Here is a 288358-nt window from a genome sequence, read left to right on the forward strand (position 1 = left end):
ACTGCACTGTATATATTTTATATATATATATATATATACATACATACATACACACAGGATGTGGCCTCCTCTATTGTATATATAGAGGAGGCCACATCCTGTGGTGTATGTGTGTGTATATATATATATACAGTGGGTACGGAAAGTATTCAGACCCCCTTAAATTTTTCACTCTTTGTTATATTGCAGCCATTTGCTAAAATCATTTAAGTTCATTCTTCTTCCTCATGAATGTACACATAGCACCCCATACTGACAGAAAAACACAGAATTGTTGACATTGTTGCAGATTTATTAAAAAAGAAAAACTGAAATATCACATGGTCCTAAGTATTCAGACCCTTTGCTCAGTATTTAGTAGAAGCCCCCTTTTGATCTAATACAGCCAGGAGTCTTTTTGGGAAAGATGCAACAAGTCTTTCACACCTGGATTTGGGGATCCTCTGCCATTCCTCCTTGCAGATCCTCTCCAGTTCTGTCAGGTTGGATGGTAAACGTTGGTGGACAGCCATTTTTAGGTCTCTCCAGAGATGCTCAATTGGGTTTAAGTCAGGGCTCTGGCTGGGCCATTCAAAAACAGTCACGGAGTTGTTGTGAAGCCACTCCTTCGTTATTTTAGCTGTGTGCTTAGGGTCATTGTCTTGTTGGAAGGTAAACCTTCGGCCCAGTCTGAGGTCCAGAGCACTCTGGAGAAGGTTTTTGTCCAGGATATCCCTGTACTTGGCCGCATTCATCTTTCCCTCGATTGCAACCAGTGGTCCTGTCCCTGCAGCTGAAAAACACCCCCACAGCATGATGCTGCCACCACCATGCTTCACTGTTGGGACTGTATTGGACAGGTGATGAGCAGTGCCTGGTTTTCTCCACACATACCGCTTAGAATTAAGGCCAAAAAGTTCTATTTTGGTCTCATCAGACCAGAGAATCTTATTTCTCACCATCTTGGAGTCCTTCAGGTGTTTTTTAGCAAACTCCATGCGGGCTTTCATGTGTCTTACACTGAGGAGAGGCTTCCGTTGGGCCACTCTGCCATAAAGCCCAGACTGGTGGAGGGCTGCAGTGATGGTTGACTTTCTACAACTTTCTCCCATCTCCTGACTGCATCTCTGGAGCTCAGCCACAGTGATCTTTGGGTTCTTCTTTACCTCTCTCACCAAGGCTCTTCTCCCCCGATAGCTCAGTTTGGCCGGACGGCCAGCTCTAGGAAGGGTTCTGGTCGTCCCAAACGTCTTCCATTTGAGGATTATGGAGGCCACTGTGCTCTTAGGAACCTTAAGTGCAGCAGAAATATTTTTGTAACCTTGGCCAGATCTGTGCCCTGCCACAATTCTGTCTCTGAGCTCTTCAGGCAGTTCCTTTGACCTCATGATTCTCATTTGCTCTGACATGCATTGTGATCTGGAAGGTCTTATATAGACAGGTGTGTGGCTTTCCTAATCAAGTCCAATCAGTATAATCAAACACAGCTGGACTCAAATGAAGGTGTAGAACCATCTCAAGGATGATCAGAAGAAATGGAAAGCACCTGAGTTAAATATATGAGTGTCACAGCAAAGGGTCTGAATACTTAGGACCATGTGATATTTCAGTTTTTCTTTTTTAATAAATCTGCAACAATGTCAACAATTCTGTGTTTTTCTGTCAGTATGGGGTGCTATGTGTACATTCATGAGGAAGAAGAATGAACTTAAATGATTTTAGCAAATGGCTGCAATATAACAAAGAGTGAAAAATTTAAGGGGGTCTGAATACTTTCCGTACCCACTGTATATATATAAAATATATACAGTGCAGTATAATAATATATGATGCCATATCCTGTGCGTATATTATATATATATATATATATATATATATATATAGATAGTGCAATATAGAGGTCGCCATGTTTGTATATATACAGTATACATTTAATTTTATTATCTCTTCTTTTCTAAGTTCTCCTATTAGTATTAGTACCTGGGGAGCTGGGACTGGGAGCCTAAGCTTGCTTTCCACGGTCCACCTCACTCACGGGGTCACACTGACACTGCTGAGAGAGAGTGCAGTGAAGTCCAGATTAGAATTATTCGTTCAGTTACACCCGCTGAGCCTTAGCCTGCTGCTTGCCTGGACTCTGGAGCTGCCTTGCCGCCTAGGAGCCTGCTGATGACGCAAGATCGGTCGGATCATCATGTGGGCGGAGCCCTGTGACGAGGGGTGCCGCCGGCCCGCCCATCGCACGTCCGAGTCCGACGCTGACTGTGGCACACACACAGCGAGCGGGCGACTTCCGGGAATCGGCGGGGGGGTGCCGAACGCGGGGCCCGGGGGGCGCAGGCAGAATGGAGGACTGAAGAGCCGTTAGTCACTGCCTTTGCTGCACTACACTGACAGTGTTTTTCCGCCCCCCCTCGGCCTGCGCCCCTGGCGGGCGCCGTTCTGGCCAACCCCACGGTACGCCCCTGCTTCCCCCCACAGATGGGAGAAGAGAGAGAACTCAATCTGTTTCTCCTTCTCCTGCTTCTACCCCTCTGTGTCTGCCCGCCCTCCAATCCCCGGTGTGCTGTGCCTCAATAAAAGAATGTGTGAGCAGGAAGTTTGAAGCCCAGCAGCCGGAAGGTAAATTGTGGTGCCTGAGCCTCCATCCTCGGAGGGAGTGATCTCACCTTCCACTGTCTGTGACTGCAGTATTCCCCCTCCCTTCTCTCCCCTGCCTCTGAAGGAGTGCGTTGCTATGGACTAGAAATAAAATAACTTAGAAAAGCATTATTTCTTATTTCCTCTTCTTACCCTTGATGTTGTTCTCCAACCTGTGTGAAGTTCATGTCTCTGTCCAATAGATGTCACTTGTAGCAGGATTCCCAGCCGTTTTGCTGGATATGGGTCCGCCAGGGTTACCGCTAGCAACAGCAGCACAGTTAGGCATATTCTCCAAGTGTGAGCACTGAGACAAGAATCAGTCCAGTATCTTTGGGTTTTTTGGTTAATTGAGAACTTGGATGGGAGAAGGGATGAGTGGGATACTCTTCTGGCTCAACTATGCACAATTCTAGGGGGACAACTGAAAAAAAGGGAGGCCCGGAGCAGGAGCGGAGAGATAGCATAGGGCCAGCATGACTAAGTGGACAGGGGAGTGTAGGGGTTAAGTCAGGAACAAAGTTAGCAGTGGTCATGGGGGGAGCCTAGGCTGTTTAGCTAGCTCAGGGGGAGGTGGGGCTGGCAGGCAGGAAGAGGTGGGATCTGCTGGGGGGCGCCAAAATCCCCTCACTCGGCAGTAGAAGCGTCCAGGGTGAGGTTGTGTCCCCCTTGCCTTCCTCCCTCCGTGCCTGGGGCCCTCCGGCTGTCTGCCTCTGCAGTGCCTGGCTGTCCGTCCCTTCCACTGGGCTGCTCTCGGGCTGTCTCTCCCCCCCCCCCCCTTCCTATCCCCTCCGGTGTCGGCGGCTCTGTGCTGCGCTGCCAGTCTCCCCTCTCCTCTCACTCCTTCCTCCCCCTCCCCCCCCCCGAGGGCGGTGAGGGTGCCCCGCTCTTCCTCCAGGTGGAAGCTACGGTCAGTGCTTGGGCTGCGGTGGACTCGGTCTCCCGCTCCCCCCCCCCGCCCCCCCCCCCCGCAGGCTATACCCGCGCCCGCTCTTTAGCCACGTGGACAGCTCCTTCCTGTATAGGAGCAGTGGTGACCGCTGACTCCTGCCCCCCCCTCCCCCGCTGGCTACACCCACGCCAGCACTCCCTCCACGTGTGGGGCTCCCGGGCTCACTAGCGTGCGGCGGTGCACTCGCTGGGGCGTGCTGCCGGAACGTCGGCTGGGGGCGGGACCGGTGTGCGTGGAGCCGAAGGACGACCACACGGTTCGCGGGCATCCGGGGGCAGTCCCCCCGCACGGCCCTCCGATGAGGCTTCCCCACCTGCGATGGATCGGTCAGAAGGCGAGCTGTCGGTTTCGGACGAGGAGGCGACTTTGAGCGGCCCAGCTGAGAGGGCTTCCGGAGCAGCGGCTGGCGGGACCACCCCTGGGCAGCCCGGTGAGTGTGAGAATTCTGTGTCTGTCTGTGATTCTTTACGCGAACTGTTGGGTTTAGGTGGGGGCGGCGCGTTGGGGTCGTGGTTGCCTGCTAGGGGGGGGGGGGTTAGCTGCCCAGTTGGTGGGTGGTACGCCTGCCGATGTGGGGCCGGATGGGGCGTTGGTTTCCTTGCTGTCGGGTCTGCGGGAGCTGGTCGGGCGATTTGAAACGCAGGGGGGTGCTAGCCCCTCGCCTGCGGCGGCGTGGGTCCTGCCCGCTTCTGGGGGGGTGACGGCGGGGCTTGCGCCAGCGCCTGGGGCTCAGGGGGCGGTTGGTGTGCAGGCCGCGGCAGTTGAGCCGTCGCCTGCGGCGGCTTCCTCATCGGTGGGGGACGCTGCTGGGGGGTCGGAAAAGGGGGCTGTAGTTGGGGACAGTGCTAAGAAGGGGGACACGGTCCGGTTGGACGACTCGGCGAGGTGCGAAGTCTACGTTTGCTTCGAGGGACCGTTGGGTGCGCATCTGAAGGCGGAGGTCAGGGAGAAGATTGTCAAGGGTGAGTACGTGGAAATCTTTACTCTTTTGCCGCTGGAGAAATTTAACTTGGATAGGCTCAAGCCGGAGGAGAACAAGAAGGAGGATGAGGAGAAGCGGCGGTATAGGTTAATCCCCCGCACTTTCGCTAACTGGTTGCAGGCGTTCGCGATTCTGGCTAGTGTGATTGGGGAAAAGAACCCCGAACATTGTTCGGCTCTCTTCTGTTACTTGGATGCTATTGGTGAGGCTTACAGGGTGTATGGGGATACGGCGTGGCTGCGGTATGATGAACAGTTCCGTCAGCGGAAGGCCATTCGGCAGTCGCTGCGTTGGGACCACAAAGACATTAGCCTCTGGATGCGGCTTATGTCGTCGGCACGGGCCCCCCAGCAGTTTTTTCCAGGAGGGGCCGGCGGTTCTTCTTCCCCTGGGCAGTCGGTCACAAAGCGGCGGGGTTGCTGTTGGCAATTCAACGAGGGTTCCTGTAAGTTCGGGGGGTCCTGTCGCTACAAGCACGAATGCTCGGGTTGCGGGGGTGCCCATCGGTTGTCCCGCTGTTTCAAACGGGGTAAGGGACGCTCCGGGGAGCCTGGTCAAAAAAGGGAAGACGCCGGTGATATTGGAAAAGATGCTGCCTTTTCTAAGTAGATACCCTGATAGGGCAGCGGCTCAACTTCTAGAGGCCGGGTTTTCGGAGGGTTTTCGTATTCCCTGCTCCATGACTACCATTCCCCCTCATGCGCGGAATTTGCGGTCCGCACTGCAGCATACTGCGGTGGTGTCCGACAAGCTGGCGAAGGAGGTGGCGTTGGGTCGGATGGGTGGCCCCTTTCCCGATCCTCCGTTGCCAGTTTTGGTGGTTTCTCCGCTGGGGTGGTGCCCAAAAAGGAGGTCAATAAGTTTCGTCTCATTCACCATCTCTCTTTCCCGAAGGGGGGGTCGGTGAATGATGCGATTGATTCGGCAGCCTGCGCAGTGGCTTATACGCCTTTCGATGCGGCAGTGTTTTGGGTTTGGCGCTATGGGCGGGGGGCGCTCATGGCAAAGGCGGATATTGAAGCCGCCTTTAGGCTGCTTCCGGTTCACCCGGATAGTTTTCATCTTTTGGGTTGCCGGTGGCAGGGGGCTTATTATGTAGACCGTTGCCTCCCTATGGGTTGTTCCATTTCTTGCGCGTTGTTTGAGAAGTTCAGCTCTTTTGTGGAGTGGGTGGTACGGGATGTGTCCGGGACGAATTCCCTCATTCATTATTTGGATGATTTCCTTTGCGTGGGTCCGCCTTCCTCCAACGTGTGTGCCGTGCTTCTTGCTACGTTGCAGCACATTGCGGTGCAGTTTGGGATCCCGCTGGCGCCGGAAAAAACGGAGGGCCCTACCACGATGCTGAGCTTCTTGGGCATTGTGGTAGATTCCGACGCTATGGAATGTCGCTTGCCGGAGGACAAGCTTTCGGCTCTCAAGTCGGAGATTCGGGCTGTCTTGGGCCTTCACAAGATCCAACTTCGCTGCTTGCAGTCGTTGCTGGGCAAGCTGAACTTTGCGTGCCGGATTTTGCCGATGGGTCGGGTTTTTTGTAGGAGGCTGTCGGCGGCCACGGCGGGAGTAACATCGCCCGCGCACTTTATCCGCCTCAACAGGGACCATAGGGAGGACCTGCGACTGTGGCATAGTTTCTTGGTCGACTACAATGGGAGGGCTTTGTGGATGGCTGGGCCGGTCAGCAATTTTGACCTGGAGCTGTACACGGACGCGGCGGGTTCCACTGGGTATGGGGCTTTCTATCGGGGGCGGTGGAGCGCGGCGCCTTGGCCTGCATCATGGTCGGAGGCAGGTCTCCTTCGGAACATGGTACTTTTGGAACTGTTTCCAGTGGTGCTCGCCATGGAGATTTGGGGGGACGCATTCCGGGATTTGAGGATTCGTCTGCACTGCGATAACATGGCAGTGGTACAGGTGATTAACCGCTCCTCGGCTTCCTCGCAGCCGGTGGTTCGGCTGCTGCGGCAATTGGTGTTGCGTTGCCTTAAATTGAACATTTTTCTTTATGCTGTGCACATTCCGGGGTGGTCAACACGGTGGCTGACGCCTTGTCTCGCTTTCAGTGGGAACGGTTTCGAGAGCTGGCGCCGGAGGCGGAGCAACAAGGGGTCCTGTGTCCCGATTGGCTGTGGAAGATTGCCTTGGGGTCCTCACAGGCTGGATTCAACGGTCTGTGAGTGAGGCTACGTGGTCAGCATATTCCAAAGTATGGCTCGAGTGGTGTGAGGTGCTGCGTTTGGCGGAGCTGGACAGCGGGGATCCGGCGGTTCGGTGGGTGGTTCTTTACTTTCTGGCGCGACAGATTGAGAAGGGTGGGTCGGCGTCTGCCGTGGCTCGCAAGTTGGCCGGCCTGGCCTTCTTGTTTAAGTTGCAGGGTAGTCACGATTTTACAAAGGACTTCGTTGTTCGGCAAGCTCTGAAGGGGTATGGGCGGGCCCATCGCCGTAAGGACGGTAGGCGCCCTGTATCCTTTCCCCTCCTGCTGGATATTTCCGCCACATTGGGTGCGCTGTGTTTTTCTGATTATGAAGTCCTCCTTTTTCGGGCAGCGTTCTGCCTGGCGTTTTTTGGGGCCTTTCGGATTGGGGAATTGGTGAGCCCCTCTAAGGGAGTGTCGGGGGGCCTGTTGGCGCAGGATGTATCCTGCCGGGGGGAGGAAGTTCACATTTTGCTCCGTCGGTCAAAAACGGATCAGTTGGGTAGAGGCGTGCGGGTCCGTTTGTTTGCAATGCCGGCATCGCCTTTGTGCCCTGTTAGCGCTGCGCGTGCTTTTTTGGCCATACGGACGCAGGTGGGTGCCTCGTTGTTGGTGCATGCTGATGGGGCTTCCTTGTCCCGATATCAGTTCATCGGGGTGTTCCGTAAGTGCTTGAGTGTCCTGGGTTTGGATGCGAAATGCTATGCCTCACACTCCTTCCGCATTGGGGCGGCCACGGAGGCCGCCCGATGGGGGTTGGATGAGGATGCAGTAAAGCGCATTGGTAGGTGGGATTCGAAGAGGTTTTCGTTGTATGTTCGTCCTCATCTGTTGTGATTGTCGTTGGGAATTTGTTATGTGCGTCTGTGTTTGTACAAGGAACCTGCAAGGGGTTTGCTGTTATTTTGCCTTTTGTTTTGTTTCTTTCAGGTGAACCGTGCCTCGTCTGGATATTGGGACACTCCTATGTGTTTTGGGGTGCCAGGCGAGCAGATGTCCGTCCCGGTGGTAGACAGCTAGGTTTTACCAGACGGGAAGCCTGCGTCCGCTGGCTGGGGGTGCCGGGTATGATATGGAGCAGAGTGGTGCCGGAGGTTTATAAATTTGCTCGGTGGGACAGGCATCCGGATGTGCTGGTGCTTCATGTGGGGGGTAATGATCTGGCGGTTAGGTCCATGCGGGAACTTATACGGGACATAAAAGTGGATTTCCTGCGTCTCCGTGTGTCCTTCCCGGACCTGATCATCGTCTGGTCTGACATAGTCGCCCGTACTTCCTGGCGTTTGGCCAGGTCGGTGGAGCGTGTCAACAGGGCCCGCATTAAGGTTAACAAGGCGATGGGGAAATTTGTCTGTCGCAATGGGGGCGTGGTCGTTAGGCACCTGGAGTTGGAGGTTGAGACCTGGAGGTACTTGCGGGGCGATGGGGTGCACCTAAATGCTGTGGGGACTGACTTGTGGGCTCTGGGGTTGCAGGACGGTATTCAGAGGGCGTTGGGGGTGTGGAGGGGCACTCAAGGGTAAGGCTTCACCCTTGGCGTGCGGTGGCGTCTTTTTGTTGGTCTTTGCTGGCAGGTGCAAGAACCTTTAAGGCAAGATAATGGTTCGGGACCCACTGGTGGTAGGTTCCCTCTGGTGCGTTCCAGTTGAGGTCAGTTGACTGGAAGGAAACATGGGTACACTGCGGGTAGAGTGTTGTCTCAGAGCTGGAGTTTTGCGGCTGGAGGCCTATTATGTTTAAGTGGGCCCGCAGTGTAGTATTTATCTGAACATTAAAATGGGGGGGGCTCAAAGACCAACAAAAGCTTTAACTGTTTTTGACGTTTCTGTTTTAAGGAATGTTTTTTTCCTTTATGTTAATTTATGTTAATTTAATTTGAAATTGGTTAATAAAAGGGCTGCTATGGCCAATTTTATTCCACTTACGGTGTCGTCTCGATTATTGGGATAAGGTAAAGGGAAAAGGGTGCAAGTGGGTGGTGGGTTGGCCGTTCAGCCAGGTTTTATAATGACATCTGTTCTACGCTAGTCATGCCTGCTGACGCTGACATGATGCTGGCTGAATGCCGGTCAACACCGGTTGGCGCTAATGAACGCTGACTTGCGGTCTGTTAGCACTGAAGTGACTTCTGTCTCTTTCTTATGGCACAAAGTCCTTGTAGAAGCTCCCTTAACACTTTGAGGGAGCTACTTGTACATCTGCTGCAACGCTTAACACTTCAGGGCCCACACCGGCACCCTCTTTACACATACACTTCTTTTCTCTTCACCCCCTTTCTAAGCTTCCTCCTGGTTAGCTGGCTCCTGGATCTCTCTTACCTTCTGGAGTGGTCCCCCATCCTAGGCATACCCCTGGGCAGTTTACAGTACTCACTACACTGCTTTCCTGGAAACTTCTGTCCCAGCAGCTCCACTCCGTCCACAGCACACTGGATCCCTCTCTGCAGCTCAGCTCAACCTTCGTCCTCTAGGCCGACCGCCAAGGACACCTTTCCTGACACAGACAGGAAGAGAGACAGCCATCACCCTCCTCCTGGGACTCTGCTCTCTGGGATAGATACAAGCGCTGGTGTGCTATTGGTCAGGTTTCCTCCACTGTCCAATGGGAGCCCTCATTGGACACAGTGGGGAGACTTCCCAAGCTCAACAGGCACACCTGAGAACACATAACAGCCTAGCTGAACAATCAGCCCCCCTGATAAGCAGACAGGGCCTCCCTTATGGTTTCCCTAGCACATACCTAGGAGGGTGCTACACACTATTTAAAGCTGTTACATGAATAACAGGTTCTATCTATACTCTCTGCAAGTTCGTTTTGGTTCCAGTTCCTGTTCCCAGATGCTCAGAAGGTTGCACGTGTACTGTAGTATGGATGTATGAACCTATTAATAAAGCACTTTACAATGGCTCCCAGACTAAAGGACACAATAGTGTGAATTCACTGAAGACATATGGACTGTGCACTTTGCAAGTGCAGCTGCTCCTGAGATTAGTAAATAAAATGGAGCTGCACTTTACAAAGAATACCTAATGTACATGTGCAGAACGATAAAATTTGTTTAGTTTTGACTCGTTATTTACAGAAATTAGTTTAGTTAAGTTAGTTGAATTTGTTTAATTCGGTTAGTTTATTCAAATAAGAATTGATGCAAATTTTTTGAATTCCGTTGAATTGAACTGAATTCGGCCGATTCGGAAAATTCAAATCCATTCTTTTCTATTCTTTTCAAATATATTCTATTCGAATTTTGGTATCCATCCGAATTTCCAAATAACGAAAAATGTGTCTGAATTTCGATTCGGAACAAAATGAACTGCACATGTCTAATACTTGATAAAGGCAAGAAAAATTTAAAAAAAGCATTTTTACTTGCACATGACTGGATGATGAAAGTCAGGGTGGCTTCATCTCATTTACAAGGCTCCGGAGCAACTGCACTTGCAAAGTGCTCAGTCTATTTGCTTTTAGTAAATCCACTCCTTTAGCTTTACTATCTTCCGTTTTTTTTTCCGGTGCTGATAATACTTTCACTTAGATGGGACAGCAGCCAAGTCATGTGTCTGGTTAAAGACTGCTTATACATACATGTATATACTGCATACAAATGTGGCAATAAGAGTGGATAGATAAACCAAAGCAAGGGGCTATCCCTTCTCATAGAGTTTTCACAGAAACATGACACATGACATCACCAACACCAATAGCAAGATTAACTCTCCAAAGAGTGACCACGGAGAGTTTTGCTTTTACACCGATCCTTGTTCATCCTGTAAACAATTATCCTGGTTACTCTGCCATTTTGAGTCCTTCAAACTACATATACACTATATTACCAAATGTATTGGGAAAAAAGTATCAGAGGTTAGGCTTGGCCCCTTAGTTCCAGTGAAGGGAACTCTTCAGGCATCAGCATACCAAGACATTTAGGACAATTTCATGCTCCCAACTATGCGGGAACAGTTTGAGGATGGCTCCTTTCTGTTCCAACATGACTGTGCACCAGTGCACCAAGCAAGGTCCCTAAAGACATGGATGAGCGAGTTTGGGGTGGAGAAACTTGACTGGCCTACACAGAGTCCTGACCTCAACCTGATATTACACCTTTGGGATGAGTTAGAGCAGAGACAGCGAGCCAGGCCTTCTTGTCCAACATCATTGCCTGACCTCACAAATGTGCTTCTGGAAGAATGGTCAAACATTCCTATAGACACACTCCTAAACCTTGTGGACAGCCTTCCTAGAAGAGTTGAAGCTGTTATAGCTGAAAAGGGTGGACCAACTCAATATTGAACCCTACGGACTAAGACTGGGATACCATTAAAGTTCATGTGCGTGTAAAGGCAGGTGTCCCAATACTTTTGGTAAGATAGTGCATTATCTGAGCTCTGAAGAAGGGGGGCTTTTTTGAACCTCCAAAATGCATTTGCTATATCGTGTTTTCTTATTATGGACTAACACCAATATTAAAAAAATATTTTGGACTCTGATGCTCTAATTTGACTTTTTAAACACACATCATAAAACACAGTGTCCCCTAGATAAGGGGTACCCCATATTTTGCTGAGAGCCACTGCACCACATAGGGATCTTAATGAGTTACTTCAACCATGATAACTCAAATCCAGTGCCTTATTCAGCTCTTAATGGGGCCAGTCTCTTCATTTTATTGAGATATGTTTTTAAGGAATATTCAATAAATTTAATTTTATGCAAATACATATAGTAGATATATGTCTCATGTTGTGCCCTAAAATCCACATAAATGACAGTGGTTTCGTGTGAACACCAGTTTTCTCAGATTTTTTGCAAAAATATTATGTTTATATAGATATATTTTTTAGTGCTGATTTTTCCTCATTTACTTTTGGGTTTAACCTTTGTCACTGAAACAGCAAGTGAAAGAAAAATTTGACGAGGGGACAAAACACATTAGAATCTGATTGCACAATCCCTGTAAAATCTCTTTTAAGTTGGCAAAACTGTGAAATACGAAAAAAAAAAAACCTAAACAATTTGTTTCCCATTTGTTGCAAATTTGTTGGTAGATCTAAAGAAAATTGTTCAATTACATTTTATAGTATACAGTGAGGGAAAAAAATTATTTGATCCACGGCAGAGTTTGTAAATGTGCGCACTTATGAAGAAATGATGGGTCTATAATTTTTATCATAGGTGTATTTTTTAAGAATATCAAACAAAAATCCAGAAAAAAAAACATATATGATACAAATGATATAAATTGAGTGGCAGTTCAGTGAGTTAAATAAGTATTTGATCCCCTACCAACCAACAATAGTTTTCTGGCTCCCACAGACTGGTAGTATGTGCTCATGTTGTACACAAATTAGTCCTGTCATAAGAAGGTGCTCCTAGCGACAACTCGTTATGTGTATAGAAGACACCTGTCCACAGATTCTTTCTTCCATTCAAACCTCACCATAATGGGAGAGATCAAAGAGCTGTCAAAGTACGTTAGGGACAAGATTGTAGACCTGCACAAGGCTGGAATGGGCTTCAGGACCATCAGCAAGAAGGTTGGATGAGAAGGAGACAACTGTTGGAGCGATTATTCACAAATGGAAGAAATACAAAATAACCATCAATCACCCTCTGTCTGCAGCTCCGTGCAAGATTGTGCCTCATGGGGTAAGGATAATCATGAGAAAAGTGAGGGATCAGCCCAGAACTAGACAGGAGGAGCTTGTGAATGATCTTAAGGCAGTTGGGACCACAGTCACCAAACAAACCATTGGTAACACAATACGCCGCTATGGATTGAAATCCTTGAAGTCGGGGCAACTTTGCAGTGGACGCGAAGCGACGCGTGACATGAAAAAACCCTTAGCTAATTGCAGTTTAAAGCGGTTGTAAACCTGAAAAAAAAACAAAACTGCAAGACAAAGGCATAATGAGCTAGTATGCATTGCATACTAGCTCATTATGTATTACTTATCTTAGAACGAAGCCCCGACACGGACCCCCGGACACCGCTATGGGAGCTGACATGATCCCTCGGCGTCTCTTCCGGGTTTGGCGGCTCCGGCGCTGTGATTGGCCGGAGCTGCGATGACGTCACTCCCGTGCATGCGCGCGGGAGTAATTTTCCGGCAAGCTCCCGACATGGAAAGCTGAAGGCCTGCTCGCGTGAGTGGCTGCATGCTGTGCAGATATCTCTTAAACCGTGCCGGTTTAGGAGATATTAATTATACCTACAGGTAAGCCTTATTATAGGCTTACCTGTAGTTAAAAGTGTCAAAAAGTGGTATACTGCCACTTTAAGGGGGGACAGATGGCACGCAAAAAAAGCCAGCTCAACCATAAAAATAAGGTTTTGCATGAATAAATAAAAGATGATCATTTTAATTACCCCTGCTAGTGTTAAGTGGTTTGTCTAATTCATGTAAACTGATACATGCTGCTGGAGAGCTTGAGAAAAACAACAGACTTGCTGTCTGGATCACCAGATGAAACGAAGAAAGAAAGTCTACAAAAGGAAACGAATGCAGCCATCACATATAAGAATTGATAAGCTGCAAATATACAGTAATAAATGTTGTTTTTGTTTTTGGGTTTAATAGTGTTTTAACAGAACAACCTGAAAGTAGAAGCTGACAGGTTTCCATGCACAATTGCTCCAATTTAGATCAATTCCCCCCAACTAATTGTATCCCTTTTGCACTTAAAACACCACTGCAATCTGCCTGCAATGGGTTAAAGCAACTCATTACCCTATGACAGTCATTATTGGGCTGTTAAACCTATAAAATAGTTTATTCACACATTAATCACAGTTCACACGGCCGTTATAATACGGTAGCTTAAAAAACAAGTGATGAAGTCACCGGTTATTTTTAGCAAGAGACTAAATTTAGAACAGCAAAGGTGACCAGCGCTTCCGCCACCGGCCGCTAGATGTCAGTGTGGCACACGCAGAGGGCAGACGGGGATTCTTGTGCCAGCGCTGGATTAGCCCCGCCCCGTCACTGCAGTGCTCGGGATTTGACAGCGCCGCACCCACCAACGTAGCCCCGCCCTCTTCGGCTTCACCCCATGCTCACGGCTTGGGGGCGGCTTGCCAGGAGATGGGAACTTCCGGTGTACATCAGTTTCCTGGGTTGCTGGCATTTAAATCCAGCTGGAAAAGGCTGATGTGCATCTTTGGATCCTCTGCCCTGACCTCCCATCATCAGCAGCAGCAGCAGCAGCAGCAGCACACAGCTGAAGGAACATCATTCTTCCCTTGTACATGATTCTCCTACCTAGTCATTGTCATTGCCTTGATCAACATCTGCGATAGGAAGAATAAAGAGAGCGTTATAAATCTTCACACCATCAGGTTGCAGCATTGGTCCTGGACAGCTCCTACAGCATTTCTGCAAATCTCTGATTTTTAATTATTTTTTGCTGCTGAATTTGCAATTAGTTTTATTTAATTGTGCCCCTTTGCCTGTATCTGCACCATGTTCAGCTGGCTGGGGACCGATGATCGGAGGAAGAAGGACCCTGAGGTCTTCCAGACGGTCAGCGATGGGCTGAAGAAGCTCTACAAGACCAAGCTTCTCCCCCTGGAGGAGTACTACAAGTTCCATGAGTTCCATTCGCCGGCACTAGAGGACGCTGACTTCGATAACAAGCCCATGTTGCTGCTGGTGGGACAGTACTCCACCGGGAAGACCACCTTCATCAGGTAATTCTAGATTCCGAATAAAGGGCGCTCATTTGCTGGGTGATAATGTGATGGGCGTTGTTGCCAGGGGCAATGGTGATACTAAGTGTGTGCCGTTACCCGTAGCAACCAGACAATTCAGTTTCTTCCAGTTCAGCCAGATTTCTGATTGCTTCTGATGGGTAACAACCCTTGGGGGGGGGGGGCCTTCGCAGGTCACTGCACTGCAGGAGCATATAAGATGATGGAGAGTGGAAGGATAGTCTATAGAGATGCTCCAGAACCTGGTGGTGTGCAGTAGTATTGAACCACTCTGGATGTGCAGTAGTTAGTAGCATTGAGCAGTTAAGGATAGAGATGTGCAGTTGGGTGGTGCAGTAATAGCACTGAACAGCTGGGGATGCATGGGAATGCAGTAGTTTGCAGTAGTATTGAACAGTTAGGGATGCACAGCAGTTAGCAGTAGTTTCAAACAGCTGGAGGTGTGCAATAGGTAGTCATAGTATTAAACCGCTAAGGATATGCAGTAGTTAGTTGTAGTATTAAACAGCTGGGGGTGTGCAGTAATTAGCCTTAGTATTAAACATCTGGGATGTGCAATAGTGAGCAGTAGTAATGAACAGTTGGGTATGGGCGTGTGTAGTATTTAGCAGTAGTACTGAACAGCTGAGGATGGGAATGTCCAGTAGTATATTGAACATCTGGGGCTGGGTGTGTGCAGTAGCATTATTCAACTTATGGGGATGTGCAGAAGTTGGCAGTATTACTGGACAGTTGATGTTGGGCATGTGCAGTAGTTATTATATTGAGTAGTTGGGGATGTGTAGTACTTAGTATATTGAACAGTTGGGGTTGGGGATGTGTAGTAGTTAGTATATTGAACAGTTGGGGTTGGGGATGTGTAATACTTAGTATATTGAACAGTTGGGGTTGGGGATGTGTAGTAGTTAGTATATTGAACAGTTGGGGATGTGTAGTAGTTAGTATATTGAACAGTTGGGGATGTGTAGTAGTTAGTATATTGAACAGTTGGGGATGTGTAGTAGTTAGTATACTGAACAGTCGGGGATGTGTAGTAGTTAGTATATTGAACAGTTGGGGATGTGTAGTAGTTAGTATATTGAACAGTTGGGGATGTTTAGTAGTTAGTATATTGAACAGTCGGGGATGTGTAGTAGTTAGTATATTGAACAGTCGGGGATGTGTAGTAGTTATATTTAACAGTCGGAGATGTGTAGTAGTTAGTATATTGAACAGTTGGGGATGTGTAGTAGTTAGTATATTGAACAGTTGGGGTTGGGGATGTGTAGTAGTTAGTATATTGAAAAGTTGGGGTTGAGGATGTGTAGTAGTTAGTATGTTGAACAGTTGGGGTTGGGGACAGGGGGTGGTATAGTAGTTAGCAGTAGTATTGAACAGTTGTGGCTGGGTCGATGGATAGCTCTCTGGTGCTGAAGGACTACAAGACCCACCATGGCTCTGGCTGGCCGGGTATGCTGAGGCTTGTGGTTCCCTAGCCTCTGGAAGTCTCTCTTTTTATTATTGGGTGTATTCATTAAATCAGGGCAAAGACCATCTATGATTACCAATGTGCTGATTCCTGATAGCAACTAAATCCAGGTTCTGAAGTCCTCTGAAGAGAACCCGTCACATTCATCTGTAGTGTTAGAGATGTCAGTGCCCACATTGGGTAGTTCATGCTCTGGGTGGGGCATTCATTTACTGTAAGATGTAATGGGGATCATTGCCAAAGCACACAGGGATATAAAGTGTCATCCATAGCAGTGTTTTGATTTCATGCAGTCATGCCAGTTAACAGATTGATTTTCTATTGGCTGCTGTGTACTATAAAGCCTTTGGTATGTCTTTGTTGGTCACTGCATTGCCTTGGAAATTAGGATGATGAATTGGAAAATTGGAAGGGGTAGGAGTGGGACAACTCATCTACAACCTGGGCAGTGCCATAGTTAGTAGTAATATGTGCAGTAGTTAGCAGTATTGATGAGTAGTTTGGTATGGAGTGTACAGTAGTTTGCAGTAGTGATGCGTAGTTTGGTATGGGGTGTGCAGTAGTGATGAGTAGTTTGGTATGGGGTGTGCAGTAGTTAGCAGTAGTGATGGGTAGTTTGGCATGGGGTGTACAGTAGTTAGCAGTAGTGATGGGTAGTTTGGTATGGGGTGTGCAGTAGTGATGGGTGGTTTGGTATGGGGTGTACAGTAGTGATGAGTAGTTTGGTATGGGGTGTGCCGTAGTTAGCAGTAGTGATGGGTAGTTTGGCATGGGGTGTACAGTAGTTAGCAGTAGTGATGGGTAGTTTGGTATGGGGTGTACAGTTGGGATGGGTAGTTTGGTATGGGGTGTGCAGTAGTGATGGGTAGTTTGGCACGGGGTGTGCAGTAGTTAGCAGTAGTGATGGGCAGTTTGGTATGCGGTGTGCAGTAGTTAGCAGTAGCGATGGGTAGTTTGGTATGAGGTGTGCAGTAGTTAGCAGTAGTGATGAGTAGTTTGGTATGGGGTGTACAGTTGGGATGGGTAGTTTGGTATGGGGTGTACAGTAGTTAGCAGTAGTGATGAGTAGTTTGGTATGGGGTGTGCAGTTGGGATGGGTAGTTTGGTATGGGGTGTGCAGTAGGGATGGGTAGTTTGGTATGGGGTGTGCAGTAGTGATGGGTAGTTTTGTATGGGGTGTGCAGTAGTGATGGGTAGTTTGGTATGGGGTGTGCAGTAGTGATGGGTAGTTTGGTATGGGGTGTACAGTTGGGATGGGTAGTTTGGTATGGGGTGTGCAGTAGTGATGGGTAGTTTGGTATGGGGTGTGCAGTAGTGATGGGTAGATTGGTATGGGGTGTACAGTTGGGATGGGTAGTTTGGTATGGGGTGTACAGTAGTTAGCAGTAGTGATGGGTAGTTTGGTATGAGGTGTGCAGTAGTTAGCAGTAGTGATGAGTAGTTTGGTATGGGGTGTACAGTTGGGATGGGTAGTTTGGTATGGGGTGTACAGTAGTTAGCAGTAGTGATGAGTAGTTTGGTATGGGGTGTGCAGTTGGGATGGGTAGTTTGGTATGGGGTGTGCAGTAGTGATGAGTAGTTTGGTATGGGGTGTGCAGTAGTGATGGGTAGTTTGGTATGGGGTGTGCAGTAGTGATGAGTAGTTTGGTATGGGGTGTGCAGTAGTGATGGGTAGTTTGGTATGGGGTGTGCAGTAATGATGGGTAGTTTGGTATGGGGTGTGCAGTAGTGATGAGTAGTTTGGAATGGGGTGTGCAGTAGTTAGCAGTAATGATGGGTAGTTTGGTATGGGGTGTGCAGTAGTGATGGGTAGTTTGGAATGGGGTGTGCAGTAGTGATGAGTAGTTTGGAATGGGGTGTGCAGTAGTTAGCAGTAATGATGGGTAGTTTGGTATGGGGTGTGCAGTAGTGATGGGTAGTTTGGAATGGGGTGTGCAGTAGTTAGCAGTAATGATGGGTAGTTTGGTATGGAGTGTGCAGTTGGGATGGGTAGTTTGGAATGGGGTGTGCAGTAGTTAGCAGTAATGATGGGTAGTTTGGTATGGGGTGTGCAGTAGTGATGAGTAGTTTGGAATGGGGTGTGCAGTAGTTAGCAGTAATGATGGGTAGTTTGGTATGGGGTGTGCAGTAGTGATGGGTAGTTTGGTATGGGGTGTGCAGTAGTTAGCAGTAGTGATGAGTAGTTTGGTATGGGGTGTGCAGTTGGGATGGGTAGTTTGGTATGGGGTGTGCAGTAGTTAGCAGTAGTGATGGGTAGTTTGGTATGGGGTGTGCAGTAGTGATGGGTAGTTTGGAATGGGGTGTGCAGTAGTTAGCAGTAGTGATGAGTAGTTTGGAATGGGGTGAGCAGTAGTGATGAGTAGTTTGGAATGGGGTGTGCAGTAGTGATGAGTGGTTTGGTATGGGGTGTGCAGTAGTGAGCAGTAGTATTAAACAGTTGAGACTGAGGTGAGGACAGCTCTCTGCTGCTGAAGAACTACAAGTCTCAGCCTGGCTGTTGCTGATAGGGAGTGCTGAGGTTTGTGATCTTGGTATCTGGAATTTGGGGTATTCGATGTAGAACAATAATGATCAGTGCAGTGCCCTAAAAACATTGAGTTTCCTGGATTCATATCACTTGAAATGACCCTTTCACGATCTTCACTTCACAATCAATGTTGGATATCTGTGACTTTATAAAGCAGTCAGATCCTTTAGGGTTGATTTACTAAAGGCAAATAGACTGTGCACTTTGCACTCTTTAAGTGCCGGGTCACACTTGTGCGATGCGAGAAAAGGGTGCGAATTCGCAGCCTGTTCCTGTATCGCAAACACACATCTGGCAGTTCTTACTGCCATATGCGATACGCTGGGGGTGTCAATGAAATGTTAACGACACCCCCAGTTTGATCGCATATCGCAGTGCGATCTGACAGTTCGCACAGGATCGGATCGCACAAGTGTGAACCACTGTGCGATCCGATCCTGATGCGGCTGAAAAAATGCCTCATGTGCGACTTTTGTGCGGGTGCAGTGCGAATTAACCATACAAAGTGTATGGCTGAATTCGCACTGCACATCCGATCGCATGTAATGAAGAAGCAGTGCGCTCCGATATTACATCGCGGAAGTGTGAACCGGCCCTAAGAGCAGTTCTTTCAGAGCTTAGTAAATTAAGTAAAAAAAACTTTGCAAAGAATATCCAATCACATGCAATTAAAAAAAAAAAAACTGCACTTGCAAGGTGCACAGTCTATTAGCCTTTAGTAAATAAACCCCTTTGTATTGATTCTGACATGAAGACCCAACGTGAGCTCTAAGCTGTATCCCTGCTGTGTCCTCCAGCCAATGGATGCGCCATTGTTAAAGTAAATCTGCACCCAGTCGCTAAGGCCCTGTTCACACGTGAGCATTTTTCAGCTCATCTCTGAAGTTGTGAAATCCCATTAATTTCAATGGACCCTGTTCACATCTGAGCGTTTTGTCACCTCAAGCAAAAAGTACATGAGCTTCTTTTTTGGCAGATTACAAGCATTTTTGTTAGAGGTCAATGCCTGCCTCCAAACACCTGCAAAAAACGCCTGAAAACGATACCATCAGGTGTGAAGGGAGCCTAAAATCCTTTACAGGTTCAACCTGTTATTGTAATTCCAAAATATGTCGTTTTCTGAATCTGCAGCTTTCCTGACCCAGAATCCCGGGTGATCCGGCCATGACGGTCATTATTTTGGCACTTCCTGGCATGGGGTACCAGCTGTCTCCCAGTTGTGCTCTGGCATTGTCACCATGTCACATGCATCCTTGGTGGAGACAACAAGAGGCTGTGACAATACACATTGTACCTCTGTGCTCTATCATTGTCACTGTTTGGTAAGAGTCTGATGTTCAGCTAACATTAGAACAAGTGTATGGAGAGAAGAAGTGGCTGAAAGAGGATGAAGGAGATCTGCATCGCTGAAATGGAGGGAAAAAAGAATGTAAAAAAGTAAAAACAGTATTTTTTAGAACATAATGCATTGTAACAATGTATGATACACATTCATTTAGCAAAATGTCATCCAGTTAGGGTTTACATCTAACTTAAAGCTAAACTCTAGGGAAAACAAATATTGTCTAAATAGAAGAGGCATGTGTTTTCTTAGTTGTACCTCGGTGTGCTTTGTGTATTTCTTCCAGATCTGTGCAGTAATTCAGTGACACTTTGCCTCTGTGCAGGAGCTTCCTGTAATAAAGACCGGTCACTGCTGATCTCTCTCCTTGTGCAGGGTGACTGGTCTTGTCTCCGCCCCTTCCTGTAGTTGCTGGGCCCCTCCTACAGCTCTGCTCTCTGCACAGACTATGTACAGCACAGTGATGGTGTCACTTCTAATTTTACAAGGTTTTATCTGGGTTTGTGAAGACATTTAGGGCTGACAAAGGGAATTTTTATCCTGTGAGGAATAAAATCATCTGAAGGTTTTTGTGCCTAGAGTCCATCTTTAAAGCGGTAGTAAACCACATCCTAAAAAAAAAAAAAAAAAACACCTGCAAGACAATAGAATAATAAACTGATATGCATTGCATACTCGCATATTATAAAATGCTTTCCTTAAAACAAAGCCCTCCAGCGGTGCTGTCACCACTGACTGGGTTTCCATCTTCACCTGGTCTTCCTTCTGGGTTCAAATGCTCCGGTCGTCTGATTGGCTGAGCCGTGATGATGTCATGGCTGTGGGACGGAGCTCTAAAGGGACGACACAGGTATGTCACCCCTTCAGAACACATGCATAGGGAACGTCACTGGCTGCATGCAGTGTATCTCCTAAACAGTGCACATTTAGGAGATATTCACTATACCTTACAGGTGAGAACTTATTATAGGCATATCTTTAGGTACAGGTAAAAAAAAAAAAGACTTTACTTCCACTTTAAGCACTTGTAAGACGGGAATGGTAAATCTCAGAGTGGATCTGATGTCAGGACAGGTCAGTGCACTCATGGAATTGGGTTGGGTAATAGTTTGCTTAATCTGAACTGTTATACTTTAACTGCATTTTATAGCTAACTAAAGGCAAAACTTTTTACTTTATTTTGGATAGAGGGGAGAGGGATCAGAACCCCTGTCAGGTTTTATTGCTGTCTGTGTCCCCGTTCGTGAGATTCACCCTCTCTATTTGTCCTGTTTACCATTATCCTTAAAAATGAAAGTAAAAGAAAATCCCAAATTTTGGGTTGTCCCCAGAAAAGTAATAAAGGGGACATTTTCCAATAGGGACACTAATTTTGGTGACCTGGGGGCCCCAAGAGATTCCCTTAAAGCAGAGTTCCATCCAAAAGTGGAACTTCCGCTCATTTGCTCCCCCCCCCCCCCCTTCAAGGGTGCCACATATGGCACCTTTGAGGGGGGAACGGGTACCTGTTTTTGACAGGTACCCTTCCCCACTTCCGAGAGGCGGCACCACAGCGCCGTCCCTCGGAAGTTTCGCCCCCCTCTTCCTTCCCCTGCCGCTGAGCCAATCCGAATGCGCAGTGTGCTTCGTGCATGCACAGTAGGGACCCGCCCGTAAAGCCGCAAGGCTTCACTGCCGGTTTCCCTTACCAGCAATGGCGGCAGAAGCACCCGACAGCCCTGCGGTGCCGACATCGCTGGACTCCAGGACAGGTAAGTGTCCTAAGATTAAAAGTCAGCAGCTACAGTATGTGTACAGTATGTGTAGCTGCTGACTTTTAATTTTTGGAGGAGGAGGCGGAACTCTGCTTTAATGTGCAGGGATTTCCTCTCACTTCCTGTTTGGCTATGCGACAGGAAGTGAAGGGAAATCTCCAAAAATAAGAAAACAGATGGCAAAAAAACCTGACAGGGGTTATAACCCTCCTTTACTCTATCCAAATTAAAATAAAAAAAAAAAGAAAGAGTTTTGAGTATAAATCTACTTTAAATGTGGCTGTGATGAATTATGTGTGAGTTTCTGTGGGTTCCTGCACTTGTACAGCATCAGTACATTGCTTTGATGAATAGCTCAGTGGATTGTCAAATTGGATTATGTGGCTGCATGAGGATGAAGTTTGCCCACAAGTGTGCCAATCTAATTGTACAATCTCCCTTAGATTTACCAATAGTATGCAGTACAGGAGTCTCCTTTTATTGGATAATAATTGAATGGATTGTGTGAGATGAAGCGCCCCACACTCCATCTTTTCAGTGTACAGCTGAAATCCCTTTTCTCTGGACCGCAGTAATTGAGAAGAAGCAGATCCTCCAATAAAACTTTATTTATGACACATCTTGCACTCCAAGTAACAACCGCTAATGTGTTTCAGTTCTGTAGGGTAAAACATATTAGAGGTTGTTAATGTCCACAAAGTATGTGTCAGTAATAAAGTTTTATTGGAGGAGATGCTGTTCCGGGATCTGTGCTCAGTATATATGCGGACCTTTGGAAAGTGACTACTCCTCCTATGTTGGGTGGGTGTCACTGGGAACTTGGCTTTATTACCACCAAAACTTTTCTCTTTTTTTTAATTTTAAATACAGCAAGAAAGGGTTAATACCTCTGCTGGTTTACTGTTCTGTCTGTGTCTGGCTGGGGGGGATTTTCCTTCACTTCCTGTCCAGGAAATATGACAGTAAGTCCCCTTTCACACAGGCAGACCGTTCAGATCTGCCTGTCTGTTTTTTTTGGCGGATCTGAACGGTCCCCCCATGCATCTCTATGGGGCATCGGATGTCAGCGGAGACATGTCCGCTGACACCCGCTGCCATCCGCATCTGAACCGATCCGTCAAATCTGGACGGATGGAAACCCTATTTTCCATCCGTCCAGCGGATCGGATGAGAACGGACCGACGGTCTGTTCCCATCCGATTCCCCCCATAGAGATGCATGGGGACCTGACAGCTGTGTCTCCGCACACAGCACGGAGACACAGCTGTCATCCTCCTGCTCAGCGGGGGATCAGCGGATCGATCAACCACTGAGAAAAACTGAGTCCGTCCAACGGACTCAGTGTGTGAAAGAGCCCTTGGAGGAAATCTCTCCAAAGTGAGGGGAAGGCCAGTTTTACACTGCTGGCCACAGGCCGGGTGTACCCGTGGTTAAGCCACAATTTCCTCATTGACTTTCTATTAGAAAGTCTATTGGCGTTTCTTGAAAGTGCACCAAAGATGCAGTACACAGGACTTTTGGTGCGTTTTCAGAAACCCTAGTACAGATTTTTTCCACCAGAGTGCCCAGGCACCCAGGGTGCCCTGAGGTTTCTTCAGGGGTGCCTTGGCAAAATGCCTACAAATTGATCAAAAATTGCATACAAACCAGCAGGTGAATGAAAGCCTTTTAGATACACAAAGCCACAGATTTTCATTATGCACCATTATGACTTTCTAGACACCGGCATCCTAACAACCAATGATGTCATCAGTTAAGTAGGATGTCTGTTGCCTCCACAGCATCCTTGTTTGACCCTCCCTTGCTCTCTCCCTCAGCACTGGGGTCACATTAGCTGACTGATGGAGAGACATTGAGGGAGAAGGGAAACATAGGAATACTAGTCAGTACAAGTGTGCATAGGTATATTTGCTTTGGAAGAATAAATCACCTGTTACGTTGGGTGTCCTACATGTGGATGTTGCTACATTATATAAAATGATTAGAACTGTTTTTTACATTTTAGAATAGGGTGCCTCAGGATTCTCCAAAATTTTAAAGGGTCCCTTCAGATTTGTGCATCATTTTAAAGGGTCCCTTCAGATTTGTCCATCATTTTAAAGGGTCCCTTCAGATTTGTGCATCATTTTAAAGGGTGCCTTCAGATTTGTCCATCATTTTAAAGGGTGCCTTAACTGAAAAAAGGTTGAAAAACACTGCCCTAGTAGAAAGTCTATGGGAAACTGCGGGTTATCTACACAGAAAAATGGCAGGTACACCCGCACAGCGGACAGACGGCGGCACAGCAGTGTGAAACCACAGCTTACTTTAAGACAGTTCATCACAGGAACATGTCACTCATTAGAAGATTTCCCTTCACCTCCTGTTCTGGTAATATCTGCCAAGTTTTGGGTTTCCTATCACTTTCTGTCTTAGTGTTACTAAACCCAGGAGCCTCCATTCACTATATCTGGTCTCCCACAGTACACAGAACATGGAAATGCAATTAATTATATACTGCTAAATACCTTTTCTCATCAGCAGTATATAGCAGTCTTGTGATTTCTATCAGTGCCTGGTTAAAGCTTGTAGGAGGAGTTTTCTTTCTCCTCGGACTGTCCCATGAGGCTGCATGACCCCTGACACCCTCTGTCTGGACAGTGTTGTTTGGTCCTGTGCTGACCGCATGCACCCTCCCAGGAAAAAAAAAAACTCTCCCTCTAGCAATACACACCAAACTAAGCATGTGCAGAGTGCCCCAAAGGCTCTGTACTATCAGCAGATGGATTGGGGACAGTGGAAGAAGGGGAGGACCAGAGAAGACAGAATCAAACAGCCCTTTTTACATAATGCAGAGGATTAACCCCACAGTGAGTATAACAAACATGATTTACTGCATATACATGCTGATTTTACCATTGTGGGTTTAGTAACACTTTAAGCTCGTCATACATTCTATAGGGAGCCCATTAAACAGCTGGTCCTGGTTTCCACCATCTGTTATGTACCAGATACAACAATGACACCTCTATAAAGATATATATTACTACAGTATATAGTATACAGATGTTTCCTAGTAATGTACAGATTTATGGATAACATTCATTCCACAAATTCCAAGCATGGGAAAATCTCCTCCACTGTAATACTAAACCAACCCAAAACATTTGGCTAGATGAGAATATCTATCTTTCTACACCATATCTATCTAAACTATATTACCAAAAGTATTGGGACGCTTGCCTTCACACGCACATGAACTTTAATGGCATCCCAGTCATAGTCTGTAGGGTTCAATATTGAGTTGGTCCACCCTTTGCAGCTATAACAGCTTCAACTCTTCTAGGAAGGCCGTCCACAAGGTTTAGGAGTGTGTCTATCGGAATGTTTGACCATTCTTCCAGAAGTGCATTTGTGAGGTCAGGCGCTTACGTTGGACGAGATGGCCTGGCTCGCAGTCTGCGCTCTAATTCATCTCAAAGGTGTTCTGTTGGGTTGAGGTCAGGACTCTGTGCAGGCCAGCTAAGTTCCTCCACCCCAAACTCCCTCACCCATGTCTTTATGGACCTTGCTTGGTGCACTGGAGCGCAGTCATGTTGAAACAGGAAGGGGCCATCCCCAAACTGCTCCCACAAAGTTTGGAGCATGAAATTGTCCAAAATGTCTTGGTATGCTGATGCCTTAAGAGTTCCATCAACTGGAACTAAGGTGCCAAGCCCAACCCCTGAAAAACAACCCCACACCATAATCCCCCTCCACCAAATGATTTGGACCAGTGCACAAAGCAAGGTCCATAAAGACATGGATGAGCAGGTTTATGGTTGAGGAACTTGACTGGCCTGCACAGAGTCCTGACCTCAACCCGATAGAACACCTTTGGGATGAATTAAGCCCCGTACACACATACCGATTGTCGGCCGTAAATATTCGGCCGGCGACCGATCGGCCGATTGTAGGCTTGTTAGTATGATGCTTCCGACAGCCCACAGCGCATTTTCGGCCGAACAGAATCTGTCGTGCAGGCATTAAAATTTTTGTTGGCCAACACCAGAACGGCCGATTGTTCCTCAGTCAGTACAGATTTCGGCCGACAGACAGCAGATTAGCAAGACTGGGCATGCTCAGAAAAGAAAAAAGACAAGGAAAGTTAACCATCACATGACATCACTTCTGCAGTCGGCTGTAGTCGGCAGACAAAATTCGTGTGCAGTCTTTTACAGTTTTCAACACACGACAGCCCTGGACAAAAGACGGCCGATCGTTTGGCCGACGATCAGTACGTGTGTACGGACGGGGCTTTAGAGCAGAGACTGCAAGCCAGGCCTTCTCATTCAACATCAGTACTTGACCTGTGGAAGAATGGTCAAACATTCCCATAGACCTAAACCTTGTGGACAGCCTTCCCAGAAGAGTTGAAGCTGTTATAGCTGCAAAGGGTGGGCCAACTCATTATTGAACACTACTGACTAAGACTGGGATGCCATTAAAGTTCATGTGCGTGTAAAGACAGGCGTCCCAATACTTTTGACAATATAGTGTAGCTATCTATCCTATCTGCATCAAACAAACATTGTGGACATAACATAACCCAGTTAAACTATTTGTGTGACTGTGACTCTAATGGCTAATTACACCTTAATAGGTTGGAAGTTTTGCTTCTGTGCGTGGTCATCTAAGCCATGAGCCTTTAATGCAGTTTTAGGCTGAGTTTACACATGTGGTTGGAAAAAAAGGGGAATGAATGAACTGAATTTTTACTGCCCTCTTTATCTGCAAAGGTAGCCAGGTAGGAGTGTACACATGCCACGGTGCTTTGCTATGCAGCACTGCAAAAATGATCCCTTTGTCACATTCAGCAGGCGGTACCAATGCCAAACATATTCAGGTAAATGGGGCTGCGCTGCAACCACAAGCCAAATGCTAGGCTCACAGTTGTGCCATGGTATTCCTATGGTATTCCTATTCAGCTGCTAAAAAAAAAGGCATTGCACCCTCACTGTTCTGTGAAAAGAGATCCACCACAGATTTCACTTCAGAGTGATGCAGATATAAACAAGGCCTTAGGCATCAGGAAGCTGTAGTCATCCAACACCCGGGGGGGGGGGGGGGGGTATTTACTAAAACCGGAGAGTGCAAAATCTGGTGTAGCTCTGCAGAGAAACCAATCAGCTTCCAGGTTTTTTTGTGAATGTTTACTTGAACACGCTGAAGTTAGAAGCTGATTGGTTTATATGCACAGCTGCACCAGGTTTTGCACTCTCCACTTTTAGTAAATCGACCCCTAATCTGCATGTGCAGCGGTTAGAGGATTCTGTCCTGAATGTAGTCCTGCGGTTGGTGTGCTGTATGTCCTTTCCCTTGTAGCAGATCCATAGATATACCCCAGGGGGTTTGCATTAGTGTTCTCTGATTGCATCTACAATACTCAGGAAATCGATTTGCTTGAATCAGAAGAGAGGAAGCGTGGAGCTGCCGGGGGCTCAACCATTGTTTTATTAAAGCGGAACTCCAGCCCTACCTTCAGTCTTGCACAGTTGTACAGGATCCTCTCCTGTACTGAAAGTGCTTACTCTGATTTCACTGCACACTGTGAGCTTCCTATAGTATGCATTAGAAGCTGCAGCAAGTCAGAGCTCACCTCCTTTCCTGGCGTCATTTAGGCCCCTTTCACACAGGCGGACCGTTCAGATCTGCCTGTCCATTTTTTTGGCGGATCTGAACGGTCCCCCCATGCATTCCTATGGGGCATCGGATGTCAGCGGAGACATGTCCGCTGACATCCGACCCGATCCGATCCGTCAAATCTGGACGGATGGAAACCCTATTTTCCATCCGTCCAGCGGATGGGATCGGGTAAGAACGGTCTGACGGTCCGTTGACATCCGATTTCCCCCATAGAGATGCATGGGGAACTGTCAGCTGTGTCTCCGCACACAGCGCGGAGACACAGCTGTCCTCAGCGGACGGAGTGTGTGAAAGAGCCCTTAGTCCTTTCTTCTCTACCTGACTGTCCCTGACCTGCCCTTCTCATTCATTGGATTTCAGCTCCTTTAACCACTTCAAGACCAGGCTTTTTCTGGCACTTTTTGTATACATGTTTACAGTTTTTTTTATTTTGCTAGAAAATTAATAAAGAGTTAATTGATGGGTTTTTATCTTTTTTTTTTTTTTTTTTCTTTTTTTTGTATATCACCCGATATTTGCACAGCGTTTTTTTTAAAAACGCAATTTTTAGGGGAAAAATACTTTTTTTTATTTTAATGCAAAAAACACAATACATAACCCAATTTGTTTGGTAAAATATAAAAGACGATGTCATGCAGAGTAAACGTATACCAAACATTACAAATTCTGGATGGACCCTCTCTGCACACTGCTATACACCCTTTCCAGGAAACTGGGATTCATCTTTTCTCTAGATACCAAACATGTCATACTTTAAAAATGTGCACGCCCGCGCAGCGGTGACAAACGGCGTCAATTTTACTATCCATAGGCAATGCTTTAAAAGCCTTTTAAGGTTACCACTTTATGTCTACAGAGAAGGTCTAGCACTAAAATTGCTGCCCATGAGCCGATGTTCGCGGCGCCATACCTCATGTGTGGGACGATCGCTGTTTGTATTAGTGCGGGACCGATACGCGGTTTCCGCTTTTGCGCACTAGCACGGGCACTTTATTTATTTTTATTTTTTAAATGATTTATTAATTTATTTATATATTTGATTCCAGCTTTGTCAGCTGGCAGACGTGTAGGCTGGTAGCTCGGCTCTCCCAGTGGCACAGAAGAGCCGCGGGGGGGGGGGGGGGGGGGGGGGGGGGGAGAGTTAGTTAGCCACTCCGATTACTATTAGGCCCCTTTCACATGAATGGACCGATCAGGTCCGTCTGAACATTTTTCAGGCGGACCTGATCAGGCCACCCATTGTCCTCTATGGAGAGGCGAATTTCAGCGGACATGTGGCATCCGTTCCGTCAAGATCCGCTGAAAACAGACGGATGGCAATACATTCGTCATCTGACCAGCGGGTCGGATCAAATGGCATCAGAAGAAAATGGACAGGCTCTCCGTTTTCATCCAGTCTCCCATAGAGCAGAGCGGGACTCTTGACAGGTCCATCTCTGCACAGTGAGCAGAGACGGTTCCGTTATCCACCTGCTCAGCAGGGATCAATGGAGCATCCGGGCTGAGCTAGCGGAGTCCACCGAATGGATCTGCCCTGTGGGAAGGGGCTTTACAAGTGAGCCAACCATCGGCTCTAAAAAATGGTGAGGCGGTGATGTCTACAGCCAGGGCCGGATTAAGAGCATCATGGGCTTGGTGCTGAGGATTTTGAAGGGCCTTAAGGGCCGTGCCTTGGCATGCACCCAGAGGAGGAAGGGTGCAGCCATGCATGCCTAATTCCACATGGGATGCTGTCTCTGAAGCCCATAAACACATCCATGCATCGGCAACTGTCCCTCCTTGTCCGGCCTTCGCGCTGTGTGGGAAGGTTCTGAGGGAGCTGCCTGGGGAAGCGAGCATAGAAGCCAGACTTCTGTGTTTACAAGTGACAGAAGAGCGGTAACAGTGAATATGGCCAACCCGGGGCCTATATAAAGGTAGGGGCCTGGAGCTGCAGCTCCAATAGCCCCTATGTTAATCTGGCCCTGTCTACAGCTGCAGGCATCACCCCGGTACAACCACTAAAAGTCACATGACGTACCAGGGATGTAATTTGGTGGCAAGTGGTTAATCATGGAGAGTCGGCATCACATGCGAGCCTTACCTATGGTGGACTGCATGCAAATACTGTATAGCCTGCATAGGAATGCCCATTTCCAGGCTGATGTCCGCCCAAACGCATTTTGATATTTGCATAACTCCTTCCAGGAGCCAGCCCACTGTAGCATCAGAACTGAGGGCTCTTGAGAGGAGTACTGAGGCAGGGGGCTGTGATGTTTTCTGGAAGCCATGTACAGCACCCTACTGGCCCCTCCCACCAGCCATAAACTGCCTGCATTGCATAGAGACACACCTAGACCCAGTGATGACATCTCTGGATCTAAAATAAGGTATGTAATGAAAACAGAGATTCTATTCTAACCACACCCCGCAAAATCCTGTACCTGTACATCATTTTGAGGAAGTGGTTGTACCGAGGTGATGCCTGCAGCTAAAGGCAACACCCCGGTACCATTTTTTTAGAGCGGACAATCGGCCTTTATGTCATGAAAACCGATGTGGCTAAGTAGCCGCTCAGCCATTATCACAAGCAGCGGGAGGGGACGTCCTCTCCCGCCTTCCACTGCTCCACCTGGGTCTGCCATCCCACCCGGAGACCCGAGTGACCAGCCGGCACGTCCACCCGCTGGCCACAGCCCCGAACCAAGCCGGAATCGGCTTTGATTGGGTCTCCAATGTAGTAACCTGGAAGTGATGTCATTTTACTCGGCAGCCTGCAACATCAATTAAAAAAAATCCACAAAATTAAAAAATGCCAATCTTGTCGTTTTAAATATTTTGAAGTGCAGAGGAGGGGTTTGGGGTCCCTCCATAAAGAGTACCCGTCACTGCCTATTACTGTCACAAGGGACGTTTACATTCCTTGTGACTACAATAAAAGTGATCAGATTTTTTTTTTTTTTGGGAGAGTGTTAAAAAAAAAAAAATATATATATATATATATATATATATATATATATATATATATATATATATATATATATATATATATATATAATATATTCAACACCTCACTTATCAAAGCAAATTATAAAGTATTTTAAGATGGTACATGGTGCCAGTGAGAGTTGCATCTTGTGTCCCTGGGGTGTGGAATGGAGGGCACGATGTTTCACACTTGGGGGAAATGCCCAAAAGTAAGGAGATTTTGTATCCATACCTATAACTTTATTTAATCGCTTACCCAGGTGAACCTTGTCAAGTCACTGATACAGGCACTTCGGGGGCGCCTGGGGGAGGGGACTCCAGGATACAATGGCTAGAATATTTGATTCTATTTGAATAGACAGCTTGTAACATTCATCTTTTTGGTGGCTAGAATTGCCATCACCAGATCATGGACGTCTCCTACGATCCAGTTCAGTCTAGTTAAGTCTAAACTGTCCTGGTTAATGGTAAATGAACTCCTTTCAGCGGTCTTAAATGATCACATTGCCTTTTTTGATAAAATCTGGGACCTATGGATTAGAGCTGCGCGATTAATCGTTAAAAAATCGCGATCTCGATTCACCCCCCCCCCCCTCACGATCTTAACCACTTGCCTACTGGGCACCTAAACCCCCCTCCTGCCCAGGCCAATTTTCAGCTTTCAGCGCTGTCGCACTTTGAATGACAATTGCATGGTCATACAACACTGTACCCAAATTAAATTTTTATCATTTTTTTTTTTCAAACAAATTGAGCTTTCTTTTGGTGGTATTTAATCACTACTGGGATTTATTTTTTGGCTGAACAAACAAAAAAGACCGAAAATTTTGAAAGAACAAAAAACTGTTTTTATAGTTTGTTATACATTTTTGCTATCAGGCAATTTTTCTTCTTCATTGATGTGTGCTGATCAGGCAGCACTGATCGGCCCTGATAGGCACTGGTAAGCTGTACTCATGGGCACTGATAGGCTGCACTGATGGGCACTGATAAGGCAGCACTGATAGGTTGCACTGATAGGTTGCAATGATGTGCGGCACTGAAGGGCACTGGTAGGTGGCGCTGAAGGGCACTAATAGGCGGCACTCAATAGCACTGATGGGCACTAATAGGTCGCACTGATGGGTGGCACTGATGCGCAATGATAGGCACTGGTAGGGGACTCTTATGATGGGGCACTGATGGATGGCACTGGTGAGCACTGATAGGTGACACTGGTAAGTGGCGCTGGTGGGCACTGGTGGGTGGCACTGGTGGGTGGCACTGGTGGGTGGCACTGGGGACACAAATTATACCTCTCCTCTTTGGGACCGATTTCCCTCTGACAGCAGCTGGCGATTGTTTTTTTTTTCTCCTCAAACTGACAGTGTGAGGAGAAGAAAACAGCTGATCGCCGGCTGCTGTTTACTTTACATGATCACCTGTCATTAGCTGACAGCTGATCACGTGGTAAGGGGGTGGGATCGCCTCCGATCTGTGATCAGGTGAGTCTCATGGACTCGCTGATCACAGAGCGAGGCGGGCACGCTCCGCAGGGAGCACGCAGGCCGCTTGTTGCCGAGAGGATGTCATTGTACGCCCTCCTGGCAATTCAGGTCCACGCTGTAGCTGTCATTCGGCTATAGCGCGGACGCCAAGTAGGTAAAACGACATTTCCTCCATTCTTACAGAGCTGTTTATTCTCTGCTCTCTTACAGCTGTCAAAAGAAAAAAAAAAGAGCCTCCATCAAATGTTTATCAACATCGTTAAGGTTGTGAGATAACTATAAACACAATGTTTTACAATGTATCATTTTCTTCTTTTAGATCAAAGGAATGAACTTCTGTCTGTAAATGAGGGCAATTTAACCTCTTAAAGACTAAACCTTTTTCTGACATTTGGTGCTTTCAAGTTAAAATCAGTATATTTTGCTAGAAAATTACTTGGAACCCCCAAATATTATATTTATATTTTTTACCAGATACCCTAGAGAATAAAATGGCGATCGTTGCAATCTTTTATGTAACACTGTATTTGCGCAGAAGTATTTCAAATGCATTCTTTTTGGGAAAAAATACACTTTAATGAATTTAAAAAAAACTAAACTGTAAAGTTATCCCAATTTTTTTATATAATGTAAAAGATGATGTTATGCCGAGAATCGTGATCTTTATTCTAAGCAAAAAAAATAGTGATTCTCATTTTATCCAGAAGCGTGCAGCTTTACTGTGGTTTAAATATCTCTCGGATGCCGCATAGGATGTTTTCATTACTGATGTCTTAGTAGGCCAGAGTGCACACCTGTCTTTGTTTTTGCTCACCTACTTCCTCCTCCCCTCTCTCCTTCCTTCTTTCCTTCTCTCTAAGGCCACTTGGCCATGTGGAGTATTATATGGTACACTATGTGCCCATTTCTGTACACTGGAGATATACTGCAGGCTTAGACCCTTTTCACACGGGGCGGATCTGCCCGGCGGACTCCACTAGCTCAGCGGGGATCGCTCCGTTTTTTTTTTTTCTTATTTTAATTTTTTGGGTTTCCAATGGTTTTTATTGATAATTTTAGGTAGAAAAAGTAAAACTCAACTGGTACATAGACTACAAATAAGGTACATTAGTTGTGCATCAGGCTACAAAAACCATATTTAAAAAGAACATTATATGGTCAATATGAATTATGCTATGCACAGAACCTGGTACACAATGAAAATATGCCCAATCATATTTAATCTCTCCCCCCAACATCGTATCGCAGGGGGGGAGATGGGGATGATGCTGTAGTGTACTGACAAATAATCAGCCCCTCTACTAGGGCCCTATGAATGGGGGACCAGTGGGGACGAACAGCATCCCTGTCATCCCTTAGGCGTCCCTTAGAACAGCATCCCTGTCATCACTTAGGTCCATTTTTCAGGCGGACCTGATCGGGCCCCTCATTCTCCTCTATGGAAATGTGTCCGCTGACACCCGTCTGTCATCCGATCCGACAAGATTCGCTTAATGTGTCCGCTGACACCCGTCTGTCATCCGATCCAACAAGATTCGCTTAAAACAGACGGATGGCGATACGTTCGCCATCTGCCCATCAGGTTGGATCAGATGAAAACGGACATGCTGTCTCCTCATAGAGGAGAGCGGGACTCTGACAGGTCCTTCTCTGCACAGTGAGCAGGGACAGACCTGTCATCCGCCTGCTCAGCGGTGATCAACGGAGCGATCCCCGCTGAGCTAGCGGAGTCCGCCGGGCAGATCCGCCCCGTGTGAAAAGGGTCTTAGCCCGCAGTATATCTATATCTATACACTATATCTATAGTGTACAGAAATGGGCACATAGTGTACCGTATAATACTTAACACTGCCAAGTGGCCTTAGAGAGAAGGAAAGAAGGGAAGAAAGGAAGGAGAGAGGGGAGGAGGAAGTAGGTGAGCAAAACAAAGACAGGTGTGCACTCTGGCCTATTAGGTCCGGTTCACACTTATGCGAGTGCGGGAAGGCTGCGAATCCACAGCCTGTTCCCGCATCGCACACGCACCCCCGGCAGTTCACACTGCCATATGCGATACGCTGGGGGTGTCAATGTAATCTTAACGACACCCCCAGTTTGATCGCATATCGCAGTGCGATCGTGCAGTTCGCACAAGATCGGATCGCACAAGTGTGAACCGCTGTGCGATCCGATCCTGATACGGCTGCCAAAAAGGCTCCCTGTGCAAGTTTGGTGTGGCTGCGGTGCAAATTTAGCCATACAAACTGTATGGCTAAACTCGCACCGCACAGCCGATCGCATGTAATGTCGGAGCAGTGCGCTCCGACATTACATGCGAACCCTGCACACGCACAAGTGTGAACCGGGGCTTAAGACATCAGTAATGAAAACATCCTATGCGGCATCCGAGAGATATTTAAACCACAGTAGAGCTGCACGATTCTGGATAAAATGAGAATCACTATTTTTTTTTGCTTAGAATAAAGATCACGATTCTCAGCATAATATCATCTTTTACATTATACAAAAAAATTAGGCTAACTTTACGGTTTAGTTTTTTTTTTTTTTTTAATTTAGTGAGGTGTTTTTTTTTTCCCTAAAAATTGCATTTGAAAGGTCACGGCACAAATACCGTGTGACATAAAATATTGCAACAATCTCTGCTAAAAAAAAAAAAAAAAATTATATATAATATACCTGTGTGTGATAGATTATGGTTAGGGGTTCTAAGTAATTTTCTAGCAAAAAAATACTGGTCTTTAAGTGGTTAAAATTTCATTAGATTGTTGATGGGGGGGAGGGGAGGAGAACCAAGAAAGACAAAATTATTTTCTTCAGCTTTTAAGGCAACCTGTGGCAGGTCACACACAGTCTGTAATTATTGTATCTGTCACTGAGCTGGAATTTGTCCCTGGCGTGTTATGTAAAAGTCAGAGTCCACAGAACTGAATGTATTACTGGTTACATCTACTGCTTCATTAACCCCTGCAGCCCTGGAGAAGTCCCAGCATCCTCCTCCTCTATAACACCAGTGACACCTGCAAGCTGCCAGTGCAGGAATGTCCAGGGTCTTTATAGAGCCTCTGCCAGCTACCAAGATATGCTGACAGTTAAAATGTCACACTGCCTGTGTCTTTTATGGTAATTTTATGCGCGGTAAAGCAGGAGAATTAAAGTGCATCTAAACCCAAAACCAAAAATGTAATATATTGCAGCCTTCCAGCCCTTGGGCTCCGTTCACATATTGGCGTCTCAGATCGCGGGCAGAATCGCCACGATCCCCAGTCATTGCAAATCGCGGGACGTCCATGTAATTCCCGTGACTTTCAATGGCACCCCAAATGCGGCGTGATTTTGCCTTGATTGTGGCCCGACGAACAGAATCAGGGGACACCTGTTGCCCAAAAAAAGAACTTCTTTTGGGCGACAGGTGTCCCGCGGTTCTTTTTGCGTGATTTTTCTGTGATTCATCGGGTGAGAAATGCGGCAAAATCGTGCTCTGTTTGGGGTGCCATTGCAAGTCACGGGAATCGAAACAGAACAGAACTGAAAGGACACAAATCGGATGTCAGAGGATGGTCATCCGCTGACTTCCGCAATCCCATTGACAACCATTATGTCCATATATATCCCGCAAACAGATGGGGTGATATATGGACATACGGAGCGGCTGTGTGAAAGAGCCGTGAAAGTGAAAGTGTATCTCTGGCTGCTGCTGTCCCCCAGGTGAGTATAGCTGGTGGCTGCTGCTGGCTGTTCTCCAGGGCTGGTACTGCTGGTTGGTCTTGCTGGTGGGTGCTGCTGGCGGGTGCAGCTGGCGGGTACTTACACTCTGCTGGTGTCTCAGAGGAGCTGGGACAGCGGCGGCGCTGGAGGAAGCATGTGGCTGCAGTAGAGAGCAGAGCTGATGCTTCCTCTATCCCTCAGTCTGCCTGTGACAGGAGCCAGAACTGTACAGGAAGCATCGGCTCCATAATTCACAGTAATGCTTGGATATAAGGCTGCGGCTGACAGCTGACAGGCAGGATATCGCACGGCAATTGCGGCGGTCAGGGAGCCGCAGCCCAAATTCGGGAGATTCCCGTACCTCGTGGGAGACTTGGGATGTCTAACACACTGCGGCAGGTCGACTCTATTGCACAAAATGACATACCTGTCGTATCCTGCAAAAGCCAGTGAAAGCGCATGCGCCGATTGGCCAGAGGGGGAGCCAATAAGCAGGTCGGCAGATGTGCTGTGTGCCGGCCACCCACGATCGCTCCCCAGAGAGACAAAACAGCAGACCGCCATTCTGTCACAGATGAACACAGGGATCCTGTGTTCCTGCTATTCAGGAACAGAGATCACTATGTTCATCTAGTGAGTCCATCCCTCACACAGTTGGAAAGCCCCCCCCTGGGGACACACTTAACCCTTTGATCGCCCCTGGTGTTAACCCCTTTCCTGCCAGTGTCAGTAACAGTGCATATTTTAAGCACTGATTACTGTAATAATGTCACTGGTCCCCTCAAAAGTGTAAAAAATGTCAGTTAGGGGTCCGATCTGTCCGCGGCAATGTCGCAGTCCTGCTAAAAATTGCTGATTGCTGCAATTACTGGTAAAAAAAAAAAAAAAAACTACCAAATAAAAATGCCATAAATCTATCCCCTAGTTTGTAGACGCGATAACAAAGACCCTGCATGATCAGAAACACGAAAATAGCCTGGAAAAAGCCTGGCTGCCATTGTTTTTGTTTTGCACTATTCGATATGTAGCTACGCAAACAGGAATCTTTCCCAGAATTGTACGGAAAAAAAAAAAATCATACGTTTAGTACGCATTGTTGAATTTGATATTAGTATCATGCAACAAAATGCAAACGATAAGTCATTTGATTATCTGATCGTGTGTACGAGGCATTAGATTGTAAGCTCTAAGGAGCAGGGCCCTCTGATTCCTATTGTATTAAAGTGTATTTTATTTGTACTGTCTACTCTCAAGTTGTAAAGCGCTGCGTAAACTGTTGGCGCTATGTAAATCCTATATAATAATAATAATGATTGTTTAACACGACCCCGTGCTTTACCAATGCAGAACCAGGCCCCAGGTTCACCTAAGGCATAAAATGCAAATTATATTTAAAAATATATTTTGCCCATATTGTTTAAAAACAAACAAAAAAAAAAATGAACAAGGGAGATAAGGATTGCTCTTGCTGCGTTGCTCACCAACCAACTCCCCTGCAGAAAGTCCTCTCCAATGTCTAGCTCTATTCCTCTTTTGGGGTGATTTCAGCCATTCACCCACTTCCTTTGAGCCCAGACATGTCCTGAAATGTCATGGAGTCATGTAAATCCTGGTGCCTGTGCAGTGTTTAGCTGTTTACAAGTGTCTGACCCAAATCAGCCCACTGCTGCAGCCTCCCACCTTATGACATACTACAATGTTGCAATCTGATCATGGAGGAAGAGGAGACTGAGGAAAGGCTTCATCCTGCCTGCAGCAGACTGATGACATTGTCTTAGTTTAGGCAAAATTACTGGATGGAAGCTTTTTGATGATAAAAGGTGGAGCTTTTCTGAAGAATGATGCTGTATCTGTACAGCAGTGGCCAAAAGTTTTGAGAATGACACAAATATTAATTTTCACAATGTCTGCTTCTTCAGTGTTTTTTAGATCTTTTTGTCAGATGTTACTATGGTATACTGAAGTAGAATTACAAGCATTTCATAAGTGTCAAAGGCTTTTATTGACAATTACATTAAGTGTATGCAAAGAATCCATATTTGCAGTGTTGACCCTTCTTTTTGAAGACCTCTGAAATTCGCTCTGGCATGCTGTCAATCAACTTCTGGGCCCCATCCTGACTGATGGCAAATCATTCTTGCATAATCAATGCTTGGAGTTTGTCAGAATTTGAGTTTTTTTTTTGTTTGTTCACCCACCTTTTGAGGATTGACCACAAGTTCTCAATGAGATTAAAGCGGAGTTCCGGCCACAAAATCAACATACAGTAAACCCCCCTCTATTGCGGGGGTTACGTTCCAGACCCAGCCGCGAAAAGTGAAAATCCGCAAAATAGAAAAACCCTATTAAATGCATTGTAGGCATGTTTTTTTACTGTCACTGTACGTGTAAAAGCATTTTACGGTCTTTAAACAGACTTTTAAAACAATAGAAACTCATTTAAACGCATAAAAGATACTGAGAGACATAGCAAGAGCTATGGAAAACACAAAAATATTTCATTTTTAATGATTTATATAGTAAAATAACATTACAAAAAAAAACGCAATATACATGGGACCGCAAAAACTGAACCGCGATGGAGCGGGGGTTTACTGTAATCGATTTTGGGACATCCGCTTGCTTTTGGTCACCTGAAAAAGAAATGGATAGTCACGATTTTTTATTTTTTTTGTTTACTTACCTTGTTATTGAAGAAAAATATACTCACCTTCCTTCCACTTCCTCCCTCTGCGGCCCTGACCCGGACCATCACTTCCGGTTTGCAATGATTCCTGGGAGCTGAACATCATCGCTCCCAGGAATCAATGCGCCTGCTCCAGCCCCGCCCGTCACTTTCGGTACGGCGCCTCATTCCCTGCTAAATAGCTTCTGGGCATGCCCAGAAGCTGTGGAGGGATGACGCGCCCGCACCGGAAGTGACGAGCGGGGCCGGAGCAGGCGCATTCTGGGAGAAGAGGACATGGAAGAGGACGCTTCAGCTGCCCACATCCGAGATGGCAGCGCTGGAGAAGAAATTTTCAAGGTATGTATTTCTTCTAAAAGGTAAGTGCGACCCAGGACAGTACAGAGGCTATCCATTGTGGAATGCACTAGCCCTGACTGTCCCAGGGGTATTTTTATTGAAAAAAAAATGTTGTGGACGGAACTCCGCTTTAAGGTCTGGGGCATTTCCTTGCCAAGAACCTAAAATGTCCATGTTTTGTTCCCCAAGCCACTCAGTTATCACTTTTGCCTTATGGTAAGGTGCTCCATCATGCTGGAAAATACATTGTTCATCACCAAACTGTTTTTGGGTGGTTGGGAGAAGTTGCTCTCGGAGGATTTTTTTGGACCTTTCTTTATTCATTGATGTGTTCTTAGGCAAAATTATGAGTGAGCCCACTCCCTTGGCTGAGAAGCAACCCCACACATGAATGGTCTCAGGATGTCTTACTGTTGGCATGACACAGGACTGATGGTAGCACTCACCTCTTCTTCCCTGGACAAGGTTTTTTCCGGATCCCCAAACAATCGGAAAGGGGATTCATCAGAGAAAAATTACTTTACCCCAGTCCTCAGCAGTCCCTGTATCTTTTGCAGAATATCAGTCTGTTCCTGATGTTTTTCCTGGAGAGAAGTGGCTTCTTTGTTGCCTTTCTTGACACCAGGCCATCCTCAAAGTCTTCGCCTCACTGTGCGTCCAAATGCACTCACACCTGCCTGCTGCCATTCCTGAGCAAGCTCCGTACTGGTGGTGCCCCGATCCCGCAGCTGAATCAACTGTTTGCAAGTAATTGCAATCCATCTGATCACTCTTTATAGCTTTCTGGAGTATATGCAAATTTTGGCCACGGCTGTATATTGTGATGTGTTTATTCTGACTTGTTTATATTCAGGTCCCCTTTTAAGAGTCGGTTCACACTGAGGCGATCCGACTTCGGAGGGCGACCTGTGAAGTCGCGTGCACCGCGACTTCGGCGCTACTTGCAGGGACTTCACATAATGGAAGTCTATGCAAGTCGCTCCCAGGTCGCCCCAAAGTAGTACAGGACACTTTTTCTAAGTCGGAGCGACTTGTGTCGCTCCTATTAGAACGGGTCCTGTACTACTCAATGGACCGCAACCGACCGCGACTTGTCAGGCTGACAACTCGCCTGACAGGTCGCGCTAGTCTGAATGGGGTCTAAGTGTTCAGCCTGTCACAGGTCCCTTTGTTCACCTCCAAGTAATAAGTACATACAATGATGACTGTTGGGAATTTTTCATTCATTGACCTTGTTCTTGTTTTCCCAGGAGAATAAACGGAGGAGGAGTCTTGTAGTTGCTTTCTGAATACACAGAACAATCTTTTTTGCCAAATGAATTACTCCTCAGGGTATGGCTGTCCGGAACAGTGTAATCATTAACTCTTGCCTGCCTGGGTCATTTACTCATTCTTGTTTTCTCTTTTCCTGCTGGGCTGTTTGCCTGCCTTGCAGTGTGTCGCTATGCTGGCTTAGAGCGAACGCACGGGGCGGTGGGGGGCATCCAGCCCTTTCCCATAATGTGCATGTATGTAGAATAGAGCTGCTAAAACTCCCTTCCCTTCACTGTCCTGCAGCTCTTTTCACCCTGACGAGAGTCACATTTTAAAAACCTCATCATACTGGTTCTCCCTGTGTACTTCTCTTTTTAGGGATGCCTCCTCTTCCTTACAGCCCCCAGTGACTGAACCATGTTAGATTGATAGCATTTTACAGTACAACAGATCCTGATTAGTTTACAGTGTTGGGCTGCTGAACAGGGAATTGTGGGAAGATCGTGATAGATTTCAGGAAGAATAAAGTTGAACTCTGGGAAACCTTGAAGAAGAATTCCAGATATGGCATTTTTTTTACATAGTTAGGCCGGCCATACACGGTTCAAATCTCAGCTGGTTCAGTAGAAACTGGCTGAGATTCTAACATTAACCACTTCAGCCCCGGAAGGTTTACCTCCTTTCATGACCAGGCCATTTTTTCCGATACGGCACTGCGCTACTTTAACTGACAATTGGTTGTGCAACGCTGTACCCAAATAAAATGAATGTCTTTTTTTTTTTTTTTTTTTTTTTGCTCAAATTCAGCTTTCATTTGGTGGTTTTTGATCACCTCTGCCGTTTTCTTTTATTTTTTGCGCCATAAACAAAAAAATAATGACAATTTTGAAAAACAACAATATTTTTTTTATTTGCTCTAAAACACATCCAATAAAAGAAAAAAAGTTTATTCTTCAGTTTAGGCCAATATTTATTCTGCTACACGTTTTTGGTAAATAAAATGCCAATAAGCGTATATTGATTGGTTTACACAAAAGTTATAGCGTCTACAAACTACTGTATAGGATATTTTTATGGAATTTTTATTTTTTACTAGTAATGGCGGCGATCAGCGATTTTTAGTGGGACTGCGACATTGCGGCGGACAAATTGGCCACCTAACTGACACTTTTTTGGGGACCAGTGACACCAATACAGTAATCAGTGCTAAAAAAAAAAAAATGCACACTGTACTAATAAACAAGCAAAAAATTGGGGGAGCAAGCCCTGAACATGTATATCTAAAGCCGGTGCAGCTATGAACCAAGCGACATGTATATTAAAAAAGAATAGCGCACACATGCAAAAGAGAAGGCTATCAAATATGGAGACAATCCATAAATAAAAATGGGGATTTGGTCCCACCATATGGCCATATCGTGCTCAAGCCCACCACTACGTCAAAGTACCCCATTGTCAGTGGGTCCTACACTATCCATAAAAAAGGATGAATCCAGCCTCTCTAACCCTTGGAGACAACACTCCTTGCTGGGAGAGATGTGCGACTGCACTACAATCGACTCCTCCTATATCTACTTGATAGTGGACACTGATAGAGTACAGGTGTGTGTGGGGGGTGGGGTGCTCAACCGCAGAAGTCTGGTCAGACCGAATACATAATAAACAAGAAAAAAATTGGGGGAGCAAACCCTGAACATGTATATCTAAAGCCGGTGCAGCTATGAACCAAGCGACATGTATATTAAAAAAGAATAGCGCACACATGCAAAAGAAAAGGCTATCAAATATGGAGACAATGACACTGGCTGAGAAAGGAGTTAACATCAGGGCTGATCAAAGGGTTAAGTGTGCTCCTAGGGAGTGCTTTCTAACTGTGTAGGGGATGGCTTAACCGTGGGAAGACAGAGATCTCTGTTTATGCTTAGCAGAAACACAAGATCTCCATCTTCCTCTCTGACAGAACAGCGGTCTGCCTTGTTTACATAAGCGGACCACCATTCTGTCTGTCTTGTGAACGATCGGCGGGTCACGGTTGACATCATGTCTGTCGGACCCACTGTATGCATCCCTCCTGAGTGAAATCACGTACCTGTACTTGATTTTGTGCACAGGGTCTGCGCCACATGTGTGCGCTGCCGGTGACCTGCTCCCATTGTGATTGGATACAGTGGGAGCAGGTCACCGGCAGCGCGCACACGCGGCGCAGACCCTGTGCCCGAAATCACGTACAGGTACGTGATTTCGCTCAGGAGGGATGCCCTGCCGCATTATAACTGCGTGGGGCAGTTCATAAGTGGTTAATGGGCAAGCTGAATGTACCAAATTGGTCAATCGATCAACTTTGGTACAACTAGCCTGCAGGATTCGCTTGCGATTATCGCAGGTGGCTGCTGTAGCCGCTAGCGATAATCACTGTCTTCTCCCAGCAGGGACGGTAGATGACAATTACACGGCAGGAGGGATTACCCTGTCAGCACTGTCTGTGCTAATGGAGGATTAATGTGAATTTTCCTGGTTACAGGAAAGAAGTTTGCACCGTCCATGGCCGGCCTTACATTGGTTAAGTTTAGACCAATGTAACTTTTTATATATCATATCTGTGGGATCCCTCTAGAGCAGTGGTTGTCATTTTATGAGCCATAGGAGGTCTCAACTGCAGGCCTTGACATCATCAAAGGGCCGCACACAATGTTTAAAATATGTAATGCTTGAGAGGACTGAAGAAACATTCCTAATATAGGAAATGAGGGTCAGAGAGAGTGGACATACTTCATATTTGGCTGGGGATTGTAACGCTCCTGCGTTTTTAGTATAGGCTGGATTTGCAGCTGCAAAATCTCCACTCAGTAGTCATGTAGAGATGTGTTGAATACCAGATCCAACTCTCCAGGACTCATCACCGTGGGCCTGTCAGCTTCAACATACAGATATATACACACTCAATGAGATGTTCCTGGAGTGATAGGATGTATATGATAGTATGAAGGTGATGTGCTGAAGGGACAGGTGTGAACAGTGACAAAAATGGTAATCACTTGATAGGTTTGTATAGGAGAGTTCAAGATGGTATTTAGGAATGCAGATAGGTTAGTATCGAGTATGCTAACAGGTGGTGAGGACAGCAGATGACAAATACAGGATAGACTAACCCAGTGCAAGGATAGATAGTAGTAGACAGGAGAGCTAGCAATCTATGTAACAGTGCAGATGATAGGATAGTATGGATAGGTAGTAACAGTCCTTAATGTGCATAGATAGTGCAATAAGGTTATGGAGGGTTCCCCTGCGGGGTACTTATCACTTGTAATGTTAGTAGTTTAGAGAGGTCCAGTAGATAAGGAATGATCCGGTAGCGAGATACAGGGATCAGTAGCGAGGTTCCGGTCTGCTCCAGGTAAAGGGAATAGCTGGAGGTTCCGATCGAGAGACAGGCTTGAAAGCATGTGGATAACAAGGCAGGAAAGCAGGGTGAGATAGCCATAAGTAGAAGCAGTATTCCAAGAGTGATCGGGTAGCGAGATACAAGATCAGTGAGTGAAACAAGTCCAGGTAGCGAGACACATGAGCGAGTAACATCAGGTATGGCTGCTTCAGGCATGGCTTGATCGAACCAACCATGCGGTTGAACGAACAATGTGAGTGAGACCGCCGGCGGTTGAAATAGCCGCTCTGCGGCGCTCAGCAGTGACATCATCGTTCTTAAAGGTATATGCGTACCACCTGAAGAGAAAGGTGGGACGCATTACAGATAAAGTGGTGATTAAGGGTACCGGAGGTACCAGAATCTTACAGTACCCTCCCCTTAAGGCCGGCTCCGGAAGGCCTATAGGACAGGTTTCTCTGGGTGTTTCGAGTGAAAGTTCCGTATAAGTCTAGGCGCATGAATATCAGAGGTATCTAGCCAGGTGTCGTCTTGGGGTCCATAGTTCTTCCATCTTATGAGATACTGGAGTCTTCCTCTATGGATGCGAGAATCCAAAATTTCCTTGATCTCATACTCTTCTCCGCCTTCAACTTGTATTGGAGGTGGAGGCAAGATGGTAGGCCTTATTCCTTGGTTAGGAACATGGGGCTTCAGTAGCGACACATGGAAGATGGGATGGATCTTAAGATCTGCTGGTAGGGTGAGCTGTACTGCAGCTTTTCCGATAAGTTTTTTTAATTGGGAAGGGTCCCAAAAATAAAGGTCCAAGCTTCTTGCTAGGGATTTTTAATCTTAAGTTCTTTGTCGATAGCCAAACAAGGTCCCCAATAGCATACTGAGGAGAAGGTCTTCTACGAAGGTCGTAGTACTTTTTTTGTTGACTGTGAGCGTGTGATGTAGTGGTATTGAGTAAGCCCAAAGAGTCTTTTATTTGGGTAAGGTAATCCGAGGCTACTGGGTTACTCGATGGCAGGATGCGTGGTGGAAGAAGAGTGGGATGAAACCCATAGTTCAAGTAGAACGGACTTTGCTTCATAGTACTGTGGGTTGCGTTGTTGTAAGCAAATTCTGCTAGAGGAAGGAGATCCACCCAATCATCCTGCAAGTATGATGTGTAGCAACGTAGATATTGCTCAATGCACTGGTTGACTCTTTCAGTCTGTCCGTTGGTCTGAGGATTGTAGGGAGAAGTGAGCTTTCGCTCAATGCGTAAAATTTGACAAAGTGCTTGCCAAAATTTAGAGATGAATTGTGAACCACGGTCGGACAAAAGAGTTTTTTGAATTCCATGCAACTTAAACACATGTTTCATCAGTAGTTCCGCTGTTTGTTTAGATGAAGGTAGTCTACGGATAGCAATGAAATGTGCCATCTTTGTCAAGTGGTCCACTGACACTAGGATGGTATTAAATCCTTTAGAGGGTGGTAGTTCTACTATGAAATCTAAGGACACAACTTCCCATGGAACCTGGGGTATTGGTAGACTACAAAGTAGTCCAGATGGTTTTGTAGTGTCAATTTTTGGACCTTGCACAGATGTCACATGAAGAAACAAATTTTTGTACAGACGTCTTCATATCAGGCCACCAAAACTGCCTGGTGAGCAAATTAAAGGTTTTCGTTATACCCATATGTCCTGCCATGGGCACATCATGCGATAACTCCAAGATCTTGGTGCGCATAGTAGGGGGTATGTAGAGTTTGTCATTGTAATAGAGGAAGCCTTCTGCATCAGTACTTAGTTGTGGTGGAGGTGAATCCATTCTTATACTGTGCAAAATCTCTGTCTTCAAGGAACGGACAACACCAATAATGCGTTCATAGGGTATTATGGGAATGGAAGGGATTTCGGCGCAGTTATCTTCGGTTAATCGTGATAGCGCATCCGCTTTTTTATTTTTGTCTGCAGGCGTGTAGGTCACTAGGAAATTAAATCTTAAAAAGAATAATGACGCTCTGCTGGGGGCGTGTCCGACTTCCGGGATGTGAGGAGCGTTTCTAGAGAGCTCCGCTGCCACTGATTGATCCTTTCAGCAATCCTGCTCCATCCGCCGATATACTTACCTGGATCGGCCTCTCTTCTACTCCTGGAACCACCCGGACCTGTGCAGAGATGGTAAAATACGGCAGGGATGTGCCCCCGTCCCCGGCAGGCTGCAGCTCGGACCGTCCGGAGCAGGCCCAAGATGGCGGCCACCCGCGGTCGCCAGGCCCGGAGGCCTCTAATAGCCCACTCCTGCCGTGGTCGGATGAGGGGGGTGATTGGCCGGCACTGCCGCCTTCCCCTGGCCTTCCGGGGGGGGGGGGGGCGAGTGGCAAGTCATCTGGACGGTCGGAAGAGCCCACGTTGCGCCAGATCATGGACGCTATTAAGGGGTGCCAGGCCTCCCTGACATCTCAGATAGACACCCTCCGTGTGGACTTTTCGCTCCTTAAAGAAGACGTGAGTAAAATCAGGCAGAGGGTGACGACTGCGGAGCAGAGGATTAGCGCTGTGGAGGATGATGTCTTCCCCCTCCCCGCTGCCATCCGGGATCTACAGCACAAGCAGAGGGCGCAGGCCGCAAAGCTGGGCGATATGGAGGACCGCCTGCGCCGTAACAACCTCCGCTTTTTGGGCTTTCCTGAGGGGGCTGAGGGGGGACAGGCAGTGGATTTCCTGATGGACTGGCTGCGTAGGTCCCTGGGTCCTGACACTTTCTCCCCGCTTTTTGCAATCGAAAGGGCACACCGGGTCCCCTCCAGGGCCCCTGTCCCCGGGGCTAGGCCCAGACCGTTGCTGGCACGTATCCTGCACTTCAGGGATAGAGACGCGGCCCTGCGCAGAGCCAGGGACCTTCCTGATCTGAGATTCAACAACAATATTATAACCATATTCCCTGACTTCTCTGCTTCTACGCAAAAACAGCGTGCGGCCTTTATGGGGGTGAAGAAAAGGCTCCGGGACCGTCATCTCCCCTATAGTATGCTTTATCCTGCGAAACTAAGAGTGGTGCACGGAGGCAAAGTGCATTTTTTCCTGGATCCTGCTGATGCTGACCAATGGATGGATTCGCTGGGTAGAGCCTGATCCCTTGCTGATTGTCATGCGATACCTACTGCGCTGTGTTTCCTCCCTTGATGGGAGGCTTTGCTGCTTCGGGAGATTCGTTGCCCAGGTTCCTTTTCCACAGTCCTGTTGTTTTTTGGACGTTAATGAGCACTGAATTTTGTATTATTATTCTTTTTCGGCTGCTGGAACCAGTAAACTCCTGTGTTTGAGGCTTCTATACTCCTGCAAGCTGGATGCTACATATCCGTGGACTTCGCTGTGGCCCTGGAGGTCCACTTGATCTATGAGTATTCGTGTACTTTCCCTACGGTTCTACCTTTGGTTTGGTTTGGGGTGTAGGTTTGTGACAGTTGGGGTCATGAACAGGGCGGGGGGAGGGAGGGGTTTGTTCTTTTTTTGGGACTGTTATCCGACCTATGTACTTTTGTGCTTTACCAGTATGCTTTTTTTTTTTCTCTATCTTGCTGACTTCCCGGAGGCCTTTATGGAGAGCTCCTACTATGGTCCCCGTGGGGGTGCTGCCTTCCCTGGCGGGGGTTGTTGTTGTCTCATCTGCTCGGATGGCTGAGGAGACGCTGACACTCCTGTCCTGGAACGTCAGGGGACTGAATGACCGTGTTAAGAGGGCTTTGGTATTCAATTATATTCAGAAATACAAACCGCATATAATTTTTTTGCAAGAGACTCATTTGACTGGCTCCAAGACTATGGCTCTTAAACGGGCCTTTGTGGCGTATACCTTTCATGCCACATTTTCTACTCATGCTAGGGGAGTGTCTATCTTGGTTGCTCGCTCCTTGGGTTGCTCGGTTAAACATGTGGTCACTGATGTTTATGGTCGATATGTAATTTTGCTGTTACTCATTAATGGGGTGGTGTATACCTTTGTATCTGTCTATGTCCCCCCTCCGTTTACCATGGGTTTCTGGGACGCCTTGATGTCCCAGCTCCTCCAGGTGGCGGAGGGGCCAGTGATAGTGGCTGGGGACCTCAACTCTGTATTGTCTTCTGGGTTAGACAGGTGTCCTGGAGAGGATGGTCCTCCTTCATCGTTAGCAGCTTCTCTAGCCAGGTATAACCTGGTGGACTGCTGGCGTTGGAAGAATCCACTTGGGAAAGAATATTCCTGTTACTCTGCCACCCATAAAACTCTGTCTAGGATTGATTTGTGTTTGCTGTCTCCGGATTTGCTCCCCAGACTCGTGGCTGTCTCATATCTGCCTAGGGCCATTTCGGACCATTCTCCTGTGTTGCTACGATTTGGTCTTTCTGTGACACGTGGCCTCCAAACATGGCGGCTCAGCCCCTTGTGGCTAACGGAGGAGGTCTTTTTTAATGCTACGGCTAAGGAGATTGCCCACTTCTGGCGGGTTAATCCGGAGACGGCTGCTGGGGACATTGTCTGGGATGCCGTCAAGGCTTCTATGAGGGGTACGGTTGCAGGGATTGTCCATCAGTTGAGAGAGGATAGGGCCTGGCGGGTGGAGTCTCTGCAGGCGGAAGTGACGGCTGCGGAACTAGAGTATGTTCGGAACTCTTCCTCCTCTAACTACTCCCTCTGGCGAGACAGTGCGAGACAACTAGACCTGGTACTCCTTGAAAAAACTCAGAAAAAACTTCTCTATCAAAAACAACGTGTATTTGAATATGGGGATAAAAATAGTAAAATTTTGGCTTATCTTTCCCGCTCTGAACACTCTGTTACGGCCATATCTGCTGTGTATGATGCGGAGTCTCACTTGTGCACATCTAGGGAGGATATCAAGACGGCTTTTGTGGCCTTCTTCGAGTCCTTGTATACCTCTCAGGTTTCCTATACCACGGCGGAGCTGGACGAATACTTGCTGCAGGTACAACTGCCTGAATTGGAAGCGGAGGACAGGTTGGCACTGGATGCTCCGATTTTCTGCTGAAGAGATTGGGGCCGCGGTTGCCTCTTTTGCTGCCAATAAAACTCCGGGCCTTGATGGATTTCCGGTTGAGTGGTACCGCGCTTATTCGGAACTCCTCACTCCGCGCCTGTTGAACATGTATAGGGAGGCTTTCGAGGCGGGTGAGCTCCCTCCCTCTCTCCGGGAGGCCCTTATTGTCTTGATTCCAAAGCCGGGCAGGGATCCCACACACTGTGAGTCATATCGTCCTATTTCCTTGATTAATGTGGATGTTAAAATCCTAGCCAAGGTGCTGTCCCGTAGAGTGAACTCGGTTATTTCTAAACTTATCCACCCGGATCAAACCGGCTTCATTCCCGGGCGCTCTACGGCGATAAATTTGCGCAGACTCTTCACGAATCTCCAGATGCCTTCGGAGGCCGTGGACACTAGGGTGGTGGTGTCCTTGGATACTCATAAGGCGTTTGATTCAGTGGAATGGCCTTACCTTTTTGCGGTCCTTGCTCGGATGGGCTTTGGCCCTACATTTATAGGATGGGTTAGGATATTATATAACTCACCAGTGGCGCGGATTCGGGTTAATAATATTGTTTCTGACTCGTTTTCCGTGAGCCGTGGCACTAGGCAGGGGTGCTCTTTGTCTCCCCTGCCCTGGCCATCGAACCTTTTGGCGGCCCTACTGAGGGGGGATGGGAGGATTAAAGGTTGTAGGATAGGGGATCTAGTTGAAAAAACTTCCCTTTATGCTGATGATATGCTGCTCTATCTGGCAGATTGTAATGACTCACTGACAGCTGCGTTACAGGTGATAAACGATTTTGGCCGATACTCCGGGTTCAGGGTCAACTGGACCAAATCGGTGATTTTTCCATTTGATCCTACCATAGTCCCTACGATCCACACTCCGCATCCGCTTACGGTGGTCTCCTCATTTAAATATCTGGGGGTGACGGTTCAACAGCCGGTCAGCTCCTACGTGGACCATAATATTACTCCGCTGATTCAAAGACTTAAGTTGACGCTGTCCACCTGGATCAAGTTGCCCCTGAATTTGATGGGGAGGGTCAATATTTTTAAAATGGTATACTTACCCCGCTTTCTGTATCTATTCTGGCAGGCTCCGGTGTACCTACCCAAGTCTCTTTTTAGGGTTATAGAGTCTCTCTTACTAACGTTTATTTGGGGGGGGAAGCCGGCGAGGATATCACTCCGGACTCTGCAGCTCCCTGCTACTGCTGGTGGGCTGGCGGTCCCTGACCTTCAGGCGTACTATCTGGCGGCCCAACTGACCCATGTACATGCTTGGTTCTTCCCGGACCTCCCCAATGCTGCGATTACGACCGCGGCAGCGGTGATGGGTTCCTATGAGGCCCTTCTCAACTCGTTATACCGGAGGGGTCCCTATCCTTCGGTGGGTGCGGAGATTCTGAAGCTTTCATATAAAATTACACTGATCTGCAACAAACGTATTGGGGGTTCCTCCTTTAATAATTTGCCTAATGCTCCGCTGTGGTATAACCCTGGTCTCCCTGAATTGTACAAGCTATCTGATCCCCGCAGGTGGGCGTCCTTTGATCTGAAGTATGCTCATCAACTGTTCGAAGGCCATGAGTTCAAGTCGTTCCCGATCCTGAGGCTGGAGCTGGGGGTTCCCTCTTCTTGCTGGTTCCTGTACCAGCAACTTAGGCATGCAGTGGCGGCACAATTTGGTCTTAGAGGGGTGCACCTGGCCGTGGCCCGCCTGGAGAAGGAGCTCTTGGCTGACGATCACTGTAAGCTTATTTCCAGATATTATGCTCTGATCAGTCTGGATAGAGACGGTAGGATGGCCAAAATTAGGGAAAGGTGGGGCGGGGACCTGCCACAGTTGGAGGTGGAGGCGTGGGATGAACTACTGGAATCCCAGTTTGAAGGGATTATTGCGGCAGGTGATAGGGTGATTCAGCTTAATTATTTGCACAGGATTTATTACACTCCGCATAGACTACACTGTATGGGTAGGCTCCCTTCTGCTGCATGTTCCCGATGTCAGGCCCCTAAGGGGGACTTCTTTCATATGGTGTGGACATGCCCTATGATTCAGGTCTTTTGGAAAGGGATCTGTCGTCTAATGGAGGAGAAATTGGCTCTTCCGAATATTTGTTCTCCGGATAGGTGCCTCCTTGGCAACTTGTCAGAGGAGAGCCTTGGCCAGTCTCAGAGGGTACTGACTAGAATTTTGTTCTTTTATGCCAAAAAATTGATTGCGCTACGGTGGAAGAGTCCTGACCCTCCCTCTGTGGAGGCTTGGGTCTCTATTGTCAATGGCGCTCTACCTCTTTATAAACTTACCTATCTAGCTAGGGGTTGGCCCAAAAAATTTAACAAACTTTGGTTAGTATGGGTGAACTCGGTCTCAGGCTCCTTGGAGGTGTAGTTGGGCGGTCCGCCATGGAGAGCCTGTGTTACGGGGGTTGGCCAGGCATTGGCCTAGTCCTGTGCGATGTGCTATTATGCTGGTACTACTGTTAGATTCTGGTTCCATATGGTCGGATGGTTGGGTAGGGAGGGAGGGGGTGGGGCGGGTTTGAGTTGGTTATTTTTCTGTTGATTCCATTCCTTGCTGTTTTATTGTGCTGGATGTTTGGATGGTATGTACTCCTGTTTTTTTTTACCTGCTATCGTTTATTATTTGATGTACCTGTTATTCGTTGTCATTGGTTTGGAATTACTGTTTGTGTTTTTTTTTTTTTTTTTTTTTTTTGCAAATACCAATAAAATACCTTTTTAAAAAAAAAAAAAAAAAAGAATGACCATCGTACCTGCCGGTGGGAGAGAGTCTTGTTAGTCTGAAGGTATTAAAGGTTTTTATGATCTGTATATATGAGTATTGGTAACTGGGTACCTTCGAGCAGATGTCGCCACTTCTCCAGTACCAGTTTTATGGCAAGCAACTCCTTTTCACCCACTGGGTAATTCACCTCTGGGCTGCTTAGTGATTTTGAAAAGAAAGCAACTGGGTGGAGTGATGAAGTATTTGTTGGTCGTTGGGAGAGAACTGCTCCTACTGCCATATTTGACGCATCTACCTCTAGAATATATTGGAGGGATGGGTCTGGATGGCGTAGTATGGGAGCAGAAGTAAAGCTTGATTTTTAACAAGCAGAAAGCTTGATTTGCTTCTTCTGACCATTTGAATGGTTTTTTTATACTTGTCAGTTGTGTGAGAGGTCTCACAATAGCGGAAAAGTTCTTGATGAACTTCCTATAGAAGTTCGAGAATCCAAGGAATCGCTGTAGGGCCTTACGAGTTGTTGGTATAGGCCAGTCTAGAATAAAGGATATCTTACTCATATCCATCTTAATTCCAGTTTTGGATATGAAGTATCCTAGAAATAATATTTCTTCTTTATGAAATAGACATTTTTTTAATTTCACATATAGTCTGTGTGAGAGCAGTCTGGACAACACAAGTCTTACATGTTTTATGTGTTCAGGCAAAGATCGAGAATAAATAAGTATATCTTCTAGGTATACTACAACACAGACATCAAGTAAGTCTCTAAAGATGTCATTTATGAATCTTTGGAAAGCTGCGGGAGCATTACATAGCCCGAATGGCATCACAAGGTATTCGAATAGTCCGTATCTGGTTCTGAATGCTGTTTTCCACTCATCCCCGTCACGGATTCGGATTAGGTTGTATGCCCCTTTCAGGTCTAATTTGGTGAAATAAGTAGCCCCACGCACCTGTTCAATAAGTTCAGGGATGAGCGGCAAAGGATAGCGATCCTTTATCGTAATCGTGTTTAATCGCCTATAATCGATAATAGGCCTGAGACTGGAATCCTTATTGCGGACAAAGAAAAGTCCTGCAGCAGTGGAAGAAGTAGAGGGTCTAATGAACCCTTTTGTCAAATTCTCATCCAAGTATTCCTTGAGATGAGAAAGTTCATCCTGTGAAAGGGGATAAACATGACCGAAAGGCAATTTGCTGTTAGGGAGTAGATCGATAGTGCAATCGTAATCCCTATGGGGAGGCAACACTTGAGCATTTTTCTCAAGGAACACTTCGGACAGATCCTGATAGCATAGTGGTGCAATTTCATCTGACACCACAGACAGAATCTTCCCATAAGATGGGAGGTTACACGTATTCTCACAATAGTGAGAAGGGAAAACCAAAGTCCGTTTTTTCCAATCTATGATTGGTTGGTGTGTGTGTAACCAGGGAAGTCCCAAAATAATAGGAAAATGGGGTGAGGATAGTATGTCAAAGGTGATGGTCTCCACATGTGATTCGTTGGTAGTGGCAAGGAGTGCCTGTGTCTGGTTGGTGATTGGACCAGAAGACAGTGGAATACCATTAATGAAACTAACAGAAACAGGCTTAGATTTTGAAATAATAGGTATTTTATTTAAGGTAACAAAGCGTGTATCAATATAGTTCCCACAAGATCCAGTGTCGACCATAGCCTTGGTGGTGATCCTAGTTTGGTCCCACTGTAATATTAAATGAACAAAAAGATAGTGGTTAGAAAAGGAAGTCGTTAATCCTCCCAGCAAGACATGTGAACACTCACCCTCTTTTTTGCGGACAAGGGGACAGGTGCTTATCAAATGATCCGAGGATGCGCAGTACATGCAGAGATTTCTGGATGTTCTTCTAGCTCGTTCAGTAGTCGTTAAAGGTGGGAGCGTATGGTTCCTACATCCATGGGAGTAGGGTCAACGGCCGAAATCTGAGAAGGACTAGACAATGGCATTCCCATCTTTTCAGCCCTTCTTTCTCGCAGTCGTCTGTCGATGTTGATACTAAGTTGTATCAAGGCCTCCAAGGTGCTAGGTAAATCCGCTCGGGCGAGCTCGTCTTTAACAGCTTCTGATAACCCGAGTCTGAATTGAGTTCGCAAAGATGTGTCATTCCACCCTGAATCAAGGGTCCATCTTTTGAACTCAGATACAAAGTCTTCTACAGGTCTCCTTCCTTGTTTTAAGGCCCTCAACTGAATATCAGCAGTACTCTGCCTATTGGGGTCATCGTATAAACTAGCGAGTTCCGCTAGGAATAAGGAATAGGTGTTGAGAATCTGATCATTATTCTCAAAGAGAGAGTCTGCCCAGGCCCGTGGATCACCCGTCAAGTATGAAATAACGGTACAGACTTTTATTTGATCAGTGGGGTATGTACGAGGTTTTAACAAAAAAAGCAATTGACATGCGTTTTTGAATTCACAAAATTTTTTCCGATCACCTGTAAACACTAGAGGAGGGTTTATTTTAGGTTCAGGAGGCTGAACAGCAGTAAGCCGTGAGAGCTGGGTTACCTGCTGTGTCAGAGTCTGATTCTTTTCTTGTACGTCAGTCAGAGCAAGTATTAACGCTTTTACTTGTTGTGTTAATTGTGTCACTTGAGTGGGTAATTCTGCTGAATCCATTTTTAAGGTTCGTTCAATCTGTAACGCTCCTGCGTTTTTAGTATAGGCTGGATTTGCAGCTGCAAAATCTCCACTCAGTAGTCATGTAGAGATGTGTTGAATACCAGATCCAACTCTCTAGGACTCATCACCGTGGGCCTGTCAGCTTCAACATACAGATATATACACACTCAATGAGATGTTCCTGGAGTGATAGGATGTATATGATAGTATGAAGGTGATGTGCTGAAGGGACAGGTGTGAACAGTGACAAGGATGGTAATCACTTGATAGGTTTGTATAGGAGAGTTCAAGATGGTATTTAGGAATGCAGATAGGTTAGTATCGAGTATGCTAACAGGTGGTGAGGACAGCAGATGACAAATACAGGATAGACTAACCCAGTGCAAGGATAGATAGTAGTAGACAGGAGAGCTAGCAATCTATGCAGCAGTGCAGATGATAGATGGTAGTAGGCTCAAGAGCTAGCAATCTATGTAACAGTGCAGATGATAGGATAGTGTGGATAGGTAGTAACAGTCCTTAATGTGCATAGGTAGATAGTGCAATAAGGTTATGGAGGGTTCCCCTGCGGGGTACTTATCACTTGTAATGTTAGTAGTTTAGAGAGGTCCAGTAGATAAGGAATGATCCGGTAGCGAGATACAGGGATCAGTAGCGAGGTTCCGGTCTGCTCCAGGTAAAGGGAATAGCTGGAGGTTCCGATCGAGAGACAGGCTTGAAAGCATGTGGATAACAAGGCAGGAAAGCAGGGTGAGATAGCCATAAGTAGAAGCAGTATTCCAAGAGTGATCGGGTAGCGAGATAAAAGATCAGTGAGTGAAACAAGTCCAGGTAGCGAGATACATGAGCGAGTAACATCAGGTATGGCTGCTTCAGGCATGGCTTGATCGAACCAACCATGCGGTTGAACGAACAATGTAAGTGAGACCGCCGGCGGTTGAAATAGCCGCTCTGCGGCGCTCAGCAGTGACATCATCGTTCTTAAAGGTATATGCGTACCACCTGAAGAGAAAGGTGGGACGCATTACAGAGAAAGTGGTGATTAAGGGTACCGGAGGTACCAGAATCTTACAGGGATATGATGCAGAAGACAATGCAAACTTGGGAACATGTTACATGAGTATAATAGAGATCAATGCTGTTACCCTAAAATAAATCCATCACAAATGAAATGTTTCCTATTAATAGTATGTTAAATATCTTTAACTTTGAAATTATTCATTTTCTGGATAGCTGTTTGTGTACCTTAGAAAGTCTTATACGGACAACGCTATCTCCCTTTATTTGAATTTGATAAGCTGTATTTCACTTCCTGAAAAGGTTGTTGGTCTTTCTTAGACAGGCAAGCCTAGAACTGCCCAGCCCCATCCCCATCCCTCCTATCCTTCACAGAACATGATCTCCTTCTGTCTTCAAAGCCTCCTTTTAGGCTAGCAGCTTCTAGTGAGTGAGGGTCATGTGACCGGCACAATGTATGAAAGAAATAAGGTACAAAAGAACATTTTTGAAAGTTTAGAAGGATACAGACCGATCCCTATTGCTCATTCCATGTGAGTAAGGAGTTTTAGGCTCCGTTTCCACTACCGTGACTTGTCATGCGACTTTGGACACAAAGTCACATGACAAGTCACAGCTAATTGATTTCAATGGCACCCGTTCCCACCTATGTGACCTTGAAAAGGTACCTGCACTACTTTCGATGCGACTTTGATCCGGAGAGTCTAAAGGGTTTTTTTTTTTTTTTTTTTTTTTTTTTTTTTAGGAGCCCCTTTGGAGAGCTTTGGTGAAATGTCAAGGGTCTAAACAAACCCCTGATGTCTCACTTTTGAGACAGAGAAAGGGACTAATGACAGATTCCCCAGTCACTTTCTCTGCAGCCTCAGCTGCCCTGGAGAGTGAATGAATGGGAAGTGCTCTATGCTGAGCGTCTTTTTGTTCATTCCCAAACTGAAGCATAGTTTACTATGCTTCAGTTAGGAATGAACACAGCAGCAATTTGTACAGATAACACACTGTGTTCATTCAGAAAAGAAAGGGGCCAGTAAATGAAATAATTACTGGCCCCTTCCCCTGCTCTCCATCCTAAAACATCCCCCGCAGCAGGGGGTGGGAGGAGAGTAGGGATGCTGGCAGCACTGCAGGGGGGAGACAGGGGGCCACAGAAAGCAGGGGAAATGGGCACCGCACTGGGTAATTAGGGTGTGCCCAGGCACACCCTGTGCACATGTTTATGTGGAGATCACTATAGTAGACATTGCAACTCTAAAGATCTCCACTGGCTTCTGGGTCCCACACCGCCCGGCTGCATTCTGAACACAGGAGGTTGGCACAGGGGCCACTCAGAGAATGCTTTGCATTTTCTCAATAAAATCAAAGTATTTTCTGATTGTGTGAGGTGGAGAAATGGGGCTGTGACATCACTCTTCACCTTGTCTAACCATAGAATGTTTTGCATTCTCTGAATGACGCTCATGCTGAGCAGCTAACCTCCTGTGTTCCTAATAAATCAGGAAATGAGACCCAGAATTTTGTGGAGATCACTGGAGTAGTGGTGTCTGCACCAATTATTTCCAGCTTCTAGAGCAGGGGTCGGGAACCATTTTGGCTGAGAGAGCCATGAACACCACATATTTTCAAATGTAATTCCGTGAGAGCCATACATTATATCAGGGGTCGGGAACCTTTATTTAATATTCATATTCATAGGTAAAACAGTTAACACAATATGTTTGAAACTAAATACGAGTAAATGTGTGCATTTTATGTAAGACCAACACTTTTAAAGTACAATAAGGCTCTGAATTCTTTTTAATAACGCTGTCAGTCCACATTGTCATTTTCATGGGTGTGAGGGTGGTACGAGAATGCAAATGTGCAGTGGACTCACTGCTCCACTCACCTGGCACCTCTAAAACCGATGTCCCCGGGCCTGCTCCTTGTGTGCTGGCTATGTCTGGCTCCTCTGCTGCGTGCTGCTGACTCGCCTTACCGGTCACTCCACTGATGCTGTCCACACACTCTGGGCCTTCAAATGCATAAACATGAAACATTTGTGACAAATTGGCCAAATAAGCACATGAACATGAAATATTCCTGAGAATGGGCATCAGTCACAAATATTTAATGTTTATGCATCTGAAGGCTAGAGTGTGTGCAGACAGCATCAGTGGAGTCACCGGTAAGGCGAGGCAGCAGCACGCAGTAAAGGAACCAGACACAGCCAGCACACAAGGAGCAGGCCCGGGGACCTCAATTTTAGAGATGGCAGGTAAGTGGAGCAGTTCAGCTCTAAAATTCTGTTAAAATGTCAGCCACATTGTCATTTTCAGGGGTGTGAGGGTGGTATGAGATGCAAATGTGCTTCAGTGACTCACCTCCCAGGCAGGCTGCCACTTCTAAAACCGATGCCCCCCCCCGCGCCTGCTCCTCGTGTCCTGGTAATGGCTCCTCTGACTGCTGCTTGCTGGGCTGGCATATGCTGGCTTGCCTCGCCGCCTCACTGACCGACACTCTCACTGACTCTATCCAGTCAGTCCACGCCATGCCCACGCCTGTCCCGTCCGCGCGCGCTCTAGGCCTGGGCTGGGCCTTGGACAGGCTGGAGGTGCTGGGTGCGCAGATGTGCACACTCTCCCTCTGCTGGCATGACGTCATGCCGCTGTGCACGCCCCCCTCTCTGCCGGCCTGTTTTTAGAGGTGCCGTGAGGCAGCGTCTCCCGGCGCCTGCACTGTTCTATGTCTGTTTTCTGCCTGTGAGCCAGATGCAGCCATTAAAAGAGCCACATCTGGCTCTCAAGCCATAGGTTCCCGACCCCTGTTCTAGAGGGATCCCACAGGTATGGTATATGTATAATGCCTTTTGGCTAAGATCAAGTGTAGTATCTGTTCTTATCAGTTGGTATGGGCCTTAGCTAGTACCAGTATGACCGAAACCCGGAGCGCTCGAAGTATTGAGGTATGGGGAGTAGGTCATCTGGGAAAGCATGTGGGGCCCGCCGCCTTCTGATTCGAATGGTTTGAACTGTCCTAACCAGTTTGAAGGGGGCAGGAAAGACGGTTCTGGGGGCCGGTGGAACTGTTCCTGGATGTAATGGGCTGAGGAACAGGATGGCGAGGGGAGGGCTTTCTCTCCTGGGTTTTGATCTGGCCTTGCAAAAGGCCTGTCCCCAGTGGTAGGCAAGCTCTCTCTAAGCTGTCCAGGTTCTGATGCCTGCTGGTGGGGATAGGCTACACTCGGTCTGGCCGGGGGCTGAGATAGAAAAAGCCCGTAGTGTATGTGCCCCTGGGGTGGCAGCCCAGGGGTGCCTTAATTTCTCACTGGTGAGGGGCAGCTCGCTGTGAGTTTTTTCGGCACCTTGGTCACTGCACTATGCACACCTTTTTCACACCTGCCTCTTGGGACAGGCCTTTTGGCTTGCACCAGAGGAATTTTTTATTCCGGCTGGAAGGCCTGCCTTGGTTCCTCACATGGCACCATGGCACTTTCCCCACTCCCCTTTCCCCCACTTTTTGTTTGTTTGTCCTTTTCTTTGGAGTTTGTCACTGCACTTTCACCTTTTTTTTTTCTTTATTTGCACGACTTGGAGGGTGTGGGTCCTCGGGCCCAGCCTTGAGTCTTGGGAGGGGGTGGATATAGCCTTTTGGCTTAGTTCGCCCTCTCTCATGGGGTCTCCCTTCGGCGGAGCTCCACTTAGTACTTGGGGTGGGCTGTTTCGGCAGTCCCCCTGAAGAACGGGGTCAGTTTGGTTTCGGCCGACTGACCACAAGTACCTTAAATCCCTGTCAGGAGTCTTGTGCCCCGGGGGATCGAGGTTTCGGGTCCTACCTCTTCGGAGGGAAGACCATACGTTTTCGCACACCCTGTGCACTTTTTGTGTTCTCACTTTGTGTGTGTGCACTTTTTTTTGCACCGGGTGGAGTCTTTTGAGTGTGTTTCACACGCTACGGGCTAAAAAAAAAATATGTATAATGTTTTACAACACAGGTGCACATGTCCCTTTAAAACCGAGTGCAACAAAAATACCCAAAATATAAATAAATGTAAAAAAAGTCCACAGTTTGTGTGTATAGAAAGTCCCAATTCAGCGGAAAATTGTGCCTCCTGACATTAGGTGCTCGCAGTGCCAGGATAATAAAAAGCGCTCCAGTGCTCAGGTGCTGTCCCTCATGCAGGACCTCAACTAAAGGAGATCAACTGCGCAATTAAATTATGACCAATAAGAAACTTCACTGGTTGGCTCCAAATGTTATCACCAAAAAGATGTCCAAACAGGGCACTCCGTATTAGATCTCACCCACAGCCACACACAACATACCCATCAGGGGGTAAAACACAGAAGAAGCCTCATGATGTAGTACATTTTAAAACAAATTTAATAAAAGGATATTACACTTACATAGCAAGCAGTATAACATGGAATGAATAATCCAAAAGCGCTGACGCAGGACCCGCCTCTGTGCGTGATGACATCACAAAAACATGTTTCCCCAAACAGGAATCATCAAGGAAGAAGGCATAGGTACATTGGTGCAAGCTAAACCTAATAACTGTAAAAATGCCATACCTGGAATTCTTTTTTAAAAACTACCCTTGCAGGAAGGCTCCCCCATTCACTCAGTGCCGGGACAAGGCCATCTACAGCCCAGGGCGAACATGCGAAGTGCCCCCCCAAGATGTATGAGCATTATTTCCCTAAGCATAAACCAGTACAAATCCACCCCCCTTCTGAAATCCCCCTCCCAGCACAAGTCTTTGCCCCTCCACCTTGTAAAAATCACTTCTCCTAGCACAAATCCTCTACCCCTAAGATTTCCCCTCCCTTCACAAATTTTCGCCAAATCCCCCCTCCTAGCATGAATCTTCTCCCCCCCCCCCCATCCCCCTAAATCACCACTTGGCATCCCCCCCAGATCTTCTAACACAAATTGCCGTCCCCTCTATTCTCCTTGTGATGCCCCTCCACTTCACATGATACCACAGCGCCCAGGGCAGCCTTTTCTCCTGCCCACCCCTTGTCCCGGCCCTGCATTTACTACACGGGTAAACTGCTTGTTTTTGGCTTGAGGATCTTTAAAAAGCACTTTTAGTTACCTTATTCCTTTCTCCCCCCAACACCTGGCATTCTCCTCTTCCCCTCCAGCTTGTGAGCGGACCCTTGGCATCAATACTTACTTCCTCACCCTATTCTCTTCAATGATCTGCCAGCAGTTATGACATACAATGTAGGACCAGCACCCCTGTATTGTATGTAATAACTGCTGGCAGATCATTGAAGAGAAAAGGGTTGGCCTGAGTGGTCACACGGAGAGGAAGAGTTTGCCTTTGGTTCTATTTTAATTAATATGTATGTAACAAGACTGAAATGTTTAAGTGTGTGTGTGTTTTTTTTTTTCCCCGGAGATCCCCTCTAAGTATGTTCATTTTTCCATGCACTCACATTCCTCGATTTTAGGTGCGTCATAAAAAATCGCATAACCTATACATCCGAAATGCTTTACATAATTGACACCTTCCTGGTATTTCAGAGCGCCCCGTGATGGAATTTTATCTTCTGAATTTTCCACATGTAGATAGATGAATTTTCTTTGTTTACTGTCAGTCGCTTTGTTGCTGCAAGCCCTCTAACCTGGCAACTGAGATAAGCAAAACAGGTATACCCCACTCATATGAACACTTTACAATATAAATAATATTATTATTATGGATTTTTATAGCGCCAACAGTTTGTGCAGAGCCTTACAAAATACTGTAAATGTAGACAGTACAGTTACAATACAATTCAATACAAGAGGGTTTGGAGGGCCCCGCTCATAGGAGCTTACATTCTAAAAGGGAAGAGCAAGTAATACAAAAGTTATTACCTTGCCTTATACACCTCCATACCTCTTTTATTTGAATATTCTCTTCACACACCCCCCCCCTTTTTTTTTTCTCCTGGGATCACACAATCCTCTGTCTTCCTCTTTTCCTTGCGGCTGCAGTGGGCAATCTTCAATGCCGCAGACAGGTCTGACATCATGAAAGTGTTGTATTGTGAGCACAGCCTAAATTGGAGATATATATACTGTATGTGTATATATATATATATATATATAGTCAATAGGGTTTAATATTAAGTTGCTCCACCCTTTGCAGCTATAACAGCTGTGTCTATGGGAATGTTTGACCATTTTTCCAGAAGCACATTTGTGAGGTCAGGCACTGATGTTGGAGAGAAGGCCTGGCTCGCAGTCTGCACTCTAATTCATCCCAAAGGTGTTCTATCGGGTTGAGTTTAGGACTCTGTGCAGGACAGTCAAGTTCCTCCACCCCAAACTCGCTCATCCATGTCTTTATGGACCTTGATTTGTGCATTGGTCCAAATAATTTGGTGTAGGAGGGATTATAGTGAGGGGCTCTTTACCAGGGGTTGGGCTTGGCCCCTTAGTTTCAATCAAGGTAATTCTTAAGGCGTCAGAATACCAAGACATTTTGGACAATTTCATGCTCCCAACTTTGTGGGAACAGTTTGGGAATGTCACCTTCCTGTTCCAACATGACTGCACACCAGTGCATAAAGCAACGTCCATAAAGACATGGATGAGTGAGTTTTGGGTAGAGGAACTTGACTGGCCTGCACGGAGTCCTGACCTCAACCCGATAGAACACAAATACACAAACACTCAGAAATATCCTCCGCAAATTATCGTCTTTGGGTTACTATTCTTTATCCCTAAACACAACAGGTTAATGAATAGTTTGGGTCTATAGGTGATCCGGAATTGACGTTTGTACGTGTCCTTTGTCTTCACAGGTATCTTCTAGAACAAGACTTTCCGGGGATGAGGATAGGACCGGAACCCACCACCGACTCTTTCATAGCGGTAATGCAGGGCGATGTTGAGGGGGTCATTCCAGGCAATGCGCTAGTGGTGGACCCCAAGAAACCATTCAGAAAACTGAATGCTTTTGGAAACGCCTTCCTGAACAGGTGAGTGTCTTTAGAGGTGCCTTACTTCCACCAGAGAAGAACTTGTTGGAAAACGAAGAATATGTTACAACCTTACTGTACAATCTCTTTTAAGCTCACCGCCTGTTACAACCTTGGGCCAATCTCCTTTTAGTTTTACCAAAAGTATGTAATATGCATTCTAGCAATGAGTCAAGAAGATGGACTGATGATGTCACAACCTCTGATAACCAATCAGCTTTGTATTTATTGCTAGAATACATTGCTTTCTATTACTGATCGACCAATATCGTTTTTTTAACGCCGATACCGATATTTTGGTCATGGGATATCGGTATCGGCCGATATTTTTGGACATTTTTTTTTTTAATGTCTACAGGTACTGTGGTGGAGGGATCTGGGGGCCTAAAAGACCCCAAACCCCTCCTCTGCACTTAAAAGCATTCAAAGCGCCAAGTTTGGCTATTTTGAATGCTGTAAGTTTTTTTTAATTAAAAAAAATGGAGACCCGGTCAGAGCCGAATGCGGCTTTGATCGTGTCTTCTCTTCGGCGGCCCTGCAGGTAGGATGCCCGGGTCTCCCGGCGGGACGTGAGACCCGGGCAAGCCGCGGAAGGCGGCGGGAGGGGGGAACGTTCCCTCCTGCTCCTTGGAATGACAGCCGAGCGGCTTCTCTGCTGCATCGGTTGTCATTACAAGACAGCCGACCGTCGGCTATGGACGCCGTTACCCGGGTGATGCCTCTAGCTGCAGGAATCACTCCGGTACATGCACTTTCCTGAAATATCGGCAATATCGGTAAATCCAAAGACCGATTCCGATATATCGGGGAAAGTGCATAACGGCCACCGATATATCGGTGTTGCCGATAATCGGTCGATCACTACTTTCTATGAATGGGTGAGCGCCACTCAGGTAGACTGTTCTGTGTTCCAGTTATGAGACCAGAAGGTCTCGGCTTGCACTCGGAACACAGTGCTGTATGTAGCCTCAGCTACATACAGTTTATACTGCACATCCAGTGACTCACATGTTAGTGAGGGACATCATTTGTTTGGGCCAGCTTGACCCAAATTACCTATGTAAAGTGTAACAAAAGCTGGAATTCTGCTTTCAGTACAATCAGCGTGCCCATAGATGGCTCGAATCCCCGCTGAACTAGTTTGAATTGAACCATCTATGGCCAGCCTAAAGAGAACCAGTACAGTAAAAGCTGTGCTCAATAAAGACAAAGAGTCCAACACTCTAGTCACCAGATTTGCCTGTGCTCTCCCGGCAGCTGACCGTTTCCCCATTTTTCACTTACCATACCTTGTTCTTTGATTCAGCAATGAGAAGGGGAAAGCCGCTGAGGTGTGTATTCCAAACCTGATGCAGGTCAGATCCGTCATCCGAGAACTAAAGAAATCCAAATTTTGAGACCGCACTCAAGGTATATGATGAAATCAAAAAGGTTTCTTTATTCCTCATGTATAAAGTAGACAGACAGTGTACAAACAGACGTGCCTGGTTGACGCGTTTCACGACACTATAGGTCGCTTACTCATAACCACTTATGAGTAAGTGACGTACAGTGTCGTGAAACGCGTCAACTAGGCACGTCTGTTTGTACACTGTCTGTCTACTTTATACATGAGGAATAAAGAAACCTTTTTGACTTCATCATATACCTTGTTCTTTGATTCGTTATGCCAGAGCTGCCCCTTGTTGACTAGTGATCTGATGGGGTAATAGTTAAAGCTGGCCAAACACCAAAAATTCTGAAAAAAATGTTCATCAGGGTATTGTTTGTTGCTATCGTTGAAGCACCCCTGGAACAAGAAGTGAAAGGAAATTTCCCCTTAGTGGCATACAGACAATAAAAAGTCAGCGCTTAATGGACATGTGCTGGTGTGCGATGTGAGCGTATGCTGCAGTGCATTGTTCATTTTCTTCTTTTTTTTATATTTGTTATTTTTATGCAGTGCAGCATGTTGCGTTGTGTTGGAGCATGTTGCACTATGAAAAAAATAGCACATTAATTTATTTTCAGTACACACCAACACAGTGCATTGGTGTGAAATGAAGCCATGGCACGAAAGGCAAATTGCCTAGCTCTTGTGTTGGGACTGCATTGGGCAACACTTTTCAACTCAGCCCAACAGGGCTGGTGTGAATGAGCTTTAACACTGTGTTTGATTCCTGAAACCTATTTATTATTGTATTATATATGATATTTATTATTATTGTATTATTGTGGCTCAGCATTAATTATGTATGTGGTCTAACAGGCTGGGTGAGGATAGCACTAAAGATACAGAAAAGAACCTCTGATCTGCATGTGTGGATCCTGGTGTGGGCTGCGTTTAACCAAACATTAGGAATTTGCTTTGTACTGAGTGTTGTCTACACGCCCTTCTCTAATGTGCTGCCAAAGTCTGGACAATACAGAGCGAGGCACTGAAAGCTTGAGAGTAATATCTGCGTTCCCTTGAGGGCTGTTTGTACTGAGCACTCCGCACATGGACTAACACTGAGATACCCAACCCAAGATTAGAGGAGAGAGGAGGAAAGCTCTAGAGACTGGAAGCCATTCGATATTGGCCATCTGGTTTAAAGGGAAAGTGTTTTCAGATAGGGCTTCCTTTGAGTTGTTATTGGAGCGTTCGCCTTAAAGCCCAACACTATTATCAAAGAAATTAAATATTCTACAGTTATTACCAAGGGATCCCGAATATCATAGGAAGAGGCTCCAGAACTGTGCAAGGATTTAGGATTTAAAACCATTGACTTTCCCAGGGTTCTGGGAGAAGGTGCAGTGACGTCACCTCGCCTAGAAGAACGCACCAGAATGCGGGGGTGTAACAGTAGTATTTTGTTACATTTTTCTACCCAAGGTTTTCTTTTAATTTCTTTCACTTAAAATAAAGTGTCCTCTACTCTGACCTACCCGCTGGCCCTCAATGCAGTGAGAGTACCTTGCTGGCCAATTTGGGTATTTCCATTGGAAAATGTGCTAATGGTGGGTGGTGGGGTTTCGTTTTTTGGGAGAGTGGGGTTGGTGCTCTAAGTGGAGGCCTCCGATAGCATGAATAAAATAGTCTAAAATAGGACACAATTGAGACTTTACTGTACAAAAGCAGCCCTCTTGTGACTGTTCCAGTGGAGCACCACCTAAAAGGGGAAGTCCTGTTTTTTTTGTTGTTGTTTTTCGTGTAATCTTTATCAAAGTTCTAAGAAAAACATGCCATAACAAACACTTCCATAGTTGTGAATGTGATCATGAGGACAAGGGCAAATGTACAAGCATACAAAATAAAAAATAAAATAAAAAGGGGGGGGTAAACAACATAACTGGAGGGCGGACCCTTCAATGAGCCTTCGGTGACCCATAAGGTGAACACACTGACCTAACCACATAGGAGTCTTGATAGGTGAGTCCGAGGGCCAACCTAATTTATTGAGGGACTATATATATATATATATATATATATATGTGTGTATGTTGCAAGTTCCGTTTTAAGACATCCCCCCTCCCCTGCCTAACTTGGCGTGTAATTGTGGAGGGGGGAGTCAAAACTAGGTACCCGCTCCCACTTCTGAGCAGAAGTTCTCCTCCCTCCCACTCCAACCGAAAGCCAGCTGCCCACAGTTAGGATTCCGGTGTCGGGAACCCAGAGGCCAGTGAAGAACTATCCTGGGGGCTGGATTGTTTAAGTCAGCAGCTACCGGATTTGTAGCTGCTGACTATGGAATTGTAGGCCACACTCCCGCTTAACCATACTTAATTTAATAAATAATAACACTGACTTCAAGTTTTTGGCAAAGAAAAAGGCCGTGGCACTCTTTATTGGTTTAAATGAAATAAATTGATTCATAACAATTACTTGCTTGTAAAAAACACTCAAACTGAATAACTTATAATTGCTCCGTTTTAGAACAACTCGAGCATCAATCAAATCAAATACCATACGAAATACAATGTCCCCCCTAGTATACTAGGGTGACCCAACCACACAAAGGTGTTCGCGACAAGGGGAGGGGGGGGGCAGGGAAAATTCTTCCTTGCTGCTCTTCACTGCAAAAGGAAGCACTCTAGCCCAAACCAGGTTTATATAGCCTCTGCTTAGCCTGCCAGAAACTCTCCCTGCACACTGATTGGCTAATATTTGCTGCAATGCTCAGGTAAATTTAACCTTTCACTAACCTACCTGTACCCTATAACCCTATGCTTTTAACTAACCAAACTTCTACCAGGTGGCCACAATCCCACACAAGTGGCCACATAATGTGCCCCCTTTTATATTACCCGTATTTTCCGGTGTATAAGACGACTGGGCGTATAAGACGACCCCCCTATTACATGATCTACCGGTAATACTTATACTTAGGTTACCTTGGAGATATTATAATCGGCGTATAAGACGACCCCCCATTTTTGGGGGATTTTTTTGAGGTTCAAAAGTAGTTTTATACGCCAGAAAATACAGTATTTATTTATTTTTTCTTACTTTTTTCCACCGACTGGACAACTGCTTTTTTTCCAAGCAACTTATAGATCTAAACAATGCACATCATAGGTTCAAGCAAGTCCTTAGATGTGGTGGCTGTGTTACTTATTTTCCTTTATTTTCATCTGGTGAGCCTGCCAGTAACACACTTTCTATCCTAGGGTGACAACGCTCACTCACTGCACTGTATCATTGTAGGAGCAGCATTGTCACCCTAGGACAGGATTACAGAACACCTTTTTCTCACCCCATCTCTGTAGCCTTCTGGAGATAGCTGGAGAGCAATGTAATCGTCAGCAGTCAGCACAGGCAGGAAGCACAGGACGTCATCAGCTCATGGGATTTCTGACAGGATCAATGGATATTTTTTACATTCTTTAAACAGATCTAACCAAATACTTCTAGTTGTATATTTAATATACCAGCAATAAGAGGATTTTATTTTTTAAGGTTTACATACACTACAAGTTGCACTTGAACTTATAATTAAAGCTGGCCATAGCTGGACAATTTTATTTTTTCAATCAGCCAGCAGGTTATAAAAAAGAAAAGAAAACCAGAACGGATTTTTCCATTCACATAAGCGAGATGGGTGTAGGAATCCTCCGATGGCAGAATAAACGGATCAGTGCTGAAGCTGCTGATAGAAGGAAAAGTTGAATTTTGATCCATCTATGGCCAGCTTTAGGTCACCAGAGCTGTATGGACTGTAGAGAAGACTCTGGGTTGGGTCTCCCTTGGTGGGTATTGTGTGAATTTTCACAGCTATGTTCTAATTATTGGACAGGAAAGTGTGAGGTCAGGTTCAGAGATGGCTAATGCTCAGTTAATTTCCATCTTGCATAGCAGGAATATTTGTGCTGTAAGTTCTAATTAAATGTGTGATGTACTCACAGGGGCAGAGCGGGCAGGATGAGTGCAGGTATTTTCAGAATTGTATGCTTCCTTTAGGGCACATTTAGATGCATGTGTGTGCATTGAGGTGCGCTTTTTGAAGTGTTAGGCAGGTGTTGTATTTTTTCATTGTGCATTGACACAGTTGAGGCCCCTTTCACACTTGTGTGACTTGTCTTGGGACTGCAAAGTTGCATTGCAGGTCGTATCCCATGATTCATATCTGTGCGACTTTAAATTGCAGCAACTTCAAACTAGTCCCTGTACTACTTTGGTCCAACTTTGATTCGACTTGAGGTTCATAGACCTCAAGACTACACAGGCATTGCTTCAAGTCAAAGTCGTGTGATTTTCAGGTCACACAAGTGTGAAAGGGCCTTAAGCAGATCTTAGGCGCCCTTAACACTTGTGCGACTTTTCCTGCGACTTGGGACTGCAAAGTCGCATGACAAGTTGTACCCCATGAATTCCAATGAGTATCATTTATATCTGTGCGCCTTCAGAGTAGTCCCTGCACTACTTTGGTATGACTTTGATGCGACTTGAGGTCCATAGACCTCAAGATTACACAGGCATTGCTTCAAGTTGCATCAAAGTCGCGTGACTTTCAGGTCTTACAAGTGTAAAAGAGGCCTAAAGTTCCGCTATCACAGTGTGCTGGCACGCTCTTCATTGCAGACATGCAAAGTCTCTCCTGCAATAAGATACACCTAACTGGCTGCTCGCAGTCTTCTCCAGCATGTAAACTGAATTGCACATACATGTACAACGTGACCTCACTCCACGCTAGCCAATAAATATGGGCAAAGACCGCCATACAGCACAGGATGCTGGTAGCAACGAAGGATCAGACAGTTGGAGCGAAGGTACGTTTATTCCACTTTAATATCTGTTGCCAGCACAACAAAATGCATCAAAGTGCATGTAACCGGTGAACGGGCCCTTAGGGTGACCATCACCCCTTAACCATCTCGCTGCCACCAACATATGCCATAGAGGGGTTACACATTCTGTAGCATCTGGGATTGTGTAAATCTGACAAGCAGACTGTCTGCTGTCAGATGAAAATGATGGAGCAGAGCCACTTGCATCCGAGCAGAAGGTAAACAACAAGCACCTCCAATAAAAAGTTACCCCACAATTTAAGTGAAGGGGATGCTGCTTGAGTGTAGGTGGGTAGTGTATGTGACTATGGTTTGACCCTAAAAAATGTGTTGTAGAATGAAATGTGGACTATGCCTTTAAATCAGTAGTAAACCCGCAGCTGCTGGGGGAAAAAAAAATAAAATAATTCCCTGCAAGGCAATGTCATAATGTGCTAGTATGCAACACATACTAGCACATTATGAAAACTTACCTTAGAACAAAGCCCTCCAGTGGCACGATGTCACCGCTGTGAAGAGAAAGTGGCCGCACACCAAACGATGACTTGATAGTAGACAAGGGTTTATTGTACAAAAATGGATACAAGGTAAAACAGAATGGAAGTGGTAGACACGTTTCACATGACCAACACCGTGCTTCTTCACTTGGTAGCGAACAAGCACGCTGTTGGTCGTGTGAAACGCATCTACCACTTCCATTCTGTTGTACCTTGTATCCATTTTTGTACAATAAACCCTTTTCTACTATCAAGTCATCATTTGGTGTGCGCCCACTTTCTCTGCATGTTACTGTTTGCGGTGGCGATCCGAGGTCCAGCACCCACGACTGATTGTGAATATAGATCAGTGTACATCTTTCTTCCACAATGTTACCACTGAAAGGGCTGACATCTTCCCCCAGTCTTCCTTCCGGGTTCGCGGTCTCTGGGTTTGCGGCCTCCGGCTACATGAGTGGCCGGGGGCGTGATGACGTCACTCCCACGTATGCATGCCAAAGTCACCGACACAGGCTCTGAAGGTCAGGCACTGTTAGCCGGACCTTCAGCGGGCATTCTCCAGTGATGTCACCGGCTGCATGCACTCTGAAAATCTACTAAACTTGCACAGTTTAGGCTGCGGTAAATCTTGTATTATTGTGAAGCCAAAGCCTCGTCTTACAGAGGGTTGCAGGCCAAGCTTGATCTGGTTCCAGATCTGTCAGTTTATAATTTCACACTTGGAACAAACACTGCATGGCGAATATGTTCCACAAACACAGCAGCTCTATGAAAACAAAGCCGTGTTTGCAGAGAATGTTTATTCCGACACGTTTCTCCGAGCTAAAACTCGCCCTTGTATGTCTAACTTACAGTATGTGAAACAAAACTCAATTCGATAAGATCAGCAATCAGCTAGTGTGATACCAGGACATAGGAGCGCCATAGAGGCTCTATATTCAAACTAGTCTCCAAATTATTGGTGACCAGTAATTGTTCAAGAGTCCTCTAGCAGTGCAGAGTATTTCAGGAGAGGAGCGTTAGATAGAGGAGGGAGCAGAGTATTCCACCAACACTGAGTATTTCAGGAAAGGAGAGTTAAGCTGGCCAGGGACCAACCAAACTTTGACCCATGTGCGGACACCTACCAATTGACTTCTGTTCATTTGCCCTGATGGAAAATGTCTGCTCAATCAGCACTGCAGGCTATAGACTGCAGCTTTGGTCTGTATATTGTGACGGTGGAGGGAGTCTCCCCACTATCAAAATACAATGACACAGCATGGAGGATTCCCCTATTCACATTGAGTGGGTGGATAGGGTATTGGGTCAGTTTATTTAGTTGAACTCGCTGGCCAGCTTTAGATAGGGAAAGGAGTATCCAAGCAGTACAGAGAAGGTTAGGTAGAGGAAGGAGCAGAATCCCCCAGCAGTGCAGAGTTTTTCAGGAGAAGAGAGTTCTATAGAAGAAGGAACAAAGTCCCCCAGCAGTGCAGAGTAGTGGGCTAATACTGGGTAATCAGGAGAGGGTTGGGCTGTTTTCACACTGATCAGTTTTTTCGTTCAGTTGTTCAGTTAAAAAAGTGGAAGAAAAAAATGCATAAAAAATGCATCCCTTTAAATCCTATGGAACTCTTCACACTGATCAGTTGCGTTTTTAAAAACTCCTGCTTGCTGAATTTTTGGTGAATGTTTGTTAAGTTAAAAGAAAACTGCACCAAAAATGCACCTCCCCATTAAAATGCATGGAAACTGCTGCAGAACTGCATAAAAACTCAGCAAAAATGCATCAACAATGCAACACACCTGTACAACTTTTGAATTTTTAAAGATACCAGTCCTAATCAATGCAACTGGTCACAGTGCGAATTTGGTGCATTTTCAGCCTCAGATAGAGGAAAGAGTACAGTTCCCCAGCAGTGCAGAGTATTTCAGGAGATGAGGGTTATAATCGAGGAAGGGACAGAGTCTTCCAGCAGTGCAGAGTATTTCAGGAGAGGAGAGTTAGATAGAGGAAGGAGTACAGTCCCCCAGAAGTGCAGAGTCTTTCAGGAGAGGAGAGTTAAAAGAAGGGACAGAGTATTCCGGCGGTGGAGAGTATTTTAGGAGAGGAGAGTTAGATAGAGGAAGGAACAGAGTCCTCCAGCAGAGCAGAGAATTTCAGGAGCAGAGAGCTTGCTCTTCTGGAGGACTCTGTCCCTTCCTCTATTCAACTCTCCTCACCTGAAATACTCTGTACTGCTGGAATACTCTGTCCCTTCCTCTATCTGAGAATTTTAGGAGAGGAGAGTTGGAGGAAGGGACAGATTATTCTAGCAGAGTAGAGTATTTCAGGAGAGGAGAGTTAGAGGAAGGGACAGAATCCTTATGTTGGAAAAGGAGAGCTGAAGGAAGGATCAGGGTCCCCCCAGGATCTCAGATTAGTGGTTGGAGGCTCCTTTCACACTGCTTCTATTGTAGTGTTTATAAATCCATCTGTATATTAGAAATGTTCATGGGTTATATCCTTTTTCTATTGTGCAGGTTTGTCTGTGCGCAGTTGCCGAATCCGGTTCTGGAGAGTATTAGTGTGATTGACACTCCGGGGATCCTGTCTGGGGAGAAGCAGAGGATCAGTCGAGGTGAGACTCTTTGCTGTCACTGCACTTTTCAGATTTCCACTTTCTTATAGCCAACAAAACAAAGTTTACCTTAAAATTTTGTCCAGATTCATTGTCATTATTTATTGATATTCTGTAGGGATTTTGTTGTTTACTAATTAAAAAGGACTTTACCAATAAAGAGGAAAACTCAGATCTGTATTGCATGTATCACCTTACTATACATAATTGTGGAAAATGTTCTTTCCCCCTCTGCTCAGTAAAGGGGACTCCATAATCTGTATTCAGAGAACATAGCAGAATATAAAACTAGCTATAGATGGCTGGTCACAGATTCCTCCATCCACACATAGGAGGTGTATGGAGGAATCCCCTCCGCTGCCATGACATTGTATTTTGACAGTGGGACTCAGATCAGCAGCTGATCAACAAATGTTTTCCAGCGTGTCCCTTTGACAGATGTCACTCAAACGATAAACTTTTGTCAAGCAGAGACGGTCACGCAGGGATCAAAATTCAGCCAGTCCCTGCTGAACCGCCCAATTTTAATCTGGCTATGGGCAGCATGAGCAAACTGTGCTGTACATAATGAAAGAATACATTATAACAGTAAACAGGCAGGAGTATGGTGTCAGCAGTTCTAGATCACGTATCCCATCATGATGCTCAGCAGCCTTTTCTGCTGCAAACAATAATTCCTAATCTTAACCTGTTACTGCCCACGTTACCCATATACATAGCATCAAAGAGTCTGGTCTCTAAACGTCAGAGGTTTCTGTTCTAAGAGTGCGCTCATTGCACCCTCCCAGTACATTGAGCAAGCTGTCATAGACAGCCCCAGTCTGTAATAAGGATTGTTATACAGCCAATTACAGTGGTCACGTCATCGGGCAGTCCTTCCCACCCCCCAAGTGTAAAGACCTTGATAAAGGGATGTTGGGGATCAGCAGGAAGGGGTAAAGTTATGTTGAGGAATAATTTATGTTACTAATAAAATCAAAAGTGTTGTGCTAGCCCTTTAAATCTTGCAAAACATGTAAGCAGGTCAAAGAGGTGACAAATGCAAATCTCCCACACTTCAGCTCTGCTGTACAGAGACCGCAAGACGAGGATACCTATTCAGATTCAGAGTTTTACATTGTCTGCCAGTGCAATACTCCAACTCGTTACAATTATTACCAGAACAGAAGGGGATCAGAGGTGGGGCTTCTCTCTTTGGGAAGGTTTACACTCCCTGCCTCCCATGTCACAGAAATCTACTCCATGGGGACACAGACAGCAATACAAACCTGATTTTTTTTTTTTTTTAATCCTAATTTATAAGCATATCCGTAGAAGACACCTTAATAAATCCGAAAGAGCAACAGGAGCCCTACAAAATGACCTCCAGCAGGTCACTGGTGTGAATGTCTGACCAAACAATCAGAAACAGACTTCATGAGGGTGGCCTGAGGGCCTGATGTCCTCTAGTGGGCCCTGTGCTCACTGCCTGGCACTGTGTAGCTCTATTGGCACTTGCCATTGAACACCAAAATTGTCAGGTCCTCCACTGGTGCCCTGTGCTTTTCACAGATGAGAGCAGGTTCACCCTGAGCACATGTGACAGACGGGAAAGGGTCTGGGGAAGCCATGGAGAATGTTATGCTGCCTGTAACATCGTTCAGCATGACCGGTTTGTTGGTGGGTCAGTGATTGTTTGGGTAGGCATATCCATGGAGGGAAGCACAGACCTCTACAGGCCCGACAATGACACCCTGACAGCCAATAGGTATTGTGATGAAATCTTTGCACCCATTGTCAGACTCTATGGTGGTGCAGTGGGTCCTGTGTTCCTCTTGGTGCACGACAATGCCCGGCCCCATGTGGCGAGAGTATGCAGCCAGTTCCAGAAGGATGAAGGAATTGATACCATTGAATGGCCCCCACGCTCGCCTGACCTAAATCCAATAGAACACCTCTGGGACATTATGTTTCAATCCATCTGACGCCGCCAGGTTGCACCTCTCTGTTCAGGAGCTCAGTGATGCCCTGGTTCAGATCTGGGAGAAAAACACCCGGGACACCATACTTCTTCTCATGCCCCGACATTGTCAGGCATGTATACAAGCACGTGGGGCCATACAAATTACTGAGTAACATTTTGAGTTGCTGCAATGAAATTTCAGCAAAATGGATCAACCTGCTGCATCATTTTTCCCCTCTGATTTTCGGGGTGTCTTTGAGTTCAGCCCTCTGTAGGTTGATCATTTTAATTTCCATCAAACGATGTGGCATCCTTTCCTTCCTAACACATTACCCAGTCCATATCAGTATAGATATCCATCATGATATCTTTTTCCATTGAGATCTGATGTGTTTTCAAAGTGTTTCTTTAATTTTTTTAAGCAGTATGTGTGTGTGTGTGTGTGTGTGTGTGATATATATATATATATATATATATATATATATAATATATATATATATATATATATATATAATGTGTGTGTGTGTGTGTTAAAGGATAATCGTATGTCCTTTTTTGGATCTTAATTACACAAACTGTTCCATTGTGACGATGTGCTGTATCCTCATTGTTATATACCCAAGTGCCTACATTTTTCTTGCATTCCCCGAGAAGGGGAGTTTCATTATCACTTACATAGTTACATGGTTGGTAAGGTTGAAAAAAGACACTAGTCCATCCAGTTTAACCTATGATGTGTGTCTGTATGTGTTTAGAGTACTTTGTATATCCCTGTATGTTATGTCATTAAGGTGCCCATCTAATAGTTTTTATAAACTATAGACCAGGGGTTTTCAAACTATGGCCCTCCAGGTGTTCAGGAACTACAATTCCCATCATGCCTGGTCATGTCTGTGAATGTCAGAGTTTTACAATGCCTCAAGTGTAGTTCTGCAACAGCTGGAGGGCTACAGTTTGAGGGTCCCTGCTATAGACGTTCCCTGCTGATACCACTGCTTGTGGAAGAGAATTCCACATCCTTACCGCTCTGACAGTAAAGAACCCTTTACGCAGTTTAAGGTTAAACTGCTTCTCTTCCAATTTCAGTGAATGGCCGCATGTCTTTTTAAATTCCCTTTCACAGAAGTTTTTACTCTATGCTAGGGTCGCCAGTTCGGTATTTGTACATTGATATCGTATCCCCTCTCAAACATCTCCTTACCAGAGAGAATAAGTTCAATGCTTGCAGTCTTTCCTCATAGCTGAGATCCTCCATTCCCTTTATTAGCTTTGTTGCCCTTCTCTGGACTCTCTCCAGTTCCAGCACATCCTTCCTGAGGACCGGTGCCCAGAACTGGATGTCATACTCCAGATACAGCCAGACCAGAGTCTTGTAGAGTGGGAGAATTATCGTTTTATCTCTGGAGTGAATCCCCTTTTGTAATGCATGCCATTAAAAAAAAGAGCTTGAAATCAAATGTGGAGAGGGGAAGACAATTTTTCCATTACATTTCCTGGCTAGGCTTCCTGCGGAGTGCTGGATGGTGGTTGTGCACTAATCTGGCCATAGAGAGATTGAAATTTGGCCAAATTTGGAACCATCTATGGGCTGGTGGCTGGTTGTACTGAAGTCAATCTATTGATTGACTTTAGTACAGCCAGCCTGTCGGGTTTCTTTTGTTGGATCACTGCTGGCGGCTATAGCCAGCAACAGTGATCATTTTATTCTGACAGCTGGGAAACCTCCTGCTGTCAGAATACCACAGCTCAGTGGGAGAGATTTTTATTGAACAAATGCACAGAATTCTCTGAATGGGGCCCATGCTGAACACCTCCTGTGTTCAAAATGCAGAAGGGCAGCAGCTTGACACATGGCCCGTTCAATTCAGCCTACCCCAGCACCCCCCTATATCTGGCCATGCAGCATTTACTTACCTGCCAGCCCTGTATTCCCTGCTGCTAGGCCTGCATTTGCCAGGCTTGTCAATGTAGGGTGCTGCAGCTTCTATGTTTGCACAGCATCCCTGCAGACGTGCATGGGCCAGGCTTGTTAATGTAGGGTGCTGCAGCTTCTATGTTTGCACAGCATCCCTACAGATGTGCATGAGCCAGGCTTGTTAATGTAGTGTGCTGCAGCTTTTATGTTTGCACGGCATCCCTGCAGACGTGCATGGGCCAGGCTTGTTAATGTAGGGTGCTGCAGCTTCTATGTTTGCACAGCATCCCTACAGACGTGCATGGGCCAGGCTTGTTAATGTAAGGTGCTGCAGCTTCTATGTTTGCACAGCATCCCTGCAGACGTGCATGGGCCAGGCTTGTTAATGTAGGGTGCTGCAGCTTCTATGTTTGCACAGCATCCCTACAGACGTGCATGGGCCAGGCTTGTTAATGTAAGGTGCTGCAGCTTCTATGTTTGCACAACATCCCTGCAGACGTGCATGGGCCAGGCTTGTTAATGTAGGCAGCTCCACTTCTATGTTTTGCACAGCATCCCTACAGACATGCATGAGCCAGGCTTGTTAATGTAGGGTGCTGCAGCTTCTATGTTTGCACAGCATCCCTACAGACATGCATGGGCCAGGCTTGTTAATGTAGGCAGCTCCAGCTTCTATGTTTGCACTTCATCCCTACAGACGTGCATGGGCCATGCTTGTTAATGTAAGCAGCTCCAGCTTCTATGTTTGTGCGGCATCCCTACAGACGTGCATGGGCCAGGCTTGTCAAAGTAGGGTGCTGCAGCGTCTATGTTTGCACGGCATCCCTACAGAAGTGCATGGGCCAGGCTTGACAATGTAGGGTGCTGCAGCTTCTATGTTTGCACAGCATCCCTACAGACGTGCATGGGCCATGCTTGTTAATGTAGGGTGCTGCAGCTTCTATGTTTGGACAGCATCCCTACAGACGTGCATGGGCCATGCTTGTTAATGTAGGGTGCTGCAGCTTCTATGTTTGGACAGCATCCCTACAGACGTGCATGGGCCATGCTTGCTAATGTGTGAAAAAGAAAAAATACTGCGCTACCCTATTTAATCTGATTAAACAGCTCAATAAATGTGTTGATCAACGGTAAAATATTATATAAATATTAAATATTATTACATATTGTTGACGTTGTTAAATTATATATAGTGAATACTTATATATATATATATATATATATATATATATATAGTGAGTGGAAAAAGGATGAGTATGGATCACTCCAATAAACTCAAATACATAAAGTGCAATGTGAACCCATACAAAATATGTGCAAACAACAATGATATACAAATATAGCAATAATATCAGACGCAATTTATAATAAATAGTGACAGTCCATAAAAAACGTGACTATAGTGCAAAAGTGCTTTGTAAAAGTCTCTTTCGTGCAATATGCAATCGGTGGTGACTCCTGTGACCCTCTGTTTCACCCTTCAGTGCTCAAAGGTAAGGTAGCCCACTTACCAGATGTAGTGGATTCTTATGGCATACGCCAAAAAGAATCTATATTCGCTTGTGTGTTTCTCCTTATATCAGATGATCCGGTTCCGTGTTGAGCCCATATACACTCGGGATAGACAAAAAAAAAAGGAAGAAAAAGCTCCTCATAGTGTAAAAAGGTAACGACCTTTATTTTCACTCGAACACATTATAAAACACACTCTTCATATTAAAACATCCAGTAAAGGTCCATAAAAAACACTCTGGTAAAACTCCAAATACTGTATAAACACTGTGCAAACTCGCAAGAAAAAAACGGTGAAGGGTCACAGCAAAAAGAGGTACCCGTTTAGGGGTCAGCTAGTAAGGTAGTATACCGCTACTGAGCTCCTGTATTGCTTCGCGGCACGGTGTGACAGGACGCTGGTGGTTCTCCGCTGTTTGCGCTGTACCCGGAAGTGGTGAAACCGGCGTGCGGTCCAGCTATGGCTCGGAATCCACTTCCGAAGACGTCACATCTCTGACGAAACGCGTCAAGTTGGTACGCACGCTGCCTCGCTCTGAGCCATAGCTGGACCGCACGCCGGTTTCACCACTTCCGGGTACGGCGCAAACAGCGGAGAACCACCAGCGTCCTGTCACACCGTGCCGCGAGGCAATACAGGAGCTCAGTAGCGGTATACTACCTTACTAGCTGACCCCTAAACGGGTACCTCTTTTTGCTGTGACCCTTCACCGTTTTTTTCTTGCGAGTTTGCACAGTGTTTATACAGTATTTGGAGTTTTACCAGAGTGTTTTTTATGGACCTTTACTGGATGTTTTAATATGAAGAGTGTGTTTTATAATGTGTTCGAGTGAAAATAAAGGTCGTTACCTTTTTACACTATGAGGAGCTTTTTCTTCCTTTTTTTTTTGTCTATCCCGAGTGTATATGGGCTCAACACGGAACCGGATCATCTGATATAAGGAGAAACACACAAGCGAATATAGATTCTTTTTGGCGTATGCCATAAGAATCCACTACATCTGGTAAGTGGGCTACCTTTGAGCACTGAAGGGTGAAACAGAGGGTCACAGGAGTCACCACCGATTGCATATTGCACGAAAGAGACTTTTACAAAGCACTTTTGCACTATAGTCACGTTTTTTATGGACTGTCACTATTTATTATAAATTGCGTCTGATATTATTGCTATATTTGTATATCATTGTTGTTTGCACATATTTTGTATGGGTTCACATTGCACTTTATGTATTTGAGTTTAATGGAGTGATCCATACTCATCCTTTTTCCACTCACTATATATATATATATATATATATATATATATATATATATATATATATAAGTATTCACTATATATAATTTAACAACGTCAACAATATGTAATAATATTTAATATTTATATAATATTTTACCGTTGATCAACACATTTATTGAGCTGTTTAATCAGATTAAATAGGGTTGGGCAGTATTTTTTCTTTTTCACACATTCTTAGATCACTATCACATAGTGCACCTGATTACTTTGCAGCTTCCCACAGATATTCATTTTATTTGCACCTAGGCGCGAGTAATACAAACCCTTCTTCACATGCTTGCTAATGTAGGGTACTGCAGCTGCTATGTTTGCACAGCATCCCTACAGATGTGCATGGGCCAGGCTTGTCTATGTCGGCCGCCATGGCTGCTGTGCTTGCATTGCATTCCCGGGGTCCCTCCAGATCGGCCTGGGTTAGATGATGCTGGACGTCCTCCAGCTAGGAAGTGAGGCAGGCTTCATCTGACTTGCTGTAGCTTCGAATGCACACAGTGAGAATCTCTCAGTGTGCACAGAAATCGGAATAAGAGATTTTTAGTACAGGAGAGGAGCCTGTACATCTGTGCAAGGCAAGGCTGGAGTTCAGCTTTAATCATAAAAAATAATAAAATAAAAAAAAAAAAGGTTAAATTCAGACAAATAACTTTTAGGTACACAATAATGGCAATAACATGCACTGTGTGATTTAAAAATACATTGTAGTTTCCCTTTTTTAAAGCCTGTGGGATCACTTCCTATAAAAGTGTTTTTTATTCAGAGAAATCCCCTCCTGTACATTGCAGTTGGAAAGTTTGGTGCAGACCCCGATGAGTTGTTCTATAAGGTAGGAATTTCCACCCATTCATTTATCATCATCTGGAATTCCATCTCTCCCTCCCTTCCTCTGAGCTGACCTTGCCATTGGCTGGGGATGATAGGGGGAAGCTGCATGCTGCCCTCTAGGGGTCATCACCATTGTCACAGTTAATTTCCTCGACATGAGATATTAGAAACTTGTGTGTTAGAATAGGTCAGGTCACATGGAAATACATTTATCTAAGGGAAATGTGATAGGATGACCGACTATTAGAATACAGCAAAGTTCGCAATCCAAAATATTATCAAGTATTACATTCCATTGAATTTCCTTTAGTACATGTAGTACAGAGGCTGGGTGTCATTTCATTGTCTTGTGTGCGCCATGTAAGACAGAAAACAACGTTTAAAAAAAGCTGCATAGAGAATTTTTTTTTGCGTTCAACCCAAACTGAGAGATTCCAGCATTAACACAATTATGTGTTATTTTATTCTGATGGGGGACTTTCCTACCCCCCCTCCCCCCCCCATCAGAATACGCAGATCATTGGTTGAAAGCACTGATCAAATTCTGTTTTTTCCACATGACTGTTTTTGCAGAAACCCGTTATTAGACTGGGCTGCTGAAACATTCATTTTCTGTCTGTATATACCCTGCTTAACATCGAGGAAGAAGCAGAGTCCTCCCGCAGTACAGAGTATTTCAGGAGAGGAGAGTTAGATAGAGGGAGGAGCAGAGTCATCCCGCAGTACAGAGTATTTCAGGAGAGGAGAGTTATATAGAGGGAGGAGCAGAGTCTTCCAGCAGTGCAGAGTATTTCAGGAGAGGAGAGTTATATAGAGGGAGGAGCAGAGTCTTCCAGCAGTGCAGAGTATTTCAGAAGAAGAGGAGAGTTTTTTTTATAGAGGAAGGAGCAGAGTCCTCCAGCAGTGCAGAGCATTTCAGGAGAGGAGGGTTATATAGAGGAAGGAGCAGAGTCCCCCCGCAGTACAGAGTATTTCAGGAGAGGAGAGTTATAAAGAGTAAGGAGCAGAGTCTTCCAGCAGTGCAGAGTATTTCAGGAGAGGAGAGTTATAAAGAGGAAGGAGCAGAGTCCTCCAGCAATGCAGAGTATTTCAGGAGAGGAGGGTTATATAGAGGAAGGAGCAGAGTCTTCCAGCAGTGCACAGTATTTCAGAAGTGGAGAGTTATATATAGGGAGGAGCAGAGTCTTCCAGCAATGCAGAGTATTTCAGGAGAGGAGAGTTATATAGAGGGAGGAACCAAGTCCTCCAGCAGTGCAGAGTATTTCAGGAGAGGAGGGTTATATAGAGGAAGGAGCAGAGTCCTCCAGCAGTGCAGAGTATCTCAGGAGAGGAGAGTTATATAGAGGAAGGAGCAGAGTCCTCCAGCAGTGCAGAGTATTTCAGGAGAGGAGAGTTATATAGAGGGAGGAGCAGAGTCCTCCAGCAGTGCAGAGTATTTCAGGAGAGGAGGGTTATATAGAGGGAGGAGCAGAGTCCTCCAGCAGTGCAGAGTATTTCAGGAGAGGAGAGTTATATAGAGGAAGGAGCAGAGTCCTCCAGCAGTGCAGAGTATCTCAGGAGAGGAGAGTTATATAGAGGGAGGAGCAGAGTCCTCCAGCAGTGCAGAGTATTTCAGGAGAGGAGAGTTATATAGAGGAAGGAGCAGAGTCCTCCAGCAGTGCAGAGTATTTCAGGAGAGGAGAGTTTTATATAGAGGAAGGAGCAGAGTCCCCCCGCAGTACAGAGTATTTCAGGAGACGAGAGTTATAAAGAGTAAGGAGCAGAGTCTTCCAGCAGTGCAGAGTATTTCAGGAGTTATATAGAGGAAGGAGCAGAGTCCTCCAGCAGTGCAGAGTATCTCAGGAGAGGAGAGTTATAAAGAGGAAGGAGCAGAGTCCTCCAGCAGTGCAGAGTATTTCAGGAGAGGAGGGTTATATAGAGGAAGGAGCAGAGTCTTCCAGCAGTGCAGAGTATTTCAGAAGTGGAGAGTTATATATAGGGAGGAGCAGAGTCTTCCAGCAATGCAGAGTATTTCAGGAGAGGAGAGTTATATAGAGGGAGGAACCGAGTCCTCCAGCAGTGCAGAGTATTTCAGGAGAGGAGGGTTATATAGAGGGAGGAACAGAGTCCTCCAGCAGTGCAGAGTATTTCAGGAGAGGAGGGTTATATAGAGGAAGGAGCAGAGTCCCCCCGCAGTACAGAGTATTTCAGGAGAGGAGAGTTATAAAGAGTAAGGAGCAGAGTCTTCCAGCAGTGCAGAGTATTTCAGGAGTTATATAGAGGAAGGAGCAGAGTCCTCCAGCAGTGCAGAGTATCTCAGGAGAGGAGAGTTATATAGAGGAAGGAGCAGAGTCCTCCAGCAGTGCAGAGTATTTCAGGAGAGGAGGGTTATATAGAGGGAGGAGCAGAGTCCTCCAGCAGTGCAGAGTATCTCAGGAGAGGAGAGTTATATAGAGGAAGGAGCAGAGTCCTCCAGCAGTGCAGAGTATCTCAGGAGAGGAGAGTTATATAGAGGGAGGAGCAGAGTCCTCCAGCAGTGCAGAGTATCTCAGGAGAGGAGAGTTATATAGAGGAAGGAGCAGAGTCCTCCAGCAGTGCAGAGTATTTCAGGAGAGGAGAGTTATATAGAGGGAGGAGCAGAGTCCTCCAGCAGTGCAGAGTATCTCAGGAGAGGAGAGTTATATAGAGGAAGGAGCAGAGTCCTCCAGCAGTGCAGAGTATTTCAGGAGAGGAGAGTTATATAGAGGGAGGAGCAGAGTCCTCCAGCAGTGCAGAGTATTTCAGGAGAGGAGGGTTATATAGAGGGAGGAGCAGAGTCCTCCAGCAGTGCAGAGTATTTCAGGAGAGGAGAGTTATATAGAGGAAGGAGCAGAGTCCTCCAGCAGTGCAGAGTATCTCAGGAGAGGAGGGTTATATAGAGGAAGGAGCAGAGTCCTCCAGCAGTGCAGAGTATTTCAGGAGAGGAGAGTTATATAGAGGAAGGAGCAGAGTCCTCCAGCAGTGCAGAGTATTTCAGGAGAGGAGAGTTATATAGAGGAAGGAGCAGAGTCCTCCAGCAGTGCAGAGTATCTCAGGAGAGGAGAGTTATAAAGAGGAAGGAGCAGAGTCTTCCAGCAGTGCAGAGTATTTCAGGAGAGGAGGGTTATATAGAGGGAGGAGCAGAGTCCTCCAGCAGTGCAGAGTATTTCAGGAGAGGAGGGTTATATAGAGGGAGGAGCAGAGTCCTCCAGCAGTGCAGAGTATTTCAGGAGAGGATTGTTATATAGAGGAAGGAGCAGAGTCTTCTAGCAGTGCAGAGTATTTCAGGAGAGGAGGGTTATATAGAGGGAGGAGCAGAGTCCGTCACATTGGTATTGCCTATATTGTACTTTTTGGCTCTTTCAAGGGTCTTCTATCTCAGCTGAACCTTCTAGGAAAGTTTTTTTTTTTCCTCCTTCTGCCTCAGATTCAGTGATGTTCTTATTTTGTTCCTTTATTTTTTTTTATTTTGACTTCATGATTTTGGTGCAGTGATTCATCTGTCAGACTGTCATCTCGCAATCTCAATTTTGCTTTGTTGCTTAGTCTTGTTTTCTTTTTGCATATTTTTTTTCTTTGAGCCAGAGTATAATGATCTAGTTTAAAATAGCAACAAAAATGTACGTATGGAAGTTTTTTTCCCGATTTAAAAGAATGACAGAAAAACTGTTTAGTATGCTTGTCTCGGTTAGATTGGGATATGATTTCATTATGGGTTTGGCCAATTCCGGTCTTCCTCTCCATTCCCCTTCTACTCTTTAGAAAGGCTTGTCACTTATCCACAGGGGAGGGCAACTTGCGGCCCTCTGGCTGTTGCAGAACTACAAGTCCCATCATGCCTCTGCCTCTGGGAATCATGCTTGCAACTGTCAGTTTTGCAATGTCTCATGGGTCATATAGTTCCACAACAGCTGGAGTGCCGCAGTTGTCCACTTCTGCTTTACTACAATACATCTGATGATAAACCTGCCATGCAGATGAGTTATCAGCGAGGGAAACAGCGATATATGTGTAGCATCTGCTTTGCTAAAGCTACAGGGCCTTGTCTTTCTTGAAGCAACTATCTACTGGATTGCAACTGTTTGGTTTCATACCTGTTCTATCCTTTGTAGTCCTCCACTGCTACCCAACCCTGGTCCTCCATCGCAGGGGCTGCAGGATAGATGAGGGCTTGCTTAGACCTTTCCAAGTTTGCATTCTCAGAAACTTTTAAGGCTGAGCTTTGTACCCAATCAAATTTAATATTTGCCTGTAATTCTCCTATAAACTGTATATTTAGAATAAAATGCTAGTTTATTGTAGGGAACATCTAATGGAGGGGAATGCTTTCCTTATAGTCCTGTAGCAGCCAATGCTCCAATCTTCTTTTCTCCCACCCAGAATGCGTGCGTCCCTTCACTGGTTTTAGAAATATATGTCTCCTTTTTGTCCAACCCTAATTCCTCTCCCTTCTGTCCACCAGCTTACATAGCAAGCACCCTCATTGGGAGCCTGATTTCAACTTTCAGCATATGTTAATATATATAAATATATATTTATATAGATAATCATCACTGGCTAAATTACATTGTGACTTCTGATAGAGTACCCAATGCCTGGAGATTAAAATTGAACTCCCATGACTTTTATAGTTTTTAATGGAGTGAGGAAACTGAATTCTCGCTTCCTGTCCTGGGAACAGTTATCACTGCAACTGGGTCACAGGGGTCTCGGGAGGCGCTGGAGTCACAGGGGTCTCGGGAGGTGCTGGAGTCACAGGGGTCTCGGGAGGCGCTGGCATCACAGGGGTCTCGGGAGTCACAGGGGTCTCGGGAGTCACTGGAGTCACAGGGGTCTCGGGAGTCACTGGAGTCACAGGGGTCTCGGGAGTCACTCGAGTCACAGGGGTCTCGGGAGTCACTGGAGTGTCAGGGGTCTCGGGAGGGGCTGGAGTCACAGGGATTTAAGGAGGTGCTGGAGTGTCAGGGGTCTTAAGATGCACTGCAGTCACAGGGGTCTCAGGAGGTACTGGGATCACAGGGGCCTCGGGAGTCACTGGAGTGTCAGGGGTCTCGGGAGTCACTGGAGTGTCAGGGGTCTCGGGAGTCACTGGAGTGTCAGGGGTCTCGGGAGTCACTGGAGTGTCAGGGGTCTCGGGAGTCACTGGAGTGTCAGGGGTCTCGTGAGTCACTGAACTGTCAGGGGTCTTAAGATGCACTGCAGTCACAGGGGTCTCAGGAGGTGCTGGGGTCACACGGGCCTCGGGAGGCGCTGGGATCACAGGAGTGACAGGGTGCACACAGGATGCTAGGTACACTACAGTCTCAGAGGTCAGGCTTCACTTTGCAAAGAATGACCAATCACGTGCAAGGAAAATAAAAAATAAAAAAAACAGCATTACACATGATTAGATGATAAAAGCCAACAGAGCTTCCGCTCATTTACTAAGCTCTGGAGCAACTGCAGAGTGCACAATTTATTTGCCTTTAGAAAATTAACCCCAATATGTGTCCCGAAACTTCACTGGTTGCATGCTTTTTCTGGTTCACTTTAGCAAAGAAAGCTTACATATTTTTTATTTCTGACAAATTCACACACCCTATAAGTGACATGCCTGCGTTACATGCTTGTGTGCATTTGGCGGCACTACGTTATCTCATTTTCCCATTCTTGTGGATTACCTATAAATATTTACAGGGGTGAAACATTCTTCAGTGTCCTAGAAGCCTAGTAAAATTTCTAGAAGAGCCGCAAGCCTCATACAGTGCCTGGTGTCCACATTCCAGGGATCGGTCACCTGAAACTGGAAACTGAGATCGGAAGGCTGATTAGCCACAGATTCATTTCACCCTCTAAATGGAGAACTTTCACTACCCTGCTATAGGATACACTGCTGAAGAGGGAATTTTAACTTGTTCAGACCTTATATCTGCTCACCTCCTATGGATCAGAGCCGTTTTTACATCCCTGCTATGCGCCTATGGTAAGCTTTGTGGTTAAAAAATTGAAAAAATCCGTGCACAGTTATATAATCTCTTTAGGACCCTTGCACATGATACTCCTGTTTGAGCATCTACTTTTTCAGACTTTTTTTTGTATGTATTTGTGCGTATGTGCGAAAATTTAGGCCTTTTGCACACGGTACTGATGTTTGAGCTTCTGTTTTTTTGGCCTTAATTTTAGGTGTTTGTTTTGCACGAATTCACGCATATTTATGCCCGTATTTGCATGCATATGCAAATTCCTGCATTTGTGCGCACAATACCTTCTTAGGGAAAATCTATTTATATTTATGCACATATGTGCGTATTTTTGCAGATTTGCGCAGATTTTTTTTCTTTTCTGAGGAATACTCAGTGCGTGTTTACACACCTGTGTGCACAGGCACATTGTAAATAATGGGCTACATTTTAGCTCAGTTAAAAAAAAACCCTGTACTGAGCTTTTTTAAGCTGCAGTGTACAAGAGGCCTTAGAAACCATATCAAACATATAATCAGTATAAATAGGGTGCAAACATACAAATGATCAGCATGTATACATTTTTAACAAAGCAAACTGTGAAAGTCCATTATTGGTGAGCAATCCAAAGGTGAAATAAATCAGTCCATCCAAAAAAGTGCAAGGTAAACCAGCAAAGGGGATCCTCCACCAGAAACTCCATCTTGACATATGCCTCTTACCAGATAAACAGGACAATAGATTATAATTAGGGATCGAACGATTATAGGCAAAGCCGATATATCGAGGGCCGATATGCACTTTCCCCGATATATCGGAATCAGCCACCAAGGTTACCGATATTGCCGATATTTCAGGAAAGTGCTGTACCGGATTGATGCCTGCAGCTAGAGGCATCACCCCCGAGACCCGGGCATCCTACCTGCACGGCCGCCGAAGACCCAATCAAAGCCGCATTGGTCGGGTCTCCATGTAAAAACCCGGAAGTGATATTATGACATCACTTCCGGGTACTCGGTGCCAAAGACAGCCAAACTTGGCGTTTTTTAAATGTCCAAAAATATCGGCCGATACCGATATGGGATGACCAAAATATTGGTATCGGCAATAAAAAAAACGATATCGGTCGATCACTAATTATAATGGGCAAAAACACCCAGGACAAATTACCAACAGTTGATCATTCAGTGGAGAGCGGCAGTCAATCAGCAATGGGTCCCAATGGGTGACTAAATAAAAGTTTAAAACATCTGATGGGCTTCACTATGGGAGTATTTCTTTTTAACATTTTTTGAAAGCAGTAGCAACAATTACCGTAACATGGCTTGTGATCAGCATGTATAAAAACCAGTATGTTCCAGCAAGCTGTCAGCTCATAGTCATTGAAAGCACTGTGCTGGACCGAGAGTTCCCGCACGCATGCGTGGGAGTGACGTCATTGCGGCTCCCGCCACTCACACAGCTCAGAGGCAGTATCCGCTGATCAGCAAAGCTCTGCAGTAATCGACAGAACACCGGCTCTTCCTAGGGAAGATCGGGGTAGAGTGTGCTGATCACCCGCACACCAGCGTGAGCAGCATTTAGAGCCCCGGTGAACTCCCCATAGTTCTTGGTGGCCTCTGTGATCAGGTAAGGGGGGCGCACTCTCCAGCAGGCAGCTGCCCACCCCCCCCCCCCCCCAACATGGTAGTCCCCGAAGACGAAGAAGGACAGGTTTCACGGTGGTTGTACATGGCACACAGTGCCCGAACAATGGGATGACATGACAAGGAAGAGCTGGGTGTTCTGTTGTATACATGTACAGTGTATATGGGGGGTGTGATCTGTAGATATACACCTCCCCAATACATCTCAGCTTGACATGACAAGGAAAAGCCCGTGTTCTGTCGATTACTGCAGAGCTTTGCTGATCTTCAGATAATGACGCTGATGATCTGCACATGCACAGACCAGCTGGAGTGACGTCAATACTCCGCAGATCATCGGAGACATTATCTGATAATCTGCACTATTTGAAAGAACACGGTATTTTATCTATGCAAACATAGAGTATGAGAGTGGGAGGGTGGACACCACCTTAAGGCCCCTTTCAGATGGGCGGACTCTGCCAGCTGACCCTCCTGCTCAGCGCTGAAATCTGTCCGCTGATCCCCGCTGTGCAGGCAGATGAAAGGCCCGTGTCCGCTCCGCTTATACAGAGCAGACACAGATACATGTTCTCTATAGGGTGGTAAGATAGAAACGGACCGCTCGTCCATTTCCCTCCATCTGTCATCCGATCCGTCAGACAGATGGGAAACCGATTGGTCTGCTCGTGTGAAAGGGCCCTTATTAACAGAAAAAAAAATTGCATTCTTTGTGAATGTTTCCATGTGATATATGTGCTTTGCCATTCATCCTGAATGTGAAAATATACAGAATAAAACAAAACGCACATACATTCCCTTCAGTGCACTCCAATATTCAGATGTGATTACACATGCACTGCTTTGCCCAGAAGAAGTGATGGATGCATTTATTTTGTGAGTGAGGCTCGTAAAGCACCATTAATACAAAGTGTATATAATTAATCTGCTGCTGAGGTACTGTAGATCGGTGATCCCCAACCCCCGGGCCGCGGACCGGTACCGGTCAGTGGCTCAAATGGTACCGGTCTTCCCAAAGAACATTACATTATTTCCATTTTAGAAAAAAAATTTTCAGAAAAGGGTGGACCCGGGGCGCAGAGCAGTGCGCCCTGAGCCCACCCATTTGTGTGACAATAGCGAATGAGTATTCATGATTGGCCGAAAAGGCGAACCCATGCCATTGGCCGAGGAGGAGGAGGGAGGACTCGATGAGACGCGGGGAGACTGAGGAGAAGCCGCCGCTGCAAATCAGGTAAGTGTACTGGTCACTGCATTGATTGGGGGCACGCTGGTCACTGTGCATTGATTGGGGGCACGCTGGTCACTGTGCGTTGATTGGGGGAACACTGGTCACTGTGCAGTGATTGGGGGCACACTGGTCACTGTGCATTGATTGGGGGCACGCTGTGGCACTCTGCATTGATTGGGGACACGCTGTGGCACTCTGCATTGATTGGGGGCACGCTGTGGCACTCTGCATTGACGTTCTCCCCCCCCCCCCCCCCCCCTCAGCAGGCCACGTTAAAATGATCAAACGTTGACCGGTCCGCAGCGATAAAAAGGTTGGGGAGCACTGCTGTAGATGATGAGACGGCTTTCTCGGGCCCGCTCAGTAGAATATCATACTAGCACCAATTTTGGATATTGCATATTTCTGGAGTGTGGGAGAAAATCTACATAAGCACAGGGAGAACATGCAAACTCCATGCAGGTAGTATCCTGACCCAAGACCCCAGTGCTGCAAGGCAGAAGTGTTGACTACTAAGCCACTGAATAAAGCATCCATTTTTGCTGCAAGCAATATTTCTTCCGAAAAGTGTTTCCAAAAATGATCCCAAAAAAAAAATCACAGACAAAAAATATTTTTTAGTGCGATTTTATTTCTTCTTCCTGCTACCGAATAGTGTCTGTTCACAAGAACTTCCCTAAAAGGCATCTTATTTAATCCACCTTTTTATTTTTTAGGAACCTCCGTGTTGAATAAACCCGTTTGTAGTCATCTTTTTTCCCATAATGGGAATGTACTTTCCCTTTTTATATCCCTCACTTTGACTTCCTTCTTGTAGTCAGGATGTTGGTCTTCACAGTTCATATTTCAGCCAGGATGGAAATCGTGGAAACGTGAAATAAATATTGATGTCTTTGTGGGAAGTAGAATCCTTCTCTCCGAGGTGCACAAGCTGCAAATAATCTAAAAGTTATGAATCATTTATAGGATACCCCCCGCTTTGCTGTGTAGTTGTACTTCTTATTCTATGATCCCGCTGCTGTAGACAGCACACATGCTGGCAGTGGTGAAGTGGAAGCATGTGCCGGTCTGGAAGGAATAAAAGTGTATGCAAAGTCTCCACTATTTTTTTATTTTTATACAAGATGGACTTTTTTGTTTTATTGTCTGTGTCTTAGTGGAGAAACTTGGCCTTCAGAGAAGTAGCAAGATGTAAGCAGAGATCTCTACAAAGGGAAGGGAGATTGCCTCTCAGACAGTTGTCACCAGATTTCCCCACTGTTTCTGTACCAGAGATGATATTTACCATCACCCCAGCATGGACACCAACAACCACAAAAAAAAAAAAAAAAAACACTGTCTCTTTGACTGCAAATAGTACTATTGTATTGTACTATTTTTTTTTTTACTATTTATTAATAAAGTCTTTGTAAAAGGAAAACAAAAATTGTCACAGAGGCTCTGTCACATTCTTATCCCCCAATACCTGGCCTCCTTCCTGGGGCTCTGCCCCCGACACTTCCAGTAGTTAGTGCCAGTCAGTAGAGCAGTGTCAGTAGGGCAGTAGGCAGTGTCAGTCAGTAGGGCAGTAGGCAGTGTCAGTCAGTAGGGCAGTAGACAGTGTCAGTCAGTAGGGCAGTGGATGATGTCAGTAGGGCAGTGGACATCTTAGTAGAGCAGTGGATGCTGTCAGTAGGGCAGTAGACTGTTTCCGTCAGTAGGGCAGTGGACATGTCAGTAGAGCAGTGTACAGTGTCAGTAGGGCAGTGGATGATGTCAGTAGGGCAGTGGACATCTTAGTAGAGCAGTGTCAGTAGGGCAGTAGACAGTGTCAGTCAGTAGGGCAGTGGATGGTGTCAATAGGGCAGTGGACATCTTAGTAGAGCAGTGGAAGGTGTCAGTAGGGCAGTAGACAGTTTCCATCAGTAGGGCAGTGGACATGTCAGTAGAGCAGTGTGCAGTGTCAGTAAGGCAGTGAATGATGTCAGTAGGGCAGTGGGCATCTTAGTGGAGCAGTGGATGGTGTCAGTAGGGCAGTGGACAGTGTCAGTCAGTAGGGCAGTGGATGATGTCAGTAGGGCAGTGGATGATGTCAGTAGGGCAGTGGATGATGTCAGTAGGGCAGTTTATGATGTCAGTAGGGCAGTTTATGATGTCAGTAGGGCAGTTTATGATGTCAGAAGGCCAGTGGATGGTGTCAGTAGAGCAGTGGACAGTGTCAGTAGTTCTTTTATTTTTTTTTATTATTTTATTTTTTTATTAATTTTTACTATTTTATTTTTTATCATTTTTTACATTTTTTAGCAGCTCTGTTGGAGGGCTTTGGTGAAATATCAGGTATCCAAAGGGACCCCTGATGTCTCACTTTTGAGACAGAAAAAAGAGGATCGAGGACACCGTCCTCAATCTTTTATCTTTGCAGCCTCAGCTACACTGAATGAGTAAACAGGAAGAGCTCTGCACAGTCTCCATTTTCATTCACAAACTGGAGCAACTCTTTACTATGCTTCAGTTATGAATGAACAAAGTTAGTAATCGTTACCAATAACTCACTGTTTCCTTTCAGAAAAGGAAGAGCCTGGTAAATGTGCCCCTTCCCCCGCTCGCCATTCTGAAATGATCCCCCCACAGCAGCCGGCAGGGGAGAGGAGAAAAGCAGCTCTGCGGCAGTGCTCTGAGGTGGGGGATGGGGGGGTCAGGCAGCAGAAGTTAGGGGTACCTGGCTGGGGGGGGGGGGGGCAGAGGGTGGCATTTACTGGAACCAATTGCCTCTATTTCCCTCCTGCAGCAGCTGAATTCCGTCTGGAAGGAGAGTAGGGAAAGCTGACTTTCAGCTGCTGCAGGGGAAAAATACAGGGAATCAATTCCAGTAAATGCCGCCCATGCTGTGTATCTACAAAAACTCTGTTTAGTTTTGAATAGAAGAGAGAATGGATAAAATCAATGGTCAGGTTATTCTTCTTTGTGTGTGCCCCTTGGAGGAGATGTTTACATACTTCCTGTCTTAGAGACACAACAGAAAGTGAGAGTAAATCTCTCCATAGTGGAGAGAAATATTTTCTAATAGAATTGTCACAAGAGCAGATGTCTCTCTTAGAAGATCCCCCTCAGCTACTGTTTGTAGACCTCTGTAAAAGCTTTATATTTCCCATCAGAAAATGGAAAAAAGGTATTCCTGTCCCAATGACACAACCAAGGTGACTTATGCCTCGTACACACGATGATATTATCGGACATGCTAGTCTCCTATCAAAAACCAGTAGAATACTAAATAATAATAAATTATTATAAATAAGAATAAATAGTCCACTTCAAAGTGAAAAAAGTGCATCAAAGCAAATCCTCCGTGGTGAGTCGCACCTTCACCTCAAGCACCCTATGTGAATGGCTCCTCACCTTCACTCCAGTGACCCAGCAATCAAGCACGGTCTAATGCGCATTATACCCTTTCCGTATGTCTTCTTTCATATCCGAGCATGCATGGTCTTGGTCACACGATTTTTTTTCCCCTACAAATACCATACTAATTACACGAAAGTCGTTCAACCTGTTATTGTACGAGAAAAATGTTCGTGTTTTGTCTCTTCAAATATTGCATGAACTGTTGTGATTGGCTCTAGAAACCTAATACTAATAATCCTTATGTATTAATGATCAGAATATCAGACGATCGCTTAGAAAGCGGTATTTTTAGCTTGATTTTTTTTTTCGTGTGTTCTAGGCATTAGAGAGGGTGAATCTCACCAGCTAGGACACAAACCGTAAAAAAAGAACAAGACCGAGCTTCCAAAACTCTCATATTGTATCCCAAAAAAATAAAAATGTTTTGGCCGTGGATACGTTTTAATGGTAGAAACCATTACATGCCTTTATGTACACATTGGCAGCATATTGACTGCCTATTGCGAAGGTGCTTTTAAAGCTATCCTTTAAAGGTTACATAATTGGATGGATATGATGAAACCTCAATTCGTTAATTATGGGTTATTATAAAAATGTATTTTAGAAATATACAGTGTATATATATTAATTATATTATAGTAGGCAGATAACAAACGTGTCTGAATCTGCATGTATATTAGCAGTTAGAAAAAATCTGTTCCAGAAGACATACTGACAGGAGCAGAGGAATTAGTTTATCAGTGTGCCGCTGCTCTTTCTCTGTCCAGTGACAGCCTGGGGGCGTGTTCTAGACTAGGCTGCATTGGTCAACTCCAGTCTAGTCTGAAGAGAGGTCTCAGGAGAGTCACAACCCAGCTGTGCAGTCTGGCAGAGGTGCTTGGATTACATAGCAGGGATCTTACCAACACAGTCCCCAAATGATATAACAAAGGGGTATAACTCTCCAGCATTTAACAAAACTGAGCTGCCAGCTTTTAGCGAACTGATCCTTTAAGTCACAGGTGTCAAACACAAGGCTGGCAGGCCGGCCCGCCAGGCCATTTTATGTGGCCCTTAAAGCTCTCCTGCAACTGCAGCATCCCCATTCAACTACGCCCCCCCCCCCCCCTTTGTCTCAGCAGTCAGCAGAAAAGAGGAGGCAAGAACTTCTCCACCAGATTATGCACTTTCCTGTGCAGCCGCAGAGAGGCTTGTCTCTACCCCCACCAATCTCAGCAGTCAGCAACAGAGAGGAGAACAGAACTTCCCCTACAGATCCTTCACTTCTCTGTGCAGCCACAGCACCCCTTTGTCTCCAACTCCCATTGTCTCAGCATTCAGCTGACCCCATCCCTCCTCTGGTCCTCCTCCAGACCCTGCACTTTCTGCTTTTATGCTTCCAAGCAAATCACCCCACCCACCCCTGTGCAACTGTGCAGGGTAAAGATGATGTACAGTGATGTAAGGAGGATGTGGGGTGCAACCGGCCCTTTGAGGGCAACCATAATGCTGATGCGGCCCAAAATGAAATTGACTTTGACACCCCTGCTTTAAGTGTTCTAAAGAAAATGACATTTTGATTCTAGTCTTGACTGCATCCCTGAAAAGGAAGCTGAATTTGTGCTCTAAATTTGCTGGACTAGCTGCCTGGGGCTGTACTAGGATGGTGATCTTGGCACAGATCTAAAAGTCTGTAATTTTCCACTTGTGCCCAACATTCACAAGTTACGTCAGGCCCTTTGCTGTTAAGTGTCCTGAATAGAATGTAATGAATTATGGATAAGTGTCCCTCTATGCTCAGCTGTGTTTACCCTCTCCAGCTGCACAGCACAGTGACCGCACCGCTCCTTTCTCTGCCTCTGCTCCACGCTGGCTCTTCCTGCCGCGTATAAAGGACAGCGCTTTAAGGTCAATCACCCTTTTCTTTATTCTTTAACCTTCTTTGTCTGCTAAATATATTTGTAAAGCTAATAAAACATTCTCCATGTACTTCATTCCTCTTGTTTTAGTCCAGGGCATAGTCCTGATGTAAGCCAGGTAACTCCAGATTCACATATGTGCGTGTGTTTGTGCACGCATGTCGTGGGTAGAGAATCCCTTTCATTTGATTGGGCTGCTGTACCCGCATGAAAAGGGGGGTAAAGAAGTCCCCGGACAGTTTTTTTAAAAAACGCACTGCACAGAACCGCGCACAAAAATGTGGAGTGCCATTAAGAACTAAGGTCTATGGACCGCACGTCGCATCAAAGTCGGACCAAAGTAGTGCAGGGACTACTTTGAAGTCGCACAGATATGAATGGTAAATCATAGGCTATGACTTCTCATGCGACTTTGCAGTCTCAAGACGCAGAACAAGTCACACAAGTGTGAAAAGGGCCTAAAATAATGACATAGTTACATAGTAGTTGAGGTTGAATAAAGACAATAGTCCATCCAGTTTAACCTGTGTAGGTGTGTGTGACCCTAATCATCTCTCATACCCCTGAATGTTCTGATCCTTGAGATGTACGTCTAAGAGTCTTTTGAAAGTAGCCATACTTCCCGCAGAAACCACCTCTTGTGGTAGAGAATTCCACAATCTTGTAGCCCTAACAGTAAAGAAACCCCTGTGTTGCCTGAGGTTAAAACGCTTCTCTAATCGCATTGTATGCCCTCGCGTCCTCATGCAATCCTTGCGACTGAATAGCTTTTTTTTCTATGCCGAGATCACCATTGAGGTATTTGTAAATTGCTATCATGTCCCCTCTTAGGCGTCTTTTCTCCAGGGAGAATAAATTAAGCGATCGCAGACGCTCTTCATAATTGTATCTCAGATTGCTACCTGCTGTTGTCCTGCAGATACTGAGGCTACGCCAGTGCTCCTGTGGGTAGCCTGTTGTAATCAGGTCAGAAGATCTGGGGGTTTGTTCATAATTGTTTTTACACAGAATAAAGCAGAACTTTGTTGCATCTGAGGACCATAAACCAAAAACGCTTTTTAATCGTTTGCCGACCACCCACCGCATATATACTGTGGCAGGCTGGCCTGGCTGCGCAAATCGCTGTACCTGTACAGCGATCCGCGGGAGCGATCCTGGGGGCGCAAACCCCCATTAGCCAGTGGAGAAGCTGATTCATGGGGCCGGCAGCCGTGATTGCCGCTGGGCACCCACGATCGCTTCCCGTGGAGAGAGAACAGCGGTCTGCTGTTGTAAACACAGCAGACCGTTATTCTCTCAGGAATCAATACAGAGCGCCTGTGTTCCTCCTATTTAGGATCACAGGTCTTTGTGTTGATTCCACAAGCCCATCCCCCTCACAGTTAGAAAACACCCCCCACTTAACACTTTAATCATCCCTGGGTTAAATCCTTCCCTGCCAGTGTCATTATTATGGTAACAGTGCATATTTTTAGCACTGATTACTGTAGTAATGTCACTGATCCCCCCAAAAATGTCTGTTAGGGGTCCGATCTGTTCGCCGCAGTCCCGCTAAAAATCGATGATCACCGCCATTACTAGTAAAAATAAATAAATAAATAAAAATTACCTAAGACCCCGTTCACACTGGGGCGATCCGACTTGCCGGGGCGACCTCACAAGTCGCGGCGCGCAGCTCGCACCTCGACCTCGGAGCGGCCGGCACGGACTTCATAACATTGAAGTCAATGCAGGTCGCTCCAGGTCGCCCCAAAGAAGCTCCGGACCCTTTTTCTAAGTCGGAGCGACTTGTGTTGCTCCTATTAGAATGGGTCCACAGCTTCTCTATGACAGGTCGCCCCAGTGTGAACGGGGTCTAAATCTTTCCCCTGCTTTGTAGACGCGGTAACCTTTACGCAAACCAATCAAAAAATGCCTATTGGGATTTTTTTTACCAAAAAACTTGGCCTAAAATGATGAAAAAATTTGATTTTTACATTTTTTTTTTTTTTTTTTTTATTGGGAATGTTGTATAGCAGAATGCGAAACAATGTTTTTGTTTTTTTTTTGTTTTTTGTTTTTTTGGGCGGGAGCTGCGCTTTTAACATGCAGGCAGGAGGGTGTGCTAAGCTAAGAAAACCCTTCCCCCCTCCTAAAGACTCCTGGGATGTATGACATATTTTGCCTAGGCCTGGAAACCAGGAAGTAAGTGAAGAAATGTTCAAATAAGTTAGTAAATATAATATTTCTTTCTATCCATTTACCAATGCTAGCAGCATAAGGATTAAAAATAGTCATTGTTAATACATTTTTCTCTCTGGATTTGATGAAATAAATGTGTACTCCTGGTTGAGAGTTTTATGTATCCTTTATGAACAGAAATATTCCCTCAAGCAGCCTTTAGCTCTGGTTCACACTGAACGCGGGTTTGAAATTGCGCGAGTTCAGCTGAACACGCACGATTTCAAACCCGCATTTCAGTGCGACTTCGGGGGCTTTGAAAGGCATGTGCGGGTTCATGCACAGATGTCTATGGAAATCGCCGCCGAAGTCGCCAAAAGTAGTGCAGGAACTACTTTTGCAAATCGGTGCAAAGTTGGTGTCACACTTAGTGGGACAGCGCCGTTGCCCACAATAGGCTGCGATTTGCTATATCAAATCGCACCGATGTGAACAGGGGCTTAGACGTGCAACAAGTTTGCAGATATTTAAAGCTGAACCCCAGCATAAGCAATTATTCTCTAAACACAAGAGGCATGTGTATTCTTATATAAATCTGTGTGTGCTTTGTGTATTTCTTCCAGATCTGTGCAGTAATCCAGTGTGAAACTTTCCCTCTGTGCAGGAGCTTCCTGTAATCCAATAATTCTAGCCCTAGACCTTCTCTGTAACTCTAAACTGGTAACCTGTAGAAATTTTTATACCATCGCCTATGGAGATTTTTAAGTACCAAAGTCTGTCGCCATTCCACGAGTGTGCGCAGTTTTGAAGCATAACATGTTGGGTATCTATTTACTTGGCATTACATTATCTTTCACATTTTAGAAGAAAATTGGGCTAAGTTTACTGTTTTCTTATTTTTTATTCAAAAAAGTATATTTTTTTCCCAAATAATTGCGTTTGTAAGACCGCTGTGCAAATACAGTGTGACAAAAAGTATTGCAACATTCTCCATTTTATTCTCTAGGGTCTCTGCTAAAAAAAAAAAAATATATATATATATATATATATATATATATATATATATATATATATATATATATATAGTTGGGAAATAAGCCCGGTCCTTAAGTGGATAACAGACTTACGATTCAACACTGCCACAAATTTGTGGCAAGTTATCCTTGCTACCTGGGTAACACTTTAAAAACAATGTAAAAGGTATTCAGGTGGACAAATTAGTTATAGAGTTTTTAATAAAGCCCCACTACAGGATACTTTTCAGCTGAAAAAACACAGAGGTGGGGGGAACACCTAACACAGTTGTAAAGGCTTTTTTTTTTTCTCAAATAACCAACATGTTGTACTTACCTGCTGTATTGCACAGAGTGGTTCTGAACCTCCTCTTTTGGGTCCCCTGCTGGTGCTCTTGGCTTTTCCTCTTCTGTGTGTGCCACCATAGAAGGTCACTTGCTATTGTGGCACACCTGCAGATTAGCTGCTGAGTCAGGCTGTGTGCGTCCATAGACACACACAGTGCAGATCGGCCACACCCCCTGCTTCCTCCTCACAAGATTTGATTGACAGCAGTGGGAGCCAATGGTTCCCATCGCTGCCTCTGTGTCCTGTGAGGAGAGGAAGGGCACAGCGCTGGATCAAAATAGGACTCAGGTAAGTCTATAGGGGGGTAAGGTGATGACAAAACCACTGGGACATTTTTTACCTTATTGCAGGGAATGCATTTAGGTAAAATATGTTCTGCCCTTAGAACCTCTTTAAAAGTCCCAGATGGACAGGATAGCTTTATGGTGAAGAAATTTTAACTTGGCACTAAAGGTTTGTAAAGTGGTATCTTTTGCCAAACTCACGCAATGCAGTCAATGACACCGCGACAAAGCCACATTCTAAGTGTTTGGCATGTGGTTATGAAACAGGGTTGCAAAAAAAAAAAATACAGGCACTCAAAAGGTGGCCATAATGCTTTCTGAAAAACCTGTAAACCATTTCCAAACTGCCTCAGAAAAAGCAGTCCACAGTGGATCAGTTTTCAGATGGGTGGTAGAGCCTGGAGCCACCCATATGAAAGAGGCCTACAAAAAAGCCTTACAAACCAGGGATGACCCAGTCTAGTAAACTGCACATTTGACCAAAATATCATTTTTGGGTGAACTGACCCTTAAAGAAGGGGCAATAAAGATGCTTCTTCAAGGTGCCCCCCTCCCCCTCTCTAAACCAAGAAGCTTGTTGAATATGTTAACCTTGTATCCTATAAACCTTAGATCATTTTTGGCAAAAAATGTATTTTATCTTCACAATTTGACAGTCACTCTGTCCTTGAATTTTGGAATTTAACATTGAAGTATGTAACCGATTTCCTCCTCAGTATCTTCTGTACAGCTGCGGAGAGGCGATCTAACACTGCCCAGGAAACGGGGAACCGTATAACAATTTTACTTATCTCTTTAGCAGCCTTATTAGGGAACAGAACACGTGTTTGTGGCTGACATTTATCCGCATGCTTGATGTCTTTCTCTGTTGTTGTTTTTTTTTTATTTTCCTGTTCAGCACGAGAGGAGAATGGATATAGTGGTCTACGCCGATGCGTTTACGGAGGTATTGGAAACAAAAGCGCAAGAGCTTTTTGCAACTTTGTATACGGCTTTGACTTGCATGATCTTCTGTTTTTTTAACAGCTCTGACAATGTAACCGCAACACAGTAACCGCTAACGAGCACCCGCTGCAATGCAAAACCCCCATTTTGCATTGATTCAGTTACTTACAAGTTTATTTTTATTTGACTAGTATTATTATAACTGCTATCATATATTTAATGATATTGGCAAATCATTTTGTGTTTACGGTGTAAAATTCTCCAGGTGTAATAGCAAAGGAAATAATAAACTACAAACTGCCTGCTGCTAGGGCGCAAGAGAAAAAATTAATTAATCATACATTAAGCTTGTCCAGGCCAAATCCTCAGATTGTGGATAGATTGGTTTTACCTAGGCTGAGTAGACTACTATCATAGTTTTAGGGTTTGTGCAAGCCCAGTTTTTCTTTTACTTTATGTTTATTGGGGAAAAAAATGAAGGCAGTACTTGTACATAGTATATGTATGACAGTATGACACAAAACCTAAATCGCCTGTTTTGTCCAGTTTTCCGGAGAACTAGATTAAGAAACATCATGCAATACAAAGCTCTGCTCGTAAAACCAAAAGCTGTGAAAGACAAACTTATTGGTCATTTTAAGGAAAGTGGAACAAGACAAGCCAAGGGGTATGCAAAAAATGAGGAGGAAGGGGTAAAACATTGTAAATTATAACAAAGGTTACATGACTGATAGATGATAGTGGTGTCATGGAAAGACAGAAAGCTTAGCAGGCCCAGTTATTTGCGAGACCATATACAGTAGGCCTTGGTGATCTGCTTTAAGATGCTTGGGTTTGCTTTAGGGATGCACCGATCCGATATTTGGATCGGATATCGGCCCCGATACAGGCAAAATAGCTGGATCGGGGGATCGGTAAAATTAACAGATCCACGGGCCGATCCGGTTTTGCTCTTTATAGCTTGTGAGGGAGCAGAGAACAGCTGTCAAAGAAAAAAAAAAGAGCCTCCTGCAAATGCCTTTCAACTCTCCCAGTTAAGTAAACACAATGATTACAATATATCTTTTCGTTCTGTCTGCCAGAGGAGGGAAGTTTAACCTCTTAAAGACTAAACTCATGACATTTTAGATTTTGAATGCACAATGTTATAAGGTATCTGCCGATACCGATCCCGATCCGGAAGTATTATTTAGTTATAAGCTCACAAAACAGTACTTCCAGGTCGGACTCGGGATCAGCGATTTCACAAAGCAAAGGATCGGGACCAAAAAAGTCAGATCGGTGCATCCCTAGTTTGTTTAGGCCCAAGTTATAGTGAGGCCCTAGGCTTGAAAACCGTGAGAGTTTGAGACTGCCCAGTTTTAGGTTTTGGACAGGCCATAAAGACCTTGGCTTGAGACCCGTAGGATAGATCTTCAGCTTGTTTAGGTCCAGATTTTGGAAAGGGAACATAAATATCGAAGGATGATCAATGGGATTGCTAGCCATGGTACCTTCATTTTTCATGGTGGTAGATCAGTGCAATTGATATGGCTTTTTTTTGTTGTTTTTGTAGATTCCAACTCTCAGTAGGCTACAGTTATTGCCTCTCACCACTGGCTACTAGCATAATACTGGATAGGACTTGTGTCCTACTGTTGAAGATCTGGGTTGCCAAGATCTTCATACAAAACTGAAAGCCTGTGGAGCAATAAACTTAAAGTCAACGTGTGCTCTACCCATGAATGGCAAAGCGTTGTGCTCACTTTAACAATGGCCCTACCAGCAGCTTATACTTGTCTTCTCTTTGCTACCCTGTTACTCTGTTTGGCTTTTGGTAGCAAAGAGAAGAAGCCCTGCTCAAACTCATTACTTTGAGTTTACCCAGCCCTGGATTCTCTTTTCAACCCTATGTGACAGTGCTAGATGCCTGGGAATCCTATCGGCAAGCACCAGTTCTGTGGCATAGGACAGGAATGAGTCACATGCTCACTCCCATGCAGATGTCCAAGTTATTTCTCCTCTCTTCCTCTTCCTAAAATTAACCTTTGACTTTGACCTGCATGGGCCTTAACCTCCCTGGCGGTATGATTGTTTCCGATTTTAGATGCTGAAAGCGTACCATTATTTTGCTAGTAATTCTTAAGGACGAGCAGCCCAAACCAACTATTTACATATGATTTTTTTTTACTGTGCTTTCTTCTTTATAACATCTCGGGTATGATAAAGTTTGAAACACAAAATCATAAATTATAATATAATAAATAAGTTAAAGTATATATATATATATATATATATATATATATATATATATATACACACACATAAGTACAGTAAAACTGCAGGAAAGGGCACTGGGGGGCAAACTAATGTCAATTTATTTTATTTTGTAATGTAATCCAATAGGATTACAATATATCAGTGTGTTTTGCCGCCGGTTCCACCCCCCTGCGAGCGTCACACCGCAGGAGACGGAAGTCAGGGCTCACAGCATCGGGCGGAAGATCCGGCCGCCGTATGCTGCAGTGACACATCGCTGGATCCTGGGGACAAGGTAAATAACCTCTACCAGGATCCAGCGATGCTCCCTGGCGGTACCCCAAGTGTGGCTTGGGGTTACCGCTAATTGCACTAAAATTCCACCCCGAGCCACACTCGGGAATACCGCTAAGGAGGTTAAGGTTGTTTTTATTCACCTTTTCTTAGATCAGTGGTCGTCAACCTTTCAAACCTTTCGGACCACTAAACGCACAATTTTGAATATTGCAGACCACTTACACAAATTACATGCCTTATACACACAGTGCTCTCTGCGCCAGTATTGATTGTCAGCACGTATTGGGAATAACACTCAAAACCACATTGGACGGTATACATCGGCCACAACGTTGATGTGCTGCAAATCCCTTGGGGACCAGCAACATTTTTCTCATGGACCACAGGTTGGCAACCGCTGTGTTAGATGACCAAGCAGACTTCTGGATTGTCAGATAGTCATAACAAGGTGAACAGAGAAACACATTTATGTGGTGATCAGCCCTATCAGATTCCACACAATTACTAATGCTTGGCAATGCCACTCGACTTTCTCAGAGCCCACCTTTAAAAACCAATTAGTGTTTAAATGAGGGTTAGTCTCTGTGGCCCTCTCTGTGGCCTTATCTAGTCTCGAAAATCTCTTAAAACATAAATTGTCAAGGAAAGCTAGAACTATTAAGAGCAGCATGGCCAAGGGGTAAGAGTGGGCCATACTGCAAGTCAGCTGTGGAATCTAAAATATGAATCTACTCCATATTTGTTCTCCAGATCCAATCTCCTAAACCTTTAGTCCCCAGAGGATGCTGTCTCAACAGCCAGACACTTTCCCTGCTGAAAAAGTTAGTCATTCCAGTTTCAAAGTTTTTCTTCATAAGTAATAATCCCCATGACACCACTGTGCTAAAGATGAAAGGACGCAGCTCCCCCATTGCAGAGGAAATCACCGTCACTTGGTAGAGACTTGCAGGAAGGGGATGCCAATTCATCCGAATTAGTCAATTGTTTTGTGAAAAATAAGTGCCCCTTTTGTTTTTGTTGTCCTCTCTATATAATTTGACCCTTCGGTGTCCTTGTGTGCCCTTTAGAACAGAACCATGACTAAGATATCAAGACTCATAACAATCCAATAAGAAGTGTATATCATGGAGAAAGAAAGAGGATACATCTGTAATGTGCAGGATAAATATAGACCTCCGTTCATGGGCTTTGGAGGAAAGACTTCTACGGGATTCAAATGAAAATGTCCTGGTTGTTTTTTACAATTGTTCTAAATTGTGCACATATGAATAAAAATATTCAGCTGCAGTCGTAAATTCCTCTAATAGACCGCAGTTGGTAAATGAACAGCATTGTGCAAGAATTTTAGAAAAGTCCAATTACTTTTTATACAGAGATCTTGGTTCTAAGTGTGTCATTGTGCATGAATCCCAAGTGTTCTGGGCCTTGGAGTGTCAGTGTGTCTTCAGTTATGGAATCCCTAAGTGTCAGCATGTTTTTGTTATGGAATAGTGCTGGAGTGTCATTATTTCAGGACCCCCCAAGTGTCAGTATATCATTGTTTTGCCCCCCCCCCCCCCCCCCCACAGTGTCAACGTGTTATTGCTCTGGGACAACAAAGTGATACTGTCTTTGTGCTGTGATTCCAAACATGGGGGCATCACTGTTTTGCAGCCGCCAAGTGTCGGTGTGTCATTATTTCGCCCATTTCAAGTGTGGGTGTGTCGTTACGGGGGCCACCAGGTTTTAGTGTGTAAATGTTTGGGGATCTAAGTGCCCCCCACAGTGCTAGAGTGGCATTGTTCTGAGACCTCAAGTGTTAATGTATAGGGGGATATAGTTACAATCTTCTAACTCTCTTGAAGTGGTTGTAAACCTCAGACGTAATATATAAACAAAGCACATCCCTCTATAGTTTGTACTTGTCTCAATCCAGAGTACTAAGTGTCATTTCTGTTTGCTGCCTTGCTCCTCTGCTATCTGCATGTGTCACTTCTGACAGATTTTCTTGACACCAATAGGTGAAAAGGTGACAGGGGAGGGAGCTCCAACACACAGCCTGTGAGTGACTGCCTCAGCTCTGTTCCCCATGTGCTGTGTGAAGAGAAGGGGGTTGTGTCCTTTCCCTTCAGACATCTTTCAGGGCTCGTCTCACTGAGCTCTGCGGAGTGTAACTCCAGCTCCCCGCCCGCTGCTTTTTGAAAGCTCAGACAAACGGTATAAATTCTGTACTTTGAAAGGTTGTAGACAAAAGAGGACTGTAAATAAACAGGTACAACTTGTCTAGGTGTATCACTTGAGGATAGACCCTTCACTGGGTATATGTAATGGTTTACAACCACTTTAAGGGCCTTTGTATTATTGCGTTCGTACTATGAACTGAAGTATTTTACCCACAGCCACCAATACGATTTACACCTTTTAGAGAATGCTTATTGTTAACTTGTAGTGGAGGAGAAGTATCTTAAGTTTTTAATAAGGACACATGCATCCAAAAGGCCTTTTAATGTTCTGAATTGTTTAAAGTGGTAGTAAACCGCAGTTTGTTTGTTTGTTTGTTTTTTTTTGTTTTTTTAAATCCTGGAAAGTAGTGCCATATTGTGCTAGTATAAATCGCATACTAGCACATTATGTGAAACTTCCCTTAAAAATGAAGCCCTCCAGTCACATGCTGGCACTGCTGAAGGCGTTTCGATTATCACCCGGTCTTCCTTCTGGGTTTGCGGTCTCTGGCTGTGTGAGTGGCCGGAGCCGCGATGACGTCATTGCCAGGCATACACGAGGGGCCGTCGCTCATGCCACAGGACTCTGAAGAAGCAGCACTGTATGCCGTTCCTTCAGAGCGCATGCTCCGGTGATGTCACTGGCTACTTCAAAAGTAAATAATAATAACTTTAAAGTGATCGAGATTTATGAGATATTGCATTTGATCACTTTAAAGTTATTATTATATCTACTAATTGAATTGATTATCACCAACGGATATATTGAATCCACTTTAAACATTTAGGAAATGTTTAGAGTACCTATAGGTAAGCCTTAATATAAGCTTACCAATAGGTAAAAGTCATGCATGGGAGTTTACTCCCACTTTAAAGCGGTAGTAAAGTTTATATAAAAAAAAACAACTTCCCCCCTGCAAGGTAATGGCACAGTGTTCTGATAAGCATTGCATACTAGCACATTATGAGAGACTTACCTTAAAATAAAGCCCTCCAGCAGTGCACTGCCCCAGCTACAGGGCTTCCATCTTCACACAGTTTGCCTTCCAGGTTCGCGGGCTCGGGCCATTTAAATGGCATGCAGTCCCTTCAGAGCACAGTGCGCATGCACCAATCACATCACCGGCTGCAGAAGTAGTGAATATCTCCTAAACGTATACCTCGTACCTACAGGTAAGCTCTAATATAAGCTTACCTGGAGGTTCTAGTGAGCAAGAAGTATTTACTACCACTTTATAAGAAGGGACAATGTTTTCAGTTTGTAAAAAACGAAAAAAATCTGCGCTCGGACTACAAAATAACAGTACAATACAATAAAGATCAATAAAACAAGTGCATAGAGGCAGCCAACTAAATGGTAGATTACAAACCAAGTGAGCATGTGAAAAAGGTGTAGTAGCGCCAAGCACAAATAATATAATCAATGTGAAGTGTCCACAAAGAAGTCCCAACAGTCCAAAAGGATGGAGAAATAGTAGAGACCAGTTTCCAGCTTCCAATCGTGTGGATGAAAAAGGAGCCAACACCCAAAAGTGTGATAATACCAAACGCTTACCAGATGTTATATGGTTATGAGCGATGAAATAGACTCAGGTCGGGCCATCAATGGACAGTAACAACAGTGTGGTCTCATCAATACTCATCAATTCCAAGATGTCAGAAACATCAGCAGATCATGGATAAGTGCGATATATAGGCTCAAAATAAATATCACCAGAACAAGCATGGGGTCTCATCAACTCCAGTTCACCTCAATGAAAGAAGGCAGGACATAGTGTAGACTGTACAAACATTGATTTATTAGGATACAAGATTATACTCACACAGTGGTGGATATAAATAGGCATATCAAATATAAAAACCGCGGTAGGATGGCGTGCTGCTCGTACTCCAGGTCGCCTGACGCGTGTCGTCAAAATAATGACATCATCAGAGGCGGACCGGACTTGTACGGCAGCACGCATAAGAAGTACTAAAAACGGAAGTGACATATGCGGAAGTCAACCGCCAGTGCGTTCCACCTGATCAACAACCGGAACCGGAAGTGACGCACGCGGAACAATCCGTCAGTGCGTTCCATCGGGTCCTGTACCAAAACCGGATATACTATAGAGGGGCGGTGATTAATCTTAAAAGCCAAAAAATGATAATGCTTAACCGCTCGTAGACCGACAAAACAAATGTGGTAAGCCAGTACTCCAGAAGTCCGATATTGACAGAAAAAAGAAATGAGAAAAGAAAAACTGTCACTACAAAAAGCGGAGATCAGGTGGAAAACACATAATAAACATAACATCAGTACAGCATTACTGGGCATAAGAATAACCGTCTTAGGGTCACATCAATAGCCCATATATAAATAAAAATAGAGGTGCTAAATAAGCAATAGATAAATATACTAATATAGTATAAAATTAACCCTCACAGAGTCAAATAAATGACACATATAAATTACAAAGGATCTCAAGTAAAAAGGGTATAGATGCAACCATAGACGGACATACGGTATATACATCATCCACCCATGTCCTACAAATATTGAAAATGTCATTTGCATATAAAAAAAGTGTGACACATGAATTGTAAAATACGAACATATAAGAAAAATAAAAAGTACAGCACTATAACATCCTCAAAGGTGGTGTTCAGGTATTTAGCTATTATTAATGTAGCAATTCACATCCCACTCAACGTTCAACCCCCATGGAGTGTAAGTCCTCATGTTAAAAATCCACCGAGTCTCCAGTCGGGAAATTTCTCGGTGAACATGGCTCCCTCTCCAATGGGGGGTGAACCTGTCAATCCCCCAAATCTTAGTACCCACAGGATTTTTGTCATGGCAGTTGGCATAATGCCTCGAAACGCTGTGGTTGGGGAAACCTTTTCTAATATTTTTTATGTGCTCCCTCACCCTCACCGTCAATGTCCTCTTGGTGCGGCCAATGTACTGTAGGCCACAGGGACATTGTAGGAGATAAACCACATTGGTGGAGGAACAGCCAATGAAGGGTCTAATGGGGTGAATCTTAGAAGTAGCCGTAGATATGACCTCCCCAAATTTTCTACCAATAAGGGAATTTATCTTACAAACTGAACACCTTCTACAAGGATAATAGCCGGTTAGAGCGTGAAAAAAGGGTAGATGCTCCGGTTTATCCAGAACGTTTGGAGCAATCTGGAGACGTAAAGGTTCAACACCCCTAAACACTACTGGTGGAACTTCAGGTAGTGAAGGACCCAACACTTTGTCATTTTGGAGAATATTCCAATGTTTTCTGAATATACGTTTAACGTCTCCAAATTGTTTCGAATAGGTGGTGATAAAAGAAAAACCAAAACGACTGGAATCAGCTTGTTGTCTGGGCTGCTTGTGTAGTAAGGTGGACCTATCAATGTTCTCAACCTCATGCAGCACAACATCCAAATTCCTCTCGTCGTATCCCTTATCCAGGAACTTATCCCTTAACATCAACGCCTGACTATGGTAATTCTCTTTGTTGGTACAATTACGACGAAGTCGCAAAAATTGACTTCGGGGTACTGATCGCAGCCAGGAAGGGTGGTGGCAGCTTCCCTGTTCAATATACCCATTACGATCAGTCGGCTTAAAGAAGGTGCTAGTCACAACCGCACCATCCCTAATTTCAATCGTTAGGTCGAGGAAATTGATCTTACTGTCACTGACCTCATGTTGAAGTACAATCCCAAGTTCATTAGAATTGAGGTCACTGATAAAACAATCCAAAGATGCCCTGTCGCCATCCCATAGGAGGAGGACGTCATCTATGTAACGCCTCCAGAGAACCAGTTCAGGTCTTGGCCGGCCATAGACGACGTCCTCCTCCCACTTGGCCATAAATAAATTAGCCATGCTCGGTGCATACTTGGCACCCATGGCGACTCCCCTCTTTTGCAAGAAAAAGGAGCCGCCAAACCAGAAGTAATTATGCTGCATGGCAAACGTGAGTAAGGACAAAATAAACTCTCTTTGTAACGAAACCAGAGAGCTGTCCCTCTCTAAGAAGCTCCGAACAGCCTGGTGCCCATGCTCATGGGAAATGATAGTATAGAGGGAGGTGACATCCGCTGTAGCTGTAGATGTTTTCAGTTTGTTAAACTGAATGATTACATCCCTGAATTTTGATGGAATTGTTCAGTTCCTTCTTCAGCTTGTTACAAGTCTTTGTTGTACTTGGCTTCCGAGTTGCGACTTGCGGTGTCACTTTTCTTGCTATGAATTGATGCATTCAAGAATTGCCTGCCTTGTGTGTGCTTGACAGGTACCCTTTACAGAACATTGTGGTACATACCTCTGGTGTATATATTTATGTCCTTTATTTCTATATGCAAAAAAAATGTCTGTGTCTTTGTATTAGTTTTGTGCACTTTAAGAGCCCATTCAGACTAGCGCGACTTGTCAGCCTGACAAGTCGCGCTCGGTCGCGGTCCATTGAGTAGTACAGGACCCGTTCTAATAGGAGCGACACAAGTCGCTCCGACTTAGAAAAAGGGTCCTGTACTACTTTGGGGCGACCTGGGAGCTACTTGCATAGACTTCCATTATGTGAAGTCCCTGCAAGTTGCCCGGAAGTCGCGGTGCACGCGACTTCACAGGTCGCTCCCCAAAGTCGTGTCGCGCTTGTCTGAATGGGCTCTTAGTGTAATATTTGCATGTCAGTTGAAAGTTAAAGCTGAAGTTTAGGCTGCTTATATTTTGTCTTCCCAAGTTCCTCCTTTTCCCCTCATCAACATGCTAATAACATTTGAAATAAACAGTAAGACAGGGGAGGAAAGAGCAAGATGATGCTAGACATCCTCCAGCCAGGAAATGAGGTGGGTTTTGTCTCATTTGCCACAGATTCTAATGCACACATTGAGAAGCTCACAGTGTGCATGGAAATAAGAGGAAGCAATTTCAGTACAGGAGAGAAGCCCATTCAACTGTGCAGGGCTTAATGTTGAACTTTATTCAGAAAATGAAGTCCTGCTAGATCACTCCAGGCTGGCCCCTTTTGTAGTGATGTAAACCAATAAAAATAAATTCCTAAACTGTTTAAACCCAGTAATACACGGTCTCACCCTGCTCTGTACACGCTCAGTTGCTCTTCATTTTTAGGCATTGACGAATTTGTATGGATTGGGAATTCCACGCTTATGGAAATAATTTATGGCTGCAGCCTACCTCAAAATATAGTCTGTAAAGCCTATATTCAGAAAAAATGTAGGGATGGTGAGGTGGATGGTGCTGCCTAAAAATGTTGGGGTATTCTTATATGGGAGTGGTACTATTGGAATATCTAACTCCACAATAGATGTATTGCAGTTATAATAATTGCATACCAGAAACAATCAAGAGTATAAAAAATTGCATATAGTGCAATAACGTGATAGTGATGGCGAATATTTAAAACACAATCAAAAAATAAAAATAAAAATACTGATATAAATATAAAGTGCTTAGTGACCAAGAAGTGACCAAATTAGGTCCAATAATATCCAAAGGGTATCATCTACTGTAAGTGAATCAGTAAATGAATAAAACTATAAAATAAATAGACGATAATAACTTTAAAGTGATCGAGATTTATGAGATATTGCACTCGATCACTTTAAAGTTATTATTATATCTACTAATTTAATTGATTATCACCAACGGATATATTGGATCCACTTTTCACTGAGTCACTTTATTTTATTGTACCCATTATCGTCTATTTTATCATTTTATTCATTTACTGATTCATTTACAGTAGATGATACCTTTTGGATATTATTGTACCTAATTTGGTCACTTTTTGGTCACTAAGCACTTTATATTTATACCAGTATTTTTTATTTTTATTTTTTGATAGTGATGGTGAATATTTAAAACACAATCACTTTATTGCACTATATGCTATTTTTTTATACTGTTGATTGTTTCTGGTATGCAATTATTATAACTGCAATACATCTATTGTGGTGTTAGATATTCCATTAATACCACTCTCATATAAGAATACGCCAACATTTTTAGGCAGCGCCATCCACCTCACCATCCCTACATTGACGAATTTTTAGTGGCCAATCTGCTGACAGCCTTAAAGTGGAATTAAAGTGGAGTTCCACCCTGGAATACTTTTTTTTAATAAAAATACCCCTGGGACAGTCAGGGCTAGTACATTCCACAATGGCTAGCCTCTGATCTGTCCCGGGTTGCGCTTACCTTTTAGGACAAATATTTACCTTGAAAAAGTATTGTCCAGCGCTGCCATCTCAAGTGTGGGCAGCTTGAAGCCAGCATGATCCTCTTCTGCGTCCTCTTCCATCTTCTTCGGTCCCACGATGCACTGCACCGGCCCCGCCGTCACTTCCGGTGCGCACGCGTCATCCCTCCACAGCTTCTGGGCATGCCCAGAAGCTGTTTAGAAGGGAATGACGCGCGCCCCCCGGAACTGACGTCGGGGCCGGTGCAGGCGCAATGATTCCTGGGAGCGATGACGTTCAGCTCCCAGGAATCATTGCAAAGCCAGGAAGTGACGACGGGCCGTGGCCGCCGAGGGGAGGAAGAACGAAGTAAGGTAAGTATATTTTCTTCTCTACGAATTAAGTAAAAAAAAAAAAAAAAATGCGATTATCCATTTGTTTTTCAGGTGACCCTGAGCGAAAAGATGGAGGTAAGTATCATTTTAGGGTGGAACTCCACTTTAAACTCTCCAATCTTTTACAGCCAGTGAAGCTGCTTCTGTTTGATCTGCAACTGCCATGTTGCTGCACATGTGGTCATTTATGACACTAGCCATTTGATGGTTTGAGAGTTTGGTTGAGGACACAAGAAAATGTGACAGCAATCCCGGCTTTCCAAAAATGTAACTGTTTTTTGAAACCGGTAAATCAATGGGATTAGTTCTGCTTTATGATTTACTGCTGTTCAGGGGCTTTGGGCTTCAGGTAAATGGCAGCCTTCTGCAAAAAGAAACAGGAGCAATGCTGGAGGCAATTTACAGCACACACATTGGGTAGCATAATTATTAGTAATTATTAGTATGGAATGTACGGTAGGTTCCTTGCTAAAGAACATTATTTTTTTATCAAGTTGTTATGGGTAAAGTTATGCTTTAAGGTGAGGCTGGAGTTTAACTTTAATGGCCCATCGGGTTTTTATTGCAGTGTCCCTACTGAGGAGATTCGTTCTCTCTCTTGCCACGGCGACCATTGACCAGAAATAGAGGGGCAATTACCCAGTGGGGCGCCAAATCTGGTGACAGCTGTCTCACGTTCTGTGTTCCTCCTGGGGGAATTCAGCCTCACTCATGGTTTAAGTCACCATTGTTACCGGGATAGAAAATGATGGGAAATCCAAAATGTTACAGTTGTCACCAGAACAGGAGGAGAGAGGCAGTAATCCAACGAGGACACTTATTCTGGTGACAGCTGTCTGAGGAAATGTCCTCTTCATTGTGTGTCAAGGACAGAAAAGTAGAGAGAAATACCCCCAAAAGGACACAAATAGCAGAAAAAAATGGATAGGGGTTGCAACCTTTCCTAGCACTATCCAAAACTAAGCATGTTTTGACTATAGATATATTCTGTTAATAAATCTATTAACCCTGGAAACGTTCTATTTCCATCAGGCCCTGATACTATTGGCACCAAAAGCACACTCTCCTGCAATAATAGCTAAAAACTCCTCTTCTCTGCTCCTGGCCCCTCCCTCCTTTCGAATGCCCCCACAGCAAGAAGCTTGCTATGGGGGCACCTGAGCCAAGATGCAGCTTTGTGTGTCCATTCAGACATGGAGTTTGCCCCACCCCTCTCTCTCCAGATTGGCTAACTGACTTTGATTGACAGCAGCGGGAGCCAATGGCGCTGCTGCTGTGTCTCAGCTAATCAGAAGGGAGAGTCCTGGACGGCCGAGGGACTCGTGGACATCGCTGGATAGAGAGGGGGCTCAGGTAAGTGTTAGGGGGTGTCGGGGTGGCTGCTAAACACAGAAGGCTTTTTATCATAGAATGCATTAAGGTAAAAAAACTTCTGCCTTTCAATCCTTCAAATAAGCAAAGTTCCAGTTGGGAGAGATTTGTTTTGTAGCACTTGTAGGAGCCTTCTTGCAAACCTTAGATATGCCCCTTAGATCACGTCTGATGCATGACTTTAAAGCTGAACCCAGTGCAACAAAAAAATAATTAAGTACGCTCACCCCATCTGTTAAAGGTTCTAGTTAGGGCTACACGATTAATCGTTAAAAGATCTCGATTCACCCCTCCTCACGATCCTAAAATGGCATCTCCTTAATCTTATAAAGAAAGCTGTTCTCTGCTGACTGACAGCTGTAAAAAGAAAAAGCCTCTGGCAAATGTATAGCAACATTGTTAATGCTGCTAGATAACTATAAACTATGTATCATTTCGTTCATTGCTTTGATCTAAAAAGAACTTCTGTCTGTAAATGAGGGCAGTTTAACTTCTTAAAGACTAAACCTTTTTCTGACACTTGTTGCTTACAAGTTAAATCAGTATTTTTTGCTAGAAAATTACTTAGAACCCCCAAACATTTTATTTATATATATCTATAATATACAGTGGGTACGGAAAGTATTCAGACCCCCTTAAATTTTTCACTCTTTGTTATATTGCAGCCATTTGCTAAAATCTTTTAAGTTCATTCTTCTTCCTCATGAATGTACACATAGCACCCCATACTGACAGAAAAACACAGAATTGTTGACATTGTTGCAGATTTATTAAAAAAGAAAAACTGAAATATCACATGGTCCTAAGTATTCAGACCCTTTGCTGTGACACTCATATATTTAACTCAGGTGCTTTCCATTTCTTCTGATCATCCTTGAGATGGTTCTACACCTTCATTTGAGTCCAGCTGTGTTTGATTATACTGATTGGACTTGATTAGGAAAGCCACACACCTGTCTATATAAGACCTTCCAGATCACAATGCATGTCAGAGCAAATGAGAATCATGAGGTCAAAGGAACTGCCTGAAGAGCTCAGAGACAGAATTGTGGCAAGGCACAGATCTGGCCAAGGTTACAAAAAGATTTCTGCTGCACTTAAGGTTCCTAAGAGCACAGTGGCCTCCATAATCCTCAAATGTAAGACGTTTGGGACGACAAGAACCCTTCCTAGAGCTGGCCATCCGGCCAAACTAAGCTATCGGGGGAGAAGAGCCTTGGTGAGAGAGGTAAAGAAGAACCCAAAGATCACTGTGGCTGAGCTCCAGAGATGCAGTCAGGAGATGGGAGAAAGTTGTAGAAAGTCAACCATCACTGCAGCCCTCCACCAGTTGGGGCTTTATGGCAGAGTGGCCCGACGGAAGCCTCTCCTCAGTGTAAGACACATGAAAGCCCGCATGGAGTTTGCTAAAAAACACCTGAAGGACTCCAAGATGGTGAGAAATAAGATTCTCTCGTCTGATGAGACCAAAATAGAACTTTTTGGCCTTAATTCTAAGCGGTATGTGTGGAGAAAACCAGGCACTGCTCATCACCTGTCCAATACAGTCCCAACAGTGAAGCATGGTGGTGGCCGCATCATGCTGTGGGGGTGTTTTTCAGCTGCAGGGACAGGATGACTGGTTGCAATCGAGGTAAAGATGAATGCGGCCAAGTACAGGGATATCCTGGACAAAAACCTTCTCCAGAGTGCTCTGGACCTCAGACTGGGCCGAAGGTTTACCTTCCAACAAGACAATGACCCTAAGCACACAGCTAAAATAACGAAGGAGTGGCTTCACAACAACTCCGTGACTGTTCTTGAATGGCCCAACCAGAGCCCTGACTTAAACCCAATTGAGCATCTCTGGAGAGACCTAAAAATGGCTGTCCACCAACGTTTACCATCCAACCTGACAGAACTGGAGAGGATCTGCAAGGAGGAATGGCAGAGGATCCCCAAATCCAGGTGTGAAAGACTTGTTGCATCTTTCCCAAAAAGACTCCTGGCTGTATTAGATCAAAAGGGGGCTTCTACTAAATACTGAGCAAAGGGTCTGAATACTTAGGACCATGTGATATTTCAGTTTTTCTTTTTTAATAAATCTGCTACAATGTCAACAATTCTGTGTTTTTCTGTCAGTATGGGGTGCTATGTGTACATTCATGAGGAAGAAGAATGAACTTAAATGATTTTAGCAAATGGCTGCAATATAACAAAGAGTGAAAAATTTAAGGGGGTCTGAATACTTTCCGTACCCACTGTATATATATATATATATATATATATATATATATATAATATTTTTTTTTTTTTTTACACAAAGACCATAGAGAATAAAATGGCGATCGTTGCAATCTTTTACATCACACTGTATTTGCGCAGAAGTCTTTCAGTTTTTTTGGGAAAAAACACTTTAATGAATTAAAAAAAAAATGAAACCGTAAAGTTAGCCAATGTATAATGTAAAAGATGTTACGCCAAGAATCGTGATCTTTATTCTAAGCAAACAAATTGTGATTCTCATTTTATCCAGAATTGTTCAGTTCTAGTTCTAGTGCTTCTGTTTTTTTTTTTTTTGTAAGGGATTAGAAAAGACAAACTATTGAACACAACCAATGGCTCTGCAACAGCTGGTGATCAAATGCTCTTTGTCACAGCAATGGCATATCCACCTGCTCTTCCAACATATTTCACTCCTTGTCCTGTACTGGATAACATCAAAAAAGGTTTATTTCAGGCTTTCCTGGTTTCCTGGAGGAGAGTGGCTTCTTTTTGATTTTTTTTGAGGTGTGCTGTGTAGATCACAGATCTCCTGGAGCCAGCTCCTAATGGCCGGTGGGACATGTGTCCACTGACACCTGTCTGCGATCCAATCTGACAAGATGCGCTGAAAACAGAAGGATGACGATACGTTCGCCATCTGTCCAGTGGGTCGGATTGTATGGGATCGGATGAAAACGGACATGCTGTCTGTTTTCATCCAATCTTCCCATAGAGGAGAGTGGGACTCTGACCGGTCCGTCTCTGCACAGTGAGCAGAGACAGGCCTGTCATCCACCTGCTCAGCGGGGATCAATGGAGTGATCCCTGCTGAGCTAGTGGAGTCCACCGAGCAGATCCACCCCATGTGAAAAGGGCCTTGGATCCTTTGTCTTCTGGGGTTGGGAGAACTGTGTTTTTGTTTTTTAATTCTTCTTATTGAATTTTTTAAAATGATAGTAGATACAAAACAGAGCCTTTTGGTATTTCCTGGCTTGAAGAGAATAGACAGTAACACAGGTGTCACACTTACCCTTAACGCAGGTGGTCAGACACTATAGCTGGCTTCTGTGTTCTTCACCTATAGCAGCCCCCTTTCCCATAAGGCAAGCAGGCCCCCCTTTCCCATAAGGCAAGCAGCCCTACCGGTACTCGGTTGCCCCCCAGACTTATACACAATGCTATAGTGCCTGGCTACCATGCTGAGGCAGGGGCGAACTGAACACAGCAAATAGGTACTTGCATTTTGCAGATAGGCAGAGTGGTTAAATGACATTCCAGTTACAAGGCAGACAAGGTTTAGCAGGCGCAAATCCAAAGTCAAAAGGCAGGCAGGTTCAGAGTGTAGTCGATATCCAATCCAAGGTCATCAACGAGGGAATCCAATCTAGCAGAGCAGGGCAGACAAACAGTGAGTTTGGAATACGTGTAACAAAAGTAATATCACAAGCATGAGACTGCAGGCTTGGCTGGCTTAAATCAGGTTTGGTCTCCACCCAAGGACTGGTCACATCAATCAACTTGCAGGAGGACAGACAGACAGGGATGCATCTTGCCAAAACCAGAATGCTGGAATGGACCAGCAGCTGTCAAAGAACAGAAGTGTTTACACGCTCCTGACAATAGGTTGCACTTCCAGGCTAAACATGAATACAGAAAGCAACCAAACAATTGCTCAGGTCCACAAAATAAGAAGTGTCAAAGGGGGACAGAACCCCATTTAGAACTCCTCTTATGACTTAGAGAGTATAAGTGTCTGATAAAATATTCCCAATCAAGAAAGATGGATACTACCCCCCTGTCAAACAATGCACGAGGCAGGTATAACATACTGTGCAGGGCACTATCCCCTAGAAAGTTTCAGGCAACCAATATGCGGCACCTAGAGGGAGACCAAAATTGCCTATATCCCAGCTGTAGAGGCCGAGCTATCCCATAGATCCCACACCTTATTGAATTTTTTCGGGCAGCCCCGTGAGATGTACGTTTTGGGAGGACCTGTTTAATGATTTTATTGCTGCCCAGACTTAGGCTTAAACTATGATAAACTGAATATCATTTATCAAAATGGCAGATTTTTCCACTATAGAAATAAAGATTAGGTTCAGTGTGTATGAGTGGATAAAGAACCGTTTGTGCTTCTTTTTTTAGCCAATTAAATTTCCCCTTCCGTTCTCCTAATTTAGTATACACAATTTAGGCAACAAGGGTTTTTCCTCATTCGGAAACATGTATACATGTCCCAGTTTATTGGCTGATATGGACAACACAAACAAGTCCTTCTTTGATACATAAGGCACAGCATCAACCTATTTAGCAGGATTGTGTTCTCTGGCATTCAGGGCATGCATGCTTGGACTTGTAGTCCTTGTCAAAGATTTCTCCAGCCTAGCCTAAGCTGTTTTTGTACAGATATTTTTTAGATATTTTTTAGTCTTTCACAGGAGTCAGAGCTGTGAGCCATTCTCTGTCATGGTGTTTGTAATTCCTGTAGGATAATGACACTTCATATTTGACATCGGTGGATCTAGACACTTTCTTCTGTGATCACTGTCGCATTAGATTTGATTTTTTATATCCCTCCTTGTCATGAGGTTAATTGGAATGGACATCGGCCCGCTAAGCCCTGCGTTCGCCGTTCTCAGGGCAATGAGGGAGGAAGCGCTGTTCAGTGACACCGCACAATGTATGTAAGCAGCTGGTTAGTGCTGCGTAAACATTTTAAGCTCAGGATGTGTAAAGGGTGATAATCCCGCTGTGTAAGTCCGGTAAATCCAGGGACCGCGCTTGGCTCTTTGTTTTACTAACAGTGGGATTCCATTACCTCTGACCTGGTTTAAAAAAGATCAAGAATTGTTGGTTTATGTAGCTGTTTTCTTGGCAGTGCTGATGAAATTCTGTTATGATAGGGGCCCTAAGCCTACTGTCTCCTCGAATAATGGCACTTCCCCTACAAGGAAACTGTATTTCAGTGAGCACACACTTAGACACACTGATTTTATACCTGATCATCAGACACTGGGAGAGAGGAACTGCATGGCATCACTATTGTGCTGCATTGTAAAGGAGGAAGCAGAGCCTGCCTACGTAATGAACCATTCTACACAGAAACCAGGTTTATTATTATTAAAGTGTAAGTCCACCCTAAAACTAAAATCCCTGCATCTACGGACCTCCACGATCTATCACTAACCTATCTAGCCCTGTAAACAAGAAATTTGTATACATACCTTTTTTTAAAGCCCATCCGATCTGGCCTCCAGCGGCGGAAGCTCTGCAGAGGACAACGGCTATGAAATGAATGGGGAGTGACGTCACCCATAGACTTACTATGGGGCTTTCGTTGTTGGATGTGTCCTCTGCACCCGCCTCCACAGCGAAGCCGCGGCTGACGGCTCAGCGTGAGATTGGGTCGAATCGCTTTCAAAAAAGGTATGTATAGTGATTTCTTCTTTTCAGGGCTAGATACAGTATCTAACAAAAGTGAGCACACCCCTCATATTTTTGTAAATATTTTATTATATCTTTTCATGTGACAAAACTGAAGAAATTAGACTTTGCTACAATGTAAAGTAGTGAGTGTACAGCTTGTATAACAGTGTAAATTTGTTGTCCCCTCAAAATAATTCAACACACAGCCATTAATGTCTAAACCGCTGGCAACAAAAGTGAGTACACCCCTGAGTGAAAATGTCTAAATTGGGCCCAGTTAGCCATTTTCCCTCCCGGTGTCATGTGACTCATTAGTGTTACAAGGTCTCAGGTGTAAATGGGGAACAGGTGTGTTTAAATTTGATGTTATCGGTCTCACTCTCTCATACTGGTCATTAGAAGTTCAACATGACACCTCATGGCAAAGAACTCTCTGAGGATCTGAAAAAAAAAGAATTGTTGCGCTACATAAAGATGGCTTAGGTTTAAAGAAGTTTGCCAAGACCCTGAAACTGAGCTGCAGCACGGTGGCCAAGATCATACAGTGGTTTAACAGGACAGGCCTCGCCATGGTCGACCAAAGAAGTTGAGTGCACGTGCTCAGCGTCAAATCCAGAGGTTGTCTGGTAAATAGACATATGAGTGCTGCCAGCATTGCTGCAAAGGTTGAAGGGGTGGGGGGGGGTGGTCAGCCTTCAGTGCTCAGACTATACGCCGCACACTGCATCAAATTGGTCTGCATGGCTGTCATCCCAGAAGGAAGCTTCCTCTAAAGATGATGCACAAGAAAACCCGCAAACAGTTTGCTTAAGACAAGCCGACTAATGACATTGATTACTGGAACCATGTCCTGTGGTCTGATGAGACCAAGATAAACTTATTTGGTTCAGATGGTGTCAATAACCAATATTCTCTAAACACCTGGAGATTTTCATTTTTCACTTACAGCTTTCAGAGTTTGTAAAAGACCCCCCCCCCCCCCAAAACTATACATTTTCTGAAATTATAGAACCAGTAAAATTAAAAGAAGGTGCTACTGATTTGTAAGGCCCCGCAATATTTGCAAAAATGTTTACCAAAATAATATTTTCTCTAAAAATGCACTAAATTTTTTATTAGCCGATACAATTTTTATTAGCAGATACAAACACAGATCATTTTACAAAATTCCTGCTAAATTCCTTCTAAATATAAAAGCTAAACCTGTATTGAGTTAATAAATAACAAATATTTGTACATTTTAAATTGCGCCTTTTTGAGAAATGGAAATTGGACATAAGCCAAAAATTCTCTAAAAGCTTTTGTAGTTTGCATGGCAGGCAGTCCTTTTTATGTCAATTTGGATGCAATGACTGCACAGGCATAGCTGCTGCTCCTCCTAATCGGACATCCATGTGGGTGTGGGTGCATGACCCCAAACGCAGACAGTGCGAGCTCAGGGACCTTACCCAGACCAACATAGATGTGAGATTGGGAGCAACGGCTCTGTTCGCGCAGTTGATTCATCACAAATGACAACAATGGGACTGCCTGCACAGGAAGCATGGAAAACCTTTGCATCCCTGTACATGTAAACATGGCCTTGCAGGGGTGTATGCCCTGTGTGAACAAGGCCTTAGGCCCCTTTCAAACGAGCAGACCAATTGGGTCCGCCTGTCCGTTTTTCAGGCAAATTTGATCGGACCACCTATTGTTCTCTATTGAGAGGCTGATGTAAATGGACATGTGTTTACACCTGCCTGCATCTGATCTGATCCGGTCTGCCAAAAACAGAAGAAAGTCACTTTCTCTGCAGCCTAAGCTGCACATTACCTTAATGAATAAGGAGTCACTCCTCATTCATTCATAAACTGACACATAGTAACACTCGGTCACATTTGAGCTGAATAACTCTGATCAGGGTTATAGGATTGTTCAGCAGAGTTTGCTAAACAATTCTGCTATAAGTTTATAGCTGAATTAACCATGAGCTTACAGCAGAATGAGGTCCGTACGGCATACGGACCTGGCCAGCTGGAAGCAGTGCTGTATGTCCATACGCCTTACAGACCTGGCAGTGAAAAGGTTAAAACCAAAATTATCTATATACAAGAGTAATGTGTATTCTTCCTCTCTTTTGCTGTTCTGGTGGAAATACAAAATTTGGGATTTTTCCTCATTTTTAGTGAAAATCGTAAGCAGGGCAAATAGAATGGATGAACCTCCCTACATAGACACTGACAGCTGTTCAAATTCTTCTGCACTCTTTCTAAAATTGAAAATTAAAGTTGTACTTTAGGTATTACGAAGCAGGAAGCAGAACCTGCATATGCTATGAGCAAATTCATCTGCTCTTATGTTCACTTATATAGTTAGTGAGGTTGAAAAAAGACATCAGTCCATCCAGTTCAACCTATGATGTGTGTGTGTGTGTGTTTGCTTTTAACCGTACATTGTATACCCCTGTATGTTGTGGTCTCTAAGGTGCCCATCTAATAGTTTTTTGAAACTATCAATGCTCCCTGCTGATACGACTGCTTGTGGAAGAGAATTCCACATCCTTACTGCTCTTACAGTGAAGAACCCCTTACGCATTTTAAGGTTAAACCGCCTTTCCTCTAGTTTTAGTGAGTGGCCACGTGTCTTATTGTATCTCCTTTCTCTGAATAGTTTGTTCCTTATGCTAGGGTCGCCAGTACAGTATTTGTACATTGATATCATATCCCCTCACTTATAATTGTACACTATATGGCCAAAGGTTGCAGCCTCTTGATCATCACATCTTTAACACACCTGTATGTGGCTGTTGGACATCCCATTTCAAAACTAGGTATATTAAATCAAGCAAGAAAGGTCCGTTGCTGTTCCAGCATGATTGTTTGGTGGAGGAGTTTGGTGAGAGGAAATTCAAGTGGCCTTCACACAGCCCTGACCTCATCCCTACTGGACACCCATGGAAATGAATTAGAATTCCGATTTAAAGTCAGGTCTTCTCATTCAACATAACTTCACAAATGCTCTTTTGACTGAATGGATACAAATTTCCCACAGGCACACTTCAAAATCTTATAAAATGCCTTCCCAAAATAGTGGAGGCTGTTAAGGCCACAAAGAGGGGGACAACTTCATATTAATGCCCATCATTTTAGAATGGGATTTTCAGATGTCCGCAAATGCTTTGCCATAAATTGTGTTTAAAACATTCAAACCTTACTCAAAAGTCTTCAGTGAACTTTAACAAAAAGCATAAAATCAAAGTGAACTATAAGTAAACATAATATTTTAACGATTCTTTCGTTATTCCTGAAATAGTTTTCAGACTGGGAATTACCTGACTCATGTCACTAATATGCACAACAGAACCTAATTTAGCCAATTGGAGAGCTGGATTGGGCAAGGAGAGGGGAGAAGGATCAATGTGTTGACTGGATGTGCTAACATACTGTGATCGTATCTTGCTCTGGAACCCCCTAGCCAGTAATTACACACACCAAGGCGGTAATAACAGACACAAATAAACCTTGCGAGAACAATACAGTTTCCTGTATCGGCAGCAAGTGACCAACCTTCCTTGGAAAATATGAAAGCCTAAAAGTGACATTTATTGCAGATAAACGTGAACATTATTACCCGGCACTGCTAAAGAGATCATCATTGACCAGAAAGTCATCATATTTCTGTAGACTATGACTCGTATACCTTGGGAATAAGCATATCAGTTCCAGCCTGGCCTAGATCCAGCACTTTTACATTTACAAGGAAAAATATTTAAAGGGAAACCTTTAATGCATTTTAAGTATGGCCATATTCTGAAATGAAAGTTACATTTTTGATGTTACATTTTGCATGGTTTTTCTAATGGTCAAATGTAGTATGTCAGGAATTGTCCCTGCTCAGGACTGTTAGGATCTCATATCTCCAGTGACAGGTACTGTTAAACTCATAAACTTAAGGTGTTTCTAAACCCATGAACAAAAATATAAAATATTGCCGCTGAGCCGGTTCATATTAGCGCGACTTGTCAGGCGACTTGTCAGCCTGACAAGTCGCGCTCCCTCGCGGTCCATTGACCTCTACAGGACCCGTTCTAATAGGAGCGACACAAGTCGCTCCGACTTAGAAAAAGGGTCCTGTACTACTTCGGGGCGACCTCGGAGCAACTTGTATAGACTTCCATTATGTGAAGTCGCTCCGAAGTCGTGGTGCAATGTAATGCACAAGTCACCCCCGAAGTAGTAAGGAGTCGTGTCGTGCTAATGTGAACCGGCTCTACCTGCCCTTAGTTGTGGTGGCTGCATTCTTTTTCTTTTTTTTTTCAGGCTATTTTTTTCCTTTATTTTCATCCAGTGATCTTGCCTGTAACCCATTTCCTATCCTCAGGTGACAGTGCTGACTGACTACTATGGAGAAGCCACATTTTCACCCCACACTTTAACCTGATTTTGACATAAAAACACCTCTTTCTCTCCTCTCTTCCATAACCTGGGGGAAGCCATTCTGTAGTCAAGCTGAGAAGAACTTAGCCAGGGCTGACAACACTTCTTGGCATTTCAGTGCAGTAGAAGCAGTGTTATCATCTCACTACAGGAAGTTAGGAGCCTAATAGATTTCTGGCAGGATAAACAGATAGCTTTCTGTACTTGAAGCATTTTTGAAAGGACAAAATATGGGAAAATGTGCATGTATAGCAGAGATGTACTGAATCTTTTTTGTTTTCTTTATTTATTATGGTATAGCTTAAAAAATATTTTACAATGTTTGTTTTTTTACATTTTGTTTTACTTGAATAAATTGGAATGTTGCACTTGAATAGTTAAAAACATAAAAGACCAAGTGGTTCATTGAGTTTGCCTTTTTTTGGTAACATTTTTATCTGAAAATAGACCGGTGTTTATTCCACATATGTATACATTTACTTCTTTTGTTATCTTCTCAAGCCAATAGGTTGAGCTGTAACTTTCACATGTTTACCTGTCCATTCTGAGCTGCCTTATCAAAATAAATATTACATTGCTTACAGAGTTCAGTAGCTAAAGCTCAGATTTACATGAACAACAAATTGAGTTTTAGGTGTATTTGTTCCACCACTATCAACTAGGGATGCACCGATCCGGCTTTTTTGGAGCCGATACCGATATCTGGCGAGGTGAAATCGCCGATACCGATCCGGAGCTACACACAAAGCATGCGGCTGCAAAGCCGCTGCTTCATGTGTGTGGCTCCTCCATTCACAGGCGGAGTGCATCTGATATCACTCCGCCTGTGAGCCGGACCTATACAGGAATTGGCGGCTCCCATCCCATACTACTGCACCCATTAAGGGATGGCTGAGCCGTTACTCAGCAAAAACCGGATCGGCCCGTGGGACGGCTGAACTTTACCGATCTCCGATCCAGCTATTTTGTCTGGATCGGGGCCGATTTACGATCCGAATATCGGATCGGTGCATCCCTACTATCAACTGTCAATAGATGTTAAATGGAGAGGTTTACTTCTACTTTAATATACCGGTTGACCCAAAACACTGTGTTTTGGTTGCTTAGGGAGGCTTTTTCAAGATAAGGGACACTGTTTTTATGTAATGAAGACTGTAAAGAAACAGAGAATGGGACATACCCTGTCTGACTATAGATTTCTAATAGCATACAAATACTTCAGTCCTCTTAATATCACAAGATTAACTTCACCTGTATTTCCGCTACTTGGTTTATTTTTTTTTCTAATACAGTAACATGCAGGATTTTCGTCCCAACAGACCTTATATTTGCAGTTCCATGTTTCTTTATACTAATGGCCTGTAATATCTGTACTGTGTCATTGCAGGATATGACTTTGCAGCCGTGTTGGAGTGGTTCGCGGAGAGGGTGGACCGCATCATTCTGCTGTTTGATGCTCACAAGCTGGACATTTCCGATGAGTTCTCAGAAGTCATCAAAGCTCTGAAGAACCATGAAGACAAAATGCGTGTAGTCCTCAACAAGGCGGACCAGATAGAGACCCAGCAGCTGATGAGGGTCTATGGTGCCCTCATGTGGTCCCTAGGGAAAATTGTCAACACCCCAGAGGTGATCAGAGTCTACATTGGTTCTTTCTGGTCCCACCCACTTCTCATCCCTGATAACCGAAAACTGTTCGAAGCCGAGGAGCAAGACCTCTTTAGAGATATTCAGAGCCTTCCACGAAATGCAGCCCTGAGAAAACTCAACGACTTGATCAAAAGGGCACGGCTGGCAAAAGTGAGTCACATTGCTGATGCTCTTAACATCTGGTGATGATAAAATATTATTCTATGTTATGTTATATTAGGTAAATATAAAACTATGTTCTATTTTAGAACTAAAAGAACATAGCTGTGAACACTGCTATTTCTAAATCTGGGTTATCAGTGACAGCCAGTGGTCAACGCTCTTTATCATGGAGATCACATGATGTTTGTTTACAAATAAACGTATTGGCTTCAGCTGTCCCTGACACAGAGAGAGACACATTGACAGCTCATGCTGACAGGCTGCAACTGTCAAATGACAAAATGTTGAAAAAATATTTTGTGAATCTTAAGTAAAAAACAATTAATATTGCACGTTTTTAATTTTTGCCCATTTGTCGGCTCATGAACAAACAAAACACATGTATAAAATAGTGTACCAAGTAATAGCTTTATATGTTCCCTTATCTCCTATGTATGTATGTGTGTATGTGTGTGTGTGTGTATGTATATGTATATGTATATATATATATATATATATATATATATATATATATATATATATATATATATATATATATATATATATATATATATATATATATATATATATATATATAATTTTGTAAGGGATTAGCTCGGTGGTAGGCGTGGATGACCCCTTGGGGGGTGCGTTTTCACAAGAAGATAGCCGAGAAGTGCTTGCAAAGAACAGTTTGGTTTATAAAAGCATTTTTCTTCACCAGACTGCAAGCGTCAAAACCAGCAAAATAAAATAAAAGACAAAATAAATCCTTGCCTCTGTGGGCGGCTACCTTCTCACACTGGAACCTACCTAAGAGTCTGTCCCCAACCTACTGTTGGGCAGACTTTCTTATCTTACAGCGGATACTCAACAGTCCATGTTTTATCTCTTCACACAGCACATGTTCATTTAACAGGTCCCTTTACTCTTCACAATGAGAATGTCCCCATTGCTTGTCTCTTCACATGGCAAACATTCCTTTATTTCTTCCACATAGAAATAGTTTATTTTCTCACCTTTGAGAAGTCTTCACAACTGGTTAATTTCCCCTTCACACAGGAAATGTCCATTGGTTTCTTTTCACCTAGAAACGATCGAAGAGCTCACTTCAAGTAGTCTTCACACTTGTTACCCTCCTCAGCTTCACATCGCTTTAGGTGGTCTTCCCCATGCTCACACAGCTTTCAGGGGGCACACGTCTGTCTGTCCTCCTCTCCCAGCCCACACGGCGACAGGAGGCAGCAGTCCCTCTCCCATGCCCACACGGTGTCGGGAGGCACACGTCTGTCTGTCCTCCTCTCCCAGCCCACACGGCGACAGGAGGCAGCAATCCTTCTCCCAGGCTTCCTCAGCGTCGGGAGGCACACATCTGTCTGTCCTACTCTCCCAGCCCACACGGCGACAGGAGGCAGCAATCCATAGACTTCCTCTGGACAAATTATAGAGGCCTTCATTTCCTCATTCCGAACAGCTGAAGGCCTTTCAACTTCTTTACACCTTCCTGCTGCCTTTGGCAGCCGACACCCTATAGTAATTGGTGAACTTTCAAAACCAGGTGGGAATGTGTCTCCTCTCTGTGACCCCAGATTTACCTGACTTCCTGTCACAATATATATATATATATATATATATATATATATATATATATATGCAATGGACCTTAAAGTGGTAGTAAACTAATGTGTGCCATTTTTACCTACAAGTAAGCCTCCTTATAATAAAGCTTACCTGTAGGTTAAATGAATATTTCCCAAACGTTAACCGGAGGAGGTTATTAAACATTATGAGGTGGTGACGTCACCAGCGCATGCGCTCTGAAAGAAGGACGTACTGTGCCATTCCTTCTGAGGTCTGTGCCCTAAACTGTGACTCCCTTGTGCATGCGCCAGAGTGATGTCATCGCAGCTCAGTCAGACAGACAGCTGCAGTCAGCGAACCCAGAAGCAAAACCGGGTAAAGACGGAGGTCTCTGCAGTGGTGACAGTGCACTGTTGAAGGGCTTCATTTTAAGGTAGATCTCTCATACTAGCACATTATGATATTGCCTTTCTGGGTGAATTTTACATTTTTTTTTACAAGGTTTACAACCGCACTAACAGCCAGCTGCCTTACATATGCATCCACGTGGCTCCAAGATTCTATACTGAAAGCGTGCCCACTGCCTGCTTCCAGCAAACTGAACAAATTGTTTTCGACTGCTCCCAGTCATTATTTGCATTCGGGAGCCAGTGGAATGGTCTCCCAATCATGTGATCCCCAATAAACATAACTGTATTATTGAACCAGGAGACATTAATTGCTTCGTTAATAACAGTTATGTTTATTGGAATAGGCCAGTGGAGGACTTGGTGGGCATGGAGGATGTTACCATACCCTGGTGTGATTCACATTTGGTGTATCCTGCGTTAGTGATCTCTTATAATCTGGAGATCCTGGTTCTCCAGGTAAGGAAATTCATATATTTATGTCTAAGATGGTATGGGACAAAAGCATTTCATTTTTACACAAGATTTTACACCGGCGCCCTAATGGAGCCCGGAAAAATACTTTTTAGACTGGACTTTCATTTTCACACAAGATTGTTTACATTGGACTTAGTGGAACCCTGAATATTCATTTGGCAGTGGACTTTTATTTCTATTGTATCATTGTTTGATTTATACTGTACGTATATGGTTTTAATTTTCCACTATATTGGGGGTTTTATTTATTGATGTTGATATTATTTGCATGACTTTACTGCTTGTTTTCATGGTGATTTTTATGGTTAGAGGTTTGCGCACTCTTTTTTTTTTGTTATTTTGTTTTTCCTGTATCCGGAACATAGTGTGCAGTATTACCCTGCTGTAACATCGAAATCATAATTATTTGGTGGTTTAAAGCAAAGTTCGGCTTATCTGCCTCCCCCCCATTCCTGGGCCATTCAGAAGGCACAGTGCGCTTCACGTATGCGCATTAGGGAACCAGCGGTAAAGCCCCAAGGCTTCACCACCGGTTTTCCTTACAGGCAATGGAGGCGGCAGCACCCAAGAGCTGATGGAAACATTGGCTGGGGTGCTGATTCCAGGACAGGTAAGTGTCCTAATACTGAAAGTCAGCAGCTACAGTATGTGTAGCTGATGACTTTTAATTTTTTTCATGGGGGGGGGGCAGGATCCCCTCTTTATTTGCTTAGTTAATATTTGCATTACTTAATGTTTAAATGGTTACATTTTAAATATTTGGAAGTTGGTGACACAAGAATGTTTTGAATGAGCTTTTTTAAAGGAAACAATTTTGATTAATTTTTACAATATTTACCATTAAGAATAATTGCACTTTTAAAATGTATTTGCTTTTTTAATATATCCAGCACCAAGCAGCTTTACAAATATAAACTCTGCTATTTTTTCCCCAGTGCTTTTGAAAGCTGTCATCACAGATCCAGCCCAGTATAATCTTTACTTTGTTTACTTCGCCTGTCTACAGCCTGCACTGTTTAAATTGGGAGTAAACTCCCATGCATGTATTTTACCTATAGGTTAGCTTATAATAAGGCTTTCCTATAGGTACAGTAAATATCTTCTAAACCTGCACTGTTTAGGAGATATTTACTGTAGATGCAGCCGGTGACGTCACTGGCGCATGCACTCTGAAAGAACAGCATACCCATGCCGTTCTTTCAGAGTCCTGTGAGTCATGTGCCGTAAACAGTGGCTCCCGTGTTCATGGGCAGGAGTGACATAATCGTGGCTCCAGCCACTCACACAGCAAGAGATCGCAAATCCGGAAGGAAGACTGAGTGAAGATTCAATGCATACTAGCACATCATGACATTGTATGCAGGTTTAAAAAAATAAAAAAGCAGTTTACTGCTGCTTTAACTATATACAGTAGTGGGCAACTCCCTGCTTGATTCAGTATGGTCAGTATGAGCCACAGATGATGCTTTATGTGCTGCATTGCACTCATGTAATCACAGGTAGAACAGGTCACAATCTGCTTCAGGTTATTCAAGTACCGCCACCCCCTCATTACATGTGATTCCAACTCTGGAAGCAGCATTCACATCCAGAGGGACACCTGATTTGTTCTGAATCCTAGCCTGTGGGCTGTTACTTTATACAGTTCAAGACTGCATATTATTGTTCATTGCAGATTTCCTGAAAGTAAATAAAGCAGGCTTTACTCGATAGGAATAAAATTACACAATGACTAAAGGAATAGAATTACACAAGGACTTAACATTAAAGGCCTTTTAAGTGCCAGTATATGCCTATACCTGTATATTTAAAGTAGTATTGCATGTACCCATTTTGTTTAAGTAATGCATTCTAAGAAAATTAGTAAAAAACGATCTTTACATTTTTAAGTATATGTGAGCACAAACACATTATGTAGTATTCACCACCACTGGCTTCAGGTCCTTCATTGCAGAAATTCCTTAACCTCCTGTTGGGGAGCGCACATTGAGTATCAGGTTGCAAGGGACAGTGCTGGTGTCCATCTACTAGCTGGGTGGATAGAGGAGCAGGGAAGTGGCTTGCCATCCTGGGCTCCAGCATTCACATCACAGCATCATAGCACAGAGCTGAGATTCGATTGTGTATAAGCCCTTAGGGCCCTTTCACTCTGGGTGGATCCGTTTGACGGAATCTGCTTGCTCGTGGGTATCGATTCGCTGATCTCCGCTGAGCAGGCGGATAACAGGTCCATCTCCGCTCACTGTGCAGAGACGGACCTGTCAGAGTCTTGCTCTCCTCTATGGGGAGATCGGATGAAAACGGATCTGATCCTCCAGACGGATGGAAAATAGGGTCACCATTCGTCTGGATTTGGCAGTCAGAATCGAATCGGATAGCAGCGGGTGTCAGTGGACATGTCATTGCTGACACCCGCTGCTCCATAGAGGTGAATCGAGGGGTCGATCAGGTCCCCCTGAAAAACTGACAGGCTGACCTGATCGGAAAAAAAAGTGTGAGAGGGCCCCAAGTCCTTTTTTTTCTTTTTTGGATAGACGTGAGAAGATAAAATATATTTTGCTATGCTCGACATTGTTAGGGGCGATTTAACCTTACTTCCTATCCTTGTGACAGCAGAACAGAAAATGAGGGAGGTTACTAGGACAGGGAAACATAGTAATGATAACCCATCCCCATTTTACTGAAAAAGAAGTGTTTGTTCAAGTCTGTATCCCCACTGGAGAGATTTTCCAAAACTTCCAATTCGAAAATGAAATAGGAGAACATCTATCCAATGGGGGCATAGACCCCCCTCTGTCCATTCTCTTGCACACATTAACAAAAAAGGTTTGGCTGAAGTTGAGTTTCAAAAATAATCTTCTAACTGCTGTGTTGTCATAGGTTCACGCGTATATTATCAGCTCCCTGAAGAAGGAGATGCCAACGGTGTTTGGCAAGGATAACAAAAAGAAAGAGCTGGTTGCCAGTCTGGGTGATATCTACGCTCGAATTGAAAAGGAACATCAGATCTCCCCGGGAGACTTTCCCAACCTGAAGAAGATGCAGGTACCGTAGTTTTATGAATATAATGCTGCACCTGTGTGTGCCCTACTCAGTCCAGTTTGATGCAGATTTCGGGAGAGGTTTTTTCGGCTGCCGTGATACAGCACCTTGTAAATAGGCTCCAAATCTTCATCAGAATATAAAGTGCTGCTCTAAACAAAAGAAAAAAAACATGAATAAAAAAATAATGATTGCAAAGGGATGATTATATGCAAAAAAAAACAATAAAGCCCCGTACACACGTACCGATTGTCGGCCGCAAATATTCGGCCGCCGACCGATCGGCCGATTGTAGGCTTGTTAGTATGATTCTTCCGACAGCGCATTTTCGGCCGAACAGAATCTGTCGTGCAGGCATTAAAATTTTTGTAGGCCGACAACAGAACGGCCGATTGTGCGTCAGTCAGTACAGATTTCGGCCGACAATCAGCAGATTTGCAAGACTGGGCATGCTCAGAGAAGAAAAAAGACACGGAAAGTTAACCATCACATGACATCACTTCTGCAGTCGGCTGTTGTTGGCCGACAAAATTCGTGTGCAGTCTTTTGCACTTTTCAGCGGACAGGACAGCCCTGGACAAAAGACGGCCGATCGTTCGGCCGACAATCGGTACGTGTGTACGGGGCTTAAGCAAAAATGGTGATAAGTAATTAGTGAGTCTTGGGATTAGGCTCCTATATATGTTGAACAAAACTTCTAACCTTGAAAGTGATAAGTCCACAACTATAAAAACAATGAAAAGACGTGACACCCACAGCACTTTATATTCTTAAATTGTAACTATACACACTTGTTGTGCTAGCAGCTCTTTTTTTTGTCTGTTGCGCAAATTGCTTACACAGTCATAGGCTCCAAACATTTCAGCGCATTATATCTTTGTTGCAATAGCATTTTCATGGCTTGATAGTATCTCTTGTAGCATTATTGCTGAGATAGCATCCATTTCACCTGAGGTTTTAGGTTAATGTTAGGGGCTCAGTTTAGTTTAAAGAAAACTGAAGCCATGAACTGAAACCTGAAGCCATGCAGAACTTCTACTGGTATCACATAACTGCCCCCCCTAGGTGCCTGCTTATTAACTCCCTCATCCTGCTCAGTACCCTGGATCCCAGGCACTTAAAGAAGATCTAAACCAGGGATCCTCAAACTACGGCCCTCCACCTGTTGCGGAACTACACATCCCATGAGGCATTGTAAAACTCTGACATTCACAGTCATGACTAGGCATGATGGGAATTGTAGTTCCTGAACAACTGGAGGGCCATAGTTCGAAGACCCCCGATCTAAACTCCGTAACTAAAATATCATATAACATTTACCATTTTACAGCTGAAATCCAGGCTGGAGAAGAAATTAACAAAAGAAACAGCAGAACCCCATGGTGTAGATTTAAAAAATACAATATGTGACAATTTATTGAAAAATAGAAATGCACTCACAAAAATACGCATGTTTAGGGCATGACATAAAGGTGATTTGAAGCCAGAAATGTCTGAGCGGGATGGGGCATGCTGATGATGGAGGAAGCTGCCGTCACTGCAACTGCAGTCAGCATGGACTCATGGATTGTAGACAAGGGGAGTGTTTTAAAGGAGGTTGGCTTATTCATCAGCCTGAGGCATGTCTACAACGCATGTGTCTACAATTCCAGTCCTGGGTTGAATGTTGATTGCAGTTGCAGTGGCTTCCTGCAACTTCAGCATGCCTCATCCCAAGCCAGTGGCAAAGGCTGGTGGTTCTTCTGGCTCCCAAGTCACCCTTGTGTCATGCCCTAAGCATGCCTACTTATGTGAGTGCATTTCTATTTTCCATTAAATTGTCATTTGTTTTATTTTTTTTAATGCTAAACTATGTGGTTGTGCTGTTTCTTTTGTTTTCTTTCAGTGGTTGGAAAGTGAGCACCCTCTGGTTTTCTAGCTGCAGCTCTTAGTTTTAGCTATGTTTAGCACCCTGGGCATTCCTACGCAAACCTTTTGATACTGTTAGTACATGTCATTAGTATTGTCATTTACCAATAATTTTCCACAATTTTCATCCCTTATTTATTATTTGGTACTTTTAGTTTTTTTGCCCATTTTGAATGATACATCCATTTGGTGGATTCATTGCAATTACCTTCCATGTTATGACTGATTTTTCAGACCACTCCTAAGCACTGTAGTTTGTCTGGGCTTACCAAGCTCATTTATTCACATTTTTATTCGTGGAAGTTACCCTTGCAATGGGCTCCTGTCTCCACTGCAAGAGTTGCCTGCTCATTTTGTCTAGGGGAACTGGAATAGGAATAGGGTGAAATACAAACCTTACTCCCTTAGGATTTGCCCACGCTATATGACTGGTCCCCCGAAGCTGCCTGTCTTCACTGCCCAACTGGTTGCAGCTCCCTGACAGCATCATCTTCAATGCAGGACTAGTGGTCCTGCTTTGTACATGAGGGCTTTAAGGGTCTGCCCAAATCATGGGAGTGCCAGAGAAAAGAGAACAGCACCAGCTGCCGGAGGGGTGAGTAATAAAGTCTAAAAAATATATTTTTGTTATCGTCTAGACCAGCTTTTCTCAACCTGGGTTCCATAAAACCTTAGGGTTCCTCCAGAAGTTGCCAGGGTTCCTTGAGCTGCGGCAGATTGACCTCACATATAAATTTGCCTGCATACTTCCAGGGTTAATGCAGCCCCACATCCAATCACTGTCCAAATCTTGCCGCCTCAACCACTGCAACATCTCCAAAATACGCCCCTTTCTAACCAAAGACACAACAAAGCTCCTAGTTCACTCCCTGGTCATCTCGCGCCTCGACTACTGCAATTCCATTTTCATTGGCTTACCTCTACACAGGCTATCCCCCCTTCAATCCATCATGAACGCTGCTGCCAGACTCATCCACCTTACCAATCGCTCAGTGTCCGCTGCTCCTCTCTGTGTAGCCCTTCACTGGCTTCCGCTCACCCAACGAATTGAATTCAAAATAAAGTGGTTTTAGCAGGGGTTCCTTGAGACCTGAAAATTAGGTCAAGGGTTCCTCTGGAGTAAAACAGTTGAGAAATGGTGCCAGTTTAGAGGTGGGGCACACGAGGTAACTTTGTCTCCAGCCGTGAGTTCAGCTCTAATTTTAAAAGTTGTTTGTAATCTTTTTAAATTTGCAGATTTACCTAAAACAATAGCTAGTGGTCCAGCTATTAAAGAGGTTGTAAACTCTATGTAAGAAAAAAAAATTTCCCCCCCCTGCAAAGTAAATACATAATGTGCTAGTATGCAACGCATACTAGCACATTATGTGACACTTATCTGCCATGAAGCTCACTTTGTCCCCGCTGCCGGGTGCATCCATGTTCACCCATCTTCTTCCGGGTCTGCGGACTCGGCTGTATTACTGGCCGGAGCCGCGTGACGTCACTCACAGCATAGGGCTCTGAAGAAATGGCACAGGCGGCCATTTCTTCAGAGCGCATACACTGTATTTATCTCCTAAACGGTGCATGTTTTGGAGATATTTACAGCACCTATCGGTAAGCCTTAATATAGGCTTACCGATAGGTAAAAGTAATAAAGTGGGTTTACAACCACTTTAGGGCTTATTGCTTACAGTACATGTCAGTAGTTCCACAATTGGAATTGGATGCTGTCAGCATCCAAGAGAGCCTGGAGGTGCTGGAACAAATAAATATTTTTTAAAGGGCGGAATCTGTGTTCCTGTACCTAATTGTTTGCTCTAACTTCACCTCTGGACTCCCGAGAGATATAAGAAAAAGGTTAGGTTGCTTAACTTATCAGCATGTATCAAAAACTGAAATATATGAAGCCATTATGAAATATCAATTTTAAGTGGAGTGATCTTTTAATATGTATTATTCAGATATTGAATGGTTTTAGAAAAAATCTATAGCAGTTCTTCTAAAGATAAAAAAAGGCTAAATATAAGTGAACTTTCTTGTTTAGGAAAATGTCAAACTTTTCCAAGGCAACACTGTCATTTACTAGATTAATAAAAGCCATGGCAAGGAGTAGTGATAAGTTCCAGATCCCGCTGGTGTAAACTTGGCTCCGTGCCGAGGGAAGAAGATCCAAGCAGAAAACATTTTTCTTTTTTCAGAAGAGGGCTCTGGCACAAGTAACGGGATATCTGTGATTGATTCCTCTCTGTATTATATTTGTACGGACCTCATTTATAATATATTAGTAATGTGGATCCTTCTGGGTTTGCATGCTCAGATGCATGAAAGCTTGATGCTGTAATATTATGTATATACAATATGGTAATGGAAATGGTACTATTTGTACCAAAATTAAAAACATGCAAAATAAGTGTGCAAAATGGGACAATGATTTAAAGTGTTTGTTTACCAATGCCAGAAGTCTGCCAAGCAAAATAGGTGAGTTGGAAGCTCTGGTGCACAAGGAGAACTATGACTTAATTGGTATTGCTGAATCTTGGCTTCATTCTTCACATGACTGGGCTATTAATATTCCTGGCTATGCTCTCTTTCGGAAAGACAGGGTAAAATGGAGGGGTGGTGGTGTTTGTCTCTATGTGAGAAGTGATCTCAAAGTGAGTGTGAAAGATGACCTAGTTGATGGAGAGTGTGATGAATCTGAAGCAGTATGGGTTGAAATGTACATGGGTGTGCGTAAAACAAAAATTATCATTGGAGTTTGTTATAGACCTCCCAGTATTAATGAGGAGGTGGAGACTCAGCTCCTGGCACAGATAGGAAGGGTTGCAAGGGCTGGGACAGTGTTAATAATGGGGGATTTTAACTACCCAGACATTGACTGGAGTAATGGCACTGCTGGAACAGTTAAAGGGTAAAAATTTATAAACCTATTACAAGACAATTTTATGGTGCAGTTTGAGGCCCCCACTAGAAATGATGCTCTGTTGGACCTAGTAATCTAAAACCATGCAGAGCTTATTAACGATGTTCATATAAAAGAACATCTGGGTAGCAGTGACCATAACATGATTTCATTTAATGTTAGCTGTAAGCAAAAAACGCATACAGGAAATACAAAAACACTTAACTTTAACCACTTTACCGCTGAGTACCGTAGTACTACTGCGGCAAAGTGGCTCTTGTAGGTCTGACGACATAGACCTACGTCGCCAGACTCCTCCCCCTGTAGGCAGCGCTCGCGCGCCGCCGGAGGCACGCTCCCACTGATTTCATTCACAACGGGAGTCGGGCCAGGGGAGGAGCGGCGGCGATCGCCGCTGCTCTGCCCCGATCGTCGGAAATCCAGTTTGGAGATCCGCCCGCCTGTGTAAACAGAGCGGGCGGATCTCCTAAGTGACAGGGAGTGACCGATCGGAGTGTTCAGCATAGCTGAACATCCGATCTGTCCCTGGCTCACTCAGTCCCCTCCCCCCCCCCACACGTTAGTAAGCACAAGGCATACATTAACCCCTCCCTCTCCAATAAAATTAACCCCTTCCCTGCCAGTGTCATTTTTACAGTAACAGTGCATATATTTAGCACTGATTACTGCAGTAACGTCACTGGTACCCCCAAAAGTGTCAAAAATGTCAGTCAAGGGTCCGATCTGTCCGCGGCAATGTCGCAGTCCTGCAAAAAAAATCGCAGATCGCCGCCATTACTCGTTAAAAAAAAAACACCAAAAATGACATAAATCTTTCCCTTAGTTAGTAAACACAATAACTTTTGCGCAAACCAATCAAAAAACGCTTATTGCGATTTTTTTTTTTACCAAACATGGGTAGCAGAAAACAAATTGGCCAAAAATTTAAAAAAAAAAATGATTTTTACATCTTTTTTGGGGGGAATTTCATAAAAAAAAATGTTAAAAATATTGTTGTTTTTTCAAAATAAACGCTCTTTTTTTGTTTATAGCGCAAAAAGTAAAAATCGCACAGGTGATCAAATACCACCAAAAGAAAGCTCTGTTTGTGGGAAAAAAAGGACGTAAATTTTGTTTGGGTACGGCATCGCATGACCGCACAATTGTCAGTTAAAGTCGCACAGCGCCGAATTGCAAAAAGTGGCCCAGACGTAAGACAGCAAAATGCTCTAGTAGTAAAGTGGTTAAGAGAGCAAATTTTCCAAGGATGAGGGCTGCTCTACAGAATTTAGACTGGGAGGGAATATTGGCATCGATGAGCACAGAACAGAAATGGGAAGTTTTCAAAAAGACTTTATGCAAACTCACTGCAAAGTATATTCCCATGGGTAATACGTTTTAAAAGGCTAAAAATAAAACCTATGTGGCTCACGGCAAAAGTTAAAAAAGCTATAGATAAAAAGAAAAGAGCTTTTAAAAAATATAAAACTGAGGGAACACTATCATTGTTTAATTGTTACAAAGAATATAACAGAATATGTAAAAAGGAAATCAGGGACGCAAAAATTCAAAATGAACGACAGATTGCAAAAGATAGTAGGACAAACCCCAAAAAATTCTTCAAATATATTAACAGTAAAAAGGTTAGGTCTGAGCATGTAGGCCCTTTACAAAATAATCAGGAGTGGTAACTGGGGACAAAGAGTAGGCAAAAATATATTAAATACTTTCTTCAGCTCTGTATATACAAAAGAGCATGGGGGAGCTCATGACCATAATGAGGACGGTATTGACACAGCCCCAAATGATCCACAATGGCTCAAAAGTGATATGGTCCAGAAATATTTAGACAGAATAAGGGTGGATATAAGCGCCTGGACCAGATGGCATCCACCCACGTATCCTAAAAGAATTGAGCACTGTAATTCCTAAGCCTTTGTTTCTAATTTTTAGGGACTCGTTAAGGACTGGAATAGTACCACTGGATTGGCGTAGGGCCAATGTGGTGCCTAGATTTAAAAAGGGATCAAAGTCTTTGCCAAGTAACTATTGACCTGTTAGTTTAACTTCTATATTTTTTTTGGTTGAACTGGATGGACTTGTGTCTTTTTTCAACCTGACTAACTATGTAACTATGTATATGCAAATAATAATCAGTACATCTCTGCAATGCATGCATGCATATTTCTTTCTGTTTTGTCTATTTAAACCCAATCAAATAGTTTCTAAGTGGCATGTGTATTCTCTTTTGAATCTTAGTGTATTTTTTCTGTGCAGGAGCTTCCTGTAATGAAGACCAGTCACTGCTGATCCCTCTCTTTGTGCAGGGTGACTGGTCTTGTATCTGCCCCCTACTGTAGTTCTCTACAGAAAGCCTGTAGTTGGTGGGGTCTGTTGGTTCCCTCCCACAGCTCTGCTCTCTACACGAGCTAATTGCAGCACAGCGATAATACCACTGATATAGTAAAATCTGGGTTTGCAAGATATTTGGTGCAAACAAAGTGGATTTAGTTCCTCTGTGGCTATTGACGAACATATTTAAAGGATAAGTTCACCTTTGGTAACAAGTTATATTTTACACCCATATTTGGGGTGTAACATGTTATCAAAGAGCACCTGCCCAGGCCCCCTGATCCCTCGCTTTGACAGCGGACCCAGGATCTTCTCTCCGCTCCTGCTGTCACAATTTAAAGAGTGTGACCATGCGGGCTCCTCCCACAGGGCCATGTCGTTCATTCACAGAGTTCTGTGACTGAATAAATTATAACTATTGTGTGCCATTGCGGCAGATGGCTTGTATTTCTCAGCGAACTGCAAGGGCGCTGATGAGCGCTCTTGTAGTTAATTGATCTTCCTTATGGAAGGTATGGGCATACAGCTATACAGAGAGTCTGTCGGAAGCCAGGCATTGCAGCTGCAACCTACTGATCATGGGAGCAATTCTTGGTAGGCTACAGTGGAAAAAAAATAATGTACATTTTTTTTTTACCTGAAAAAATATATGCACTTTAAGGAGAAATTAGCCTTTAATTAAGATTTTTATGTGCCTGAAGTTCTTCTTTAAAAACGTTACAAGTAAAGATTAAATACTTGTTAAGTGAGCTTCTAAATTTCTTTTTTTTTTTACTTAGGACCTTTTACAATCCCAAGACTTCACAAAATTCCAACCCTTGAAGAACAAGCTTCTGGAAACCGTGGACGAGATGCTAGCACATGACATCGCCCACTTGATGGTCCTAGTTAGACAGGAGGAAACTCAGAAACCAGTTCAGATAGTCAAGGGAGGTGCATTTGAGGGCACCCAGAATGGCCCATTTGGGCACGGTTACGGTGAGGGGGCAGGAGAAGGCATTGATGATGCAGACTGGGTGGTATCCAGAGACAAGCCCATGTACGATGAAATCTTCTATACTCTGTCTCCTGTGAATGGCAAAGTCACTGGGGCCAATGCCAAGAAGGAAATGGTGAAGTCCAAACTGCCTAACACAGTGCTGGGCAAGATCTGGAAACTGGCCGACATAGACAAGGACGGTTTGCTGGACGACGAAGAGTTTGCCTTAGCCAATCACCTCATTAAGGTTAAACTAGAAGGCCACGAGCTTCCCAATGATCTCCCCTGCCATCTCATCCCACCATCCAAAAGAAAAATGATCGAGTAATTTTGACCAGATAAAGACGGAGGAGACACAAGAAGTTCAAATGTGTAATGTGAAGTGGACCTACTGTGAGCATTTTGGTTGATAATTCTCTATCTATATCAGGATGCTAAAGAAAAAAAAAAGGACGCTGAGCTTTTATTAACAGAATAACCTAAAGCTAATGGAGTTTTTTTGTTTTGTTTGTTTTCGGGCTGACAACTACTAAAACAAACATTTCTGAAGAAGGGAAAAAAAAGAGACCTCGAAAAGACGCGCCGTACTTCCCAGTCTGTGTTGCGCTGTATTGTGCTTACAGTTCCTTTTCTTTGCTATCTAAATACCTCATTGGTGTCCTATCCATTTGTTGTTTAATGTTGTTCTGTGTATGTAGCCGTCTTGTCATGATAGCGACATTTCTGTAATCCATCCTTGTAGCTAGATCTTAATGATGACATTTTAGCACATTTGATGTTTTATCTTTCACAGGACAGTGTTAATGTATGAGGAATGTCAAGTGATATTGAGGTTGGGTGAGAATGGTTGATGGATGCAGTTCTCAGAAGGTCCAATCCAGCCAAAAGTGATTAGAATGGGGAAGGGTTACAACGTTTGTTGGGTTTATATTTCGTCCAGCAGAGAGAATTCCTTTCACTTCCGGTCTTGGAGATGTAAATCTTCTAGGGGAAGCTTTACCTCTGATCTCCCCCTTTTCTTCTGCTCTGGTAATAACCTCCAGGCCTAAACCTAAACACATAGATGAAAAACTGTACATTTATGGGACCCGCCTAAAGCCTCGTACACACGCGTCAATAGTTGGCCGTGAATTTTCGGCCAACGTCCGATCAGCCGTTCTTCGGCTTGTTAGTATGATGCTTCCGACAACCGACTCCGACTTTTCGCCGAAAAAAATCTGGTGTGCATGCTATAAAATTTTTGTTGGCCGTCACCACAACGGCCGATTTTCCGTCAGTCAGTACAGATTTTGGCAGACAAAAATCTGATGAGCAAGACTGGGCATGCTCAGAGAAGAAAAAACACATGGAAAGTAAACCAGCACATGACATCACTTCTGAAGTAGATTTTTGTTGGCCGAGAAAATTTGTGTGTAGTCTAGAGCACATTTCAACCAACACAACAACACTGGACAAAAGTCGGCCGATAATCGTTGCGTGTGTACGGGGCATTAGGATTTGTATTTATGTCACTTAAAGCCTGTGACAGGACAGTGAAAGAAGAAGCAGTAAACTAATAAGCTCATCTCTCTGTCGCTCTGCTCTCTCCCACTATCAGCTTGCTCCTTGCTCCTAACTGGTTCTTTGTGCTGCTTCTCCCTCCCCCAACCTGAGCTCTGCTGTAGAAGAGACTGATACCAGGTCAAATTCAGGTACTTACACCGCATGTACTTCAAAAATACATTCAATTATGTATTGATGAATTCAGAGCTGCATTATTTTTTGCCTTTCTTATATCTGAAGTTGAGCTTTCTGAACCAGTGACAATGGTCACCAGGACAAATTTCCCCTTACAGTGACACAATGAGTCACAGTGAGGGGAAATCTCTCCAATGGGGACACAGACATCAAAAACATGATAGAGGTTTTTACTAAGAAAACTGTTGGTTTGTTGAACTTCCATCAGGGGACAGGTAGTGACACAATGGGGTTGATTTGCTGAAAATGGAGAGTGCAATATCTGGTGCAGCTCTGCATGGTAGCCAATCAGCTTCTAACTTCAGCTTTTTCAATTAAGCTTTGACTAAGTAACTTGGAAGCTGATTGGTTTCTATGAAGCGCTGCACCAGAGTTTGCACTCTCCAGTTTTAGCAAATTAACCCCAAAGTCTCCCTAGTGGGGACAAAGCCAAGAAATCTGGCAGACGTTGTAGCTTTTCCCACTCTTTGCAAAACTGAGGGCTGGTTCACACCACAAATGCACTCCAGTTCCTTTCCAGATGCATTTCTGCACAGGAATTTTTGACGAGTTCCAGTGCGTTCTTTGATGGGTTTATGGATGCATTCCAGATGCTTTTTTCTTATTTTTTCCTGTTTTTTTCCACTGTACTGGGGTCTGGTGCATTTTTTAATGCATTTTAGTGCATATTTTAAGCGTTTTAAGGAGTTCCAGTACAGTCCAGTGCAGGAAAAATGCAGCATGTTCTACTTTTATTTTTCTGGAACTGGAACGCCCTGTAACTGACTGCACTGGTGTGAACTATGCTATTGGAAACCATATAACTAACTTTCCCTATGTTTTTGGTGCAGAAAAAAACGCACTGGACTGCATGTGGTGTGAACTGACCCTTAAGTTGTGTTTAAAAAAGTTCAGTGAAAGCAGTATTTATATCTCTTTGTGCCACATAACATCAACTTCAATGCAGTATTAAAAGAAAAAACTATTTCTATGAAAGAAACCATTTTTATGGGGGTCCAGGTCTGTCAGGTACATGTGAAAGAATAAAAAAATAAAGGTCCACTGTATGGCCGCTTCTTATATCCGAGTCTGCAGCACAAAGCTCAGCTACCTGGAGCTTCATATTATGCTGTATGGTAACTAGGCTACCAGTCAGCACAAGGTGGGCATAGAACATCCAATGAAAGTACCAGATTAGAACTGAGAGTCCTAAATCTTTTAATGGTGATTCATTCACAGCAAGTCAATATAAACAGCCAACACATTTCGGGGGTTCAAAGATCCCCCGCTTCTTCAGGGCTCTAAAACAAATAGATGGTTGTGGAGACCCAAAATCTAATTGCATAACATTTTAAGATTCTTGACTACACCTGCAGGAAACAATAATAAATAAATCTAATAAAAGTATATGTAAATCCTATTCTAGTATGGCTAAAATGCAAAAAAGGAAATAGATCTGATAAAAAAATAATAAGCATGATGTTAAAGTGGAATCCCAGGCTATGCCTAACTGATCTTACAAATGCTCCATCCCTCCCTCCTTACCCCTATGTTGAGTAACCTATTGAGGTAACCTGGTCATGTGATCCGGCTCCCCTGTGTCAGCCAGTGCTGGCTGCAGGAGAAAGGAGGGAGCACCTAAACGACTGGCAATGCCTGGGTGTGGTGACATAGGCTGCTATTGTCAGCATTCACTTCTCTCCCCAGCAAGCGGTGCTGCTGACTGACACAGAAGAGCCGGATCATGTGACCGAACCAGAGTGGCCTGAGCATAGGTAAGTATATACATCTTTCTTACGCAGGTTACATTAGGTGTTAGGAGGGGTAGGGCGCATTTTTAGGACTAGTTATGCCTAGAATTCCACTTTAAATCAGAGACATAACCAAGGAAAATCTATCCATGTTTAGACCAATTGAACAAAGATTGGAATACATAAACTGTGAACAACAAATCTTTTTTTTTTTTTTTTTTAACTATGAGCTCGTGAATAATACATTAATATATATTAATTGCAGAAAGAAAATATATTTAAAACGAATCATACAAGGAAACCATGAATATTGGAATTGTTATAACAAAAAACAATTGTTTGGGGCGTGTCATGCTTGGTCCTTTAGCCCTCGTTCACATTCAATGTGGTTTTGAAATTGTGCAAATTCATCTGAAATTGCACAATTTCAAAACCGCATGTCAGTGCACCTTCAGGGGCAACTTTGAAGACATCTGTGCGGCTTCATGCAAAGATGTCTATTTAAGTCGCACTGAAATCGGCAAAAGTAGTACAGGAACTACTTTTTCAAATTGATGCAGCTCGCGTATTCGTCGTCGCATGGATTTGAATATGGCCATTGTCAACAGTAGGGTGTGACTTGTCATGTGATTTGACCTGTCAAATCGCATGACAAGTCGCTCCAATGTGAACAAGAGCTTGGACTTTTTTTTAAACTAAGAGCTGTAAGAGCGATTTGGCCAGAGGTTGACGAGATGGCAATGTAAGTGTGATGAGGGATGAATATGAACGTTAACAAAGTATTACAGAGCGAATATTCCATAACAGCTAAAAAGCTAAAGTTATCATTTAAATTACTTGGCATAGACTTTATACAAGTTCAGATAAGACAGCACAAAGAAAAGTAACATTGCGCAGCTTTTGTCAGTTAAAGGGTAACTCCACTTTTGTGGGGAAAGACATAGCATATGCAATTGCGACACAAATCATATTGTAATTGAATGTTATTAAAAATGACCTTTCCTTTTAAATCTGCAGCTGTTTTAATTTTCTGAAAATGCAATGCAATATGGCTACCTGTAGCTGTCCTGTACACAGAATGTGAACTGACCACACCCCAGAAACATAATTTCCTGCTTATGTGATTGGCTCACCAATTTTTCCAGAAGTCTGCCTAAGATACCAATCAGATTTCTGGCATCCCCTGCAACAAAAATGACATTTTTGGTGAGATACTCCCAATAGGAACACGTCTAAAGGGATGCAGGCCCAGCTGCTTTCCTCATTAGAGCCCTGCAGCTGCCACAGCTGATAGATAATTATGAAACCACTCCCATTAGACCCACTCAGCACAGAGGAACAAACAATAATTTCTTCAGAATAACAAAAGGTAGGAATCTGCAACAAAGGTTGTTACAATCCTTGCAATGTACAGAGATCACCCAGAAGGGAATGTTTTTTTTTTTTCTTTCTCAACAAAGGTGGAGTTACGCTTTAAGTGTAGTTAGAATAATAAAATTCTCATTTTTGATTGGTTGCCCAGAGCAGGTGTTCTTATGCATTTCCCCGTCAGCCACTTTTAGGTTCTTTAGTAGCCCAATCACACTTCCCCTTCCAAAAAGCACCACACTTCTGCCATTATACTGACAATCATTGTTATGAAAAAATTGCAATTAGCACTGAACTCCTACCTTACATTCAGTCTTGCATAGTTGTGAAGACTCCTCTTCTGGACTGTTTTTACTGCACACTGTGAGCTTTTTACAATGTGCATTAGAAGCTACAGTAAGTCAGATGTAGCCTGACTGTCCCGAGCCTCCCCACTTTTATTCTGTGGATTTCAGTACTTCCAATCATCAGCCTCACATGTGGGTATTACCCGGGGTGGTCTGTATGTAAATACAGTCTGCCTAGGAACACCCACTCCTTCAGACTGACATCCACCCATCGAGACATTGTGATAGTTACATAACTCCTCCCAGAAGGCAGCCCACCACTCTTTAATGGAATACTGAGACAGGGTCCTGGGATGTGTTTTATAACCTTTGTACAGCACCCTGATGGCCCCTCCCACCAGACCTAATCTGCTTTCAGTGCATGCAAAAGCACAGAGACCCAGTGATGACATAGTAAGGTAAAGACCCCTTTTAAAGGAATCCATCTTTTGTTTCTTGCTTGGAGGGAAATTAGTTGAAAAAAAAAAAATAAAAGCCACAATCATATCCCATGTTCACTGTTACCAGCCTCTTGGTTGCTGGGAATTGCATAATTGTAAATGCTACCCAATCAAATAAGCCCCTCTTACCATTACAGACAGTAGAGTCAGCTGCCATTAGGATGGAATCAGTCTTTGTGAGACTCCAATTTCATGACTTTTAGTTGACTCCTTGGAAAGGCCACCATAGTTCTGTGTATATAACAGTATACCTAAAAACAAATGTGCTTTTAGGTCCGGTTCACACTTATGCGATGCGGGAAGGTTGCGAATCCGCAGCCTGTTCCCACATTCGCACACGCACCCCCGGCAGTTCACACTGCCATATGCGGTACGCTGGGGGTGTCAATGTAATCTTAACGACACCCCCAGTTTGATCGCATATCGCAGTGCGATCTTGCAGTTCGCACAGAATCGGATCGCACAAGTGTGAACCGCTGTGCGATCCGATCCTGATGCGGCTGCCAAAAAAGGTCCCTGTGCGTGTTTGCTGTGGGTGCGGTGCGAATTTAGCCATACAAAGTGTATGGCTAAACTCGCACCGCACAGCCGATCGCATGTAATGAAGGAGCAGTGCGCTCCGACATTACATGCGAACCCCGCACTCGCATAAGTGTGAACCAGGGCTTAAGAATATTTTCAGCTAGATGTAATAGAAAATCATGTTATAGCCCTTGAAGATCTATTTCCAAGAAGAGATCTTTCCCTGCACATAGTTGACTTCCTATTAGTAATCCTAATAACCTGTATTTAGCCCTTTCTCAGCCTAAAATGTCCAAATACATGGGATGATAAAGGATGTGATCAGTTGCCTGTTGAATTCAAGGTCATTTATCTCCCATTCTGTGTTCATAAAGGAACTTTTTGCATACAAATTTTTGAGTGTTTCATGAATTGGATGGTGGAGTCAGCAATCCTCGGTCTACTGGCCCTTTTAATCCAGGCAAATTTCTAAACACCAACTTGAAATATATACACTGTATGGTGAAAAGTTTATGGACATCTGACCATCATACCTAAATGGACTTCAATTCCACAACCACGGGCAATAATATGGACTTGGCCCTCCTTTGCAGCTGTTCTAGCCACCACTCTTCAGGAAGGCTTTCCACAAGATTTTCAAAAAAGTCTGTGGAAATATCTGCCCATTCAGCCAAAAGAGTGTTACTGGAGTCAGTTACTGATGTTGGATGAGAAAACCTGGGTCACAGGTGATGTTCAAATTCATCCAAAAGGTGTTCAGTAGGGTTGAGGACGGGGCCCTGTGCAGGCTGCAAAAGTTACTCCATAAAACTAATGAAACCAAGTCTTTATAGATCTGGCTTTGTGCACCTGAACTCGATCATTTTAGATGGGTGTCTGTAAATGTTTATCCATATAGTGTATATGTGAGCTGTTACTTGTCAAAATATTTTAATTCTGCTCAACCAGACTTTTGATTTACACAAATCTGCCACCTTCACACATTGGGGGGCACCATCATCTGTCTGCTCACTGGAATCAAAGCTTGATGATGCCTATTGATTATACAGAGTGCATATAGATGACACAGAAATCTGCAATGCTTATTCAGGTAAAATTGTTGTCACCATCATGGCCGTGCAGTGCAGCAGACTTGTGTGAATCGCAAGACAGGCTGAAAAGAATCAAAAATCCCTAGGCGGGGAAAACATTAGATCTAAATGTATTCCATCTGTGTATTTAGTGGGAGTTCCAACTGTAAGGCCCATGTTGCATTAGTGATTCTGGTGCTGGCTAGAACTCACAAGTGTCTGAATCTTTTAAAGCCCAGCAGGGCAGTGAAACACTCATCTGCTGGATAAGGAAGGCATTGCTTGCTCTCTCTCTGGCTGCTTATGCCTCGTACACACGCATCGATTATTGGCCGCGAATTTTCGGCCAACGTCCGATCGGCCGATTTTCGGCTTGTTAGTATGATGCTTTCGACAACCGACTCCGACTTTTCGGCCGAAAAAAATCTGGTGTGCAGGCTATAAAATTTTTGTCCGCCGTCAACACAACGGCCGATTTTCCGTCAGTCAGTACAGATTTTGGCAGACAAAAATCTGATGACCAAGACTGGGCATGCTCAGAGAAGAAAAAACACACGGAAAGTAAACAAGCACATGACATCACTTCTGAAGTAGATTTTGGTTGGCCGAGAAAATTTGTGTGCAGTCTAGGCACATTCCAACCAACAAGCACAACTTGGACAAAAGTCGGAAGATCGGTCGGCCGATAATCATTGCGTGTGTACGAGGCTTAAGATTCTATATTGTTTTTGTTAGCGAGTGAGTGACGTCTTACTCATCCAGCCAATGATGGAGCCACACATAGGGGATGATTTACTAAAACAGAAGAGTGCAAAATCTCACGCACCTGTGCATGGTAGCCAATCAGCTTCTAACTTCAGCTTGTTCAATTAGGCTTTTTGTTATGTAATCTTTATTTTCATGTTATCAAAGACAAAGTAAGACAGAATGCCTTAGTGCCCATTCACACTACCGCGACTTGTCAGGCGACTGATCAGCCTGACAAGTTGCGGTCCATTCTGTGCTACGAGAACCGTTCTAATAGGAGCGACTCAAGACGCTCCAATTTAGAAAATAGTTCCTGTACTACTTCGGTGCGACATCGGAGCGACTTGCATTGACATTCATTATATGAAGTCCGTGCAAATCGTGCGGAAGTCGCGGTGCACGCGACTTCACAGGTCGCCCCCGAAGTCATGCCGCGGTAGTGTGAACCGGCACTTAGTGCAATAAAAATTAACGCACATGCTAGATTATTCTGTTCTACACATGTAAGACATCATACAGTTAGCTAGAACAGTTCCCTGGGTGGCAATCACTACGCCCATCTGGTGGAGGGTGGTAATGTAAGGCGTTAAATGTGCGAATGGGGCACAGTAAGGCAGGGAAAGAGGGAAGGGAAATGGAGGGTGTAAGACAATACTCAAAAGTAACAGGGGAAAAGAAAGATCTGAGGGAGGCATTGTCTCCTCAGAAAGCAATTTCCAAATGGAATAACATGTGCTACTTAGGAAAGGCGAGTGGGTCGACTGAAGCCAAGTACTAGCATTAAACCTATGGTTACATTACTGACTCAAAGCCTGTCAGTTAAGGCCATTGGCAGTAGACTAGTATCTTCAAGTACAGTGTGATTTCACACTTCGGCATCTCATATTGTTTCTAGCAAGTGGCAGATCTGGTGTCACCATGAAGCAAGAAGGTGGCAGCTAAAAAGCGACCACCAATTAGGCTTTTGACCCAAAAACCTCAACACTGATTGGTTTCTTTGCACAGTTGCGCCAGATTTTGCACTCTCCAGTTTTAGTTAATCAGCCTTATAGACAGGTGATCGCACATTTTCGTAAATATGTCGCTGGTAAGTTCTCAGATTGCTAGTTTGCCATTGGCCTAAGAATACTGTGGGGTTGATTTAGCTAACTGGAGAGTGCAAAACCTGGTGCAGCTGTGCATTGTAGCCAGTCAGATTCAAAGCTTGTTCAATTAAAGCGGAGTTCCACCCAGTGAACGTTTTTTTTTAATAAAAATACCCCCGGGACAGTCAGGGCTAGTGCATTTCATAATGGCTAGCCTCTGATCTGTCCCGGGTTGCACTTACCTTTTAGAAGAAATACTTACCTTGAAAATGTATTCTCCAGCGCTGCCATCTCAGGTGTGGGCAGCTTGAAGCCAGCGCGATCCTCTTCTGTGTCCTCTTCCGTCTTCTTTGGTCCCACGATGCACTGCACCGGCCCCGCCATCACTTCCGATGTCGCAGCGTCATCCCTGCACAGCTTCTGGGCATGCCCAGAAGCTGTTTTGCAAGGTATGACGGCGCCTGCACCGGAACTGACGTCGGGGCCGGTGCAGGCGCATTGATTCCTGGGAGCGATGACGTTCAGCTCCCAGGAATCATTGCAAGCCAGGAAGTGACGAATCGCCGTGGCCGCCGAGGGGAGGAAGAGGAAGTAAGGTAAGTATATTTTCTTCTTAACGAGGTAAGTAAAAAAAAAAAAATTAAAATTGCGATTATCCATTTGTTTTTCAGTTCACCCGGAGCGAGAAGATAGAGGTAAGTATAATTTTAGGGTAGAACTCCACTTTAAGCTTTGACAAAAAAAAAAAACCTGGAAGCTGATTGGTTTCTATGCAGAGCTGCACCAGATTTTGTACTCCTCCAGTTTTAGTAAAGCAACCTCATAGTCATTTTCAGTAATCATTACAATTGCTGAAGAACTTTTACTGTAAATTTCCATCCAGGATAAGAAATCACTGCAAAACAGTGTGAAAAAAAAAATAGTATTTTTATCTTTTGTCTATAATATGTAACTTATTTTATAAATATATACTTCAAAGTCTTGCTTGGTGTGTTTTACTGTAATTCTTTATTTTACTATATTTCTATATTTTACAAAGCTCTTCCACTCCCAGCTCTTGCTAATTTCCTTGCTTTGTCTGGATGTGATGTTGGATCTGATAGTGTTGTGATGTGTCAGTATGATTCATCGTCCTGATTTACACACTGTACACTGAAGATCGGGAAGTAATAGTAATAGGAAGTACACAGGTATACACACAAATAGGATTATTTAATTGGGCACTGCATATAGCAGTGGTAATGTGTGAAGGGCAATAACAATATCATTATACGTATAAAAGCAAGTACTGTATAGGCATCAAATCTGGTGTTGTCCCTTTAGCAGAAGTGACGGCTCACCAGTCTCTGAAATGTTTGACGACTTCTGCATGCAAAATCCCTTCAGTTGCAAGAAGTTTGTAGCTTTCCTTTAGAGAGTTATAGGCTATGGTAGTCCATAACCCTCTAATTCTTCTCCTTGGTGCATTTCCTAGTGTGCTATAATGATTGTATTAAAAGACTCATTTCCAGACCTACTTTAACTTTTGGAATGATTGCCTCACATTCTTTTCAAGCATGGTTTGATATGATTATGAATGTATAGCTGACTCAATGACTGCTTAGGCCGTGAAGCAGCAAATCAACCTCAAACCATAACATTTCCACCACCATGGTTCACAGTTGCTATGAGATTCTTCTGATAAACCGTCAAGCATGTCTACTGTTACTGTGACCAAACAACTATCTTTTATTGCTCAGTCTTCAGAGATTCTGGTATTTGCCTGTATGTTCAATGGCAAACTATAATCTTGGTAAAATATTATTTTAAGAGCCCATTCACACTGCCGTGACTTGTCAGGGGACTTGTCAGCCTGACAAGTCGCGGTCGGTCGCGGTCCATTGAGTAGTACAGGACCCGTCCTAATACGAGCAACACAAGTCGCTCCGACTTAGAAAAAGGGTCCTGTACTACTTTGGGGCGACCTTGGAGCGACTTGCATAGACTTCCATTATGTGAAGTCCCTGCAAGTCGCGCCGAAGTCGCGGTGCACAGCGGTGCACACGACTTCACAGGTCACCCCCCAAAGTGGTGTCGCCTCAGTGTGAACCGGCTCTTTGACTGCAAATGTTTTTTTAAATAAACCATCACATCTCTGAATTGGTGCAATCTCTGTTAGGTTGTATAAAGTTGGGTTGAATTTGCTGGGCCAGCCAGTCCAGGACAAATCCACAGTTCTTTGAGATCTATGCAACTTGTAGAATATTTTCCTTACAGTGGAATGACTGATTTAAAATAATTTTGTAATCTTTTTAAATCCATTATATACTTATAGGAATCCACAATCTTCTTTCTGAGGGCCACAGGGAGCTCTATTGATCTTGGCATGATGGCATCACGCATGACAATAGCAAAGGGAACACTGGACCCAAGATATCTAAGAGTTAAATAAAACAGGTTCCACCTACATACTTCCAAAGGAAGTTCTGATTATTGGCACCTAATCTATAACACTGAATTCTCATTTCAAAAATTTGAAGTCATAGTAGATGTAGAATTGTACTTACTTTTTCAATATGACAGATCTGAATTTTTGTTTCTTAGATTATGAAAATGACTACATCATGTCAATTTTATGTTTAATTTGTTCAAGTATATCATATTTATCTGTAGACGCCATTTGAATCTGTCTGTTCAATTTATGTTAAACATCAACATCAAACATCATTTCTATGAGGTGTGCTTATTTCCATGACTATATGCAATGCACTAGAACACCCGGCAATAAAGCACACCATAACACCCAGATGCAAATGCTTTGTGCCTGGTGGTAGGATTCATTTTGAAAGAAATGTGCAGAACTTTTTTTTATTTTTCCATGCTGCCCAACACAAATGTGCCTCAATGCAGTGTACTGTATTGTGGTATGAATGGGCTTGTCATGTAAATCTGTCTTGAACCTGTACAACATACATGGAGCAGGGATTAATTCTAGGTACCAAGTCACAGATTGGTGGACATTTTATGCCTGAATTTCTCTTCATCCTTTAAAAAAAAAAAATTACCTGGGGGTTCATATTTTCATCTTACAAGAGACGCTTAGAGGACAGTAACAAGGCCTTTTTAAGGATGATATTTCTATTGATCGTGGTCTCTTTCCTCCTCTCTCTGACTTATTGCTGTTTTGCTGTGGTACCATACTCTATATCAAAGTTCCTCAATCACGGTTCCTCCAGAGGTTGCTTAGGGGTTCCTTGAGCAATAAGCAATTTGTGCCTCTGAGATAGGTTCCCAATGACGTTATTGATCTTTTTAGCTATCTGTAATGGGATATTTCTTCGATTGGACCACAAGTGTAAGGAGCAATCTTCCTACCGACCATCACACTAATGTATCATGAGTTGTAGATATAGTGATTTCTGAGGCCAGAAAGTTATTTTTAAGGGTTTCTCTGTGTTGAAAAGGTTGAGAAAGGCTGCTCTATGTACTTGTTCTGTACAGCTTCCCACCTGTACATTACTCCTCTTTTTTATATATTTCTTTCTATGGTTCTAATCACTTTGCTACAACACACACTAGTCAAAACTCTTTCCTTACTGTTCAGAATATCTCCACTCTTTCCATTGGTACCTACAGTACGTGCTGGGCTTCACCCTAGTGTTAGCCAGAGATTTTACTCCTGGCTGGATTGGAGCCAAAGCAGTTTTTGCTGACTCCAGTAGCTAATGATGTCATAAAGTTGGGTCAGGTAGAAGCTGACCACCTGCCACCAGTGACACCACATCCAACAGCAGAATGTGGGAAGATAGGGAATTTCCAGTGCATAGTGGTCTGCAGATTACAGTCTGGAAAATTTTAGGTTGGAGCACTGAAAATAAATAAATTAATTAATATGGTTTGGTAATTGCTAAAGGTTTCTGCACATTGCACTTTCTTCTTTGTAGCTGGGAATCGGGGCAAGTGTCCTTCATGTTCTTCAAGAATATTGTGGTTTCTGGGTGGGGAGACATGAGAATTTACATGGATTAGGATGAGGAGTATAGAGGGTCCAGCAAGTGATCTAAAGAAGTTTTGATAGCGTCAAATGAATGCTGCAGGATTGACAGAGGAAGAATTAGAATTCATTGTCAAGGAAAGTTAATATAGGATACAGTGTTTTCGTTGGATTCAGATGCGTTTTAGGCTTGACGTTTGATTTTTCAGGATATAACCAGGCTGGCCCTGATTTCAACCTGTATCATTTGAACTTGCAGTTAGCGGTGGGAACATTGATGTGGTAGGGGCTGTATTGGCAGTGATTTCTAGCAATTTTCTTGTGACTGTTGGAGTTCCCAGTCTCCAACCACACACCTACCATGTCCACAGCCTTTGTCTTCTGTATCATATCCACAGACTTTTACCATCTGTTGTACTATGTCTGTAGTATCTTATAATTTTTTTGTCATATGAGAGAGGAGAGGTCCCACTATTCTACTACAAACAACTGAAATCTAAAGTTGGCCATAGACAGCTTGAACTTCAGCTGATGCCTGCTGAATTGGCCTTAGTTCCAGCCATGGGTGTCCCTACAAGTACCATCTGGTATAACAAAGGTAGATTTAAAAATCAGCTGAGCCAGGTGGAAAATTATCAGCCGAACAATAACTGCATCCTATAAAATGCAGTCAGTGCCACTGTATTTCTCAATCCACCCTGGCTGAACAAAAGAAAGAGAGTTGTATATGGTCTGGTTAACATATAATGCAGCTACTTCCCCAAGTCTGCATTAAAGTAATTACATTTTTATTTTTTTTTAAATAACAAACATTGTTATACAGTACTTATCTGCTCTGGGCAATTGTGTTGCACTGAGCAGCCCCAATTCTCTTCTGGGGTCTCCTCCCCGACGTTCATGGCTCCTGCCGAGTGCCCCCTGGGCAAGCTGCATGCTAGTGGTGCACTCATGCAGGTTCGATCCTGAGCCACACTGCCCCCCACTCGCCCATCACTGGATTTTATTGACAGCAGCAGGAGCCAGTGAGGAGGGAGCGAGAAAGCAGCACCACTGCTCTCATGCACAGTTCTGGATCGGGATCTAGCTCCGGTAAGTATTGAGGAGGGGCAGAGGGAGAGCTGCACCTAAAAAAAAAAATTTTAACCTTAAAGTGATTGTAAAGTCTCGTTTAAAAAAAAAATCACAAACATGTCATACCTGCTCTGTGCAGTTAGTTTTTGCAAAGAGTGGCCCGGGTCCTCCTTTTCTTGGGTCCCTCTTTGGTGTTCCTGGCCCCTCCCTCCTGATGAATGCCCCACAGCACCATTCAGACATTTTGCTGCGGCCCCACCCCCATCTCTCTCCTGATTGGCTGACTGACTTTGATTGACAGCAGCGGGAGCCGATCGTTCCACGCTGCTGTTTTAGCCAATGAGAAGGAGAGTTCCAGACAGCTGAGACACTCCTGCAACATGGCTGGATGGAGATGGGCTCAGGCAAGTATTAGGGTGGCTGAGGGGGGCTGCTGCACACAGAAGGTTTTTTTTTTTATCTTAATGCATACAATGCATTAGGATAAAAAAAAACCTGCCTTTACAACCGCTTTAATGCAGAGAATGCATTAGGGTAAGAAACCTTTAGCCTTTACAACCACTGTAAGTATCCAGCATCCCATTAGATGTCTCCATGAAATAAGTGTTTTTTGCCATGGTTGCCCAGAAGAGATATCTGATTTTTTTTTTTATCAGTGTTAGAAAATTGGATTTGGCTGCTGAATGAAATGGAATACACTTCTTTCTTTCTTTTTTTTTTTTTTTTTTTTTTTTAAACAATCAAATTGCAGTATGGCTGACATAATATTTTTTATGCTTCAATATTTTCGGACGCTCTAACTTGGAATTAATATACATAAAAGTTTGACTTTGATCTGCATTCTTGTTTGGGTCAGCTAAGCAGTGGCAGCCCCTATGTTTTGGTCATATGCATATATGAACCAATTGTTAAGTTTGACTGCATCTAGAAAAATGCTGAATATGTTTGAATTGCTACTTACATCCTCTAAGACCTATTTCTCAACATCCCAGTGAAGCCGGAAATTATTGGATGGGTTGCAAATGTGATTGTTTAGTCAAATGATTGCTGACAAGTGGTTTATCCCATTGTCATTTTTTTCCTTTTTAAAAAATGAAAATTTGCCTTGATTGTGTTATTTTCTATGTAAGCACGAAATCATGTCATCAGGGTGACATTTAACAATGTTATTGACTTTTGTCATTGCAAGTTATGAGATTGACTTATCAAATTTACAGTTGGTGCTATATAAAACAATTGTTTCCTAAATGATTTTATAGTTTGAAGCAGATGGTCGATCAGATAAAAATGAGCAAAGTGTGTATGCCCTGCATAAATCCTTGTGCTCTTGAGATCATTTTTTACAAGGCCAAAGATATCCTCTGCACAAAAAGATCAGTTCAGCGTGTATTTTAAAAAAGTTTATCAAAAAGCAAAACTTTCTTTTTTTTAGTTTTGGATGGAGTAGGGGGAGGTTGGGCCACTAACATGTTTATATTGTTGGAATACATACTTTGTACATAGGAGGTGCAAAATCTTCTCTTTTTGATATCCAGTGATATAATTTACCATTTTTATTAATTAGAACTTTAGGCAAAAATGTTTTTTTTTTTTTTTTTCATTTTGGATAGAGAAAGGGAGGATTATAATCCCTGTCAGTTGATTTTTTGCCCTCTGTGTGCCATTGTGTAGATTTACCTTCACCTCCTGTCCCATAGCCAAACTGGAAGTGAGAGGAAATCCCTGCAACTCCCAGGTCACCAGAATTAGTGTCCCCATTGCAAGGTTTCCCTCTATTTCTTTTCCAGGGACAATCCAAAATTTGAGATTGTCTTTTACTTTCACATTCAATGATAACGGTAAACAGGATAAATAGAGAGTGTGAATCTCCCTAAAGGGGACACAGACAGCTTTGTAATTCCTCTTTATCCAAAACTAAAAAAATATATATATTTTTAAACTGACTTGATTCAGCGATGCACACCAGAGTATCCCAATGAGAGAAGGGTCCTGAGGAAAATCTAAATTTATTGAAAGCAGTAATGGCCCCAAATCAATGTTCATAGAGTCCAGAAAAGTGTAGTGAAACACACGTGAAAACTTAACACCCGAAGCAAAAAGTGAGAACACAAAAAAGTGCACAGGGTGTACACATGGTCCTCCGAAGAGAAAGGACCCTTGCCTGGATCCCCCCTGGGGCGCAAGGCTCCTGATAGGGGCTGGGGTACTCACTGGCCCACCTGGCCGCAACCAGGCAGACCCCTTTCTTTGGGAAGCCTGCCAAAACAGACCAACCCCAAGTACTAGGAGGGGCTTCCCTGAAGTGAGACCCCATGGGAGGGAGAGAACCTGACGAGAAGACCACGTGCCCTCCCCGTAAGACTTTCAGGGCAGGCCTGAGGACCTACACCCTACTAATCGGGGGGTGGGAAAAGTGCATACGTGCTGTTCAAAAGTGCAGTGACAAACACATTTAAAAAAAAGAGAAAGGGGAAGTGGATAAGTGCATGTGCTACAGTGAAATATCATGGCTGGCCCTTGAGCCAGAAATAAAAAAATTCCTCTGGTCTCAGCCAAAAGGCCCAGGCCCAAGAGGCAGGTATCAAAGAAAGCGTGTACATGGTGCAGTGACCTTGGTGCCAAAACTCAAGATGAATGTCCCCACTATAAGAATTACGGCACCACTGGACTGCCACCCCAGGGGCACATACACTGCCATCAGGCTTTTCCTAGTATGTGACTGGGTGGGGTCTGAACCCCTAAAGTGCTTTGTTTTTTCTTTTCCTACCAATTATTTATTAGAAGACTTTACTGGAATTTATGAACATTGGTGTTACACCCTTACTGCTTTCTATAAATTTGGTTTGTTTTTATTGCTGTGAAGGTTCGTTCACCCTCTCTTAGGCTCCATTCACATCTGGGCGTTTTTGAGTGTTTTTCAGCTCCAAAAACGCTCAAAAAAACCATTCCAAATCGCCCAACAAGTAAAACCCCATTCATTTAAATGGCCCCTGTTCACATCTGAGCGTTTTGCAAAACACCTGTGGCTGAAAAAAGTACATGAGCTTCTTTTTGGGCTGATTACCAGCGTTTTTGATAGATGTCAATGCCTGCCTCCAAAAATGCCTGAAAATCGCGGTAAAAATCACGGTAAAAAGCTACGCTCAAGTGTGAATGCAGCCTTAAGGTCTTGCATTTTTTGGAAGGGCACCAGAAACTTAGTCAATGTATAACTAATTGTTTTTCTTTTGGCTGGAACTTTTATTTTGGAGGTTTCTCCTCTCTATTAGTCCTGGTGATCATTGTCACCGAGACAGAAAGTAATGGGAAATCCAAAACTTTACATCTGTCACAAGAACAAGAGGTGAAGGGAAAATATTTCAACACGTGCTTTGGTGACAACTATGCAAGAAGGGAATTCCCTCATTTTGAAAAGATGTTCCCATTTCAGGGCAGGAAGTAAGGGAAAATCTCCACACACACAGAATAAAAAAGAACTGAAGGGTTTAACCCCTCCCTACTCTATTCAAAACAAAAAGATTTGGCCATACATACACTTTAATGGTCAAATCACAGTAACGTTTGCAGCCGGGTTGCTTCTATACTTACATTTTATGTAAGAACTCCACTGCTAAATGCTAAATAACTGTAATCGCCCTACACCCAGATAACAATTGTCTAACCCTTGTGCACCCAGAAATATATTTTGTATGAAATGCATCCCCTTGCCACATCTTCAGTTGGTTGGGCCACTCAATGAAGTATCGGTTTCTACAAGTAGATAGTGACTGTATTCATAGTGTAGCTATGTATACACTGTATAATACAGATATAACCAAGGTTGATTGAAGCAGGGAATGAGGTGGCTGTGGTCACCATGGCTATTGATGACTTAACCTGCACACCCTGATGGGGCGAACTTCTGACTAATGGTTTTATGAATAAAATGTAACATATGATTAATAAAAATAAAATTATATACATTCCAATCCTTTTGTATTTTTTTTTACTTTAACTGAGCTCTGCTGTCTTAAGATTGCAAAGGGCTGATACCAGATCAAATTGAGGTACACACTGCTTGCATTTAAAAATAAATAAATTTAATGTATTAAAGTGGAACTAAACACTCTAAATCAACTTTAGTTGCTTCCTGGTTTACTGCTCATACAACCAAGGAGTCTTCATGGACATTTTTTTTTTCTTTCATCTGGAGGAGGGGTTTTCTCAGCCAAGCATATCCTCCTGCCTACATGCCTGAACTAAGGGCAGACAGATTCCAGGAAGCAAATGCTAAATTAATCATCTGCCCTTACTCAAGATGGCCATGGCTCAAGATGCTAGGGGGGTTGTTTTTTAAATGGATTGCTCAAAAATGAGTGAGTTTGCTTTGAATATTAAAAATGAATCAATGAGTGTTTGCAGTTTGTGGTGCTTGGATACAGTTTAGTTCCAATTTAATGACAGAGCAGCATTATTTTGTGCCTTCTATATCTGCCTGGGGTTTAGCTTTAAAGCCTTCAGGTTAGTCAACTGTGACAAAGAAAAGGCAGATATTTCACCACCCATCAATCTCAGGGATATATCTGCTCATATATGGCCAACTTAAAGCTGAACAACGCAAACAGCTAAGCACACAGATGAAATAAATATAAAGGAGATATTTTGCATGCCAAAGCATTTGTATGTTTGATCATCCATTGGTCAAACAGCCAATGACAGCACAGTATCAGTGGACTCGATATTTTTCTGCTGTGTTTAAGTTATACTTACAGGTCTTGCCCCTCCCCCAGCCTGTGACTGGACATAAGCAGTAGACCAGGGATAGGCAAGCTTAAAGATGCGGAGATCTACTTGAACAGCATAGGAGAAATCAAAGATCACCAGGCACAGTGTCGCCTCCGCACACCCGATTTAAACCTCAATTTTCGTACTACAACCACATGCATTACATGGCAATCATGGGTTTAAACCACAGCACGTCAGTGAGAAAGCAGCCCTATACTATTATGCCCTGTGTATTGCATCACACTCACCGGAAGATCTCTTCTTTCCTGCTGCTGGCACCACTCTGGAGACTGGCATAGGTGGAGTGCAGTTGGTATCACTCCACATGGGACAGGAGCCAGCACTACAGAGGAGGGATCGGAGTATGCTACTCTTGCTCCCTACTACAGCTCCAACTTTACAAGTAGTCCCTCTGCATTGCACTCTAATGCTCTGGAACGATGGACCACCTGTCCGCGATCTACTGGTTGCTGACCCCCGGCAGTAGACTAATAAGCTCATTTCTTTGTCACTTTGCTCTCTCCTTTTATTGGCATGCAGCACAACTGTCTGCCTAGAGTTCAGCTCTGAGGGTGTTTTCACACTAGCACTTTTGGTGCGAACCCGTGTTCGATTGACGTCAGAATTCGGTTCTTTTTGATGATGTGAACACTGCCTTTGAACTCGGGTGTGCACCTGCGAACCGTACCCGAGTCCACTTAAAAAGGGTCGTCTGGGGTACGGTTCATGTGAACTCCAGTACGGTTTGCTTCTGATGAGAACGGAATCGTACCAAAGCAAGCAATTCTATCCATTTTGGCACCTTCTCGTTTACAGCGGTTGCCAAGCAACATGAGTATGCGCCGGCTGCAGCTTGATGACACAAGTGTACCGCGGTTCGGATACAAAAATCAAATGTGAACACAGTCCATCGGGGGCAGGGGGATTGGGGAGCAATCGAACTCCGGTTCGGATCAGGCAATCACACCAAGTGTGAAAAAACCCTGAGAGACTGGCAACCCAAAATTGGCTCAGTCCATAGAGTGGCAGCAATAGTTATTCATAAATACAGTTTCAATCATATTCTCAGCTGGTTTACTATCCCATTTCCATCCTTTTATGAGTCAATAAGCACAGAGTAAAACAATTATTCCAGATCTCAGAGAATGAATGCATGAGAGTTGGATATTATCTTCCAGCCCCCAAGGGATACTGGATAATGCAGTGTGTGCTGAGTCAGGTTTAAAAGAAATATAAAGAGCTTTTAGCATCCTACTCGAGGTGGATGATAATAAGAGGGATACTGTGCTTTTGCTTTTTTGTTAAAATGTCATAAAAAAAACTTCAAGAAGAAATTAGCTCAAAAAGTGAAGATTTGTTATAATATTCAGAAATTGTAGAAATGTTAATTGTGTCTACGCAGTACCCTAAAAAATCTACTTTTGGTCTTAAATTACCCCTGGAAAAAAGCAAAGCAACTTCTGTTATTAGAGTGTGCCTGGGCACTTCTGTCCTAAAGCCTCATAGCTATACATCTACAGTGTGAGTAAGGTTACCACCTCATCCCTTTAAACCAGGACACATATTAATTACACAGGTTCTGTGGCTGATTAAGGTGGTAATTAAACTGACTTAGTGCCTGATGTGCATTATATCAGCCTCAGAACCTGTGTAATTAACATGTCCTGGATTAAAGGGATGAGGTGGCAACCCTAATGCTGGCCATACACTACCCGAAAAACCATTTGAAAATCTGTCATTTGGTCCGATCGTTCATTTTTCGTCCAGTTAATGGGCACAAATAGAAAATCGGTTTTAACTTTTCAGAGCCGAAAAATCGAAGGAACAGTTTGGAAAATTCTGCTGAACTAACGTTAAATTGAAAGGTTATTGTGTTTCTCGGCCGAACTGTTTGCACTAGGCATATGTGACAAAATAAACAATAAACGTCCATTGAACGATTTATTGTTTGAAATTCGGTCATTACATGATGGCACCATCGCCTGCTCTCACGGCCAATTTTTTTGTTTTTCAAAAATGTGTTCTAATTATTTTTCGGCTATTGTATGGCCAGCTTTAGTGTAAGACCTAAATAACTGCTGTCTCTTACTGTTAGTCTCTCCAGATTTGGAGGGAGATTTGGTTATGGCACTTTACTATATCCTTAATGGTGGTTCTAACACCCCAGTGCCCAACACGCGGCCTACAGGGTGCATGCAGCCCTCCAGCCCTTTTCTGTGGGCTTCAGGCTATTGGAGCAATCTCTGCCCACAGTACAAGTAAAGTCCCAGCCTGGCGCTAGAGAGAGCCGTGCACGAACATATAATCAGGTAAGGGGGAAGTAGGGTAAAGTTCACTGACATGGCCACCACTCTGGGGGTCAACTTTGACTGACACAATCTGTAAGGGAGGGGTGACACTTTTCACTGTCCTGACCACCAATGAGTGGGGGGGGGGGAGGGTTAACTTTCATTACCACCAGTGTTGGGGTAGTTACTCAAAAAATGTAACTAGTTACTAGTTACTTCTGTAAATTTTAATGAGATTACTTTACTAGTTACTGCATTTGAAAAGTAACTTCACTACTTATTACTTTACTTTCCTCTTTCTTAATTGACCGTGTAGAAGAAGATACACGACACTCTTTCTGCATAGAGTTTATTGTATAAACACAGGCTTTGGGAAACATGAGAACAAAACCTGAAAAAACAGAATAAAACATAAAGTGCAACAAAAAGTCATAAACTTCATCCCTCTCTATTCTTCGAAATAACGATTGTATCGCATGGCTTGGGTAACGCAGGAAAGCGCGTTCCTATAGCCTAGTAAAGTAGTGTAGTTACCAATATTAGTATTGTAACTAGTTACTTTACTTAGTTACCAAAAAAAGTAATGTAGTTACTGTAATCAGTTACTTTGTAACTAGTTACCCCCAACACTGATTACCACTGACCAAAAATGCAGGGGGATTGGAGGATTAACTTTCACTTCCAGACACCACCAACATGGAGTGGATTTATAGTACTAAGGCTGTTTTTTTTTTATTTTTTATTGCGTTTACTGACACCAGTGTTTGTGGGCTATTATTGCATCCACTGACACCAATGCTGCGGATTATTATTGCGTCCACTGACATCAATGTTAGGTGCTATTACTGCATCTGCTGACACCAATGTCAGGGACTATTATTGAATCTACTGACATGGTTAGGGACTATCATTGCATCCACTGTCACCAATGTTGGAGGTAATTATGGCATCCACTGACACCAATGTTGTGGGTTATTATTGCACTGACATGAATGCTGGGTTTATTATTATTGTCACTAACACCAATGTTGGGGGTTATTATTACATCTACCAACACCAATGCTGGCAGTTATTATTGCTTCAACTGACACCAATGCTGGGGGTTATTATTGCACTCACCGACATCAAGGCTGTGGTTTATTTTTACTGTGTATTGCAATTTGCTTCAAATAATGCAGCAGGACTGACATTTCTGGGCATTGAGATACATTTTAGCCCAATTATTTTGAATGAGCTGCCTAACTTGAGACAATGCCCCTCAAAGCATGAAAATGCACAGATACAGTATTGTGCAGCTCTCTGGAAGTATTGGAGTTCCACTTTAGGCTCTCTATCATTTTCAAGTTGACCACCACTGCTGTAACATAAAGAAGCAAAGGCCTGCCTCTACACAGAGACACGGTGAAGAACATGGCATAATATGTCAGTCATGGGGGGAAAAAATTCAGCTGCAGGGAGACCACAGGCAATACTGGTGACCAGTCCTTTATTCTCGGCCTTTTTGGGCACGGCTTCCAAATTTCAGCTCTGTTTTAAAGCACACCTATCATGCGAAATGTAAAGGAAAATTCAGTTTGCATTGCAATGTCTGGCTTTAGTCCTTTTGAGTCAATGACCTGGAACAAGTATGTTGAATTGTCCCTACACTTGATCCAGGTCAATGACAAAAAACATTTTTGAAAATTGAGAGCACCATACTGACAGCCAGGCAAATAAAGGAGAGCTTAACCATGGCAGCCTACATCATTCTCTTAGGACAGGCTTTCTTTAACCACTTCCCTCCAGCAATTGGACATAAACGACTGGATTGCTTACTCCTGAGGGCAGTGCAGCAAGTAACAGTGTTCCTGAATCCTGATCACCACCACACCAGTGCAGTGTTGCCTCCTAGCCATGAAACCTAATTTTGCTGCCCATTTGGCTCTGCCCCTGACTCCACCCTCTTTGCCCTGCCCATTTATACCCCACCTTTTTAATGACTGCTACCATTTTGGGGGGTGGAGTCAGTCACAAGCCAGGCGCATGATATGTATGCAGCGTATGTAGGAACCTGGACGTGGAGATTTTTGCTCTCCACTCGTTTCTTCACCCCCAAAATACCCCTCCATCCTGATCACACCCCCCCCCCCAGATACCCCTCCACCCTGATTACATACCCAGATACCCCCCACTCTGATCACACCCCAAAATACCCCTCCATCCTGATCTCACATCCCCCACCCTGATCACATGCCCAGATACCCCCCACTCTAAACACACCCCCAAAATACCCCTCTATCCTAATTACACCCCCCAGATACCCCCCACCCCAATCACACACCTAGATACCCCCCACTCTGATCACACACCCCCAAAATACCCCTCTATCCTGATCAAACCCCCCAGATACCCCCTTACCCTGATCACACACCAAGATACCCCCACTTTTATCACACCCCCCAAACTACCCCTCCATCCTGATCACACCCCCCAGATACCCCCCACCTCAATCACACACGCAGATACCCCCCAACTCTGATCACACCCCAAAAACACCCTTCTATTCTGATCAAACCCCCCAGATACCCCCTGACCCTGATCACACACCAAAATAACCCCCCACTCTGCTCACACACCTCAGATAACCCCCACTCTGATCACACCCCAAAAATACCCCTCCAACCTCATCACAACCCCCCAGATACCCCCCACTCTGATCACATCTCACAAATACCCCCCCCCCCACCCTGATCACACACCCAGATACCCCCCCACCCTGATCACACCCCCAAAATACCCCTCCATCCTGATCACACCCCCCAGATACCCCCACCCTGATTACACACCCAAATACCCCTCCCCACTCTGATCAAACCCCGAAAATACCCCTCTAGCCTGATCACACCCCCCAGGTACCCCCCTGACACTGATCACACACCAAGATACCACCCCCCTCTGATCACACACCCCAAAATACCCCTCTAGCCTGATCAAACCCCCCAGATACCACCTTACCCTGATCGCACACCAAGATACCCCCACTCTTATCACACCCCCAAACTACCCCTCCATCCTTATCACACCCCCCAGATACCCCCACCTCGATCACACACCCAGATACCCCCCAACTCTGATCACACCCCTGAAACACCCCTCTATCCTGATCAAACCCCCCAGATCCTGATCACACACCAAGATAACCCCCCACTCTGCTCACACACCTCAGATAACCCCCCACTCTGATCACACCACCAAAATACCCCTCCAACCTGATCACAACCCCCCAGATACCCCCACTCTGATCACATCTCACAGATACCCCCCCCCCCCACCCTGAGATCACACACCCAGATACCACCTCACTCTGATCACACACCTTAGATACCCCCCACTCTGATCACACCCCCAAAATACCCCTCCATCCTGATCACACCCCCAAAATACCCCTCCATCCTGATCACACCCCCCCCAGATATTCCCACCCTGATTACACACCCAGATACCCCCCCCCCCACTCTGATCAAACCCCCAAAATACCCTTCTAGCCTGATCACACCCCCCCACCCTGATCACATGCCCAGATACCCCCCACTCTGATCACACCCCAAAATACCCCTCCATCCTGATCACACACCCCCACCCTGATCACATGCCCAGATACCCCCACTCTAAACACACTCCCAAAATACCCCTCTATCCTGATTACACCCCCCAGATACCCCCAATCCCAGTCACACACCTAGATACCTCCCACTCTGATTACACCCCCCCAAAATACCCCTCTATCCTGATCAAACCCCCCAGATACCCCCTTACCCTGATCACACACCAAGATACCCCCACTTTTACCACACCCCCAAACTACCCCTCCATCCTGATCAAACCCCCCAGATACCCCCCACTCTGATCACATCTCACAGATACCCCCCCCACCCTGATCACACACCCAGATACCACCTCACTCTGATCACACACCTTAGATACCCCCCACCCTGATCACACACCCAAAATACCCCTCCATCCTGATCACACCCCCCAGATACCCCCACCCTGATTACATGCCCAGATACCCCTCCCCCCCACTCTGATCAAACCCCAAAAATACCCCTCCAGCCTGATAAAACCCCCCAGATACCCCCTGACACTGATCACACACCAAGATACCACCCCCCCTCTGATCACACACCCCAAAATACCCCTCTAGCCTGATCAAACCCCCCAGATACCCCCTTACCCTGATCGCACACCAAGATACCCCCACTCTTATCACACCCCCAAACTACCCCTCCATCCTGATCACACCCCCCAGATACCCCCACCTCGATCACACACCCAGATACCCCCCAACTCTGATCACACCCCTTAAACACCCCTCTATCCTGATCAAACCCCCCAGATACCTCCCGATCCTGATCACACACCAAGATAAGGCCCCCACTCTGCTCACACACCTCAAATAACCCCCCACTCTGATCACACCACCAAAATACCCCTCCAACCTGATCACAACCCCCCAGATACCCCCACTCTGATCACATCTCACAGATACCCCCCCACCCTGAGATCACACACCCAGATACCACCTAACTCTGATCACACACTTTAGATACCCTCCACTCTGATCACACCTCCAAAATACCCCTCCATCCTGATCACACCCCCAAAATACCTCTCCATCCTGATCACACCCCCCAGATACCCCCACCCTGATTACACACCCAGATACCCCCCCACTCTGATCAAACCCCAAAATACCCTTTTTAGCCTGATCACACCCCCCAGATACCCCCTGACCCTGATAACACACCAAGATACCCCCCCACTCTGATCACACACCACAAATACCTTCCCCACTCTGATCACACCCCCAGATACCCCCCATCACGATCACATCCCACAGTAACCCCCTGACCCTGATCACATGCCCAGATACCACCCCACTCTGATCACACACCTTAGATAACCCCCCGCTCTGATCACACACCCAAAATACTCCTCTATCCAGATCACACACCCCAGAGCCCCCCCCCCCCACCACTCTGATCACCACCCCCCGAGATACCCCCCACTCTGATCACACCCCACAGATACACCCCACCCTGATCACACTCCCAGATACCCCCCCCACACACACTCTGATCATACTCCCCAGATACCCCCCACTCTGATCACACCACAAAAATACCCCTCTATCCTGATCACACCTCCCAGATATCCCCATCACCCTGATCACACACCCAGATACCCCCCCCACTCTGATCACACCCCCAAAATACCCATCTATCCAGATCACACACCCCAGATCCTCCAACCCTTATCACACCCCCCAGATACCCCACTTTGATCACACCCCACAGATACCCCCCACTCTGATCACACCCCTCAGATACCCCCTCCCCACTCTGATCACACCCCTCCGATAACCCCCCCCACTCTTATCACACACCCCAGATACCCCCTACTCTAAACACACACTTCCAGATACCCCCACTCTGATCACACCCCCCAGATATCCCCCACTCTGATTACACATCCCAGATACCCCTCCATCCTGATCACATCCTTCCAGATACCCCCCACCTTGATCACATGCCCAGATACCCCCCACTCGGATCACACCCCCCAGATACCCTCCAACTCTGATAACAACCCCCAGATACCCCCCATCCTGATTACACCCCCCAGATACCCCCCATCACACGCCTGGATACCTCCCCTGTCCAGGGACACTAACTTGTGATGAGTTCCAGAGAGGGGACACGGCAGGGGACAGCTCCAGACATTAGGCACACTACAGGCTTGCTGGGGAGGAGCCCAGTGCAGAGGGGTGGAACCCTGTGCATAGTACCACATGTGGCTCCTCTATTCTCTTCTGATTGGCCCTCCACTGTGGCCAATGGGGAGGGAAAATTAGTTGGCAGAAAGCTGGTGTGAGCCGCTCTCTCTTATCCCACACTGCTGACAGCAAAAAGGAGGGGGCGAGTGGGGGAAACACTGACAACCCGCAGCTCACCTCTCCCCTGTGTCACAGCGCCCCTGCCTGATATCTCTGGTGGACCGAGCAGGGGATAAGACCCCGCCCTCCTGTCTGGTGCCTACCTTCCTGTTAGGTAGCGCCGGCCCAGGGTATGGGGACTACTTTAGGTGATGCTACACTAAGCTATGTTCGCTGACCACTGGTACAGTAAATATCTTATTAAATGGACCACTTTGTGAAATAACAAAAAAAAAAAAAAATTTCTCTATCGCTCATTGACAGACGTAGTCCTCGGTGATACAGCACCTTTGGGTTATGTTGCCTCCACAGGAGTAGGACTAGACAGGAAATGAAAAATGCTCTGGCCACACCCCAGGGGCAGTCCCCGAGGGTATATCCTCTCTCTCTCCGCCACAGCAAATCAGTTTTTTTCTGTCTAGTCAGGAGTAGTGTTGAGCGAACACGGACTGTATTATTCGTGTTCGTACCGAATAATTGGATTTTTTGTACCCGAACACGGACACGGACACTTTACTGTATGTTCGGGTAAAAATCCGTGTTCGGTCGTTTTATTTCCGGGTTTTGCATGCTTTGGCGCTCTTTTCATGGCGGGCTTTCAACAGCCAATCAACAATCGTTTAACTGGTGTGCCTTAAGCCATCCCAGCCATGCCTGCAAATGTCTCAGTAGCTGTGATTGGCCGTCTGAAGCATGTGACCAAGTCTTTATAAGTTCGAGGCAGCCGCAGCGGCGTCATTATGCTGCTTAGATTCAGGGACAGAGCACACATCAACGTGCTGGCTGCTGATTAGGGAAAGATAGGCAGGAAAAAACCATTTGTGTCCGGATAGAATTGAGGGACAGGTCGGAGTGTTTAGGCAGGGCGAGTTGTAGGCATTTTAGGGATAGAGTCTGCTGAATTATATAGGGTCAGTGTCTTCTACAAACTACAATCGATATTGCTGTGTGGGGGGTGGGGTGAATCTGCACTCAATCCTGATCTACGATCTCTTCTCAATCCTGTTAGGGACAGAGTCTGCTGAATTTTAGGGAAACTGTGTTCTACAAACTACAATCGATATTGCTGTGTGGGGGGTGGGGTGAATCTGCACTCAATCCTGATCTACGATCTCTTCTCAATCCTGTTAGGGACAGAGTCTGCTGAATTTTAGGGAAACTGTGTTCTACAAACTACAATCGATATTGCTGTGTGGGGGGTGGGGTGAATCTGCACTCAATCCTGATCTACGATCTCTTCTCAATCCTGTTAGGGACAGAGTCTGCTGAATTTTAGGGAAACTGTGTTCTACAAACTACAATCGATATTGCTGTGTGGTGTGGGATTGGAGATAGGCAGGTGTCAGTGATCCACATCCATTTTTCTGTGTGTGAGCTGCAGTGAACACAATCTTTTTGGGCTGCAGTGAACACAATCTTTTTGGGCTGCAGTGAACACAATCTTTTTGGGCTGCAGTGAACACAATCTTTTTGGGCTGCAGTGAACACAATCTTTTTGGGGTGCAGTGAACAAAATCTTTTTGGGGTGCAGTGAACACAATCCTTTTTGGTGTGCAGTGAACACAATCTTTGTGGGGTGCAGTGAACAAAATCCTTTGTGGGGTGCAGTGAACACAATCTTTTTGGGGTGCAGTGAACAAAATCCTTTTTGGGGTGCAGTGAACAACATCCTTTTTGGGGTGCAGTGAACACAATCTTTTTGGGGTGCAGTGAACAAAATCCTTTGTGGGGTGCAGTGAACACAATCTTTTTGGGGTGCAGTGAACACAATCTTTTTGGGGTGGAGTGAACAACATCCTTTTTGGGGTGCAGTGAACAAAATCCTTTTTGGGGTGCAGTGAACAAAATCATTTTTGGGGTGCAGTGAACACAATCTTTTTGGGGTGCAGTGAACAAAATCTTTGTGGGGTGCAGTGAACACAATCTTTTTGGGGTGGAGTGAACAACATCCTTTTTGGGGTGCAGTGAACAAAATCCTTTTTGGGGTGCAGTGAACAACATCCTTTTTGGGGTGCAGTGAACACAATCTTTTTGGGGTGCAGTGAACACAATCTTTGTGGGGTACAGTGAACAGAATCTTTGTGGGGTGCAGTGAACACAATCTTTGGGGGGTACAGTGAACACAATCTTTGTGAGGTGCAGTGAACACAATCTTTGTGGGGTGCAGTGAACACAATCATTGTGGGGTGCAGTGAACTCAATCTTTGTGGGGTACAGTGAACACAATCTCATACTGAAGGTTTGAGGGTGCTGCCTGTTCCATACTCCCCCTACTCCTCATCTAGCCTTTTAGGGGTACAAACAATAGTAATTGGGGCCTAGTGTGGTTGTGTACGTGTGATATACATACACTTTTTTGGGATCATATTTTCTATTCCGCTATTTAATCAAAAACCTTTGGGGATCAGTTAAATTGGGGGATAGTCTGTGTTGGTACGTGTGAGAGAGATCCACCTTTCCAAGTTGTTGGGGTTCATCTCATACTTCTGAAGGTTTGAGGGTGCTGCCTGTTCCATACTCCCCCCTACTCCTAGCCTTTTAGGGGTACAAACAATAGTAATTGGGGCCTAGTGTGGTTGTGTACGTGTGATATACATACACTTTTTTGGGATCATATTTTCTATTCCGCTATTTAATCAAAAACCTCTGGGGATCAGTTAAATTGGGGGATAGTCTGTGTTGGTACGTGTGAGAGAGATCCACCTTTCCAAGTTGTTGGGGTTCATCTCATACTTCTGAAGGTTTGAGGGTGCTGCCTGTTCCATACTCCCCCTACTCCTAGCCTTTTAGGGGTACAAACAATAGTAATTGGGGCCTAGTGTGGTTGTGTACGTGTGATATACATACACTTTTTTGGGATCATATTTTCTATTCCGCTATTTAATCAAAAACCTCTGGGGATCAGTTAAATTGGGGGATAGTCTGTGTTGGTACGTGTGAGAGAGATCCACCTTTCCAAGTTGTTGGGGTTCATCTCATACTTCTGAAGGTTTGAGGGTGCTGCCTGTTCCATACTCCCCCCTACTCCTAGCCTTTTAGGGGTACAAACAATAGTAATTGGGGCCTAGTGTGGTTGTGTACGTGTGATATACATACACTTTTTTGGGATCATATTTTCTATTCCGCTATTTAATCAAAAACCTCTGGGGATCAGTTAAATTGGGGGATAGTCTGTGTTGGTACGTGTGAGAGAGATCCACCTTTCCAAGTTGTTGGGGTTCATCTCATACTTCTGAAGGTTTGAGGGTGCTGCCTGTTCCATACTCCCCCCTACTCCTAGCCTTTTAGGGGTACAAACAATAGTAATTGGGGCCTAGTGTGGTTGTGTACGTGTGATATACATACACTTTTTTGGGATCATATTTTCTATTCCGCTATTTAATCAAAAACCTCTGGGGATCAGTTAAATTGGGGGATAGTCTGTGTTGGTACGTGTGAGAGAGATCCACCTTTCCAAGTTGTTGGGGTTCATCTCATACTTCTGAAGGTTTGAGGGTGCTGCCTGTTCCATACTCCCCCTACTCCTAGCCTTTTAGGGGTACAAACAATAGTAATTGGGGCCTAGTGTGGTTGTGTACGTGTGATATACATACACTTTTTTGGGATCATATTTTCTATTCCGCTATTTAATCAAAAACCTCTGGGGATCAGTTAAATTGGGGGATAGTCTGTGTTGGTACGTGTGAGAGAGATCCACCTTTCCAAGTTGTTGGGGTTCATCTCATACTTCTGAAGGTTTGAGGGTGCTGCCTGTTCCATACTCCCCCCTACTCCTAGCCTTTTAGGGGTACAAACAATAGTAATTGGGGCCTAGTGTGGTTGTGTACGTGTGATATACATACACTTTTTTGGGATCATATTTTCTATTCCGCTATTTAATCAAAAACCTCTGGGGATCAGTTAAATTGGGGGATAGTCTGTGTTGGTACGTGTGAGAGAGATCCACCTTTCCAAGTTGTTGGGGTTCATCTCATACTTCTGAAGGTTTGAGGGTGCTGCCTGTTCCATACTCCCCCCTACTCCTAGCCTTTTAGGGGTACAAACAATAGTAATTGGGGCCTAGTGTGGTTGTGTACGTGTGATATACATACACTTTTTTGGGATCATATTTTCTATTCCGCTATTTAATCAAAAACCTCTGGGGATCAGTTAAATTGGGGGATAGTCTGTGTTGGTACGTGTGAGAGAGATCCACCTTTCCAAGTTGTTGGGGTTCATCTCATACTTCTGAAGGTTTGAGGGTGCTGCCTGTTCCATACTCCCCCTACTCCTAGCCTTTTAGGGGTACAAACAATAGTAATTGGGGCCTAGTGTGGTTGTGTACGTGTGATATACATACACTTTTTTGGGATCATATTTTCTATTCCGCTATTTAATCAAAAACCTCTGGGGATCAGTTAAATTGGGGGATAGTCTGTGTTGGTACGTGTGAGAGAGATCCACCTTTCCAAGTTGTTGGGGTTCATCTCATACTTCTGAAGGTTTGAGGGTGCTGCCTGTTCCATACTCCCCCTACTCCTAGCCTTTTAGGGGTACAAACAATAGTAATTGGGGCCTAGTGTGGTTGTGTACGTGTGATATACATACACTTTTTTGGGATCATATTTTCTATTCCGCTATTTAATCAAAAACCTCTGGGGATCAGTTAAATTGGGGGATAGTCTGTGTTGGTACGTGTGAGAGAGATCCACCTTTCCAAGTTGTTGGGGTTCATCTCATACTTCTGAAGGTTTGAGGGTGCTGCCTGTTCCATACTCCCCCTACTCCTAGCCTTTTAGGGGTACAAACAATAGTAATTGGGGCCTAGTGTGGTTGTGTACGTGTGATATACATACACTTTTTTGGGATCATATTTTCTATTCCGCTATTTAATCAAAAACCTTTGGGGATCAGTTAAATTGGGGGATAGTCTGTGTTGGTACGTGTGAGAGAGATCCACCTTTCCAAGTTGTTGGGGTTCATCTCATACTTCTGAAGGTTTGAGGGTGCTGCCTGTTCCATACTCCCCCTACTCCTAGCCTTTTAGGGGTACAAACAATAGTAATTGGGGCCTAGTGTGGTTGTGTACGTGTGATATACATACACTTTTTTGGGATCATATTTTCTATTCCGCTATTTAATCAAAAACCTCTGGGGATCAGTTAAATTGGGGGATAGTCTGTGTTGGTACGTGTGAGAGAGATCCACCTTTCCAAGTTGTTGGGGTTCATCTCATACTTCTGAAGGTTTGAGGGTGCTGCCTGTTCCATACTCCCCCCTACTCCTAGCCTTTTAGGGGTACAAACAATAGTAATTGGGGCCTAGTGTGGTTGTGTACGTGTGATATACATACACTTTTTTGGGATCATATTTTCTATTCCGCTATTTAATCAAAAATCTCTGGGGATCAGTTAAATTGGGGGATAGTCTGTGTTGGTACGTGTGAGAGAGATCCACCTTTCCAAGTTGTTGGGGTTCATCTCATACTTCTGAAGGTTTGAGGGTGCTGCCTGTTCCATACTCCCCCCTACTCCTAGCCTTTTAGGGGTACAAACAATAGTAATTGGGGCCTAGTGTGGTTGTGTACGTGTGATATACATACACTTTTTTGGGATCATATTTTCTATTCCGCTATTTAATCAAAAACCTCTGGGGATCAGTTAAATTGGGGGATAGTCTGTGTTGGTACGTGTGAGAGAGATCCACCTTTCCAAGTTGTTGGGGTTCATCTCATACTTCTGAAGGTTTGAGGGTGCTGCCTGTTCCATACTCCCCCTACTCCTAGCCTTTTAGGGGTACAAACAATAGTAATTGGGGCCTAGTGTGGTTGTGTACGTGTGATATACATACACTTTTTTGGGATCATATTTTCTATTCCGCTATTTAATCAAAAACCTCTGGGGATCAGTTAAATTGGGGGATAGTCTGTGTTGGTACGTGTGAGAGAGATCCACCTTTCCAAGTTGTTGGGGTTCATCTCATACTTCTGAAGGTTTGAGGGTGCTGCCTGTTCCATACTCCCCCTACTCCTAGCCTTTTAGGGGTACAAACAATAGTAATTGGGGCCTAGTGTGGTTGTGTACGTGTGATATACATACACTTTTTTGGGATCATATTTTCTATTCCGCTATTTAATCAAAAACCTCTGGGGATCAGTTAAATTGGGGGATAGTCTGTGTTGGTACGTGTGAGAGAGATCCACCTTTCCAAGTTGTTGGGGTTCATCTCATACTTCTGAAGGTTTGAGGGTGCTGCCTGTTCCATACTCCCCCTACTCCTAGCCTTTTAGGGGTACAAACAATAGTAATTGGGGCCTAGTGTGGTTGTGTACGTGTGATATACATACACTTTTTTGGGATCATATTTTCTATTCCGCTATTTAATCAAAAACCTTTGGGGATCAGTTAAATTGGGGGATAGTCTGTGTTGGTACGTGTGAGAGAGATCCACCTTTCCAAGTTGTTGGGGTTCATCTCATACTTCTGAAGGTTTGAGGGTGCTGCCTGTTCCATACTCCCCCTACTCCTAGCCTTTTAGGGGTACAAACAATAGTAATTGGGGCCTAGTGTGGTTGTGTACGTGTGATATACATACACTTTTTTGGGATCATATTTTCTATTCCGCTATTTAATCAAAAACCTTTGGGGATCAGTTAAATTGGGGGATAGTCTGTGTTGGTACGTGTGAGAGAGATCCACCTTTCCAAGTTGTTGGGGTTCATCTCATACTTCTGAAGGTTTGAGGGTGCTGCCTGTTCCATACTCCCCCTACTCCTAGCCTTTTAGGGGTACAAACAATAGTAATTGGGGCCTAGTGTGGTTGTGTACGTGTGATATACATACACTTTTTTGGGATCATATTTTCTATTCCGCTATTTAATCAAAAACCTCTGGGGATCAGTTAAATTGGGGGATAGTCTGTGTTGGTACGTGTGAGAGAGATCCACCTTTCCAAGTTGTTGGGGTTCATCTCATACTTCTGAAGGTTTGAGGGTGCTGCCTGTTCCATACTCCCCCTACTCCTAGCCTTTTAGGGGTACAAACAATAGTAATTGGGGCCTAGTGTGGTTGTGTACGTGTGATATACATACACTTTTTTGGGATCATATTTTCTATTCCGCTATTTAATCAAAAACCTCTGGGGATCAGTTAAATTGGGGGATAGTCTGTGTTGGTACGTGTGAGAGAGATCCACCTTTCCAAGTTGTTGGGGTTCATCTCATACTTCTGAAGGTTTGAGGGTGCTGCCTGTTCCATACTCCCCCCTACTCCTAGCCTTTTAGGGGTACAAACAATAGTAATTGGGGCCTAGTGTGGTTGTGTACGTGTGATATACATACACTTTTTTGGGATCATATTTTCTATTCCGCTATTTAATCAAAAACCTCTGGGGATCAGTTAAATTGGGGGATAGTCTGTGTTGGTACGTGTGAGAGAGATCCACCTTTCCAAGTTGTTGGGGTTCATCTCATACTTCTGAAGGTTTGAGGGTGCTGCCTGTTCCATACTCCCCCCTACTCCTAGCCTTTTAGGGGTACAAACAATAGTAATTGGGGCCTAGTGTGGTTGTGTACGTGTGATATACATACACTTTTTTGGGATCATATTTTCTATTCCGCTATTTAATCAAAAACCTCTGGGGATCAGTTAAATTGGGGGATAGTCTGTGTTGGTACGTGTGAGAGAGATCCACCTTTCCAAGTTGTTGGGGTTCATCTCATACTTCTGAAGGTTTGAGGGTGCTGCCTGTTCCATACTCCCCCTACTCCTAGCCTTTTAGGGGTACAAACAATAGTAATTGGGGCCTAGTGTGGTTGTGTACGTGTGATATACATACACTTTTTTGGGATCATATTTTCTATTCCGCTATTTAATCAAAAACCTCTGGGGATCAGTTAAATTGGGGGATAGTCTGTGTTGGTACGTGTGAGAGAGATCCACCTTTCCAAGTTGTTGGGGTTCATCTCATACTTCTGAAGGTTTGAGGGTGCTGCCTGTTCCATACCCCCCCTACTCCTCATCTAGCCTTTTAGGGGTACAAACAATAGTAATTGGGGCCTAGTGTGGTTGTGTACGTGCGAGATACATACACTTTTTTTGATCATATTTCCTATTCCGCTATTCAATAAAAACCTTTGAGGATCAATTGAATTGCGGGATAGTCTGTGTCGGTACGTGTGAGAGAGATCCACCTTTCCAAGTTGTTGGGGTTCATCTCATACTTCTGAAGGTTTGAGGGTGCTGCCTGTTCCATACCCCCCCTACTCCTCATCTAGCCTTTTAGGGGTACAAACAATAGTAATTGGGGCCTAGTGTGGTTGTGTACGTGCGAGATACATACACTTTTTTTGATCATATTTCCTATTCCGCTATTCAATAAAAACCTTTGGGGATCAATTAAATTGCGGGATAGTCTGTGTCGGTACGTGTGAGATCCACCTTTCCAAGTTTTTGGGGTTCATCTCATACTTCTGAAGCTTTGAGGGTGCTGCCTGTTCCATACTCCTCCTCCTCCTCATCCATCCTTTTAGGTGTACAAACAATAGTAATTGGGGCCTAGTGTGCTTCTGTACGTGTGAGATACATACACATTTTTTGATCATATTTCCTATTCCGCTATTCAATAAAAACCTTTGGGGATCAATTAAATTGCGGAATAGTCTGTGTCGGTACGTGTGAGATCCACCTTTCCAAGTTTTTGGGGTTCATCTCATACTTCTGAAGCTTTGAGGGTGCTGCCTGTTCCATACTCCTCCTCCTCCTCATCCATCCTTTTAGGTGTACAAACAATAGTAATTGGGGCCTAGTGTGTTTCTGTACGTGCGAGATACATACACTTTTTTTGATCATATTTCCTATTCCGCTATTCAATAAAAACCTTTGGGGATCAATTAAATTGCGGGATAGTCTGTGTCGGTACGTGTGAGATCCACCTTTCCAAGTTTTTGGGGTTCATCTCATACTTCTGAAGCTTTGAGGGTGCTGCCTGTTCCATACTCCTCCTCCTCCTCATCCATCCTTTTAGGTGTACAAACAATAGTAATTGGGGCCTAGTGTGCTTCTGTACGTGTGAGATACATACACATTTTTTGATCATATTTCCTATTCCGCTATTCAATAAAAACCTTTGGGGATCAATTAAATTGCGGGATAGTCTGTGTCGGTACGTGTGAGATCCACCTTTCCAAGTTTTTGGGGTTCATCTCATACTTCTGAAGCTTTGAGGGTGCTGCCTGTTCCATACTCCTCCTCCTCCTCATCCATCCTTTTAGGTGTACAAACAATAGTAATTGGGGCCTAGTGTGCTTCTGTACGTGTGAGATACATACACATTTTTTGATCATATTTCCTATTCCGCTATTCAATAAAAACCTTTGGGGATCAATTAAATTGCGGGATAGTCTGTGTCGGTACGTGTGAGATCCACCTTTCCAAGTTTTTGGGGTTCATCTCATACTTCTGAAGCTTTGAGGGTGCTGCCTGTTCCATACTCCTCCTCCTCCTCATCCATCCTTTTAGGTGTACAAACAATAGTAATTGGGGCCTAGTGTGGTTGTGTACGTGCGAGATACATACACTTTTTTTGATCATATTTCCTATTCCGCTATTCAATAAAAACCTTTGAGGATCAATTGAATTGCGGGATAGTCTGTGTCGGTACGTGTGAGAGAGATCCACCTTTCCAAGTTGTTGGGGTTCATCTCATACTTCTGAAGGTTTGAGGGTGCTGCCTGTTCCATACTCCCCCTACTCCTCATCTAGCCTTTTAGGGGTACAAACAATAGTAATTGGGGCCTAGTGTGGTTGTGTACGTGTGATATACATACACTTTTTTTGGATCATATTTTCTATTCCGCTATTTAATCAAAAACCTTTGGGGATCAGTTAAATTGGGGGATAGTCTGTGTTGGTACGTGTGAGAGAGATCCACCTTTCCAAGTTGTTGGGGTTCATCTCATACTTCTGAAGGTTTGAGGGTGCTGCCTGTTCCATACTCCCCCTACTCCTCATCTAGCCTTTTAGGGGTACAAACAATAGTAATTGGGGCCCAGTGTGGTTGTGTACGTGTGATATACATACACTTTTTTTGGATCATATTTTCTATTCCGCTATTTAATTTAACTGGGCCTCCATGCGAGACCTGTGTGCCTTGTTGCGCTGTTTTGAGTACTCCACCAACATGGCCAGTGGCAATGACGCCGTTCTCAGCTTAACTATCCCACTTCTATGCCTCCTTGAAAAAACAATTCGGGCGATGATGGAAGAGGATGTGGCACAGGATGAGGAGGAGGAGGAGGATGAAGAGGTAACATTTCCAAGGCTTTCAGGGCAGTCATTCGCAAGGGGCTCCGAGGGTGGGTTCCTGCACACGCAAACGCCAGGGACGCAATTGTCCAGCAGGGGCACAGTTCTGGAGGATGAGGAGGATGAGGAGGAGGAGGAGCTGGAGGAGGAGATGGAACCATGTTCACAGCAGGGTGGCACCCAGGCCAGCTCATGGCCATCACTGGTGCGTGGCTGGGGGGATACAGAGGACACGGACCATACACCTCCCACAGAGGACAGCCTTTCGTCGCCTCTGGGCAGCCTGGCACACATGAGCGATTACATGCTGCAGTGTCTCCACAACGACCGCCGAGTTGCCCACATTCTAACTTGTGCTGATTACTGGGTGGCCACGCTGCTGGATCCCCGTTACAAGGACAACGTACCGTCCTTAATTCACTCACTGGAGCGCGATCGCAAGATGCGCGAGTACAAGCGCACGCTGGTAGACGCCATGCTGCTGGCATTCCCATCTGACAGCGGGGCCACAGTGGAAGCACAAGGCAGAGGAGGAGGAGGAGGAGGTCGCCAACGCAACCAGGGCACCGCCAGCACCTCAGAAGGCAGGGTTAGCATGGCCGAAATGTGGAAAAGCTTTGTCAGCACGCCACAACAAACAGCAGCACCAGCAGCTCAGATGGAACGTCTTAGCAGGAGGCAGCATTTTACCAACATGGTGGAGCAGTATGTGTGCACACGCCTACATGTAGTGAATGACGGGTCTGCCCCCTTCAACTTCTGGGTCTCCAAATTGGGCACATGGCCTGAGCTTGCCCTTTACGCCTTGGAGGTGCTGGCGTGCCCTGCAGCCAGTGTATTATCTGAACGGGTATTTAGCACGGCTGGGGGCGTTATAACAGACAAGCGCAGCCGCCTGTCCAGAGACAATGTGGACAAGCTCACGTTCATTAAAATGAACCAGGCATGGATCCCACGGGACTTTTCCGTACCTTATGCAGAATAGCAATGGATACCGACCTTACCCACCCATTGTTCCATTTTTGCTCTTTCTCACTCTTTTGGGGTGTACCCTCATTTAAAATTTGTGAAAAGAAGCAGTGTTGGCTACCTCGTCCTCCTCCTCAGGGCCAGATTAATGTAGGGTCTATTGGAGCTGCAGCTCCAGGCCCCTACCTTTTATATAGGCCCCGGGTTGGCCATATTCACTGTTACCGCTCTTCTGTCACTTGTAAACACAGAAGTCTGGCTTCTATGCTCGCTTCCCCAGGCAGCACCCTCAGAACCTCCCCACACAGCGTGAAGGCCGGACAAGGAGGGACAGTTGGCGATGCATGGATGTGTTTATGGGCTTCAGAGACAGCATCCCATGTTGAATTAGGCATGCATGGCTGCACCCTTCCTCCTCTGGGTGCATGGCAAGGCACGGCCCTAAGGCCCTTCAAAATCCTCAGCACCAAGCCCATGATGCTGTTAATCCGGCCCTGGTCCTCCTCCACCGCCGCTTCCACCTACACCGCCCATAGGTGTGCGCAGCCTATTGCATTAAGGTGTGCACCCCAAAGTTGAAATACACATGCATGTGTTTGCCAGCAGGGAGAGTAATGTATCGGGGCCATGTACCTGTAGGCAAGGAGAAATAGAGCAGAGCAGGTCCCAGGGAGATCTTTCCCATCTCCTCACTGGCAATGCTATGTGCCCTAGGTGATTAGGGTGTGCCCAGGCACACCCAGCACACCCTGTGCGCACGCCTATGTCACCGCCACATCCACCACCACCTCAACCTCCCTCCTACTCCATATGGGCCTCGTCCTTCAGAGATGAAGAAGAACATTGTTTTATTTTTCTGTTTTTTTTTGTTGTTTTAAGTTATTTCCCTATCCACATTTGTTTGCAGAGCACTTGCCATGCTCTTAATTACGTTTTGCTGCCATTTGCAGCACTCTAGCCCTTTCCTTTGGTGTTTTAGAGCCATTTTAGTGCCTTAAAGTTCGGGTCCCCATTGACTTCAATGGGGTTCGGTGTCCGGGAAAAGTTCGGTAAAAGTCCGGGACACGGACCCGGACTTTTTTTTAAAGTTCGGCCGAACCCGTCGAACACGGACATCTAGGTGTCCGCTCAACCCTAGTCAGGAGTAAGGACCTAGATACCTTGCTGGGATCTTCGGTCCTGGCAGGATTTTTTTCTTAGAAAAGAATTTTTTAAGACAGCTTTTTTTCTCCAGTGTTCCTGTGAGATCTTCAAGCAAGAAAGCTGAACTGGGCGACGGGTGGGATGTTGAGATCCAGTGGTCACCCCAGTTCAGCCTACGAGCGCGTGCAGGCCATAGCTCCGCGCTGGGTCGGCCGCGACATAGTCCCACTGGACGGGGACTGACCCTGCGAGTTAAACGTCTCGCTGAAACGCCAAAGACCATGAGTCACGGCGCCCGTATTGGTCGACAGCCCTCCTACCTCGGTGGAGAGGGGTACTGTCAGGAGTTGGCGCCCGCCTGGTTCCGGTATGGTGAGTAGTATGTTCCCCCTTTCCCCCTGACGGGTCTTGTGGTGAACGCGGGCCCCTCTCTGTAATGGTAAGGATGGGTTCCCCTCTATCCTACAACATGTCACAGATCCCCCTAATTGAGTGTGATTTTTGTGTACAAGAAGCCAGGAGGCTTGGTTTGGGAGCTGACAATCTAATTGTAAAAATGTGTAAATGATTGTAGTCAGTGGCAGTACTAGAACTTTACTGTGATAGTATAAGGTATCCTACCTGTCAGTAGCCACAGGGCGATGTCTATACATGTATACTGCATTCCAGATCATTCCTCCAGCTAAGCAGATGCCTCCCGACGGCCACGGACCGCATACGGCCCGCTAGGGTCCGGTACCTCCGACCACGCTGACCACCATGAGGGTGAAGGGTTGTGAGGCCGAGATCCTTCTGCAGACATGCCGCTATTCTGTGCAGGCCGCCGCCATTGTCTGGTAGATCGCACGAGGCCGCCATTTTGGTGTAGCCTCGTGTCTCCAGCATGGGGGCGGCCATGTTTGGGGTGACTCAAACACCTCATGGAGCCAGGGGGAGGAGCCAGCAGGCGTGTTAAGGGGCGGAGCCGCCTCTTTTACCCAGGAAATAGGGCCAAAGACTTCCTGTCTATAACAAGACAAGCACTGAGCAAGCTGATGAAAACTTCTGTGCATCAGGGATGAGCCTTGGGGTCTGTCTCTCTCTCTGTGGGGTCCAAAAAGGCAGGTAACACTGAGGGGCGCTGTTGCGACTGGGGGACACAAAAAAAAAAAAAAAGTTTTTTTTTTACTTTGTCATTTTTTGTCGCTGGCAAGTGTCTTGTATAATCATTGACCCTGCCGCATAGGTATCCCCACCTGATCCCCTCAAGGTGGCCGCAGGACCTTCCAGTACCCCACTTGTTTTTAATGCATTATCGGCAATTTTGGAGTCTTTGGTATCCCGGGTGGAGGTGGCCTGTCAGGGACGGGGATCAAGAAGCGACCCCCGCCTACCCCTATTGTTTATCAGATACTTCAGATACGGATTCGGAACTGGTCAATGCAGTTGCAGGTCCCTCTTAGGGGGCTGTTGTCTCAGGTAATATCTCCTCAGCAGTGAGGAGCACGTTTCTGCCTCCGCCATAGCACAAGAGTGGTGGATGCACTAGTTGTGTCCGTCCGGGAAACCTTTAGTCTTGAGGTTACACCGGCAGAGGTAGCTGAAACTGAGATTCCTTTTTTTGGTACTTGTTAGCCTACCAAAAGGGCGAAGGATTTTCCTTTACCCAAATGGGGTCGTTTTGAAACGAACCCCTGTTATTTCCAAACGCATGGCTAGGTGCTATCTGTTTGAGGAATTCCTCTTTATAGGATAGACGGTACCACCTGCTGTCTTGCCACAGACTGTTAGGATAAAAAGACCTCGTAACTAACGAGGACCTTCCTTTTCTGCTCATATAGAGTTGTTCGTTCCGCGAGGGCGGGCGATAAGGCGAAACCCTCCAAAGCCCCTTTAGAGGGGTTTCAAAGGGCGCTGGTCGGGTAAACAAAGAGTCCGGCTCAGCCAAGCCTGAAGAATATAGCCTGATGCGCCCCTACCCATCTCTGGGGTGGGGGGGGATGTCTTCACCGGTTTCTGGAGGACACAGGATCGAGTTTCGATCACTTCCACCGGTGCGATTCTTCCCTTCTAACATTGAACGGTTTCAGGGGTTCTATTCGAACCTATTCACAATGCCCAGGAAAGAGGGCAAGGTGCGTCCAAATCTGGACTTGGGAAGAAATAGAGTCCATCCGTACAGTGGTGGCCTCCCTGCATCAAAGAGATTTCCTGGCGTCCATAGACATATAGGATGCCTATCTTTATATCCCCATCATCGCAGGACATCAGCGTTTTTTCGCTTTCCCAAAGATCATCCCTGGTTCCCACCAGGAGACTGAACTATCTGGGCCTAAGGTTGGATACATCCTGGGCAAGAGAGTTTCTCCTTGCTGGGAAACTCCAGAAGGTTCAGTCAACGATTCGGATGTTGCTGTCCGTCAATTGGCTGGGACTGATGGTGGCCTTCTTAGAGGCAGTACCGTATACCCAGTCTCATACTCGAATTCTCCTGAAGGAGATTCTTTTTTAATGGAATCAGAATTCCGATTCCCTGGACAATCGGATCCGGTTGAGCGAGCGGACCAGGAAGTCTCCGATGCTCAACCAGGGGAAGTCATTTCTTCCGATAGTATCCAGATTACCAATAAGGGTATCGGAACTGAGAGCGATCAGATTTTGTCTGATTTACTGGATCGAGCAGCCCGATTCGGATCCAATCGCATATGGCCTCTTCATCCAGAGGTTTTTCCCTAGCTGTCCCTTCATTGGGACATCCCGGATGTGGATCTGTTGGCACCTTGGCCTAACAGGAAGGTGCGGAGGTTTGTAGCTCGCGCCACAATCCTCTAGCGGACGCAGCAGAAACGCTGATCGCCCCGTGGGGGCAGTATCAGCTACGGCATGCCTTCCATCCTCTCAAGTTGCTGCGGGAACTTCTTCGCAGGATAGAGGTGGAGGGAATTCCAGTTATTCTGGAAATTCCGGATTGACCTCGTCGAGCCTGGTACGCCGACTTGGCGAGGCTAGTCGCGGACGCTCCTTGGAGACTTCCTCTCAGGGAGGATTTGCGGTCTCAGGGACCGATCTTCCATCTTGCTTTACAGTCGCTGGCTTAATGGCCTGGCCATTGAGACCCAGGTACTGAAGGACAAGGGAGTGTCAGCTTCAGTTATTCCTACCTCCAGTTAAAGCAAGGAAAGCGACTTCCAGCACATGGAAGTCTTATATTGCATGGTGTGAATCTATTGGATTTCCCCCACAGACCTATTCGGTGACCCGAATTTTGGTCTGTCTGCAACAAGGGGTTGAGCAGAAACTATCCTTGAGCACGATCAAGGGTCAGGTTTTCGGCGTTAGCAATCTTCTTTCAAGAAACCTTTGGCTAATCATTCCTTGGTGCGGTATTTCATCCAGGGGGTGCGACATCTGGCTCCGCCAGTGTGCGCACCCTTACCGCCTGGTATCTTAATTTAGTGTGGTCGGTTCTTCAGAAACTTCTCTTTGAAGATATTAGGGAGATTCCCTTGCTTACATTCCCAGAAGGTGGCCTTCTTGGTGGCCATTACTTCTGTACGCAGGGTGTAAGAACTGGCCGCATTATCCTGTCGTTCCCCAGATCTGGTGGTTCATAGGGATAAGGTGGTTCTTCTTCCGAATCCATCCTTCCTTCCTAAAGTGGTTTTCGTAAGACGGACTCACTTTTTGTGATCACGGATAGCCCTTGAAGGGGGTTGCCTGTGTCTGCCGCGACCATATCTACATGGATCAGTCAGACGGTGGTACAGGCTTATTCTATTAAGGGTCGGAATCCTCCGTTCCCTGTTAGGGCGCACTTCACTCGAGCGCTCAGTACTTCCTGGGCCTTTCGCCATCAGGCGTCAGTGGTCCAGGTATGTAAAGCGGCCACCTGGTCGTCGGTACATACCTTTACAAAATTTTATAAAATTGATGTGATGGCATCGGCGGATGCCTCATTTGGCCGCAAGGTTTTGCAGGCCGCAATTTGAGGAGACCGGTGGTCTACCTCGAGGGTTTTTTTCTGTTTGAAAATTTTTTTGTTGAGTCTCACCATTAAGGATGAGCATTGTAAACTTCTAGTTGGCACCGGTTGGCCCTTCTAGATTTGGATTTGATTTCCATTTTCCCACCCCTCATTTGTGATACTGCTCTGGGACTTCCCGAAGGTGCTGTATCACCGAGGACTACGTCTGTCAATGAGCGATAGAGAAAAATGGATTTTTGTAAAATCTTACCGTAAAATCCTTTTCTCTTAGCTCATTGACAGGCGTAGTACCCGCCCCTCTGTTTTCGAGTTGGGTTGGGTTAAATTCTCTAAGCACTGCTTTTGTGACATAACTGATTTGCTGTGGCAGAGAGAGAGAGAGGATATACCCTCGGGGACTGCCCCTGGGGTGTGGCCAGAGCATTTTTCATTTCCTGTCTAGTCCTACTCCTGTGGAGGCAACATAACCCGAAGGTGCTGTATCACCGAGGACTACGTCTGTCAATGAGCTAAGAGATAAGGATTTTACGGTAAGATTTTACAAAAATCCATTTTTCTCTCTTCATTTTCCAAAAACGTGTGGCAAGATAAAAAATATTCAAAAGATCCACTTTCTTTTGCTTTTCAAATATGGTAATTTTGTGGCTGGTTCTATTGTCTTATCGCTCCAGGGCCTATAAAATGTGATAAGTAGTCTGAAAATTAGATGCCTAATTTATAACCCTTGCAATCCTGAAGGTGCTACTTTTTTTGGCCCCTCCACGCAGCTAGGCTCCACAAAAATTCTCACAAATATGGTATCTACATACTTAGGAATCAAAACATTTTTATTTTTTTCCCTCATTTTCCATGAATGTGTGGCAAAAATGTGATCTTAAAAAGACTCACGATGCCTCTAATGACATAAGTTGAAGGGTCTACTTTGAAAAATGTGGTCATTTTGTGGAACGTTTGCAAGTCCTGGTACTTCAAGACCTCAAAGTGTGATAGGTAATCAGGAAGTCAGAAGCTTTCTTTATTTTTCCCCCTTAAATATCCAAAAGGTACTCCTTGGATTTTGGGTCCCTCTATGCATCCAGGTAGCAAAAAAGTCTCACACATTAGGTATCCCCGTAGTCATTTTTTTTTGCATGTTATGTCCCCTCAAAATCCATACCAGACCTAAAGGGTTGGGCATGCATTTTGGGGAGATTCTTCACAATATTTTATTGTCATTCTTGCTGTAGCATATGCCACTGCCAGACTGATATTTATAAAAATAAAAAAAAGTTTAAATTACCAACAAATTACATTTCTTTACTGGCTTCCTTTGTTGCCAGTATCCCTATTAGCCCAGAAAATGGACATTTTTGATTTGACAAATGCAGCTTGCATTGACTTCAAAGGGATTGGGTTCAGCATGTGAACTTTCTTGAAGTTGGCCAAACCCAATGGGAATCGACCCCAAGGAAGTTAACTGGAGATGGGTATAGCCATTCCTAAGACACATTATACTGATTGACTCATTCTTAGTTTAAAATGTGGTGCTCACTTCAGATAACATAAATACAAGACTAAACTATGCTAATGACTGCTGGAGACAAACCTGTATTTCACGGAAGGCCAAAGCAGACCTAAAAAGTGTTATTTTAAAGCCTCTTCTCATTCTAAAATATTGCATTGAAGTTATAGTGTTAAAGGATAACTTCCCCCTGAGTAACATGTTACATGTTGCATTTGTATTCAGGGTGTAACATGTAACATGTTCCTAATGCAGCAGCCCCCACACCCCCTGATCCCCCACCCTTTCACAATTTAAAAACAGTGTGGCTGTGCAGGGCTCCGCCCAATCAACCACATCATTAATTTACAAAGATATGTGAATAAATTAACTAGAAGTTCAGTCTTCCACTGCGGCAGATGGCTTGAAGGTCTCAAAGAACTACAAGGGCACTAATCAGTGCCCTAATAGTTCACTGGCTCTTCCTGCAGTTGAGTACCTGTCTGCCCGTATGGAGGTACAGGCAGACAGCTGTCAGGAGTGTCAGCAGAAACCTGACATTGCGCCCACAAACTACTGTTCACAGGCACAATGCTTTGCAGGCTCCAAGGTAAAAAAAAAAGAAATAAATGCAATTTTTTTTACTAGAAAAGTAATTTGCATTTATGATTATTATATTGTTTTTACAAAAGGTGAACTTAGCTCTTATAGTACTTTTCAGTCAAAATTAAAAATTAAAGGGGAGCTCCAGTCTCCCCCTTAAAAACTCAGCAGTCACAAATACTGTAGCTGCTGACTGTATAGTAATCCAGGGATGTCCAGAGATCCACTGATGGCCCTCACCTGAGCCGGTTCTTCAATTGTCTTCAGGTGCAGGCACCGGCATCTCAGGTAAGGGAAACTGGTAGTGAAGCCTTCAGATTTCCTATTACGCATGTGTGAGCCGTCCTGCGCTTTGGAAAGTGTCCTGTAGTCCTCCGGGACCTGTGATGTGTCTCAGAAGGTTGCAGAAGGCTGTGGGTGGAGCCTTCAGTCATTTTGATTGGCGCTGATTCTTTTATTATCCTTATTGCATTAAGTACTTAGTGACCCTACACAAATGGCTGCTCTTTCTGCAGATCATCTATTTGTTCACACATTTCGATTTATTTATATTTGACATATCCACTCCACCCCTATACGTCTCATACCCCATTGGAAGCATATTGGCTTTCCTTTTATCTTTATACCCCATGCATGGGAGTGACAGTATCATGGCACACTGGCTGTGTGCTGTAATGTAAGCAGATCTGTGCAGCTCAGTGTACATTCTGCAAGGGATTGCGAGCAAGCAGGTAAGTGTATTTAACTATGAAAGAGGCATTGCATGTCTCTTCTCCAAAAAGTAGCCTACCTGTTCACAATTTTACAATTTTTGCCTTTAGTTCCACTTTAAAGTGGTTGTCAAGGTCGATTTTTTTTTTACCTTAATGCATTCTCTGCAATAATACTTTTTTTTTAATACTTACCTGAGCCAGATCTCAATCCAGTGTTGTGCCCATGAGCAGCAGCTCTCTCCGCTCTCTCTCTCTCATCACTGGCCATCTTGGTAGCAGCAGGAGTCATTGCCTCCTGCTGCTGTCAATCACATTCTGTAAGGAAAGAGCGGGCTGCGAGGCTGAACTGCACTGTGAGCATCTATGGAAACACATAGCCCACATGAGTGCCCCCATAGCAAGCGGCATTCTGCAGCAGGGAGGAGTCAGGAGCGCCAGCAGGGACTGCAGAAGGGAAGGATTGGGCCTGCTCTGTGAAAAACCATTGCAAAGAGCAGGTAAGTATGACATGTTTATTTATTTTTAAAGAGACTTTATAATCACTAAGTTCTTATATCAGGGCAGACATGGCAGCCCAATGTGAGGCTGTAAAGCCTCCTAGGAAGGCTGACCTGCCTCCTGCCTGAGTTTGGGACTGATAACTGTCCAGGCTGTTCAAAAGAGGGTAAAGCAAATAATGTTATTGTTAGGGGGAGTACTGTGTTCTCTGTGACAGGTAATAAATACCTGGAAGTGTTACCATGACACATAAAATGTATAGTAAAATATATCTGATGTTGGCTACACTTAAAAAAAAAAAAAAAGCCAATGGTTCTTTTAGGTAAAAATTGGTATAGACAAAGTTAATTCTCATATCGGCATTTTTCCTCTGCATGGCATGATACAGCATGTAGGATTGCCCATTTTGCACAACTTTTTACTACTATGGTTCAAAGAATAATCCTGGTAAATATTTTTTTAATTTATATGGGATCTCATCCAAACATTCTTTTAGTTCCGAGAAATGTCTTTCTTGAAGAGACACATCCAGAAACATTTATACAATATTATTCAAGCAGGATCTTGCTCATGCACGGGATACATAAAATAAATCATAACTTAAGATGGGGGTAGGAGGAGGGTCCAATTTCCTTTTACAATGAGAACATTCAGTACTCCATGTTCTGAAGATGAATAAAAAAAGATCTTTCATAATCGGTGTTCTCAAAACCTGCTCACTTTGAACATAACATATGTTTAGGAAAATGGAGGGATGTCACACCCAGACGTTAAACTATACCAGATTGCTGTGCACTTGATGGGAGGTTTGGACTGACACAGACCCTACAACACAAAACAGCGGGTTGGTATGGAAAAATTGGTCTCCCCTACATCCTTAAACACCTTACATTCCAACAACGGAACTCAGTAAACATCCCACCATTTCACCAGCCTAGCATATATGCAATTAGGCATTTACAGCATACTTCACCATCTCCCTTACCCTTATGGGAAACCCACAGTTTGAATCTGGCCTACAAGATATTGCCTTTAACCAGTTCTGGACCGGAAGGATTCACCCACTTAATGACCAGGCCTTTTTTTGCGATTCGGCCCTGTTGCAGAGTGCAATCACTGGGTGCAGCGGAGTCCATTCAGATCAGACATTGTGGAGTAAACAGGAACTGGCTTCTTTATTGGAACATAACCACAGATTGCCTTCTCATGTTGAGGAAAACACAGACAGGAAAAGATAACCAACAAGTACAGTGCAGTGTACAGGAGATGACAACACATCATAGAGAATGCATAGCATATCACTTAGCATTAGCGACATCTACTGTCCTATTTATGAACTGCAATAGACTAAGCTTAAAGTTGTTATATCTCCAACACCCCTTCTCAACAGCTAAGGCTTAGTCTATTAAACCCATCTTCTTCGTAAGCCTTGAGTGTCTTTCAGCGGTCAGAGGCTTTGTAAGGATATCTGCTGTCATATCCTCGGTTGGGCAATAAAGTAACTCAAGAAGACCTTGCTCTTGAAGATCCCTAAGAAAGTGGAACTTCACATCAATGTGCTTGGTTCTTGAATTAACTCCTTCCATGCGCGCAAGTGCAAGGCATCCTTGATTGTGCTCATAGATTTCTGTTGGTCCCAACTGTGGTTGACCTAAATCTGTTAATAGCTGTCTCAGCCATGTGACTTCTTGACTTGCCTGCGCTGCAGCAACGTATTCTGCTTCAGTAGACGACAGTGAAACAGAGAGTTGCTTTTTACTAGTCCAACTGATGGCACCTCCTGACAGAAAAAATAAGTATCCACTGGTAGATTTCCTGTCGCTGGTGTCTCCTGCCCAGTCAGCATCCACATATCCTGTTAAGGTGCTTTCATCACTCGCTGGTAACTTTAACTTCTAGTGCAAAGTCCCTTTAAGATAGCGAATGATTCGCTTTACAGAATTCCAGTCCTTTTGACTTGGCATCGAAACCTTTCTGCATAGGATTCCAACAGTTGCTGCAATGTCCGGCCTTGTAGCAGTGGTAAGATATAGCAATTTTCCTATTGCCTTCCTGTATTGAGTATTAGTAGGTAATGGGTTATCTTGACAATTCATCTCCTTTAGGTAGTTGGTTTCCATAGGAGACTTTACTGGTTTGGCGTCTTCTATTCCAAATGTTTCAATTATTTCTTGTATTTTGTGTCTTTGGTTCAGAAGAAAGCTGCCATCTTCCTCTCTCTCGATCTGGATGCCGAGGTAATTCTTTATGTTGCCAAGATCTTTGGTGTTGAAGTTCTGATTTAATTTTTCTAGAATTTCTGCTTCATCCCCTTCTTGCTCAAAGCAAATCAGGATATCATCCACATAAATAAGCATATAGACCCATCTGTCTGCCAATTTCTTTCTGTATAAGCAGGGGTCTGCTTTACTCCTCAGAAAGTTTTGATGTGTAAGCACTTCATTTATTTTTATATTCCACGCTCTGGCTGCTTGCTTTAGTCCATATATACTCCTGCGAAGATTGCAAGCTAGGTCTGGCCTTTGTTCATCTTTGAACCCTGGCGGCTGTTCCATATAAATTTCTTCTGTTAGCTCGCCATGTAGAAATGCGTTTTTCACATCAAAATGTTTCACTTGCATTTTCCTTGTAACGGCTACTGTCAGTAAAGTGTAGTGTGCTTGACTACTGGTGCGAATGTCTCGTCATAGTCCTCTCCATATTTTTGAGAATAGCCCTTGGCTACTAGTCTTGCTTTGTATCGCTCAATTGTACCATCTGCATTGTATTTCACTTTAAAAGTCCATTTACAGCCTATGGCTTTCCTTCCGGGTGGTAGTTCTGTAAGTGTCCATGTTTTAGTGTCATGCATGGATTTTATCTCTTCATCAGCAGCCTTTATCCATTTACTTGCTTCTTGTTCTGAAAGCTGAGATATTTCTTCCCAGTTTGCAGGTTCGTTGATACTGGCAGTACTTGCTTTGTCTGAGAGATGTACAGGTGGTTTACCTTTGTTTTCTCTTGTTGAACGTCTCAGTTTTGTGTCTGAGCCTTCTTGTGTCTGCTCTTCAGTACTGGTAGAGTCTGCACTCACTTCAACTGTTTGTTCAGAAGTTACAGAGATGGGCTGGTCAATGTCAGTTTTCTCTTCTATTCTTGCTTCTACTGTAGTCATTACATTGTCTCTGAAATCTTCAACAAAAGTTATGCTGTTGCTAATGGTAACCTTGTCTGTTTTGGGATTAAGGATTCTGTAACCTTTGACATTGTCACTGTATCCAACGAAGATACCTTCAAATGCTCTGTTTTGGAGTTTGGTGCGTTTTTCTTCAGGTATGTAGATGAATGCTTTGCATCCAAAAACTCTTAGGTGTTTTACATTTGGCTTCTCATTGTGCCAAAGTTCATATGGAGTTTTCTCTACTGTTCTGGAAAGAAGTCTATTCTGCAAATATGTAGCTGTCATAGCTGCTTCACCCCAGTATTTTTGTGGTAGTCCAGAGTCTGTCAGCATACATCTGATCATTTCAGTCAGAGTTCTGTTCTTTCTTTCAGCTACTCCATTTTGTTCTGGTGTATATGGGACTGTCTTTTGATGTTCTATTCCATTCTGTTTTAAGTACTCTTGTATCTTATATCCCGCGAATTCACCTCCATTGTCACTCCGAAGTATGAGAGGCTTCCTCTGAAACTTGTTACTGGTCTTTATTATATAGTCTTGTACTTTGTCAAAAACGTCACTCTTGTGTTGCATTAGGTAGGTGACTGTGTATCTTGAATAGTCGTCTATGAAAGTCACTATGTACCTTTTGCCTCCAGGTGTAGGTGGGTTTAGGGGAACCACACACATCACTGTGAACTAAGTCAAGTGGTCTTAAAGCTCTCTTCTGACTGACTTTGGGAAGTGTTGCTCTTGTAGCTTTGGATTTAATGCAACATTCACACTTAGCAGTAACTGCACAAGGGGATATTGTTAGATCCCTTGTCAGATTCCTCCTCTGTAGTTCCTGTATGCATTCTGGGTGTCTGTGACCTAGACGTCTGTGCCATATATGTATACAGTCATTGTGCTTGTGTGTACATAGTCTCACCTTTTCCTTCACTGTGTCGAGGTGATGTAGATGATCATCCAGCTTGGCACTTGCTACTGTCTGGTTGCTGTTTAGGATTGAACACTTGTCACCTTGGAATGTTACAATGAGTCCTCTGGCTGTTAGACGCTTCACAGATAAGAGTCCTCCTTCTAGATTAGGAACATAAAGCACATCTTTCACTGGTATGGCTAGATTGTGTCCCGCATCATCAGGGCATACAAGGGTTCCATGCCCATATCCTTCTGCATGGATTTTGCTTCCATCTGCAAGATAAATAGTTTCTTTGTTGTTCAGATCAAGTTCTGTGAAAAAAACTTCTATCACTTGTCATGTGACTGGTTGCCCCCGAATCGATGCACCAGTCTTGACATTTATTGTTGCCTGTCACTTTAAATGTGGCATTCCAGTTTCCTTCCCATGGATCATTGATTATGGCTTTGACCTTTTGTTTAGCATAAGATGGATGCTCTCTTCTTTGCTCTGCTTTCCATATAGTACAGTCTTTCTTTATGTGTCCCTGTTTGTGACATCTGAAACACACTCTGGTCTCTTTCCTGTGTAACCTTGTGTCTGTAGCTTTAAGAGCGGTTCTGGTGTCGGTTTCTGTGGAGTCATGCACTAATTCCTTTCTTCTCTGATACTCATCTATGAGCCTGGTTTTCACAAATGCTAGTGTCAGATCTGTCTCAGGTCGTGTCTCCAGTGCATTGATCAGTGCAGTATATGTATCAGGCAAACTACATAACAACATGGCTGCAGCGTGGCTGTCTGTTATATTCTCCCCGATTGATCTGAGGTGTGCAATCACTTCCAGCATTGCGTTTATGTGCTCCTGCATGTCCTGTTCTCTGCTAAGTCTCATTCCGTAGAGTTTCCGCAGTAGAAACAGCTTGCTGTTTAAACTGGATCTTTCATGCAGTCTTCTTAGTATGTCCCACATGCCTTTCGCTGTGTCCTCATGGCGTATATGTATGAGCTGATCATCCTCCACTAGTAAGCTTATGGTGGCCCGTGCCTGTCTGTTTTTCTTGTGCCAGTCCTGATTACTGTCCTGTGGCCTCTCTGTAGTGGTAACCTCCCATAAGTCCTCTCTAGATAATAGCATTTCCACTTTAAACTTCCATAGCTGATAATTGTCATTGTTCAGCTTAGCCACTGAGAGTTTAAGTTCTGAGTTTCCGGCCATTTTTCCCTCCTTTATATATAAACAGTCTTACTTGTCTATAGGAGATGTCACCGGAAAGCTTCCTTATGTCGATCTCCGCATCAGTCACACTGTCTCCCATTCAAGGCTTTGTTCTGCCTGGGCCGCACCTGGTCATAAGACTTTATCCGGATCCTGGGCCCATAACCTGTTGCAGAGTGCAATCACTGGGTGCAGCGGAGTCCATTCAGATCAGACATTGTGAAGTAAACAGGAACTGGCTTCTTTATTGGAACATAACCACAGATTGCCTTCTCATGTTGAGGAAAACACAGACAGGAAAAGATAACCAACAAGCACAGTGCAGTGTACAGGAAATGACAACACATCATAGAGAATGCATAGCATATCACTTAGCATTAGCGACATCTACTGTCCTATTTATGAACTGCAATAGACTAAGCTTAAAGTTGTTGTATCTCCAACAGGCACTACGTTAATTTAAAAGAAAATTCTGTGGTCGTGCCATGCTGTACCGAAATAAAATTGACGTCCTTTTTTTCCCCACAAATATATCTTTCTTTTCGTGGTATTTGATCCCCTGTGTGATTTTTATTTTTTGCGCTAAAAAAAAAAAAATAGCAACAATTCTGAAAAAAAAAAAAAAACAGTACTTTTCAGTTTCTGCTATATAACATTCCCAAAAATTAAAATGTAAAAATCTAATTTTTTCATCCATTTAGGCCAATTTGTATTCTGCTACATATTTTTGGTACCGTATTTTCCGGTGTATAAGACGACTGGGCGTATAAGATGACCCCCCTAATTTTCAAGTTAAAACATCGCTTTTGGGCTATACTCACCATATAAGACTACCCCCCTTCCGAAGCAAGGCAACACCATTGAAAAACATTTTCTCAGATCTCTCGTATGTCTCCAAGGTACTGTAAGAAAGTGAGATAACCATTCAAACAGCACACTAGGTGCTGCATGGCTCTGTCACAGTGTGTCACATGGCTTTTGGGTACCGATTTTGTTATTGCTAAACTGTGTTATACTCTATCATTCAGTACAGCCATAAATTAACGAAGTTAGCACCCAAAAGCCATGTAGCACACTGTGACAGAGTCATGCAGCAGCTAGTGCACTGTGTGACTGAAAATCCTAATGCTAATCATCATAAGGCACTTTGAGGATTCTACAGTACGGTACTCAAGACATTACAATATGCAATTATAGTCCCTACTCACTGTGTGCTGCCAGTGCCATGCTACCCGCCGCCATCGGGATTCGTCTTAAATCTCCCACTCCCTGCGAGTCACCTCACATAGTTCCATCGCCTGAGCAATAGAGTGCATAACAGTCAGATCACTCCACTGCCAGAGAGCAGCTATCCAGAACTTCCTGAACATGCGTTGCGGTGCCGATATTATACATGCGCTCAAAACTGAAGAAAAAGTCCCTGCATTGCTCCCATCTCCTGGGCATCTCTCTTGAAGGTACCTTAAAAATAATATACTCGGCGTATAAGACGACCCCCGACTTTTGAGAAGATTTTCCTGGGGTAAAAAGTAATCTTATACGCCGGAAAATACAGTAAAAAAATTGCAATAATCGTATTTTGATTGGTTTGCGCAAATGTTATCGCGTCTACAAACTAGGGGAAAGATTTATGTAATTTTTATTTTTTTACTAGTAATGGTGCCGATCTGCGATTTTTAGCAGGACTGCGACATTGCGGCGGACAGATCGGACCCCTAACTGACCTTTTTGACACTTTTGGGGGTATCAGTGACATTACTACAGTAATCAGTGCTAAAAATATGCACTGTTACTGTACTAATGACACTGGCAGGGAAGGGGTTAACCTAGTGGGTCATCAAAGGGTTAAATGTAAGTCTGGGGGAGTGTTTACCAACTGTGGGGGGAGGGGCTTGTGAAATGACCATAGAGACCTGTGATCCTATATAGAAGGATCACAGGCACTCTGTTATCATTTCAGAGAGAAGAACGGTTGGCTGTGTTTACAACTGTTCTTCTCTCTCAGCAGGGAGCGATCGCAGGTGGCCAGCAGCAATTGGTGCCACCAGCCCCGTGCATCGTGATCCCCGCTCGCCCCCCAGCACCACGCACGTGACCTACTTAGTACTACATCGGTTCGCGCAGCCGAGCCAGCCTGCCGCAGTAAAACTGAGGCGGGCGAACGGTAAGTGGTTAAAGCCCAACTCTAGGCAAATAAAGGTTTTCCCTTGCAGTGGGACTGTGCCTGCACTGCATGGTTCAACTGCTCATTTTTGTCCAGGGAAGAGGAGAGCAGAGATATCTTGTACTTACCTTATCCTCCAATATTTCCCACACAAGATTGCTCCCTGTTAATCCTGCTGCCCCCCCCCCCACAGTCTAGTGGTCTTGTGCCATGAACTGTTCCTGATGTTATCATGCCCATAGAGCTGCTTTTGACGTGAGGACGTCAGGAACAGTCCACGGCAGGATCATGGGGGAGCGCAGTCGGCAGGAAGAGAGAAGGATTGGGTGAGTATAAGGTTTCTCCAATCCCCTAGACAAAAACAAGCAGTTGACTCATGCAGTGTGGGCACAGCCACACTGCATGGGAAAACATTTTTTGCCCAGAGTTGGGCTTTACCACTTGTGTCAGAAAACAAAACACAGGCGCCACATTACATAACCAACAAAGTCAGGTCAACAGTTTCATTTCATTTTATGCTACAACACCTTGTTTTCATGTCATTGGAACCACTGAAGATCCTACAACGTTCACAGTACCGCAAATCACTGTCAAACGCTCACCTTTTCCAATGGCACATGACCCTATTTGATCAAGATTGTCAAAATGAGGGCAAAATGCGGCACACACTCTCCTTTTCATATACTTTTTCCACATTTTGTTATGTTACAGCCTTATTCCAAAATGGATTAAATTCATTATTTTCCTCAAAATTTTACAAACAATACCCCATAATGACAATGTGAAAGAAGTTTGTTTGAAATCTTTGCAAATTTATTAAAAATAAAAAACAAAAAATACCTTGTACATAAGTATTCACAGCCTTTGCCATGACACTCAAAATTGAGCTCAGGTGCATCCAGTTTCCACTGATCATCCTTGAGATGTTTCTAAAACTTGTTTGGAGTCCACCTGTAGTAAATTCAGTTAATTGGACATGATTTGGAAAGGCACGCACCTGTCTATATAAGGTCCCACGATTACCAGTGCATGTCAGAGCACAAACCAAGCCATGAAGTCCAAGGAATTGTCTGTAGACCTCCGAGAGAGGATTGTATCAAGGCATAGATCTAAGGAAGGGTACAGAAACATTTCTGCAGCATTGAATGTCCCAATAAGCACAGTGGCCTCCATCATCCGTAAATGGAAGACGTTTGGAACCACCAGGACTCTTCTTAGAGCGGGCTGCCCGGCCAAACTGAGCAATCAAGGGAGAAGGGCCTTAGTCAGGGAGGTGACCAAGAACCTTTCTCTGAGGGGAGAGGAGAACCTTTCTGAAGAACAACCATCTCTGCAGCACTCCACCAATCAGGCCTGTATGATAGAGTGAACAGACGGAAGCCACTCCTCAGTAAAAGGCATATGACAGCCTGCCCGGAGTTTGCCAAAAGGGAGCTGAAGGAGTCTCAGACCATGAGAAACATAATTCTCTGTTCTGATGAAACAAAGATTTAACTCTTTGGTCTGAATGGCAGGCGTCATGTCTGATGGAAACCAGGCACTGCTCGTCACCTGGCCAGTATCATCCCTACAGTGAATCATGGTGGTGGCAGCATTATGCTGTGGGGATGTTTTTCAGCGGCAGGAACTGGGAGACTAGTAAGGATCTCGGGAAAGATAAATGCAGCAATGTACAGAGACATACTTGAAGAAAACCTGCTCCAAAGTGCTCTGGACCCCAGACTGGGGCGAAGGTTCATCTTCCAACAGGACAACGTCCCTAAGCACACAGCCAAGATAACAAAGGAGTGGCTACAGGACAGACTTGAACCCGACTGAACATCTCTGGAGAGATCTGAAAATGACTGTGCACCGTCCCCCTCTACCCAAGCTGATGGAGCTTTAGAGGTCCTGCAAAGAAGAATGGGAGAAACTGCCCAAAAATAGATGTGCCAAGCTTGTAGCATCATACTCAAAAAGACTTGAGGCTGTAATTTGTGCCAAAGGTGCTTCAACAAAGTATTGAGCAAAGGCTGTGAATACCTATGTACATGGGATTTTTTATTAGTTTTTTATTTTAAATACATTTGCGAGGATTTCAAACAAACGTCTTTCAAGTTGTTATTATGGGGTATTGTTTGTAGAATTTTGAGGAAAATAATGAATTTAATCCATTTTGGAATAAGGCTGTACCTAACAAAATGTGGAAAAATTGAAGCGCTGTGAATACTTTCTGGATGCACTGTAATTTACTTCTATCAGAAACCTTGCAGCTACTGCTCCGATTCCTAGATCTATGGGAAAAATATTTACAAACTACCCTCACAGCGAGATGTAAAATCGTTACACTTCTGTACCGTTTGTCAGTTAGTAACAAATACAAGGAACCAGGAATAGCGACGCAATGGTATGACGTTGCACTCCAGTGACCAACAGGAAAATATGGCCAAAAAAAGGCCCTACCTCTACTTTAAAGAAATGTATTGTAAAGCAATAAAAAAACTGCAGGCTTTTACTTGGAATATCTGCTGCGTGTACAGTATCTCACAAAAATGAGTACACCCCTCACATTTTTGTAAATATTTTATTATATCTTTTCATGTGACAACACTGGAAAAATTACACTTTGCTACAATGTATAGTAGTGAATGTACACCTTGTATAACAGTGTAAATTTGCTGTCCCCTCAAAATAACTCAACACATAGCCATTAATGTGTAAACTGTTGGCAACAACAGTGAGTACACCTATACGTGAAAATGTCCAAATTGGGCCCAAAGTGTCAATATTTTGTGTGGCCACCATTATTTTCCAGCACTGTCTTAACCCTCTTGGGCATGGAGTTCATCAGAGCTTCACAGGTTGCCACTGGAATACTCTTCCTCTCCTCCATGACGACATCATGGAGCTCATGGGTGTTAGAGACCTTGCGTTCCTCCACCTTCAATTTCAGGATGCCCCACAGATGCTCAATAGGGTTTAGGTCTGGAGACATGCTTGGCCAGTACGTCACCTTTACCCTCAGCTTCTTCGGCAAGGTAGTGGTTATCTTGGAGGTGTGTTCGGGGTTATCATGTTGGAATACTGCCCTGCAGCCCAGTCTCCGAAGGGAGGGGATCATGCTCTGCTTCAGTATGTCACAGTACATGTTGGCATTCATGGTTCCCTCAATGAACTGTAGATCCCCAGTGCCGGCAGCACTCATGCAGCCCCACCACCATGCTTGACTGTAGGCAAGACGCACTTGTCTTTTTACTCCTCACCTGGTTGCCGCCATACACACTTGACACCATCTGAACCAAATAAGTTTATCTTGGTCTCAACAGACCACAGGACATGGCTCCAGAAATCCATCTGGGGCGACAGCAATGCAGACCAATTTGATGCAGTGTGCGGCATATGGTCTGAGCACTGAAAGTCTGACCCCCCACCCCTTAAACCCTGCAGCATTGCTGGCAGCACTCATACATCTTTTTTCCAAAAGGATATGATGCTGAGGAAGTGCACTCAACTCCTTTGGTCGACCATAGTGAGACCTGTTCTGATTGGAACCTGTCCTGTTAAACCGCTGTATGGTCTTGGGCACCGTGCTGCAGCTCAGATTCAGGATCTTGGCAATCTTCTTATAGTCTAGGCCATCTTTATGTAGAGCAACAATTCTTTTTTTTAGATACTCAGAGAGTTATTTGACATGAGGTGCCATGTTGAACTTCCAGTGACCAGTATGAGAGAGTGAGAGCGATAACACCAAATTTAACACACCTGCTCCCCATTCACACCTGAGACCTTGTAACACTAACGAGTTACATGACATTGGGGGGGGGAGAAAATGGCTAATTGGGCCCAATTTGGACATTTTGACTTAGGGGTGTACTCACTTTTGTTGCCAGCGGTTTAGACATTAATGGCTGTGTGTTGAGTTATTTTTAGGGGACAGCAAATTTACACTGTTATACAAGCTGTACACTCACTACTTTACATTGTAGCAAAGTGTCATTTCTTCAGTCTTGTCACATGAAAAGATATAATAAAATATAAAAATGTGAGGGGTGTATTCACTTTTGTGAGATACTGTATATGTAAAACCAAAAGACAATGCATCCAAACACTTTTCTTTAAAAAATTGCAAAAACAATTTTCCCAGGGCTTGGCTGAGAAAGATCCCATAAAGCCTGGTTTTAAGATCATATTAATAAAAGGTTACCCTGCATATGCAGATATTATGTGAAAGGCAATATCAAACACTTTATGCATATGTATTCTGTGCTCAAATCTATTGGGGAACCACCACAATCTAAAAATGACAATATGTAAGGGAGGGAGTCAAAGGTGCCCTCCATGATGAAGAGACATCAGTATATATTGGGTTGGAATGGGATGGGTTGGAATTGACTTCTTTATATCCGGGAGTCCTTTAGCTCTTTAAACATTATAGTGAATAGGACTTGTATAGGATAAAAAACAAATGTGTTAAAAAAATCAATAAATAAAATAATGAGGATATTGTAAGGAGCTTCCAAACCCTTCATAAGCCATTTAAAGCTTTTTGCACCCTTACAAAAACCAACAAAAACATTTAATTTTCCCTTTCTCCAATGCTTTTTTTTGCCAAAATGACACCTTTCACCAAAATCTCAATTTCCTTTAAAATTTCAGAAAAATTAAAACTTTTAATTTCACTCCTTGCTAACAGGCAGAGATAAATAGATATTATTATTCTTGTGGTAAGATACATGCTTTTGTCAAATGTCTGAATTGTTGGGGAAAAGATAGTTGATATGTTTATCTTTATGTGCCTTACATCCTGTGTGTATTTGCTTGCACAGATAAGCATCAGACTCCTGAACGAGTTAGCTGTGCCAACATATTTTTCTAAATCAGGGTCCCTTTCACCTTATTGCAAGCCGCATTCTCCAATCAATTTGTCACTGCAGAAAACATGAAGTTATTTTAAGTCTTTTCCTTCCCGCAGCTGCTCCAGCCCTTCCCTTGCTGCAGCGCGGCCCACGGAGCAAGTGTCCTGGACAAGGCAGCGAGTTCAAGGTGAGTTCATTCCCAAAACACACAGTTCACTTTTTCCACAAATCAACGAGCCACAGCCAGCATTGAATGGACACTATATGAACGCCATGGGTGGCACTCAATATTCATCCACACTACAGGTACACTTTATAAAGGGGCTTTTTAACTCCGTTGGAAGATATTGACAATCAACTCTTGAAAATTAATAGATAATTAAAAAGAAAAGTTATTGGTCAAAGTGTGCAACCCTACATTAGGGCGGCCCTGCTGCACTGGATCACGTACATTTATGTGATTTTGTATTCCTGGGTAGGGAGGGTGTAAGCGTGCGCCCACTGCCCAGGCCGTGCTGCCATTCGCTACAGCACAAGCCGAGCGGGTCCCAGCCAGTGATTTATGGCCAGAACCTGCTGTGCTGATTGGCTGAGCAAATCACAGAAGATAGCTCTCTGTAGGTAAACAAACACGGGGCTCTCTCCTAACAGCAGCGATGTGCCGTTTTTTTTCTCTCCCTGAAATACCGGCACATTGCTTAGTAAAAGCAGCACACAGTACACACACAAAATATTGTTAGGCACACATTTAACCCAGGGGTCAAGTCCTGCGAAAAAATTGTGGGAACTAACCCAAGATCCCCCCCACCTCAAAATAAAAAAGAGTATGTTTATGTATACATATAACTTTTGAGGAGCGTGGGCCACTTTAGCGACTTGGTAACCAGTCATGGGCCACAATGAGCGGAGTGGGCAGATGAAAGGTCCATGTCCACTCAGCATATGCAGAGCAGACACGGACACAACCGGCTCGACTCTATAGGCCCTCCAAGCTGACCTGCCTAGACAAAAGGGGACGGATCCCCTTCTGTTTTTTTAAGTGGATCGGATTGGAGATAGGCGGGTGTAAACGGACACAAGTCCGTTTACATCTGCCACTCTATAGAGGTGAATGGAGGGTCCAAATGGGTCCAACTGAAAAACAGACAGGCGGACCTGATCAGACCGATCGTGAAAAAGGGGCCTAAGGCTGCTTTCACATGGATGCACTGCAGTTTACCTGCAACTCAACTGACCTCAAATTTTATTCCTTCCTCAGAATTACTGCAGGCATTGCTGGCTGCTGCAGTCCCCCATGTGGTAATTGCTGGTGGCTGCTGCTGGATGTCCTCCAGGGCTGGTACTGCTGGCTGGTACTGCTGGCAGATACTGCTGGTGGGTACTGCTCGCTTGTACTGCTGGTTGGTATTGCTGGCTGGTACTATTGACTAGTACTGCTGGCGGGTACTGCTGACAGGTACTGTTTGTGGGTACTGCTGGCTGGTACTGCTGCTGGGTACTGTTGGTGGGTACTGCTGGCTGGTACTGCTGGTGGGTACTGCTGGTGGGTACTGCTGGTTGGTACTGCTGGCAGGTACTCTTGGTGGGTACTACTGGCTTGTACTGTTGGCGGGTGCTGTTGATGGGTACTGTTGGTGGGTTCTGCTGGTGGGCACTGTTGGTAGGTACTGCTGGCGGGTACTGCTGGCTGGTACTGCTAGCTGGTACTGCTGGCTTGTATTGCTGGTGGGTACATCTGGCTGGTACAGCTGGTGGGTACTGCTGGCTTGTATTTCTGGCTGGTACTGCTGGTGGGTACTGTTGGTTGGTACAGCTGGCTGGTAATGCTGGCTGGTTCCTGGCCATCAGTGTGACAGGAGCCGAGCTGGAGGAAGCATGCAGCTGCAGTAGATACCAGAACCGCTGCTTCCATTTATATTGTCAACAAAAAAACCCCAGTGGTGATCAAATACTGCCAAAAGAAAGCTCTATTTGAGTGAAAAGAATTATTGTCATGCAGTGGCGTACCAATGGGGGGGGCGGGGGTGCGGCCCGCCCCGGGTGCCACTCACTAGGGGGTGTCAGCCTGTGTCCTGCCCGGTGTGTTCAGAGTCAGACAGATCCCGCAGTGTGAAGGCAGCTGCAGTGGCTGGCAGCTCCTTCAGTCCGTGCTGCTAGTGGGGGGCGGAGCCGCGGCGGGAATAAGGGGGCGGAGCCGCGGCGGGAATAAGGGGGCGGAGCCGCGGCGGGAATAAGGGGCGGAGCCTCGGCGGGAAGAAGGTGAGTGCCCATTGCAAAAGTGTGTGCTGGATAGGAGGGGGATGGGGCTGCTACATATAGAGGAATTCATCTTTCTCTATTCTTCCTGCAGCTTCCTGCTGAATAACTGATTCTCCTCCTCTCCCTCCTGCAGGAAGAATAGGGAAAGATCAATTCATCTATATGCAGCTGCCCCATCCCCCTCCTATACAACTTCTTTTGCTGGCCCCTCAAAGTTCTTAACCTCCTCCAGTGCTCCTAATCCCTCCCTCAGTGCTTTTAGCCCCCCCCCCCCCGCCAGTGCACTAGACCCCCCTGTTCTTTAGCCCCCCCCCATGCTCTTCAACTCCCCACAGTGCTTTCTCCCTCCCCCCAAGTGCTCCCTGTCCCCCCCCTGTGCTCTCCACCCCCTGATTTTCCTTGCCCACCCCCCTAAGTACTCCCTGTCCCCCCAGTGCTCTCCACCCCCCTGATTTTCCTTGCCCACCCCCCTAAGTGCTCCCTGTCCCCCCAGTGCAATCCACCCCCCTGCACCTTCCAACCCCCCTACAATGCTTTCCAAACCCTCTCTTAATTCTCTCCAGTCCCCCCCCCCCCCCCCACCGTGCCCTTCAGCACCTCCAGTGCTCTCTGCTTCGTCTGTGCTCTCCGGCCCCCCTAGTGCTCTTCTATCTTCTATCATGTCCTCAGCCTCTGAGCATCTCCTGTACCATGTCCGCAGACTCTGACCATCTACTGTATCATGTCTGCAGACTCTGACCATCTACTGTATCATGTCTGCAGTCTCTGACCATCTCCTGTATCATGTCTGTAGTCTCTGACCATCTCCTGTATCATGTCTGTAGTCTCTGACCATCTCCTGTATCATGTCCTCAGTCTCTGACCATCTCTTGTATCATGTCTGCAGTCTCTGACCATCTCCTGTATCATGTCTGCAGTCTCTGACCATCTACTGTATCATGTCCTCAGTCTCTGACCATCTCCTGTATCATGTCCTCAGTCTCTGACCATCTACTGTATCATGTCTTCAGTCTCTGACCATCTCCTGTATCATGTCTGCAGTCTCTGACCATCTCCTGTATCATGTCTGCAGTCTCTGACCATCTACTGTATCATGTCTTCAGTCTCTGACCATCTCCTGTATCATGTCTGCAGTCTCTGACCATCTCCTGTATCATGTCCTCAGTCTCTGACCATCTACTGTATCATGTCCTCAGTCTCTGACCATCTCCAGTATCATGTCTTCAGTCTCTGACCATCTCCTGTATCATGTCTGCAGTCTCTGACCATCTACTGTATCATGTCTGCAGTCTCTGACCAACTCCTGTATCATGTCTGCAGTCTCTGACCATCTCCTGTATCATGTCTGCAGTCTCTGACCATCTCCTGTATCATGTCTGTAGTCTCTGACCATCTCCTGTATCATGTCCTCAGTCTCTGACCATCTCCTGTATCATGTCTGCAGTCTCTGACCATCTACTGTATCATGTCCTCAGTCTCTGACCATCTCCTGTATCATGTCCTCAGTCTCTGACCATCTACTGTATCATGTCTTCAGTCTCTGACCATCTCCTGTATCATGTCTGCAGTCTCTGACCATCTCCTGTATCATGTCTTCAGTCTCTGACCATCTCCTGTATCATGTCTGCAGTCTCTGACCATCTACTGTATCATGTCTGCAGTCTCTGACCAACTCCTGTATCATGTCTGCAGTCTCTGACCATCTCCTGTATCATGTCTGCAGTCTCTGACCATCTCCTGTATCATGTCTGTAGTCTCTGACCATCTCCTGTATCATGTCTGCAGTCTCTGACCATCTCCTGTATCATGTCTGCAGTCTCTGACCATCTACTGTATCATGTCCTCAGTCTCTGACCATCTCCTGTATCATGTCCTCAGTCTCTGACCATCTACTGTATCATGTCTTCAGTCTCTGACCATCTCCTGTATCATGTCTGCAGTCTCTGACCATCTCCTGTATCATGTCTGCAGTCTCTGACCATCTACTGTATCATGTCCTCAGTCTCTGACCATCTCCTGTATCATGTCCTCAGTCTCTGACCATCTACTGTATCATGTCTTCAGTCTCTGACCATCTCCTGTATCATGTCTGCAGTCTCTGACCATCTACTGTATCATGTCTGCAGTCTCTGACCAACTCCTGTATCATGTCTGCAGTCTCTGACCATCTCCTGTATCATGTCTGCAGTCTCTGACCATCTCCTGTATCATGTCTGTAGTCTCTGACCATCTCCTGTATCATGTCCTCAGTCTCTGACCATCTACTGTATCATGTCTGCAGTCTCTGACCATCTCCTGTATCATGTCTGTAGTCTCTGACCATCTACTGTATCATGTCCTCAGTCTCTGACCATCTCCTGTATCATGTCCGCAGTCTCTGACCATCTCCTGTATCATGTCTGTAGTCTCTGACCATCTACTGTATCATGTCTGCAGTCTCTGACCATCTCCTGTATCATGTCCTCAGTCTCTGACCATCTCCTGTATCATGTCTGCAGTCTCTGACCATCTACTGTATCATGTCTGCAGTCTCTGACCATCTCTTGTATCCTGTCTGCAGTCTCTGACCATCTCCTGTATCATGTCTGCAGTCTCTGACCATCTCCTGTATCATGTCTGCAGTCTCTGACCATCTCCTGTATCATGTCTGCAGTCTCTGACCATCTCCTGTATCATGTCTGTAGTCTCTGACCATCTCCTGTATCATGTCTGCAGTCTCTGACCATCTCTTGTATCATGTCTGTAGTCTCTGACCATCTCCTGTATCCTGTCTGCAGTCTCAGACCATCTCCTGTATCATGTCCTCAGTCTCTGACCATCTCCTGTTTCATGTCTGCAGTCTCTGACCATCTCCTGTATCATGTCTGCAGTCTCTGGCCATCTTCTGTATCACGTCTGCAGTCTCTGACCATCTCCTGTATCATGTCTGCAGTCTCTGACCATCACCTGTATCACGTCTGCAGTCTCTGACCATCTCCTGTATCATGTCTGTAGTCTCTGAATATCTCTTTTAGCAAGTCTCCAATCTCTTACTCAAACTTAAACACATTGCTAATATTAGCTATCTATCTATGCTGAAGGTAGGACTGTGCAGGGGAGGCAGAGAGTGCAAAAGGGGGAACTGTGATTAGAGAGACGGAGGGCCACTGCAAGGGGCACTGTGATGGGGGGCTGTGAAATTTGTGCAAAAAATATTCTTGAAAACATTACATTTTTTGTGGGTGTTTTTACATTTTAAAGTCGGTGGGGGGGGGGGTGCCAGATATAGGATCCGCCCCGGGTGCCAAATGCTCTAGGTACGCCACTGTTGTCATGCCTCCAGCATAAGCATCTTGTCCACAAGATGCCACTTTGACATAGACTGTTATACAGCACTTTATGGTATTTCCTGTTTTCTATTGCTGGACATTAGTTCCACCCCTCTCTGAGAGAATCTCCATTTTAGATCACCTTGTGACACAGCCAGACAGCATCTGAGGTTCCTGTGGGAAGATTCCTGAACCCCCCTTTGAAGCATCGCTGGTATGCCTAAGAACTGTCAGTTATATACTCAATGCATATACTGTTTATGTTTGTATACTGATTATATGCCTTTATATGTTTATTTACAGTTTCACCTGACTCTATTCACAATCCTATTTGCATATCCATTCTGACTTGTAACCTGTCATGTGACCACTATTCTATCTCTGGAATAAAGCCTTAAGTTACAAAAGGACTGGTTATTGCAGGATTAAAGGTTTAGCTGTATGTTGAGCTGCACACGCCTGGGGCATACGTGTAGTGAGAACAGAACAATTATATACATTTCGTTTTGGTACAGTGTTGCATGACCGCTCAATTATCAGTTAAAGTAGGGCAGTGCTAAACAGCAAAAAAAATAGCCTGGTCATGAACAGGGTAAAATTTTCCAGATGCTGAAGTGGTTAATAGAACTTTTCTTTATTGGTGTTTGAACCTGTAAAGTTTCCATCCTCCCAAATTTTTTACACAGTCTTGTTTATTGGTGGATAAGAAGGTGAAATGGATCAACCGGCACCCTGACCTGTTACCTCCGTTGACTGATGCTCCTAGTGCTTTCCGAGGGCTCCAAGCACTCCACCAGACACTGTAACCACTTCAGACCCCACGAACCACCGCAGCTTTGTTAGGGTCTTGCCGTCTCCTACCCACCCTGGACCTACGACAAGGCTCCAGGTTCTCTTTCCCCAGAGAGTGCAGCAAAACAAGCTCTTACACAAGCTCTTACAAGAGCTTAGTGATTACCCAAGGGAGTATGGAGGACATAGCAATCCATTGTAGCCGATTCCCCCAATGAGAGACAGGACTCTAGATTGAGGGTGAAGTATAACTCTTTATTGAACAAGAAACAGACTTTTATATAGTTTTCCCCACAAGGTTACCGCCCAGGTGGACCTTGTTGGGGACAGGACATGACATTCACAATCCAATAGGAACAGGGTTTTATACTCCCATACAGTGTACACAATCCCTCCCCTCTGGCTGAATACATTATCTTATGCAGATTAAAGTGTATACAGGAACAGAATTAAACCTAAACTAATTATCTGGCCATCTGGGCAGAACAATGTGAGGTCATTAGCATTAGCCAATGGGACAGCACAATCCACATTTCCTCCAAATACACAACAATAGGACAAGAATGCTAATGACAGTCTGTGTGTTTCTCTCTCATTGAAGCTGGAATACACATTATCTCAATACACAAACCATGGGAAAAACCTGTCTGACATTGAGGGATATGTAATACACACATTATTTAGGAATTACAGATTTCATGGCAATGGGAATAAATCTTCATATTTCTATATGAAGATATTGCAAGCATTTAGCTTCAATTCAGTGACTTCCGCTGCAGTACTTTCTTTTCTGCCATTAGATGTCCTCAGTCTGATGGGCAGCATCATTCAACCCACTTCTTCTCAGCCCAGATCATCCTTGACCCATCTTAGCCTGTTACCTGACAGTGAAAGGAGAAGCAGCACAGTGATGAGCTCAACCCTCTGGTCTGCTCTTTTCTCCTATCTGCATGCTGTTTGTCAGCACATGAACTGATTGGTTCCTCTACACTCCAGCCCTGCTATACAGAGTGCATGAGGCTGACGCTGGGTACAATTCAGGCAATTACACTTCTTGCCTTTAACCACTTGCTTACTGGGCACTTAAACCCCCTTCCTGCCCAGGACAATTTTCAGCTTTCAGCGCTGTTGCTCTTGGAATGACAATTGCGCGGTCATGATACACTGTACCCAATTGAATTATTTATAATTTTTCTCACACAAATAGAGATTTCTTTTGGTGGTATTTGATCACCACTGGGTTTTTTTTTTTTTTTTTGCTAAACAAGCTAAACAAACAAAAAAAAAAAAAACACTTTTCATAGTTTGTTATAAAACTTTGCAAACAGGTAATTTTCTCCTTCATTGATGGGCACTGATGAGTCTGCACTGATTGGTACTAATAGGCTGCAGGCACTTATAGGTGGCACTGATGAGGCAGCACTGGTGGGCACTGATCAAGAGGCACTGATGAGGCTCCACTGATAGGTGGCACTGATGGGCACTGATATGCAGCACTGAAGGGCACTGATGGGCACAGGTAGGTGATACTGATAGGTGGCACTGCTTATTTAACCACTTAAGCCCCGCAGGATTTTCCTGCTAAACGACCAGGGGGTATTTTGCGATTCGGCACTGCGTGACTTTAACGGACAATTGCGCGGTCGTGCGACGCTGTACCTAAACGAATTTGACGTCCTTTTTTTCCCACAAACAGAGCTTTCTTTTGGTGGTATTTGATCACCTGTGCGACTTTTACTTTTTGCGCTATAAACAAAAAAAGAGCGTACATTTTGCAAAAATAACAATATTTTTCACATTTTTTTATATGAAATTCCCCCCAAAAAATGTAAAAATCAAAATTTTTTTAAATTTTCAGCCAATTTGTTTTATGCTACCTATGTTTGGTAAAAAAAATCGCAAAAAGCGTATTTTGATTGGTTTGCGCAAAAGTTATCGCGTTTACTAACAAAGGGAAAGATTTTTGTCATTTTTGTTGTTTTTTTTTTTTAACGTGTAATGGCGGCGATCTGCGATTTTTTTTTTGCGGTACTGCGACATTGGGGCGGACAGATCGGACCCTTGACTGACATTTTTGACACTTTTGGGGTTACCAGTGACATTTCTACAGTAATCAGTGCTATATATATGCACTGTTACTGTAAAAATACACTGGTAGTGAAGGGGTTAACTTTATTTGGGAGGGAGGGGCTGTGTGTGTCCCTAGGGGCGTGCTTTCTACTGTGATTGGCTGTGGCTTGAGCTGTAAGGACACTGATCAACGGATCTACATAGTAGATCCGTGTGATCATTGTCTTTACACCGAGGAGAATGACAGGTGGCTTGTTTACACAAGCTGCCTGACATTCTCCCTCTCCCCCGCCGATCGCCGAGTGACCGGCGGACATCGAGTCCACTGGTCACACGCGCGGGGGGGTCCGTGACCGTGCGGGAGCGGGAGCGCGCCTCCGCGGGCACGCGCTCGCTCCCCAGAGCCTCACAGGCGAGCGACGTAGACCTACGTCACTCTGCCTGTGAGGGACTGACTGCCGCAGGAAATATACTGTGAGCAGTCGGCAAGCGGTTAAGGCAGCGCATGCTCAGGAGGATGTACATGGAAGGCCTCCTGGCAATTTAGGCCCGCGCTGTAGCCGTCTTTCGGCTATAGCATGGGCGTAAAGAGGTTAAAACTGAACTGCAGGTATGAATATTTTTGCATAGTTACATTGGTCCCGCTTGGGCCAGTGTAAGTATGCATTATTGCATCTGCCCCGTTGCTTACTGAACACAGTAGAATGTTTCTTGCCATGGGCGCCATTCAGAGAATACTTTGCAATTTCTCAATGCAGATGGCATCGTAATCTCCATCTCTTCTAATCAGATAATGCTTTGCATTCATTGAGAAAGTGCAGAGTGTTCTCTAAAATGGCATCCGTGCAAAGCGAATGTCCACCTGTGTTACCTAAGCAGCAGGGAAGCTGTTCGGCACGAGACCTGGAATCTAGCAGCAATCGCTGTAGCAGAATATACTAGAGTGGTTTCAGGCTTCTGAACCCCTATAGTAATCACTAAATCAAGCTGATGATCTTAAGAGATAAACATCTTACACACAGAGTGATTGTTTCTGGCGGCTGTGTGAATGTTGTTGGCATCAATAAACTAATTCACATTGAGGAGCTGAAAGTTCCTGGAATTTTTAAAGAATGTTGTAGACAGTCTTTAGAATTCTGTTGCGCCTTCGTTTTACAAATTCAAACAAGCAAGCTAAACCAAAAATGGCAATCACCCCAATGTATAACTAGCTTTTGAAGTAGGTGTAGCACCCTCTAGTGTGTGCTACTAGTGTGAGATATTTCTGGCAAGGGATACACCTGAGTCACTGAATTGGGTCAGGGTTAATAGAGCTCAGGGCTGGATAATTCATCCTGGCAGCTCTCTGGTGCCTCCCCCCCCCCCCGGTATCTGGAAGGTTGGTGAACCTTCTAGAAATAAAGGGCAGGGGTTTGGAGGGGCTTCCTTGAATATTTATGGGACCTCAGCCAATTTCCAGTGATGGGCTGGCAGGGGACTGAGAAAATCCCATAAATAGACATGGGCCAAGCCAGCAGGGGAGTCGGGTGGTAGATGGAGTGCTGAGGAGAGGTTGTCGGTATCCCTGCCAGATAAGGGTGGTACCTCAGCTTGGAGGCTCGGGATAGCGGGCCTAGAAGGATCACACCACAAGAGGCAGTTGGAGGAAAACCTTCAGGAGAGGCAGTGGGACAGAGCAAAGACAGACAGTGAGTAAGCTTAGGCTTGGACAGGTACAACACAAGGGGAGAGACTGTCAGCTTTAGCAGTGCTCTCTGAAGACAGCAGTGTGCTTAGTGTTCATCCTTGCCCTGGGAAATCTCCATGGAAGTGTGCCAGTCGGGCAAGACTGGGGAAGTGTGTGTCAGTCAGGAGGACTGGGAAAGCAAGCAGCCAGGTGGGCTGGTATCTTCTGCGGTAGTAGAACTGGGCTTAGGATCTACAAAGAGGCAGAAGGAAATTTCACTTCATATTGTGCTACTCTATTCTTTAAGGGACAAGATGTTCATGGCCTGTATTGGGCAGCTGCTGATTTAACATTAAAAGACTGTTAGTTCCTCTGGAGTGATCAGCAGGAGTTATAACCCGTGAACCAAGTTTGTGCAGGACGAAGGAAGAAGAGTACTCTGTGTAAATAGGGAGGAAGTTGTTCCTTTGTTCATAGTTCTGGACATTTTACAAGTTGGGCATCCCATAAGTTCCTACCCAATCCAAGTCAACCCCTACTAAAACATCAAAACAAGCCAAGGACTGTTTTCTGCCTCTGAATGCATAAAGGATATGCTGTGTGCCTGGCCATGTATCAGTGGGGTTTCCTAATTTCTGCAGCTCCTATGTGGGATGTGCTACATAAGGTTTGCACAATGTAAACAGACAGAAGATTTCCCAGCACACTTACCAGCTAGCCTGCAGAAACCCAAAATGGCACTGTCTAAAAATTTGAAACTGTTGTAAATTAGAGTCTCTATATTGGAGCATATATAGCAATGGATACATTAAAGGCAGGTATACCTGAAGGCACAAAAAATGGGCAATTTTGGGACTTTATGTGAGAACTGGCGAGCACTGCTCAGTGTCTCCATCCCTGTAAATGGAGCCATGCGTTTCTCATTGCCAGTCATGGATTGGAGCAGATGGGGGAGGATTGGGCGGTCTCCAATCCCATCTGTTTCCCATCCATCTATTAGCAGCATGTCCTTCCTTTTGTGAAGACACTTAGACACTCAGGTTGAGCAGTGTTATTTATTGTTAGGTTCTGCAAGATACGCAGGATGCCTTGTTGTTGGCCTTGCAGCTTCCGCATGCATTTGCAAATGTGTGTTAACTAAACTCCTGTTTTTAACCTATATTGTTAGACAGGTTTATTTGGTTTGTTAGCAGACTGGTGGGTAAGTATTTCAAACTAGGGACCGGCTGTTTTTCACACACCTTCATTTATCCCCCTTGCTTTTCAATTGACGGTATACCTGAAGGCAATCCATTCTTCCTTAAGGACACAGGGACAAATTAGAAGACCAGCAGGAGCACAATGGCAGCTTCGGGCATCCAGTGTGTCCCCACTCTGATTCCAGCAAGAAAATTAAACAAAAATGGCAGCCACCCCAAATTATAATTAACTTTTGAAGAAAGGTACACGGTACACATGAAAGAGCTTTGTACAGCACAAATAAACAAAGGTTTACTCAGCACACTTTAGCCCCCTGAAGCGTCCCCTGAAGATGTGCTGTTGTACGAAACGCGTTGGGGCGGAGTTATGTGCTGACGTCAAGCTGCCACTTCCATTTCCGGCAGCCATGTTTGTGAGTGCACTCCTATTGTAATTAATGCTTTAATGCTGCGTATTGCATTTTTTTCTATTTTAAAGCTTTTATTTGATACCTATATGTTTTTACTTTTACGTGGTGAAGAGCTGAGTTTTTTAATAAATTACTATACTATATAATGTATGGTTCTCTTTTTTGGCTCTGTTTGTTAAGATTTGATGTTTGCCATAATTACTTCCAGTTTCCTTTTCTACAAATTGGCAGTAATTAATTAAGAATTTATCACAGCCACAGTGACACGTTGTGGAAGAGGTGCAAAGAACTATCTGAATTTCTTGCATGTGTCAGAACTCCTACAGAAACCCAAGGGTTTCATTAATTAGGTGCAGGATTCTGAAAAGGGACCATACCACCAGAAAAGTGCTGCAGATGCTTTATTGATTTCCCCCCAGTGTGTGTTAGTAGATCATGCAGTTGACAAGGAGACAACTCTCAGCTGCATAAGTAGTCCTAAAAGTAGTAAAGTAGACTAAATTTGCAAAGGTAACAAAAAAAAAAAATTGGGAAACATACATCTTCCATGAGTAAGCCTATACAGTTTTAATAAAATAGAAAACTATGCTAAAAAATGTATTCAATAAGTCCAATCGTGAATGGCTTCTTTGGCTGGAAGTGTACTCCGCAGGACTGCTCGAGTCTGCCATGAGTACAGCTCCCCATAGGAATGAACGAGGTCTCAGCATAGTGAAGACTGCAGGAACAAGGGCCAATGTAAATGTTAGACTGCCTGAGCTACACTCAGGGGGAGGGAGAAGTACTAAAGGTACAGTTTAGCCTGTAGCCATGATGGTTGTCCATGGCCTCCTGAAGCTGCTTCACCAGCTGGTTGCAGGTCAGTATTGTACTGCTAAATTAAAATGTACCAGCAGTCCTGCATGGGTGACGGTGGGAGCCCACCCACAATCTAGAGCTTTGTACAGAGCAGAGGAAAGTGCAAGCTCCAGTGGGGAGCAGACAATAAGGTAAGTATTTGCACTCTTTCCTTTCTCCTTCAGCAAAACAAGCATTTACCCATGCAGTGCAGGGGGTGGGGGGCTCTGCATGGCTAATTTGGGGGGGGGGGGGGCACTGCATGGCTAATTTAACAGCAGCCCTGAGTTGGGTTTTCAAGTTAAAATCCAGGCAGATAAAAGAAACAAATGAAAGCAGTGCAAGTATCCGAATTTTCCTCAGTATGAGACTCTTGAAATCCAGTGTTAATTTTGGCAGCAAATATCAATTTTGTTTTAGTCTTAGTCTTAGGATTAAAATGGCATTTTAGTTTTAGTCCCATTTTAGTCTTCTGCAAGTGTTTTAATTTTAGTCGTATTTAGCCGACTAAAACTCATTTTAGTTGACTAAAACTCCAGTATATTTTAGTTGACTAAAACTCATTTTAGTCATTTATAATCGAATGGGTGTAGTTCAATTGTAATTTGTAATACATTATTTAAGCATTTCTCTACAATTTCCAAACTCATTATATACTACTGCTGGTCCTGGAGTGAAAAATCAAATATGTTATTATTTATGGTATTGAGCTTTGAGCATGCACCAGTGTTCATTTTTGCAGCAAATTTCGATTTAGTTTTAATTATAGTCTTTTGACTAAAATGCCATTTTAGTTCTAGTCGTATTTTAGTCTTAAGACTAAAATGCCATTTTAGTTTTAGTCGTATTTTTAGTCATCTGAATTCTTTTAGTTTTAGTCGTATTTTTGTCGACTACAATTGTGTTAATTTAGTCGAAGAAAACGTTTTAGTCGGTTTTAGTCGACAAAATTAACACTGTTGAAATCCCTCCACAGCTGAGCTCTGAGTGGGAGAGGGAGAAACAGCACAGGGAGCCAATCATTTTTGATGCAGTGCTCATATACTAAAAACAATGATGGTGGAGAAGCAGTATGCCAGAGAAATGAATCCATCAGTCTGCAGCGTCTCCCTTTACTGTCCAGTCGCAGGCTGGGGGGGAGGACAAGACCTGTAAGTGTTACTGAACTACAGCAGTGAAAAATCAGGTCTCTTGCCCTGCCAGGCATGGTGTGCTATGTGTCAGAGCTGTGTAAATCTCAGGGCTGGATTAACAGAAATACAAATTATTTGGCTGGTAAAACAGCTTCCATATATGTATTCCATTTGTATATTTAGCTATTTGCCTGGAGCTCAGCTTTAATGCAACACAAATTTATAATTTATTATCTGGCCTGCACTCAGAATAGATCCACCCAGTGTTATCCTATCTTGTCCCTGTTATCTGACATCCTGTCTCCCGCTGTGACTTCTATATACACATCTCGGCCTATCCCGAGGGTTTGGTGTTCCTGTGTCAGGAGCAATGACCTGAAAAAGCTCCGTACTGTACACTGCATGCCCTCTGTACTCCGCTCTGTGTCACCTGGTGATCCAGTGACGTCTTCTACCATTATTTATATATATATACCAGGGAGGGTTACGTCCTTGGCTGCGTGCCGGACACAATGAGGATGTGAGAAGGCCGCTGGAGTAAATAAATATTAGAAGGTATCAGGGGACAACCCAGGGAGATGCTAAATGACCCAAAAAAAAGAATATTTTAAGTGTGAGTTTTAGGAGAATAATCTGAAAGGAAAGAAAACACGAAAGTATTGATACAGAGAAGAAAATAAAGCAAAAGGTTAAAACAAAAATCTGTACCTTAAGGCTCCATTCACACCAGAAGGTGCATCTGACGCTGCTTGCATTTTTGCGCAATTCAATGCGTTATGTTTAAGGAAGTCTCTTATTTTCAATCATTATAAGTAAGTGATCCCATTCAGACAAAGGTAAACATAGAATTCCTGCCTTCCACCAGTCTTATGCCCGTGTGCCTTTCACCACATGAATGAGCCTCCTACCAGACTGTGTTGATCCCCAATCACAGGGATCAATGAGGCATGTTATAATTTAGATGATTTCAGCTTTTAACAGTGAGCCACCAGCATACACACCATTCCTAGGCTTCCAAGGTGCCTCCAGTTCTAGTAAACCCGGCCAGATGACCCCATGCAGGATGTTATGCAAAGGAACAAAGGGCACACATTGTGTAACTCTGTATTGCACATTTATTTTAAAAAACATAGACAGGTACTCACAATTTAAGAAAATAAATCAGCACACAGTAATAAAACGCTGCACTGGCTAGCATTCGGTGGGCGTGATGACGTCACCAGTTAAGGGGAACGTCGTCAGGTTGCTCTCGTTCCACCGACAATGTGTATTGATGTGAAATGAGTAGGGAGGGGCTTAACTCATGACATCATCACACCCATCGAGTGCTAGTCAGTATGAGATCAATATACAGTGAGAACCAAGTGTTCCCTGTGTTAATGTACTGTCCTGCTCTATGCCTTGACCAGCTTTACTATGCTTTGGAGGTTCTCAGGTTTTCCTTTGGACATAAAAAAATATGGCAGTGCTGGCCAAATGTACACATGACAAGACAATATGTGTGGGTACAAATAGACAACATCTTTTGAAACCGTGAAACGATGAAAACATCTTTGGTAGTTGGTAGTTGTATTCAGTTGCTAGTTGGTTAAAACTGCATTGTGTGTGACTTGGTCACAGCAATCGCAAAAAAAACTTTTTTTTTTCTCAAACTTTTCGGTCTTTTTTTATTTGTTTAGCAAAAAAGAAAAAATCTTGCGGTGATCAAATACCACCAAAAGAAAGCTCAATTTGTGGGAAAAAATTACATAAATTTTGTGTAGGTACAGTGTTGCATGACCGCGCAATTGTCATTCAAAATGCAACAGCGCTAAAAGCTATAAATTGGCCTGGGCGGGAAGGGGGAAAAGTGCCCGGTATTGAAGTGGTTAAAGTGGAGTTCCACCCGGAAAAAAAAATGTTCACAGTCTGCTTGCTTTAATTTACCTGAAAAAGAATTGGATAATTTTAGTTTTTTTTTTGTTTCACTTACCTTCTTTTTAATGAAAATATACTTACCTTCCTTCCTCTTCCTCCCTCTGTGGCAGCGGCCCGCACCGTCACTTCCTCCTTGCATTGACTCCTGGGAGATGAGCGTCATAGATCCCAGCAGTCAATGCGCCTACACCAGCCCCGCTCGTCACTTCCGGTGGAGGCGCGTCATTCCCTGCTGAACAGCTTCTGGGCATGCCCAGAAGCTGTGCAGGGATGACTCGCCTGCACCAGAAGTGACGAGCAGGGCCAGTGCAGGGCATTCTGAGACTCTGACGTCACCGAAGAGGACACCGAAGAGGACGCTCCGGCTTCAGCTGCCCACACCTGAAATGGCAGCGCTGGACAAGACCTTTTCAAGGTAAGTATTTCTTCTAAAAGGTAAGTTAAACAGAGGACAGTTCAGAGGCTATCGTTGCTTAAAAGCACTAGCCCTGACTGTCCCAGGGGCATTTTTAGGTAAAAAAAAATTTCAGGGTGGAACTTCACTTTAATGCCTGGAGGGGTGATCCAGGGACAGCCAGGCTGGGGACAAAAGATCTGTTGATGCTTGGCATCCTCCAGCCACAAAACGAGGTGGGTTCTTTCTGACTTGCTGCTGCATCTAATGCACACTGTGTCAAGCTCACAGTATGCAGTAAAATCAGAGTAAGCAATTTCAGCACAGGAGAGGATCCTGTACAACAGTGCATGACTGAAGGGAAGGCTGGCATTCAACTTTAAAAACGTCCTAAATGCGGTATATATCGTTATCTTCATTTATTCTTTCCTAGAATTGATTCTGACATTTGAAGCCAAAAACTATTTTAAAGTGATATGCTGTGATTTAGCAATGAAAAATAAAGCCTTCTATGGCTCCGAAAAATGTTGAGTTTAAAAATAAGCCAAACATTCTTTTTTTAGGCAGAAAAAAAAAAGAACGTCATTCACCAAAAGAGGAAAACGAGAATAATTCTCAATATTGTACAATGACATTCTTATCGCGGGGACAGACACATGTGAGATAGCAGAGACTGAGCCTGCGCTTGTTTTTTCCCGTACTGTGCTCCCCTCCCAGGCCCGAGCCCGGGGCCTGACGCCCGCCAAATGCCATAAATTATTCCTGAGCAACTAGTGACAGCAGCAGGAACATTAACTAACACTTCCACTTAGCAGTAGGACTTCCTGAGCAGTTGATAAGCACTTCCTGTTATTTCTGTAAATGTACTATGTATCTGGGAGCTCAGACCACTGCCTGACTCACCTGTGACAAACGATAAAATATTAGTGTAGCATCCTTCTAGATAGGTGCTAGTCCAGGTGTATAAAGTTTTGGTTTCTCTGCTTAAAAGGAAGGCAGCAGGTACATCTAGGCACTCTCTGCTTAACAGAGAGCTGCGATTGTTGAATAGAACCTGCCTAGTGTGCTCTGGTGCTGCTCATTCTGGCTTGATGTTTCACACTGATCCAATAGTGATACAGTGCATTGGACAGTGGGAGGAAACTATGTAGATGAGAGCAGGGAATATCGGTACAGCCCTGGCCAATAGGCATGGGAGGTGCCCTGGTGCATGCTGGGTGACTGTACTGAAATCTGAGGTGCACATGTGGGGTTTTCAGCTGGAGAGCGGAGTCCAGGTGGGGAGGGGGCTGCGGCCCTTCCCCAGTGCAGGCTGCCATGCGGCCTCAGGTGGTCGACCTGAGGGCCAGAAACAAAGAGGCTGAAACTTAGGGATTCTTTTGAGGGCTGACTGTGGGAGAATGTCCATGGATCCTGTCTGGTATCACAGAAGAAGGTGACCTGTGGACAGGGCTTTGTGAGTACAGACTCCTCACAGGGATCCTAGAGACTTGTGCTGTTAGAATCCCCCTCTGAGTGTTAGAAAGTCAGTGGGCTGGGTGTAAGCTAAAGGGGATACTGGCTAGTGTCCTGAAGATACAGAGTTCACTAAGTCTGCTGCTAACACAAGCAAAGGACTTATTCTTCCCATGCAAGTGCTGTAGAGTTCAGCAGAAGATCTGCTATTCAGTTCTCCTAAGTGAGGTTAGGTTAGAGTTGTCCTCACCTGTACATAGTGGAATTTGGAGTATCCCACCAATCCCTTCTCCTATCCAAGTTCTCAAAAAAAAAAAAACCCACCAAAAACAAATCCCCTAGACTGGTCATTGAAGACAAGGAGTGGAAGAGTGTGTGTGCACCTGGAAGTGTGTGAAAATACCTGATGTCAGGCAACAGGATAATCAGAGGGAGACCCAAGATAGTTATGTACTCAGCAGCTTCCATGGGGGCAGTGCTACATTATAAAGCTCCATCATACACCAAGCCAGTGTTCGCAATCAAATGTGGGATGTTGGAGCAACTGTCCACCGAGCAGTGGCTGCATCCAATCAGATCTCTATACATGTATGAACAGCTTTAGTGGATGAGTTTTTGAAGTATGGGCAAAGCCATTTTGGCTATACTTCTCTTGTAGGTCACAGAAGTGAAGTTCGATCTGCAATCCTGTGACCCGTTTTCAGGCCTGCTGTGGGTTGCTATTTCTCAGCTGGTCCAGACTCAGGAAAGATGCCAACTGCCTAGACCAACAGCTGGATCAGCCTTTCAGCAAGCTGCTAGGAGACTAAACCAGCTGCTCCCGCTGGTCCAGACTGAGGAAAGATCCCAACTGCCTGGACCAACAGCTTGATCAGCCTCTCGGCGAGCTGCTAGGAGACTGAACCAGCTGCTCTCGCCCTCTCCACTCAACCAATCCCTGGCAGGTATAATTGCCAGTAGGGGGCTGAGGTGGGTATAAATAGGCAGGGCCCTGGAACAGCAGGGTCCTTGTTCCTAAGGCAGAAGACCCAGCCTGAAGGCTGAGGCCTTCTGGACTGATAGTTGCAGCTTACAAGAGGCCATCTGGGTTCCAGCTCCAGCTAAGAGCTAGGGGACACATGTCCTGAATTCCTGAAGAGCAGTGCAGAAAGTCCACAGAGGATTTAACCTGAGCCATCCAGTTCAGAGACTCATTGGTATTGCAAGACAGCATGGAAGTACACAGGACACTGTGAGTAGTACAAGCCTAAAAGATCCAAGGGACTGTCCTTGTCACCTTTTGGGAGAGCTCACTCCAGTTTGCTGACTCAGGCCTTACCTTTGCTGACTCAGCCCCTGAGTTGTACTTCACTAAACACTGAATACAAAAGGGTGGCTACACCCTGTAGAGGCAGCTCAGTTAGAGGTGTCCTCCATTATTATTCTGCTAGTTTGGAGTATCTCAAGCTTCCCACAAAATACCAGCAAAATACCAGCAAATAAACTACAAAAATACATGCACTGTCTGTTTTCTGAGTTGAGTGACTGTGAACTGCTGTGTGCCTGGCTGCCATGTGCCTCTCAGGGAATGGAACCTGGAATAAATCAGCCAGCCCAGTTTGGGGTCTGTGCTACATGTCTATAGCAGGGGTCTCAAAACTTTCTAAACAAAGGGCCAGTTTACTGTCTTTCAGACTTTAGGAAGGACAAACTATGGCCAGTATAAGTGAAAAATGTCTCGGCATCAGTAAGAGTAAAAAGTGACTCAGGCCTGGTGGTCACTTAGAGTAAAAAAAGTACATAATACCTTTGGTCAGTAGCAGGAGGAATTGTCCCACATCATTGATATCAGTGGGAAGATCAGTGACCCAGTGTCAGTGGAAGGGATAGTGTTCCATCATTGGTGTCAATGGTAGGAATAGTGCCTCATCATTGGTGTTAGTTGAAGAAATTGTGTCCCATCATTGGTGTCATTGGGAGGAATAGTGCTCCATCCTTGGTATCTGTGGAAAGCATATTGTCCCATCATTGCTGTCAACAGGAGAAGTAGTGCTCTATCATTGGTATTAGTGGGAGGAAGGATGCCCCATCACTGGTGTCAGGAGGATGAATAATGACCCATCATTAGTGTCAGTGCAAGGAATGGTGTCCCATTATTGATATCAGTAGGATGAATAATGATCCATCAGTGATGGTCGAAGAAGGAATGGCGCCCCATCATTGGTGTCAGTGGGAGGAATAATGCGCTCTTGTTGGTGTCAGTGGAAGGAATTATGCCCCTCTGTTAGATCCAGTGCAAGGAATGGTGCCATATCGTTGATGCCAGTATCATTGGGAGGAATAGTGTCTAAAAGGCCAAATAAAGGCAAACAGAGGGCCGCTCCGGCCCACAGGCCAAAGTTTGGAGACCACTGGTCTATAGTGTGTGCACAAGTTCATTTTAAAGTAAAAGAAGCTTTTTCTCAGTCTCCTCTCCTCTGTGGTAGAACTGCAACATTGTAACTTTGTAGCAAGTCATTGAACTCCAGCCCAGTTACTTTGCTTTGTTTGTCAGCTGCAGGCAGATGGAAGTATTTTCTCAGTCTCCTCTCGCCTGGTGATCAGATGGCAACATTGTAATATTGTAGCAGTGACAAGGTGAGAGGCTGTAGCTGGGGCTGATCTGGGTCAGACTTTTGTGAACACAGCCAAGAACTGTACAGACACCAGGATTTACATGATTGTGTCATCATCTCTGAGCCAGCATTGTAGTCTTGTAAAAGATGGTGACCCTGGATCATGGCTGAACAAAGCTGGTACTGTCCTTATAGAGAGAAAAGTAGAGGAAGGCTTTATTAGGGGTATACTGTGATCTCTATGAGAGCTAATACTTACCTGGAAGTGTTTAGCATGCATGTGCTTAAAGCAATAATAAACCCAAAACCAAAAATGTAATATATCACAGCTTACCAATCATTGGATGCGGTGGCTGCATTTGTTTTGTTTCTGTTTTTTTTTTTTTTATGCCTTTTCCCTCTGTTTTCACCTGTTGATCTTGCCACTAACACACCTCTTGTATTAGAGTGTCCCCACTCTGGATGAATGAGCACAGGGGGCATATTTGGACAGCAGCATTGTTAATCTGAGGGGGGGGGGGGGAGTGTTAGATGCACTGGTAGGTTTAGATACACAAACAAATTGAAGCCAAACTCCATCCCAACTACAAGGTAGTTACACAAGCAGTTACAGCAACATTTTTTTTTTTTTTTTTATATCCTTTTGGTTTAAATATTTTACATAAATAGATAAAAGTTGATTATTGTATGCACCACTGTCAGTGGTAAATGGTATGTCTCAACATTCTAACTGCTACATTCGCAGGGGGGCTTGTTCTGTTAAAAAACAACAGACCTGTAGTCCGGATCACCAGGTGAAAGCAAAGGAAAGCCTAAAAAATAAAACTAATACAGGCAGTGCTGGGACAAGGTTGTCCAGTGCTCAGGGCAAAGATGGTAAACTGCGCCCCCCCCCCCCCCCCCGTTTCCCTTAGGGTTGGCGGTAGCAGTGATCTCACTGTCACTACACCTGCCAGCCTTGTAACAGAAGCAAATGGCACAGGGAGCCCCCATCCCTGCAATAAAACATTGCGCCCAGGACAGCCGTCCCTCCTGCCCACCCCTTGCACCGGCCCTGAATACAGGCATCGCATCTAAGAATTAGTAAGCAGCAATATAATAAATGCTTGCTTTTGGGTTTAATACTTCTTTAGTATAAAAATGTATGTAGATGCCAGGTCCACTTTAGTTTTTCACACTATTATACTGGAGTATTACAGCAGACCAGGGACACTGTATATTATAATATATTTTCACTGAACATTTGTTCTACCTTGTTGTAGGGGAAATCATTCATATTTGTTAATATAAAGAATTTTTCAGTTCACACTGGAGGCCATGGCAGCGCCACACTTGCCCTCAGTACTGGCGGTCCAGTAATATTGATGGTGTGGGTGGGAGGGCGGTGGTCTGGTGTACACTCACTGTGGTGAATACGGGCAGTTTGGTGCTTTTACTTGTCCAGTGCCACAGAGACTTTTTTTTTTCTACAGCCCAGAAATATTCAGTTGCCAGACTTGCAAGATCTAAACTCACATACCGTCCGTTTAATTTTAGAAAGAATGCTGTCTATTTTGTCACGGAATTCTTCTGTATAAATACAAATTTCCTGTGGAGCGAGGCTCTGATTCCTGTTATGGTTGCTACACCTCCATCCCAAACTGACTTCTGCTGATTGATGACGGTCCTTCATTTTGGGGCAAATCCTCCTTCCAGAATTTTTTTTTTTGCGCAAACCAGCAAATCTAAACACATTTTTTTTTCTGAGTATATTTTTAGACATGCCTAAGGTTTATTTTGTCCGGAAAATAGATTTATCTGGAATTCCAGGAATATGATGCAGGCATCATTTGTATGGCAAGACGCGTGTACTTACATAGGATGGAGTGTCTTCCCTTTCCTTTTACCCTTTGCCATACATACATTCATTCATGTATGAGGAAGAAAGATGAATAGCCCATTTCCACCCAAAACAGATATTTCACACAGTTGCTGGCAGATTAAATCTTGTGTTGTGTTAGCCTCATCTGAATTCCCAGTTCAGCCATTACAAAGGCCAATGACAGTGCTACTTCCCCCAATGGGTTCCTCATAAAGTGGGAAAAAATACATACTTGAGTAATCCATTTCAGAGGGAGTAAAAACTTCATAAAATCCTTTAGCAGGATCCAAGAGACAAAGTGCTCAGGGACATCTCACACGGAAGACATTTCAGATGATGGGTATCATTGGACGTGCCGATGTCCACCCAAAACTACATTTATCAGTTCAGTGTGGCGTTGATCTTGGAAATGCTCCAGAAAGCATGATATACGATACTTTAGCAGAGGAGACATACATTCTTTTTTTTAATTTAAAGTAGTGTAGCAACCTACAAGGTAGATGCTAGGTAAAGTATAGTGGGCCTTGGCTGCCTAACAGCAGGGCCACAATTTTCAGCTGGGCTGTCATATCTCCAAGGTGTGGCTGCTGAGAGGGGACTCTCCCCACTGGCTCCATGAGAAGATTTTTATTGGGTAGTGGAGGAAACCCAATCAGAGGCACATTCAGGCCTGTATCTACTCAGAAGGCAGATCCTGCCGCAGAGGATTCTGGGAGTGGGTATAAGTCTGAGGGGAGCGCATGACGCAGCGTCTTTGGCAGGAAGCAGAGTCCCAGGAAGGAGACTATGGCTGTCTCTCCTCCTGTCGGAAGGATCGGGTGTCTCGGGCGGCCTGCCAGAGAGCACAGAGAGAGAGTTGAGCTGCAGAGAGGATCCGGTGTGCCGAGGACCAGTGGAGAAAGAGGGGGTTCACGTCCAGGAAAGCCTGCCAAGGTCGTGAGTATTGTGAACTACCCCTAGGGGTCTGCCCAACTTAAAGGGGACCACTCCGGTGAAGGTCCCTGGGATCCAGGAGCTAGCTAGCGGTAAAGGGGGTGCCTAGTGAGAGAACCCTGAAGTGTCAGAGGGGATGCCTAGTGAGAGAACCCTGAAGTGTCAGAGGGGGTGCCAGCGTTTGGGCCCTGAAGAGTTAATGTATACAGTGTGAAGTGTACAGTGTTAAGAGTTGCAGCAGCACAAGCAGTTAAAAGGAGCTACCTCAGTCAGTGAAGGGCTGGAGGAAGCTGTTCACCGGACTTTTGAGCTAAACAGAGTGTCAAGAGTCAAGTCTTACTACAGTCCTGGATCTTCTGAGTTAACCAGTGTATATACGTATAAAAATGTAAAATGTTTTTTATTTATTACATATCAAATCATTCCTATTTTAAAGCAATCTACTGAGCTGGCCAGAACCACCTCTGGAGGGAGTCTATTCCACTTTTTCACATCTCTTACTGTGAAGAAACCTTTCCGTATTTGGAGAATAAATCTCTTTTCCTCTAGACGTAAAGAGTGCCCCCTTGCCCTCTGTGATGACCTTAAAGTTGATAACTCAACACCAAGTTCACTATATGGACCCCTTATGTATTTATACATGTTGATCATATCCCCCTTAATCTCCTCTTCTCAAGAGAGGATAAATTCAGTTCCTCTAATCTTTTCTCATAGCTGAGGTCCTCCATGCCTCTTATCAGTTGGGTTGCCCTTCTCTGCACTTTCTCCAGTTCCCCGATAACCTTTTTGAGAACTGGTGCCCAAAACTGAACTGCATATTCCAGATGAGGTTTTCCTAATGATTTGTACAGGGGCAAAATAATATCTCTCTCTCTGGAGTCCATGCCTCTGTTAATACAAGAAAGGACTTTGCTTACTTTGGAAACCGCAGCTTTGCATTGCATGCTATTATTAAGCTTAGGATCTACCGAGATCCTTCTCCTCTATGGAGTTCCCCAGTTGTATTCCCCCTAGTATGTATGATGCATGCATATTCTTGGCCCCAAAGTGCAACAATTTATATTTAACCACATTAAACCTCATTTGCCACATAGTTGCCCAATTAAACAGTGAATTGAAGTCGGCTTGTAAGTTGGAGACATCCTGTAAGGAAGGTATTCCACTACAAAGCTTGGTGTCATCTGCAAAGACTGAAATGGTACTTTTAATCCCAGACCCTATATCATTTATAAATATAATAAAAAGTAAGGGTCCCAACTAGGGATCGACCGATTATCGGCAAGGCCGATATATCGAGGGCCAATATTGACTTTTGCCGATATATCTGTATTGGCCCCGGAACTGGCCGATATTGCCAATATTCCAAATATTACTCATGTAAGGGTAAAATGATGTCACATAGCATAATTCCGTTTACAAATGTTATTGAATATGCCACACACATATGTACAAATTAAAGATTTAAGCAATGCCACATTAGCAGATCTGCTGGCAGATCGGTATCTCTCACCCACTTGCCGTAAGTGATACCCGGGTGATACCGCTCCGCTCAGCATCCACTCAGTACTGCTCTGTCTCTCACCCGCTCCATCTCCCACAGACCCGATACTGATCCGTCTCTCACCCACTTGCCGTAAGTGATACCCAGGTGATACCACTCCATCTGGCATACGATGACGATCTCGGTGGTCACCCGGCAAGACCATGCACGTGACCTCCGAGATCGTATGCCGGACGGTGGGTGAGAGATACCGATCTGCCAGCAGATCTGCTAATGTGGAATTACTTATATCTTTAATTTGTACATATGTGAGTGGCATATTGAATAACATTTGTAAACGGAATTATGCTATGTGACATAATTTTACCCTTACATGAGCATCACCACCTAATGGTTGGAGGAGGAGAAGACTAGTCTCGGACCCTGACATAGAATGTACAAAATATCGGCCCATATCAGCCGATACCGATATGCGATGGCCAAAATATCTGTATCGGCAACGAAAAACCGATATCGGTCGATTCCTAGTCCCAACACTGAACCTTGGGGTACACCACTGATAACCTTAGACCATTCAGAGTAAGAATCATTAACCACTACTCTCTGAATTATACCTTTTAGCCAGTTTTCTATCCATTTACAAACGAATCTTTCCAAGCCTGTAGACTTTACCTTACACATAAGTCATGTGTGGGGAACTGTGTCAAACACTTTTACAAAATCCAAGTATACTACGTCCACAGCCACCCCTCTGTCCAAGGTTTTACTTACCGCCTCATAAAAAGAAATCAGGTTTGTCTGACAACTTCTATCTTTCATGAATCCATGTTGTTCGTTGCTTAAAATATTTTTTTCCAGCAAGAACTCATCTAGGTGGACTTTTATTAAACTTTCCAGTATCTTCCCAACTATAAAAGTTAAACTAACAGGTCTATAATTATTTGGTAAAGACTCAATCCCTTTTAAAATATAGGTGCCACATTGGCCTTACGAGTCTCTAAAAATTAGAAAAAAGAGATTAAGGCTCTGTGGGGGCCAAACCATCACTTCCTACATTCCTTGTTCTTCTTTACGCTGAAGATAGTTCTTAATGGCATTGGCTGTATGTTTGGGGTTGTGTCCTGCTGGAGAATAATGTTTTAAATATAGCCTGCCACCAGACACAGTCTGAATTCACACTGGCTTGCAGTAAGATGCAGTAAGAATGGATGCACATTTCCATCCATTTTATGCGCATTTTACACACAATTGCGTTGATCTGCATTTTAGCACACTTGTAAAATGCAGGTTAACGCGTAGACACATAAATAACAATTGCATTTTGTTACAGCGCACTATGCTGAATCACACAGCAATGTGCTGTACATTACCATGAATGATGAAATGAATGTTTTGTATACTTCAAATAAAGTTTGTATAAAAAAAAGGGAGCCATGTGATGTGCTGAATTGTACACCACACTACCTCCTGCTAAAGCTGGGAACAGACAGCACTCCGGCAGCTCTTCATTCCCATGTGAATGTGTGCTGCCTAGATCCAAACAGGCCAAAGACAAGTACCGGTCCGCGGCCCAGAGGTTGGGGATGCCTGGCTTAAACAATATGCCGCTTGTAGAATCACACACATTTTAAATTAATGCCTCGTCCCTAATTAAAGTACATTCTCTGCCTACAATGACTCGCTGGATGCACAGCAAAAAAGGTGTACCTGAAAATTTTTTTGATAAGTTTGCAATTATGCACTAAATTGTGGCATGCTTCTTGTACTGTAGCTGGTTGTTATTGCCATGTTATCTATTCACATGGATCTATCAACGAACATACTACAAGTCCCATCCGTCACTGCTGTAGAAGGAATCAGCAGAGCACATTGACAGCAAGATGGTGACACTCCTGCATGCTTAGTTCATTCACAACTTTCTCCAGCCCCATTCCAGAAGTTCCTTACCTCTGAACAAACCTGGGACTGGGGGTAAATAATACAAGAGCCTTTGCATTGTATGTGCAACACATTGATTATGATTGCAATGCTCTGCAGGTCTGAATCCGAATTGTAATGAATGCATTTTTTTTTAATCATTGTTGGTGCATTTACTAATTTTTTTTTTCAAAAGGTGGGCTGCATCTTTTTTCACTTTCCTCATTGACTCATTGAGTTTGTTCATTGGGGTTGTCTGATCTAAAGAGGTTGTTCATGAAGGTTGCCTCCCCTGGAGAGAATGGCTTTCCTACACCTAGTAAGCAAGACCACCCCTTCCTTTCCTCTGCTCTTGTGGGAGGCCCTTTATCTGACCCCTGACCATCCAAATTAGAGACCCTACCAAGAGTATACACTCTTCAAGCAGAGCTCCTGGAGGCATAACCTCACAACCAGGAGGTTGATGCTCCACAACCCAAAAATGCGATTTAATCCATTGTTATTATTCAAAACAAACTCACCCATCGATCCATGTCTCCATGGCCATCTTGAGTAAGGGCAGATGATTCCTGTATCATTTTCTTCCTGGGATCTATCTGCCCTTAGCTCAGGCATGCAAGCAGGAGGGTGTGCTGAGCTGAGAAAGCCCCTCCTCCTATCCTGAACACTCCTGAGATGTATGACTTAATTTGCCAAGGCCTGGATACCAGGAAGTATGGTATACTGTACTCTCCTATCTATTTACTAATGCTAGAAGCAAAAGGATTAGAAATAGTCAATGATGGTTGAGAGAGTGAAGTTCTGCTTTAAATCATCGGAAGCATACAGTAGGTGTGCACAGCTTTTTAAATTAGGGTGTGCACCCCACAGCTCAAACACATATGCGTGGGTGTGCATGTGTATATATACTGGTGGTGTCAGTAGAGCAGTGGATAGTGTCAATAGAGCAGAGATTGCTGTCAGTATGGCAGTGGACAGTGTCAGTATTTTTTATTTTTAAATATTTTTTACAATTTTATTTACAATTTTTTTAAGAGCCCTGTTAGGGGGCTTTGGTGAAACATCAGGGGTCTAAACAGGGGGATTTTGCACTACATAGGGTGAATATAGTTTGCCCAGGCACACCTGGCACACCCTGTGCACATGCCTATGATCGGAAGTAATTTTTTTCCACAGTTGTGGCCATCAGTGGTTGTGAACATCCATGTAAAACCCGCAAATTTCTGGCAACATATACAAATTTTACCCCCCCGAAAACCTATACCAGACTCTTAGTATGCAGCTTGGCAGGACAAGCACCCCCCCCCCCCTTTTCTGAACCATTCCAGGCCACATCCCCTCAAAATGGGGCAGGTTCCCCCCAAAGCACCTTGTCCCTATGTTAATGAGGACAAGGGCCTCTTCTCCACAACCCTGGCCTGGTGGTTGTAGGGTTGCGGGGGGTGAATTATTTAACAAAGTGGCCCCCTGATCCTGCACCCCCATGTGAATGAGTAAGGGTACATTGTACCCCCACTCATTCACCAAAAAAGTGGCAAAAACAAAATCAAAATGTGCACACATTTTTTTAAAAGGCCCCTGGTTGTTAAGGATGCATGTGGCCGCACTCCTTAACACTAAAGGCCCGTACACACGTAGCGATTGTCGGCCGTAAATATTCGGCCGCCGAACGATCGGCCGATTGTCGGCTTGTTAGTATGATGCTTCCGACAACCGACTGCGACTTTTCGGCCGAACAGAATCGGGTGTGCAGGCTATAAAATTTTTGTTGGCCGTCACCAGAACGGCAGATTGTTCGCATGCTCAGAGAAGAAAAAACACACGGAAAGTTAACCATCACATGGCATCACTTCTGCAGTCGGCTGTTGTTGGCCGACAAAATTTGTGTGCAGTCTTTAGCACTTTTCAACCGACAGGACAGCACCGGACAAAAGACGGCCGATCATTCGGTACGTGTGTACGTGGCTTAAAGCTACTAAACGTAGCTTACACTGTGCTAAACTTGGCTAAATTCTGGCTAAAACATTCACATTTTTTTTTGTCTAGTGTTTTTAAAGCAGTTTTTCTTAATGAGCTTAATGAGAGATCGGCCCCTGCCCCCGAACACAGGAAACACAATCCACATTAGTTTAAATACAGGTTAGAGCCAGAGACCCTTAGTATTTTGTGTTTCCTTGCCCAGACAGGATCCCTTTAAGAGAAAACTTCATGCTGTCAGGCCTCCGTGCTAGGCGGCAGGAGCCTCCTGATCCTGGCCTCTCCCAAACTGGGGCAGTGTCCCTGGGGAGGGCAGCTGGGGGACTCGGGCCCCCCAGTACCTCTGGTATGGGGGTAAGAATGGAGGGACCCCTCTCCCTCTTCATTTAAGTCTGTTATAGGGAGCCACAGTGGAGGCTTATTTGATCAAGAAGAAAGTGACCGCACTCTGAGATGAAATCAAACAGGAGTATATTTATTTCACATCAAAATAGGCATCAAAATTCCAAACTGAGAGACATAGGACAGCAGGTAGACGCGTTTCACGACTTAAAATGTCGCTTACCAGTTGGTAATGAGTATGCGTCATTTTTAGTCGTGAAACGCGTCTACCTGCTGTCCTATGTCTCACAGTTTTGAATTTTGATGCCTATTTTGATGTGGAATAAATATACTCCTGTTTGATTTCATCTCGGAGTGCGGTCACTTTCTTCTTGACCAAATAGTGCTTGGATTACGGATCCGACCAGCACCTGACACTATCTCACCTGAAGCGGTCTTTTTTCAGTTTGGATTCAACACAGTGGAGGCTTACCAAGTCCTTGGAGGGTTGCAGAGGCTTGCAGATCCTGTGCAGCGACATTCTTTCTGTGCTCAGGCCGCGTTCTTGGGTTCTAGCAGCGTGGGAGTTTAGGTGGATAAAATGCTGGAGCCGGGTAATTTTTGGCCTCGAGGAGCGGGCGGAAGTGTCGCGGTGGCCCCGGCATGGAGGTGACGCGGCGGAAGTGTCACTTTGGCCATTTAGGTTTTAAGGCTGGCGCCTGGGAAACCTGGAGACCAGGGGGAACCAGCCACAAAAGTGGGGGCAAATGCTGCAGAACTGGACCGGGCTCCCCTTAAAGGACGCTGCAAGCCCAGACTCCCTGCAAATCAATGGAGGTGGCTCCTGCAGAGGGGGTGGATTGGGGGACGCATGGGGATCCTGGCCCTAAGGTAAGCGAGTGATGGAGGGTCATCAGCTCTGTTACCTGACACTGGTGGAGGGGCACTAGTGGTAACTGTGGTCATGTACACTGCTTTAGCTTGCAAAGGTGTGGGGATCACTGGTGATTTTCCTCTCTCCTTTGTGTGTCGTTTGGATTTTTGCACTTGGCAATTTCTTTTCCCGCTCAGTGTTCGCTTGTGCCTTTCAGGGCAAGAGCCGCGAAGATAAATGTAACAGGTTTTCCAGGCATTGGGCCTGATATGGGTCTGCCATTGTTACCGGTAACACTTCCAACACATTTAACCGGTTGCCGACCGCCGCACGACTATATACTGCGGCGGTCAGCCCCGGCCAGGCAGAGTGACGTATCGGTACGTCACTCGCCTGTCACTGACTTTCGAGCCTATCGCGGGCGCCCGCCGCGGCTCGTTCACAGACAAGTCAGTGCGTGTGACCGGCGGACTCGATGTCCGCCAGTCACACTGCGATCGCTCCTGTGAAGGGAGAAAGACAGAGCGGCTTGTGTAAACAAGCTGCCTGTCAGTTCTCCCTGTGTAAAAGTGAAGATCTGTCCGTTCTACTATGTAGAACGGTTGATCTTTGCTTTTACACCAATAGGAATGTCCCTGCACAGTTAGAATCACGCCCCTAGGACACACTTAACCCCTCCCTGTCCAATAAAGTTAACCCCTTCCCTGCCAGTGTCATTTTTGCAGTAACAGTGCATATGTATAGCACTGATTACTGCAGTAATGTCACTGGTACCCCCAAAAGTGTCAAAAATGTCAGTCAAGGGTCCGATCTGTCCGCCGCAATGTCGCAGTACCGAAAAAAAAATCGCAGATCGCCGCCATTACGCGTTAAAAAAAAAACACCAAAAATGACAAAAATCTTTCCCTTTGTTAGTAAACGCGATAACTTTTGCGCAAACCAATCAAAATACGCTTTTTGCGATTTTTTTTACCAAACATAGGTAGCATAAAACAAATTGGCCGAAAAATGTTAAAAAATTTTGATTTTTACTTTTTTTTGGGGGAATTTCATATAAAAAAATGTGAAAAATATTGTTATTTTTGCAAAATTTACGCTCTTTTTTTGTTTATAGCGCGTGATCAAAAAATCGCACAGGTGATCAAATACCACCAAAAGAAAGCTCTGTTTGTGTGAAAAAAAGGACGTCAAATTCGTTTAGGTACAGCGTCGCACGACCGCGCAATTGTCCGTTAAAGTCACGCAGTAAAAAATCGCAAAAAAACCCCTGGTCCTTTAGCAGCCAAATCCTCCGGGGCTTAAGTGGTTAAGTTGAATACCCCACTGTGAGATTGGAGAGAATGACCATTCCAGGCATCTTTGGTTTGTTTTGTTTATTTTGTAATGGGGATGGGAGAAGGGAATGAGTGGGATACTCCTCTGGCTCAACTAGGTTTAACTGGGACTCCTTACAGAAAAATGCCTGTTAGCGCTGTCTTGACGCCAGCTGAATGCCGACCAACGCTTCCTGGCGCTTGAAGATACTGTTTTGCTGAACTGTGCTAGAACTTCGACTTTAACACACTGGTTAACTCAGAAGATCCAGGACTGTAATACACTTGACTCCTGACACTCTGTTTAGCTCAAAAGTCTGGTGAACAGCTCCCTCCAGCCCTTTACTGACTGAGGTAGCTCCTTGTAACTGCTTGTGCTGCTGCAACTCTTAACACTGTACACTACACACTGTACACTTAACTCTTCAGGGCCCAACCGCTGGCACCCCCTCTACACTTCAGGGTCCTCTCACTAGGCACCCCCTTTGACACTTCAGGGTCCTCTCACTAGGCACCCCCTTTAACACTAGCTAGCTCCTGGATCCCAGGGACCTTCACCGGAGTGGTTCCCTTTAAGCTGGGCAGACCCCTAGGGGTAGTTCACACAGTACTCATGAACTTGGAATACTTTCCTGGATCTGAACCCCCTCTTTCTCCGCTGGTCCTCAGCACACCGGATCCTCTCTGCAGCTCAGCTCTCTCTCTGTGTTCTCAGGCAAGCCACCCGAGACACCGATCCTTCTGACAGGAGGAGAGACAGCCGTACTCTCCCTCCTGGGACTCTGCTTCCCGCTAAAGACACTGCGTCATGCACTCCCCTCAAATTTATACCCACTCCCAGAATCCTCTGCGGCAGAGTATGCCTTCTGGGGTAGATACAGGCCTGAATGTGCCTCTGATTGGGTTTCCTCCACTGCCCAATGAGAATCCTCTCATGGAGCCAGTGGGGAGACTCCCCCCTCAGCAACCACACCTGGGAGGCATGACAGCCCAGCTGAAAATCATGGCCCTGCTGTTAGGCAGCCAAGGCCCACTATACTTTACCTAGCATCTACCTTGTAGGGTGCTACATAAAGATGGGGCGGTCTCGGGGGACAATCCCAATAAGATATGTGCCTCATGCAAACAAAAGTTGTCTTCCGCCTGGGAAAAAAGTGCTTTGCCAAGTCTGCATTGACACTCTAACTAAAAAAGAAACTAGCTCTATGTTTAAAAAAACTTTCAAGTCTTTTAGATCTTCTCTGCAAGAGCCAGGTCCTTCGGGCGTGTCTCAGCCCAGTACTTCATATGCTATTACAGCATCTCAGGCCAATACATCTGCGCTGGTCATAGAAGGATAGGGGGTGCTGGAACAGCTGGAGGATATCTCCAGTGAAGATTCTAGCGTGGAAGAAGTAGAAGTAAGGGAGGATTAAGCAAGTCGGGTGCAAAAATTTCTGTTCCCCTCTGACGAGACAGACGTTTTACTCAAGATTATAAACGATACTTTGGAATTAGAAGAAAAAGAGAGCCAAAGTTTGTCAGTACATGATAAACTCTATGCAGGTTTACAATCAAAACAGGCAAGAACGTTCCCCGTACAAGCCGCTTTGAAAGATACCATACTGCAGGAATGCAGGGAGCCGAAAAGAAGGTCTTTCTCCCCAGAAGTTTAAAAAGAAGGTTTCCTTTTAAGGAAGAGGATGCAACGTTATGGGGGAAATGTCCAAAGCTGAATGCAGCTCTTTCCAAAGTGGCCAGAAAATCAGACATATCTTTTGAAAACGCAAGAGCACTTAAAGATGCCATGGATAAAAAGGCGGAAGGTTATTTGAAGAAGGCATGGGATGCAGGTACAGCTAACTTTCAACAGGCCTATGCATCCACCTGTGTAGCCAGGACACTGGATCTCTGTTTGAAGCAGTTAAAGATCCTCCTAGAGCAAGACACCCCTAAAAAGGAGATTTTGGATTCACTCTCCATCCTCAACGAGGCCATGGCTTATATTGCAGATGCTTCCGCAGAGTCCCTCAGATTTTTTGCTAGATGTACAGCTCTCACAAATGAGGCAAACGATCTGGCTTAAAGCCTGGGCAGGAGACGCGGCTTCTAAAGCAAAGTTATGCTTATTACCGTTCAAGGGGAGCTTAATATTTGGTAAAGACTAGGGATGATCGAACGGTTCGGGTCCACCATCGGTTCGGCCCGAACATTGGGTGTTCGAGGTTCGGCCGAATTTAGAACTTTTTGCCCAAAAAGTTCGGAATTCGGCAACCAGAACCGACCAAAATGCAATGCTTCAGGAAATGGGCTTTAAAAGCCCGTGATTGGACCAGAACCATTAGCAAAAGCCAATTGAGGGGGCAGGAGAATGCTAGGAAGGTGATTGGAGTGACTAGGGGGTCCCTAGACCAATCATTAGTGAATACGCCCCCCCAGTATATAAGATAGCCCCCGCCATATTCCTAGCATTGTTATACTGGACATGGAAGAGAGTGGAAGCAGTTCTGTTAATTTTACTTTAAAAGTGTCATTTAGCATTTATTAGTGTGAGGAAAGGGATATCTAGTGTAGTTAGAGTGCTCCTTTACACTTAAGTTAGCTTCAAAAATTTAGTTTCTGTAGGGAAAGTGTTAAGTGTAAGGGGACCGTAGTGTAGTGTAGGGTTAACTGACAGTGACTGCTATGGAAGGGTGACAAAACCCTTCCATAGCAGGGTGACCGCTATAGAGAAATGATCATTTCTCTGAGTTGCTTCGGGACAGAAATATGGCTTCTCACCAGCAAGCATTTTTCATGCTGCAGGGGTTGCCACTGCCAGTGCTTTTTTGAGGACATGTTTGATGTCAGACATGACATCTGAACATGTGTATAGGGGGTATATATACACATATATGTCTGTATATATACCCCTAGACATATATAGGTGTGATAGTAGCAGAAATATATGCTTGCGCTAATGAAATCATTTACAGTAATATATTTCTGCTACTATCACACCTATATATGGCTAGGTGTCTATATACATATAATTATGTGTGTATATATACCACTATACACAAGTTCAGATGTTTTGCCTGCCTCAAAAGAACCCAAAAAAATGCCAAAAAAAACGCTAGCGTCCAAAAAAAAAAAATGCCCAGGTGTGTTTTTGCTGGCATTTTTCGGGGGGTTTTGGAGGCAGGCAAAACATCTGAACTTGTGTATAGTGGTGTATATACACACATACATATATTTATATACACACCTAGACATATATAAGGTGTGATAGTAGCAGAAATATATGCTTGCGCTAATGAAATCATTTACAGTAATATATTTCTGCTACTATCACACCTATATATGGCTAGGTGTCTATATACATATAATTATGTGTGTATATATACCACTATACACAAGTTCAGATGTTTTGCCTGCCTCAAAAGAACCCAAAAAAATGCCAAAAAAACGCTAGCGTCAAAAAAAAAAAATGCCCAGGTGTGTTTTTGCTGGCATTTTTTGGGGGGTTTTGGAGGCAGGCAAAACATCTGAACTTGTGTATAGTGGTGTATATACACACATACATATATTTATATACACACCTAGACATATATAGGTGTGATAGTAGCAGAAATATATGCTTGCGCTAATGAAATCATTTACAGTAATATATTTCTGCTACTATCACACCTATATATGGCTAGGTGTCTATATACATATAATTATGTGTGTATATATACCACTATACACAAGTTCAGATGTTTTTGCCTGCCTCAAAAGAACCCCAAAAAATGCCAAAAAAAACGCTAGCGTCAAAAAAAAAAATGCCCAGGTGTGTTTTTGCTGGCATTTTTTGGGGGTTTTTGGAGGCAGGCAAAACATCTGAACTTGTGCACAGTACCACTATACACAAGTTCAGATGTTTTTCCTGACTGCAAAGAACCCAAAACCCAAAATCAAAAAATCTCTCTTTTTTTTTTTTCAATAATTGGCTTTTTTATCAAAAATGACAATTTTTAAGAACTTTTTTTGTGTGATTAATAGTTAATGGGGCATGACCCAGAACCCTAGGGACTTTTTAGGGGCATTTATTGGGTTTTAGGGCTTAAAAATTGTGTTTTTTGATTACCGAAGTTCGGGTCCCATTGATTTCAATGGGGTTCTGAAATCCGGGCCGAACTTTCGGGAAGTTCGGATGTTCTGGCCGAACCAAACTTTTCAAAAGTTCGATCATCCCTAGTAAAGACCTGGATTCAGTTTTGGAGAGGTCTGCTTACAAGAAAGGCTTTCCAATTCCAAAGAGACAACAGTCTAAAAAGCCTTTTCCTTCCTTTCAAGAAAATCAGTCAGAAGGACGCAGGCAAAAAGGACCAAAGTATACCCTGGTAACAAAGGAAGGGTAAAGGTAGAGGGGGATTTCTGTTTAATCCCTCCTAAACCAAAGACAAAAGCCAATGACTCCCCTTGCAGGGTAGGAGGGAGGCTGGGGGCCTTCCTACCCTCTTGGCAAAAGGTTACAACCAACGAGTTCATCCTGGATCGAATCGGCAATGGTTACAAGATAGAATTCCATCAAATACCCGCAAGGCGTTTTTGTTGTGACTCCGCTGCCAAAAGAATCAGACATGGCAATGGTCATGATGAATCTAATCCAGGAGTTTCTGGATCAGGGAGCCATGTCCCCTTCCCTCGAGAGCAAGGGTATGAGGAGTTCTATTACCATGTGTTCATCAGAAGGAAACCTTTGGGGAAATAGATGATGATCCTGAATTTAAAGGAAGTCAACAAAAGTGTTGTTTACAAAAAATTCATGATGGACATGATTTTCACAATGAGAGGGCTATTATTCAGAGAAGTAGTGCGCTCAAAGGATAAATAAGCAAAAATAATCCTCCAATAAATTACCAAAAATCATGGAAAATATAAAAATAAATAAATACTGTATATATAGGGTGGTGTGCAACGCCACCAGTGCACAGTGATATCATACAATATAATAAATTAGGTGAATAAGCCCACAAATAATAATAGTGTAGATGACAAATATTAGTCCATAGTCATTTGGTAAGAGACCATCCCATATATTTGCATGTGGTGTCACATTGTGTGCTGTGGTGAAGTTACTACTTGGGTCTTATCTACTGGTTGTATGTCCTATGTGACTGGCCCGTTGATATCTGGTAAGGAGCCATTTCACCTCAATGCTTTGAGGAAATGTTGCACTGCAAGGATTGTTTGAATCACTGCATCAGTTAACCATCACTTTTTTAATGGACTAATATTTGTCATCTACACTATTATTATTTGTGGACTTATTCACCTAATTTATTATTTTGTATGATATCACTGTGCACTGGTGGCGTTGCACACCACACTATATATATTTATTTATTTTTATATTTATATTTTCCATGATTTTTTGTAATTTATTGGAGGATTATTTTTGCTTATTTAGTCTTAGAGCGCACTGGTTTTATTTATTTTTATCATTTGTTAATTCCAATAAGATTTTTGGAATCCTAGTTGCTGCCATCTCAAATCTATCAGCGCACCCTTTCTTTTCATCTCTATTATTCAGAGAAGCTTTCATGGCGACGGTCGATCTAAAAGATGCATACCTGCATATTCTGATCAGAAGCTACTCCAAACCCATCCCCAGATTTGCAGTGAAAGGTCCAGGCCAGACCATCTTTTTCCAGTTTAATGCCCCCCGTTCAGGTTTGCATCGGCTCCATGGTCCTGGCAAAAGCCTTACAGGGGTTGAGGACCGCGGGTATACAGATAAAACCCTACCTGGACAATCTGCTGATATTTGCACAGTCATCTGAAATCGATGGGGTAGATTGTGAACTTGGAAAAATCAAATTTGCAACCATCGCAGAAGGTTGTCTTTCTAGGGTACATACTAGATTCAGTGAAAACAAAAATATATAGAAGAGAAGAAAGATCTATTGAAGATAGAAACCTCCAATCTCCTTCTGAGACAGGCAGTATCCATCAGGGAAATGATGAGGCTTTTGGGTCTGATGATGGCATCAATCCCAGTGATCTCCTGGGCTCAAGCACACATGAGAATTCTGCAGAATTTCTCCCTTTCAGTGTGGAACAGGCAACAGAGTACCTTGAATGATCGAGTGACCCTGCCGAAGCAAGTAAAAGAGTCCTTGCATTGGTGCCTGCAGGTAGACAACTTGCCAAAAGGAAGATCTTGGACGCAGAAAAATCCAGTCTGGATACCAACGGACGTGAGTAAGTGGGGTTGGGGGAGCCCAAATGGAACGTTTGGCTACTGAGGGAAAATGGGAGAGATCAGAGGCCGTCTGCTTTTCCAATGTAAGGGAACTAAAGGCAGTATGGAAAGCCCTTCTCTCCTTCCTGCTGTCCTATGTCTCACAGTTTTGAATTTTGATGCCTATTTTGATGTGGAATAAATATACTCCTGTTTGATTTCATCTCGGAGTGCGGTCACTTTCTTCTTGACCAAATAGTGCTTGGATTACGGATCCGACCAGCACCTGACACTATCTCACCTGAAGCGGTCTTTTTTCAGTTTGGATTCAACACAGTGGAGGCTTACCAAGTCCTTGGAGGGTTGCAGAGGCTTGCAGATCCTGTGCAGCGACATTCTTTCTGTGCTCAGGCCGCGTTCTTGGGTTCTGGCAGCGTGGGAGTTTAGGTGGATAAAATGCTGGAGCCGGGTAATTTTTGGCCTCGAGGAACGGGCGGAAGTGACGCGGTGGCCCCGGCATGGAGGTGACGCGGCGGAAGTGTCACTTTGGCCATTTAGGTTTTAAGGCTGGCGCCTGGGAAACCTGGAGACCGGGGGGAACCAGCCACAAAAGTGGGGGCAAATGCTGCAGAACTGGACCGGGCTCCCCTTAAAGGACGCTGCAAGCCCAGACTCCCTGCAAATCAATGGAGGTGGCTCCTGCAGAGGGGGTGGATTGGGGGACGCATGGGGATCCTGGCCCTAAGGTAAGCGAGTGATGGAGGGTCATCAGCTCTGTTACCTGACACTGGTGGAGGGGCACTAGTGGTAACTGTGGTCATGTACACTGCTTTAGCTTGCAAAGGTGTGGGGATCACTGGTGATTTTCCTCTCTCCTTTGTGTGTCGTTTGGATTTTTGCACTTGGCAATTTCTTTTCCCGCTCAGTGTTCGCTTGTGCCTTTCAGGGCAAGAGCCGCGAAGATAAATGTAGCAGGTTTTCCAGGCATTGGGCCTGATATGGGTCTGCCATTGTTACCGGTAACACTTCCAACACATTTAACCGGTTGCCGACCGCCGCACGACTATATACTGCGGCGGTCAGCCCCGGCCAGGCAGAGTGACGTATCGGTACGTCACTCGCCTGTCACTGACTTGCGAGCCTATCGCGGGCGGGCGCGCGCCCGCCGCGGCTCGTTCACAGACAAGTCAGTGCGTGTGACCGGCGGACTCGATGTCCGCCAGTCACACTGCGATCGCTCCTGTGAAGGGAGAAAGACAGAGCTGCTTGTGTAAACAAGCTGCCTGTCAGTTCTCCCTGTGTAAAAGTGAAGATCTGTCCGTTCTACTATGTAGAACGGTTGATCTTTGCTTTTACACCAATAGGAATGTCCCTGCACAGTTAGAATCACGCCCCTAGGACACACTTAACCCCTCCCTGTCCAATAAAGTTAACCCCTTCCCTGCCAGTGTCATTTTTGCAGTAACAGTGCATATGTATAGCACTGATTACTGCAGTAATGTCACTGGTACCCCCAAAAGTGTCAAAAATGTCAGTCAAGGGTCCGATCTGTCCGCCGCAATGTCGCAGTACCGAAAAAAAAACCGCAGATCGCCGCCATTACGCGTTAAAAAAAAAAAAAACACCAAAAATGACAAAAATCTTTCCCTTTGTTAGTAAACGCGATAACTTTTGCGCAAACCAATCAAAATACGCTTTTTGCGATTTTTTTTACCAAACATAGGTAGCATAAAACAAATTGGCCGAAAAATGTTAAAAAATTTTGATTTTTACTTTTTTTTTTGGGGAATTTCATATAAAAAAATGTGAAAAATATTGTTATTTTTGCAAAATTTACGCTCTTTTTTTGTTTATAGCGCGTGATCAAAAAATCGCACAGGTGATCAAATACCACCAAAAGAAAGCTCTGTTTGTGGGAAAAAAAGGACGTCAAATTCGTTTAGGTACAGCGTCGCACGACCGCGCAATTGTCCGTTAAAGTCACGCAGTAAAAAATCGCAAAAAAACCCCTGGTCCTTTAGCAGCCAAATCCTCCGGGGCTTAAGTGGTTAAGTTGAATACCCCACTGTGAGATTGGAGAGAATGACCATTCCGGCATCTTTGGTTTGTTTTGTTTATTTTGTAATGGGGATGGGAGAAGGGAATGAGTGGGATACTCCTCTGGCTCAACTAGGTTTAACTGGGACTCCTTACAGAAAAATGCCTGTTAGCGCTGTCTTGACGCCAGCTGAATGCCGACCAACGCTTCCTGGCGCTTGAAGATACTGTTTTGCTGAACTGTGCTAGAACTTCGACTTTAACACACTGGTTAACTCAGAAGATCCAGGACTGTAATACACTTGACTCCTGACACTCTGTTTAGCTCAAAAGTCTGGTGAACAGCTCCCTCCAGCCCTTTACTGACTGAGGTAGCTCCTTGTAACTGCTTGTGCTGCTGCAACTCTTAACACTGTACACTACACACTGTACACTTAACTCTTCAGGGCCCAACCGCTGGCACCCCCTCTACACTTCAGGGTCCTCTCACTAGGCACCCCCTTTGACACTTCAGGGTCCTCTCACTAGGCACCCCCTTTAACACTAGCTAGCTCCTGGATCCCAGGGACATTCACCGGAGTGGTTCCCTTTAAGCTGGGCAGACCCCTAGGGGTAGTTCACACAGTACTCATGAACTTGGAATACTTTCCTGGATCTGAACCCCCTCTTTCTCCGCTGGTCCTCAGCACACCGGATCCTCTCTGCAGCTCAGCTCTCTCTCTGTGTTCTCAGGCAAGCCACCCGAGACACCGATCCTTCTGACAGGAGGAGAGACAGCCGTACTCTCCCTCCTGGGACTCTGCTTCCCGCTAAAGACACTGCGTCATGCACTCCCCTCAAATTTATACCCACTCCCAGAATCCTCTACGGCAGAGTATGCCTTCTGGGGTAGATACAGGCCTGAATGTGCCTCTGATTGGGTTTCCTCCACTGCCCAATGAGAATCCTCTCATGGAGCCAGTGGGGAGACTCCCCCCTCAGCAACCACACCTGGGAGGCATGACAGCCCAGCTGAAAATCATGGCCCTGCTGTTAGGCAGCCAAGGCCCACTATACTTTACCTAGCATCTACCTTGTAGGGTGCTACATAAAGATGGGGCGGTCTCGGGGGACAATCCCAATAAGATATGTGCCTCATGAAAACAAAAGTTGTCTTCCGCCTGGGAAAAAAGTGCTTTGCCAAGTCTGCATTGACACTCTAACTAAAAAAGAAACTAGCTCTATGTTTAAAAAAACTTTCAAGTCTTTTAGATCTTCTCTGCAAGAGCCAGGTCCTTCGGGCGTGTCTCAGCCCAGTACTTCATATGCTATTACAGCATCTCAGGCCAATACATCTGCGCTGGTCATAGAAGGATAGGGGGTGCTGGAACAGCTGGAGGATATCTCCAGTGAAGATTCTAGCGTGGAAGAAGTAGAAGTAAGGGAGGATTAAGCAAGTCGGGTGCAAAAATTTCTGTTCCCCTCTGACGAGACAGACGTTTTACTCAAGATAATAAACGATACTTTGGAATTAGAAGAAAAAGAGAGCCAAAGTTTGTCAGTACATGATAAACTCTATGCAGGTTTACAATCAAAACAGGCAAGAACGTTCCCCGTACAAGCCGCTTTGAAAGATACCATACTGCAGGAATGCAGGGAGCCGAAAAGAAAGTCTTTCTCCCCAGAAGTTTAAAAAGAAGGTTTCCTTTTAAGGAAGAGGATGCAACGTTATGGGGGAAATGTCCAAAGCTGAATGCAGCTCTTTCCAAAGTGGCCAGAAAATCAGACATATCTTTTGAAAACGCAAGAGCACTTAAAGATGCCATGGATAAAAAGGCGGAAGGTTATTTGAAGAAGGCATGGGATGCAGGTACAGCTAACTTTCAACAGGCCTATGCATCCACCTGTGTAGCCAGGACACTGGATCTCTGTTTGAAGCAGTTAAAGATCCTCCTAGAGCAAGACACCCCTAAAAAGGAAATTTTGGATTCACTCTCCATCCTCAACGAGGCCATGGCTTATATTGCAGATGCTTCCGCAGAGTCCCTCAGATTTTTTGCTAGATGTACAGCTCTCACAAATGAGGCAAACGATCTGGCTTAAAGCCTGGGCAGGAGACGCGGCTTCTAAAGCAAAGTTATGCTTATTACCGTTCAAGGGGAGCTTAATATTTGTTAAAGACTAGGGATGATCGAACGGTTCGGGTCCACCATCGGTTCGGCCCGAACATTGGGTGTTCGAGGTTCGGCTGAATTTAGAACTTTTTGCCCAAAAAGTTCGGAATTCGGCAACCAGAACCGACCAAAATGCAATGCTTCAGGAAATGGGCTTTAAAAGCCCGTGATTGGACCAGAACCATTAGCAAAAGCCAATTGAGGGGGCAGGAGAATGCTAGGAAGGTGATTGGAGTGACTAGGGGGTCCCTAGACCAATCATTAGTGAATACGCCCCCCCAGTATATAAGATAGCCCCCGCCATATTCCTAGCATTGTTATACTGGACATGGAAGAGAGTGGAAGCAGTTCTGTTAATTTTACTTTAAAAGTGTCATTTAGCATTTATTAGTGTGAGGAAAGGGATATCTAGTGTAGTTAGAGTGCTCCTTTACACTTAAGTTAGCTTCAAAAATTTAGTTTCTGTAGGGAAAGTGTTAAGTGTAAGGGGACCGTAGTGTAGTGTAGGGTTAACTGACAGTGACTGCTATGGAAGGGTGACAAAACCCTTCCATAGCAGGGTGACCGCTATAGAGAAATGATCATTTCTCTGAGTTGCTTCGGGACAGAAATATGGCTTCTCACCAGCAAGCATTTTTCATGCTGCAGGGGTTGCCACTGCCAGTGCTTTTTTGAGGACATGTTTGATGTCAGACATGACATCTGAACATGTGTATAGGGGGTGTATATATACACATATATGTCTGTATATATACCCCTAGACATATATAGGTGTGATAGTAGCAGAAATATATGCTTGCGCTAATGAAATCATTTACAGTAATATATTTCTGCTACTATCACACCTATATATGGCTAGGTGTCTATATACATATAATTATGTGTGTATATATACCACTATACACAAGTTCAGATGTTTTGCCTGCCTCAAAAGAACCCAAAAAAATGCCAAAAAAACGCTAGCGTCAAAAAAAAAAATGCCCAGGTGTGTTTTTGCTGGCATTTTTTGGGGGGTTTTGGAGGCAGGCAAAACATCTGAACTTGTGTATAGTGGTGTATATACACACATACATATATTTATATACACACCTAGACATATATAGGTGTGATAGTAGCAGAAATATATGCTTGCGCTAATGAAATCATTTACAGTAATATATTTCTGCTACTATCACACCTATATATGGCTAGGTGTCTATATACATATAATTATGTGTGTATATATACCACTATACACAAGTTCAGATGTTTTTGCCTGCCTCAAAAGAACCCCAAAAAATGCCAAAAAAAACGCTAGCGTCAAAAAAAAAAATGCCCAGGTGTGTTTTTGCTGGCATTTTTTAGGGGTTTTTGGAGGCAGGCAAAACATCTGAACTTGTGCACAGTACCACTATACACAAGTTCAGATGTTTTTCCTGACTGCAAAGAACCCAAAACCCAAAATCAAAAAATCTCTCTTTTTTTTTTTTTTTTTTCAATAATTGGCTTTTTTTATCAAAAATGACAATTTTTAAGAACTTTTTTTGTGTGATTAATAGTTAATGGGGCCTAGGGACTTTTTAGGGGCATTTATTGGGTTTTAGGGCTTAAAAATTGTGTTTTTTGATTACCGAAGTTCGGGTCCCATTGATTTCAATGGGGTTCTGAAATCCGGGCCGAACTTTCGGGAAGTTTGGATGTTCTGGCCGAACCAAACTTTTCAAAAGTTCGATCATCCCTAGTAAAGACCTGGATTCAGTTTTGGAGAGGTCTGCTTACAAGAAAGGCTTTCCAATTCCAAAGAGACAACAGTCTAAAAAGCCTTTTCCTTCCTTTCAAGAAAATCAGTCAGAAGGACGCAGGCAAAAAGGACCAAAGTAGACCCTGGTAACAAAGGAAGGGTAAAGGTAGAGGGGGATTTCTGTTTAATCCCTCCTAAACCAAAGACAAAAGCCAATGACTCATCTACACTATTATTATTTGTGGACTTATTCACCTAATTTATTATTTTGTATGATATCACTGTGCACTGGTGGCGTTGCACACCACACTATATATATTTATTTATTTTTATATTTATATTTTCCATGATTTTTTGTAATTTATTGGAGGATTATTTTTGCTTATTTATTCTTAGAGCGCACTGGTTTTATTTATTTTTATCATTTGTTAATTCCAATAAGATTTTTGGAATCCTAGTTGCTGCCATCTCAAATCTATCAGCGCACCCTTTCTTTTCATCTCTATTATTCAGAGAAGCTTTCATGGCGACGGTCGATCTAAAAGATGCATACCTGCATATTCTGATCAGAAGCTACTCCAAACCCATCCCCAGATTTGCAGTGAAAGGTCCAGGCCAGACCATCTTTTTCCAGTTTAATGCCCCCCGTTCAGGTTTGCATCGGCTCCATGGTCCTGGCAAAAGCCTTACAGGGGTTGAGGACCGCGGGTATACAGATAAAACCCTACCTGGACAATCTGCTGATATTTGCACAGTCATCTGAAATCGATGGGGTAGATTGTGAACTTGGAAAAATCAAATTTGCAACCATCGCAGAAGGTTGTCTTTCTAGGGTACATACTAGATTCAGTGAAAACAAAAATATATAGAAGAGAAGAAAGATCTATTGAAGATAGAAACCTCCAATCTCCTTCTGAGACAGGCAGTATCCATCAGGGAAATGATGAGGCTTTTGGGTCTGATGATGGCATCAATCCCAGTGATCTCCTGGGCTCAAGCACACATGAGAATTCTGCAGAATTTCTCCCTTTCAGTGTGGAACAGGCAACAGAGTACCTTGAATGATCGAGTGACCCTGCCAAAGCAAGTAAAAGAGTCCTTGCATTGGTGCCTGCAGGTAGACAACTTGCCAAAAGGAAAATCTTGGACGCAGAAAAATCCAGTCTGGATACCAACGGACGTAAGTGGGGTTGGGGGAGCCCAAATGGAACGTTTGGCTACTGAGGGAAAATGGGAGAGATCAGAGGCCATCTGCTTTTCCAATGTAAGGGAACTAAAGGCAGTATGGAAAGCCCTTCTCTCCTTCAGACCCAACAAAAAAGGAAGACATAAATTGGTTTTGTCGGACAATGCGGCGGCAGTATCCTACATAAATAAACAAGGGGGTGCATTGGCCCCTTCCCTCATGGAAGTGGCAAAACTGGTCCTAACATGGGCAGAAGAAAAAATCCTCTCAATGGCATCCATTCAGCTCAAAGCTGAGCTGAATTCTCTGGCAGATTTCTTAACCACTTGCCTACAGTGCACTTTCACCCCCTTCCTGCCCAGACCGATTTTCAGCTTTCAGCGCTCTCACACTTTGACTGAGAATTACTCAGTCATGCAACACTGTACCCATACAAAAATTGTGTCCTTTTTTTTCACACAAATAGAGCTTTCTTTTGATGGTATTTGATCAATACTGGGTTTTTTATTTTTTGTGCTATAAATAAAAAAAGACTGAAAATATTGTGAAAAAACGCATTTTTCTTTGTTTCTGTCATAAAATTTTGCAAATTAGTCATTTTTCTTCACAAATTTTGGCCAAAATTTATACTGCTACTTATCTTTGGTAAAAATAACCCAAGTAAGTGTATATTATTTGGTCTTTGTGAAAGTTATAGAGTCCACAAGCTATGGTGCGAATCATTGAAAATTGATCACACTTGCTCACACCTGATGTACTGAAGGCCTATCTCATTTCTTGAGACACTAAAAAGTCAGGAAAGTACAAATACCCCCCAAATGACCCCTTTTTGGAAAGTAGACATTCCAAGGTATTTAATAAGGGGCATGGTGAGTTTTTTGAAGTTGTAATTTTTTCCCACAATGCTTTGCATAATGAAGATTTTTTTTTTTTTTTTTTTTTTTTTACAAATTGCTGTATTAACAGGTTATTTCTCTCACACAGCACATGTATACTTGCAACTACACCCCAAAACACATTCTACTACTCCTCCTGAGTATGGCGATACCACATGTGTGAGACTTTTTCACAGCCTGGCCACATACAGAGGCCTAACATCCAAGTAGCAGCGTCCGGCATTCTAGGAGCATAAATTACACATATAATTTCCTGACAACCTATCGCACTTTTGAAGGCCCTGGAGCACCAGGACAATGGAAACCCCCATAAAATGACCCCATTTTGGAAAGCAAACAGCCCAACGTATAATTTTTGAGGCATAATGAGTCTTTTGAATATGTCATTTTTTTCCACAAGTTTTTGGAAAATGTGGAAAGAAAATGAAAACACATTTTTTTTACACAAAGCTGTCCATTTATGCAATATTTCTAACACATAGCATGTACATAGCAAAAATTGCACCCCAAAATACATTCTGCTATTCCTCCTGAGTATGGCGATACCACATGTGTAACACTTTTTCACAGCCTGGCCACATACATAGGCCTAACATCCAAGTAGCGCTTTTGCACAAAGTTGTCCATTTATCCACTTTAAGACTGGGCCTATTTTTGACACTTGGTGTTTACAAGCTAAAATCATTTTTTTTGCTAGAAAACTACTTGGAACCCCCAAACATTATATATTTTTTTTTAGCAGAGACCCTAGAGAATAAAATGGAGATCGTTGCAATATTTTTTATCACACCATATTTGCGCAGCAGTCTTCCAAATGCGATTTTTTTGAAAAAAATTCACTTTTTTGAACTAAAAAATAAGAAAACAGTAAATTTAGCACAATTTTTTTTCCATAATGTGAAAGATAATGTTACGCTGAGTAATTAGATACCCAACATGTCATGCTTCAAAATTGCGCATGCTCACAGAATGGCGCCAAACATTGGTACTTAAAAATCCCCATAGGCAACATTTTAAAAATTTCTGCAGGTTACTAGCTTAGAGTTACAGAGGAGGTCTAGGGCTCAAATTATTGCTCTCGCTCTAACGATTGCGGCGATACCTCACATGTATGGTTTGAACACTGTTTACATATGTGGGCGGGACTTGCGTATGCGTTTGCTTCTGCGCGCGAGCTAACGGGGACAGGGCGCTTTAATTTTTTTTTTTCCTATTTATTTTATTTATTATTTTTTTATTTTTTACACAGTTTAAAAAAAAAATGTTTTGATCATTTTTATTCCTATTACAAGGAATGTAAACATCCCTTGTAATAGAAATAGGCATGACAGGTCCTCTTTATTGTGAGATCTGGGGTCAAAAAGACCTCACACCTCACAAATACACTAAAAAAAAAAAAAAAAAAAAAAAAAATTGTTGAAAGAGGAAAAAAAAAAAAGAAAAAAAAAAAAGCGGCCCTTTAAACCGGTTGCTAGGCAACGTCTTTTGACGTAGCTCCGGTCCTCCAAGACCATAGAGTTGAGTGAGGGCCATCTTGCCCTCACTCGACTTCCTGTCTCTGAGCATCCGGGACCGGATAGTTTTCCCCGCTGCCGGCGGGTCCGGTAAGCTGGGAAAACGTCTGGGACGCGGCAGGAGGGGGGCACCTCTTCCCCTGCACCATAAGGGTAATTCCGCGGCGAATCCACCACTGGGACCACCCTTATCTGAAAGCCGACCGCCCTCTGTTTCAAAAAATACCGGGGTTATGGGGGCTATCTGCTGCCATAACCCCAGTATTTAGCTTTTAATGGCCGACGCATATAGTCGTTAGGCGGTCAGTAAGTGATTGCATGTATATGGCAAACAGGTGACGATGACTGATGGGGTGACAGGTGACGATGACAGATGGGGTGACAGGTGACAATGACTGATGGGGTGACAGGTGATGATGATTGATGAGGTGACAAGTGACGATGATTGATGGGGTGACAGATGACAATCACTAACGGGGTGACATGTGACGATGATTGATGGGGTGACAAGTGACGATCACTGATGGGGTGTCAAGTGACGATGATTGATAGGGTGAGAGATGACGATGACTGATGGGGTGACAGGTGACGATGACTGATGGGGTGACAGGTGACGGTGATTGATGGGGTGACAGGTGACGGGCGATGGTCACTGATGGGTGACAGGTGACGGGCGATGGTGCACGGCGGTACTGATGGCAGTCTCTGGTGACCGGTGAACTTTAGGCTACGTTCACATGTGAGCGTAGCGATCGCTAGCAGAATCACTGCGATTCTGCCCGTGATCCAGAAATCATTGCAAATTGCGGGACGCCTGTGCGTTGCCCGTTTTTTGCAATAGCACCCCAAACGCCGTGCGATGTTGCTGCGATTTCCGCCTGCCGAATCGAGGTAACATCACGCAAACAACGCATGACGCCCCAAAGAAACTCTTGTACCTTTTTTGGGCGTCATGCGATGTTTGCGCGATGTTACCGCGATTCGGCAGGCGGAAATGACGGCAACATCGCACAGCGTTTGGGGTGCTATTGCAAAAAACGGGCAACGCACAGGCGTCCCGCAATTTGCAATGATTTCCGGATCGCGGGCAGAATCGCGGTGATTCTGCCCGCGATCGCTGCGCTCACATGTGAACGTTATGGGTGTCAATTTCTATGCACTGATGAGGTGACTGTTGGGTGACAGGTGACATTGGGGGGGGGGGGGGCTGAGGACTGTGTGGGGACCTTTATTAGTGTGATTTTACTTTTGCAGGTACACAGAGCAGTAACTCACTATTTCTAGCTCTTCTCCCCTCACACTGGAAACTGTATGAGGGGAGAAGAGCTAGTAACAGTGAGTTACTGCTCTTTGTTTACATTTTCTGATCGGCTGTGAATGGATTCACAGCCGATCACATAGTAAACAGTAACTGTCAGTGACTGTTTACTACTGCCGGTGACAGCTGTGTTCCTACGGAACACAGTGCCACCGACATGACCGAGCTGCACGCTCCCGATCGCGCATGCGCGGTCATCTCCCGGGCGCCTCCATTGTGATCGGCTGTGTCATTGGAACACAGCCGATCACGTGGGAAACAGCCACGCCCAGTGGCTGTTTCCCCCCTGCCGGTGACCGGCTGTGTCCCGGGGACACGCCGACACCGGCAGTGCACGGCGGCGCACCCGCGATCGCGCGCCTGCCCTGCATTTCCTGGGTCACGTCATATGACGTCCGCCCAGGATAATAGCCGCACCGTGCCGCCGTCATATGACGGCGGGCGGGCGGTAAGTGGTTAAGCAGAAAAAAAATTTGTCTCACGAAATTGAGTTTGAATCAGGAAGTGCTCGAGTCAATCTTGGAGATGTGAGGTCGACCTCTAATAGACCTGTTTGCCTCATCCAAAAATGCGAAAGTAGAAAACTTTTTTAAATTTACAGAGAGCCTGGCAGTCTGGGTCTGGATGCTTTTGCATTCCAGTCAGAGGGTCTCCTGTACGCTTTCCCTCCATTCAGGCTAATACCAAAGGTGATTCTGAAAGTCAAATCCTCAGGAGCGAAAGTAATTCTGATTGCTCCAGCTTAGCCAAAAGAGTCATGTTTTGCCACAGAAACTGTCAATAGCAACAACCTAGAGACTGCCAGAGAGAATCGATTTACTGGTCCAGGGAGATTTAGGTCACCCACAGGTGAGCCGACTTTCTCTGCACCTGTTAAAAAACAAAGGATTGTCAGAAAAAGTCATTGACACATTCTTAAACAGCAGGAACAAATCAACAAGTTTAATCTATAATAAAGATTGGAAGAAATTCTGCTTTTGGCGAAAGGACAATAACAGGATTTCTGGACCATTTATTCTGGCAGTTTTTGGACTTTCTGCAAAATGGATCTGACCTAGGGTTAGCCCCCAATACTTTGAGTGTACAAATGGCAGCATTGTCCAGTTTCCTAGATATCATATTTTCAGAACATACTCAAATAAGAAGATTCATCAAGGCCGTCTCAAAGAGTAGAGCGCCATGGTCCAATAGGTTTCCCCCGTGGGATATGTTTACGGTCCTTCAGAGTTTCTCGAAACAGCCGTTTAAACCTTTAGAGCAGTGGTTCTTAACCTTGTTGGAGGTACTGAACCCCACCAGTTTCATATGCGCATTCACCAAACCCTTCTTAATTGAAAAAATAAAATATGATTTTTTCAAATTCAAAACATAGGTATATATTTAGGTATATATTTATACATAGGTGCTCAAAATTAACAAAACCATAAAAAAAAAAAAAAAAGAAGGCTCCATAGCTCAGGGGTTAGAGCACTGGTCTTGTAAACCAGGGGTCGCGAGTTCAAATCTCGCTGGGGCCTCCATGCAAGTGTTGGCGACTGTATCTCAAAAAAACAAAACCATTAAAACATGGGGTGTCAGGAGGGCATACCATGGGGTGTCAGGAGAGAACACACTGAGGGGGGAGGTGTTGGGAGGACATACCATGGGGTGTCAGGAGGGAACACACTGGGGGGAGGTGTTGGGAGGGCATTCCATGGGGTATCAGGAGGACATACACTGGGGGGGGGGGGTTTGGGAGGGCATTCCATGGGGTATCAGGAGGACATACACTGGGGGGGGGGGGGTTTGGGAGGGCATACCATGGGGTATCAGGAGGACATACACTGGGGGGGGGGGGGTTTTGGGAGGACATAGCATGGGGTGTCAAGAGGGAACACACTTTGGGGAGGTGTGGGAGAGCATTCCATGGGGTATCAGGAGGGCACACACCAGGGGGTATTCACAATGCTTTATTGAGCTAAATGAAAAGGACATGCATTTCCATCTGTCAGCTAACAGCACCTCTATGCTAAGCTGCAGTAACTCAGCAGACGTAGCATAGAGGTCCTTGTAAACTAATCCACCATGTACAGCTAGCTGAGCCTACCTCCAGGAACATTCACTCAGCTCCCTCTGCTCAGCTGCTCACACTTCCCTCTTCCAGGCGGGCGCGATCTCCGTGGTCAGGTACATCCCCATCCCGCCCACTCAAGCAGCCTGCAGGAGATAGGCTGGAAACCTGCTGGGGGAGGTACAGGGGGCGGAGTGTCTAAGTGTCTATGTGTAATGGCTGTGAGTTGTCCCGACCGCAGCTCTGATTTCCCGGGGTGCGCTCGGCCTCACAATTAGTAATATTTTCTCGGGGGGAGCAATTGCTCCTTTGTCCCCCCCGCCGAACCCCGGAGACTGACTCACCGAACCCCTGGGGTTCAATCGAACCCAGGTTAAGAACCACTGCTTTAGAGGAAAGTAAGTTAAAAGTATTAATCTAAAAGACAGTGCTCTTAGTGGGGCTGGTCACGGCTAGAAGAGTCTGTGAACTACAAGCAATGTACATAGCAGAGCCATACTGCTCCATTCTGCCCGATAGAGTAATTCTATCGCTGGACTCAGGCTTTCTTCCCAAAGTGATGACAGGCTTTCATTGGTCACAGGAAATCATTATCCCATTGTTTTGTGGGAAAGCTAGCAACTCTTGGTAAGATTTTCAGAAAATTTACGTAAGGCGGTGCTTATTATGTTACATCGAGCGCACCAAGAAATGGAGGAAAGTTCCTAATCTATTCCTTCTATTCTCGGGGCACAAAAGAGGTTCAGCGGCTTCTAAAACAACTATCGCTAGATGGATAAAGGCGGCAATCATTGAAGCTTATGCAACTGGCAGGCTTCAAGCTTCCCAAAATTTTAGAGCCCATTCCACCAGGGCTCTGACTATGTCCTGGCCTGGGCTAAAATGGTAGGTGCTACCCAGATCCAAATCTGTAAAGCAGCCACCTGGTCGAGTTTCCAGACTTTTGTCAAGCATTACCATCTGGATCTCTTATCCGCTAACGACCAGGCTTTTGGGAGAAAAGTGCTTCAGGCTGTGGTCCCTCCCTAGTAGGTATGGTTTCTATAATTTTACTCTCATTAAGCCATCCTGGAAGAAGCCTGGGGAAAAACTAAGTTACTACCTGTTAACTTGATTTTCAGGAATCTTCGAGGACAGCTCTGCTTCCCGCCCTATTATACATGTTGTAGTATGGGTGGTAGCTATGAAATTAGCTGTAAATAAAGGGCATGGAAAGGTTGGTACCAGCGCTACCTGTTATAAATATATATTGGCCTAGATCCTATAGGTATATACTTATCATAACATGGAAAAAAATATAAATAAATAAATAAATGATCCACAAGTGAGGATAAAGTGCAAGTGCCAATAATAGGATCTATATTTGGGCTGGAATGTCTATGCCCATGTAAAGTGCTCGGTGCTGAAAATGAGTGTTAAACCTTAAACAAGGTGCAAAGGTAATGAATTTATTCATACAGTGCTAAAGGTGCAATATCCAGTGCGGTATTATAGATAAAACAATGTAATAAATAGACTTTTTGTGAACAACCACAAAAATAAATCAAAATAAATTGAATAAATAAAATAAAAAAAGGGAGAGAACACCTTTAATACAGTGCCCGTGAAAAAAGAAAGGGTTGGTGAGATAAATTAAGCTAGTGAATTAAGTGCCTATACCTGTGAAGCCCACTAGGTATCGCACTCACCCTTTCCACCCTTCAGTATAGGGTGCTGAATGAAGACAAGGATAATCTCCAAAATCAAGCAAAGAGTAATCCAAGGGGTCCAATCTGCTGTAGTAAGCCAAGCTCAGGTGGATCCTCAGAGATGTAGGTCCAATCTGTGTGCTCAAAACAGAAAAAACCCCATTGTGCAGTATATCAATTCAAATAGAGGCAAGTAAGATAGACTCACTATTCAGGCTGATCGAGTTCAGTGTTCAGTGCAGACGCCGGGATGCTTCCGCATTCCACGGCTAGAGACTGCAAAACCGGAAGTGACGTTGACGTACGAAACTCCTTCTTACGCGTTTCGTCATTGGACATCTACTGGCCCCTCCGCTCCTCTTAATTCACTAGCTTCATTTATCTCACCAACCCTTTCTTTTTTCACGGGCACTATCCTCAGTACTGTATTAAAGGGGTTCTCTCCCTTTATTTATTTATTTATTCAATTTATTTTGATTTATTTTTGTGGTTGTTTACCAAAAGTCTATTTGTTGCATTGTTTTATCTATAATACCGCACTGGATATTGCACCTTTAGCACTGTATGAATAAATTCATTACCTTTGCACCTTGTTTTATTTAAGGTTTAACACTCATTTTCAGCACTGAGCACTTTACATGGGCATAGACATTCCAGCCCAAATATAGATCCTATTATTGGCACTTGCACTTTATCCTCACTTGTTGATCATGTATTTATTTATATGTTTGTTCATTTTATGATACGTATATACCTATAGGATCTAGGCCAATATATATTTATAACAGGTAGCGCCGGTACCAACCTTTCCATACCCTTTATTTATACTTGACCCCTACACCTAGGGGTTGGTTGGTGGCAGCTTCACACCTGTATATACTTTTTTTTATATATTCCATAGCCCTGGTCACCCCCCCCCCTTTCTTTATGAAATTAGCTGTACCTTCGGATTTTTTGTTATTACTGAGGGTCTCTGGCTCTCACCTGTATTTGAACTAATGTGGATTGTGTTTCCTGTGCTAGGTGGGAGGAGCCTTTCTCTCATTAAGCTGTCCTGGAAGATTCCTGGAAATCAAGTTAACAGGTGATAACTTTTAAGGCCCTTGAAGTAGCGTTTTAGTTTGTTAGTTTTCTAGTGTGCATGAAGCCTTATGCATACAAAACTGTGTTCAATGGTGGTTTTTTTTCCTGTCTGAAGTTCAGCTCTCTTAACAAAAGTAATCTAAATTTATTTGTGATTGGCTGCTCTGTTTTTTTTCCCCTTTTGCCCTCTGTGATAATTTAGTAAATACGCACTAATACATTTATTGTTCAAAAAGATGACTTCTCGCATCTTTTACTCAGCATGATGGCAGACGTATTTACTAACCTTGAAGTGCTATAAACAAGTTATTGAAATAAAAAGTCACGGAAAATCCAGCTGTGTGGGCAAAAAGTTAAATATTTTAATGGAAAGTTCTGGAAGCTGATCCAGCATTTTCTGAATACAGATGGTATCTCTGCGTGTCTAAAGTTCACTCTCTGTACAACAACCATATTAAAAATGGACCTAGACCAATGGTCTAAATGTTAGGGCTACATTTGGCAGCTAGATGGTTTTTTAGACGACCACTATATAGGAAAAAATGATATACTGTATAGTGACAATTCTGCGCCTTGTCACAGTATCAGAAAAGTGTAGTGTCATTCTGGGTTCTCACCATGCAGGTTGAGGGGCTCTGAAATGTCTGTTCTGAGTAAAGAAGGTGGGTTTTGTAGTTTTCTCCAGGACTGACAGCTCTGGGGTTACATATACAGTATATAAAAGGTTGCACATACTGATCTTAGGATTTAAGCCTAGTGCACACACACACAGGATGTTTTTTCAGCTGCACTTTGGGGCTTCTGGCATTTTTATTTTTCTTCCTTTAAACAACCTTGCGTGTTAGCCTATGTGTCCATGCACACTCAGGCTTTTAGAGCAGTTTAGAGGCAGAAAACACTTGCTGCACATTCAGGAGCAGCAGCCTTTTGGCAGAAAAAATGCTTGACGCTGGTAACTGTGTTAAACCCTTAGTGACTGAGGATAAAACAAATGTTAATGCCTAAGCACAATTTTGCAACTTTGGCATGTATTAGTAAAACTGTTTATATCATCGCCACTACTTTGTGTATCTAGGTCGAATATACCTGGTTATTTTCAGGATAAATTGGCTTTCTCCCGATTTTTTTTTATTATCAAAGGAAAACTGTCCCAAAATAGTAAAAAAAAAAAACTAAAAAAAAAAACCATTTTATTTTTCATTTAGCTGTAAATTTGTTGCTATTACCATATTTTATCACCTAAGAACAACCCAAAATAGGTTTTTCTGCTCATGACAATTGCAGCGGTACCACATATGTGTATGTTAGTTGTTGTTTGTACCTGTAGTAGGTCCCAGAAACATAGATGCCCATTTTGCCTAAAACACACTGACACTATTACTAATGTAAAAAAATTGTTTTTTTTCTTCCCAAAATTTTCTGGCTGTGACCTTGGCCTTAGACCCTAACACTAACCCTGGCAAACCATGATCTGGTTATTTTCTTTATTTTTTATTGTTTATTTTTAATAGAGAAGTGTGGAAATAAAGTGCCTATACAGGGTTCTGGGGGGATTCCGACCATATGATCGGGATATTTTCAGAGCCTGGACCTGCTAAGTGACATCAGCCAACAGCGGTCTTTAGCCTTTTGTCGACTGAAAGCATGTCACAGGACTGCAGAATGAACTGCACTTCTGTTACCTACAGGAGAAGTACAGTATAGCCAAATAGTTTTAGCTATACTTCTCCTTTGATTAATTTTTTTTTTTTACACACTTTTGCTTGTTTATATTTTTTCTCTCCTGCAAGAAGAGAAAGATACAATGTATCTGGTGGACAGATTACTAGGAAGGGCTGGGAAAGACCCAGCTGTCATGGTACATGTTGGTACCAATGACAAAGTCAGAGGGAGATGGAGAGTCCTAAAAAACGATTTCAGGGACTTAGGAGCTAAATTGAGGCGTAGGACCTCCAAGGTAGTATTTTGAGAAATACTACCTGTACCTTGAGACACGCCAGAAAGGCAGCGAGAGATTAGGGAAGTAAACAAGTGGCTGAGGAGCTGGTGTAGTAAGGAGGGTTTTGGGTTCCTGGAGAACTGGGCCGACTTCTCAGTCGGCTACCGGCTCTTTAGTAAGGACAGTTGAGAGAGGATGGCCAATAAGTTAGAGGGCCTTTTAAACTAGGTAATGGGGGGAGGGTACAGATGTAGAATTAGCCAGCGGGGAGCAAGGTTAAGCGGGCAGAAATGAGGGCATTAGTGGTAGGTTACTTTCAGTTTCCTAAACCCATGGTGGGTAGGGGGACAAATCGCAAGTGTAGCCTAAAAACATTGAATGAAGATACAGTATGCAACCGGATAAAATTACGAGGTTAGTATGCCAGTGCTAGAAGCCTGGCCAACAAGATGGGAGAGCTGGGGCTGCTGATGTATGAGGAGGATTTAGATTTTGTGGTGAATTTCAGAGACTTGGTTTGACAGCTCTCATGATTTTCTGGTAACCATTTAAGGGTAATCCCTATATTGCAGGGTTAGAGAAGGTAGAAAAGGGGGAGGGGTATGTCTGTATATTAAGAACAGTGTCCAGGTAAATATGAGGGACGACATCACAAATGGAGCTAAGGAGGAGGTGGAATCCCTATGGGTAGAACTTCAAAGGGAAGGCACTATGGGGAAAGTAATATTGGGTGTATGCTATAGGCCCCCAAACCAGAGGCAGGAGGGGGGAGGCGGACCTCCTATCACAGCTTGGAATGGCAGCAAGGATGGGAAATGTCATTATAATGGGGGACTTTAATTATCCAGATATAGACTGGGCAGAAGGAACCGCACATTCATCCAAGGCTCGGCAGTTCCTAAATGTTTTGCAGAACAATTTCATGGGTCAGATGGTGAACGCACCAACAAGAAACAATGCGGTACTAGACCTACTGGTTACCAACAATACTGACCTCATCATGGATATAGAAATTACGGGGCAACTTAGGAAACAGTGACCATAGGTCAATTTGTTTCAATATAAATCATAGAAATAGGAAACACAACTGAATTTCAAAAGAGCTAACGTCCCTAAACTGCACTCTTTGCTAGACAATATAAAAGGGATAGAATCCTGTGAACAAAGAACACGGAGGAAAAATGGGAGTGCTTCAAGAACATACTAAACAAAGGGATTGGTCAGTGCATCCCAAAAGGGAATACATTTAAAAGAGCAAAAATAAACCCTGGGTGGCTAAACTCCAACATAAAAATGTATATTAAAACTAAAGAAAAGGCATTAAAAAAAATACAAGGTTGAGGGGTCATTGACAGCATTCAAACATTACAAAGAGCGCAATAAGAAATGAAAAGGCGAAATCAAGGCGGCTAAAATAGAACATGAGAGACGTATAGTGGAAGAGAGTAAAAAAAAAACCCAAGAAATTCTTTAAGTATATAAATAGTAAGATAAATAGTAAGAAAGCGAGACCAGAACACATTGGCCCCTTAAAAGACGATGAAGGGAATCTGGGCACAGAGGACAAAGAGAAGGCGAAAGTGCTAAAAAAATTCTTCTCTTGTTTTCAAAAGAAAGAAAGAATTGGGGGGGCTACACTAACCCAGCTTGTAATGTTAAAATAAAAAATACACCTCAGGAAGCACCCTCGTAGTTAACAGAAGACAAACTTAGAACTAAACTTGAAACACTTAACATAAATAAAACACCAGGACCGGATGGCTTGCACCCGAGGGTTCTTAAAAAACTCAGCCAGGTGATAACCAGACCATTGTTCTTGATCTTTATGGGTAGTCTACAGATGGGTATGGTGCCAGCTGATTGGAAAAAAGCCAATGTGGTACCAATATTTAAAAAAGGGCCGAGATATATCCGGGGGAATTATAGGCTGGTTAGCCTAACATCAGTAGTCTGCAAACTTTTGGAGGGGATGTTAAGGGATTATATATAGGACTATAGTAATAAAAACTGTATTATTTCTAGTAATCAGCATAGATTCATGAAAAATAGTTCTTGCCAGACTAATCTATTTTTTTTTATAAATATTTATTGATATTTTTAACATAAAAAATCCAAACAAAAAAAAAAAAAATAGAAAAATATAAAACAACAGTGTTAATACAGCCAAATACTTGGGAAGAACACACAAAGACATTATATAATAGTTTAACCAAAAACAAAAAATGTACTTTCAAAAAGGGAAAGAAAAAAAAAATAAAAAGGGAAAAGAAAAAAAAGAATGAAAAAGCAGAATTCAAAATTCAGCCTAAGCCAGTTGAGGTAGCAGCCCTCATATTGCCAAGAGAGTTGGCCATGTCTCTAGTAGGATACCATTCAGTGAATCTAAAGGGGCGTATCATATCTGCCAGGGTCTCTCCTGAGAATGTATATTCCAGAAATGATCTCCATCTGAAAAAAAATCTCGGGATAGTATGAAGATTTGATAGCATATCATCAAGTCTTTTCAGTTGCCATAAGGATAACAAAGATTGTTGAACCTGTAAAAGGTTTGGGGGGGGGGGGGGTGGGGTTGATCCAGTTGGCCATGTTGGTTCTGCATGCTGCCAAAAGACAAAGGTGGGTCCATTGTGAAAGAAAAGTAATGGTTGAACCCGCTCCAGAAGTAGGGGAGGGTATACAACTAAAAATGCAGGTAGTAGGGATCTTAGGTAAGCCCATACCCGGAATAAGACGAATATAATCCAGCACTCTATCCCAATAATTGCTTATATGGGGGCAGTCCCAGAGTTGGTGTAAGAGTGTAGGCCAGGTGACTTTGCACCACGGGCATTGAGCTTGGGTGGGATCGTCTGGACAATGGCGAAAGGGATAAAATAAGCCCGGTGCATTATTCTAAAGTGAATTTCTCGCCAACTTTCAGAAATAATGAAATACTTTTATAGAAATACTATATATATACTTTTATACTTATACAGAAATATACTTATACAGAAATACTTTTATAGCTCTTAAGGAGCTTTTCTGATAATGTTACAATCCCCCAGAATGTGAGACCATTTTTGGAATAATATCTGCTGGATCTTGCCTAAAGAGTGAGAAACGCATGTATAGAGTAGAAATGGAATATTCTTTTCGGTAAAGCACTACATCGATGAAAGAGGACTGAAATGGATTTGTTTCGTATCTACAACAAGTCCGCAAAAAAGAAGTAATTTGTAAATAAAAAAAATAATGAGAAGAAGGCAGAGAAAATTCCTGTCTCAGTATTTGAAAGGGCTTGAAATGGTTAGTAGTGTTCTCATACAACGAAGAGACTTTAATTAAACCCAAAGATGACCACTGTCTGAAGGCTGCTTGTGTAGTGGAAGGAGTGAACATGGGATTACCTTGAATAGTAAGGTAACTCAAGATTTTAGAGGGCAATCCTACCATCCTCCGCACCTCCCGCCACGCCACCACTGTATCTCTGATAACAATATTGGTTTTAAGATGGGCCGGTAGCACCCTAACAGAGGAGTGAAGGATGGCTGGCAGGGTGTATGAAGATTCCAGTGCGTCCTCAAGCTCGAATTTGGAATATCTTGATGCTCCTATTTTTAATTTTCTTAAAGCCCGTAGCGTGTGAAACACACTCAAAAGACTTCACCCGGTGCATAAAAAAGTGCACACACACAAACGTGGAGAACACAAAAAGTGCACAGGGTGTGCGAACAAATGGTCTTCCCTCCGAAGAGGTAGGACCCGAACCTCGATCCCCCGGGGCGCAAGACTCCTGACAGGGATTTGAGGTACTCATGGTCTGTCTAGCCGGAACCAGACTGACCCCGTTCTTCAGGGGGACTGCCGAAACAGCCCCCACCGAGTACTAAGTGGGGCTCCCCCGAAGGGAGACCCCATGAGAGAGGGCGGACCAAGCCAAAAGGCCATATCCACCCCCTCCCAAGACTCAAGGTAGGGCCCGAGGACCCACACCCTACAAGTCGTGCCAAGTGAAAAAAGGTGATAGAAAAGTGACAAACCACAAAGAAAAGGCACACACAAACAAAAAGGTGGGGGAGGGGAAGTGGAGAGGTGAATTAGTGCCCTTATCTTGATGCTCCTATGAGCCAATCGAGACCCTGTCTAAATAAACATGCTAAATTGTAAAGGCGGATATCAGGATATTGGCAATATGACCCCCCCCCCCCTCAGACCTAGGGAGAGAAAGTTTTTGTAAAGCAATACAAGGTTTTTTCGAAGACCATAGAAAAATATTCAGTGCTTTATGTATTCTCTGCACATCAGAGAGCTTCAAAAGTAGAGGGAGTGTCTGCAATGGATATAAAAGACACGGAAAAGAATCTTTACGTCCACGTTTATAAGGGATATCGAACGGTATGATCCAGGCAAAAGTGGGTCTTTCCCTTTCTTGGGGATAAGTTTAATGTGGGCAAGTGATCCCGTGGGGAGATAGGGACCGCCCGACCACATTGATTGGAAAACGGGAAGCAGATTAGATGAAAGGAAAACATTGGTGAGCTTGTAAAATTCGGCTGAATAGCCGTCTGGACCAGGGGCTTTAGCTGATGGAAGAGCTTTGATGGTAAGTCGAATCTCTTCCAGTGAGATGGGAGAATTTAAGGTCTTTAAGTCAGCCGAAGTAAGTGTAGGCAAGCGTATTTTCGCTAAATGAGTCTGAGCAGAATCATTATCAATAGGATCAGTAGAGTATTGTGTAGTATAATAATCTACCAGCGTCTTACTGACCTCCGTAGGCGATGAAACAAGGGTACCATCTTTTGATTTGAGGGCTGTTATATGTGTCGGGCGGTGGGTATCCAAGCACATTTTAGCAAGAAGTTTGCCAGCTTTATTTCCAAATTTATGGTAACGTAAGGAATAATATAATGACTTAAACGCTTCTTGCTGTGCAGCCCGCAAGTCAAAAGAGACCAATCTGTTAACCTTCTACGATGGAGTGAGTTGCCCTCTAGATAAAGGAAGGACTGTGGATGTGGTGAATCTGGACTTTGCAAAGGCATTTGACACAGTTCCCCACAAACGCTTACTGTACAAACAGAGGTACGTAGGTATGGACCATAGGGTGAGTGCTTGGATTGAGAACTGGCTCTATGGGGATTCCAGAGGGTGGTGATAAATGGGGAGTACTCGGATTGGGCGAATGTGGAAAGTGGGGTCCCCCAAGGACCTGTCCTGGGACCAATCCTGTTTAATTTATTTATAAAGGACATAGAGGATGGGATATCCAGCACAATCTCGGGATTTGCGGACGGTACTATGCTAAGCAGGCCAATATCTTCTATGCAGGATGTGGTGGTAACCTTAAAAGCAGACCTGAACAAAATAATGGGGTGGGCAACTACATGGCAGATGAGGTTTAATGTTGAAAAATGTAAGGTAATGCACTTGGGTGTCAGAAATATGAACACAATTTACTCACTAGGGGGGAACCTCTGGGTGAATCCAAGACGGAAAAGGACCTGGGGGTCCTAGTGGACAACAAGCTTGGCAGGGGCATGCAATGCCAAGCCACTGCAAGCAAAGCCAACAGAATACTGACATGTTTCTACATGTCAGAAAAAAAAGGGGATTCACTCCACAAATAAAGAGATTATTCTCCCACTTTATAAGACTCTTGCCACGTTTTGAATATGCTGTCCAGTTCTGGGCACCAGTCCTCAGAAAGGATATGCTAGAACTGGAGAGAGTCCAGAGAAGGTCAACAAAGATAATTAGGGGAATGGCGGACATCGGCTATGAGGAAAGACTACGAGCATTGAACTTTTTCTCTCTGGAGAAGAGACGCTTGAGAGGGGAAATTATATCAATGTACAAATACTGTACTGGTGACCCTAGCATAAGGAACAAACGTTTCAGAGTAAAGTAATTCAATAAGACAACGGGACCACACACTAAAACTAGAAGAGAAACGTTTTAACCTTAAACTACGTAAGGGGTTCTTTACTGTCAGAGCGGTAAGGATGTGGAATTCTCTTCCACGAGCAGTGGTATCAGCAGGGAGCATCGATAGTTTAAAAAAACTATTAGATGGGCACCTTAAAGACCACAACATACAGGGGTATACAATGTAGGGTTAACAGCAAACACACACATACATTATGGGTTGAACTGGATGGACTGATGTCTTTTTTTCAATCTCACTAACTATGTAACTATGTAACAGGGGTGGGCTCACAGTGACTGATCATTGTGATAGTCAATCAGAGGCTATCACAGCGATCAGGTAACTCGAAAATGGGAGTCCCGGATCCTGATCATTCGCACGAGACTCTGGGCTCTTGGTGAGAGTCTGGTCTATGTACTGGGAGCATGCTATGAGGCACGCTCCCAGCGCAAAGAGAGATCTGCATATTTATACACCCCAAAGAGAAATATCCATTTCCGTGAGGCCGCATATATGTGTACAGTCGGCAGTAAGGGGTTAACATGTCTGACAATGCACTTGACCATTCATTTATTAATTTTATTTCAATGGCCAGAATAACTTATCATGCTGGCCAAATAAATTAATTAGCGCCCAAACACTTGACGCGTCAAAACACATTTTTTTCTGCCAAAATGCCTGTTAGGAGGAAAGGCATCTAGGTGAAATAGAGAAATATCCAGTGTGCATAAGGACTTTTTCTGTTTAGCCACTGGAAGATTGAAAGTCCCTCTAGTTGCACTTACACAGGACTAAGTAATGACTCTTCCACCCCATATAACTGTACCAAGAATGTATTCACTCCCATTGGCTGAATGAAATGGCAGGAGAGCATAACAAAGATACTGGGGAAGGGGAAACAAAGTGAACCTGTCGCTTTACCCTGCAAAGGCAAAACACATGTTCTTTTAAGGGGTTGTGTACAGCATCTCAAACACGTGTATTCGAATGCAAAACCCAGTGCTTGGCAAGAAAGGGCCAAGTTTATCTGCTTTGCCTGCAATGCAAACATAACTTGGTAGGACCTTCTGCATTCAGAAAAAAAGCAGTCTTTGAACTGTCATCTACACTACTCCATTACAATTAATTTGAAAATGATGACCCACATTTGATGTTCATTTCAAATGTATGTCAAAAGCAGGAAACCAACCCGGGTACGCAAGCCCTTGAAGTAGACAACAGCATGTTTACAATGCTTGAATCACTGTAACAAATAAATGTTATTGGAACAATCACTCCTATATTCTTGAAAATATCAGATAGCCGTGGTCTTTCTCTGAAATTTTAAAACCTATGCAAAAAGTTTACAACAAAGGACTGACGTAAGCAGACTACATGTGCATACCAAGGGGTGGGATTCTCATTTTTTTTATCATTCAACTTGTACATGTAGGTTCTCATTCATGGTATACTGTTGCTAGTAGTATTTGGTCAAATTAAACTAGACCTTGTGGCTACTCAGACTGGGCTAAGACATCTAAAAGGCCAAGCAAAAATTCAGGACCATGGAACAGAGGGAAGAAACAGAACTCATAGAGTAATGAAATCCTTAGGTATGTAGCTGAAGTGTCAGAAAAATCTAAGAAGGATGTTTAACAAGCATCTACCTGTCCTTCAATGCAACAATACACTGAGACAAAGGCATGTACATCCTAAAGACTCAACACTAAAACACAAGCAAAATAACTTGGTATATGCAGTGCGGTGTATAATGTAAAGACCTGAACATTGGGGAGACAAAGCAACCGTCCAAAAAAAAACAGCCCAAAATAGGAGGGAAATTCTGGAATTCAAGATTCAGCAGTTTTCCTACACCTTAAAGTGGTTGTAAAGGCTAATGGTTTTTTACCATAATGAATTCTATCTACATTAAGTCTACCAAAAGCTTGTGAGAAAATGTGTTATGGCCTGATGTGACCAAGATGGAACTTGTACATTTCCAAAAATGATGTTTGGTGCGAAACCAACACAACTCATAACAAAAAAAAAAAACACCATATCTACAGTTAAGCGTGGTGGTGACAGAATTTTTCTTCAGCTGGATCTGGGGTTTTACTCAAGGTGGAGGGACTAATGAACAGTTCCGAATATCAATGAGACAAAACCATATCTTCAAATCAACAAAAGAATGGCTTCACCAGAAGAAGATCAACATTTTGGAATGGCCCAGACCGGAATTGAACTGAAATTCTGTGCAATGACTTGAAGAAGGCTGTGCACAGGAGATGCCCTCACGAGCTTACCGATTTTGAGTACTTTTGCAAGGAAGAGTGGGCAAAGATTCCCAAGGCAAGATGCTGACAGACTCCTACACCAAAAGATTAAATTCTGTCAAAAAATCAAATGGTGCTTCAACAAAATATTAGTTTAAGGGTGTTTATTTTGTGCAACCACATTATCTACTTGTGGACCACCTGCCTGAAATGTACTGTGGAAGGACGGCCCGTACAGGCAAAGTGATATACTGATTATCATTCAATTGTGACTATGACTTTTTTGGAGAAATCTCATTTGTATGTGCTAGACTTTCAGTTTACAGTTGAAGCATTGAATCTTTTCTCTGAAATGGGTTTATACTATGTTTAAAGCCTCGTTAAAATCCATACAAGAAGATAAAATTCTTGGATTCATGTCCCCAGGAGTGACATCTGAGGCTTTACTCCGTTAGGATGGGATTGCACAAGGACTGAACAATGAAGGCCTATTTTTAGTTCCAGTATATATTTAAGGACTTGGCCCGTTTTCTTTGTGTATTAGAGTTGCACATCCTGATGCCCTTGTAAAACTTAATATTATTTTCCTGCCAGGATGAGAGATTCAATAATAAACGACTTAATCACAGCTCCTGTTTGGACAGAAAACAGGATAAAGGGGATCGAGGTGTTCTAGAAAAAGAGTCTTTATTCACTCCAAACGTATTTAATTATTCAACTGTTCCAAGATGAGGGTTTGGGCCAACATCCCTTTGTGAACTGTAGGGCAAAAAGTCCAACTGCAGCTGATGGAATTTTAGAACAAAATCGGAAACAAGTGCTCTAACATCACATGGGGAACTACAAATTCCAGAATGCATTAGAAATTGAAGGCTGGAAGACTATGCTGAGATTTGTAGGTCTTCAACAGACTATCGGTTGCTGATTGTAGATGTTTTTTTAAGTAGACCTTGTAATGGTGTTGAGTGTTCGGACACCATCTTGTCCTCTCAACGTCCATTTTGTGTAGTGACCCAGGCTCCTTGAGCGAAGTAGCCCCCACCTTTTTCTAATCAGAGGAACCAAAAGGCACTCCCTCACCAGGTTCCTGCTAGGCTGACATTTTTCACACCTTTACTATACACAAGCTTTGACCAAGCAGGAGTTGTGTCTGCGAGGACAGCAGGGGGGTCAGATTAGATGTCCAGGGAAATTGCTTTGTACATTCTCCAAGCCAAATTGTGAACTTACATCTCACAATCCGGGCTCAAATCATATCTTTTTAACCAAACATAACATATTAACAAAAAGTAGATATTTGGGTGCCCCATAAAATACCAATCGAATTAAGTCTAAGCACGGACACCGTCATGCCGAGGAAAGGCAAGCTAGCGATCCAAGGGCGTACAGGGCAGATGTTAGTATGAAATACCCCATGTTTAGTGTCTAAAGATAGGACATTCAAAAACGTACCATAAAATATCGGTTTCAAGCGTGTAACCGTTTCATAATTGAAGATATGAGTGCTTTTATTAATCTGTCAAAGCGGGCGGGCATTTAGAGGTTTATAGACTCAGAGCCAATTGGCTAAGTACTTCTGGTGACACCCCCTGGAGAGTCAGGGAAAAAGGCAGGAACGGATAGAGAGCTCAGTTCTCATCCTAAGATCGATGGCATAACACCGCCCCCAAGGAGAACCAAACATACCTGTTCAACTCTGAAACTTAAGGTAATCCCAGGACTGTTTTAATGCAAGTATTTTCATTCTTTTATTCTCCTTTTTCTAAATTGCTGCATATTGTGTCTCCATTTCTTTGTAACCCATTTTTCTGTAAATATTTTTATTCGCACCAATTTTAAAACCTTTCTTATAATTAAACCTTATTTTGAAAAGTGTTAACTTTTGTCTCTAAGCTCTTAAACGCAACTTGACCCAAACGAATCTGCCTCCTGAAGTGCGCTATTGTGTGTTATAGACAGTTATTTTAAAGTCATACTTGATATTTGTACTGTTTAGGCTAACCTATCTGAAACATTCTTGTCAGGTGACAGTGTGTGTTACAGACGGTTATTCTAAAGTCATAATTGATATTTGTGAAATCAGGAGCATCCGCTAAGCTGAAACGTAGCGGTGGTGGCAGTGAAAGGGTTAATCGTGTAATTAACCCGGTGACAATCGCTCTCAGTCTGCTGGCATCTAGATTGTGGTCCCGCAAGCTGGACAATCTGTGTGCTGGGCGCAGCTGAGAGTGGCCTTGTTACGCAAGTGACGGCAGGGTGTGAGATTGCTTGGTCTTTGGTCACGAGGTGGATGAGAAGGCCAGGGGTCTGATACCCGTATTCGTCACAGACCTAACATCAGATAGGTATATATTCCATGTTAAGTTCATGCATGCGAAGTTATAGTTATGGGTATTTTCAGGTACTTATTTCCTCTCACACAGATGATAGGACTACTCCTGGTTGGTTATGTAATAAGATGAGGCACTGAGATCTTGAGGAATGTAGAATTCAGCTTAACTTGCATTGGAGAACAGCATTCCTGGAGAGAGCAGAAAGAAGAAAAAAGCTTCTTTCATGTGCAGAATATACAAAAAATATATTGTATAAACACACAGATGCTAATATATCACTGCAGCGCCATCTATAGTTCAGAGTGCATGTTACTTTACATTGTACTTCCAACACCCCTGACAATGCATTTGTCTATTTTTCTCTCTAGGACAGCATCAGCTTAGTTCAGGCTCCATCAATGGTCACTATCTACTTCCTGGACTGAGATACCAGCTCACAAAATCATGAAAATCCTTGTGCCTATGCAGTTTTTGGTTGTTTTCACAAATGCCTGACACAGATCAGTGCCTGCCTACAGCAGACTGATGACATCATGTTATTCAAAGTAGAGTCGCTGGACTGGAGCTCAAGGACCAATTTTTAATTATAAAAAATGTAACTTTTTTGAAAAAAAATATACTATTGCTGTATAATGTGGCTTTTCAAGAACTTTTCAGTGCAGACTTGTAAAGCTACTGTAAATCTTCTTGCAAAACAGTCATTACTCAATTTATACAAAATTTGGGATCTCAAATGCATGTGGTGGCTTCCTGCTCTGAAATTAGAGCTTTGAACCCCCCAACAGTGAAATACACTGTTTGAGTTAGCATAGAGAAACTTGAATTGCAGCGGCTGGATAAGCACCAACTTTCAAGCTGGAAAAAGTAAGTTGAGCACACTTATTTGCAATTCTCAAAAAATAATGTACTGCTTGATATCGCAAATGTTACTGTAAATTTATTCTTGGTAATAATGACCAATTTCCTGTGACAGTCTCAGGTTTTGATGCCTGGTCTTCCTGGAATGTCTGGAGTTATGTCTGCTTAATAAGTGGAATTGTGTCTTATCAATTGATCCTGATGATTTTTACACGTCACATTTACTGTTAATTTTACCACAGAAATATTTTTAAACAAAGGTCTTAAATTAGGATCTCCAATTAAAAATCAAAATAACTCCAGGACATCTACTCCTAATGGCTATAAAAAATTTAAAATAACACAAGCTGGAGGACATGGGAGTCACTTCAGTGCTTCCCGACTACATCCTCCATACTCCTACATGGCGGCCTGAATCTCACATTTCTCATTAGATTTATATCTGTTGTTGTGGGAGTGGCTGTATGCGAGATAACAAATTTAGAATGAAAAAAATCAGTTTTTTTTTTTTTAATTTTTTTTTTTTTTTGGAAAACATCTATCAGAGCAGAAGTCCATAGCTCCCAGCAAGGTCTAAGCTTTCTTGGCCGGGAGCACAGCAGCTTTGAGGTCACATGACTGCAAAGAAAACCTTAAAGATAGATTCAGATAGCGATTTAGTGCAAAATGGATACAGGGAGGATCAAAGCAAATGGAATGCAACACTTAAGGCTCCATTCACACCTGAGTGCAGTGACATCTGCATCTGCTGCAACACTTTTTTTCTTTTTAATGGGTCTCCCTCAGCTCAAAAAACACTTCAAAGAAGTTCATGTACCAAATCTTGGCACAGAGCCAGGAGCATTTGCAGTTGTGATTCTTGCCATGATTGAAGCACATTTTGTCCCTTGACAATCACAGCAAAATCGTACCGCATATGAGGTGCCATTAAGAAATAATGGCATCGCAAACTTGTTCCGCGTTTTGTTGCGATTCTAAAATCGTGGGCAGAATTGTGGCGATTACTTCTGTGATTCAAATCGCTCAGGTGTAATTAGAGCCTTACAGGTAAATTATTATGATGCTTTTTTCTTCTTTAATAAAGAGAAAACAATACAGCTCCAAGCCCCATCCAACTCCATCTTCAAGTCGTGGGTTTCAGTTTAGCTCTTGAGCTTGTCTCCACTCTTAAAGTGGAGTTCCGGCCTCGGAAAAGTTTTTTAGATAAAAATACCCCCGGGACAGTCAATGGATAGCCTCTAAACTTTCCCCGGGTTCACTTACCTTTTAGAAGAAATTCTTACCTTGAAAATGTCTTGTCCAGCGCTGCCATCTCCCGTGTGGGCAGCTGAAGCCGGAGCGTCCTCTTCGGCGTCCTCTTCGGTCCCAAAATGCCCTGCACCGACCCCGCTCGTCACTTCCGGGGCAGGCGCGTCATCCCTGCACAGCTTCTGGGCATGCTCAGAAGCTGTTTAGCAGGGAATGACGCGCCTGCACCGGAACTGACGAGCGGAGCCAGTGCAGGCGCATTGATTCCTGGGAGCGATGACGTTCAGCTCCCAGGACTCAATGCAAGCAGGAAGAGATGGCGTGGGCCGCAGCCACAGAGGGAGGAAGTGGAAGAAAGGCAAGTATATTTTCTTCAATAACAAGGTAAGTAAACAAAAAAAAAAGAATCGGGACTATCCATTTCTTTTTCAGGTGTCCTAGAGCAAGCGGATGGCCCAAATTGGTTATTGAGGCCGGAACTCCGCTTTAAGTTGCAATCTAAAGAAAGGTGCCATTATCCCAGCATTATTTCAGCATTAGTGCTCTATTACTATAGACTCAGGATAGAAAAAAACACATCTCTGTCTAAATCTATGATAGATTTCACTCCTAAAAAAGGCTAATTCAGACATTTATTTCTGAGATTATATACAGTAGGTAAAGTGCGTCAGTTTAGAGGACTTAGGTGGGGATAAGTATTTAGTGTCCTCATTGAAAAAATGGACTGTTGGACTTGGTGTATAGTAATTGTTCATTTCATTGAGCTCCATTACAAAAGAACCCAGCCTGATGTGAACAATTTATTCAATATATGTTAATGTTTCAAAAAGCTTCTTTTCATGTATAGGGTGTAATTATACATGTACATGGGGACAGACATTTTTTCTTATTACATACTCACTAACTGTCTTCTGCTTTGAAGTGCTACATAACAGTAATGCTTTACTGCTGCATCTCACAATCTGAGTCCCCTTGTCGGCCAAACATCTGGACGGGTGATGTCTCAAAAGCTGTTAATAGATAGCCAGTGTACTACGTCACTGAACCACTGAAAGCTACCTTTAGTGGATAATATATAAATCTCTACATTTAATAAAATAAAGTTTAATTTAAAAAGTAAAACATGGAAATATGTAATATACAACAATTTGTTATTTACAACTAAATATTGAAGAGCTTAGGTATGGCAATTTTTACATAGTTACATTAGTCATGCTTAGACCAATTTAAAGAGAAGCTCCTGTCTGTTTTCTGAAATTTAAAAGTCAGCAGTTACAAAAACTGTTGCTGCTATTTTTTAATAAACAGACACTCACCTGTACCAGGATCCAGTGCTGTGCTCACCTGAGGGGCCGCCAAAGTGTGGCCCTGGGCAAACCTAAAAGTGGGGCCCCAAATTTTTTTATATTCTACCAAAAATATAGGTGCATTTAATCAATTTAGCCAAATAAAACATACAACTACATGAAAATATGCTTTAATTAAATAACATTAAATAGAATAAATAAAAAATCAAGTGAGCTTTGCACCTTCACAAATCAGATCACCCCAATTCCTGCACCTTCACACATCAGATCACCCCAATTCCTGCACCTTCACACCTCAGACCACCCCAATTTCTGCACCTTCACACCTCAGACCACCCCAATTCCTGCACCTTCACACCTCAGGCCACCCCAATTTCTGCACCTTCACACCTCAGACCACCCCGATTCCTGCACCTTCACACCTCAGATCACCCCAATCCTGCACCTTCACACCTCAGATCAGCCCCTGGTAGGCTGGCACTGGCAGCAACAATTTTATTCAAAACAGGATTTCTTCTGCAAATAGCCTGGCAGGCTGGCACTGGCAGCAAATATTTTATTCAAATCAGGATTTCTTCTGCAAGTAGGCTGGCCTCAGAGTCAGACAATTACCAAAACCAATGTCATCATGACACATGATCAAAAAATGAGGAAAAATATGGATTTCTTCTGCAAATAGCCTGGCAGTGACATCATCAGATCAGACAAGGCACTGGCAGGCATTGTACTAGACTAGTACTATGCCTGGCTGCCAGTGCCAGGCCAGCCTATTTGCAAAAGAAATCCTGATTTGAAAAAAATTGTTGCTGCCAGTGCCAGTATATTTGCAGAAGAAATCCTGATTTCTTTGAATAAAATTGTTGCCGCCAGTGCCACCCCAGCCTATCTGCAAAATAAATCCCTAAGTAGAAGTCACTCCTCTCTCCAGTCCTCCACTTACCTTGGGTGTGCTGTGCGGTGTGGCTGCAGAGTGTTCCCGCTGGACATAGTACAGGAGATGGTCAGAGACTGCAAACATGATACAAGAGATGGTCAGAGACCACGGACATGATACAGAAGATGGTCAGAGACTGAAGACATGATACAGGAGATGGTCAGAGACTGAGGACATGATACAGGAGATGGTCAGAGACTGAGGACATGATACAGGAGATGGTCAGAGACTGAGGACATGATACAGGAGATGGTCAGAGACTGAGGACATGATACAGGAGATGGTCAGAGACTACAGACGTGATACAGTAGATGGTCAGAGACTGCAGACATGATACAGGAGATGGTCAGAGACTGCAGACATAGTACAGGAGATGGTCCAGAGACTGCGGATGTGATACAAGAGAAGGTCAGAGACGATACAAGAGATGGTCAGAGACTGCAAACGTGATACAGTAGATGGTCAGAGAGTGCAGACGTGATACAAGAGATGGTCAGAGGCGATACAAGAGATGGTCAGAGACTGCAGACGTGATACAGGAGATGGTCAGAGACTGCAGACGTGATACAAGAGATGGTCAGAGACTGCAGACGTGATACAAGAGATGGTCAGAGACTGCAGACATGATATAAGAGATGGTCAGAGATTGCAGACATGATAAAAGAGATGGTCAGAGACTGCATACATGATAAAAGAGATGGTCAGAGACTCCAGACATGATACAGGAGATGGTCAGAGGCTGCAGACATGATACAGGAGATGGTCAGAGGCTGAGGACATGATACAGGAGATGGTCAGAGACTACAGACGTGATACAGTAGATGGTCAGAGACTGCAGACATGATACAGGAGATGGTCAGAGACTGCAGTTATAGTACAGGAGATGGTCCAGAGACTGCGGATGTGATACAAGAGAAGGTCAGAGACTGCAGATATGATAGAAGATAGAAGGACACTAGGGGGGCCGGAGAGCACAGGGAAAGCAGATAGCAGCCTATTTGCAAAAGAAATCCTGATTTGAAAAAAATTGTTGCTGCCAGTGCCAGTATATTTGCAGAAGAAATCCTGATTTCTTTGAATAAAATTGTTGCCGCCAGTGCCACCCCAGCCTATCTGCAAAATAAATCCCTAAGTAGAAGTCACTCCTCTCTCCAGTCCTCCACTTACCTTGGGTGTGCTGTGCGGTGTGGCTGCAGAGTGTTCCCGCTGGACATAGTACAGGAGATGGTCAGAGACTGCAAACATGATACAAGAGATGGTCAGAGACCACGGACATGATACAGAAGATGGTCAGAGACTGAAGACATGATACAGGAGATGGTCAGAGACTGAGGACATGATACAGGAGATGGTCAGAGACTGAGGACATGATACAGGAGATGGTCAGAGACTGAGGACATGATACAGGAGATGGTCAGAGACTGAGGACATGATACAGGAGATGGTCAGAGACTACAGACGTGATACAGTAGATGGTCAGAGACTGCAGACATGATACAGGAGATGGTCAGAGACTGCAGACATAGTACAGGAGATGGTCCAGAGACTGCGGATGTGATACAAGAGAAGGTCAGAGACGATACAAGAGATGGTCAGAGACTGCAGACGTGATACAGTAGATGGTCAGAGAGTGCAGACGTGATACAAGAGATGGTCAGAGGCGATACAAGAGATGGTCAGAGACTGCAGACGTGATACAGGAGATGGTCAGAGACTGCAGACGTGATACAAGAGATGGTCAGAGACTGCAGACGTGATACAAGAGATGGTCAGAGACTGCAGACATGATATAAGAGATGGTCAGAGATTGCAGACATGATAAAAGAGATGGTCAGAGACTGCATACATGATAAAAGAGATGGTCAGAGACTGCAGACATGATACAGGAGATGGTCAGAGACTGCAGACATGATACAGGAGATGGTCAGAGACTGCAGACATGATACAGGAGATGGTCAGAGACTGCAGACGTGATACAGGAGATGGTCAGAGACTGCAGACGTGATACAAGAGATGGTCAGAGACTGCAGACATGATACAAGAGATGGTCAGAGACTGCAGACGTGATATACGAGATGGTCAGAGACTGCAGACATGATATAAGAGATGAAGGTAAAGAGGAAGGTGTATGGCATACATGATAAAAGAGATGGTCAGAGACTCCAGACATGATACAGGAGATGGTCAGAGGCTGCAGACATGATACAGGAGATGGTCAGAGGCTGAGGACATGATACAGGAGATGGTCAGAGACTACAGACGTGATACAGTAGATGGTCAGAGACTGCAGACATGATACAGGAGATGGTCAGAGACTGCAGTTATAGTACAGGAGATGGTCCAGAGACTGCGGATGTGATACAAGAGAAGGTCAGAGACTGCAGATATGATAGAAGATAGAAGGACACTAGGGGGGCCGGAGAGCACAGGGAAAGCAGATAGCACTGGAGGAGCTGAAGGGCAAGGGGGGGGGGACTGGAGAGAATTAAGAGGGGGGGGGGGTTTGGAAAGCATTGCAGGGGGGTTAGAGGGCGCAGGGTGTGGATGGCACTGGGGGGGGGGGTGGCGGGCAGGGAAAACCAGGGGGATGGAGAGCATGGGGGGGACTGGAGAGCACTGGGGGGGAACTGGAAATCACTTAGGGGGAGCCAGGGAGCACAGGGGGGTGGAGAGCACTGGGGGAGCCAGAGAGCATAGGGGGAGATGAAAAGCACTGTGGAGACTTGAAGAGCACGGGGGGGCTAAGGAGCACAGGGCGGGGGGGCTAAAGAGTACAGGGGGTTTAAGAGCACTGGGGGAGGGGGGCTAAGATCACTGGGGGGGGCTAAGATCACTGGGGGGGCTAAGATCACTGGGGGGGGGCTGAGATCACTGGGGGGGCTAAGAACACGGGGGGGGCTAAGATCACTGGGGGGGCTAAGATCACTGGGGGGGGGGCTAAGATCACTGGGGGAGCAGTAAAAGAAGTTGATTAGGAGGGGGATGGGACAGCTCAGCTGCATATAGAGAAATTGATATTTCCATATTTCTCCTGCAGCCGCAGAATGCCTGCAGAAGGGAGGAGAAGAATCCATCCATCCAGCGGCATAAGGAAACATCAAATCCTCTATATGCAGCCGAGCCGCCCCACCCCCCTCCTATTCAGCACACATGGCTGGGGCTGCACAGGCTGCACTGCAGGCAGTCACTTACCTTCTCTCCCCGCCGCCGCCCCCCCGCGAGCAGCCTGGAGTCGGGCTGAAGGAGCTCCCATCTGCAGCGGCTTCAGTGATCATCGGCGGCCGCGGGAAGGAACACACGCACACTGACTACTTGACTTCCGGACTGGCTCCGCGGCCAATCAGCCTTCTGCTCAGGGGGGTGTGACTCACACCCCCCCTGAGCAGAAGGCTGATTGTCCGTGGAGCCGGTGTAGCTGGCAAGTACACCGGCCGGCGGCCGACCGCAGTGAGTTAACGTCTTCTAGTGTCTGTGAATCTGATGACTCTGAGCGCCGCCGCGGCCCACCGGGACATTGCCCGGTCTGTCTGCCCGATGGCCAGTCCGCCCCTGGCTGACAGTGACACGGGGCCCGGGGCCCCTGGACATTCTGGGCCCTGGGCAGTTGCAAAGGTTGCCCCCCCCTAACGCCGGCCCTGGTGATATCCAAGGGAGTACTCTCAAAGCCAGTCAGCATTTAATCATTAATGTGACAAAGGAATATAAAGCTAAATTAGAATATGCAAAATATGTAAATATAACAGTGCCATCTCCCTAAGGAAAGAAACAATCCCACAGAACAGCACATTACAGCGCCATCTTGTGGAATAAAAGTAAAAATACATACATAAATCAACAACACAACAAATATACACAAGACATATGTGCAAATTGAACAATTTCCAAATGTTAAACATATGATTAAAAAATAAATAAATGAGGAATCAGAGAACCAAAAGAAAAATAAAGAGAAAATTAACTATTGGATATAAAGGCGTTGACGTTTCACTCCACATTCATACTTGGAGCGTACGTCTTTGCCCAATAAATCCATCTAGCCTCAAGCTTGGAAATCTCCCTGACCATATTACTCCCACGCCAGTTTGCCACAAAATGCTCAATCCCAATGAACACCGTACCCGTAGGGTCCTTGTTGTGGCACAAGGTGTAGTGCTTTGAAAGGCTATAGCCAGGGAAACCTTTGCGGATGTTGGCCACATGCTCATTGCGTCTTGTGACCAACATCTGCTTGGTCCGACCTACGTATTGCAGACCGCAAGCACAACAAATAATATACACAACATATTTAGTTGTGCAAGTAATAAATTGCTTGATAGCAAAACTCTCCTGTGTAGTAGATGACACGAAGAAGGTAATACAGATGGGGCACTTCTGACAGGGAAAGTAACCCACTAAACTCTGAAAAAAAGCAGAAGGCTTCCGTGGCGGGTTGACAAAGTTCGGGGCAACCTGTAATCTTAGAGGTGGTACCCCCCTATAAATGACCACAGGGTTATCTGGGAGCTGTGGTCCTAAAACCGCGTCACTACGTAGCACACTCCAGTGCTTCCGCAGGATCCTCTTAACTGCAAAATGCTGGTTAGAGAATGTAGTGAGAAAGGAGAAATTAAAATCTCGATTAATCACTCTACTCCTAGGGGCCAGCAATTCCTCGCAGTCCCTACTGCCAGCATCCAACATGGCTTGTTGTACTTCCTGTGGGTCATAACCCTTTTCGTGAAACCGAGATTTTAGGATCTCAGACTCACTCAGGAAGTCCTCATAATTAGCACAATTTCTCCGCAATCGGAGAAATTGACTCTTAGGCACTGACCTAAGCCATGATGGGTGATGGCAGCTAGAAGTGTCAATGAGACCATTTCTATCCGTTGCCTTGAAAAAAGTTGAAGTAAGGATAGAACCCTCCTCAATCTTGATCCTCAGATCCAGATAGTGTATCTCCTTATCACTAACCTCATATTGCAGGCAAATATGTCTATCATTACTATTGAGTTCAAGGAAGAACCCCTGTAAGGACTCAACACTGCCTTCCCAAAGGAGGAGGACGTCATCTATGTACCGCCTCCAGAGCCATAATTCCGGTCTGGGGTTTCCATAGATGACGTCCTCCTCCCACTTGGCCATAAATAAGTTCGCCATACTCAGGGCGAACTTAGCCCCCATGGCTACACCCTTATTCTGCGTGCAGTACTTTCCGTCAAACCAAAAGAAATTGTGTGACATACAATACTCAAGCAGAGACAATATAAATTGTTGCTGTCTAGGGTGTAAGGAGGCCCCCCCGGACAAAAAATGTTCCACTGCTGCATATCCATGTTCATGCGAGATAACAGTGTAGGGCGAGGTAACATCAGCTGTTACAAGCAAAAAGCCTTCCCTCCACTGTACCTCTCGCAAGATGTTGATCACCTGCGTGGAATCTTTCAGATAACAGGGAGTATTTACCACCAGGGGTTCAAGAAAAAAATCAATGTATTTCCCTGCTCTGGAAGTAATGGAATTAATCCCACTAATTATGGGCCTCTCAGGGGGATTGGTCAAACTTTTATGTATTTTAGGGAGGAAGTAGATCACTGGCACCCTTGGTGAAGACGGTACCAAAATTTTAATTTTGGCTTTAACAATTTTGCTGCCCATAATAGACTAATTCTGGTTCTGTTTCAGAGCATAATGAACATCCGGCGGATGTTCTCCATTAGTTGAGTGCCGCTCGTTCCGTCCTGGGTACATAAATGTGCGCGATGCCGCCCGCAAACCACGCCCCTGACGACCTCATTGTTGATGGAACGCAGCGTCGGGCGGGCTATGGAGTGTGTGATGTCATTGCACCGGAGGACGCAGCGGCCATCTTCTTGGAAGGAAATAACCCACACTGTTTATACGCTGAAGCCTTCCTGATAGAATGTGAGTGTAATTTAACTTACTGCACTATGAGCCTTTTCACTATTTTTGGGGCCATATGAGGATCTGTGACTCATCTGCCATTCATGTTCCTGAGAACTTATGGAGATCTGTGGTTAAGTTTGGATGAACCAGCGTGGAGATTATTTATCTGGTGCAGTCTTATCAGCCTGACGGTAAGGGTCAGTGTGTTTGGTGACATCTGGTGGTGGTGATATGTTTAACCCAGCAATACCATCTTGGAATTACAGACATTTGCTGATTTAAACCAAATAGGACTACACACAGATTTTTTGGAACTTTTATACGCTTGTTCTCTAGCGCTGCACCTATTACTTTATATATTGTGTATGTTTATATCCTGACATATGTGCAGCTGCTGTTGTCTTAGTTTTTTAAATATATCTTTTTTATTCGCTTTTATTGAATTGATTGTTCCAAGCGCAGCTCTTTCTTGTTTTATAACATCTGCTGATTAGTCTGCAGTTAAAAAGAGTGCTTGCACACCTTGGTTAGCTGTTGCATCAACCTGCTTGGCATGAATCATGGCTCCAACACGAGAGATGTCAGTTGAAAGAAAGGAGAGGTAAATCATTACGGAATGTTGCAAAAGATGTTGGTCATTCCCAGTCAGCTGTGTCTAAAATCTGGACCAAGAACAAATCAAATGGGAAGGTTGTTAAAAGGAAGCATACTGGTAGACCAAGGAAGACATTAAAGTGTCAAGGTAGAAAACTTAAGCAATATGCCTTGAAAACAGAAAATGCCCAACAAAACAAATGAAGAACAAATGGTCAGAAATGGAATTTACATACAGTACAGAAAATCCAAACGAAAACCATCATTAAAACCCAAACAGAAAAAAAACAAGGTTATAGTGGGCTAAAGGAAAGCAATCATGGACTGTGCATGACTGGGTAAAAGTGATATTCAGTGATGAATCATGAATCTGCATTGGGCAGGTTGATTATGCTGGAACTTTTGTTTGGTGCCATTCCAATGAAATGTATGAAGAAGACTGCCTGAAGAAAATATGCAAATTTCCACAATCATTGATGTTATGGGGTTGCATGTCAGGTAAAGGTACGAGGGAGATGCCAGTCATTAAATCTTCAATAAATGCACAAGTTTAAATTGAGATTTTGGACACTTTTCTTATTCCATCAATTAAAAGGATGTTTGGCGATGATATCATCTTTCAGGCTGATAATGCATCTTGCCATAGCGCTAAAGCTGTGAAAACTTTCCCTCAAGAAAGACATATAATGTCAGTGGCATGGGCTGCAAATAGTCCTCAATCCAATTGAAAATCTATGGTGGAAATAAAAGAGAATGGTCCATGACAAGGCTCCAACCTGCAAAGCTGATCTGGCAACTGCAATAAGAGAAAGTTGGAGCCAGATTGATGAAGAATACTGTTTGTCAATAATTAAATCAATGCCTCAGAGAATTCAAGCTGTTATAAAAGCTAGAGGTGGTGCAACAAAGTACTAGTGGTGTACTGTAGAGTTTTTTTTTTTTTCATTATTTCATAATATTTTCCTTAGAATCTAGTGATTCCATATTTTTTTCCTCTGCTTCATCTGCAAAAACAGTTGCAATTGACTACAGTTTTCTTTCTTTTTTTTTCCTTTTTTTAAGCGTTTCTTAAAGCCAAAAGGTTGGAATGGTAAATGAAAATAGATTTGAGACATTAGGTTTTTTTTTCTACATAATTAAACAATTGAATGAACATTTTCCAAGAGTGGTGATTCTATACTTTTTTCAAGGGGTTGTAAAAGGGTTAAACTTCGATCTGCAAATGAAGTCAGTTTAACCACTTCAATACGGGCGGTCCCCCTTCCTGCCCAGGCCAATTTTCAGCTTTTAGCGCTGTTGCATTTTGAATGATAATTACGCGGTCATGCAACACTGTACCTAAACAAAATTTATGTCATTTTTTTCCCCAGAAATAGAGCTTTCTTTTGGTGGTATTTGATCACTGCAAGGTTTTTATTTTTTTGCCACACAATAAAAAAAACCCCGAAAAGTTTGAAAAAAAAATTTTTTTTTGTTTATGTTATACAATTTTGTAAATAAATAAGTTTTTTCCTGCACTGATGGGCACTGATGAGGCCGCACTGACAGGCACTGATGAGGAGGCACTGATGGGATGGCACTGATGGGGTGGCACTAATATCAATGCACTGATAGGCAGCACTGATATACAGCACTGATGGGCACTGATGTGTGGCACTGATAGATAGAACTGATATGCAGCATTGGTGGGCACTGATAGGCGGCACTGATGGGCACTGATAGGCGGCACATATCGTTACTGATGGGTGGCACTGATGGCCACTGATGGCACCCCCCACAAGGGTCTGCACTGGTAATCAATGCTCTGATTACCAACACAGACCCCCCCTGTCAGGAGAGCCGCAGATCGGCTCTCCTCTACTCATGCCTGTCAGGCACGAACTGAGGAAAGCTGATCAACGGCTCTTCCTATTTACTATGTGACCAGTTGTGATTGGACACAGCTGGTCACATGGTAAAGAGCCTACGATCCCTGCTCTGTGCGCAAGCTAACCACCTTCCCGCCGTCATTTGCCTATAGGGCGGGAAGTGGTTAAAGCAACCTTAATATTTTTTATTTATTTTTTAATGAAATGTTCCTCAGTTTACCTCCTTATTAACCCTTAATATATTCTAATCAGCCTTAATAACTCATTATTCTACTTCTTCATTTATTTATTTTCCTGCTGATTTTTTTTTTTTTCACTTGTACTTTATAAACTAGTAATAATTCAAACTTTTTATTTGTTTACTTTTGTTAGGGACCAATGGCAGGAGAAGGACTCTAGGACCCAGCGTCTGTCGGGGCACCAATGGCAGGAGAAGGACTCTAGGACCCAGCCTCTCCACCAGCACTTCACATGGGCCTTTATAAGGAAGGCTGTCAGTGGCTGAAGTTGCTGATTTAACTTCAACTTCCTGTGTCCCTGTGTTTCCTTGCTTCAGTGATTCTTCATTACCGACCTGGCTATTTCTGAATTATCTCCTGCCTACCTCCTTTACCTTGACTTATTTTACGGAATCTTTCTGCCTGCTTTCCTGTGTTTTGACCTCGGCTTCCCACCTGACCAAGTCTGCTCTGTTATCCACCCGGCTCTGGATCCTGGCTTGAACTGACTATCCCATTGTCTCACCGTTCCTGCAGACCTGTCACATCTCACAGGTTCCACCTGCCTGCAGCCCCCACTCAGTACATCAGTGTGCCTGACTCCTCCTGTCTCACCTTCAGGGGGATATGGGACTTAGCTGCAAGGGAAGCCCTCTCTCCATTGACCTCCAGCACCTGGTACCTGACAGTATAAATCAGCCATTATGTCTGAGGCCGAGAAAGGTGCTTCTGCGCTGGAGGCTCTTTGTCAACATATGAGGGCTCTGACGCAAGAAGTCAAGAACCTACAAGATTGCTACTTCCAGCTTGAAGCACTCTTCATACCTTCACTGCATCTGTGACTTCTGCCGAGCCAAACCCAGCTACAAGCTCCTCCCCCATGACTGCACCCTCCAGTTCTGCTGCTGCTTCTCCACCTGCAATGGTATTGCCTCCTCCAGAGCCCAGAATCCCTACTCTGGAGCGCTTCTCAGGGAACCGACAGAGGTTTAGGGCCTTCAGGAATGCCTGTGAACTTTACTTTGCCCTACAACCAAGAACCTTTGCATTTGAGACTGTCAGAGTTGGGTTCATCATCTCTCTCTAGTCTGATGAACCACAATCCTAACCACATCTAACTACTGCTACTAAATTTGTGGCATTCCGATGCATGCCAACCCTCCTGCAAGCCTGATAATTCAATCCTCAACAGATGCCAGTCCAACCGTTCCTTCTGTCTACCCTAACTTTCGCAACGTGTTTGACAAAAAAAAAAAAGCCAATACCCTGCCTCTGCACTGGTCCTATGACTGTCCCATCAAGCTGCATCCTGGAGAAGAGATTCCCTTCGGACACATCTTCCCACTGTCTGAGGTGGAGTTGGAGGCCTTCAGGCAATATATTGACGAAAATGTAGCCAAGGGATTTATCCATCCCTCCTCCGCACCTGTTGGCGCAGGCATTTTCTTTGTTGAAAAGAAAGACCACTCCCTGCATTGATTGCAGGGAGCTCAACAAAATCACCATCAAGAACAGGTACCATCTTCCCCTGGTTCTAGAGTTATTCCAGAGGTTCAGAGCAGTCCGAGTATTCACAAAGTTGGACTTGAGGGGGACCTATAACCTGGCCCACATCAGAGATGGGGACAAATGGAAGGCTGCTTTGAATACCTGGTGATGCCCTTTAGGTTATGCAATGCGCCCGCAACATTTCAGCACTTGGTAAATGATATTTTCAGAGAGTACCTTGACTTTATCGTCTATCTGGATGATAAACTGATCTTCTCAGCCTCACTTGAGCTCCACCGGGAGTGTCAAAAAAGTGCTAAATACTCTGCGAACTCATGGCTTGTGCGCCAAAGCAGAGAAATGTGAATTTGAGAATTTGAGAGATCCCGGTTGTTCCCTGAATCTACCAAACCTGCTCTCCCAAGCACCATCCTCTCTGCCCAGAACTTTTTAGTAATTCAGCCCAGCCTGAAATCGGCAATTAAAAGGGCTTCCGCATTATGCTCCGAAACTGAACATGCTTCGCTAAGAAAACAAGATGGTTCATTCTGGCACCAGGGTAAGGTTTTCTTACCTCAGGAAACAAGGCTTCTTAATGTTAAGACATTTCATGACCACCAGTTAGCCGGTCACTTTGGAGCTTATAAAACTAGTGAGCTCATCCAATGGTCCTTCTGGTAGCCCAACCTAAGTTGGGATTGCAGAGCATATGTCAAATCTTGCACAGTGTGTCTACGCAACAAGGGTGACAAAACAAATTCCTGGGAATTGTTAGGACCATTAACTATCCCTAACCGCCCCTGGGAAGTGATCTCCATGGACTTTATCGTAGATCTTCCGCCATCAGAAGGTTTTACCTCTATCCTCGAAGTAGTGGATTGCCTGTCAAAAATGGCCTGTTTCCTGCATATGGTGGGCACACCTTCTGCTGCAGATACTGCACACACTTTCATCAAGGAAATCGTCAGACTCCACGGCTTACCCAATAACATTGTTTCGGATCAGGGAGTACAATTTACCTCTTGGTTCTGGAGAGCCCTCTGTAAAGCCCTGATAGTGGAACTCTGTCTGTCCCCGGCCTACCATCCTCAAAGCAACGGGCAAACTGAGAGCACAAATCAAACTCTGGAGCAATACCTGCTTTGTTTCTCAGCCTTCTTCCAAGACGACTGGGTTCCTTTACTACCATGGCAAAATTCGCCTATAACAACTCGTTACATTCAACTATGAATCAGTCCCCATTTTGGGTCAATTACGAATTCCATCCCTCTGCCTTGCCAGAAACCATGCCCGAATCAGCAGTACCTGCTTTTCAAGACAGACTCACTTTCATACAGCACAATTACCAAACCCTCCAAGAGTCTTTACAAGAAGCTCAGTCTGACTACAGAAATATTTTCGACAGGAAACAAAGGGGGAATCTTTCCCTTAAAGTCGGGGACAAAGTATGGCTGTCAACTGCCAATCTGAAACTGTCATACCCATCAAAGAAGTTGGGGCCAGGATACATTGGTCTGTTTCCAATCAAACATGAAGTAAATCCAGTGCCTTCAAATTATCTTTGGCCGATTTCTATAGGATCCACCTGGTTTTTCATGCCTCTCTCCTCAAGCCAGCAATTCTCGATCCATTTCAAGGAAGAGTGGATCCACCTCCACCACCAGTAACTGTAGGAGAAGAAACAGAATATGAGGTGGAGTCAGTTTTGGACTGTAGAAATGGGATAGGGAGCTCCATTATCCGAGAAAGTTCCTGGAAACCAAAGATCAATATCCATGCCTATCCATGCCCCAAGACTCCTCCAGGAATTTTATGCCAGATGTCCATAGAAAATGGCCCAGATAGGCATCCGGAGGCTGCCCGTCGGGAGGGGGCACTGCCAGGGCACCAACGGCAGGAGAAGGACTCTAGGACCCAGCTTCTCCACCAGCCCTTCATATGGGCCTTTATAACGAAGCCTGTCAGTGGTTGAAGTTGCTGATTGAACTTCAGCTTCCTGTATTTCATTTCTTCAGTGATTCTTCGTTACCAACCTTTACCTGTTGTTCCTGACTTATCTCCTGTCTGTCTCCTTGACCTTGACCTCAGCTTGTCTTACGGATTCTCTCTGCCTGCTTAGCTGTGTTTTAACCCTTTGGCTTTCCACCTGACCAAGTCTGCTCTGTTATCCACCCGGCTTCCGAATCCTGACTTGAACTGACTATCCCTTTGTCTCAGTGTTCCTGTAGACCTGTCACATCTCACAGGCGCCACCTGCCTGCAGCCTCCACTGAGTACATCAGCAGTATCCCTGAGTCCTTCAGCAAGCAGCCTTGCAGGCGACCTGTGCTACTTTGTGCCCGACTCTTCCTGTCTCACCTTGAGGAGAATCTGGAACTTAGCTGCAACCGAATCCCTTTTTCTATTGGCCTCCAGCACCTGGTACCTAACAGCTTTGTTTACATAGTTACATAGTTAGTCAGGTTGAAAAAAGACACAGGTCCATCTAGCTCAACCAATAATATTTTTATACCTTTAACATATATTTACACGTTTCACATTTAAAAAAAAATCGCAAAATGAAAAAAATATATATATTTATTTCATTAGTAAAAAACTTTTCAGTGCTTTGTATCATTGCTGACAGCTGAACTGTAAACAAAACAGTTGCGGTAGGTATCGGTATCGGCAGGTACTGGTATTCATAAAAAAATGGTAAAGGTGCATCCCTACTATAACGCATGTAAGAAGCAGCCAATATCTCCACCTGTTGAGTGGATATAAGAATAGTAGGCAGGCACAAAACAGTGATCACCACTCAGTTTTGGGTGAGAAGAAACTGAAAAGCATGTACAAAGCAGTCAAGAGCTCCACCTGCTGAGTGGATATAAGAATACAAGTAGGCACCCCTACCCCAGTGATCTTGGGTAAGAAGAAACTGTAAAGCGTGTAAGAAGGAGCCAAGAGCTCAACCTGCTGACTGGATATAAGATTACAAAATATTTACATGTGATATGAACAAATACAGTAAGAAAAAATGATTTCTTACAATGTTCTGTATTCCAGACACAGTAAGAAAATATATGCAAAACCACCAGGTATTTCATGGTTTCAGGAGGTTATCAGAAATACATTAAAGTAGAACTATTCACACACTTCATGCTCCAGCACTGTCCCCAGATTCTTCTCCCATTCCACAACACTGGCCTTTTTTGAATAACAATCAGCATCGATCAACACACTTTCTTTAATCCTAGGCTGTCATGGACCCACGCTCTGAGGTGGTGTAATCACTCAGCTGAGGTCACAGTACTCCTAAACCACCCATCTCCATGCCAAGAAAGAAGGACCCTTGATGTCAATAGACTGGCCTGAAGACTGCAGGAACAAAGATAATAAAAAATGAGAGTAGTTTCATGGAGTGGAGAGGGAAAGGGGTATATGATGCGGGGTGGCTGAAGTTCCACTTTAAAAACGAAATTGTCAAAAAATATAGAGAATACCATTGCTGTGTCCTTCTTAAATTTTAATGTTGATAAGGAAATTTGACTTCCAGCCTCTGTAAAACCTAATTTGCACCTGTAGCACCACCCCCGCAGGAGCTGCTGATTATGTTATTGGGTCTACACCCTGCCTAACAACCCTATAGAACTGGCTCGATCCCTCCTCAGGCACAACTGACCCAGAATAGGACTGGACTATCAAATGGATACACAGGTTGGAATACAATACTTCAGTATGCAACAGTGACTTATTACCTTCTTGGTGGTAGTCCTTCTGGGTGACACAATGGAACAGCACACAGGGTTGTAATTAACCAAAGCTTAATTTACTGTATATCAAATTGAACAAGGGAGATACAATGAAACACAGTTCCTTAAAATGGGTCACTTAAATCAGCTTTAAAAGATAAAAGAAATACCCCACACTACTCCCTCATTGATGCTAGACACAGTACCAGATAAGTAGGCCTATCTGAGTCCCTTCCCCAAAGTCCTCTTCTTTCTTCTTCTTGAATCTTCGCTAGCAATGGGACTGCGCAGATATATTTGTAATCCGCATTAGGAATGAAGATCAAGAGAGAGAAAAAGAACAGTGAACTGTTGATTGTCACTGCAGGGTGTAGCTGAGCAGTAACTTCCGTGAGTGAGGTAGGCCTCTGGCGGTAGGCCTCTGGCGGCTCCTTTAAAGTTATTATTGATTGTCTAAGAGTGTCCTGAAGTGATATGCTAATCTACCCCGGGGTATATCACCTTCTGTTGCGCTCTCGCTATATGTAAGTAAAGCCACTTCCTTGACAGACAAAGTCAGTCTTTTTGGGCAAGTGCCCTCTCACCAACAGGAGTTTCCCTTTCGCACGCTCCACTGCTATCTCAGTCCTTTGGCTCTATATCAGCCTCGCGGGGTCTTTCTGGTGGATGGCTCCGGTCTCTGCGAACAGCGGTAAGGGGCACCGGGAATGTGTCTCGTGCTTGAGATAGGACGGTTCAACGTCGTCACTCCAGGCTTAGAGGCTTTGGCCTAATATCCAGCATCAGTCCTCAGCTCCAGCTTGTTGGTTCCTCGGAGTCCAGCGCAGAAGGGCCGAGCTTGGCTCCTCCCTTCCTTTAAATAACTTCCCCCATAAAGCTGTGCGGTGCAGCCGTGCACCCTGGTCTTACAATGCACACTGGGAGATGTAGTCTTTTCATCTTGCCAAAAAGGAAGTCACAGCCCGGGAAATTCCATGCAGCTACCACTAGAGGGAGCCTAATTCCTTCTCACATATCAACAGTATCTTTAGGCATATTTAACCCCGCTACACACCTAACATCAGATTTTTTGGCATACTAAATTTTTGCATGCTAAGTAAAGTGTAATTAAAAGGCCAGTGTCGGAAAGGTGACTGTGCCGCCAGCAACAAAATTGACAATGTCAGAATTGCTAAGAGACCGTCCCCCTGTCCCTATGTAATCCCTCTCTCGTCAGCAGAGGCAGCTGAATCGCTTCCCTGAATGCTGCCAAATCCCAATGTCAGGAGATGGAAGCAACATCTCATTGCCTCACCTAGCCAGGGAGCCATTCCATAGGGACAGGCAGGCAGACTCATAGTGGTCCCGCCACTGGCAATTGTTTGTGACTGATCACTAGCAACAGTAATGCTAATGATCAGCCGCTGCAGCATCCTCTCACCTTGTAACTTGCTACAATGTTGAAGTCTGATCACTGGGGGAAAGGAGACTGAAGAAATGTATCCTCCTCTCTGCAAGAAACTGATGACATCATCTCAGCCTAGGCAAAGTCACTGCACTGAAGCTTAAAGTGTAAGTCCACCCTAACACTAAAATCCCTGCATCCACAGACATCCACGATCTAACACTAACCTATCTAGCCCTGTAAAGAAGAAATTAGTATACATACCTTTTTTGAAGCCGATCTGGTCTCCAGAGGCAGAAGCTCTGCACAGGACACTGCCGACAACAGCTCGGAAATTATTGAGGAGTGACATCACCCATATACTTACTATGGGGCTTCCGTTGTCGGCTGCTTCCTCTGCATCCATCTCCACAGCGAAGCCGCGGCTGACAGCTCAGCGTGGGATCACGTCGGATCAGCTTCAAAAAAGATATGTATACTGATTTCTTCTTTACAGGGCTAGATAGGTTAGTGTTAGATCGTGGATGTCTGAAGATGCAGGAATTTTAGTGTTAGGGTGGACTTACACTTTAAGGATGTTTTATTTCATTATAAGCCTGGAGCCTTTCTGTAAATTATACTGTAGCTGTATATGGTGACATGTCCTTCTGTTGCAGGGGCTTGGCCTTAATATTTAGTCAGGTCTAACAGGACGTGGTTTTAAGATTACTTCTGTGAAACATCGTGCTGTAAATTCACGATATGTATGGGAACATTTTTACACCAAGATTAGAAGATATGGTGAATGTTTTATGATCTGATCAGGCTTTGTGGTTGATAACTGTCATGTAGTGCATCCCACCTATTTCCGTGTCTAATCTGGTCCATATATAATAACGCCTGTGTATTTCAGAAATAACTTTGCACTGTAAATTCCAAAACCTGGCATTTCCTTAAGGTTTGTTTGACAACACTTTAAAAATGTATTTAAACCCAAAAACAAAAATATAATATATTGCAGCTTACCCATCCTTATATTTTGTGGCCTCATTAGTTTTAACTTTTCAGGCTACAGTAAGAACATTTTTAGCAGTACTGAAAACACTTGTTGATCCTGCCAAAGATGCAGTTTCCTTGTCACTTCCTATGCGTTGAAGTAAGCAAAAACAAGGTTATCTCTCTTTTGTAAACTACTAATCTCCCCAATCCACCATTTAAAGGAAATGAAGAAAGGTAGAAAAATTTGAGTCCAGCTTGCAAGCCAGCCATGGCTGCTTCCACCGATACAAGGCACCAAGGGATAGGAAGAAATTTATTTGAAGGATTACTAGGTAAAAATATAAAAGGAAACAATCCTGAAGAAAAATATAAAATAATGCATCACCACTTCTAAAGACTGAAAATTTGCAACATCTTGATTTTTTGTTTGGTTTTGGGTTTAGATAACCATTAATATTTTAACCACTTGCCTACCTGCCGCAGTACACATTCTGCGGCAGGGCGGCTTGTACAGGCACTGTAATGTACCTGTACATCCTGGCTTTCTTCTGGGTTCAGGGTGCACACGTGCCCCTGCTGGCTGTGTTAGAACACAGCTATCCTTAGTCAGCAGGTACCGGCTGGGACCTGCAGGTCGGCTGTGTCCAATCCCAGTCTAGAGCCAGTCCAATGTTGAAAATCCACCCAGGGGTCTGTACAGAGGGAAAGATCTCTCTGTTTCTTATCCCTGCAAAGCATTGCTTTAATCATTGTGTCAAAAAGTGTCCCCGTTTATTATTTCAGAAAGCTGGGAGGTATGGCTATAGTCAATAAGGGGTACACGGGTGTGAAAGCTAAATCATTGCTTTGACTGACCCTGATCATTGCTTTGACTGACACTGATCATTGCTTTGACTGACAGCTCCAATCTGCTCTGCATGGCCTGGGTGGGGAAGGCCTGAAAACTCGAAGGTTCCGTTCACATCTTGGCGTCACAGAAATAAGTTCTTGTACTTCTTTTGGGTGACAGGCGTCCTGTGATTCTGTTTGTGCGATTTTACTGTGATTCGTCGGGTGGCAATCATGGCAAAATCGTGCCATTGAAAGTGACAGGAATCGCATGGGTGTCCCGCAATTTGATGTGTATCAAGATCACGGGCAGAATCCAGGCGATTCTGGGACGCAAAGATGTAAATGGAGCTTTAAGCGATTATGCTGAACTGCACTTATTATCCAACCTCTATATTACTGCATTTGGTATTTTGTAAAGCCAGTATGAAATGAAAAAAGAGGTAAAAAAAAGTACTTGTGTGGTTTAACCAATCATTTTTTGCATATTAGATCTTTGTGGTTCATGTACCCGGGGCCATGGCAGGGATGCGTCTTTTGCCTATAAAATGTGTGTTAAAAGGTGTCCCTGTTTATTATTTCAGAAAGTTGGGAGGTATGGCTATGATCAATAAGGGGTACACAGGTGTGAAAGCTGAAATGGTTAAGATTACTTCTGCAAAGCATTTCCTGTAAACCTATGATATGTACGAGAACAGTTTTACACCAAGATTAGGTGATATGTAGAACATTATAAGATACCAGACATATGCAGAACAGAAAAATGTGTTTAGTTTATTTCAGATAGATTTGTTATGTTACTAATTCTGTTTTGTTATGGAATTTGGTTATGGAATTAATTTACTGTAGTTAGTTTTGTTTCGTTTTCATTAAAATTAGTTTTCTTTTCATTAAAGTTTGTTTCATTTATTAATTTTCCGAATTTAACGAATTCCAACTTTTTAGAACGATTAGAATTTGGATCGGTCAAAAAACGATCGACCGACTCAAATTCTGTGTAAAGAAATAGTAGAAATGCCGCCTACATGCTTAACAACCATCATCCCCACTGACAGATGAATGTAAAGAAAAGAATGCCGGCAATAGAAAAATGTTTAAAAAAACATGCCAATAAAAAAAACAAAACGCTGTAGGGTCCCACCCAAGATCCATACCAGACCCTTATCCGAGCATACAGCTCGGCAGATCAGGAAAGGGGAGGGGGGGGGAGAGGACGAGCGAGCGCCCAAACTCCTGAACCATACTCAACATCAGGGGCATGTGCCCCCCCCCCCCACCACAAAGCACCTTGACCCCATGTTGATGGGGACAAGGGCCTCTTCCCAACAACGCTGGGCTGTGGTTGTCGGGGTTTGCAGGGGGGGGGGAGGTATAATCGGAATCTGGAAGCAGATCCCAGCCCAGGGAGGCATGTAAATGGGTATCGGCTGCATAGTACCCGATACACGTTCACCAAAAAACTGTCAAAAAATAATAAAAACACACTTACAGTTTTTGACAAATCCTTTATTAAAAAATAAAAAATAGTGTCCCGATCCGATGTAGATCCGTCGTCAATCATGCCACCTGAAACACCCGGAAAAAAAATAATTACTCTCGCCAACACGGAGGTGCTATGCTACTGCAGGCTCTTCACATGGGGGGGAGGTGATCTGGGGGCCCCCTTGTTAAAGGGGACTTCCAGATTCCAATAAGCCCCCTCCCCACACTTCTATAAAGTACTCAAAACCCATACTTGAGTAAAAGTGCAAGTGCTCGATCAAAAAGTGACTTGAGTAGAAGTGGAAGTGCTCGATCAAAAAGTGACTAGAGTAGAAGAACTAAAGTATTCAACATTTTTTGTACTTAAATATTGCAAGTAGACAAATAGGGAGCTGTCCCAGAGAGTGCTTTTCAGGAGGAATGTCAGTTTATTGCTCTGGGGTTGTGAATTAACCATCCTGGATTTGCCCCACTGCTTCTGTTTAAAGCAATCAGCATGAACGGAATATCAAAACCCAATGCGAAGTCCATATATGTGATTGATAGATGTACCGTGGGATAGGAAGGAGATCGAGATATATCTGAGCTGGAATCAATATAATATTAACCCTGAATAAACGCCATAAAGATTGGAGATATAACAAGTTTACATTTGTTGGAGAAGATTGAGATGTTTGAGAAGAGAAAAGATTGCATCTAAAAACGCTCATTTGAGTGTAAATGGAGGTGAGCGGCCATTTCACTTAATGTCGGATTGCTAGCTCACCTACACACGCACCTGGCTGTGATTGGAAGCTTCATCTCACTCTTCTATTTACCTGAATTTCTATTGGATAATTGAGCACCTAGCACTTTGATCACTGTAATAGATTTGTTAAAGGACTTTCATGGACATTTGTGCACCTAAAGGCCCGTACACACGTACCGATTGTCGCCCGTAAAGATTCGGCTGACGACCGATCGGCCGATTGTAGGCTTGTTAGTATGATGCTTCCGACAGCCGACAGCGCATTTTCGGCCGAACAGAATCTGTCGTGCAGGCATTAAAATTTTTGTTGGCCAACACCAGAACGGCCGATTGTTCGCCAGTCAGTACAGATTTCGGCCGACAGACAGCAGATTTGCAAGACTGGGCATGCTCAGAAAAGAAAAAAGACAAGGAAAGTTAACCATCACATGACATCACTTCTGCAGTCGGCTGTTGTGTTGGCCGACAAAATTCGTGTGCAGTCTTTTGCAGTTTTCAACAGACACGACAGCCCTGGACAAAAGACGGCCGATCGTTCGGCCGACGATCGGTACGTGTGTACGGGGCTTAACTCAGCGCTATAGCACTTTTCTACATCAATTGTCCATTTATTTTGTATAGTATTCACTATTTTACGTTTTAGATTGGCACGTGTCATTCACTATTGTGTATTTTTAGTTTTATATCTACTTTTCATCACTGCATTTTTTATCATTATTAGCTGAATTATTGCTACATATTTTGGATAAGATATTATCACTTCTTGTCACCCCCTTAACACGTTGTGACACATCACTATATCATTAAGTTGGCATCACTGTTTATTGTTTACACTCAGAACACCACTGTGACTTGTTTATATATCATTGCTTCCATAGTCATTTTATGCTTTTAAGATACTCCTGAGGATAGTAGATATGTGTTAGGCCGCAGGCCTTTATTTGTGGGAGGAGCTAGCGTGCCTTTAAGACGCTGCTCCTCCCCTCCCCGCCTGCCGCGTCACTCGCTGTCACCGGACAGCCGAACTTCCGGTCCTCCAGGCCCGCAGGATGTGTAGCAGGCCCGCTGACACCGCCGACCCGGCTGACACCGCCGACCTGGCTGTCACCACCGACCCGGCCGACACCGCCGACTCTGCTGGCTCCGCTGACTCCACGGTCACCCCGCCACTGCCGCCGCCGGTTCCCGCCGGCCTGCCTCCTGCTTGCCTCCAGCCTCCTGCACCATCATCCTCCGCTCGGGCGGCCCGTCCATTCATCCGGCCGCCGGGCGGCAGGTACCGCTTGGGGGGGGGAGGGGGGGGTTCCTGGGTTTCCTGCGGGGGCTTGATTTCTGCCTTGCCTGCACCAGGCCACGGCTACCACATACGTGGGTCTCCGGGGGGGGGGTCTTGTTCTGCCTTGCCTGCACCAGGCCACGGCCCTGCTTCTTACTACTTCTGTCTTTATCTCTGTTACTAGCTGTGTATTTCCATGCTGTTTTACTATTGCCACTATGTGTACTGGCCCTGCCTATGGACGCTGCTTGTTACTATGGGTACTACTCTAATACTATTTTGACCAGGAGTACTGCACTGCTAATACCTTTTGCTATGGGTTGTTACCCCTATACTATTGTTACATGGGCTCTGCTACTTAATACTGTTGTTATTAGGGGTACTGCTACTCCGCAATACTACTTTGCTATGAGTATTGCTACTTAAAAAAACTATTGTTACTATAGGCATTGCTACCCTGAATTCTATTGTTACTATGCGTACTACCCTGGAAACATTATTTTGTTATGGGTACTGCCGCAATGTACTGCTACGCTACTGTTACTGCTGTTACCTCTTGGACCATTGATATACATGCCGCTACACGACCATACTGTCATTACCACAACTAACTGTGTTCCGATTCACTGCATGCCGTTACTGTGTGCACCTCGGCGGACATATACTGCTACATTTTTTCATTCACGACCGCACGCGCCACTGCCTTGCACCTACGGATGCTCTGCATACCTTTACCTTACGTGCACTATTGCCATACATGCCGTCGCGCATGTCACTACGGTGGGCGCTACCACACGGCCACGCTACATCATTGTTGTTACTATTCCCACCATATTACTGCATACACTAATTTCATCTCTACCTACGCTGTTACTACCGCGGTGCTACGGTTACACTGCTACACTACATGACTACCAATTACGCATATATTGCCGCTGTTCACACTACTACACTACTTAGGCTACCACCGTATATACTACTACTACTTCCTCGTTGGTATGTTGCACTACCCCTTCATCAAGCCTCCGCATAGGGTTAGAGAACTGGCTATTTAGGGCTAGGCGCTGGCCTTAGTCTCCCTGGTAGCTGGTCCCGCGAGGCCAACTCCCCAATCTCAACACGGAGATTTTCGCCCTCGGGCCAAATCATAGTTAGTGCCTCGCATCCACCCATCTCTTGGGGTTATAGTTAGGGCCTCACCTGTCACGGCCACACGTTTTAAATCTTTTACCGTCACCGAGAGGCCAACCCCCCGCCACCACGCTAGTGGCTCGTGCCCCACGCCCAAATCATAGATAGAGCCTCTCACCTGCCGCTTGGCAACTAGCAGGGCCTCACCTGTCACGGGGTAGTCAGCTTTCGCCTCGGCACTAGTTAGCCAGCCAGTTCTGTTTTTAGCTCAACGGTGTTTGCTTAACCAATTTTCCTTTGTGTGTTATTTTCTCTTTCAGCATGTCTCAAGCAGTCATCGTAGGTGAAGGGTCATCTCTCCCAGGCACACCCGCTAGGCCTACCACCCCTGTGAGAACTGGTGCCCTCAGGGAATTCCGAGAACCTTCCACGCCGGGCCCCCCTTTTAAAGACCCTGGACCATCCCCAGGTTTTCGTCTGTTGGGCGCCTCAGGGGCACCCCCCTTTTTTCAGCTACGGCTAGTAGGCTGAATTCTGCGAACGGTTCTCAGCACATCCCGGGGATCCCGGACTGGGTTCCAGCTCTCGGGGGGGGGGGGGGGGCTAGGACGGTCTTTTTAAGGGACGCTAGACACCATCTCATGATCACTACAATCAACAGTGTCAGTCTGTCCAAACTGGAAGCGCTGTCCATCCCACATGGTCCCACTTCCCTCCAAGCCACTACAGGCACTCGCTCCAACAGCTGACAGAGTAGGCCCCCAGCCTCGCCTTTTTTCCTCCCCTTCTGCTTCCCCAGTCCTTACCCCGGCACACATGGTCCCCCCCAGCCCTCCGCAAGGACATCTTAGAGGGGTAGGACATGTTTCTGGTTTCCTTACTGTCTGCCTCCCCAGACGGTGTAGGAAACCGGGTGTACAATTACGGTGATTTGGCCATAATGATGAAGGCCAGAGACCCAAGATTCAACAAGCTTCCATTCCAGGTTTTATCCTAGCCTCCGGCATCTTCAGCGTTGCGTGCTCCGTGCGTCTGCAATGCCGATACGTATTAGGTTTCACCTTCTCGTAAGTGGTTGTCTTAGGCCACAAGTACGGGGGTTTTCTTGTTCTTCGACTTCCACAAGTCTGTATCAGCAAGCTGTGGCAGCTTGGCCCAGGTTAACGTCCGTTCTCACTGGAGCCTCTTGGGCTCGGTACTATTTTTCAGGTATTTCCACAGGCTTAGTGCCCCCGTTGGGCAGTCTGCTCTTCCACCTCTCATACTGCCGACCTGTGCCCCTCGGAGGCCGATCCCTCCTTTCCTGGTTCCTCATGGGGGAGCTAGGGAACCTGATCGACGTAGCCTAAGGGACAGGCTTGGTCGTCCCGTCATTTATCTGGCTCAATTATGCGGTAACAATAACCTTATGGAGGTGCCTGTTGTTTTAGCGCCTGCAGACTACTGCACGTCTGTTCCATATGCTTTGGGCAGCGCGCGTTCCAATAAACATCTTGTCATTAATCTGTCTGCTCTTCGTTTGTCCACTACCCGAGCCTGAATTACGCTCATTCTATCTACCAATTCTCTCTTTACTATCGCCCTGATTGATGCCATCCAAGCAACTTGAAGGCAGGTAGGGCCGCATGGCTCAGTTAGTCTTTACTCAATGCCTTTGAATTGTTACCCATTCGTCCCCCCTTGTTCATGGTGTCAAGGGCAGAAGAATGTTCCTTGCTGTTAGTCTCACGTTCGGGGCCTTGAGTAGCCCGTGAAGTTTCAACACTTGCTGAGACTCCCTGCTGGTTCCTCCTCCTTTTCTCTAGATGCCCCACGGTGCTACATCACGTGGATGTTTTCCTGTTGGTCGTACTTAGCGTCTGCTACCCTGTCAGTCTCTAGGCACTGTTGCACTGTCACTACCTTAAGGCGTCCCCCTGTCGCTTGTCAGGACCACTGTACCCACCTCTAGTCTAGTCCTTTTAGGCGTCACACTCGTGCCACACCACGCAGTCTAGTCTCCCTGTGGTCAAGCTCGGGCGTTCGCAAGGAGGTTAGTCAAGTTCCACAAGTTGGTATCTTACTCGTAAGGATCTACAGTCTGGTTGGTTCTTTGAACTCCGCAATCTGCATTATTCCCCTTGGTAGTTCATTCATTTCCAGGCTGTTGGGCTTATCATGGACCCTCCAGATGAACTTGGTCGTTCAGACTCCCCGGCTAGGGTAGACCTGACCATGTGTTTGGTTTTCCTGGTACACTAGTATGGGGTCTTCTTGTTCATTCCACCGTGATCCGCCCAATCCTCAGTTTTCTGGACAGACGCAGCCGCCATTTCCGGGTTGCAGCACATTAACACTTCGTTAGGTGTTGATGGCCGGTAGAGTCTCTTGGCTTTCTGCCTCCCGTGAGACTTCGGCCTTATTAGGTTTTCACCTGATAGTGACGGCGGTTTGCATGGGGCATTCCTGGCCAGGAATGGCTGCGAAGTTAGTGTCAACTTGGCGGCCGACATTTGAATCTAGTAGGGCTGTTCATCTTCTTGATCTTTATGAGGCTGGTTCGCTGGCTGACCTGGTTGACGGCCACCGGTCAGTTCTTCCTCTTCTGCGAACATATCACAAGTCCCTCAAGTTCGTCAAGTTGATCCCGGGCTAGCCCGGTTTGGCTCAGTGTCAATTTTCTCGGGTACCGTATCTACGAACACCAGGAGGACTCAGGACAGAGCATGACCATCTTCCAAGGTCCTCAGTTGAATTCGTCTTACACGGTCGTTCAGTCAACCATGGTCGCTTCGCTGTTTTTGCCACCTTTCAGCTCAGACTATCATATAACTCGGACAAACTTTACTTTGTATGGCGTGCGAGCCACACTTTGACGTCTGCTCCAAGCCTTTCTCCTACCCTCAGGGCTTGCCCGGTGAGGAAGGTATTGGGTTGGTAGGTAGATCATTACGTGTCAACAACGTTTGCCATTGATGGGAATTCCGGACCTTCTGGCGCACTGGACTTGACACCATTCGTACCTCATACAAACCTAGTCTTCAACCTCCATTTATTTAGTCTCCATGGGTTCCTTAGTCCCGGGTATTCACCTTTGCAACCCAGTCGGATAGGCTA

General features: G+C 44.5%; 1 protein-coding gene across 2 annotated transcripts; it reads left to right on the forward strand.

The window, feature by feature from the left end:
* The first annotated feature begins 14144 nt into the window (after positions 1-14144).
* On the forward strand, positions 14145-136255 carry EHD3 (EH domain containing 3). Of its 2 annotated transcripts, XM_082252552.1 has the most exons (7): positions 14145-14437; positions 61233-61409; positions 70655-70752; positions 97038-97085; positions 121248-121660; positions 126997-127161; positions 135085-136255. In XM_082252552.1, the coding sequence occupies exons 1-7, from the start codon at positions 14211-14213 to the stop codon at positions 135610-135612; spliced, it is 1656 nt and encodes a 551-aa protein (XP_082108678.1). In that variant the 5' UTR covers positions 14145-14210; the 3' UTR covers positions 135613-136255. The 2 variants fall into 2 exon arrangements, with proteins under 2 accessions (XP_082108678.1, XP_082108679.1); XM_082252553.1 differs by lacking the exon at positions 97038-97085.
* The last annotated feature ends 152103 nt before the right edge of the window (positions 136256-288358 follow it).

Source organism: Pelophylax lessonae, assembly GCF_965119305.1.
Source record: "Pelophylax lessonae genome assembly, chromosome: 3".
Lineage (NCBI taxonomy): Eukaryota > Metazoa > Chordata > Amphibia > Anura > Ranidae > Pelophylax > Pelophylax lessonae.

Excerpts from the sequence above, each read along its gene's own strand:
- EHD3 (XM_082252552.1), top strand. The coding sequence starts at position 14,211 with ATGTTCAGCTGGCTGGGGACCGATGATCGGAGGAAGAAGGACCCTGAG. Across the intron at positions 14,438-61,232 it reads GGGAAGACCACCTTCATCAG|GTATCTTCTAGAACAAGACT; the intron begins GTAATTCTAGAT and ends TTGTCTTCACAG. Across the intron at positions 121,661-126,996 it reads AAAGGGCACGGCTGGCAAAA|GTTCACGCGTATATTATCAG; the intron begins GTGAGTCACATT and ends GTGTTGTCATAG.